The following is a 234,356-nucleotide window of genomic DNA, read 5'->3' on the forward strand; positions in this document are numbered from 1 at the left end:
GTCCGTTTGAGGGTTCTATATGGCTGAAAATACCCAAAAGTGACACCATTCTAAAAACTGCACCCCTCAAGGTGCTCAAAACCACATTCAAGAAGTTTATTAACCCTTCGGGTGTTTCACAGCAGCAGAAGCAACATGGACGTAAAAAATGAACATTTAACTTTTTAGTCACAAAAATGATCTTTTAGCGAAATTTTTTTTATTTTCCCAAGGGTAAAAGGAGAAACTGGACCACGAACTTTGTTGTCCAATTTATCCTGAGTACGCTGATACCTCATATGTGGGGGTAAACCACTGTTTGGGCGCACGGCAGGGCTCGGAAGGGAAGGAGCGCCATTTGACTTTTTCAATGAAAAATTGGCTCCAATCTTTAGCGGACACCATGTCGCGTTTGGAGAGCCCCCGTGTGCCTAAACATTGGAGCTCCCCCACAAGTGACCCCATTTTGGAAACTAGACCCCCCAAGGAACTTATCTAGAAGCATAGTGAGCACTTTAAACCCCCAGGTGCTTCACAAATTGATCCGTAAAAATGAAACAGTACTTTTTTTTCACAAAAAAATTACTTTAGCCTCAATTTTTTCATTTTCACATGGGCAACAGGATAAAATGGATCCTAAAATTTGTTGGACAATTTCTCCTGAGTACACCGATACCTCACATGTGGGGGTAAACCACTGTTTGGGCACATGGTAAGGCTCGGAAGGGAAGGAGCGCCATTTGACTTTTTGAATGAAAAATTATCTCCATCGCTAGCAGACACCATGTCACGTTTGGAGAGCCCCTGTGTGCCTAAACATTGGAGCGCTCCCACAAGTGACCCCATTTTGGAAACTAGACCCCCCAAGGAACTTATCTAGAAGCATAGTGAGCACTTTAAACTCTCAGGTGCTTCACAAATTGATCCGTAAAAATGAAAAAGTACTTTTTTTTCACACAAAATTTCTTTTAGCCTCAATTTTTTCATTTTCACATGGGCAACAGGATAAAATGGATCCTAAAATTTGTTGGGCAACTTCTGCTGAGTACGTTGATACCTCATATGTGGGGGTAAACCACTGTTTGGGTGCACGGCAAGGCTCGGAAGGGGAGGCGTGCCATTTGACTTTTTGAATGGAAAATTAGCTCCAATCGTTAACGGACACCATGCCGCGTTTGGAGAGCCCCTGTGTGCCTAAACATTGGAGCTCCCCTACAAGTGACCCCATTTTGGAAACTAGACCCCCCAAGGAACTTATCTAGATGCATAGTGAGCACTTATAACCCCCAGGTGCTTCACAGAAGTTTATAACGCAGAGCTGTGAAAATAAAAAATAATTTTTCTTTCCTCAAAAATGATTTTTAGCCCAGAATTTTTTATTTTCCCAAGGGTAATAGGAGAAATTGGACCCCAAATGTTGTTGTCCAGTTTGTCCTGAGTACGATGATACCCCATATGTGGGGGTAAACCACTGTTTGGGCGCACGGCAGGGTTCGGAAGGGAAGGCATGCCATTTGGCTTTTTGAATGGAAAATTAGCTCCAATCATTAGTGGACACCATGTCACGTTTGGAGAGCCCCTGTGTGCCTAAACATTGGAGCTCCCGCACAAGTGACCCCATTTTGGAAACTAGACCTCCCAAGGAACTAATCTAGATGTGTGGTGAGCACTTTGAACCCCCAGGTGCTTCGCAGAAGTTTATAACGCAGAGCCGTGAAAATAAAAAATAATTTTTCTTTTCTCAAAAATGATTTTTTAGCCCACAATTTTTTATTTTCCCAAGGGTAACAGGAGAAATTGGACCCCAAAAGTTGTTGTCCAGTTTCTCCTGAGTACGCTGATACCCCATATGTGGGGGTAAACCACTGTTTTGGCACACGTCGGGGTTCGGAAGGGAAGTAGTGACGTTCTGAAATGCAGACTTTGATGGAATGCTCTGCGGGCGTCAGGTTGCGTTTGCAGAGCCCCTGATGTGCCTAAACAGTAGGAACTCCCCACAAGTGACTCCATTTTGGAAACTAGACCCCCAAGGGAACTTATCTAGATGTGTGGTGAGCACTTTGAACCCCCAAGTGCTTCACAGAAGTTTATAACGCAGAGCCGTGAAAATAATAAATGTGTTTCCTTTCCTCAAAAATATTTTTTTAGCCCAGAATTTTTTATTTTTGCAAGGGTAACAGGAGAAATTGGACCCCAAAAGTTGTTGTCCAGTTTCTCCTGAGTACGCTGATACCCCATATGTGGGGGTAAACCACTGTTTGGGCACATGCCGGGGCTCGGAAGGGAAGTAGTGACGTTTTGGAATGCAGACTTTGATGGAATGGTCTGCGGGCATCACGTTGCATTTGCAGAGCCCCTGATGTGCCTAAACAGTAGAAACACCCCACAAGTGACCCCATTTTGGAAACTAGACCCCCCAAGGAACTTATCTAGATGTGTGATGAGCACGTTCAACCCCCAAGTGCTTCACAGAAGTTTATAACGCAGAGCCGTGAAAATAATAAATGTGTTTCCTTTCCTCAAAAATATTTTTTTAGCCCAGAATTTTTTATTTTTGCAAGGGTAACAGGAGAAATTGGACCCCCAAAAGTTGTTGTCCAGTTTCTCCTGAGTACGCTGATACCCCATATGTGGGGGTAAACCACTGTTTGGGCACATGCCGGGGCTCGGAAGGGAAGTAGTGACGTTTTGGAATGCAGACTTTGATGGAATGGTCTGTGGGCATCACGTTGCATTTGCAGAGCCCCTGATGTGCCTAAACAGTAGAAACACCCCACAAGTGACCCCATTTTGGAAACTAGACCCCCCAAGGAACTTATCTAGATGTGTGATGAGCACGTTCAACCCCCAAGTGCTTCACAGAAGTTTACAACGCAGAGCCGTGAAAATAAAAAATCATTTTTCTTTCCTCAAAAAAGATGTTTTAGCAAGCAATTTTTTATTTTCACAAGGGTAACAGGAGAAATTGGGCCCCAATGTTTGTTGCCCAGTTTGTTGTGAGTACAGTGATACCCCATATGTGGGGGTAAACCACTGTTTGGGCGCACGTCAGGGCTCGGAAGGGAAGTACTGACATTTGAAATGCAGACTTTGATGGAATGGTCTGAGGGCGTCACATTGCATTTGCAGAGCCCCTGATGTGCCTAAACAGTAGAAATACCCCACAAGTGACCCCATTTTGGAAACTAGACCCCCCAAGGAACTTATCTAGATGTGTGATGAGCACGTTCAACCCCCAAGTGCTTCACAGAAGTTTACAACGCAGAGCTGTGAAAATAAAAAATCATTTTTCTTTCCTCAAAAAAGATGTTTTAGCAAGCAATTTTTTATTTTCACAAGGGTAACAGGAGAAATTGGGCCCCAATGTTTGTTGCCCAGTTTGTTGTGAGTACAGTGATACCTCATATGTGGGGGTAAACCACTGTTTGGGCGCACGTCAGGGCTCGGAAGGGAAGTAGTGACATTTGAAATGCAGACTTTGATGGAATGGTCTGCGGGCGTCACGTTGCATTTGCAGAGCCCCTGATGTGCCTAAACAGTAGAAACACCCCACAAGTGACCCCATTTTGGAAACTAGACCCCCGAAGGAACTTATCTAGATGTGTGGTGAGCACTTTCAACCCCCAAGTGCTTCACAGAAGTTTATAACGCAGAGCCGTGAAAATAAAAAATAATTGTTCTTTCCTCAAAAATTATGTCTTAGCAAGTAATTTTTTATTTTTGCAAGGGTAACAGGAGAAATTGGACCCCAACAGTTGTTGCCCAGTTTGTCCTGAGTACGCTGGTACCCCAAATGTGGGGGTAAACCACTGTTTGGGCGCATGTCGGGGCTTGGAAGGGAGGGAGCACCATTTGACTTTTTGAATGCAAGATTGGCTGGAATCAATGGTGGCGCCATGTTGCGTTTGGAGACCCCTGATGTGCCTAAACAGTGGAAACCCCTCAATTCTAACTTCAACACTAACCCCAACACACCCCTAATCCTAATCCCAACTGTAGCCATAACCCTAATCCCAACCCTAACCCCAACACACCCCTAACCACAACCCTAACCCCAACACACCCGTAACCCTAATTCCAACCCTAACCCTAATCCCAACCCTAACCCTAATCCCAACCCTAACCACAACTGTAACCCCAACACACCCCTAACCCTATCCATAACCCTAACCACAAGCCTAATCTTAACCCTATTTCCAACCCTAACTCTAATTCCAACCCTAACCCTAAGGGTATGTGCCCACGTTGCGGATTCGTGTGAGATTTTTCCGCACCATTTTTGAAAAATCTGCAGGTAAAAGGCACTGCGTTTTACCTGCGGATTTAAAGCAGATTTCCAGTATTTTTTTGTGCGGATTTCACCTGCGGATTCCTATTGAGGAACAGGTGTAAAACGCTGCGGAATCCGCACAAAGAATTGACATGCTGCGGAAAATACAACGCAGCGTTTCTGCACGGAATTTTCCGCACCATGGGCACAGCGGATTTGGTTTTCCATAGGTGTACACGGTACTGTAAACCTGATGGAAAACTGCTACGAATTCGCAGCGGCCAATCCGCTGCGGATCCGCGGCCAATCTGCTGCGGATCCGCGGCCAATCCGCTGCGGATCCGCGGCCGATCCGCTGCGGATCCGCGGCCGATCCGCTGCGGATCCGCGGCCAATCCGCTGCGGATCCGCAGCCAAATCCGCACATGCCATAACCCTAACCCTACCTGTAACCCTAACCCTACCCGTAACCCTAACCCTAGTTCTAACCCTAACCCTAGTTCTAACCCTAACCCTAGTTCTAACCCTAGTGGAAAAAGAAAAAAAATATATTTTCTTTATTTTATTATTGTCCCTACCTATGGGGGTGATAAAGGGGGGGGGTTATTTATTAATTTTTTTATTTTGATCGCTGTGATAGAACCTACCACAGCGATCAAAATGCACTTGTAATGAATCTGCCGGCCGGCAGATTCGGCGGGCGCACTGAGCATGCGCCCGCCATTTTGGAAGATGGCGGCGCCCAGCGAGGAGACGGACCGACACCGGGAGCCTCGGTAAGTATAAGGGGGGGGAGATCGGGGCACGGGGGGGGCGTCGGAGCACCGGGGGGTGACATAGGAGCAGGGGGGGAGCGGGCAGGAGGACGGGGGGAGCGGAGCACAGGACGGAGGGGACCGGACCCCATAACGGAGGACTGGGGGGGCGATCGGTGGGGTGGGGGGGGGGTCACTTCAGGTTTTCCAGCCATGGCCGATGATATTGCAGCATCGGCCATGGCTGGATTGTAATATTTCACCAGTTTTTTAGGTGAAATATTACAAATCGCTCTGATTGGCAGTTTCACTTTCAACAGCCAATCAGAGCGAACGTAGCCACGGGGGGGTGAAGCCACCCCCCCTGGGCTGAAGTACCACTCCCCCTGTCTCTGCAGATCGGGTAAAATAGGAGTTAACCCTTTCACCCGATCTGCAGCGACGCGATCATTCCATGACGCCACATAGGCGTCATGGGTCGGATTGGCACGGGTTTTCATGACGCCTACGTGGCGTCATGGGTCGGGAAGGGGTTAAAAAAGCACATGGACGGCATCCATGTGCGGTACATGTTTACACGCACCCATTGACTTTAATGGGTCCGTGTGATCCGTCTGACATGTCTCCCGTGTTTTACACACGCCGACATCTGCAGAGACACATTTAATGTGTCTACGTGTGTCAGTGTCTCCGGAACGTGAGGAAACTGTCACCACACGTGCCGGAGCCACTAATGAGGGCTGACCACTGGGCGGATGTGTGATTCTGGGCCAATGTACAGCCTTCTGTACAGGACGGTGCCCAGATGAGGCCGAAGGTGGTTTCTTATTCGTCAGTTTCTTGTTCATCAATTTTTTCTTTTTTTTTTATAGGTTTAACAACAACTAATAAGCATCACAATAAACATACAATGCAGCGAGCTGCCCTGATGTGAATACACTTAACAACCAAAATTATACAACTGGCACAAAAATGGGCATCAAAGTGGGCAACGAAGGGCAGTAGTGAAAGGGTTAAATGATGGTGGGCCACTGAGCTCACACTGCAGACATATAGAACAGGGAGCCCCACATCAAAAACAAGTCTCTCCAGCCTGGCCCAAAGGGGTTCTGGGCATCAGAACTGACATCAAAGTGGGCAGCCAGCCGATTTTCACAGATTTGAATAAGTAACATGTTTTTATGGGGTTAAATGACTTTGGGCCACTGATCTGACACTTAAAATACACAGATAGTGGTGCCCTGCATCAAACCCAGGTCCCTCCAGCCTGGCCCAAATGGGTTCTGGGCATCAGAATTGGCATCAAAGTGGACAAACAGCCCATTTTCACAAATTTATATTCCGAGTGTGAGATCAGTGGTCCAAAGTCATTTAACCCCTTAAAAACATCAGTTACTTATTCAAATCAGTGAAGATCATCTGAACACTTTGATGCCAATTCTGATGTCCAGAAGCCATTTGGGCCAGGCTAAAGGGATGTAGGTTTGATTCAGGGCATCACTATCTGTATTCTTAGTGTGAGATCAGTGGCCCAAAGTCATTTAACCCTTTCACTAACGCCCTTTGGTGCCCACTTTGATGCTCATTTTTATGCTAGTTTTATAATTTTTGTGTTCGTGACGCCACCGGTGGTATTTGGTCAGTGGGGACCGACACTGCTCAAAGGGGTCCTCTGGGGTGATGTTATGGCAGCTAGGATGGTATAAGGCTCCCGGTGTGTAGATGAAGATGGTTGGTGGTGCGGTAAGAAACAGAGGACACAGGGTTTGCAGTCTCTTTACCTGGTTTACTGAATACTTCAGGCAGCCACAGTCCAGGGCACCAGTACAGGCAGGGTCCGGCTGGCTTGGAAGCGAGTTCAGAGTCCCCTTTACCAGGTGGAGTTAGAGGCCTTCCTACTAGGGCCATGGTGTAGTCCCTTGCTGCCTGTGGCTTCTGTCAAGGTCCTCACAGTTCTTTCTGTCCTCCTTAAAGGTGGGACACTAACCTGTATGGCAGGTGGCTCGAGCCTTTTTACAGGGTCTCTATCACAACCCGAGCTCTATGCGCCACTGTGTCTCCTGGGTATTAGGGTAGACAGGTGACTTGAAGTCCAGCTGTCCTGCCGGTTTCTGCTGTAAGTCTTGGAGTCCCTCACAACCTCGGTCTTCCGGCTACCAGTATCTGCGCTTTGCAGGGAGGTAGCCCCATCGCAGCTGTCCTCCCCAGTTGTCACTCTCCTGTGCTTTGCTCCCCTGCACGCTCACTACAATCTGTTCTTCCTTCTATGTTCTCTCTGTCCGGGAGCTGCGGCACTTTCTCGTGGCTGCACGGTCCCTCTGCTTCCTTCTCCTCTCTCTCTGACAGGAACTAACTGACTTTCCCTCCAGACCAGAATATATATAGGGGAGCACCCACAAGCTGGATCAGAGCTCCCCCTTCTGGCCTGGAGTGTGAACATGTTGTATGCTTGTGGTTACCTGATAAAGAAGATCTTCCAAGCGTGACATCACTCTCCCCGTGAGGAAAGCAATGCCACTGTAACAACCTGGACCCTGGGATTTACACTGACACAAGCTGAGGTCAAATGAATTTGTTGTTTTTTTCTGAAATTGACATTTATTTTCTTCGGGTGTGTGCACACGGTCAGTAATTGCAGCGCTTTGGATGTAGCACATGTCTGCTGCTGGTTATTGAACACAGGTCCACATGTGACCACTAAACCGTGCGGAATCATGCATACAATACATTGTATGGGGACATTTATCTTGTGGAGACTCGCATCTCTGCAAGATAGACATGTTGCGGTCTGGAAAGAGATCTTCCAAGCGTGACATCACTCTTACCGTGAGGAAAGCAATGCCACTGTGATAACCAGGATCCTGGGGAGTCACAGTCCCCCCCCCCATTAAATCCAGTACTCCTGGACTGGGAAAAGAAGAACAACAACAACAGGTTATTAAAGACTTACAAAAACATTTTTAGATGCTTATAAAGAGGTTAAACTATGGCTTCCTTTTATGGGAGGTAATTAATTCTTAAATGTTGCAGGAACATATATACATGGTATAGATAACTTTTTCAAAAATATAGAACTTTACTATAATATAGTATGAAATGGCAACTACCCTTGACGGGTATACTATCTTTAACATTCTCTTTACTGAAGTACCAAAGCATTGACTTTTACTTCTAATTTATAAAACTCTCACTGTACTATTCAATATTATCTGCATACTTTATCTCGCATATAAAACACTATTTACTTCCTGTAATGCCCACAGGGTGTGACAAGGTATAGTGGACTCACTAGACCACTGATGGTGCAGTGGCGGCTGTATACCCGATACTCAAAAGACAGGAGAGTGGCTCTCATAAACCAAAAGATATTTATTAACTTGGTAAAACAAAAAGGGAAAAGGTGTCAGAGGGAAGAACCTCTGGATCACGACACTGTACCACGTGGTGGAGCACCGGGCAAGGTGTACCCCTATACAGGGATTCCCCCATCACAACACCAGGTGGCCTGAATGCCGCGAAGCCAGGACCAGAGGACGACCCGTATTGACAAACTAGCAATACTGTAGAATACTTGGACTTGCTGGTGGAGAGAATCCCAGAACCTCCATGAAATCCAGAAAGGTTAATCCCACCAGTAGCAGGGTCTGGAGGATTCCGTGAGAAGAGGCAAGACCACTTGGAGTGGGAACCGAAGAGACCAGAGGAGTCCAGGATGGGAAATGCCAGAAGAGGACTCTGTGGAAATAGACATGAAAGTAAAGTGCAGAGCACAGCAGAGCGTGGCCTGAAGCAGAGGCAACAATCCAGAGAATGAACACGTTGCCCAGGCACCTCCCTTAAGGGGAGGAGGCTTTATATGCACAGAGCATCAAAGCACAGACAGCCCTAATAGCAAACAGGTGTCCTGCTGCTTCAAGTATGTGCAGGAAGCGGGGCACGGCTCCTAAGAGCATTTCCAGGAGACCTTGCCAAGAGGATGCAGGTTCTTAACAGAGAAAGGAGCCGCTGATCATCTGGAGCCACGGACAGGGTGAGTAAGGTTGTGTAATAGGCGCCGGTCTCCCTGCGCAGCGGAGACCGAACCTGCGGCTGAGGGCATGACACTTCCCTTACAGGATAACTTTTCTGACTGCATTAAACACTATCACTTTATTAAACTAAGTGCAACAAATTCAACATTTAAAAGTGCAATCAATATTTAAGTCATTTAATCACATTCAAACAGCAGCAGCAAGGAAGCGAGGGACCCGTCATAGACCTCCAACATTGGGTTTTTGGGTGGGCTACAAGGCGCAGTATCCTGACATGGTCTTCAGCGTCGCCAGATGGTTTTTCTTCAGGTCACTGTAAAACAAATCAACTCTTAATGCAAACATTAAGTAAGAGTTTATTTAAAGGTTCCACGTAAAACCAGTAGAAAGCACCTAAAGTAGTGCCAACTATGTGCAGGAAATTTTTGATCATGCTTAGTTCATGATTCTATAGTTCTGTTAAACTTAAACAACAGGAACGTAACCAACCAGGTTAACATTAAACTCTCTACAGTCATTTCACTTTTCTTATTTGATCTTACTGCTTTGGTAGCACCTGGACGCTACACTAACTCATATTGGGTTCCAGTCTTATTCCTGGGATAATGAAGATTTGGTCTGTTCCCACTATGAGGGTTTGAGTGCTGCTGCACTTTGTTTCTAGTTCAGTTTGTGTAGCCCGTAAACAAATTGAATGTTGTTTTGTCACTGTTGGAGGCACTGACTTGACCTCTGTAGATTTTGGGCTACACAACTTGCAGATGGCTTAGGCTTGGTTGATTTTAGTGCTACTGACTTGTCAGGATTGGCAGCTGTCAGTTTGCATTTTCTGACATTTAGGGCGTACCAGCCTTTTTCACCCCAGTGACGGGTGTAAGTCACATGATCCCCTGGCTTCAGATCCCTGTCCGGGTGCCCCTCCAGGAGGTGAGATTCGACGTCACGTTGGGTGACAAAAACTTCCGCCAATAGTCCAGCCTCCCTAAGGAAACCCCAACCTTTTTGAAGGTGGAAGGCCACTATAATGCCCTGTCTCCATGGGCCCCGGTCTAATCTTTTCACCCTACGGGCCTGAGCTTTGGCCCACAGATTGAGCTCCTCTATAGCCCTACGCCGACTTCACCCTCCTGCTCTTTCTTTTTCCACTTTAGTTCCAAACGCTGGCCATACTCCTCCCAGCTGAGGACTTCTACATGGGACTCCTCCGGTTGGGCCTCCTCAAGGAACCCAATCAGTTCTGCTCCCGAATTATCCCATTGGAATACTATCCCCTCTGTGCTCACCTCCAGTAGTGTGCCTATGGGTTTCAGCGGTGCTCTCATATACCCCTCCATACCGGATACCTGGTCCCAGGGAATGTTGTAATGACCCCAACCAGGTCGGGGGGCTGATGGTGTTGGGAGCGGGCCTACCAAGGTCTTGTCGGAGGCGATAGCAAGGTCAGTCACTGGAGCGGGGTCAGTAGCTGGGGCTGGAGCCCTCATTGGAGCGGGGTCAGTCACCTGGGCAAGGTCGTTCTCCATACCTGCTTCCGCTGTGATCCCTCCAGTGCTGGTCCGCTCTGCTGCTCAGGCCGTGGATGCTGATCGCTGGACAGGCCGCGGGTCCTCCAGCATAGTCTTTCTGCGCGGGGCCACCTTCCATTTCTTCACCGCGGTCAGCTTCGTGCTCAGGAGCTGGTGGCTCAGCTCCTCCACTTGCGCTACGGAGCTCTGGATCCACCAGTGTCGGTCGGTCCGAGTCCTCGTCTGCTGCTTCTCCACCCTCCAGGTGGCCACTGGTCACCATCTTTTCTTATGGGTCCGCAGCTGTACACACGCGCTGTTCCTGCTCTGTTCTCCGTGGGCGGGGCTTGTTCTTCCTCTCGTTCCAGTCATAACAGATCAGGAGGCGGACCTCCCGGCTGATGGACATGTCCTCTTTGTATAGCAATACTTGAAGGGGGCGTTCATGACTTTTCGCGCAGCAAAGTTAGTCTCTACCCACGATGGCAAGCCTTTCTTCTCTTGCGCTCCCCGTGGCGCTATAATGGCAGCAGTTTTGGCGGCAATTCACAGTCTCACAGTTAGGCACAGTCTATTAGGCGCACGTGACCCTCTTCAATGGGTCGGCCTATCCTGTTCGTGATGCCAAAGTGAAACACCCGCTAGGGCTGTGGGGCACTCGGTACCGGGTCCGGTACTTAGAGGGGGATGTCACGGTGGTGGCGAACCGGTCCATGGCACTGGGCACCCATGTTAAAGGGAATGTCTTTAAAAGGGGTTTTGAATAAAGTTTGTGTTCATGACGCCGCCTGTGGTATTTGGTCAGTGGGGACCGACACTGCTTAAAGGGGTCCTCTGAGGTGATGCTATGGCAGCTAAGATGGTATAACTTCCCACAGGTGAAGTTGGGTCCCCAGGGCTCCCGGTGTGTAGATGAAGATGGTGGGTGGTACGGTAAGAAACAGAGGACACAGGGTTTGCAGTCTCTTTACCTGGTTTACTGAAGATTTCAGGCAGCCACAGTCCAGGGCACTAGATCACAGGTACAGGCAGGGCGAGTTCAGAGTCCCCTTTACCAGGTGGAGTTTGAAGCCTTCCTACTAGCGCGGTGGTGTAGTCCCTTGCTGCCTGTGGCTTCTGTCAAGGTCCTCACAGTTCTTTCTGTCCTCCTTAAAGGTGGGACACTAACCCATATGACAGGTGGCTCGAGCCTTTTTACAGGGTCTCTAACACGACCCGAGCTCTATGCGCCACTGTGTCTCCTGGGTATAAGGGCAGACAGGTGACGTGAAGTCCAGCTGTCCTGCCGATTTCTGCTGTAAGTCTTGGAGTTCCTCACAACCTTGGTTATCCGGCTACCTGTATCTGCGCTTTGCAGGGAGGTAGCCCCATCACAGCTGTCCTCCCCAGTTGTCACTCTCCTGTGCTCCCCTGCACGCTCACTACAATCTGTTCTTCCTTCTATGTTCTCTCTGTCCGGGAGCTGCAGCACTTTCTCATGGCTGCACGGCCCCTCTGCTTCCTTCTCCTCTGTCTCTCTGACAGGAACTAACTGACTTTCCCTCCAGACCAGAATATATATATAGGGGAGCCACCCACAAGGAGGATCAGAGCTCCCCCTTCTGGGCTGGAGTGTGAACATGTATGCTTGTGTTTACCTGGTGAAAGAGATCTTCCTTCGCTTCCAAGCGTGACATCACTCTCCCCGTGAGGAAAGCAATGCCCGTGCGACAACCAGGACCCTGGGGTGTCACATATAGGACGGTGCCCAGTCACGCTATATGGTACTACACTCCTGTATGAGTCTATAGGATGGTGCCAAGTCACACTATATGGCACTACACTACTGTATTTGTCTATACAATATTGGCCAAAAGTATTGACACCCTTGTAATTCTGTCAGATAATACTCAGTTTTTTCCTGAAAATGATTGCAAACACAAAATATTTGGTATTATTACCTTCATTTAATATGTCTTAAATGAAAAAAACACAAAAATAATTGTCCTAAAGCCAAATTGGATATAATTCAACACCAAACATAAAAAAAGCGGTGGACAAAAGTATTGGCACCGTTTGAAAAATCATGTGATGCTTCTCTAATTTGCGCAATTAACAGCACTTGTAACTTACCTGTGGCACCTAACAGGTGTTGGCAATAACTAAATCACACTTGCAGCCAGTTGACATGGATTAAAGTTGACTCAACCTCTGTCCTGTATCCTTGTGTGTACCACATTGAGCATGGAGAAAAGAAAGAAGACCAAAGAACTGTCTGAGGACTTGAGAAACCAAATTGTGAGGAAGCATGAGCAATCTCAAGGCTACAAGTCCATCTCCAAAGACCTGATTGTTCCTGTGTCTACTGTGCGCCTTGTCATCAAGAAGTTTAAAGCCCATGGCACTGTGGCTAACCTCCCTAGATGTGGACGGAAAATAAAAATTGACAAGAGATTTCAACGCAAGATTGTGCGGATGTTGGATAAAGAACCTCGACTAACATCCAAACAAGTTCAAGCTGCCCTGCAGTCCGAGGGTACAACAGTGTCAACCCGTACTATCAGTTGGCATCTGAATGAAAAGGCATTGTATGGTAGGAGACCCAGGAAGACCCCACTTCTTACCACGAGACATAAAAAAGCCAGGCTGGAGTTTGCCAAAACTTACCTGAAAGAGCCCAAAACATTTTGGAAGAATGTTCTCTGTCAGATGAGACAAAAGTAGAGCTTTTTGGGCAAAGGCATCAACAGAGTTTACAGGAGAAAAAAGAGGCATTCAAAGAAAAGAACACGGTCCCTACAGTCAAACATGGCGGAGGTTCCCTGATGTTTTGGGGTTGCTTTGCTGCCTCTGACACTGGACTGCTTGACTGTGTGCATGACATTATGAAGTCTGAAGACTACCAACACATTTTGCAGCATAATGTAGGGCCCAGTGTGAGAAAGCTGGGTCTCCCTCAGAGGTCATGGGTCTTCCAGCAGGACAATGACCCAAAACACACTTCAAAAAACACTAGAAAATGGTTTGAGAGAAAGCACTGGAGACTTCTAAGGTGGCCAGCAATGAGTCCAGACCTGAATCCCATAGAACACCTGTGGAGAGATCTAAAAATGGCAGTTTGGAGATGGCACCCTTCAAATATCAGGGACCTGGAGTAGTTTGCCAAAGAAGAATGGTCTAAAATTCCAGCAGAGCATTGTAAGAAACTCATTGATCGATACCGGAAGCGGTTGGTCGCAGTTATTTTGGCTAAAGGTTGTGCAACCAAGTATTAGGCTGAGGGTGCTAATACTTTTGTCTGGCCCATTTTTGGAGTTTTGTGTGAAATGATCAATGTTTTGCTTTTTGCTTCATTCTCTTTTGTGTTTTTTCATTTAAGACAAATTAAATGAAGATAATACCGAAGAATTTGTGTTTGCAATCATTTTCAGGAAGAAACTGAGTATTATCTGACAGAATTGCAGGGGTGTCAATACTTTTGGCCATGACTGTAGGATGGTGCCAAGTCACACTATATGGCACAACACTGCTGTATGAGTCTATAGGGCAGTGCCCCGTCATACTATATGGCACTACACTGTTGTATGAATCTATTGGACAGAGCCCAGTCACACTATATGGCAGTACTTCTGTATGAGTATATAGGACAGTGCCCGTCACACTATATGGCACTACACTGCTGTATGAGTCTATAGGACGGTGCCCAGTCACACTATATTGCACTACACTACGGTATGCGTCTATAGGACGGTGCCCAGTCACACTATATGGCACTACACTGCTGTATGAGTATAGGACAGTGCCCAGTCACACTATATGGCAGTACACTACTGTATGCGTCTATAGGATGGTGCCCAGTCACACTATATGGCACTACACTACTGAATGAGTCTATAGGATTGTGCCCAGTCACACTCTATGGCACTACAATGCTTTGAGTCTATAGGACGGTGCCCAGTCACACAATATAACACTACACTGTATGAACGTAAATTCGTTGGACAAGTTACCTCACAATTATCAGAGCACAGTCGTGTCAAGACCAAATAATATCTATACTGACATACTGTATATAAATTTAAACTCCTATGTATTGTACTGGTTGGTTTAAACAACATATATGGGACAAACAAATAAGGGGCATGCAATTTAATTTATAATATGCATATATATTGTATGTAGTCAATATTATGCATCTGTGGTGCCCCAGGCTCCTGGTCGTCACAGGGTCATTGCTTTCTTTACGGGGAGAGTGGTGTTATATTTGGAAACGATGAAGGATATCTTTTATCAGGTAATCACCATACACACAACATATTCACACTCCAGGTCACAAGGGGGAGCTTTTGATCCTATTTCTAGGTGACTCCCCTGCATATGCAGATATATTGTGGTTTTGGAGGGAAGTTAGTCAGATTCTGTCAGAGGACAGAGGAGGAAGCAGTCAGACATAGAGTGACGGAAGGACTGAAGGAGCCGTGTAGCTAGAGTTGCTACAGCTCCTAAAGAAAGAGAATTAAGAAGGAAAGGACAGCTTGTGGAAAGTGTGCAGGAGGGCGAAGCACAGGAGAGTGATATCAGGGGAGACCAGCTGCGAATGAGCTGCCTCCCTCTGAAGCGCAGATCACCGATAGCCAGAACACTGAGGTTGTAAGGAACTCTAAGACTTACAGCAGAGACCGGCAGGACAGCTGAATTGCAAGTTACCTGTCCGCCTCAATACCCAGGAGGCACAGTGATGCATAGAGCCCGGGGCATGATAGAGTCCCTGTAAAAAGGCTCGAGTCACCTGCCATGCGGGTTTGTGTCCTATCCTATATGGGGGACAGAGAAGAACTGTGAGGACCTTATCAGAAGCCATAGGCAGTAAGGGACTATAACACCACCGCGCTAGAGGAAGGCTTTTATCTCCAACTGGTAAAGGGGAACTCTGGATTCGCTTCCAAGCCGGTCGGACTCTACCTATCCTGTGATCTGGTACCCTGGACTGTGGCTGCCTGAAGTCTTCAGTAAACCAGGTAAAGAGACTGCAAACAATATATCCATCAGCTTCTGGAATGTGGCCAGAGCCCCATGTAACCCAAAAGGCAAGACGATATAGTGATAGAGACCCTCTGATGTTATAAAAGCGGTCTTTTCTTTCTCTGATTCTATTACCAGGACCTGCCAGTAACCTTTGGTGAGATCGAGTGTGGTGAAGTACTGGGCCTCCCCCACTCTCTGAATTCTCCGGGCTTCTGGCACCTGGTATGGTTTCGTCCGTACCCTTACCTGAGGCTCTGTGACAATGTCATACTGGATCACTGAGGTCTGCCCCGGCACCTCTGAAAATACATCTGTATTCTGTTGCACCAGAACCCGAGCCTCCCATCGCTGCTTGTTGGTGTGAGCGTAATTTATTTTAACCTAACCCCCGGCCGCGTCCTTGGCCAGTGACAGAGGGTTCTCCATTGGCACGACCGAAGTCGCCTCAGTAACCAAACATTCCCGGTTCTTCCAGGCTTTTAGCAGGTTGACATAGTACAGTTGCTCAGATTTCCTCTTTCCGTGTTGGTACACTTTTTAATTCACTTCTCCCAACTTCCCCCATATCTCATATGGCCCTTGCCACTTGGCCATGAGCTTACTGTCTGTGGTGGGCACCAGTACCAACACCCGGTCACCTTCTTTAAAGGTCCTGACCGTGGCTCTCCTATGATACATACGGCTCTGTGCGACCTTGGCATCCAACAGATGCTCCTTGACTATGGGTCTGACAGCCGCAATCCGGTCCTGCATGCTCGCCACGTGCTCAATCACACTCCGATACGGAGTTGGCTCCTGTTCCCATGTCTCCTTAGCTACGTCAAGCAGTCCCCTCCAATGCCTGCCATACATTAGCTCAAACGGTGAGAAACCTGTGGTACCTCACGAATAGCGAACATTAGATAGGGCAATAACATGTCCCAATCCCTCCTATCCTTGGAGATCACCTTTTTGATCACGGCATTGAGGGTCTTGTTAAACCTCTCCACCAACCCGTCGGTTTGTTGGTGACACACCGACGTTCGGAGCTGTTTAATGTGGAGCAGCTTACATAGCTTTCTGGTCACCATGGACATGAAAGGAGTCCCCCAATGCTTTATCATCATACCACCGAACAAAAAGTGGAATTACACGCGATCAAAAAGACAGACATAAATATGATACTGCTGAAAATGTCATCTTGTCCTGCAAAAAAACGAGCCACCATACAGCGCCATCAGCGAAAAAATAAAAAGGTTATAGCTCTCAGAATGAAGCGATGCAAAAATAAGGGCCTCCACATAGCAGGGTCATCCAGGTCTTCAAATGTTCCTCTTGATATTCAGAGTCGTCCTGGCAAGGTTTAGTGTGTGGAAATGTTCTAGAAGTCCCTTCAATCATTGCTTTGGCAGAGGTATCAGCAGAGCTCCGGTCACCTGTGACTTACATCGAAGAGCTCCAGGCCACGCCTCCTGTTTATTTTTTTTGTGTGTATTGGAACAACACAAAAAAAAAAAACAGAAGAAAAAAAAAGCAAATTGGACATAATTTCACACACAAACCCCCAAAGTTGGCTGAACAAAATTGTTGGCACCTTTCTAAAATTGTGGGTAGCTTTATTTCAAGCATGTGATTCTTGTTCAAACTCACCTGTGACAAGTAACCGGTGTTAGCAATATAAAAATCACATCTGAAACTAGATAAAAAGGGGAGAAATTGACTCAATATTTGAATTGTGCGTCTGTGTGTGCCACACTAAGCATGGAGAACAGAAAGAGGAGAAGACAAATGTTTGAGGACTTGAGAACCAAAATTGTTGAAAAATATGAACAATCTCAAGGTTACAAGTTCATCTCCAGGGGAATGGTTTGCTGGAGGACAGAGGAGGATGTGTTTTTCTGAGTAACTCTGTTTATTTCCAAATAAGCGACTTTCTGCTTCTAAGTGGACTACTTCAACACATTGAATTTGGAAAACTTACAGGATCATGCCTGAAGTGAATACCAGAAAATATATCTGTTCAACAAGGATTAATAATCGTTTTAACCCCCAAACCCAGTAAGCAGCTGGGGTCCACAAGCCAGAGAGCTGCTGATCTCCCCAAGATGACAATCAAGCACAAAGCGGGCTGCCACTTCACTCAGAAGCTAGTTTCCCGTGACCAGTCCAAAGAACCTAAAATTATTCACAATGACAGGACTCACAGATCTGCAGCCCCAAGACCCAGCAGTAATTCACTATGGGGATGCCGCAATGGAAGCTGTATTTCCCGACTAAAGACATGGACTGCAGACTTACCTATAATTTGTATGGGCACTAAATTGGCATATTTCAGATTTTCCAGAAAAAAAGCCTTGCGTGGATGTTAAAAAATAGTCACTGCCGCTGTAGATGAATTCATTGAGAGGTGCAGTTTCTACAATGGGGTCACTTTTTGTATTTTCTCCTGTTCTGGTACCTTAGGGGCTCCTCAAATGTCTCCAGCAAACTATTTGAGGGCTCCAAAAGCCAAATCGCATTCTTTCCATCTCAGCTCTGAAGTGTGGCCAAACAGTAGTTTCTGACAACATATGTGGTATCACCGCGTTCGAGAGAAATTGCACAATAAATTGTGGGGTCCAATTTCACTTATTACCCCTTGTGTAACTAACAAATTTACAGCTAATGAAAAAAATTAATTTTTACCACTAAAATGTTATATTTCCATTTGCCAATGTTATAAAATTCTGTGAGGCACCTGTATGTTCAAAATGTTCATGACACCCCTAGAATTCTTTTAGCTGTGAAGTTTCCAATATAGGGTCACTTGTGGTGGTTTCTGCTGTTCTGGCATGTCAGGGTCTCGGCTAATAGAGCCCACAATCTATTCAAATGAAATCTGCTCGATAAAAGCCAAGTATCGCTCTTTATCATCTGATCCCTGCCGTGTTGTCAAACAACATTGTACAATCACATATATAGGTCACAATCACTAAAAATTGCATAACAAAATATGGGGTCCATTTTCTCCTATTACCCCTTAAGGTAATTATAAATTTGGTACTAAAATAGTATTTTTAGTGGAAAAAAAATAAAAAATTTTGTTTTCACATCTAAATATTACAAAATTTCATGAATCACCTGTAGGTTGAAAATACCCAGTACGCCCCTAGATGAATTCCTTGAGGGGTCTAGTTTCCAAAATGTGGTCACTTGTGATGGGGTTTGTGCTGTTTTGGCATGCCAGGGCCGCTGCAAATGTGAAATGTGTCTATTCAGACAAATTTAAACTCCAAAAATCAAATGGCACTCCATTTCCTTTCCAAGGCTTGCCATCTGCCCAAATAGATACAAATCAGTAGAATACATGGTCTGTCCTAGTACTCATATCCATTTAAATATACACATAGTGTAGTGTTGTGAATTTGGTTTTTGGGCTCCCCCGGTGGTCGCTGGTGGTACTGGACTTGTGTGCTTCACTTTCTCTGTTCACCTGTTTTCATCAGGATGTGGGAGTATCCTATTTAGCCTTGCTGCTCAGTTATTCTAGTGCCGGCCATCAATGTAATCAGAGCCTTTCTGTTGCATGTTCCTGCTTCTAGACTACTATCAGCTAAGTTGGACTCTTAGTCCTAAGTTTGTTTGCATTTTTGTTCCAGTTCACAGTTATGTTATGTTTCTGTAGCTGGAAGCTCTTGTGGGCCGAAATTACCACTCCGGTGTCATGAGTTGACACATGAGTCTTAAAGTAATTTCTGGATGGTATTTTAATAGGGTTTTCAGCTGACCGTGAAGTTCCCTTTTGTATCTTCTTACTATCTAGTAAGCGGACCTCGCTTTGCTGAACCTACCTTCATACTGCGTATGTCTTTTCCTCTGAACTCACCGTCAATATATGTGGGGGGCTTCTGTCTCCTTTTTGGGGGAATTTCCCTAGAGGTAAGCCAGGTCTGTTTTTTCCTCTATTAGGGTTAGTTAGTTCTCGGGCTGGCACTGGGCGTCTAGGGATAAAACGTAGGCACGTCACCCGGCCACTGTTAGTTGTGTGGTAGGTTTAGCTCACGGTCAGCTCGAGATTCCATCACCCAAGAGCTAGTCTGTTATTTAAGTTCTCTGACGTTCCCTTGCCATTGGGAACCATGACAGTATGGCCGGCCAAGGGTTAAAACCGTTGGCAGAAGAAAGGAGAGAAAAAGAAGTCTGCAGATTTTTATTTTTTTTTCTTCTGAGCTTGCTCTATTGTTGACTCAGTTGCATTTCTGCTCTAATTGCAGCCTTTGCCTCTCTCTCTCCTTCTAATCCTTGAATGGCTCTGATCTCACCTGATTAAAATGGATCCTCAGAGTTTGGCTACAGGTTTGAATAATCTTGCTACAAAGGTTCAAAATTTACAGGATTTTGTTATTCATGCCCCTATATCTGAACCTAGAATTCCTATACCAGAATTTTTCTCCGGGGATAGATCTCGTTTCCTGAATTTCAAATATAATTGTAAATTATTTCTTTCCCTGAGATCTCGCTCCGCTGGAGATCCCGCACAGCAGGTTGGGATAGTGATTTCCTTGCTGCGGGGTGACCCTCAAGACTGGGCATTTGCATTGGCACCCGGGGATCCTGCGTTGCTCAATGTGGATGCGTTTTTTCTGGCTTTGGGGTTGCTTTATGAGGAACCTAATTTAGAGATTCAGGCTGAAAAGACCTTGATGGCCCTATCTCAAGGGCAAGATGAAGTTGAAATATACTGCCAAAAATTTCGTAAATGGTCTGTGCTTACTCAGTGGAATGAGTGCGCCCTGGCGCCGAATTTCAGAGAGGGTCTCTCTGATGCCATTAAAGATGTTATGGTGGGGTTCCCTGCACCTACAGGTCTGAATGAGTCCATGACAATGGCTATTCAGATTGATCGGCGTTTGCGGGAGCGCAAACCTGTGCACCATTTGGCGGTGTCTTCTGAGAAGGCTCCAGAAAATATGCAATGTGATAGAATTCTGTCCAGAAGCGAACGGCAGAATTTTAGGCGAAAAAATGGGTTGTGCTTCTATTGTGGTGATTCAACTCATGTTATATCAGCATGCTCTAAACGTACAAAAAAGGTTGATAAGTCTATTTCAATTGGCACTTTACAGTCTAAGTTTATTTTGTCTGTGACCTTGATTTGTTCATTATCGTCAATTACCGCGGATGCCTATGTCGACTCTGGCGCCGCTTTGAGTCTCATGGATTGGTCCTTTGCCAGGCGCTGTGGGTTTGATCTAGAGCCTCTGGAAGTTCCTATACCTCTGAAGGGTATTGACTCTACACCATTGGCTAGTAATAAACCACAATACTGGACACAAGTGACTATGCGTATGAATCCAGACCATCAGGAGACGATTCGCTTCCTTGTGTTGTACAATCTACATGATGTTTTGGTGCTCGGATTGCCATGGTTACAATCTCATAACCCAGTTCTTGACTGGAAAGCAATGTCTGTGTTAAGCTGGGGATGTCAGGGGGCTCATGGGGACGTACCTTTGGTTTCCATTTCGTCATCTATTCCCTCTGAGATTCCGGAATTTTTATCTGATTATCGTGATGTTTTTGAGGAGCCTAAGCTTGGTTCACTACCTCCTCACAGAGATTGCAATTGTACCATAGATCTGATTCCGGGCAGTAAATTTCCAAAGGGTCGTTTATTTAATCTGTCTGTACCTGAACATGCTGCTATGCGAGAATATATTAAGGAGTCCCTGGAAAAGGGACATATTCGTCCTTCTTCATCTCCCTTAGGAGCCGGTTTTTTCTTTGTATCTAAAAAAGATGGCTCTTTGAGGCCGTGTATTGATTATCGACTCTTGAATAAAATTACAGTCAGATATCAGTATCCTCTGCCATTGCAGACTGATTTGTTTGCTCGAATAAAAGGGGCTAAGTGGTTCTCTAAGATTGATCTCCGTGGGGCGTATAATTTGGTGCGAATTAAGCAGGGGGATGAGTGGAAGACCGCATTTAATACGCCCGAGGGCCATTTTGAGTATTTAGTAATGCCTTTTGGTCTTTCAAATGCCCCTTCAGTCTTTCAGTCCTTTATGCATGACATTTTCCGGGAATATTTGGATAAATTCATGATCGTGTATCTGGATGATGTTTTGATTTTTTCGGATGACTGGGATTCTCATGTCCAACAGGTCAGGAGGGTTTTTCAGGTTTTGCGGGCTAATTCCTTGTGTGTGAAGGGTTCTAAGTGTATTTTTGGGGTTCAAAAGATTTCTTTTTTGGGGTACATTTTTTCCCCCTCTTCCATTGAGATGGATCCTGTCAAGGTTCGGGCTATTTGTGATTGGACGCAACCTTCTTCGCTTAAGAGCCTTCAGAAATTTTTGGGCTTTGCTAATTTTTATCGTCGATTTATAACTGGTTTTTCTGATGTTGCTAAACCTTTGACTGATTTGACCAAAAAGGGTGCTGATGTTGCTGATTGGTCCCCTGCTGCTGTGGAGGCCTTTCGGGAGCTTAAGCGCCGCTTTTCTTCCGCCCCTGTGTTGCGTCAGCCTGATGTTACTCTTCCTTTTCAGGTTGAGGTCGATGCTTCCGAGATCGGAGCTGGGGCGGTCTTGTCGCACAAAAGTTCCGATTGCTCCGTGATGAGACCTTGTGCGTTCTTTTCTCGAAAATTTTCGCCCACCGAGCGAAATTATGATATTGGTAATCGGGAGCTTTTGGCTATGAAGTGGGCTTTTGAGGAGTGGCGTCATTGGCTTGAGGGGGCTAGACATCAGGTGGTGGTATTGACCGATCACAAGAATTTGATTTATCTTGAGTCTGCCAGGCGCCTGAATCCTAGACAGGCGCGCTGGTCGTTGTTTTTCTCTCGGTTTAATTTTGTGGTCTCATACTTACCAGGTTCTAAAAATGTGAAGGCGGATGCCCTTTCTAGGAGTTTTGAGCCTGATTTCCCTGGTGATTCGGAACTTACAGGTATCCTTAAGGATGGGGTGATATTATCTGCTGTTTCCCCAGACCTGCGACGGGCTTTGCAGGAGTTTCAGGCGGATAGACCTGATCGTTGCCCGCCTGGTAGACTGTTTGTTCCTGATGATTGGACCAGTAGAGTCATCTCGGAGGTTCATTCTTCTGCGTTGGCAGGTCATCCCGGAATCTTTGGTACCAGGGATTTGGTGGCTAGGTCCTTCTGGTGGCCTTCTCTGTCTCGAGATGTACGAGTTTTTGTGCAGTCTTGTGATGTTTGTGCTCGGGCCAAACCTTGTTGTTCTCGGGCTAGCGGATTGTTGTTATCTTTGCCTATTCCAAAGAGGCCTTGGACTCACATCTCTATGGATTTTATTTCTGATCTCCCTGTTTCTCAGAAAATGTCTGTCATCTGGGTGGTGTGTGACCGTTTTTCAAAGATGGTTCATTTGGTGCCCTTGCCTAAGTTGCCGTCCTCTTCCGAGTTGGTTCCTCTGTTTTTTCAAAATGTGGTTCGCTTGCATGGTATTCCGGAGAATATCGTTTCTGACAGGGGGACCCAGTTCGTGTCTAGATTTTGGCGGGCGTTCTGTGCTAGGATGGGCATTGATTTGTCTTTTTCGTCTGCGTTCCATCCTCAGACTAATGGCCAGACTGAGCGAACTAATCAGACCTTGGAGACTTATTTGAGGTGTTTTGTGTCTGCGGATTAGGATGACTGGGTTGCCTTTTTGCCGTTGGCGGAGTTTGCCCTCAATAATCGGGCTAGTTCTGCCACTTTGGTTTCTCCTTTTTTTTGCAATTCGGGGTTTCATCCTCGCTTTTCTTTTGGTCAGGTGGAGTCTTCGGATTGTCCTGGAGTGGATACTGTGGTGGATAGGTTGCATCGGATTTGGGGACAGGTGGTGGACAATTTGGAGTTGTCCCAGGAGAAGACTCGGCATTTTGCTAACCGCCGTCGTCGTGTTGGTCCTCGTCTTCGTGTTGGGGACTTGGTGTGGTTGTCTTCTCGTTTTGTCCCTATGAGGGTTTCTTCTCCTAAGTTTAAGCCTCGGTTCATCGGCCCGTATAAGATTTTGGAGATTCTTAACCCTGTGTCCTTTCGATTGGACCTCCCGGCATCTTTTTCTATCCATAATGTTTTCCATCGGTCATTATTGCGCAGGTATGAGGTACCGGTTGTGCCTTCCGTTGAGCCTCCCGCTCCGGTGTTGGTTGAGGGTGAATTGGAGTACGTTGTGGAGAAGATCTTGGACTCCCGTGTTTCCAGACGGAAACTTCAGTATCTGGTCAAGTGGAAGGGCTACGGTCAGGAGGATAATTCTTGGGTGACAGCCTCTGATGTTCATGCCTCTGATTTGGTCCGTGCCTTTCATAAGGCTCATCCTGATCGCCCTGGTGGTTCTTGTGAGGGTTCGGTGCCCCCTCCTTGAGGGGGGGGTACTGTTGTGAATTTGGTTTTTGGGCTCCCCCGGTGGTCGCTGGTGGTACTGGACTTGTGTGCTTCACTTTCTCTGTTCACCTGTTTTCATCAGGATGTGGGAGTATCCTATTTAGCCTTGCTGCTCAGTTATTCTAGTGCCGGCCATCAATGTAATCAGAGCCTTTCTGTTGCATGTTCCTGCTTCTAGACTACTATCAGCTAAGTTGGACTCTTAGTCCTAAGTTTGTTTGCATTTTTGTTCCAGTTCACAGTTATGTTATGTTTCTGTAGCTGGAAGCTCTTGTGGGCCGAAATTACCACTCCGGTGTCATGAGTTGACACATGAGTCTTAAAGTAATTTCTGGATGGTATTTTAATAGGGTTTTCAGCTGACCGTGAAGTTCCCTTTTGTATCTTCTTACTATCTAGTAAGCGGACCTCGCTTTGCTGAACCTACCTTCATACTGCGTATGTCTTTTCCTCTGAACTCACCGTCAATATATGTGGGGGGCTTCTGTCTCCTTTTTGGGGGAATTTCCCTAGAGGTAAGCCAGGTCTGTTTTTTCCTCTATTAGGGTTAGTTAGTTCTCCGGCTGGCGCTGGGCGTCTAGGGATAAAACGTAGGCACGTCACCCGGCCACTGTTAGTTGTGTGGTAGGTTTAGCTCACGGTCAGCTCGAGATTCCATCACCCAAGAGCTAGTCTGTTATTTAAGTTCTCTGACGTTCCCTTGCCATTGGGAACCATGACAGTGTAGTGACCAGGGCAGACCTGAACCATACAAGGACAACTGCATATATATACCACAAGAAAAAAGCACCAAAAACGCAGTCAACACGGTCCAATGATTGCAAATATAGAAAACACCTTTATTATGGGTAAAAACACAGGTATACAGCATGGCAGGAAAATGTCCCCCGCACAAACCCGCACACACATGTCACATAAAGGCCGGATGTAATGCAGTGCATTATAAGCCACAAAAGTAGCAAACATCCTGATGTAAGATCTTAATCATAATCGATATAGAAAGACATCTATCAGTGGACCTGTGACCATACAGATATAGATCAAATGATCAATTACATACCACAGTGGTAGGTCACGGTATATGGTACCCACGCACAGCAATCACAGCCTCCCCGACGCGCGTTTCGGCGATTTGCCTTCCTCAGGTGGGGTGCCCGGAGATGAGGGGCAGCAGTTAAATATCTTGTGGCCCGGAAGTAGCGGTGATCGCGCCGGAACATCCCCGCATCATCCCATATCCGGTCCGCATGGTCTGCAGGGCCGGAAACACACGGGCCCCATGTGATCCGCCCCACAAGACACTGCAGGAACCGGAGGCAAGGAGAGCACAGATGCGCATGCGCGAGAGGCCGTCGCGGCCATCTTGGAAGGGGGCAAAGATGTTGGCATAAAGAAAAACATCCTTACGGTGCACAGATAAATGCACATGCCATTGACCGCAGCAAAAACTAAACAATCATCATATATACAATATACAAAACCAGAATAATCAGCTTAGTGACCATCCCTATTTAAAATCCTTCATGTATGAGACAAAAAACTTTATTAAATCATTATTAAATATAAAAATAACAAGATAATATATATATACATATCAGAAACAACCATATGCAAAGCCATATCACCCATAACCACCAAAACTACCCATATGTAGACTCAATATAAATCCTATCCACCCTTGAGTCATCTATAACGGAAGTGAAATAGCAGCATCATATATCCGTATATAGTATATTGTACAAAAATAAGCTCCTCATTATGTACTTCAGAATGTCCAATATATGAAGCTGATGTATAGTAGAGGATATTGATGTTCATTCCAAGAAGATCAGAAGTGTAAATCAGATGGGTCCACATACAAATACTTCCCGTAGTGTAGTAGGGTGATTTTCACATAGGCAGGTCACAATCCGGGAACAGACTAAAATTATGAAACAATAAAACGCAAGTTAAAATCAAATGTAGACAGCATATGCGGGACAATACAGAGGAGAAGGTGCACAGCAGACCGGCGACTACAGAAATGGGGCGAACGACAGACCCTCATTTAGCCCCTCTGGTTGGACAGTATGTAGACGCCAAATCCAGCGTGTTTCCAACATCCCGAGTCTTTTGGAGAGACAGCCACCCCTAATGTTGATCTTGAGGGCATCGATACCCCTCACTCTCAACAACGTGGCATCACAATCGTGGTATGCTTTAAAATGCCTCGGCAGAGTTTTTAGTGTGGTCGCATCAATGTGGCCGGCGGCCGCCTGTATCCCCAACACATGCTCCCTGACGTGGACTTTAAACTGGCGGGTAGTAAGTCCGACGTATATTAATCCACAGGGGCATGTAGCGTAATAGATGACATATCTAGTGGTACACGTGATACGTTGTCTAATTGAGAACACCTGTGTGCCACTAGAGTTGGTAAAAGAATCGCTTTTATCAATGTTGGGACAGGCGACACACCGACCACACGGAAAACAACCCACCCTCGGTGTAAACCCATCCAGAAACGTCATTGGGGGCCGTACTTCATGGTGACTGTGGACCAACTGATCTCTTAGATTGGCAGCTCGCCTAAATGTAATAGATGGTCTTTTAGGGATAAACTTTTTAATTATTGGATCAACTTGAAGGATAGGCCAGGCCTTATCCAGGGCTCTCCTTATCTGATTGGCCTTAGAGTTATAAGTGGTGATAAACCTAATATTACTGTTATTACTCTTATTAGTCCTACTTGGTTGCCCATATTGACTACCATAAAGTAAGTCATGGCGTGTGGTATATTTAGCCCTCTGATATGCCCTCTTGAGGGATCTGCCACTATATCCCCGTGCTTTAAATCGCATCCTCAGTTCCTCAGCTCTTACCTCAAAGTCACTCTCGGTGGAGCAGATACGCCGTAAGCGAAGAAATTGCCCCACCGGAATAGATCGTATCATATGTTGAGGATGACCTGAGGATGCGTGCAACAGGGTATTGGTGGATGTCGGCTTCCGGAAAATATCAGTACACAGAGTGCCATTGGGGTCCCTCTTAATTGTCACGTCAAGGAAATCAATAGATGTATCACTCCACATCAGTGTCAAATGAATATTAAGATCGTTGCTATTCAGGGAGGAGACATACTGCGCAAGGTCGACAGACGTGCCATGCCAGACGAAGAAGATGTCATCAATGTACCGTGTCCATAAGGGGACACGGTCAATCGATCCCTGTTCGCCCGACAGGAGGAGGTCCCTCTCCCACAGCCCCAGGAAAAGGTTGGCATAAGAGGGTGCAAAGGCCGCTCCCATGGCAGTTCCCTGGAGCTGCAGGTAGAAGGACCCCTTGAACACAAAGAAATTGTGGGTGAGGGTGAACTCCAGAAGTTCCAGCAGAAGCGATCTCATACCGGTGGATAAAGTAGATGACTCTAAAAAGTATCTAACGGCACCAATGCCATCTTTGTGCCTAATGTTGGTGTATAGAGATTCTACGTCTGCCGAAACCAATAGAGTATCACCCTCCAAACACAATCCGTCGACCCTGCGCAGTACATCACCGGTATCTTTGAGAAAGGAGGGGAGGCTGGTAACCAATGGCTGCAGGTGGAAATCTATCCACCTATTAACATGTTCCAGTAGATTCCCCCGTCCAGAGATTATAGGTCTCCCCGGGGGCGACGACAGATTTTTATGGATCTTGGGGAGTAGATATAGTGTCGGCACAGTAGGTTCCGTAACCACCAAGGCTTTAGCAAGATCCTTGGTGATAACGTCGTCCCGTAAAGCCCGCTGAATGATGGAATCCAATTGGGCACTATATGCCGAGAGAGGATTATATGTTAATTTCTTATAGCAGATGTTGTTATTCAGCTGTCTATATGCCTCTCTCTCATACATGTCAACGGGCCACAGGACGACGTTACCACCTTTATCAGCCGGTTTGATGACTATGTCAGGGAGATTTTTGATGTACAGTAATCACTCCCTCTCCTGTCTTGAAAGATTATCATGTCCACCAAAATTATGGATGTTAGACAGATCCCCCGTCACCACCCGGACAAACAATTCAATACTGGAACATGATGATAGAGAGGGAAATCTACTGGAACGTGGGCGGATAGATGGAGGAACCTTACCTCCTGGATGTACATGTTCCACCGCCAATTCTTCCAGGATCATTAACGCATTTTGTTCCTCCTCTGTAGGGAATAATAGATGTAATTCATTATTGTAATGATACCTCCTGAAAAGCAAAGACCTCGCAAACAAGTGAAGATCTTTAATTGTATTAAACAAATTAAACACAGATGTGGGAGAAAAAGAGAGACCCCTTTCCAAAAGCCGAAGGTCCACCTCAGACAACACATGATTACTTAGGTTAATCACCTTGTTATCCTTCTTGGATGCCATAGATGTAGGATTACCCCTCCTATAAGGATGATACGAATGATCCCGTAATCTACCATTATCGGCCGCTCCAGAAGTCGACACTGATATAGATGATAAATCGGAGCGTCCACTTAGTGATGACAATTACATATTTGATCCGACCCGGTGCATACGTTGATTATCATTATTTCTCCACAGGTAAACTCTTTTGGACTGATAGTCCTTAGTGTCTCTCCCAAATTTCAACAACTGAGTCTCCTGTATTTTTTTAGCTAATGCATCCATGGATTTATCTAATTCAGTATCAAAAGACTGTAATTTATCCAGGGGGCACCCAGCCCTTACTTCCATCTGTGCAGTATCAATCTGCTTGTCAAGTTCGGTGATACCCGTGGTGTTAAGATTAATTAATAATTGCATAAGTGTGAGAGAGCATATCGTACATGCATCCTCCCACTGTGTTATAAAATTAGTATCATCCACCACAAACGAGGGTATCACCCTGACTCTAAGGCCTCTAGGGATCATCTTATTCCTGGTGTATTTTTCTAGGAACAACCTATTCCACCAATATCGAGATCGCCTCATCAGCATGGTTTTGATGGACTGAAGTCTGTCATCCCATCCCGAGTCGCCCGACTGCTGTGCACCACTCCCACCATCGCTGAACACCTGGTCAACCTGGTTTAGCCAAATTTTCTCCTTGGCCCGATAGTCCATATTGTAAACCACGAAACCTGTGCATAACACAGTAACAATTAGATACAAATCAGTAGAATACATGGTCTGTCCTAGTACTCATATCCATTTAAATATACACATAGTGTAGTGACCAGGGCAGACCTGAACCATACAAGGACAACTGCATATATATACCACAAGAAAAAAGCACCAAAAACGCAGTCAACACGGTCCAATGATTGCAAATATAGAAAACACCTTTATTATGTGTAAAAACACAGGTATACAGCATGGCAGGAAAATGTCCCCCGCACAAACCCGCACACACATGTCACATAAAGGCCGGATTGCAGTGCATTATAAGCCACAAAAGTAGCAAACATCCTGATGTAAGATCTTAATCATAATCGATATAGAAAGACATCTATCAGTGGACCTGTGACCATACAGATATAGATCAAATGATCAATTACATACCACAGTGGTAGGTCACGGTATATGGTACCCACGCACAGCAATCACAGCCTCCCCGACGCGCGTTTTGGCGATTTGCCTTCCTCAGGGGGGGTGCCCGGAGATGAGGGGCAGCAGTTAAATATCTTGTGGCCCAGAAGTAGCGGTGATCGCGCCGGAACATCCCCGCATCATCCCATATCCGGTCCGCATGGTCTGCAGGGCCGGAAACACACGGGCCCCATGTGATCCGCCCCACAAGACACTGCAGGAACTGGAGGCAAGGAGAGCGCAGATGCGCATGCGCGAGAGGCCTCCGCGGCCATCTTGGAAGGGGGCAAAGATGTTGGCATAAAGAAAAACATCCTTACTGTGCACAGATAAATGCACATGCCATTGACCGCAGCAAAAACTAAACAATCATCATATATACAATATACAAAACCAGAATAATCAGCTTAGTGACCATCCCTATTTAAAATCCTTCATGTATGAGACAAAAAACTTTATTAAATCATTATTAAATATAAAAATAACAAGATAATATATATATACATATCAGAAACAACCATATGCAAAGCCATATCACCCATAACCACCAAAACTACCCATATGTAGACTCAATATAAATCCTATCCACCCTTGAGTCATCTATAACGGAAGTGAAATAGCAGCATCATATATCCGTATATAGTATATTGTACAAAAATAAGCTCCTCATTATGTACTTCAGAATGTCCAATATATGAAGCTGATGTATAGTAGAGGATATTGATGTTCATTCCAAGAAGATCAGAAGTGTAAATCAGATGGGTCCACATACAAATACTTCCCGTAGTGTAGTAGGGTGATTTTCACATAGGCAGGTCACAATCCGGGAACAGACTAAAATTATGAAACAATAAAACGCAAGTTAAAATCAAATGTAGACAGCATATGCGGGACAATACAGAGGAGAAGGTGCACAGCAGACCGGCGACTACAGAAATGGGGCGAACGACAGACCCTCATTTAGCCCCTCTGGTTGGACAGTATGTAGATGCCAAATCCAGCGTGTTTCCAACATCCCGAGTCTTTTGGAGAGACAGCCACCCCTAATGTTGATCTTGAGGACATCGATACCCCTCACTCTCAACAACGTGGCATCACAATCGTGGTATGCTTTAAAATGCCTCGGCAGAGTTTTTAGTGTGGTCGCATCAATGTGGCCGGCGGCCGCCTGTATCCCCAACACATGCTCCCTGACGCGGACTTTAAACTGGCGGGTAGTAAGTCCGACGTATATTAATCCACAGGGGCATGTAGCGTAATAGATGACATATCTAGTGGTACACGTGATACGTTGTCTAATTGAGAACACCTGTGTGCCACTAGAGTTGGTAAAATAATCGCTTTTATCAATGTTGGGACAGGCGACACACCGACCACACGGAAAACAACCCACCCTCGGTGTAAAAGTAAAAGTTTATCCCTAAAAGACCATCTATTACATTTAGGCGAGCTGCCAATCTAAGAGATCAGTTGGTCCACAGTCACCATGAAGTACGGCCCCCAATGACGTTTCTGGATGGGTTTACACCGAGGGTGGGTTGTTTTCCGTGTGGTCGGTGTGTCGCCTGTCCCAACATTGATAAAAGCGATTCTTTTACCAACTCTAGTGCCACACAGGTGTTCTCAATTAGACAACGTATCACGTGTACCACTAGATATGTCATCTATTTCGCTACATGCCCCTGTGGATTAATATACGTCGGACTTACTACCCGCCAGTTTAAAGTCCGCGTCAGGGAGCATGTGTTGGGGATACAGGCGGCCGCCGGCCACATTGATGCGACCACACTAAAAACTCTGCCGAGGCATTTTAAAGCATACCACGATTGTGATGCCACGTTGTTGAGAGTGAGGGGTATCGATGCCCTCAAGATCAACATTAGGGGTGGCTGTCTCTCCAAAAGACTCGGGATGTTGGAAACACGCTGGATTTGGCGTCTACATACTGTCCAACCAGAGGGGCTAAATGAGGGTCTGTCGTTCGCCCCATTTCTGTAGTCGCCGGTCTGCTGTGCACCTTCTCCTCTGTATTGTCCCGCATATGCTGTCTACATTTGATTTTAACTTGCGTTTTATTGTTTCATAATTTTAGTCTGTTCCCGGATTGTGACCTGCCTATGTGAAAATCACCCTACTACACTACGGGAAGTATTTGTATGTGGACCCATCTGATTTACACTTCTGATCTTCTTGGAATGAACATCAATATCCTCTACTATACATCAGCTTCATATATTGGACATTCTGAAGTACATAATGAGGAGCTTATTTTTGTACAATATACTATATACGGATATATGATGCTGCTATTTCACTTCCGTTATAGATGACTCAAGGGTGGATAGGATTTATATTGAGTCTACATATGGGTAGTTTTGGTGGTTATGGGTGATATGGCTTTGCATATGGTTGTTTCTGATATGTATATATATATTATCTTGTTATTTTTATATTTAATAATGATTTAATAAAGTTTTTTGTCTCATACATGAAGGATTTTAAATAGGGATGGTCACTAAGCTGATTATTCTGGTTTTGTATATTGTATATATGATGATTGTTTAGTTTTTGCTGCGGTCAATGGCATGTGCATTTATCTGTGCACCGTAAGGATGTTTTTCTTTATGCCAACATCTTTGCCCCCTTCCAAGATGGCCGCGGCGGCCTCTCGCGCATGCGCATCTGCGCTCTCCTTGCCTCCGGTTCCTGCAGTGTCTTGTGGGGCGGATCACATGGGGCCCGTGTGTTTCCGGCCCTGCAGACCATGCGGACCAGATATGGGATGATGCGGGGATGTTCCGGCGCGATCACCGCTACTTCCGGGCCACAAGATATTTAACTGCTGCCCCTCATCTCCGGGCACCCCCCCTGAGGAAGGCAAATCGCCGAAACGCGCGTCGGGGAGGCTGTGATTGCTGTGCGTGGGTACCATATACCGTGACCTACCACTGTGGTATGTAATTGATCATTTGATCTATATCTGTATGGTCACAGGTCCACTGATAGATGTCTTTCTATATCGATTATGATTAAGATCTTACATCAGGATGTTTGCTACTTTTGTGGCTTATAATGCACTGCAATCCGGCCTTTATGTGACATGTGTGTGCGGGTTTGTGCGGGGGACATTTTCCTGCCATGCTGTATACCTGTGTTTTTACCCATAATAAAGGTGTTTTCTATATTTGCAATCATTGGACCGTGTTGACTGCGCTTTTGGTGCTTTCTTCTTGTGGTATATATATGCAGTTGTCCTTGTATGGTTCAGGTCTGCCCTGGTCACTACACTATGTGTATATTTAAATGGATATGAGTACTAGGACAGACCATGTATTCTACTGATTTGTATCTAATTGTTACTGTGTTATGCACAGGTTTCGTGGTTTACAATATGGACTATCGGGCCAAGGAGAAAATTTGGCTAAACCAGGTTGACCAGGTGTTCAGCGATGGTGGGAGTGGTGCACAGCAGTCGGGCGACTCGGGATGGGATGACAGACTTCAGTCCATCAAAACCATGCTGATGAGGCGATCTCGATATTGGTGGAATAGGTTGTTCCTAGAAAAATACACCAGGAATAAGATGATCCCTAGAGGCCTTAGAGTCAGGGTGATACCCTCGTTTGTGGTGGATGATACTAATTTTATAACACAGTGGGAGGATGCATGTACGATATGCTCTCTCACACTTATGCAATTATTAATTAATCTTAACACCACGGGTATCACCGAACTTGACAAGCAGATTGATACTGCACAGATGGAAGTAAGGGCTGGGTGCCCCCCGGATAAATTACAGTCTTTTGATACTGAATTAGATAAATCCATGGATGCATTAGCTAAAAAAATACAGGAGACTCAGTTGTTGAAATTTGGGAGAGACACTAAGGACTATCAGTCCAAAAGAGTTTACCTGTGGAGAAATAATGATAATCAACGTATGCACCGGGTCGGATCAAATATGTAATTGTCATCACTAAGTGGACGCTCCGATTTATCATCTATATCAGTGTCGACTTCTGGAGCGGCCGATAATGGTAGATTACGGGATCATTCATATCATCCTTATAGGAGGGGTAATCCTACATCTATGTAATTGATCATTTGATCTATATCTGTATGGTCACAGGTCCACTGATAGATGTCTTTCTATATCGATTATGATTAAGATCTTACATCAGGATGTTTGCTACTTTTGTGGCTTATAATGCACTGCAATCCGGCCTTTATGTGACATGTGTGTGCGGGTTTGTGCGGGGGACATTTTCCTGCCATGCTGTATACCTGTGTTTTTACCCATAATAAAGGTGTTTTCTATATTTGCAATCATTGGACCGTGTTGACTGCGTTTTTGGTGCTTTTTTCATCTGCCCAAATAGTAGTTTTTGACCATAAATAGGGTATCATTGTATTTGGAAGAAATTGCATAACAAATTATGGTGTCCTTTTTTTCCCTATTATTCATTGTGAAAATTACGAATTTGGGGCTAAAACAACATTTTAGGAGAAAAGGAAGTACCGTATATACTCGAGTATAAGCCGACCCGAGTATAAGCTGACCCCCCTAATTTTGCCACAAAAAAACTGGGAAAACTTAATGACTCGAGTATAAGCCTAGGGTGGGAAATGCAGCAGCTATCGGTAAATTTCAAAAGTAAAAATAGATATCAATAAAAGTAAAATTTATTGAGACATCAGTAGGTTAAGTGTTTTTGAATATCCATATTGAATCAGGAGCCCCATATAATGCTCCATACAGTTCATGATGGGCCCCATAAGATGCTCCATACAAAATACTCCCCATATAATGCTCCATAAAGTTTATGATGGGCCCCATAAGATGCTCCATATTAAAATATGCCCCATATAATCCTGCATAAAGGTTAATAATGGCCCCATAAGATGCTCCACAGACACATTTGCCCAATATAATGCTGCATAAATGTTGATTACGGCCCCATAAGATGCTCCATAGAGATATTTACCCCATATAGTGCTGCACAAACGTTGCAGCCCCATAAGATGCTCCATAGATACATTTGCCCCATATAGTGCTCCACAAACGTTAATTATGGCCCCATAAGATGCTCCATAGACACTTGCCCCATATAGTGCTGCACAAATGTTAATTATGGCCCCATAAGATGCTCCATAAAGATATTTGCCCCATATAGTGCTGCACAAACGTTAATTATGACCCCATAAGATGCTCCATAAAGATATTTGCCCCATATAATGCTGCACAAATGTTAATTATGACCCCATAAGATGCTCCATAAAGATATTTGCCCCCATTTAGTGCTGCACATATATTACCGTAATTATGACCCCATAAGATGCTCCATAAAGATATTTGCCCCATATAATCCTGCACAAACGTTGATTATGGCCCCATAAGATGCTCCATAAAGATATTTGCCCCATATAATCCTGCACAAACGTTGATTATGGCCCCATAAGATGTTCAATACAGACACTTGCCCCATTTGCTGTTGCTGCAATAAAAGAAAAAATCACATACTCACCTCTCGTCGCTCAGGCCCCCGGGACGTTAAATATTCACCATTCCTCTTTCCAGCCGCTGCTCCGTCTTCTGCACTGACGTACAGGCAGAGGGCATGCACTAACACGTCACCGCGCCCTCTGACCTGAAGACGCTGAAGGCGGAGCGGCGGCAGGAACGAGGAGAGGTGAATATCGCACAGCGCTGCGCTCCCCCTCCCCATTTTACTCACCTGCTCCTGACGCGGTGCAGTCCCTGGTTCCCCGGCGCCGCAGCTTCTTCCTGTACTGAGCGGTCACATGGGACTGCTCATTACAGTAATGAATATGCGGCTCCACCCCTATGGAGGTGGAGTCGCATATTCATTACTGTAATGAGCAGTCCCATGTGACCGCTCAGTACAGGAAGAAGCTGAGGCGCCGGGAGAACCAGGGACCTGCAGGGACCGTGCCAGAAGCAGGTGAGTATTATTAGACAGCCCCCGCTCCCCCTCCCCTGCCGACCCCTGGGAATGACTCAAGTATAAGCCGAGAGGGGGACTTTCAGCCCAAAAAAATGGGCTTATACTCGAATGGGCTTATACTCGAGTATACGGTAATTTTCACATTCACATTTTAAAAAGTTCTGTGAAGCATCTACGGGTACAACAACATCAACACACTTCTAGATGAATTCGTTTATGGATGTAGTTTTCAAAATGGAGTCAAAATGTGGGGATTTCAGCTGTTCTGGTATCTCAGGCTCTGCAAAAAAGACATGGTGTCTGCAATCTACTCTAGCCAAATTTACATTCCAAATACCAAATGACAGTTCTTCCTTTCCAAGCCCTGCTGTGTGTTAAAAGCAGAACTTTTTAACTACATGTAGGGTATTGCCACCCTGAGAATAAAGTGGATAACAAACATTAAAGTCCACTTTTTAATTTTACTTCTTGCAAAAGTGAAAATGTTGGAGCTAAGACAACATTTTTATGAAAGAAAAACAAAATTTTCAATATGTTGAACCATGTTATCAAATTCTGTGTAGAACCTGTGAATTCAAAGTGATCACTCCACCCCTGAATAAAATATCTGAGGAGTGTAGTTTCCATAATGGGGTTGCTTCTGCTGTTTGGGCCCCTTAGGATAAATGCAATTGCGACATGGCGCCCAAATCTAATTACGTTCCAAAATTCAGATGGTGCTCCTTACCTTCCAATCCCTGCCGTTTGTCCAAACAGAGGGTTCCGACAACATATGGGGTATAAGCACGCTCATAAGAAACTATGTAACAGATTGTGTGCTCCATTTTCTCGTGCTATTCCTTGTTAAAGTGAAAAAATTGAAGCTAAAGCAACATTTTAGAGTAAAATTACCATCTTCTTTTAATTCGACTTTGCATTAATTCCTGTGTAATAATTGAAGAGTTGAAAAATTACCTGACAACAGTATTGAGGTATTTAACCCCTTCATGATACAGCCTATTTTGACCTTAATGACCTGGCCATTTTTTGCAATTCTGACCAGTGTCCCTTTATGAGGTAATAACTCAGGAATGCTTCAACAGATCCTAGTGATTCTGTTTTTTCATAACATATTGGGCTCATGTTAGTAGTAAATTTAGGTTGATAATTTTTGCGTTTATTTGGGAAAATATCGGAAATTTGGCGAAAATTTTGAAAATTCACAATTTTCAAATTTTGAATTTTTATTCTGTTAAACCAGAGAGTTATGTGACACAAAATAGTTAATAAATAACATTACCCACATGTCTACTTTACATCAGCACAATTTTAGAAACAACATTTTTTTTTGCTAGGAAGTTATAAGGGTTAAAATTTGACCAGGGATTTCTCAATTTTACAACAAAATTTACAAAACCATTTTTTTTAGGGACCACCTCACATTTGAAGTTAGTTTGAGGGGTCTATATGGCTGAAAATACCCAAAAGTGACACCATTCTAAAAACTGCACCCCTCAAGGTGCTCAAAACCACATACAAGAAGTTTATTAACCCTTCAGGTGCTTCACAGCAGCAGAAGCAACATGGAAGGAAAAAATTAACATTTCACTTTTTAGTCACAAAAATGATCTTTTAGCAACATTTTTTTTATTTTCCCAAAGGTAAAAGGAGAAACTGGACCACGAAAGTTATAGTACAATTTTTCCTGAGTACGCTGATACCCCATATGTGAGGGGGCACCACTGTTTGGGTGCACGACAGGGCTCGGAAGGGAAGGAGCGCCATTTGACTTTTTGAATTAAAAATTGGCTCCAATCTTTAGCGGACACCATGTTGCATTTGGAGAGCCCCTGTTTGCCTAAATATTGGAGCACCCCCCACAAGTGACCCCATTTTGGAAACTAGACCCCCCAAGGAACATATCTAGATGCATAGTGAGCACTTTGAACACCCAAGTGCTTCACAAATTGATCTGTAAAAATGAAAAAGTACTTTTTTTTCACAAAAAAATTCTTTTAGCCTCATTTTTTTCATTTTCACATGGGCAACAGGATAAAATGGATCCTAAAATTTGATGGCCAATTTCTCCTGAGTACACCAATACCCCATATGTGAGGGGGCACCACTGTTTGGGTGCACGACAGGGCTCGGAAGGGAAGGCGCGCCATTTGACTTTTGAATGAAAAATTAGCTCCAATTGTTAGCGGACACCATGTTGCGTTTGGAGAGCCCCTGTGTGTTTAAAAACTGGAGCTCCCCCACAAGTAACCCCATTTTGGAAACTAGACCCCCCAAGGAACTTATCTAGATGCATAGTGAGCACTTTGAACCCCCAGGTGCTTCACAAATTGATGCGTAAAAATTAAAAATTACTATTTAAAAAAAAAAAAATTTTTTAGCCTCAATTTTTTCATTTTTACATGGGCAACAGGAAAAAATGGATCCTAAAATTTGTTGGGTAATTTCTCCTGATTACAGCGATACCTCACATGTGGGGGTAAACCACTGTTTGGGCACACGGCAGGGCTCAGAAGGAAAGGAGCGCCATTTGACTTTTTGAATGAAAAATTAGCTCTAATCCTTAGCGGACACCATGTCACATTTGGAGAGCCCCTGTGTGCCTAAACATTGGAGCTCCCCCACAAGTGACCCTATTTTGGAAACTAGACCTTCCTAGGAACTAATCTAGATGTGCAGTGAACACTTTGAACCCCCCAGTGCTTCACAGAAGTTTATAATGCAGAAAAGCGTGAAAATAAAAAATCATTTTTCTTTCCTCAAAAATTATTTTTTAACCTGCAATTTTTTATTTTCACAAGGGTAACAGGAGAAATTGGACCCCAAAAGTTGTTGTCCAGTTTGTCATGAGTACGCTTATGCCCCATATGTTTGGGTAAACCACTGTTTGGGCGCACGTCGGGATTGGAAGGGAGGGAGCACCATTTGACTTTTTGAACTCAAGATTGGCTGGAATCAATGGTGGCACCATGTTGAGTTTGGAGACCCCTGATGTGCCTAAACAGTGGAAACCCCTCAATTCTAACTCCAACACTAACCCCAACACACCCCTACCCTAATCCCAACTCTAGCCATAACCCTAATCACATCCCTAACCCCAACACACCCCTAGCCATAACCCTAACCACAACCCTAACCCCAACCCTAATCCCAACCCTAACCCTAAACCCAACAAACCCCTAACCCTAATCCCAACCCTAACCATAAGCCTAACCCTAACCCCAACACACCCCTAACCCTAATCTTAAGCCTATTTCCAACTCTAACCCTAATTCCAACCCTAACTCTAATTCCAACCCTAACCCTTAGGCTATGTGCCCACGTTGCGGATTCGTGTGAGAATTTTTCAGCACAGTTTTTGAAAAATCCACACTGATTTTACCTGCGGATTTACCGTGGATTTCCAGTGTTTTTTTGTGCGGATTTCACCTGCGGATTCCTATTGAGGAACAGGTGTAAAACGCTGCGGAATCCGCACAAAGAATTGACATGCTGCGGAAAATACAACGCAGCGTTTCCGCGTGGTATTTTCCGCTCCATGGGCACAGCGGATATGGTGTTCCTTACATTTACATGGTACTGTAAACGTGATGGAAAACTGCTACGAATCCGCAGCGGATTGGCTGCAGCCAAATCTGCACCGTGTGCACATAGCCTAATTCTAACCCTAATTCTAACCCTAACCCTAATTGCAACCCTAACCCTAATTCTAACCCTAACCTTAGTTCTAACCCTAGTTCTAACCCTAGTTCTAACCCTAACCCTAGTTCTAACCCTAAGCCTAGTTCTAACCCTAATTCTAACCCTAACCCTAGTGGAAAAATAAAAGTAAATATATTTTCTTTATTTTATTATTGTCCCTACCTATGGAGGTGATAAAGGGGGGGTATTTATTTTTTTTTATGTTAATCACTGTGATAGAACCTATCACAGCAATCAAAATGTACCTGGAATGAATCTGATGGCCAGCAGATTCGTTGGGCGCACTGCGCATGCGCCTGCCATTTTGTTAGATGGCGGTGCCCATGCAGAAGACGGATGAACACCCGGAGGGACACCGGAGGTCGGTAAGTATGCGGGGGTGGGATCGGACAGTGGGGGGGTGAGACCGGACTGCGGGGGGAGCGGACAGGAGGGGAGTGGAGTACTAGACAGGACGGGGGCGATGGATCGGTGGCGGGGGCAGATCGCGGTCTCCAGCCATGGCCGATGATATTGCAGCATCGGCCATGGCTGGATTGTAATATTTCACCAATATTCATTGATGAAATATTACGATTGCTCTTATTGAAAGTGAAAGTGAAACCTCACTTTCAACAGCCAATCAGAGCGATCGGAGCCACGGGGGGGGGTGCGAAGCTACCCCCCTGGGCTGAAGTACCAGTACAACCCTTTCACCTGGCCTTCAGGGGCGCGATCATTCTGTGACACAGCATACGCGTCACAGGTCAGATTGGCACCGACTTTCATGACGCATACGCTGTGTCACAGGTCGGGAAGGGGTTAAAGGGTGTGGGTTTTTTTTAAATGGTATCACTTTTGGGCAGTTTCCAATATGTGGGGCTCTCAAAATGCATTTAAATCTGAATAGGTCCCTAAAGAAACAGGTGTTGTACATTTCTTGAAAAAATGAAACATTTATACTAAACTTTTAACCCTTCTAACAACCTAACAAAATAAAATGACATTTTAAAAATGATCCAGATGTAATGTAGACTTATAGGACATGCTATTTATTAATTATTTTGTACAACATGACTAATTGGTTTGAGGATATAAAGATTGAAAGTTAGAAAATTGCTAATTTTATAAATTATATCTAGAATTCCGATATTTTCCTGTATTTCCTAAATTTGCCACTAACATAAAGTACAATATGTCACGAAAAAAGATTCTCAGAATCACTGGGATACATTGAAGCACTCCAGGGTTATTACTACATAAAGTTACACTAGTCACTGGACAAAATTTGGCATGGCGATTAATGTTAAAATTGGATTGGTTACTAAATGGTTAAACACACAACAAACACGATTTTCATTAAAGCATTGTATAAGGCCTCATTCACATGTCAGCATTTGGTCAGTATTTTACATCAGTATTTGTATGCCAAAACCAGGAGTAGAACGTACAGAGAAAAACTATAATTGAAAGATTGCCACTTGTTTTGTGTCTTAGAAACACTCCTGGTTTTGACATAAAAATACTGATCAAATACTGATCAAAAATATAGATGTGTGAATAAAGCCTAATAAACACCGAGTTGATGTTATGCAGGGACATGACCTAAATGTTTGTATTAGCTGCAAGGATATGGCATTAAAACACTTCTGTAAATAAATGTGAAGGCAGCTCAGAGGTGAAAGGTCTATCATGTTGGAAGTGATTTCAATAATTCTGCAAAGTCATCATATGTAATGTGTTAGGTGGAAAGTGACTATTAGCAGTTCAAGAAGTAATTTAGCTCTGATAAATTAGTAGGATGTTTTACATGCTCAGTATCATATAGAAAGCATTCATAGAATCATAGAATATTAGAGTTGGAAGGGACCTCCAGGATCATCGTGTCCAATCCCCTGCTCAATGCAGCATTCACTAAATCATCTCAGACAAATGTTTGTCTAGCCTCTGCCTAAAGACTTCCATTGAAGAACTCACCACCTCTCGTGGCAGCCTGTTCCACTCATTGATCACCCTCACTGTCAAAAAGTTTTCTAACATCTATTCTGTATCTTCTCCCTTTCAGTTTCATTCCATTGCTTCTTGTGTTTCCATGTGTAAATAAGAATAAGGGCTCATACCCATATGCGAGAAAAAAAAGTTCCGTAATATGGACCGAAAAACAAGACGAGTGACATGCGAGTGTCATGAAAATACAATGCGATTTTCACACTGATTTACATCGGAGTGCATTGCGATTGTTATCCGATTGCAATGTGATTTTAACATGAGCTTTTACATACAGCAGTTCTCAATGTCATTTACACATCGTTTTCAAAGGAAATATTCATCAAGACACACATATATACTAGATGGAGGCCCGATGCTATCGCATCGGGAGGGTGGTAATGTCGCGATGGGGCAGGGCCGGACTGGCCATAGGGCACTTCTGGCAAATGCCAGAAGGGCCGGTGCCAGTGGTGGGCCGCTCAATCCGCCGCCCCCGCCGTCGCATTCAACTATACCGGCGTATAGACGCCGGTACAGTTGAATGCAATGATGGAGGAGAGAGCGTCTACAGACGCTCCTCTCCCATCATTCCCCGCTCTGCCTCTGACACTGCGGGTGCGCGATGACGTCATATCATCGCGCACCTGCTGTGTCCCGGGCAGACTTCAGCTGCTGAGACAGGAGCAGGAACCAGGAAGCAACGCTGGGCACGAGGAGAGGTGAGGAGAGTTTTTTTTTTTCTGGACTGTGGGGCCATTCTCGGAGGAGGTGAGGGGAGGAAGAGAAGAGATGTGGGCTGTATATAGTTCTCTGTGGGCTGTGCTCTGTGCTGTATACTGCTGTGGGCTGTATATAGTTCTCTGTGGGCTGTGCTCTGTGCTGTATACTACTGTGGGCTGTATATAGTTCTCTGTGGGCTGTGCTCTGTGCTGTATACTGCTGTGGGCTGTATATAGTTCTCTGTGGGCTGTGCTCTGTGCTGTATACTGCTGTGGGCTGTATATAGTTCTCTGTGGGCTGTGCTGTATACTACTGTGGGCTGTATATAGTTCTCTGTGGGCTGTGCTCTGTGCTGTATACTGCTGTGGGCTGTATATAGCTCTCTGTGGGCTGTGCTCTGTGCTGTATACTGCTGTGGGCTGTATATAGCTCTCTGGGCTGTGCTCTGTGCTGTATACTACTGTGGGCTGTATATAGTTCTCTGTGGGCTGTGCTCTGTGCTATATATAGTTCTCTGTGGGCTGTGCTCTGTGCTGTATACTGCTGTGGGCTGTATATAGTTATCTGTGGGCTGTGCTCTGTGCTGTATACTACTGTGGGCTGTATATAGTTCTCTGTGGGCTGTGCTCTGTGCTGTATACTACTGTGGGCTGTATGTAGCTCTCTGTGGGCTGTGCTCTGTGCTGTATACTACTGTGGGCTGTATATAGTTCTCTGTGGGCTGTGCTCTGTGCTGTATACTACTGTGGGCTGTATATAGTTCTCTGTGGGCTGTGCTCTGTGCTGTATACTGCTGTGGGCTGTATATAGTTCTCTGTGGGCTGTGCTCTGTGCTGTATACTACTGTGGGCTGTATATAGTTCTCTGTGGGCTGTGCTCTGTGCTGTATACTACTGTGGGCTGTATATAGTTCTCTGTGGGCTGTGCTCTGTGCTGTATACTACTGTGGGCTGTATATAGTTCTATGTGGGCTGTGCTCTGTGCTGTATACTGCTGTGGGCTGTATATAGTTCTCTGTGGGCTGTGCTCTGTGCTGTATACTGCTGTGGGCTGTATATAGTTCTCTGTGGGCTGTGCTCTGTGCTGTATACTACTGTGGGCTGTATATAGTTCTCTGTGGGCTGTGCTCTGTGCTGTATACTACTGTGGGCTGTATATAGTTCTCTGTGGGCTGTGCTCTGTGCTGTATACTACTGTGGGCTGTATATAGCTCTCTGTGGGCTGTGCTCTGTGCTGTATACTGCTGTGGGCTGTATATAGTTCTCTGTGGGCTGTGCTCTGCTGTATACTGCTGTGGGCTGTATATAGTTCTCTGTGGGCTGTGCTCTGTGCTGTATACTACTGTGGGCTGTATATAGCTCTCTGTGGGCTGTGCTCTGTGCTGTATACTACTGTGGGCTGTATATAGTTCTCTGTGGGCTGTGCTCTGTGCTGTATACTACTGTGGGCTGTATATAGCTCTCTGTGGGCTGTGCTCTGTGCTGTATACTACTGTGGGCTGTATATAGCTCTCTGTGGGCTGTGCTCTGTGCTGTATACTACTGTGGGCTGTATATAGTTATCTGTGGGCTGTGCTCTGTGCTGTATGCTACTGTGGGCTGTATATAGTTCTCTGTGGGCTGTGCTCTGTGCTGTATATAGTTCTCTGTGGGCTGTGCTCTGTGCTGTATATAGTTCTCTGTGGGCTGTGCTCTGTGCTGTATACTACTGTGGGCTGTATATAGTTATCTGTGGGCTGTGCTCTGTGCTGTATGCTACTGTGGGCTGTATATAGTTCTCTGTGGGCTGTGCTCTGTGCTGTATATAGTTCTCTGTGGGCTGTGCTCTGTGCTGTATACTACTGTGGGCTGTATATAGTTCTCTGTGCTCTGTGCTGTATACTACTGTGTGCTGTATATAGTTCTCTGTGGGCTGTGCTGTATATAGTACTCTGTGGGCTGTGCTGTGTATAGTACTCTGTGGGCTGTGCTGTATATAGTACTCTGTGGGCTGTGCTGTATATAGTACTCTGTGGGCTGTGCTGTATATAGTACTCTGTGGGCTGTGCTGTGTATAGTACTCTGTGGGCTGTGCTGTATATAGTACTCTGTGGGCTGTGCTGTATATAGTACTCTCTGGGCTGTGCTGTATATAGTACTCTGGGCTGTGCTTTATATAGTACTCTGTGGGCTGTGCTGTATATATTGCTCTGTGGGCTGTGCTGTATATAGTACTCTGTGGGCTGTGCTGTGTATAGTACTCTGTGGGCTGTGCTGTATATAGTACTCTGTGGGCTGTGCTGTATATAGTACTCTGTGGGCTGTGCTGTATATAGTACTCTGTGGGCTGTGCTGTGTATAGTACTCTGTGGGCTGTGCTGTATATAGTACTCTGTGGGCTGTGCTGTATATAGTACTCTGTGGGCTGTGCTGTATATAGTACTCTCTGGGCTGTGCTGTATATAGTACTCTCTGGGCTGTGCTTTATATAGTACTCTGGGCTGTGCTGTATATAGTACTCTGGGCTGTGCTTTATATAGTTCTCTGTGGGCTGTGCTGTATATAGTTCTCTGTGGGCTGTGCTGTATATAGTTCTCTGTGGGCTGTGCTGTATATATTACTTTGTGGGCTGTGCTGTATATATTACTTTGTGGGCTGTGCTGTATATATTACTCTGTGGGCTGTGCTGTATACTACTGTGTGGACTGTGCTGTATACTTCTACGTGGGCTGTGCTGTATACTACTGTGTGGTCTGTGCTGTATACTACTGTGTGGTCTGTGCTGAATACTGCTGTGTGGGCTGTGTTATCTATTACGCGAGCTGTGCTATAGTATGCAGGCTGTGCTGTATACTATGCGGTTTGTGCTATATAATATGCGGGCTTTGCTATATACTATGGGGAGTATATTATATTCTATGGGGGAGGCCATGTTATGTACTATGTGGCTGTGTTATATACTATTGTGGGGGTATATTATATTCTATGGGGGAGGCTGCGTTATATACTATGGGGGGCTGCATTATATTCTATGGGGGGCTACATTATATATTATGGGGAGGTGGGCTGTATTATATTCTATGGGGGTTACATACTCTGGGGTGGCTGCATTATACTCTGTGGGGTGGCTGCATTATACTCTGGGGTGGCTGCATTATACTCTGGGGTGGCTGCATTATACTCTGGGGTGGCTGCATTATACTCTGGGGTGGCTGCATTATACTATATGTGGGCTGCATTATACTGTATCGAGGACTATGGGGAATACGTTATACTATATGAAGAACTATGGGGTGCATTATACTATGGGAAGTGAATTGTACTACATGGATGACTGTGGCGGTGCATTATACTATATGGAGCACTATGAGGATTGTATTATGCTATATGGAGGACTATGAGGATTGTATTATGCTATATGGAGGACTATGAGGAGTGTATTATACTATGTGGAGGACTGAGCAGTGTATTTTAATATATGGAGGACTATAGGGAGTGTATTATACTATATGGAGGACTATGGAGCACATTATAATATATGGAGGACTATGGGGTGTATTTTACTAAACAAGTAAAATGCTGCATATTCGGATTGTTTTTGCTGGAACAAAAAGCCTTGTTGTCAGCAGCACATTGCCAGTGTAAACTGTAGATGTGCTGCTGAAAACATGATACTGTATGGTGATCTATTAGTGATCGTTCTGTCTCATCATTATTCCTCAGCTGGTGGAAAGAGGCCGGGAAACAAGCGTTGAACAACTTCAGTATTGTCGATCAAACTCGTTTAGCGGCCTGAACTCAGCGCACGTAAATATAACAGAAAGGCTTCTGTGTGATGTGCAATATGTTAGCATTTGGGGACCCATTTTAAACTTTGCCTAGGGCCCCACTTTGCCTAAAACCGGCCCTGCCTACAAGTGTACAAAGATATTATACAGTCACCATGTGACAAGTGGGCCTGTGTAACTTCAAATGCCAGGGCTGAATTTTAGTCCCAGTCCGGCCCTGCGATGGGGGCAGGCTTTGCAGCATTGAGAATCTCTCCCCCCATGTGCTCATCCACCTATCCACTTTCTCTTTCCCCATGTGCTGACTTCTCCCGTCTGTGCTCTCTTCTTTGACCTGTCTACCCCATGTGCTATCCCCCCCCTGTCTCTCTCCTTCCTGTGCTGTGTTCTCTGTTGTGAATTAGACTTTTTGGCTCCCTCTGGTGGTTACTAGTGATATGACCCTGGGATTTTCTTCCCTCAGTTTGCACCCACCTGGGTCGTTAGTCCAGGGGTGTTGCTATATAAACCTCATGGATCCTTAGTCCAGTGCCTGGCATCGTTGTAATCAGATCCTTTTTGTTTGCTCCTATCTGCTGGTCCTGGTTCGTGCAAAATTAAGCTAAGTCTTGCTTCTTTGTTTTTTCAGTTATTTGCTTGCTCTCATTTTTGTCCAGCTTGTACTAAATGTGATTCCTGACCTTGCTGGAAGCTCTAGGGGGCTGGTGTTCTCCCCCCGGGCCGTTAGACGGTTCGGGGGTTCTTGAATTTCCAGCGTGGATGTTTTTGATAGGGTTTTGGCTGACCATATAAGTTATCTTACTATATTCTGCTATTAGCTAGTGGGACTCTCTTTGCTAAATACCTAGCTCATTCTTACGTTTGTCTTTTCCTCTTACCTCACCGTTATTATTTGTTGGGGGCTTGTATCCAACTTTTGGGGTCTTTATCTCTGGAGGCAAGAAAGGTCTTTCTTTTCCCTTCTAGGGTTAGTTAGTTCTCCGGCTGGCGCGAGACGTCTAGAATCAACGTAGGCACGTTCCCCGGCTGCTGTTAGTTGTGGTGCTAGGATTAGATATATGGTCAGCCCAGTTACCACTGCCCTATGAGCTGGTTTTTGTGTTTGCAGACTTGGTAACTATTTCTGAGACCCTCTGCCATTGGGGTCATAACAGTATGCCAGGCCAACATTGAATGTTTAATGCATTGCAGAAGTGGGATTATAAGAAAGGAAATTCTGAGTTTTTTTTTTTTTTTCCTCTCTTCCTCCCCTTTACCTTTGAGTGGCTTGTGCTTGCTGCAGACATGAATGTCCAGACCTTGATTACAAGTGTAGACCAGCTTGCTGCTCGTGTGCAGGGCATACAAGATTTTGTTACCAGTAGTCCTATGTCTGAACCTAAAATACCTATTCCTGAACTGTTTTCTGGAGATCGATTTAGGTTTAGGAATTTCAGGAATAATTGTAAATTGTTTCTTTCTCTGAGACCCCGTTCATCTGGAGATTCAGCTCAGCAAGTTAAAATTGTTATCTCTTTTTTACGGGGCGACCCTCAGGATTGGGCTTTCTCGCTAGCGCCAGGAGATCCGGCATTGGCAAATATTGATGCGTTTTTTCTGGCGCTCGGATTGCTTTACGAGGAACCCAATCTTGAAGTTCAGGCAGAAAAAGCCTTGCTGGCTATTTCTCAGGGCCAGGATGAAGCTGAAGTGTATTGCCAAAAATTTCGGAAATGGTCCGTGCTTACTCAGTGCAATGAGTGTGCTCTGGCCGCAAATTTCAGAAATGGCCTTTCTGAAGCCATTAAGAATGTGATGGTGGGTTTCCCCATTCCTACAAGTCTGAATGATTCCATGGCGCTGGCTATTCAAATTGACCGGCGTTTGCGGGAGCGCAAAACCGCTAATCCTCTGGTGGTGTTGTCTGAACAAACACCTGATTTAATGCAATGTGATAGAATCCAGACTAGAAATGAGCGGAAAAATCATAGACGTCAGAATGGGTTGTGTTCTTTCAGAATGTGGTTCGTTTACACGGCATTCCTGAGAATATTGTGTCTGACAGAGGATCCCAGTTTGTTTCCAGGTTCTGGCGATCCTTTTGTGCTAGGATGGGCATTGATTTGTCGTTCTCGTCTGCCTTTCATCCTCAGACTAATGGACAAACGGAGCGAACTAATCAGACTCTGGAGGCTTATTTGAGGTGTTTTGTTTCGGCAGATCAGGATGATTGGGTGACCTTCTTGCCGTTGGCTGAGTTTGCCCTTAATAATCGGGCTAGTTCCGCTACTTTGGTTTCGCCATTTTTCTGCAACTCTGGTTTCCATCCTCGTTTTTCCTCGGGACATGTGGAACCTTCTGACTGTCCTGGGGTGGATTCTGTGGTGGATAGGTTGCAGCAGATCTGGAATCATGTGGTGAACAACTTGAAGTTGTCACAGGAGAAGGCTCAGCGTTTTGCCAACCGCCGCCGCGGTGTGGGTCCCCGACTTCGTGTTGGGGATTTGGTATGGCTGTCTTCTCGATTTGTTCCTATGAAGGTCTCCTCTCCTAAATTTAAGCCTCGCTTCATCGGTCCTTACAAGATATTGGAAATCCTTAATCCAGTTTCCTTTCGCTTGGATCTTCCGGTGTCGTTTGCCATTCACAACGTGTTCCATAGGTCTTTGTTGCGGCGCTACGTTGTGCCTGTGGTTCCTTCTGTTGAGCCTCCTGCTCCGGTGTTGGTTGAGGGCGAGTTGGAGTACGTGGTGGAGAAGATCTTGGATTCTCGTCTCTCCAGACGGAGGCTTCAGTATCTGGTCAAGTGGAAGGGCTATGGTCAGGAGGATAATTCCTGGGTGGTTGCCTCTGATGTGCATGCGGCCGATTTAGTTCGTGCCTTTCACGCTGCTCATCCTGATCGCCCTGGTGGTCGTAGTGAGGGTTCGGTGACCCCTCCTTAAGGGGGGGGTACTGTTGTGAATTAGACTTTTTGGCTCCCTCTGGTGGTTACTAGTGATATGACTCTGGGATTTTCTTCCCTCAGTTTGCACCCACCTGGGTCGTTAGTCCAGGGGTGTTGCTATATAAACCTCATGGATCCTTAGTCCAGTGCCTGGCATTGTTGTAATCAGATCCTTTTTGTTTGCTCCTATCTGCTGTTCCTGGTTCGTGCAAAATTAAGCTAAGTCTTGCTTCTTTGTTTTTTCAGTTATTTGCTTGCTCTCATTTTTGTCCAGCTTGTACTAAATGTGATTCCTGACCTTGCTGGAAGCTCTAGGGGGCTGGTGTTCTCCCCCCGGGCCGTTAGACAGTTCGGGGGTTCTTGAATTTCCAGCGTGGATATTTTTGATAGGGTTTTGGCTGACCATATAAGTTATCTTACTATATTCTGCTATTAGCTAGTGGGCCTCTCTTTGCTAAATACCTAGCTCATTCTTACGTTTGTCTTTTCCTCTTACCTCACCATTATTATTTGTTGGGGGCTTGTATCCAACTTTTGGGGTCTTTATCTCTGGAGGCAAGAAAGGTCTTTCTTTTCCCTTCTAGGGTTAGTTAGTTCTCCGGCTGGCGCGAGACGTCTAGAATCAACGTAGGCACGTTCCCCGGCTGCTGTTAGTTGTGGTGCTAGGATTAGATATATGGTCAGCCCAGTTACCACTGCCCTATGAGCTGGTTTTTGTGTTTGCAGACTTGGTAACTATTTCTGAGACCCTCTGCCATTGGGGTCATAACAGTTCTCCCCTCAAAGACAATATTGACATTACAGCAGGAGATCGCAGAGCATACATTTTGTGAGGTAAAATATTTTTTTAAAACAGTCAGTGAAATATTTTACCTCACAAAATGAATCCACTGTGATCCCCTGCTGTAATGTCAGTATTGTCTTTTGCTTCCTCCCCTGCCCAGGAGATGTGGTATGCTCCGTACACGATCAGACACAGTCAATTTTTAAAATGAACTTTTGTTCATGGGAAAACCCCTTTAATGTGACCGGCTTCCTCTGCCTGTAGGCACGTCGCGCATCTGCAGCCGGGATCAGCCAAATGATTCACTGCACCTGCGCGTAATTTGCACAGGCACAGTAAATCATACCACCACCATCTTTGTGCAGACAGCGGCGGTCATATTAAAAATGTGCATGCACTCCTCCTGTACAAAGATGGCGGCAGTCAGTGAATCATTCAGCTGATCCTGGCGGCAGCGTGTTCACGACGGTGTTCCGCTGGTGCCGCAGAAGAGGCTGTGTGTATGATTGTGTGTGTGAGTGTCAGAGTATGAGTGTGTGGTGCGTACGGCGTATAGAGTGTGTGTGTGTGGTGCGACAGTGTTCCGCTGGTGGTACTGCGCAATAGGTTGGTACCAGCAGCAGTTTCCATATTGAGACACCCATCACTTGGGTGTCATTGTCAATGCAACCCTCTTCTCCCACTCTTGGCACACTGAGAGCAACACCACAGAAGAAATGCTAGCACAGGCTTCCAGTATCCGTTGTTTTAGATGCTGCACATCTCGAATCTTTACAGCATAGACAGTTGCCTTCAGATGACCCCAAAGATAAAAATCTAAGGGGGTCAGATCAGGAGACCTTGGTGGCCATTCAACTGGCCCACGACGACCAATTCACTTTCCAGGAAACTGTTCATGTAGGAATGCTCGGACCTGACACCCATTATGTGGTGGTGCACCATCTTGCTGGAAAAACTCAGGTGTAATAATTATAGGGGATAACTCAGGAGACTCTTTGCGTGGAACAAGACAACTACAGGACACAGTTTTATAAGTGGTAAAGTCTATATTATCACACGGTGATTCAAACAGGTGCAGAGAGAAACTCAAGTCCACAACACTTGGTGTAAATATTAAACGCAGCTTAGCAGTCTATAGGAAACTTCAGAGGAAAATGCAATCAAGCAGAATGTCTATGAAGCACAGTTATTCTTGATGATACTTGACAAGAATAAATCCTTGTCTTAGTCCAAACACAGATAGATAAGCTTATAAGGCAGTTCAAATCATATCTTAGCTCAACCAGGGAGGCCTGGTTAATAGTCTCAGGTTTTTGCAGAGCAGAAACAGCTTACATGTCTAGCAAATGCAGATGGAAGTAAACACGAGCAGCAGATGAAGGAGGATTACTGGAAACTGGTGTATGCAGCAGGAACTCAGAGCAGAGTAGCAGGATCACCACACAGGTTCACAGGAGCAGGTATATAGCCAGGGAGTAATCAGAGGTCAGGAGCTGGATGCAAGGCAGAATACTCTAGCACAGACTGAAGGCTGGGGTGGAGTTTTATAGCAGGAAGACACAGTGCACATGAGACCAAAGACGCCATCTTGGAAAAGGGCAGTAATGCACAAAAGGTAAAAAATGTTCAGAGTCCTGACATCAGGGAACGTGCCATCTTCAATGCAGAAAGAGGGCAGCACATCATCATGATGGTCGTCGTGGGCCAGTTGAATGGCCACCAAGGTCTCCCGATCTGACCCCCTTAGACTTTTATCTTTGGGGTCATTGTCCATGCTGTGAAGATACAAGATGTGCAGCATCTGAAACAATGGATAGTGGAAGCCTGTTCTAGCATTTCTTCTGCGGTGTTGCTATCAGTGTGTCAAGAGTGGGAGAAGAGGGTAGCATTGACAGTCCAACACAACGGGCAGCGCTTTGAACACATTTTATAAGTGGTCATAAACTTGTAAATAACTCATGAAAGAATAAAGTTATGTTAAAACCAAGCACACCATTGTTTTTTTTGTGAATTTCTCAATAAATTTGATGTGTCACATGACCCTCTTCCCACTAGAAAAAATAAAGTTGGATCCAAAATGGCCGACTTCAAAATGGCTGCCATGGTCACCACCCACCTTGAAAAGTTTTCCCCCTCCCATATACTAATGTGCCACAAACAGGAAGTTGATATCACCAACCATTCCCATTTTATTTAGGTATATCCATATAAATGGCCCACCCTGTATATACAAGCTGTATATTAGTAAAGATAAGATTAGATACAGTTAATACGTTTCTATGAAATTATCGTGAAACACCTCTGAATTATCGTTTCATGTGAAAATCGTACACTTATAGTCAAGGGGTATATAATAATAAATAGCAATTTTTATGTTTCAAGACATGCTTATGATTTAGAAATCTTTACAATCTAATAGATCTAAAAAATGTAATATTAATAAGGAAAACAGAATCTTTAGTTATTCCCCTGATTAGGACCTTCAGTACCAGGTATAAAAAAAGAAAATAGCCTTTGCCTTTGTTACAGCAGTCATCAGCGTGTATAGAAACTTTGTACTCTACTGATAAAAAACAATCCAAGTGTCAGATTGTGCAACTCTTGTGATTCAGCCATTCTGGCACAGGACCTGCCAAGCTTAGAACTTTACTTCTGTTAGGATTATTTGGAGAGTTTGCACTAAGTTAAAAGTCTAAGGCCATGTGCACACGTTCAGTATTTTTCGTGTTTTTTTCGCTATAAAAACGTGATAAAAACGTGAAAAAAACGCTTACATATGCCTCCTATTATTTACAGTGTATTCCGCATTTCTTGTGCAAATGTTGCATTTTTTTCTGCGAATAAATCGCATCGCGGAAAAAAAAGCAACATGTTCATTAAAAATGCGGAATTGCGGGGATTACGCACACCTAGGAGTGCATTGATCTGCTTACTTCCCGCACGGGGCTGTGCACACCATGCGGGAAGTAAGCGGATCATGTGCGGTTGGTACCCAGGGTGGAGGAGAGGAGACTGGGCACCATATAATTGGTAAAAAAAAAGAATTAAAATAAAAAAATAATGATATACTCACCCTTTGATGGCCCCCGGAGTCTTCCCGCCTCTCAGCGCTGCATGCTCTCTTCCGTTTCTATAGATGCTCTGTGTGAAGGACCTGCGATGACGTCGCGGTCTTGTGATTGGTCGCTTGACCGCTCATGTGACCGCTCACGTGACCGTGACGTCACCGAAGGTCCTGCACGCACCATCTATAGGAACGGACGCCGCTGAGGAGATCGGCTGTCTTCAGGTGAGTATAACCATTTTTTTTAAATTATTTTTAAAAATTCTATCTTTTACTATTGATGCTGCATAGGCAGTATCTATAGTAAAAAGTTGGTCACACTTGTCAAACACTATGTTTGACAAGTGTGACCAACCTGTCAGTTTTCCAAGCGATGCTACAGATCGCTTGGAAAACTTTAGCATTCTGCAAGCTAATTTCGCTTGCAAAATGCTAAAAAAAAACGCGAAAAAAAAACGGGAAAAAAACGCAAAAAAAAAAAAAGCGGATTTCTTGCAGAAAATTTCTGGATTTCTTCAGGAAATTTCGGCAAGAAATCCTGACGTGTGCACATACCCTAAAGGTTAAGATGAAATTTGATTAAAATTTAGACAAAGGAGTTGTGCGGTCTAAATTGATAAATCTGCAGTTGCTTTGTGTGACTGCAGACTTATGAACCCCCCAGCGCGTGCACTGAGAATTTGCCGGTTTCTGAACCGAGAATGGCGGTGATGTATGCATTATACATGCTCCTGGCCAGAACCCGTCTAGTGGACGTGGCCTCACCCCATACAGTGGTATTGGGCGAGGCTGTACCCCATCTAGTTGGGGCTTTGCCCAGGAGTTTCTATATTGCATACATCACTGTCATTCCTGGCTCAGAAACTGGTGAATCCTTGGCGTGGGGGATCCATAAGTCTGCATTCATACAGAGTGACAGCAGACTTATCATTTTAGACCAGACAACAAAGAAATATGGGAAGACATATGACTGAGAAGGAAGTTTGACTTCTCCAGTCGGTGCTGACAGTGTCGGATGTCGGATTGTGTATGGACACAAACTACAAAATATAAATTTCCAGGAAAAATTACAGAAGAATGTTCCGTTCCAAACTTCTGAAAAACACTACTGCAGCATGATATTAAATGAGAAATATGTAGGTGAGCTGACAAGTCATCAAGCTAGTCTGGAGCAAACGTTAAGTTATTTGTTAAGTTATGAACAAACTAAGTAGAAATTATGTTATTTTTATAATCGTACAAATGATATTGGAGTCTTTCCCAATCAAGAGCCTTGAATTCTGAAGAAGTGATGACTACCCCAGTCTATGTGCATTAGGGGCCATAAGTTTTGTGACTGGGAAATGCCTTGGTAGCCATGGTCTTCTCTAGTAGAATCAGCTGTTTCATCAGACATGCCTGTATCAGGACCAGCTAAATATCCACACTGCCCCCTTGGATGCCACATTTTGAAATGTGGGGCCTTATTAGAAACAAACTTTTGAATTCCTCACAAACCAAATTCTGCATTATACTACTCTCCTGGTTCATGGGGTCCATTCTGCCATCACCTAATGGTCAGATTACTGCTTCTCTGAAGATTAGCACATTTCGTTACTGCTACTGTGACATTTCTATTAGGCTGAATGGATGCATATAATGTGAAAGCCCTGGAACAACTGCTGAGATTCATCAGAGACACAAACTCTGTGTTAGGAGTCGAGTTCCCGCTGCTGCACAGGGGGAATCTCGAACCATGCCTTCTCAGCGGAGACGTCAGTCCCAGCGTCTTGCTCAGTCTCACTCTGTGCAAAGGGTTACTGCTGCTTTTCCAGCTTCTGCCATTGAAGCCAGTGCAGGGCAGCGGCGAGCAGACGCTTTTGGGACTAAGGGTACTGTCACACAGTGGTACTTTGGTCGCTACGACGGTACGATCCGTGACGTTCCAGCGATATCCATACGATAACGTGGTGTCTGACACGCAGCAGCGATCAGGGACCCTGCTGAGAATCGTACGTCGTAGCAGATCGTTTGGAACTTTATTTCGTCGCTGGATCTCCCGCTGTCATCGCTGGATCGTTGTGTGTGACAGCGGTGAGGTCACCACTGTGATCTGCTTTCACTTTACGGCGGCACTCAGTCAGAGCGGGAAGCAGACGGCAAGGGACCTGAAGGACACCGGAATGTGAGTATGTACGTTTTTTTTTTTTTTACTTTTACGCTGGTAACCAGGGTAAACATCGGGTTACTAAGCGCGGCCCTGCGCTTAGTAACCCGATGTTTACCCTGGTTACCCGGGACCTCGGCATCGTTGGTCACTGGAGAGCGGTCTGTGTGACAGCTCTCCAGCGACCACACAACGACTTTCCAACGATCACGGCCAGGTCGTATCGCTGGTCGTGATCGTTGGAAAGTTGCAGAGTGTGACAGTACCCTAAGTCCTGCTTTTTCCCTTCTGAGCATGTGGATCGCCCCCAGGCGCAGGGCAGTGGGGTACTCGGTACCGGGTCCCTCTGTCTCGGTTCTGGGGATGTCACGGTGGCCCGACCCGGTCCGTGGCCCTGCTAAGGGGCGCCCAATTAAAGGTGTAGTTTGTCAAGTGTTCGTGACGCCACCTGTGGTGTTCGGTCAGGGTGACCGACGCTGCTTAGGGGTCCGCTGGGGTGATGTTATGGCAGCTAGATGGAATACCTTCCCACAGGTGAAGTATGTCCCCAGGGCTTCCCAGTAAGGTAGATGATGATGATGTAGGTCGCAGTAAATAACGAGGACACAAGGTTGCAGTCTCTTTACCTTTTACTGTAGACTTCAGCGTCCACAATCCAGAGCACTGCTAACAGGGCTGGCTGAATCCGGCCGGTCCGAAGGCACATCCAGGGTTCCCTTTGCAGGTGGAAATCAGTAGCCTTCCTACTAGCGCCTGTGTGTTGTAGTACTTCCCTGCTGAGCACCACGGGATAGTCCCCACAACTGTCGTGTATGTTTCTGATATTCTCTCTCCGTCCCCCAGTTGGTATGGATAGGACTACCCGTATGACGGGGTAGGCCTGGAGCTATTTTATAGGGACCCTAGAGACGCCCCTCTCCCACAATTTGCCTCCGTTGTCTTCATTAGGTATTAAGGTTGGGCAGCCAACTTGGAATTAACTGTCCTGCCGTAGTTCAAAGTAATGCGTAGAGCCAATTACTCCCTCGGTGTTCCGGCCACCAGTTACGCGCCTCAGAAGGAGGCCGCCGATCTCGGGGCAGACCGTCCTCCCGATGTTATCTTCTTGTGCTGTGATCTCGTTTCTCACTCTCCATAATATACTTCGCTTCGTGTCCTTTCTTAGGATGCTGCCGCAATGTAGTGCAGGCGCAGCTCCGTAACGTTCTATCTCTTGCTATGTCTCTGTCAGGATCCCACCCCTGACAGGGACCTCTGTCTGCAGCTCAGATGTTCCTCCTTCTCTCCCTGTCTGCCTGACAGGTCTTCTCTGGGTCTCACCCAGGTAGCTTCTCTCTAACTTCCTATCCAACCCCCAGTTTTACCCGAGTGTGAGGAGTGGCCTAATAGATAGAACCTTTTGCTCCCCTTGGTGGTTGGAGTGTGAAGTGTAGTGTGTGACTGTGATACCTGGTCAGATGAACTCCTTTAGTGCCATCAGACGTAACATCACTCCCCCCTGGTGGAAGAGCGACATTACTGCAACGACCAGGACTCTGGGGCGCTGCACTTACCCAGGGCAAGATCTCCCATTGGAGATCGAGGGTCACATGCTCAGATACTGCAGCAGATCCCATTGGTCCTCCAGGAAGGTCCTGAAGGTGCTCAACTTCTGTGGCAGCCTCCCTTTGGTCCTTCTGGGAAGGTCCTGTACATGCTGCAGCTATAAAAGGTTTGCATGGCCGCACGGCCATGCGCTAGTATACATTTGTTTATGTGTGTGGGTTGTGAGTGAAAGTCGCTCATTAATCATCCCCTCCCTTGTGTTTGAATGCTCACGTAAGGAGGATGATTGTAATCTAGCGCCCGACTTGTAACCAACACTGGTACACAAACAGCGTCTATTGCTGTGACCGCCAGTGCGGCGCTGTGCGCTATCACCGTGCTTTCCAAACCCAAGTATGGGTGGTTAGTGGCGTCCGCCAGTGCGGCATCGCATGCACTCTCGTGTTATTTAATTATTAGTTTTGTTACGTGCAGTACTGCGGCCCTGTGACGCAACAGGGGTCGCCTATTTCACACAGGGTGCAGCTAACCCGTGTGTATCCTCATTGTACCGCCATATAGTCCGTCATTGCTTAGCAGCAGGTTCCATCTCTGCACAGTGGACCCCGGGGTGCGAACGCACCTTATTCCTTTTCTCTTATTATTTGGTGTGTTCCGCAAGCCCTAACATTATACTAGCGCCAGGGTCTGGCTAAGTAGTGACGGACGAACAGCGATTGCAGGGCTACATCCAGCTGCTGGAGGGCAGGTTGGCGCCTCTCGAGCGTGCAACCTCAGCGGTGGATGTTACCACAATAGCTGTTCAGGCTGCTAGCGTGGCTGCGGCAGCTTTACCCATAGCCATCTCTGTTCCGACCTTATCTCACCTCCCGCTGCCAGAGAAATACTCTGGTGACAGTAAATCCTGTAGGGGTTTCGTGAGCCAGTGCGGTATACAGCTCGTGCTCCTGGCTGCACGTTTTCCCACAGAGCGGGCAAAGGTGGGATTCATAATTTCTCTGCTGTCGGACAGGGCATTGGAGTGGGCTACGCCGCTGTGGGAGCGCGACGATCATGTGGTGCGGAGTGCTCCTCGGTTTCTGAGCACTCTGAAACAGATCTTTTTAGGACCCCAAGTCACCCATGATATGGCGCTCCAGCTGCTGGCATTGACTCAGGGTTCGTCCATGGTCAGCCATTTTGCCGTCCACTTCCGAACATTAGCGTCTGAGCTGGAATGGTCGGATAAGGCCCTTATCCCAGTATTTTGGAGAGGGCTGGCTGACCATGTGTAGGACGCTTTGGCCACTAGGGAGATTCCCGCCACACTGGAGGAGCTCATAGCTATATCAACCCGCATCGACCTTCGTTTTCACGGGCGAAGGTTGGAGCGAGCCCAGTGTAGGCAGAGGTTTCGGCTGGCTCCCACCTTCGCCAAACCTCAGGAATCTCCGGTCCAGGCGTCCGAGTCACATGAGGCCATAGAGGCGTTGCGTGCAGGATCTAAGTCCCGGTCCGCTCGTGCACCTATGGTCTGTCATGTTTGCCGGCAGTCAGGACATCTTGCCTCCAAGTGTTCTCAGCAGTCGGGGGAACATCGGCGTCTAGTGGTAGTTGGTAATTGTCCTTCAAGGGGACAATAACCTTAGGCCCATCCACTCTTACGGTAGAGCTTTGCCTGGACTCCGGGGCGGAAGGCAATTTCATGTCATCTGCTTTCGCCCAGCGTCACGCAATACCGCTGGTGATGCTCGCCAAACCTGTGACCGTTCGAGTGGTAAATGGGTCGACACTACCCTCACAGATTACACATCAGACTATTCCATTCACTCTTTCCATGTCTCCATCACATCAGGAGATTATCTCCCTATTAGTCATTCCTGAGGGAATTAATGAGGTCCTGTTGGGGATACCATGGCTTCGCTATCATTCTCCTCATATAGAGTGGTCCTCAGGGAAAATTATGGGATGGAGTAAATCATGTGAGGGTAGATGTCAGAGGGAGTGCGTTCAGGTTACTTCTACAGAGGTACCCGCAGATCTTTCCTCTCTCCCCAAGCACTATTGGTCCTATGCGGACGTGTTCTCCAAAAGGGCTGCGGAGACCCTTCCTCCTCACCGCCCCTATGACTGTCCTATTGACCTCTTGCCTGGTGCAGAGCCTCCCTGGGGTCGAGTTTATCCGTTATCTCTCCTGGAGACGGAGGCAATGTCCCAGTACATTCAAGATAATCTGGCAAGAGGATTCATTAGGAAGACAGTGTCACCTGCAGGGGCTGGGTTCTTCTTCGTGCAGAAGAAGAATGGAGAACTACGTCCACGCATAGACTACAGGGGTCTTAACGCCATCACCTTTAACAATAAATACCCACTACCCCTGATATCTGAGCTTTTTGAAAGGCTACGGGGAGCAAGGGTATTTACTAAGTTAGATCTGCGGGGTGCTTACAACCTGATTCGCATCCGTGAGTGGGACGAATGGAAGACGGCTTTTAACACCAGGGATGGGCACTATGAATATCTGGTGATGCCCTTCGGGCTCTGTAATGCTCCAGCCATTTTACAAGACTTTGTGAACGACATCTTCCGGGAGAAGCTCACCACCTCGGTCATAGTCTATCTGGATGATATTCTCATCTACTCTCCAGATATTGACTCCCATCGGAGAGATGTTTGCAAAGTTTTTGACCTCTTACGGGCAAACTCCATCTACGCCAAGTTGGAGAAGTGTGTGTTTGAGCAGGAGTCCTTACCTTTCCTTGGCTATATCATCTCTGCCCAGGGATTGGCTATGGATCCTGCCAAGCTACAGGCTGTGATGGACTGGCAAGAACTTCATTCTCCTAAAGCGGTGCAGCGCTTTATGGGGTTCATTAATTACTATCGCCAGTTCATCCCACACTTCTCAACTTTGGTAGCTCCCTTGGTTGCCCTCACCAAGAAGGGAGCAAATCCCAAGTTGTGGTCGGAGGAGGTCTCCAAGGCCTTTCTCTTGATTAAGTCACACTTCGCTAGCGCTCCCATCCTACATCGCCTCGATGTAGATAAGCCATTTATTATGGAGGTGGATGCCTCATCCGTTGGTGCTGGAGCAGTCCTCTTCCAAAAGGATGCTCAAGGTCGGAAGTATCCTTCCTTCTTCGTCTCCAAGACCTTTTCACCGGTGGAGAGGAATTATTCCATCGGGGACAGGGAGTTGCTAGCCATGAAGTTGGCTTTCTCAGAGTGGAGACACCTCTTGGAGGGGGCTCGCTTTCCCTTCCAAGTGTTCACAGACCACAAGAACTTGGTGTACTTACAGACAGCCCAGCGGCTGAATTCTCACCAGGCTAGATGATCCCTGTTCTTCTCCCGGTTCCATTTTACTCTCCATTTTCTCTCCGGGGAGAAGAACATTCGTGCCGACGCTCTCTCGCTCCGTAGTGTCATCTGAGGAGGAGGAGGAGGAGCCTCGGCTTATTGTCCCTTCTGAGAGCCTGAGAACTGTGGCTCCGGTTTCGCTAGAGTCTGTGCCCCCAGGCAAGACTTGCGACCGGAGGTTCTCTCTTGGGCTCACTCGTCCAGGGTGGGTGGGTGGACATTTTGGGACCAAGAGGACATCTGAGCTTTTGGCGAGGACGTACTAGTGGCCGCATATGGCCCGTGACGTCGGGGACTATATTCGGGCGTGTATCTCCTGCGCCAAGAATCGGTCTCCTCGGCAACGGCCAGCTGGGCAACTTTACCCCCTGCCGGTGGCAGACAGGCCCTGGGAGATGGTAGGGATGGACTTCGTGGTGGGCTTAGCCAAGTCTCGTAACTGCACCATTATCTGGGTTGTCACCGATCATTTCTCTAACATGGTGCACTTGGTGCTGCTTCCACAGTTACCTTCTGCACGGGCCTTGGCGGCGTTGTTCATTAAACATATTTTCCGTTTACATGGCATGCCTGATAAAATTGTCAGTGACCGGGGTCCCCAGTTCACGTCTCGGTTTTGGAGAGAGCTCTGTCGTTTACTCAGCATAGAACTAAATCTCTCCTCTGCATATCATCCCGAGACGAATGGGTTGGTAGAGGGGGCCAACCAGACTCTGGTGACATATTTGCGACATTTTGTCTCTGCTAGGCAGGATGACTGGGCATCTTTGCTACCTTGGGCAGAATTTGCTCTGAACAACGCCGTAGCCGATTCCACTGGGCAGACTCCTTTTCTCCTTAATTACGGCCCGCATCCGCGTGTCCCTGTGCCATGCCCGTGTCATCCTCTGATTCCAGGGTGGCAGACTGGGCAGTGGAGGCACGTGACATTTGGGACGGCACACAGGATACCATTCGGGCTTCCAAGGAGAGAATGAGGGTTTCTGCCGATGCTCACCGGCGCCCCGCTCCGACCTTCGCTCCTGGCGACTTAGTGTGGCTCTCCGCCCGTAACATCAGGCTGCGAGTTGATTCCACTAAGTTTGCGCCTCGCTACATTGGTCCTTACAAGGTTCTGGAACAGGTTAGCCCTGTGGTCTACCGTTTGGCTATTCCTCCGCGCCTTGGTATCACCGACACCTTCCACGTTTCCCTCTTAAAGCCCGTCTATATGTCCCAGTTTTCTGAGTCATCTGCCGGGACATCAGCTTCGTCCATGGATGAGTATGAGGTGAATGCTATCGTGGGGTGCAAGGTAGTACGTGGCAAAAAATACTATCTGGTGGACTGGAAGGGCCACGGCGTAGCGAGGCCCTGGGGGGGCCCTGTTAGGATTTGAGTTCCCGCTGCTGCACAGGGGGAATCTCAAGCCATGTCTGCTGCGGTCTTTCATTCTGCATCGGCCGCAGTGGAGCCTGCTCAGCGGAGACGTCGGTCCCAGCATCTTACTCAGTCTCACTCTGTGCAAAGGGTTACTGCTGCTTTTCCAGCTTCTGCCATTGAAGCCAGTGCTGGGCAGCGGCGAGCAGACGCTTTTGGGACTAAGTCCTGCTTTTTCCCTTCTGAGCATGCCCAGGGCAAGATCTCCCTTGGAGATCGAGGGTCACATGCTCAGATACTGCTGCAGATCCCATTGGTCCTCCAGGAAGGTCCTGAAGGTGCTCAACTTCTGTGGCAGCCTCCCATTGGTCCTTCTGGGAAGGTCCTGTACATGCTGCAGCTATCAAAGGTTTGCATGGCCGCACGGCCATGCGCTAGTATACATTTGTTTATGTGTTGTGAGTGAAAGTCGCTCATTAATCATCCCCTCCCTTGTGTTTGAATGAGGATGATTGTAATCTAGCGCCCGACTTGTAACCAACACTGGTACACAAACAGCGTCTATTGCTGTGACCGCCAGTGCGGCGCCGTGCGCTATCACCGCGCTTTCCAAACCCAAGTCTGGGTGGTTAGTGGCGTCCGCCAGTGTGGCATCGCATGCACTCTCGTGCTATTTAATTATTGGTATTGTTACGTGCGGTACTGCGGTCCTGTGACGCAACAGGGTTCGCCTATTTCACACAGGGTGAAGCTAACCCGTGTGTATCCTCATTGTACCGCCATATAGTCCGGCATTGCTTAGCAGCAGGTTCCATCTCTGCACGGTGGACCCCGGGCTGCGAACGCACCTTATTCCTTTTCTCTAATTATTTGGTGCGTTCCGCTAGCCCTAAGACTCTGTTTACTATGGTCTACAAATCCTAATCAAATCTACCTTGAACATTGGCTGCTCCATTTTAAGACCTTTCCTGTAATCTACCTGGCCTCACTTATAGTTTTATTTGTGGTTGTCAAAGATATATTGGTTCAATAGAGGATTTTGTTGATTTGTACTTTTCATCTTATTTGGCAAAATTACAAAGGAAGGAAGTTTAAAATTGTATGCCAGAGCTCATCCTTAAGTTGTGAAGTCTTCAAAATTCTCAGCATGCAGTATGTGTTACAGGTATATAAGTAATAACAATAATAATAATAATCATCAACTATATTTAGTGGAAACATACTTTGCCACACATGTAAATGTACAATCAAAATTAGATATTACAAAATAAACTAATGAATATAAATTAAACAAAAGAAATGAGAGCCCTACCAGCAAATGTACACAATGACTAGAAAAATAAGCATGACACAAAATGATGATTCTATGATAAGGAGGAGTGTGTCAGCTAAGTCCCCTATCTTATTTACATGTACTATTACTATTTACTTACTGTGTATTTATCCATTTTGTTTTTATTCTAGGTTGTGCTTGTTAATGGCCACAGTGTGAATGTGAACCTACACATTGCACTTATATCAACATATGTCCCAGCTCATGTCTGGTTTCCCTTTAGTTTTTGTACTTTGTACATACATGGGGATGGCTCCCCCTTTTTGGGCCGTGCATTTAGTTTACCGTATATACTTGTGTATAAGCCAAGTTTTTCAGCACATTTTTTATACTAAAAAAGCCGCCCCTCGGCGTATACTCGAGTGAGGGTCCCACTTACCTGTTCTTTGGTGCAGTGCATGTGTTATCCGGTCTGTCCCGCTCACCTGCGGGGGCCGGCAGCCTCTGTGGGTGGTCCGATGACTGCTCATATCACTGCACTTTTCTCCTGCACGCAGGCAGCCTCTGTGGGTGGTCCAATGACTGCTGATATCACTGCCCTTCTTTTCTCCTGCACGCCGGCAGCCTCTGTGGGTGGTCTGATGACTGCTGATATCACTGCCCTTCTTTTCTCCTGCATGCCGGCAGCCTCTGTGGGTGGTCTGATGACTGCTAATATCACTGCCCTTCTTTTCTCCTGCACGCCGGCAGCCTCTGTGGGTGGTCTGATGACTGCTGATATCACTGCCCTTCTTTTCTCCTGCACGCCGGCAGCCTCTGTGGGTGGTCTGATGACTGCTAATATCACTGCCCTTCTTTTCTCCTGCACGTCGGCAGCCTCTGTGGGTGGTCTGATGACTGCTGATATCACTGCCCTTCTTTTCTCCTGCACGCCGGCAGCCTCTGTGGGTTGTCTGATGACTGCTAATATCACTGCCCTTCTTTTCTCCTGCACGCCGGCAGCCTCTGTGGGTGGTCTGATGACTGCTGATATCACTGCCCTTCTTTTCTCCTGCATGCCGGCAGCCTCTCTGGGTGGTCTGATGACTGCTGATATCACTGCACTTCTTTTCTCCCACATGCCGGCAGCCTCTGTGGGTGGTCTGATGACTGCTGATATCACTGCCCTTCTTTTCTCCTGCATGCCGGCAGCCTCTCTGGGTGGTCTGATGACTGCTGATATCACTGCACTTCTTTTCTCCTGCATGCCGGCAGCCTCTGTGGGTGGTCTGATGACTGCTGATATCACTGCACTTCTTTTCTCCCACATGCCGGCAGCCTCTGTGGGTTGCCTGATGACTGCTGATATCACTGCCCTTCTTTTCTCCTGCACGCCGGCAGCCTCTGTGGGTGGTCTGATGACTGCTGATATCACTGCACTTCTTTTCTCCCACATGCCGGCAGCCTCTGTGGGTGGTCTGATGACTGCTGATATCACTGCACTTCTTTTCTCCCACATGCCGGCAGCCTCTGTGGGTTGCCTGATGACTGCTGATATCACTGCCCTTCTTTTCTCCTGCACGCCGGCAGCCTCTGTGGGTGGTCTGATGACTGCTGATATCACTGCACTTCTTTTCTCCCACATGCCGGCAGCCTCTGTGGGTGGTCTGATGACTGCTGATATCACTGCCCTTCTTTTCTCCTGCACGCCGGCAGCCTCTGTGTGTGGTCTCATGACTGCTGATATCACTGCCCTTCTTTTCTCCTGCACTCCGGCAGCCTCTGTGTGTGGTCTGATGACTTGCTGATATCACTGCCCTTCTTTTCTCCTGCACGCCGGCAGCCTCTGTGGGTGGTCCGATGACTGCTGATATCACTGCACTTCTTTTCTCCTGCATGCCAGCAGCCTCTGTGGGTGGTCCGATGACTGCTAATAGCACTGCCCTTCTTTTCTCCTGCTTGCAGGCAGCCTCTGTGGGTGGTCAGATGACTGCTGATATCACTGCACTTCTTTTCTCCTGCATGCCGGCAGCCTCTGTGGGTGGTCCGATGACTGCTAATATCACTGCCCTTCTTTTCTCCTGCATGCTGGCAGCCTCTGTGGGTGGTCTGATGACTGCTGATATCACTGCCCTTCTTTTCTCCTGCACGCGGGCAGCTTCTGTGGGTGGTCCGATGACTGCTAATAGCACTGCCCTTCTTTTCTCCTGCTTGCAGGCAGCCTCTGTGGGTGGTCTGATGACTGCTGATATCACTGCACTTCTTTTCTCCCACATGCCGGCATCCTCTGTGGGTGGTCCAATGACTGCTGATATCACTGCCCTTCTTTTCTCCTGCACGTCGGCAGCCTCTGTGTGTGGTCTGATGACTGCTGATATCACTGCACTTCTTTTCTCCTGCACACTGGCAGCCTCTGTGGGTGGTCTGATGACTGCTAATATCACTGCCCTTCTTTTCTCCTGCACGCCGGCAGCCTCTGTGGGTGGTCTGATGACTGCTGATATCACTGCCCTTCTTTTCTCCTGCACGTCGGCAGCCTCTGTGTGTGGTCTGATGACTGCTGATATCACTGCACTTCTTTTCTCCTGCACACTGGCAGCCTCTGTGGGTGGTCTGATGACTGCTAATATCACTGCCCTTCTTTTCTCCTGCACGCCGGCAGCCTCTGTGGGTGGTCTGATGACTGCTGATATTACTGCCCTTCTTTTCTCCTGCAGGCCGACAGCCTCTGTGGATGGTCTGATGACTGCTGATATCACTGCACTTCTTTTCTCCTGCATGCCAGCAGCCTCTGTGGGTTGTCCGATAACTGCTGATATCACTGCCCTTCTTTTCCCCTGCACGTCGGCAGCCTCTGTGGGTGGTCTGATGACTGCTGATATCACTGCCCTTCTTTTCTCCTGCATGCCGGCAGCCTCTGTGTGTGGTCTGATGACTGCTGATATCACTGCACTTCTTTTCTCCTGCACGCCGGCAGCCTCTGTGGGTGGTCTGATGACTGCTGATATCACTTCCCTTCTTTTCTCCCACATGCCGGCAGCCTCTGTGGGTGGTCTGATGACTGCTGATATCACTGCACTTCTTTTCTCCTGCAGGCCGGCAGCCTCTGTGGGTGGTCCAATGACTGCTGATATCACTGCCCTACTTTTCTCCCACATGCCGGCAGCCTCTGTGGGTTGTCTGATGACTGCTGATATCACTGCCCTTCTTTTCTCCTGCACGCGGGCAGCCTCTGTGGGTGGTCTGATGACTGCTGATATCACTGTCCTTCTTTTCTCCTGCATGCCGGCAGCCTCTGTGGGTGGTCCAATGACTGCTGATATCACTGCCCTTCTTTTCTCCTGCATGCCGGCAGCCTCTGTGGGTGGTCTGATGACTGCTAATATCACTGCCCTTCTTTTCTCCTGCACGCAGGCAGCCTCTGTGGGTGGTCTGATGACTGCTCATATCACTGCCCTTCTTTTCTCCTGCATGCCGGCAGCCTCTGTGGGTGGTCTGATGACTGCTGATATCACTGCACTTCTTTTCTCTTGCACGCTGGCAGCCTCTCTGGGTGGTCTGATGACTGCTGATATCACTGCCCTTCTTTTCTCCTGCAGGCCGGCAGCCTCTGTGGGTGGTCTGATGACTGCTGATATCACTGCACTTCTTTTCTCTTGCACGCCGGCAGCCTCTCTGGGTGGTCTGATGACTGCTGATATCACTGCCCTTCTTTTCTCCTGCAGGCCGGCAGCCTCTCTGGGTGGTCTGATGACTGCTGATATCACTGCACTTCTTTTCTCCTGCACGCCGGCAGCCTCTCTGGGTGGTCTGATGACTGCTGATATCACTGCCCTTCTTTTCTCCTGCAGGCCGGCAGCCTCTGTGGGTTGTCTGATGACTGCTGATATCACTGCACTTCTTTTCTCCTGCACGCCGGCAGCCTCTGTGGGTGGTCTGATGACTGCTGATATCACTGCCCTTCTTTTCTCCTGCAGGCCGGCAGCCTCTGTGGGTGGTCTGGTGACTGCTGATATCACTGTACTTCTTTTCTCCCACATGCCGGCAGCCTCTGTGGGTTGTCTGATGACTGCTGATATCACTGCCCTTCTTTTCTCCTGCAGGCCGGCAGCCTCTGTGGGTGGTCTGATGACTGCTGATATCACTGCCCTTCTTTTCTCCTGCAGGCCGGCAGCCTCTGTGGGTGGTCTGATGACTGCTGATATCACTGTACTTCTTTTCTCCCACATGCCGGCAGCCTCTGTGGGTTGTCTGATGACTGCTGATATCACTGCCCTTCTTTTCTCCTGCATGCCGGCAGCCTCTGTGTTGTCCGTGCCATACTGGGCAAGATCCTGCCCGCTTCTGTGTGCGGGTACCTGGGGCGTACCGCATCCTTGTCAGATAAATGTCAGATGCGACCGCTCTTCTTCTTCTGCCCTTCTCCAGGGCTGTGACCAATGACGTAGCCTTTACAATCATACCCGTGCTTGGTCATGCTCCCTTGCTCCACACAAGCATTGCTGAATACAAGTATCAGTATATCTCTGGTCTTGGATATACAGTACGTTTATCTACAGAACTTAAGGCCCCGTCTCACACAGCGACGCTGCAGCGATACAGACAACGATGCTGATCGCTGCAGCGTCGCTGTTTTGTCGCTGTGTGGTCGCTGGGGAGCTGTCACACAGACAGCTCTCTCCAGCGACCAACGATCAGGGGAACGACTTCGGCATCGTTGAAACTGTCTTCAACGATGCCGAAGTCCCCCTGCAGCACCCGGGTAACCAGGGTAAACATCGGGTTACTAAGCGCAGGGCCGCGCTTAGTAACCCGATGTTTACCCTGGTTACCAAAAAAAACAAACACTACATACTCACCATCTGTTGCCCGTCAGGTCCCTTGCCGTCTGCTTCCCGCTCTGACTGTGTGCCGCCGTACAGTGAGAGCAGAGCGCAGCGGTGACGTCACTGCTGTGCTCTCACTTTACGGCGGCAGTCAGAGCAGGAAGCAGACGCCAAGGGACCTGACGGGCAACAGATGGTGAGTATGTACTGTTTGGTTTTTTTGGTAACCAGGGTAAACATCGGGTTACTAAGCGCGGCCCTGCGCTTAGTAACCCGATGTTTACCCTGGTTACCAGTGAAGACATCGCTGGATCGGTGTCACACACACCGATTCAGCGATGTCAGCGGGACCTCAACGACCAAAAAAAGGTCCAGGCCATTCCGACACGACCAGCGATCTCGCAGCAGGGGCCTGATCGCTGGTATGTGTCACACATAGCGAGATCACTACTGAGGTCGCTGTTGCGTCACAAAACTTGTGACTCAGCAGCGATCTCGCTAGCGATCTCGCTATGTGAAACGGGGCCTTTAGTCTGCTAGATTTTACTTTTTATTTTCTTCTTAACCCTTATCTGAACCCAGTACTAACTATGCGTACCAGTAGCTGCTGCATTTCGCACCCTAGGCTTATACTTGAGTCATTAAGCTTTCCCAGTGTTTTTGTGGTAAAATTAGGTGCCTCCTTATATTCTGGTCAGCTTATACTCGGGTATATACGGTATATAGCTTTCGATGGGCAGGTGTTTAAATCATTAGACCGGGGTCCTGCTTTGCCCCAATCTATTGTGGCCTGCTGGCACACAGAGATGTTTCACTTTAGACACAGGACCATCCTGATAGGGTACATATTGTCACAGTGGGACAACTGATACGCGTTTTTGATCAAAACAGTGTCAACTAAGTACTCCAAGTTATTTACATGTGTTATTACTTTTTACTTATTTACTGTAAGTATTTAATCATTTCATTTTTATTCTAGGTTATGAATGAAGAAATAAGCATGGCACAAAATGATGTATCTGTGATTAAAAGAAGAGGCTTGTCTTTTGTTATTATTTTCATAGTGATTAAGTCTAATATAAAATCAGTTATTTGTGTTCAAAGTTTGACAACACAAGTGGCATCTATCTATCTATCTATCTATCTATCTATCTATCTATCTATCTATCTATCATCTATTGATCTATCTAATATCCATCTATCTACTTTGCATCTGTCATGCTGCGCAGACAGCAGTCCGCAAAAACCTGGTACTTTTCTCTGCCATTCGTATCGTCCAACAGAAGAAAGCACTTCCGGGGCCCATTTTTCTGTATGCAGCAATATATGGGGCTAAATATACTGTATGTAGCAATATATGGGGCTAATTATACTGTATTGAATAATATGAGGCCCATTATACTGTATGGAGCAATATATGGAGCCCATTATACTGTATGGAGAACTATATGAGGCCCATTATACTGTATGGAGCAATATATGTGGCTCAATATACTGTATGGAGAACTATATGGGGCCATTATACTGTAGTGAGCATTATGTGGGGCCGTTATACTGTATGGAGCAATATATGGGGCCCAAAATACTGTTTGGAGCATTATGCGGTGCCGATAATCCTGTATAGAGGACTTGTGGTGTGTCTTTTATTTTGTAAGGTTGTTTTTTGTGTTATATAATTGCACTTTATGTTTCTTTTTATTGATAGAATCTTTTATAGCATTTTAAACATTTGATCTGCAATCTGCATTGGTTACCTACAGATCACAGACAGGTCAGGTGAGGTATGATTTTTGTCCTTTGAGATTTCTTTGTCGGAGAGCTCGCCTATTCTGCTCTTTAGGGGGTGTGGTCTTTATGGGTGAGGTCTTTAGGCCGTCCATGAATTTGAGTCCAGGTGTCCAGATTTTTTTTTAGGAGGTTGGCAACTGGAGCGCCCCCACACCGCCGCAGGGCCGAGGGGTACCCGGAGCCGGGCCTCTAGGTCTCAGTCCTGGGGTTGTCACGGCGGCTAGGCCCCGGTCCGTGACCCTGCCGTGGGGCGCACAGTAGGATGCAAGGTGTGGGTGTTGGTAGTGATGATAGCGATGTAGCGGTGCAGTTGTGGGGTGCAGGTCGCGATAAATAACGAGGACACCAGGTTGCAGTCTCTTTACCTCTTTACTGGAGATCTCTGAGTCCTCAGTCCAGAACACGGTTCACCAGGCTACGCAAGTCCAGCCGGTCCAATGGCACCTCCAGAGTCCTCCTCTCAGGTGGAAATCTGTGCCTTCCTTCTAGCGCTATGTGTTGTAGTCCTTCCCTGCTGTGCTCACGGAAAGTGACCCCACAACGGTTGTGTCTGTTTCTTAAGTTCCCTCACAACTCGATTTGATGTTCCTCTGTAATCCACCCCTCCCTGTATTCAGGTTGGAATGGCACCCGTTTGTCAGGTAGGCCTGGAGTTCTTCCGGGACCCTAGAGACGCCCCTCTCCCGCAATTGCCCCCCAAGACTTCATAGGTGATATGTGGTAGACAGCCCGCCTGAGACCGACTGTTCTGCCGCTGTTTGGAGTATGGCTTGAAGCTGTATTCTAATCCACTCCCTCGGCGTTCCGGCCACCGGTATTGCGCCTCAGCAGGGTGCTGCCTCTTTCAACAAAACCCCTGCTGGTATTCTCCTTCTGCTTGATCTCGTTTCTCACTCAGCACAATCTGCCTCGCTTCTAGTCCTTTCTTGGGCACCGCCGCTAAGCTGAGCAGGCACGGTCCCGTTACGTTCTCTCAATGCCAAGCCTCTGCCAGGATCCCACCCCTGGCAGAGACCCTACAGTCTCTCCCTTCACAACACCCTCTGCCACAGGGTGTTGCTCTGTTCAATCCCGTCAGCGTTCTCTCTCTAACTTCCTGCCTGACCCCCAGTTTATCCACTATGGTGGGGAGTGGCCTAATGAATAGCACCCTTAGCTCCCCCCGGAGGCCCTGCTGTGAAACATATTGGTGTCTGTGATACCTGATTGGAGGAACTCCTTCAGTGCCATCGAACGTACCATGGCTCCCCTTAGTGGCAGAGCCACAGTACTGCAACGACCAGGACTCTGGGGCGCTGCACTCCCCCCTGGTTAAACACAGTACTCCGGGACTGGGAAGAAAAACAACAATACAGATTAGTAAACAGACATACAATTTTGTTGAGTGCAAAACAATAAGTATACTTGAACAGGCTTCCCTTTATGGGAGGTGAGGACACTTTTAACGTTACAAACATAGTCAACATTATAAATTACAGGCTATACATAACTCCTGTTACCCAACCGGGTATTCTACTTAGTGCAAATTCTGGAACAATAAATTAACATTGCCTTTAAGAAACATACACTCTTAGTTTACCAAAGGCCTTCCTATAATCACATTACAGGGTAGGGTAACTTCACATTCTCCTACTTTGAACCTGCAAGACCGCCTGTCCCTATGGCACCAGACCTTCTGCCTCTCCTTTCTTTTACAGGACCGCCCCGTTCAGCCAGGGCCTACTGCCTTTCGCTACTATACATAGTATAGACATAACATTCCTTTCGTTTAAAGAACTCTGAGCCAGCTCTACTCGGCTCCTTTAAGGACTCACTCTCTAACCCCTACGGGTTCGCTTTCTGTCCTTAGTAACAAAGTAACTTTCTATGGGGACGCAGGGTTTACCTTCTATCCTCACCTTCATCATTACTTCTTTACTTTTAACTATGCAGATCTCTACTTCTACCCCTGCGGGTCCTCTGCATCTTTTCCTTTCACAAAACATTATTTTCAGATTTCACAATTCAAACAATTTAAACACATATAACTTTTCATGTAAAACAGTTACATTCTTTCTCAAAGCATCATCATATTACCGTTCTAAAACAGTATCGCTTTCAAGTTCAATTCCACGCATCCCCTTTAAGAGGGGACCAAGCCTTTCTGAGGTAGCTCGTCTTCTCAGCCTACCAGTCCACGCAAAGGCTCCGGAATGGCATCTTCGCAAAGTGTCTTTTAACTAAAACCAGTAGGATGCACCCTTAAGAAGGTGCAACTATTTACAAGGAAGTTCGAATCATGCACAGTCCATGATTACTGCAGTTTGTGTAAAACTTCTGGAAAACAACAATAGTGACCCCGGGTCAACAAAGGGGTCACCTTTTAAAGTTTACCCTGGACGGGTTTAGCAGCAAACAATCAGGAATAGTTAAAACAATAAAATAGCAACTATTTACATTTTCTGACAGCAATGTCTTACTGAGGTTCTGTGGAAGGTGATCTCTTATCCGGCCTCACCAGACCAACAGATCGCACCGGTGAGCCAGGACACCGTTCCGGTCCCAGCAGTGATAGAATCCCTCGCCGGGAGGTCCTCCTTACTGGCAGACGCACACGTCCCTCCGGGGCACGGCAAGGCTGGGCTTCTCGGGGTTCCGCGGGGCCGGACTCTGCTGCTTTCCCCACTGAATCCGCTCCTTCTGGTGTTCCGGCAGCAGCCTGGAGGGCAATGCATCGCTGCACGCCCCGCGCCATCCAGCCAGCCTCTCCCGTAGCCCTCCTCCAACGAGTGTAGGTGACGGCATCACCTGGCTCCAGATCGCGAGCGATCCTCCCGCTGCAAGGCTCCACCTCCTCCCGGTCTACGCGGACCTGTATCGGCTCCCCGATCTCTTGGATTACTCCCCTTCCGCACTGGGGATTAAAGGCCACCACCACACCCCAGTGTGATGGCGGGATCTCCGGAGCACTAGCTAGGTCGACCGGTTCTGTAGGATGGGGCCGGCTCCGCCATGCTGCTATCAGACGCCGTAAGTGCTCAGCATCCGGCATGATTTTCAGGCCCGGTGCGGGTAGCGTACCTTCCGCCGCGGCCGGGTAAGCAGCAACAGGAGACAACTTGATCTCGGTGGGCTGGCCCATCCGGGTGAGGACACGGGCATCAGCCTTCAGGCGGCGGGCCAGCTGTCGGGCCTCGGCTGCAGCCACACATTCTCCGGACAGTGGCACAGGGGGTCGGCCCAACAGTGGCTCGATGAGGGTCAGACCCCGCAGCGTTGGCGTTTCAGAGCCTGTCCCAGCTTGTGCGGCCTCGGACTGGGCCGGGTCAGCTCCGCGCTGTGCTCCTGGTGCCGCCATTTCTTGTTCTTTTCCCGCGTCTTCCTCCCGCGGTCTCTTCCGTGGGCGGCCCCGTCCCCATGGTCTCCACCCTCCGACCAAGATCAGGAGGCGTACCTCGGCTGTTGACGGGCACGTCCTCAGGACACAGAAATACTTAGACTGGGCGGCCATTGCTGTTCGCGCTCTCCAGCTTGCCTACGCCCCCTTCACGCCCCTCTTCTCTTCCTGCGCTCTCCTCAGCGCTACAATGGCGGCGGATTTTGGCGGCAAATGGCACAACACACAGTCCTCTCAATAAAGTACAGTTCAAGCACAGTAAATCACAGTCTCTAGGCACACATGACCTGATTCTTCAGGCTTAAGTAGATCCTGTTCGTGACGCCAAGTTGGAGCGCCCCCACACCGCCGCAGGGCCGAGGGGTACCCGGAGCCGGGCCTCTAGGTCTCAGTCCTGGGGTTGTCACGGCGGCTAGGCCCCGGTCCGTGACCCTGCCGTGGGGCGCACAGTAGGATGCAAGGTGTGGGTGTTGGTAGTGATGATAGCGATGTAGCGGTGCAGTTGTGGGGTGCAGGTCGCGATAAATAACGAGGACACCAGGTTGCAGTCTCTTTACCTCTTTACTGGAGATCTCTGAGTCCTCAGTCCAGAACACGGTTCACCAGGCTACGCAAGTCCAGCCGGTCCAATGGCACCTCCAGAGTCCTCCTCTCAGGTGGAAATCTGTGCCTTCCTTCTAGCGCTATGTGTTGTAGTCCTTCCCTGCTGTGCTCACGGAAAGTGACCCCACAACGGTTGTGTCTGTTTCTTAAGTTCCCTCACAACTCGATTTGATGTTCCTCTGTAATCCACCCCTCCCTGTATTCAGGTTGGAATGGCACCCGTTTGTCAGGTAGGCCTGGAGTTCTTCCGGGACCCTAGAGACGCCCCTCTCCCGCAATTGCCCCCCAAGACTTCATAGGTGATATGTGGTAGACAGCCCGCCTGAGACCGACTGTCCTGCCGCTGTTTGGAGTATGGCTTGAAGCTGTATTCTAATCCACTCCCTCGGCGTTCCGGCCACCGGTATTGCGCCTCAGCAGGGTGCTGCCTCTTTCAACAAAACCCCTGCTGGTATTCTCCTTCTGCTTGATCTCGTTTCTCACTCAGCACAATCTGCCTTGCTTCTAGTCCTTTCTTGGGCACCGCCGCTAAGCTGAGCAGGCACGGTCCCGTTACGTTCTCTCAATGCCAGGCCTCTGCCAGGATCCCACCCCTGGCAGAGACCCTACAGTCTCTCCCTTCACAACACCCTCTGCCACAGGGTGTTGCTCTGTTCAATCCCGTCAGCGTTCTCTCTCTAACTTCCTGCCTGACCCCCAGTTTATCCACTATGGTGGGGAGTGGCCTAATGAATAGCAACCTTAGCTCCCCCCGGAGGCCCTGCTGTGAAACATATTGGTGTCTGTGATACCTGATGGGAGGAACTCCTTCAGTGCCATCGAACGTACCATGGCTCCCCTTAGTGGCAGAGCCACAGTACTGCAACGACCAGGACTCTGGGGCGCTGCACAACCCTGACTCAATCCTTAGGCATCATGACAGATATTAATGGTATAGTCAGCGCTTCCTCACTTCTGCTAAACTAAAAGCACTATTGTACCTGTAACATGTTTGCAGTTTTATAAAGGGTTTCTCAAAAAAGTAAAATCACGGCAACCCTGGAATGTCTTTTTAGCATATAGGAATTAACAACAGCCATTAGGGGAAAACATATACTTGTCAAGCTAGTCGCTGTGACTGACAAAACAGGTTGCCTTGATGTTTAGCATTGTACTGCGGTACCTGCACCAGTTCTAATAAGGGACACTCTGAACCCTGCTTACTATAGAGACGGCTGATCCAGTGACAAACCTGTGACAGGAGGGGATCACCGGACCTGCGACAATCAGCAGAAGCTGTGATCAGATGTGACAGTGCAGAGGTTGCTGCAGCAGGGGAGGAGACAACCTGATTCCTAGGGTTTGAGTGCTAGAGATCTTGTGACTGTACAGCAGGGAGCAAACACTGGATCACTGGATCACCTCATCCTGCTGCTGATTCAGGTGACACTTTGTCTTGTGGGTTTATGGATGAGAGGGGAAATGAAAGCAGCGGATGATCATTTGTTTTGCAATTTTAGGATGAAAACTTTAAACTTCTGCTTTAAACTTGCTCTGTTCAGGGAACTGTCCACTGCAAACCAATGCGACTGCTGAGCACAGAAAATAACATTTTAGGCAAAATGTAAACTTTTCTTTGTAGGCTTTTAGTTGTATGAGTAGATTTGATTACCATAACTGTATACTAGTGTTGTAATCTGCGTGCTATGAAGTGAAGGATATAAAGAGATACAAAGCCATTGTCACAAAGCATTGTGTGTGGTGGTTTTGTGGACTTCTGCACTTCATGTGTCAACAGGCAATTATGTACTATGTTCTTCTACGGCACACTGAGGATTCTGGAGGTCAGTGTCTGTTTTGTGTGGCCAGTGGTCTCTCAACAGGAATGTCTGAATAGCCTGAAAAATTAAGGTAGCGGGTTATGCCCTATTTCAGTACCTTAAAAGTGAAGCATGTGTGATTGAATTTGGCTGTTACCCAACAGAAAACAATCAGAATGGTGAAGTATACATTATTCATAGAGTCTTTGTGAGCATTCATTACATTTTTTTTAAACAATCATTTCTGTTCACAGTTTCATAGAGCTTCCATTTGTTTGTCAAGAATATTACTGCATGTACCAAAGTCACTTTTCTTTTTTGCCTTGTGTTTGCTGAAGTTATTTTGGCCCCAAATGTTTTAAAATTCATACATTTGGTGCAAAATAAATATTCTCTTAATTTTTGTTTTTAACCGTTTTAATTCTTTATGATGACACCTGTTAAATTTTGACTGTGCCAAAATAGAAACTCCACCAAAAACCTTTCTTCAGTCAGAGACTGGAGTGAGATGCCGCAAAAAAAAAATTTACATTTGGAAAAAGTTGTATTTCATGAATCTGTCTGAGAAACAGCAATGACGAATCGGGCCTAAGTCTATAGGGCTAAAACAAACAGGAAGTCTTACGGCACAGACTAATTGTAGGGGAAGAAAGCAGGGAGCGTAATGGGAGGACATAAGTACACATAGCATTGCTCTAAATATGAATAATACATTCAGTACTATTCAGGTGCAATCTAAGAATAAACAATTAAATCCGGTGACTCACAGATGAGATTTTTTCTGTGCCCATGTACTTTCCCTCTGTTTTCCATCTTTTTCCTCTATATTGACAATGCTGTAACATCTGTGCCAATTTGTGCCTCCTTTGTTTCTGCTTTGGCTGCTGGGCAACATCCTACCTTTGTTGCTTGTGATGCGTGACACTGCCAGAACTGCTTTATAGGGAACTATGTAGGTTTATTTTGGTCTATTATTATTATTATTATTATTTATATAGCACCATTAATTCCATGGTGCTGTACAAGAGAAGGTGTTACATCAAAATACAAATATCACTTACAGTAAACAAAACTAACAATGACAGACTGGTACAGAGGGAAGAGGACCCTGCCCTTGCGGGCTTACATTCTACAGGATTATGGGGAAGGAGACAGTAGGTCGAGGGTTGCAGTAGCTCCAATGGTGTTGAGGTGGCTGTGTGGTCTTTACAGGCTGTAAGCTTCTTTGAAGAGATGGGTTTTCATGTTTCTTTTGAAGGATCCAAAAATAGTGGATAACCGGATGTGTTGGGGCACTGAATTCCAGAGGATGGGTGATATTCGGGAGAAGTCTTGGAGGCGATTGGGTGAGGAGCGAATAAGCGTGGAGGAGAGGAGGAGGTCTTGGGAGGACCGGAGATTACGTGAGGGAAGATATTGAGAGATTAGTGTGGAAATATACGGCGGAGAAAGATTATGGATGGCTTTGTAGGTCAGTGTTAGTAATTTAAACTGGATACGCTGAGAAATTGGGAGCCAGTGAAGGGAATTGCAAAGAGGGGAAGCAGGAGTGTAGCGAGGAGAGAGATTAATTAGTCGGGCAGCAGAGTTAAGGATGGACTGGAGGGGTGCGAGAGTGTTAGAAGGTAGGCCACAGAGGAGTATGTTGCAGTAGTCGAGGTGGCAGATGATTAGGGCATGCACGAGCATTTTGGTAGAGTGTGGGTTGAGGAAAGGACGGATTCTGGAAATATTTTTGAGCTGGAGGCGACAGGAGGTGGCGAGAGCTTGGATGTGCGGTTTGAAGGACAGGGCAGAGTCAAGGGTTACTCCGAGGCAGCGGATTTTGGGGACAGGGGAAAGTGTGATTTCATTTATTTTGATAGATAGATCAGGTAGGGAAGATATGCGAGATGGAGTTAAGATAATTAGTTCAGATTTGTCCACATTGAGCTTGAGAAAGCGAGAGGAGAAGAAGGAGAATATGGCTGATAGACACTCTGGGATTCTGGAGATCAGAGAGGTGACATCTGGGCCAGAGAGGTAGATCTGAGTGTCATTAGCATATAGATGGTACTGGAAGCCATAGGACCTTATGAGTTGTCCCAGGCCGAGTGTATAGATTGAGAAGAGTAAGGGTCCTAGGACAGAGCCTTGAGGGACACCAACAGAGAGGGGGCGAGATGAAGAGGTAATATGGGAGTAGGAAACGCTAAATGTGCGGTTGGCAAGGTATGAAGAGATCCAAGATAGGGCAAGGTCTTTGACCCCAAAGGAAGAGAGGATCTGTAGTAGGAGGCAGTGGTCAACTGTGTCGAAGGCAGAGGACAGGTCTAGGAGGAGGAGTATAGAGAATTGTCTGTTAGCTTTGGCTGTAGGTAAGTCGTTAGTAATTTTGGTCAGGGCAGTCTCAGTGGAATGGTGGGGACAGAAGCCAGATTGTAGGTTGTCAAAGAGAGAGTTAGATGCAAAGTGAGAGGAAAGTTCAGCATGGACGTGCTGCTCAAGGAGTTTGGATGCAAATGGGAGCAAAGATATGGGGCGATAGCTGGACATACCGCTTGGGTCAAGGGATGGCTTTTTGAGGATAGGTGTGATTGTGGCATGTTTGAAGGCAGAGGGGAAGGTACCAGAAGTTAGTGAAAGGTTGAAGAGATGGGTTAGGGATGGGATTAGTGTGGTGGTGAGGTTGGGGAGGAGGTGGGATGGGATGGGGTCAAGTGCACAAGTGGTGAGGTGTGATTTGGAGAGAAGATGAGCAAGCTCCCCTTCAGAGATTTTGGAGAGTGAAGTTATGGAGTTTGGGCATTGGTCTCTCATACAAAGGGGTTGTGGTGGTTGGACAACAAAGACTTGCCTTGTTTGGTCTATCTTGTTTTTGAAGTGCGTGGCAAAGTCCTCGGCAACGATTAGAGAAGTCGGAGGGGGCAGTGGTGGGCGGAGGAGGGAGTTAAAAGTGTTGAACAACTGTTTGGGGTTGTGGGATAAGGAAGATACGAGGGTTGTGAAGTAGGCTTGTTTAGCAGAGGTGAGAGCTGATTTGAATGCCAGTGTTGCTTGTTTGAGTGCAGTGAAATCATCTTGTGAATGCGTTTTCTCCCAACGCCGTTCTGCAAATCTCGATACTTGCCAAAGCTTTTTAGTGATGTTATTGTGCCAGGGTTGTCTATTGGTTCGTCGCGCTCTGCTATGCATGACAGGGGCAACCGTGTCAATAGCTGATGCAAAAGTGGCATTGTAGAAAGCAGTGGCAGTGTCTGTGTCGTGGAGTGAGGATATAGAGGACAGTGGTAGGATAGAGTCAGAGAGTGTGTGGGTGTCTAGGTGTGCGAGGTTCCTGCGTGGGTGCGCATGATGCTGGACATGGGTGACAGGTGAGGAGGACAGGGATGAGAAAGTGAGTAGATAGTGGTCAGATAGAGGGAGAGGGGAGGTTGTGAAGTTAGATAGGGAGCATAAACGGGTGAAGACCAGGTCTAATATGTGTCCGTCTGTGTGGGTGGCTGAGGAGGACCACTGAGTAAGTCCAAAGGATGAAGTAAGGGACAGGAGTTTGGAGGCTGCTGACTGGTGGGTGTCAATGGGGATATTGAAGTCACCCATGATGATGGTGGGAATGTCAGCAGAGAGAAAGTGAAGGAGCCAGGTGGAGAATTGGTCAATAAAGGCAGTGGTCGGGCCCGGAGGTCGGTATATGATGGCCATTTGGAGGTTGTAGGGGGAGTAGATGCGGACAGAGTGGACTTCAAAAGAGGGGAGGATAAGGGAGGGTAGAGGTGGGATTGGGTTAAAGGTACAGTTGGAAGAAAGGAGAAGGCCCACTCCTCCACCATGTTTGTTGCCAGGGTGAGGAGTGTGGGTGAAGTGGAGGCCATCGTAACATAGTGCAGCAGGGGAGGCTATGTCAGAGGATGTCAGCCATGTTTCGGTGATGCCCAGAAAAAAAAGATTACGAGTGGTAAAGAGGTCGTGAATCATGTGGAGTTTATTGCAGATGGAGCGGGCATTCCATAGTGATCCAGAGAGAGGGTGCAGGGGGGTGGGCGTCATGGGCATGGATTTGAGGTGGGCAAGATTTCGGGTGTTTATATTGGGTTGGGAGCGATATGAGGGTACGGGAGGTATGAGCTGTGGGGTCCAGGATTGGGAGATATGTCTCCAGCACTGAGGAGAAGCAGAGAGAGACAGAGCAGGTGGGAGAAGGAGAGTGGGCGGCTTGCTTTGTGTGTTATTAGGAGAGATCTGAGGTTGAGGAGCAGGTCAGCAGAGGAGGTCAGGTGGGGAGGCAGGAGGGAAGGAGAGATTATTACTTGGATAGGGGGTGCTGGGGTTTGAGGATAGTGAAGGAGAGTGAGGAGTAAGGGAGCCAGAACTGTTAGAGCGTATGTCAGCATGATGAGAATAAGTATGGCGGAAAGGGAATGAAATTTAGTACAGTTATTAACAGTGGTTAGTCTTACCTTCTGCTCATTTCTGGCATATTTCTGCTATAATATTTGCAGTTATCCTTTAAGAGACATCCTTATAGAGACAGACCAAGGTCCAGACAGACCTGTGTCTCTGAATTTATAACAGGCTAAGGGCTCATGAAATAGGCCAGGTGTGATCAGGAGGGAGGGGCAGCAGGAAGACTGGTCACAGACACAGGAGGGGATTAGTTAGAAGTCAGAAGGGAAAATGCTAGGGGAAATAGATCCAAATGTAAAGATAAAGCCAAACTGTGTATTGGCATCAAGGAATTAAAATGAGAAAACATGCAGGGGAAGAAAAAAAAAAAAAAAAACAGTCATAGCAGCCAGCGGACATACCAGGAAGAAATAGCAGGGTGAGGAAGATCAGGAAAGTTGGGTGATGGTGATGGGATTGGGGTAGCAGCCAGCGGACATACCAGGAAGAAATAGCAGGGTGAGGAAGATCAGGAAAGTTGGGTGATGGTGATGGGATTGGGGTAGCAGCCAGCGGACATACCTGGTGATGAAATCCGTATTGTAGTTGTTGTGTAATCTTTATTTTCAGCTTTGAGTTAATGATATCATGCTCATGCTCCGGGCGGCCTGTGGAGGTCTGCTTGAGGTGCTCTGACTAGCTATTCATAATGCAGACTGCTGACCAGGTCTAGGGTTTGATCACTCCTTCCTGAGTGTTCTGGAAGGGGTAGTTGTAAAGGAGGGCCAGGACAGTAGTCATGGCTGAGTGTCTCGGGCATCGCATGCCCTGGCCTCCCTCTACAGGAAAAGGTATCTCTCCCCTTGCGATTAGTACTCACAGTGCTGTCAGCGTCTCCTTTGCTGCGCTGACTTAAAGTGGTTCCTGGATCCCAATGAGTAGAGACACAGTCTAGGGAAACTCTTAACTGAACAAATGTATTTGCTCCAGGACACAGCACATCCACGTAGTTTTCAGTGTTTTCATCACAGTAAAGACGGCACATTACTTCACTTTTCCCTTCACTGTTCCTTATGTCACTAAGGCTGGGTTCACACTGCGTTGAACCCGTCCATTAGACGGACTACGTTACACCGCGGCATAAACGCGCTGTAACGTAGTCCTTAACGGCCGCCATTAATTCCTATGTCGGACGCATCGCTAGTGCATGCCCACAATGGGCGTGCGCTAGGGATGTGCCATCATTGAGTGACGGACCCTGAGATGCGGGCTGCAGCGTTTCCGGGTCCGTCACTGCTAGCGCAAATAGAGCTAGCAGATGCTCTATCTGCGCTAGCGTGCTGCCATACCGGCACTTCCGTTTACAGCAGCCCGTTACCGTATGTGTTGAACGGGCTGCTGTAAATGTAGTGTGAACCCAGCCTTAGTGTTTCCGCGGGTCGGGGCATCCCAGACGGTCCCTCAGTGTCCTCCCTGTAAAGCATTATGCATAGGATAGGAAACAAAGAAAACCCCCTAGAAGGGAATAGTGCTGGCCACAGACGATTCTGTCTGATTCTTCTTTAGTTTTTCTACCGTCTTTGTCAATACTCATATGAGGCAGATTCTCTGAACATTCAGGTTGCACAGGTAATCCAGATCCTCCAGGATGTCACATGCATACCTGTTGTCCCAAAAACAAGAACTAATGTGTCTCCCATGGAGCAGCTACCATTACACAGGCTGTTACACAAGCAAAGATTGACAGAGTCAGAGAAAGGCGCTTCATTGTGTGAGGTGAGAAAGGTGAATCACTGAAAAAGCCCTACAAAATCACCTCCAGAGGGCCACCACTGTGCATGTTATGACTAAACAATAATAGTCTCCATGAGGGTGGCATTAAGGCAGAAAATCCTGAAGTGGAGGACTGCCGTGGCAATGAAAGTGGCTGGTTCCAGTGACCCAACCAGATTCAGAGACAATATGAAGAACTGTTCACGTTTGCAATTTCCGCCTCATATTCTATTAACCAAAATAAATAATTCCCAATAATTCCTGTGTGTGTGTGTATGTATGTGTTTGTTTGACATCACTTGTGTTAAATTTTTATGAGGAACAGGATCTCTCTGTAAGGACTCGTTCACACTGGCAAGTACTCACCGTATAACTCCGACTCGTGGTATCCAATATTTCATTGGAAAGCACTCACTCCAATATTATACTATGGAGCAGAGCTGACTAGAGTTTATTTTCTCATGCCAAAATATCATGAGAAAAAAATCACTGCATGGAGTCCGATCCTCGCTGACTCACATCATGGAGAAGTTGGAGAATTTTAGTTCTCCATATTCCAACAGTGTGAAGAAACATGGACAACACTCATACCATGTTTATTCAACTGGGCTGTTCGCATGTAAAAAAAATGGACACACAGATGACAAATGGGTTGTTTACTGATGTCATATGTATGAATATACAAATTAAAAATCATGTTTTTTGGGGATGAAGATCGAAGTTTTTTTTAACACTCTTCTGAACTTAACCTAAAAGAAATGTAAAAATGTATTCACTGCAGTAACAGTTTTGTGATATGTTTCTCTTCACACAAATCCTGGGTTCATCCACCAATATTAATAATTGTCAATTAAAATCCTTGTAATGTTTACTCAAAAGATAGTAGCTAAATTAATAAAGTGTTGGTTTCTGTTGTTTACCCTGTATTACACCCATGTTGACAAATGTATTAAATAGATTATGCCAACTTGCAAACTGTAAGGACCCAAGATGCAATTAGAGCGGACTCTAATTGTTACATAGCTGCACATAGACCCTGTGACAGATGCAATAGCATCTATTTGTTTGAGGAGAGCAAGAAATGTGTGTATGCGCTATCATCAAATTATTTTATTTGACATTTGGCACTGTTTGGAATTTATTTTCCTGCACAAAGCATTAAAATATGAATGAAAAAGAGAAGATATACTGTACATAGAGTGTATGGAAATTTCATGTAAATAGTAGACTTCTGTATTTTTTTATAGTTAATTTCATAAACATCAAAACTTAATATCAGCCAACATTAATTATTAGTTATCACTACATATTTAGTAAGTACACTGTAAAAATAAATGTTGGAAATGTGGTGATATGGAACGTGCCCTATGCATGCTAAAACCCCTTAAAGACCAGTGCCATACACGTACGCAGAGGATGGCTGTGATATTCTAACAGCTCCTATCTCCGCTTTAATCACGGCAGTCAGCGGCCCTGTGACACAATTGTGGGGCACCCATGAGTTGCCATGATGTCCTAGGAGTTTGCTGAAGACCTATGTTCATGTCATGATGGTACGCCTAGAAATGTCAGCTTCTGGCTGGTGTTCATAAGAGACTTGTGCTACAGTTGTGCTCAAAAGTTTACATACCCCGGCAGAATTTTTGCTTTCTTGAACTTTTTTTCCAGAGAATATGAATGATAACACCAAAACTTTGTCTACGGTTTAACTATCTTTTACTGTATTTCTGTTGGCAATTCTTTTGTTTCCCCATGACTCACAATCCAGAAATGTCAGTGGCTGGATGAAAGATGCAAAAGCCTGTCTGGATCCCACTCAGCTTCTATGCACATACACTGATTAGAAGTTAACAGGTCACAGGTGATGATGGTACCTTTAGTAGCCATTCAAACCCATTTGTGTCAACTTCTGTGCATGTTATCAAGCCAAAATCACCAGGGTATGTAAACTTTTGATCAGGGTCATTTGGATGTTTTGGGTTGTCATTATGATTTAAAAAGAGAAAACACAGTAGTTTGACAATAAACGGTTTCACCCAACCACTAACCATGAGTGGAGAAAAAGTTTTGGTGTTATCATTCATATTCTCTGAAAAAAGGCCAAGAAAGCAAAAATTCTGCCGGGGTATGTAAACTTTTGAGCACAACTGTATATACAGCAATACTGTGTGATTGCAGTGTCAGGTCCATTAAGTGACTAACAAATGCAGTAAAAAGGTGAAAAAAGTGTAAAAAAATATTTTAAAAAATTAAGAAACATTGAAATATGAATCATCCTCCCTTTCCCCATTGAAAAAAACTAAAATTAAAAAAGCTAAAATACACATATGCAGTATAAAAGTCTGGCTTATTAAAATATAAAATTAACGTGTAACTTATAATTAATGTAAAATAACATATAACTCTGCCCTTCACCTCTCCAAACAAGCCTACTTTAACACCCTTATCATCTCACTATGCAACATTCCTAAATGACTGTGTTGCTAAAAAGAATTGATGCCGCGCTTAAAGATATGCCACTAGTAGGAGGGCATATAAAAAACAGATGGAATCCCACACTAGCACTGCTAAATATGCCCAGATAATGCAGTACGGCGTGAAGTATAGGTATGCAATGCAAGCCTGTACCGTACTATATGGTGTCCTGCACCAGTTGCTCATGTCTGACTTACCAGACTGCCGAGGACACCATATAATACCGTGCAGGCTTGCATTGTATACCTATACTTCACGCCATACTGCATTATCTGGGCATATTTAGCAATGCTAGTGGGGGATTCCATCTGTTTTTTTACATGCCCTCCTACTAGTGGCATATCCTTAAGCGCGGCATCAATTCTTTTTAGCAACAATGTTTATGATTGTCGCAGCTTCGGCACCCGGTTGCTTTGATTCCAGCTGCTAAAGATATTATTCAGACTAGTGAGCGCTGGTGTTTTTTCTTTCCACATAGTCCTAAATGACTATTTAAAACTTTTCACTCCCCCCTCAGTCCTAAAGGACAGGCCCCAATTACTAACCTCTGCACTGATGAACAGAAAATTGTCTCCCAATTACCAAATAACTTGCATCTTCTTCTCTCCCATATATCACCAATTTCACTATCCGCTTTTGAACAGGTCAGAGAAGAAGAGGTTACAAGGCCCCTCACTTCTTCTTGGCCCTATTATCTGCAATAGTGTAGTGACCCTATTCCCTCTCACCTTTTCCAGTCCCTTTCCCTTGCTTTCAATACTTACCTAACTAAAATATTTAACCTATCTTTTTCTTCCTTATCTTTCTGTCCTCTTTCAAACACACCATCACAACCCGTTACTAGAAAAAACTTCCCCCGAGCTTAGCTGCTTACCAAATACCTGCTTCTGTCTCCAATCTTCCTTTTATCTCTAAGCTTCTGGAATGCTTAAGGTACCTTCACACGAAACGACTTTACAACGAAAACGACAACGATCCGTGACGTTGCAGCATCCTGGATAGCGATATCGTTGTGTGACACGCAGCAGCGATCTGGATCCTGCTGTGATATCGCTGGTCGTTGATTAAAGTTCAGAACTTTATTTGGTCGTCAGATCGGCGTGTATCGTCGTGTTTGAAAGCAAAAGCAACGATGCCAGCAATGTTAAACATGGAGCTAACGACCTGTGAGAACGATAAGTGCGTCACCGCTACGTCACAGGATCGCTCCTGCGTCGTTCTGGAGCTGCTGTGTTTGACATCTCTTACAGCGATGTAAACAGCGACGCTGCAGCGATCGGATCGTTGTCGTTCTCGTTGTAAAGTCGTTTCGTGTGAAGGTACCTTTAGTTCACTATCAATCAGATCACTCTCTGACCCTGTACAATCCAGCTTCTGCTCATTACACTTAACAGAAACTGCCCTTACTCAAGTCTCTAACAATCTACAAGACTTGAAACAGAGTTCATGGCATAGCACAGTTTTGGGGAACGGTGCGGCTCAGATTAAACCACCTGAACAAGTCTTTGCCAAACTTGGCCATTGATTTTTTGGAAGTTTCTGAAATTCTCAAGACAATAGTAAAGTTCTTGATAAAACTGCTAGAACACTTTGAATTATATGAGGAAAAAGATTTCAACATTTCTGAAAACAAAAGTATATCAGCATGATGAAAAGCTTTCTCATGAAACTTCAATCTGATGAGATACATGATGGTGAAGTTCATTAAGCAGGGGTGACAACTTTGAATCAATACATTTCTAATTAACATTTTAAGAGAGAAGCAGAATTATGTGTTTTGACCTAGTGTACAGAAATGTGTAAATCCGACCTTAAACACCATAAAAACATAGCCAAAAAAACAAATTGTGGGTTTTTTTTTACTATTTTACTATTTTTTTTTTCAAATTTTTCCCTTTAACTTTATGGTAATTTGAAAGGTAATATTCAAAAAAATAACTTGTCCTACAAAAATCAAGCCCGCATACCACTATAAAAATAAAGAGGTTATAAATTAGGCTGGCTATCATCACTATAAAAAAATGCCAAACATGTGGGCGCTAAATGTTTAAATGTTGTTTAGACACACTGGGGCTCAGAAGGGAGGGGGGCATTTAGATTTGGGAGTGCAAAATTTCCTGAATTTCTCTTGGGGAGCGTGAAGCCATTTAACTTTTGCAGAGCCTTTGTGCTACCAATAACATGGAAGCCCCCTATATTACCGTTAACACATGATGGACCTGAGTGGGGACTTGCTTTTTTGTGGATTTAGTTGAAGCATTTATTAGGAACATTTTACATAACGTTTGAGATCACATTTATCTGTCACTCTACGCTGAGGACTTTGGGGTTTCCATCTAAATCTCTGAGTGACGTGACAGAAGTAACCCCCGAGGGATCCATTCGATCCATTCACTATAATGAGGCAGCAGATTTACTCTGGACTACGTCTGGCCTCTGTTCAATGGTGACCTTATCAGAAGTGCACAAAACTGTGGCCGACGGCACTTTTATGCAATCCTAAAAAGACGGACACCGCTGGATCACAGGTCCTATGGTGCCCACAGTTCCTCCATCTGCCTCACTATAGGGAATCTTCCACTGAGGGTTCTGTCTACATCACGTATTTCAGAGCTTTACACAGAAACCCCGGTGTAAGCACTCAGCGCAGAGTGCAGGATAAGTGTGCGCCAAGCCTTACTGCGATCTTTGGGAGGCAGAATGAAAAACATCAACAGCATGTGAAGAATTGGTTTTATTTATTTTTTGCGCCATTCCACGTGCAGTATAAGTGATTAGGCAACTTTATTCTTTGGGTCGGTGCGATTACAGCGATACCAGAGATATATCGGGTTTTTATATTTGGCAGCTGTCACACACTAAAAGACGCTTTTTATTGCAAAAACTAGTTCTAGCATCACCATATTTGGAGAGCTATAATTTTTTCATATCTTGGCTGACAGAGTCATGTTATAGCTTGTTTTTTGCAGGATCAACTGACGTTTTTATTGGTACCATTTTCGGGCACATGACATTTTTTGATCGGTTTCTATTTCGATTTTTGGGAGACAGAATGAGCAAAAACCAGCAATTCAGTAATTGCTTTTTTTTTATGTACCGTTCCGAATGTGGTAAAATTGATAAGAAAGCTTTATTTTTCCAGTCAGTATGATTACAGCGATACAATAGTTATATATTTTTTCATGTTTTGGCGCTTTTACACAATAAAAACTATCTTATATAAAATTATTATTTTTGCATCCCTTTATTCTGAGAACTATAACTTTTTCAGCGGTACAATTTTCGTTTTTCAAACGAAAATTACACTGTGCAGAGGTTTTATTACGAATCACTCCATTTATAGAGGTTTATACATATGGAGCCTGTAAACTAGTAAGTACCGAATAATGATGATGGAAATACTGTACCGACCAAAAGTTTGGACACACCTTCTCATTTAAAGATTTTTCTGTATTTTCAAGACTATGAAAATTGTACATTCACACTGAAGGCATCAAAACTATGAATTAACACATGTGGAATTTTATACTTAACAAAAAAGTGTGAAACAACTGAAATTATGTCTTATATTCTAGGTTCTTCAAAGTAGCCACTTTTTGCTTTGATGACTGCTTTGCACACTCTTGGCATTCTCTTGATGAGCTTCAAGAAGTAGTCACCAGGAATGGTCTTCCAACAATCTTGAAGGAGTTCCCAAAGATGCTTAGCACTTGTTGGCCCTTTTTGCCTTCACTCTGCGGTCCAGCTCACCCCAAACCATCTCGATTGGGTTCAGGTCTGGTGACTGTGGAGGCCAGGTCATCTGGCGTAGTACCCCATCACTCTCCTTCTTGGTCAAATAGCCCTTACACAGCCTGGAGGTGTGTTTTGGGTCATTGTCCTGTTGAAAAATAAATGATGGTCCAACTAAACGCAAACCGGACGGAATAGCATGCTGCTGCAAGATGCTGTGGTAGCCATGCTGGTTCAGTATGCCTACAATTTTGAATAAATCCCCAACAGTGTCACCAGCAAAGCACCCCCACACCATCACACCTCCTCCTCCATGCTTCATGGTATGAACCAGGCATGTAGAGTCCATTCGTTCACCTTTTCTGCGTCGCACAAAGACACGGTGGTTAGTACCAAAGATCTCAAATTTGGACTCATCAGACCAAAGCACAGATTTCCACTGGTCTAATGTCCATACCTTGTGTTCTTTAGCCCAAACAAGTTTCTTCGCTTGTTGCCTGTCCTTAGCAGTGGTTTCCTATCAGCTATTTTACCATAAAGGCCTGCTGCACAAAGTCTCCTCTTAACAGTTGTTGTAGAGATGTGTCTGCTGCTAGAACTCTGTGTGGCATTGACCTGGTCTCTAATCTGAGCTGCTGGTAACCTGTGATTTCTGAGGCTGGTGACTCGGATAAACTTATCCTCAGAAGCAGAGGTGACTCTTGGTCTTCCTTTCCTGGGGCGTTCCTCATGTGAGCCAGTTTCTTTGCAGCGCTTGATGTTTTTTTCCACTGCACTTGGGGACACTTTCAAAGTTTTCCCAATTTTTTGGACTGACTGACCTTCATTTCTTAAAGTAATGATGGCCACTCGTTTTTCTTTACTTAGCTGCTTTTTTCTTGCCATAATACAAATTCTAACAGTCTATTCAGTAGGACTATCAGCTGTGTATCAACCAGACTTCTGCACAACACAACTGATGGTCCCAACACCATTTATAAGGCAAGAAATCCCACTTATTAAACCTGACAGGGTACATCTGTGAAGTGAAAACCATTCCCGGTGACTACCTCTTGAAGCTCATCAAGAGAATACCAAGAGTGTGCAAAGCAGTCATCAAAGAAAAGGTGGCTACTTTGAAGAACCTAGAATATAAGACATAATTTTAGTTGTTTCACACTTTTTTGTTAAGTATATAATTCCACATGTGTTAATTCATAGTTTTGATGCCTTCAGTGTGAATGTACAATTTTCATAGTCATGAAAATTCTGAAAAATCTTTAAATGAGAAGGTGTGTCCAAACTTTTGGTCTGTACTGTATTTCCATCATCAATATTCGGTACTTGCTAGTTTACAGGCTCCATATGTGTAAACCCCTATAAATGGAGTGATTCGTAATAAAACCTCTGCACAGTGTATTTTTCATTTTCTGTTTAGCATGTGTTGCCATCTCCTTTTTTATGTAACTTTTTAAAATGATTGTTAAATAAAAATCAATACTTTTTAGACACTATTTTGTGTATGGAGAATCTTTTTTCTTGCTTATCGGTTCGTAGTCTTTCATGGTCCTCCGTGTTACTATTTAGGGCACAATAAGCTCTCATTTGGAATAGTACTAGAAACCAAAAGGAGAATGCTAAGCAAGTGCTCAAACAGAGGGACATAAGATAGAAGATAAAACACCTTTATTAAGTAATGGGGGGTAATAAGCAACTACAAGCAACAGCGTGCCCGCACTCATGTAAAAACAAAATACACATAGAGAAGAATATGATAAAACATTATCAAGGAGGACCAAACAGGTAGTATAATATAGTTAGACATATGACATGTACTGGTTACAGTTATAGTCCATATCCAAATGTAGTACATATACAGTATATCCCATATGTAAAATCAAACGTAAATAAATATATAATGTATCGCACGTTGCCTGAAAAAAATATGTGAGGAATTATTAACTAGAGCCAGGTAGCAAAGTAGATAGATAGATTCCATGCCCTTTCACTTCCTGCCGACTTCAACTCAAAAATATTTCACGGATCCGTTCATTCCTCAACCAAGAATCTGCAAATACCCTAGTCCATGCCCTCATCATCTCCCGCCTCGACTACTGTAACCTCCTGCTCTGTGGCCTCCCCTCTAACACGCTCGCACCCCTCTATTCTAAACTCAGCTGCCCGACTAATCCACCTGTCCCCCTGCTATTCCCCAGCTTCTCCCCCCTGTCAATCCCTTCACTGGCTCCCCATTGCCCAGAGACTCCAGTACAAAACCCTAACCATGACGTACAAAGCCATCCACAACCTGTCTCCTCCATACATCTGTGACCTCGTCTCCCGGTACTTACCTACACGCAACCTCCGATCCTCACAAGACCTCCTTCTCTACTCCCCTCTTATCTCCTCTTCCCACAATCATATACAAGATTTCTCTCGCGTATCACCCCTACTCTGGAACCCTCTACCACAACACATCAGACTCTCGCCTACCATCGAAACCTTCAAAAAGAGCCTGAAGACCCACCTCTTCCGACAAGCCTACAACCTGCAGTAACCACCAGTCGACCAAACCGCTGCATGACCAGCTCTATCCTCACCTACTGTATTCTCACCCATCCCTTGTAGATTGTGAGCCTTCGCAGGCAGGGTCCTCTCTCCTCCTGTACCAGTTATGACTTGTATTGTTCAAGATTATTGTACTTGTTTTTATTATGTACACCCCTCCTCACATGAAAAGCGCCATGGAATAAATGGCGCTATAATAATAAATAATAATAATAATAATGCATAAGGAAGCAAAAAAACTACAGGATGAAAAAAGTGGGGGTATAAAAACACACGCAGAGGTCAATGGCCATAAAACAATGGTGAGACAAACATGTATAGACCTGGTAGTGCTATCAACCTTGTTATAAGCACAGTTACGTATACTGGGTGGATGTTACTGGGCTGGTGACATTGTGGAGGGGTAGTGTACGACATGTGCAACAATAGAAAAGTAGTCTGAGCAAATAATATCACAAGATAGTAATACCAGTGCGTCCCAAATAAGAGTGCTTGTAGATTTAGGAGCATGTATGAAATCCCCATGCAATAGAATTACCTGGTCGGTAGTCCCCGGTCCAAGTGCGGTGCAACCTGTTGTTTTTTCCCAAATATGGGGTATTGGCATACTCAGGAGAAATTGTGCAACCCCACACATCTCAATACATTCCTTCAGGGATCTAGTTTCCAAAATGGTATCACTTGTGGGGGGGGGTTCTACTATTTAGGCACATGAGGGGCTCTCCAAACGCGATATGGCGTCAGCTCATGATTCCAGCTATTTTTGCATTCAAAAGGTCAAACAGTGCTCCTTCCCTTCTGAGCCCTGCCATGTGCCCAAGCAGTACTTTGAACTCACATATAGGGTATCTGCTTACTCAGGAGAAAGTGCAAACCAAATTATGGGTTCTAATGTCTCCTGTTAACCTTGCAAAAATAAAAAATATGGGGCTAAAAGAACATTTTTGTGGGAAAAATGTGATTTTTTATTTTCAAGGCTCTACATTATAAACGTCTGTGAAGCACCTGAGGGTCCAAGGTACTCACCACACATGTAGATACATTCCATCAGGGGTCTAGTTTCCAAAATTGGGTCACTTGTGGGGGTTTTCACTGTTTAGACACATCAGTGGCTCTCCAAACGTGACATAGCACAGTAGTTTTAACCCACAGATGTGATTTCAGCGTACTCATGAGAAATTGCTCAACAAATTATGGGGTTAATTTTCTCACCCTTGTGAAAATAATAAAATGATGTCTAAGATAAACTTTTTGTGAAAAAAAGTTAAATGTTCATTTTTTCCTTCCACATTCCATTAATTCCTGTGAAGCACCTGAAGGATTAAGAAACTTCTTGAGTATGGTTTTGAGGACTTTGAGGAGTACAGTTTTTAGGATGGTGTCACGTTTGGGTATTTTCTGTTATAAAGGCCCCCCAAAGTCAATTCAATTGTAATGTAGTCACTAAAAAAATGGTTTAGTAAATTTTGCTGTAAAAATGAGAAACTGCTGATCAACTTTTAACCTGTCTAAATTCCAAACGAAAAAAAATTATGTTTCAAAAATTGTGCTGATATCGACATATGTTAAATGTTATTTATTGACTACTTTGTGTGACACAACTCTCTGATTTAAGAGCATACAAATTAAAAGTTGAAAAATTGAGAAATTTTTGCTAAATTTCTGATATTTTCACAAATAAACCCAAGTTATATCAAACAAATTTTACCACTGTCATATAGTACAATATGTCATGAAAAATCAATCTCAGAATCACTGGGATCCGTTGAAGCATTCCAGAGCTATAACCTCATAAAGTGACACTGGTCAGATTTAAAAAATGAGGCTCATTAATGTACAAGGTGCCTCGGGCCTTAAGGGATTTAATGAAGTCCAGAGATTAAATTCTGCATTTGCTGAACCTCATATTCAGATAAGTTTGAATATGGCAGAGGCTTTCCATATTAGAGCTGAATTCATTTAAAGGGAACCTATCACGTTATTTGTACATACTTACCTGCCCCCAGTGTCTTACATTTATGCAATGTGTATCACTAACATGTTGTCCTCAAGTCAAACGTTCCAGTGTTCTAGTCAAAATACTCTTTTAATTATTAGTCAGTTTCTGACTAGTCCTGGCTTTAAGTTATATGGATAGCGCTTTATGGAGCTTCAGTCACGGTCCTCTTCTCTATAGTATCTCCCAACGCAGTTTGATTGATGGGCCGTACCTCCTCGATGTCATGCTGATCACCGAGGAAATCCCACACCTGCATCCTGACAATCAACTCCCCAGGCATGTGCAATAAATCTGGGTATATGTCCCCTCCTTCTTTTCCTTTGATTCAGAGGCTATGTGCATATTGTGAGGGTAGAATTTTTTGTGATGTGCCAGTGCAGCGCCCCAGAGTCCTGGTCGTTGCAGTAATGTCGCTCTGCCACTAAGGGGAGTGATGTTACGTCTGATTGCACTAAAGGAGTTCACCTGACCAGGTATCACACACACTACACTCCACACTCCGGCCACCAGGGGGGGGTTCTATCTATTAGGCCACTCCTCACACTTTGGTAAAACTGGGGGTTGGACAGGAAGTTAGGGAGAAAGGAGCTCGAGAGAGGATCTGTCAGGGGTGGGATCCTGGCAGAGCCCTAGAAAAAGGGATAGATCGTTACGGAGCCGTGCCTGTGCTTTACAGCGGCAGACTCCTAAGGAAGGACAAGAAGCGAGGGGTGTTGTGGAGGAGTGAGAAACGGGAATACAGCAAAGAGGCGATAGAACCAGAAGGAGTCGTGCCCCCAGATCAGCAACATCCTTCTGAGGCGCAAAGCCAGCGGCCGGAACGCCGAGAAAGTAAGAGACTTTAAGCATTACTTCAAACCACGGCAGGACAGTCAATTATAGGTTGGCTGTCTCACCTAAATCACCTAAGCAGACAACGGAGGCAATTGTAGGAGAGGGGCGACTCTAGGGTCCCGGAAGAACTCCAGGCCTACCCCGTCATACAGGTGCGTCCTAGCCATATCATCTGGGGGACGGAGAGAAAGAGCATCAGAAACAGACACAACAGTTGTGAGGACTATCCCGTGGTGCTCAGCAGGGAAGGACTACAACACGCAGGCGCTAGAAGGTAGGCACTGGTTTCCACCTGTAAAGGGAACTCTGGATGTGCCTTCGGACCGGCCGGTCTCAGCCAGCCCTGTTAGCAGTGCTCCGGATTACGGATCCTGAAGCCTACAGTAAAGAGGTAAAGAGACTGCAACCCTGTGTCTTCGTTATTTCATCGCACCACGTACCACCACCTTTAATTGGACGCCCCTTAGCAGGGTCACGGACCGGGTCAGGCCACTGTAACAACCCCAAGACCGAGACAGAGAGGCCCGGTACCGAGTACCCCGCAGCCCTGCCTCTGGGGGCGCTTCACCAACACTAAGTAGGAAGTATTTTTAGCGGTCTACAGTATCTTATAATGAATTTGATGGGCAAAATGTGATCACGCCCCCACCCACACCACAAATATATTAGTGTAGCTAACTGGGCCTGTAGATGCCAAAAGTTACAATATTGTTGCACAATGAGTTGGTGCATTATGGCGTGGCCAAACATTTTAAGTGCACCTTCCCATCTGCTTGTTATCTATCTACCTTCATCCTTCTCTGGCTCTATCAAGCCAGAGCTATCAATCAAAGAAGGATGAGAATGGGGATAAAGGGGAAATAAGCAGGTGGGAAGGTGTAGTTAAATGTTTGCCCACACCATGAATCACTGACCAGCTGTACTTGGTTTGAACAGTCACTCTGTGCTGACAGACTCCCTTTAATCGGGGCAGAGTGCCGTTTTTTCTATACTATATTTTCAAGAAAGCCTCATAAAGTACCATTGCTGTAAAAAAGATATGTGATGAAAAGGTTATAGTTTGCCAAAGGACACATTGACTGACCTAAAGAGCAGTGGCACAACAGTCTATGAACAGATGAGAGCAAGATTGTTATTTTTGGGTCTAAAGGCCGCAGACTTTATGTGAGATCACCCATAAACACTGAATCCAAGCCACAGTGCACTATGAAGGCTGTAAAACATGTAGTTACTACCATCATGGTCTGGGGATGCTTCTCATGCTATGGAGTTGGGCCCAATTATCGCATACTAGGCATGTGTCACGGATGTGTCAGAGGCTGCAGACCATTGGACTGCATCCAGCTACGGAGGGTCTCAGCAGTTTGCAGACTTATGCCTGTTCCTTCTGGTGCCACAACCCAGTGGCCACCTCCCCCAGCACTAATGACGTGGAGGTCGTTGGAGGGCATTGGTGTTTCTCTCTGAGTCAACTCAAGCTAAGTGTCACCCTTGTTTCGTTTATCCTAGCTGTCTTTAGTGTTAGTTGCGTTTGACTAGCGTACACCCCTTCGTTCTCTAAGCAGGGCTTACCGCTAGGGTCTGGCAGGGATTAAGTATCCTGCTCGGCGATAGGTGCGGAACCTATTTAGGGTCTCTTAGAGCAGATATGGTGACGTTAGATCTGCTTAGGGGGTCTCCACTCCCCGCTTCCCTAGTATTGGGCCCTCTTCCCCTTATCCCTTTATGTTGCACTTAGTCTGTCCTACACTGTCAATGACACCATGGGCCAGTTTCAATATATCAAAATACTGGAAGAAATTATGTTGCCTTATACTGAAGAAGAAATGGCCTTGAAATGGGAGCTTCAGCAGGACAACGACCTCAAACACACCAGCAAGAGGGGCAACATCCAGGTTCAAGACTAACAAGATTGATATTATGAAGTAGCCAGCCCAATCCCCAGACTTAAATTCAATTGAAAATTTGTGAAGTGACATCAAAAGTGCTGTTTTTAATACAAAACCTAAAAATGCAAAAGAACTGTGGAATGTAGTCCAGTCAACTTGGGCTGGAAAATCTGTTTGCAGGTGTTAGATGTTAGGTGACTCCGTGCCATACAGATGTAAAGCAGTTATCAGAAATAAACGTTCTACAACTAAATATTAGTTCAGTGATTAACAGAAAAGTGAAGTCTGTAAACAAATTTCAGTTTGTACTGTAGATATAAACTCCGAAAAAAGAAGAACTTGTATATTGAAGTTGCCATAGCCCTCATTTGTATAGGTAATGATATAAATATAATCCCAAATAATCAGGATAACCAATTACTATATGCACATTTATTTATATATATTCTTATGTTGGTAATATAAGTACAACAATTGACTATTATTATCATTTAGTTAAACAGATAGTGAAATCAAATGGAAATCAACCAACCCTAAGTTCAAGCATAAACCTAAATCCAACCCTAACCCTAAGCTCAATTTTAACCCTAAGCCCAACCCTAACCCTAAGCTCAACCCTAAAACCAAGGTGGAGGACTCACATTAAGGTTGTGACACACTGTCACATGATATCATCCTTTTAGGGATAGGCAGCCACAGCTGTTATCCATCTGCTACAGACATTTATTCTAAAGACGCATTATGATATTGCCTTTTGGTAACTTGAAACTCCCCTGATGAATCCCCAGGACTGGGGAAGAAACGCGTAGAGAGGCATATTTATCTTTCTTTCTTTCTGGGGGTAGTCCATAGCAGGGCTCACTTGGGGCCTGTCCTTGTCAGGACTAGTGTTGAGCGATACCGTCCGATACTTGAAAGTATCGGTATCGGAAAGTATCGGCTGATACCGGCAAAGTATCGGATCTAATCCGATACCGATACCCGATACCAATACAAGTCAATGGGACTCATGTATCGGACGGTATTCCTGATGGTTCCCAGGGTCTGAAGGAGAGGAAACTCTCCTTCAGGCCCTGGGAACCATATTAATGTGTAAAATAACGTGACGGGACGTCACGGCTTGTGATTGGTCGCGTCGCCCATGTGACCGCGACGCAACCAATCACAACGCCGGAACGTAATTTTAAAATCCTGAAGGACCTAAAATTACGTCACGGCTTGCTGTGATTGGTCGCGTCGCGGTCACATGGGCGGCGCGCGACCAATCACAAGCCGGGACTTCAAGTAAGGAAGTTAAAGCGCGAATTTTAAGCAAACAACGCTGCCGGTTCCCTCGCTGAAGTCCAGGCTGCGTCGGAGAGGTGAGTATAGCAATATTTTTTATTTTAATTCTTTATTTTACACATTAATGTTGTTTCGATACCGATACCCGATACCACAAAAGTATCGGATCTCGGTATCGGAATTCCGATACAGCAAATATCGGCCGATACCCGATACTTGCGGTATCGGAATGCTCAACACTAGTCAGGACAGGAGCAATACTGGGGCACAACAGGGGTGTAGGGAACTGACCCCACCTGCCATTTTCCCTCCCCACCCTGCTGTATGGACCCCTGGTGGATTCCTTCAGATGACTGCAGGTATCCGTCCGTATATGTTTGGTGAGATCAAGCCATTTTTTTATTCTGAGCACTGTTTGAGCACGAACACCTTTACTTTTGTAGATGTGATATGTTTGTCCATTTTTCTAATATCCTTTTTAAATATTGTTATTAAAGCTTATATTTTATACTTTAACTAGCTGTACTACCCGGCTTCGCCCGGGTTAATGACTGCTGTTAGCAAAATAGAATGTGTTAACAAAAATTTATTCTACACACAAAAACCACAAAACAAATAGATAGAAATGTAATTATTAAAAGGCAAAAACTAAGCTAATAGAAGAATTTCACAACATATATTAGCTTTGTTATACTGAGAATGTCTTTGTTGCCTATAGTGGTAACGTTTCTCCTTATGGAGAGTGACATACCATCTCTGGCTTGTCAAGGTAAGGAGGCTTATTCGCCGTGCAATGCTCCTCTGGGAATTTAAATATGCAAATTGCCTCTTCTGAGAAAAAGAGGACTTAACTCTATAGCGCCACCTATTGGAAGTAGCGATCCTACAAGTCACAATCAACCCTTTAACGAGTCGTGCAATATGACTTAGGATTAAAGCCAAATCAGTATCTCAATTCGCAGACACGGTGTTTCGGGCTGTTGGCCCTCGTCAGTGCGAAGCATGAGAACTGATTTGGCTAGGTGAGAGGCTCTGGAGTGGGGTCAAAGTGGTAACGTTTCTCCTTATGGAGAGTGACATACCATCTCTGGCTTGTCAAGGTAAGGAGGCTTATTCGCCGTGCAATGCTCCTCTGGGAATTTAAATATGCAAATTGCCTCTTCTGAGAAAAAGAGGACTTAACTCTTTTTCTCAGAAGAGGCAATTTGCATATTTAAATTCCCAGAGGAGCATTGCACGGCGAATAAGCCTCCTTACCTTGACAAGCCAGAGATGGTATGTCACTCTCCATAAGGAGAAACGTTACCACTTTGACCCCACTCCAGAGCCTCTCACCTAGCCAAATCAGTTCTCATGCTTCGCACTGACGAGGGCCAACAGCCCGAAACACCGTGTCTGCGAATTGAGATACTGATTTGGCTTAAATCCTAAGTCATATTGCACGACTCGTTAAAGGGTTGATTGTGACTTGTAGGATCGCTACTTCCAATAGGTGGCGCTATAGAGTTAAGTCCTCTTTTTCTCAGAAGAGGCAATTTGCATATTTGTTGCCTATATTAACCAATCAGAGCTCAGGTTAATTAACTGTAGCAAAATAGAAGCTGAGCTGTGATTGGTTGCTATTGGCAGCCTGATAAATCCCCAGCCAACAGGAAGCCCTTCCCCCTGGCAGTATATATTAGCTCACACATACACATAATAGACAGGTCATGTGACTGACAGCTGCCGTATTTCCTATATGGTACATTTGTTGCTCTTGTAGTTTGCTTATTAATCAGATTTTTATTTTTGAAGGATAATACCAGACTTGTGTGTGTTTTAGGGCGAGTTTCATGTGTCAAGTTGTGTGTGTTGAGTTGCGTGTGGCGACATGCATGTAGCGACTTTTGTGAGATGAGTTTTGTGTGGCGACATGCGTGTAGCAACATTTTGTGTGTCGAGTTGCATGTGACAGGTTAGTGTAGCAAGTTGTGTGCAGCAAGATTTGTGCATGGCGAGTTTTGCGCGTGGCGAGTTTTATGTGTGGTGCGTTTTGAGTATGTGCAAGTTTTGTGTGAGGCAACTTTTGCATGTGGTGCAACTTTTGTACATGTGGCAATTTTTCTGTGTGTGCAAGTTTTGCATGAGGTGAGTTTTCCATGAGGTGAGTTTTGCGTGTGGCGAGTTTTGCGTGAGCCTAGTTTTGCATATGGCGAGTTTTGCATGTAGCGAGTTTTGCGCGTTGCGAGTTTTGAGTGGTGACTTATGTGTTTCGACTTTTATGTGGCGAGGTTGGTGTGTGTGTGGTGAAATGTGTGCCGAGGGTCGTATATGTGTTCAAGCACGTGGTAGTGTGTGGCGCATTTTGTGTTTGTGTTCATATCCCCGTGTGTGGTTAGTATCCCATGTCGGGGCCCCACCTTAACAACTGTACGGTATATACTCTTTGGCGCCATCGCTCTCATTCTTTAAGTCCTCATTGATCACATCTGGCAGCTGTCAATTTTCCTCCAACACTTTTCCCTTCACTTTTTCCCCATTATGTAGATGGGGGCAAAATTGTTTGGTGAATTGGAACGCGCGGGGTTAAAATTTCACCTCACAACATAGCTTATGACGCTCTCGGGGTCCAGACGTGTGACTGTGCAAAATTTTGTGGCTGTAGCTGCGACGGTGCAGATGCCAATCCCGGACATACACACATACATACATACATACACACATTCAGCTTTATATATTAGATATACCTGTATGTAATCTCCTGTATATAGTATATGCCTGTGTGTCATCTCACCTATATATAGTATATATCTGTGTGTCATCTCCTCCTGTATATAGTATATACCTGTAGGTAATCTGCTCCTGTATATAGTATATACCTGTGTGTCATCTCCTCCTGTATATAGTATATACCTGTATGTCATCTCCTCCTGTATGTAGTATGTACCTGTATGTCATCTCCTCCTCTATATAGTATATACCTGTGTGTCATCTCTCCTGTATATACTATATACCTGTAGGCAATCTGCTCCTGTATATAGTATATACCTGTGTGTCATCTCCTCCTGTATATAGTATATACCTGTATGTCATCTCCTCCTGTATGTAGTATGTACCTGTATGTCATCTCCTCCTCTATATAGTATATACCTGTGTGTCATCTCTCCTGTATATAGTATATATCTGTGTGTCATCTCCTCCTGTATATAGTATATACCTGTGTGTCATCTCCCCTGTAAATAGTATATACCTGTGTGTCATCTCCTCCTGTATATAGTATATATCTGTATGTCATCTCCTCCTGTATTAGCCCTCATTCACACGTTATTTGGTCAGTATTTTTACCTCAGTATTTGTAAGCTAAAATGGCAGCCTGATAAATCCCCAGCCAACAGTAAGCCCACCCCCTGGCAGTATATATTAGCTCACACATACACATAATAGACTGGTCATGTGACTGACAGCTGCCGGATTCCTATATGGTACATTTGCTGCTCTTGTAGTTTGTCTGCTTATTAATCAGATTTTTATTTTTGAAGGATAATACCAGACTTGTGTGTGTTTTAGGGCGAGTTTCGTGTGTCAAGTTGTGTGTGTTGAGTTGCGTGTGGCGACATGCATGTAGGGACTTTTGTGAGATGAGTTTTGTGTGGCGACATGCGTGTAGCAACTTTTTGTGTGTCGAGTTGCATGTGACAGGTTAGTGTAGCAAGTTGTGTGCAGCAAGTTTTGCGCATGGCGAGTTTTGCGCGTGGCGAGTTTTATGTGTGGTGCCTTTTGAGTATGTGCAAGTTTTGTGTGAGGCAACTTTTGCATGTGTTGCAACTTTTGTGCATGTGGCAATTTTTCTGCGTGTGGCAATTTTTCTGCGTGTGCAAGTTTTGCGTGTGGCGAGTTTTACATGAGGTGAGTTTTGCACGTGTGGCGAGTTTTGCATGTGGAGAGTTTTGCGCGTGGCGAGTTTTGAGCGGCGACTTGTGTTTCGACTTTTATGTGGCGAGGTTGGTGTATGTGTGGTGAAATGTGCGCTGAGGGTGGTATATGTGTTCGAGCACGTGGTAGTGTGTGGCGCATTTTGTGTGTGTGTTCATATCCCCGTGGTGGTGTGGTGATTATCCCATGTCGGGGCCCCACCTTAGCAACTGTACAGTATATACTCTTTGGCGCCATCGCTCTCATTCTTTAAGTCCCCCTTGTTCACATCTGGCAGCTGTTAATTTGCCTCCAACACTTTTCCTTTCATTTTTTCCCCATTATGTAGATAGGGGCAAAATTGTTTGGTGAATTGGAAAGCGCGGGGTTAAAATTTCACCTCACAACATAGCTTTGACGCTCTCGGGGTCCAGACGTGTGACTGTGCAAAATTTTGTGGCTGTAGCTGCGACGGTTCAGATGCCAATCCCGGACATACATACATACATACATACACACATACAGCTTTATATATTAGATTATTGGGAAACTCTCTAAGCTGTTTGGTATTTATAACCCTGAGGGTATTGCAACATGTTGGCTATTCCACCCTAAACCCAACCCTAACCCCAAGTCTAATACTATTCCTAAATCCAACCTTAACCCCCTCACCACCTTGGCTTTTTCCATTTTTGAGTTTTCGTTTTTTGCTCCCCTTCTTCCCGGAGCCATAACTTTTTTATTTTACCATCAATATGGACATTTTAGGGCTTTTTTTTTGCGAGACGAGTTGTACTTTTGAACGTTCTGTACTTTTGAACAACACCATTGGTTTTACCATATAGTGTAATGGAAAAGGGGGGAAAAATTTAAAGTGTGGTGAAACTGCAAAAAAAGTGCAAGTCCACAATTGTTTTTTTGTTTTTTACAATGCTGACTAAATGCTAAAACTGACCTGCCATTATGATTCTACAGGTCATTGGAAGTTTGTAGATACCAAATGTATAGGTTCTTTTTTATTTAAGTGGTTTAAAAAAAATCCAAAGTTTTCCATTTTCCAAGACCCGTAGCTTCTCGATTTTTGTGATCTGGGGCTGAGCTAGGGCTAGTAATGGGAAAAATGCTTTTCTGAGGCTCCACTTTCTGTTTTAGGGAAAATTTTGAGAAACTAAAAGAGCCAGTGGGTTCAATTAGTATATGATCCAGTGCCTTGTTGTGGGCTGTCAAGTGGTCAACATATAGGGAGTTCTCACACTGTATACAGGCAGTGGCGTAGCGCCAATGGCGGCAGGCCTCGCGACTGCTATGGGGCCCTGAGGGGTGAGGGGGCCTGCCAGAGTCAGACCGCAATGGCTGTGCCATGTGCCTTTAATTAAATGTGCGCGCTGCCGTCACTCTGTACCTGGCTCCTCCTAACTCCTCCTTTCTAGTCTTGCACTGCTCCTGGCTGAACTCTGTGGCTGGATTTACATAAGGATGTCACGCCTGCTGGCTGACATAGCTTTCCAGCCAGGGAGAGCAGTGTATGCTGGGCCCAGCCGGAAGTAGTTGCACATGTAAGGGTGGCTACTGGCTGTTGGAGGCAGAGTGTTAGGAGCTGAGGCTGTGTGGAGACGCAAGACGGTGAGCTGGGCCCGGCGGTGAATTTTTTTTTTTTTTTTTTTTGGGGGGGGACTTTTGCTATGGGGCCGCCATGATTTCTATGTATGCCCCTACATACAGGATTTCACAGTCAGGAAAGGAGAGTTTGTATAGTAAGTACTGAAGTTTCTGGTCTCCTCCATATCAGGCTGAATAGATGTGAAATGCTCCACTATATTCCCCAGGAGGGCTAAATCAAATAGATACTATTCTCTAATGGTACAGCTCTTTTCTGCAATTCATCTACGATAAGCTGTTGCAGTAGGGATAGCATATTACAGGCATCTAGTCAGGGATTATTGCCTTATAAATTATAACCCTTGCTGCTGCTTTCTTTCCATACATTCTTTCATAGGATCATGTTTTGTATGATGATCTGTAATCAGAAATTCATCAAAGGTGGCACTGTTCCTTGTGTTCCTCCAAAGTTTGATGCTGCCACGTACAAGAAAACAATCTCTTCAGGGCTGGTTCAAATCCCTTTTGTATTCTACAACAATACCGCTCTTATCTGCAATTCATCTGGGGTGAGCTGTTGCAGTAGGGATAACGTATTACAAGCATCAAGGCAGGGATTATTGCCTTATAAATTATAATTATTGCTTCGGCAACCTAAAAAAATAAAATATCAAGGTAACATCTATTCTATTCCCTATTAACACCACTCTTGATACAGTAGGTGCTTAGTATCATCTGTTGGAAATAAGTGTTCATTCCTGTCACACACACCTCTTCCACAGTCCATAACTTGACTGCTTTTTTCTATACACTGGAGCAGCGGGGTTGGTGCAGTGTGACAGGCAGTGACCACAGGAAAATGTAAAGCAAATGTCTTTTTATGTCCAAAGAAACTTACAACTGGTACGCAAATGGTGTCCTCTGGATAACAGCTGGGAATCAAGACAGTCCGTGTCCGAGACCGGTTGCTTTTTGGCTTTGCTTGGCTCTGTGTTACCTCACACAGGCTGAGCTCTGCAGAGCCACCTGCTCTGCAAATTTGCAAACCAAGACTGACACATCCAACCCGTTGCTTTTGCGGGTTTTCACAAGGAATCTGTGGCCGTAGGTCACTTATAAAATTTGGCTGGTAGGAAGCGGACCGCCCCACTACCATCCTGTAGTCTGCTCCAAAAATAAAAGCCAATGACGGGTTTTCGAAAATCTGCCTTGGTCAAATAGCTTGCCCAAGACCAAAACTTACTTTTATTTTGCACTGCAATTACAGCTATGCATGTGACTACAATGCACTCCCAAGGCCTCAATACGCTTCTGTGTGCATCCTGGGGGACACATTGCGACCCTCGCATATAACACCTGTCACTGCCTCACAACACTCATTGACAGATTCATGTTTTTTATGGTGATCTGTAGTCAGAAATTCATCAAAGCAGGCAAAATTAACTAATTAAATGTGTCCATTTGCAGTTTCACTGTAGCATCTGCATGTAAGAGGTAGTGGAGGGAGACTGTATGCTACTGGAGCTGGAATTAAAAATTCTGAACTCTTCAGAGCTTTGTTTCCATCCATTTCTCGGGGCTTCTTGAAGTATGTTTGGGGCCATTGTCCTGCTGGAAGACCCATAACCTAGGACGCAAAACCAGCTTTTTGACACTTGATACTACATTGTGACCCAAAATCCTTTGGGAATCTTCACATTTCATGATGCCTTGCACACAGTCAAGGCACCCAGGGCCAGAGACAGCAGTGTAACCCCAAAATATCTTTGACCCTTCACCATATTTGACTTTAACTACTGTGTTCCTTGATTTGTAGGCATCATTCCATTTACAGTAGACAGTAGAATGATGTGCTTTACCAAATAGCTCTGTCTTGTACTCATCTGTCCAGAAGATGCCTGCTGGCCCTCTAACAATAGTGAGGGCTGACTGCTGGTCCTCTAAAAATAGTAAGGGTCGCCTGATGGCCATCTGCAAATAGTCAGGGCTGCCTGATGGTCCGGAAAATAAAAAAATTGTGACTTTCAGAGTTCCTCCTTCATAAATTAAACAGGATGTGTCTGATCATCGCTCACACACCACACAGGTAGTAAAATGTTAAAATTATATTTCCTGAATGTTTTTTTTACCATTGAAAGCAATGCAAACGTGCAAAAAAGCAGCAAAAACGATAAGTGTGAACATAGCCCAAAGTTATTTATTTTGCCTTATATACAAGTCATTTTCCTGGAAAGAATGTTTCTTAACATTTTTTCCAGTAAAATTCATTTTAACTGAGGTTTTATTGTCAGTCCGTAAAAGTGGAGTAATACTCTGACAACATTGTTCCCAGCAGCAACCGGGGAGTCACAGATGCTTCCAGGGGTCTTCCCCATGCTGTTCCCATGCCATTTCAGCCCTGTTTCCATCAAATCTCAGCAATTTTTATACCTCTCCAGACACCCGAGGGGGCAGAAAAATGCTTGAGTTTCCCACTGACTTCCATTATACTCGTTACTCATGTTGAACACCTGAGCATTATGATTTGTTTTAGTGCTCGTTCATCACTAGTGTACAGTGAATAACATTTTCTCATTAATGAGATAGAAGATGACATTTGCTACTCATGTTTTATGGAGACATTAGAGAGGGAAAAAGCAGCTGTAGTCACCTGATGGCTGCAACTAATCATAATTTTCAGTGGTCCTGCTGCTGTTGGATTGGTGACATCTCCCTTCCTGTGGAACCATAACGGCCTGCGCTGGATCCAGATAGGTGTCAACAGGTAGTATATAGTAATTTAATTTATTTCTTGCAGCTGCAAGCCTTACATGACATTTTCATATATTCAATACAATCCTTGAAATGTTTGGTAATAACATACAGTAATAAATGTATGTCTTATATTGCTGATGTCTACTTAATTATTGTCTGTCTTCTAAAAAAAATGGTTGAAAGGGATGTTGGCTTATGACAATGATTGGTCATCAATAGTGATGAGTAGGGTTGAGCGACTTTTACTTTTTTAAGATCGAGTCGGGTTTCGCGAAACCCGACTTTCTCAAAAGTCGAGTCGAGTGAAATCGGCCGATTATCGCGAAAAGTCGGGGATCGACCGAAACACGAAACCCAATGCAAGTCAATGGTAAATCAATCTCTCTCTCTCTCCTCGGACACTGTAAATCGCTACATCCAAAACGGTACATCCAAAACGGTAACATGGCGGTTATACCCCCACCCCCTGTGACGCCGCAGGAAGCAACACAAGACCTATGTCATCACTCTGCCCACACTCCTTCATTGGCTGAAAAATGGCAGTTAAAGCGTCATACGAAACACGACTTTGGCGCGATGATCGCCGACCGCATGGCCGATCCCACACTGGGATCGGCTCGGGTTTCACGAAACCCGACTTTGCCGAAAGTCGGCGACTTATGAAATTGACTGATCCGTTTCGCTCAACCCTAGTGATGAGTGAATATACTCGTTACTTGAGATTTCTCGAGCATGCTCGGGTGTCCTCCGAGTATTTTTTAGTGCTCGGAGTTTTAGTTTTTCTTGCCGCAGCTGAATGATTTACATCTGTTAGCCAGCATAAGTACATGTGGGGGTTGCCTGGTTGCTAGGGAATCTCCACATGTACTTATGCTGGCTAACAGATGTAAATCATTCAGCTGCGGCAATAAAAACTAAATCTCCGAGCACTAAAAAATACTCAGAGGACACCCGAGCGTGCTCGAGAAATCTCGAGTAACGAGTATATTCGCTCATCACTAGTCATCAACCTTCATTGACCTGGACAACCGCTTTCATTTAAAAAATTTGAATTCTTAGAGTTACAGTAAAACTAATAGGAACACACGTCACATATAGTTAGTGACACAGCACACTGGAAATTCTACACTTTCATAAGTACTCATAGTAGATTTCAGGAATGACTCAGTGCTGAGAAAGGTAAGATGCTCTCAAGGTGAGTCACCTGAGCAGATTTCCTTAGTAAGTTGTAAGCTGACACTCCCTGCTGCATCACGTGTTTCTTGTTCTTTGACGTAAAGCTAAAGGCATATTAGGATTGTAGTTCTGCAACAAGTGAAACTGCTGACGTGTGGTTGTTGTAAATGTACTTGACCTTTGCTGTGAATTTTGATTCATTTGCATTTAGATGACAAATATAAAAACTATATTCATGTACTTTTCTGTTTGAATTTTTTTAAATTGTAATTAATTCAATGTATTACCCCTTCACCCTGTAGCCTGTTTTCACCTTCCTGACCAGGCCAATTTTTACAATTCTGACTACTGTCAATTTATGAGGTCATAACTCTGGAACACATCAATAGATCCCACTGATTCTGATATTATTTTCGTGTGATATACAGTATTTTACTTCATAGTAGTGGTAAAATTTCTTTGATATGACGCGTTTATTTGTGAAAAAATCTGAAATTTGGCAAAAAATTTGAAAATGTTGCAATTTTTAAACTTTTAATTTGTATGCCCTTAACTCAGAGAGTCATATCACACAAAAATAGCTAGTAAATAACATTTCCCATATGTCTGCTTTAAATCAGCACAATTTTTGAAACACAATTTTTTTTGTTAGGAGTTAAAAGTTGACCAGTGATTTCTCATTTTTACAACAGAATTGGCAAAACCATTTTTTAGGGACCACATCATGTTTGTAGTGACTTTGAGAGGCTTACATGACAGAAAATAGCCAAAAGTGACACCATTCTAAAAACTGCACCCCTCAAGGTACTCAAAACCACATTCAAGAAGTTTATTAACCCTTCAGGTGCTTCACAAAAATTAATGGAATGTGGCAGAAAAAAATAAACATTTAACTTTCACAAAAATTTTGCTTTAGACCTAATTTTGTTTTTACTTTCACAAGGGTAACAGGAGAAAATGGACCATACAATTCATTGTGCAATTTCTCCTGAGCATGCCAATACCCCATATGTGGGGTAAAACCACTGCTTAGGCACACAATATCGCTCGGAAGGGAAGGAGCATCATTTCACTTTTTAAATGTAAAATTTGCTGGCATAATTAGTGGACTCCGTGTCATGTTTGGAGAGCCTCTGATTTGACTTAACAGTGAAACTCCCACACAAGTGACATCATTTTGGAAACTAGACCCCTTATGGATCTTATCTAGATGTGAATTGAGCACCTTGAGCCCACAGGTGCTTCACAGAAGTTTATAACGTAGAGCCATGGAAATAAAAAAAAAATCACATTTTCCACAGATAAATCTTTTTAGCTCCAAATTTTGCATCTTCATAAGGGTAACAGGAGAAATTGTTCCTTGTAATTTGTTGTGCAATTTCTCCTGAGTATGTAGATACCCAATATGTGGAGGAAAACAACTGTTTGAGCACACGGCAAGGCTTGGAAGGGAAGGAGCCCCATTTGACTTTAAGAATGCAAAATTTGCTGGAATAATTAGCATACGCCATGTCGCGGTTGGAGAGCCCCTGATGTGCCTAAGCAGTGGAAACCCCCACAAGTGACACCATTTTTTAAACTAGACCCTTTGGAAACTTATCTGTATGTGTATTGAGCACCTTGAACGCCCAGGTGCTTCACAGAAATTTATAACGTTAAGCCGTGAAAATAAAAAAATTGCTACTTTTGAGGCCCATTGCAAAGCTCACATGGGATGTAGTGCCATATTACAGTGCAGAGTTTGCTGCACTTATTTGAGGGTGCCATGTTACATTGGCAGAGCCCCCGAGGTGCCAGAAAAGCAGAACTCTCTATAAGTAACCCCATTTTATAAGCTAAACCTCTCAATGAATTCATCTAGGGGTGCAGTGATCATATTGACACCACAGGTGTGTCACAGTCTTTTATACCATTGGGCAGTGAAGAAAAAGCAATTTACATTTTTGCCACAAAGATTGTGTGTTAGCCCCAAGTTTTACATTTTCATACTGGGAATTGGGTAAAAATGGCACCAAAATTTGTCCCACAATTTCTGCTCAATGTAGAAATACCCCATATGTGGATGTACAGTACTGCTTAGCCACATGGAGAGACTCGGGATTGATGGAGCGCTATTTGCCTCCTGGAGCACAGATTTTCCTAGACTAGTTTGCGGATTCCATATCAAGAGCCCCTAAGTGCTAGAAAAGCAGAATCTCCCCTCAAGGGACCACATTTTGGAAATGATAACCATTTGGGAATTTATCTACAGATGTAGTGAGGATTTTGACTCCATGGGTGTTTTCCAGCAAAAAGCATGTTGCTGAGTGAAAATTGCAAACTGCCGCTGTAGTGACCAGTACATTGCAGTCACCAGTACATTATGCCCAGCTCATGCTTCTGAAGATACACACCTGTAAATTAGGCGGGCTCTCATCACTAAAGAAATGCCAAACATGTAGGCGCTAAATGTGGTTTAGGCACACTGGAGCTCAGAAGGGAGGGGGCATTTGGATTTGGGAGTGGACAATTTGCTGAATTTCTTTTGGGGAGCGAGGAGCCATTTAGCTTTTCCAGAGCCTTTGTGCAACCAGGCACATGGAAGCCCACTATAATTCCGTTAGCAAATGATAGACCTGAGTGGGCACTTGCTTTTTTGTGGATTGAGTTGAAGCTTTTATTGGGAACATTTTCAATAACAATTGGGATCACATTTATCCTGCGGTCTACGCTGAGCACTTTGTGGTTTCCATCTAGATCTCTGAGTGATGTGACAGATGAAACCCTCAAGGGATCCATTCGCTATAATGTGGCAGCAGAGTTACATTGGACTCCATGTGGCCTCTGTTCAGCAGTGTCCTTTTTAGAAGTGCACAAAACTGTGGCCGACAACACTTTTATGCAATCCTAAAAAGACAGACACCTATGGCTTCCACAGTACCTCTATCTGCCTCATTATAGGGAATCTTCTGCTGGGGGTTCTGTCTGAATCACGTATTTCAGAGATTTACATGGAAACCCCGGTGTAAGCACTCAGCGTAGAGCACAGGATAAATGTGCGCCGAGCCTTACTTCAATCTTTGGGAGGCAGAATGAAAAAATCAACAGCATGTGAAGAATTGGTTTTATTTATTTTTTAGGCTGTTCCTTGTGCAGTATAAGTGATTAGGCAACTTTTTTCTTCTGGTCAGTATGATTACAGCGATACCCGATTTTTATAGTTTTTTTTAATGTTTTGCCGCTTTTACACAATAAAAACTATTTTATAGAAAAAAATCATTATTTTCGCAACACTTAATTGTGAGAGTTATAACTTTTTTATTTTTCTGCTGATGGAACTGTATGGCAGCTTGTTTTTTGCAGGACAAGATGAAATTTTCAGTGGTACCATTTTTATTTACAGTTGTCGTTATTGTCTTTTATTGCACTTTTTATTCCGTGGTATGATGATAAAGCATTGTTTTTTGCCTTTTTTATGGTGTTCACTGAAAGGGTTAACTAGTGGGACAGGTTTATAGAGTGGGTCGTTTCAGACACGACGATACCAAATATGTGTACTTTTATTGTTTGTTTATTTTTTTATTTCCATAAATAAAGGTATTTATTGGAAAAATAGTTTCTTCTTTTTGTTTGTTCTTAATTTGGGGATTAAAAAAAAATATATGTTTACACATTTTAATATATACAGTACAGACCAAAAGTTTGGACACACTTTCTCATTTAAAGATTTTTCTGTATTTTCATCACTATGAAAATTGTACATTCACACTGAAGGCATCAATACTATGAATTAACACATGTGGAGTTATATACTTAAAGGGCCACTGTCACCCCCCCCAGCCATTATAAACTAAAAGAGCCACCTTGTGCAGCAGTAATGCTGCAGTCTAACAAGGTGGCTCTTTTAGTTTTTGATTATGTTATTACCTAAATAAAGCGTTTTAAAATTTGGCCACACATACCACATATTGTATCTGGAGGCGGTCCCAAGCGTCCTGTATGAATCTTCCAACGGCCGTCACTCATCTCTTCAGGGGCGATGGTTGCCGCCCCCTGAGCGCTGTTATCTTCTGAAATCCGGCGCCTGCGCTGTGCGTGCCTGCGCAGTGTTCATTGTCAGTGCGGCCGCCCTATTACTGCTGAATCCCCCGCCCCGCACTGTTATTCATTATGCACAGTGCGGGGCTGGGGTTCCTGGGAAGGCGGGGGAGCTGGGGAGCGTCGGAGCTGGGGAGCGTCAAAACAGCGCAGTGCGCATGCCCAGGAACCCCAGCCCCGCACTGTGCATAATGAATAACACAGTGCGGGGCGGGGATTCAGTAATAGGGCGGCCGCACTGACAATGAACACTGCGCAGGCCCCAGGCAGGCACGCACAGCGCAGGCGCCGGATTTCAGAAGATAACAGCGCTCAGGGGGCGGCAACCATCGCCCCTGAAGAGAAGAGTGACGGCCGTTGGAAGATTCATACAGGACGCTTGGGACCGCCTCCAGATACAATATCTGGTATGTGTGACCAATTTTTAAAACGCTTTATTTAGGTAATAACTTAATCAAAAACTAAAAGAGCCACCTTGTTAGACTGCAGCATTACTGCTGCACAAGGTGGCTCTTTTAGTTTATAACGGCTGGGGGGGGTGACAGTGGCCCTTTAACAAAAAAGTGTGAAACAACTGTAATTATGTCTTATATTCTAAGTTCTTCAAAGTAGCCACCTTTTGCTTTGATGACTGCTTTGCACACTCTTGGCATTCTCTTGATGAGCTTCAAGAGGTAGTCACTGGGAATGGTCTTCCAACAATCTTGAAGGAGTTCCCAGAGATGCTTAGCACTTGTTGGCCTTTTTGCCTTCACTCTGACGTGACGTAGTATATTGCCCAGCCACGTAGTATATTGCCCAATTGCCTAGTATATTGCCCAGTGACGTAGTATCTTGCCCAGTGACGTAGTATATAGCACAGAGCCACGTAGTATATTGCACAGCGACGTAGTATACAGCACAGAGCCACGTAGTATATTGCCCAGCCACGTATGTCACAGGTTAAAAAAATAAACATATACTCACCTCCCGAGGGGCCCCTTGTAGTTCTGTCGCCTGTGTTCGGTTCAGGCCGCAGCTTCCGGTCCGAGGGTGTGATGACGTCGCGGTCACATGACCGTGATGCCACGGCAGGCCCTTCTCGCGCAGGCGCGCAGGGCCTGCGATAACGTCGCGGTCACATGACTGTGACGTCATGGCAGGTCCTTCTCGCGCAGGCGCGCAGAGCCTGTGATGACTTCGCGGTCACATGACCGTGACGTCATGGCAGGTCCTTGTCGCACACCAACCTTAGCACCGGAACCTGCCGCTTGCATGGACCGGTCACCAGAGTGTCGGAAAGGCGGCGGAAGGTGAGTATATAATGATTTGTTATTTTTTTTATTATTTTTAACATTAGATGTTTTTACTATTGAGGCTGCATAGGCAGCCTCAATAGTAAAAACTTGGTCACACAGGGTTAATAGCGGCGGTAACGGAGAGAGTTACCCGCAGCATAACACAGTCCGTTACCGCTGGCATTAACCCTGTGTAAGCTGTGACTGCGGGGAGTATGGAGCGGGCGCTGGGCAGTGACTGCAGGGGAGTAGGGAGGGACTAATCGGACTGTGCCCATCGCTGATTGGTGGCGGCAGCCATGACAGGCAGCTGGTGAGACCAATCAGCGAATGAATATCCGTGACGGAAGTTGCCGACAGAAAGACGGAAGTACCCCTTAGACAATTATATACAGTGGCGTAACTACCACGGTCGCAGCGGTCGTCGCTGCGACCGGGCCCCGTGGGTCAGGGGCCCGGCAGGTCAGAGGCACCCAACACCATGTTGCAATGCAGGAGATTCCTCCGGCACGGCAACAGTCAGAGGTGTATCTAGGGGGAGGGGGCAGCCAGGGCATGTGATAGATAGGAAGCAGCTCCAGTCAGCACTGTGAGACAGCTTCTCCTGCTCTGCAGCCCCGGGACAGAAGGCAAGAACGGGGAGGTGCAGGAAAGAGCTGCTGTAAGCAGGAGAAGCTGATGAGCTGTGCCACGGTTATATCAGCCTCCCCAGTACCAGTGAGGAGAGTGTGAGATGTGTATATGAGCTGGTATCTGGTGTGTGTGTCTGATATCTGTAGTGTGTGTGTGTGTGTGTGTGTGTGTGTGATATCTGTAGTGTGTGTGTGATCTGTAGTGTGTGTGTGTGATATCTGTAGAGTGTGTTATATCTGTAGTGTGTGTGTGTGTGATATCTGTAGTTTGTGTGTGTGATATCTGTAGTATGTGTGATATGTGTGTGTGATATCTGTAGTATGTGTGTGATATCTGTAGTATGTGTGTGTGATATCTGTAGTGTGTGTGTGTGATATCTGTAGTGTGTGATATCTGTAGTGTGTGTGTGATATCTGTAGTGTGTGTGTGTGATATCTGTAGTGTGTGTGATATCTGTAGTGTGTGTGTGTGATATCTGTAGTGTGTGTGTGTGTGATATCTGTAGTGTGTGTGTGTGATATCTGTAGTGTGTGTGATATCTGTAGTATGTGTGTGTGTCATATCTGTAGTGTGTGTGTGATATCTGTAGTATGTGTGTGATATCTGTATTGTGTGTGTGATATCTGTAGTGTGTGTGTGATATCTGTAGTGTGTGTGTGTGATATCTGTAGTATGTGTGTGTGTGATATCTGTAGTATGTGTGTGTGTGATATCTGTAGTGTGTGTGATATCTGTAGTGTGTGTGTGTGAGACAGGGGCGTAACTACCACGGTCGCAGCGGTCGCCGCTGCAACCGGCTCTGGCAGGTCAGGGGCCCGACAGGTCAGATGCACACGACTCCCCCCGTCGCAGCCGCTGCAGTGAACTATACCGGCGTCTATGATGACGGTACAGTTCAAAGCAATGATGGAGGAGAGAGCATCAGCTGATGCTCCCTCTCCCATCATTCCCCTCTGCCTCTGACACTGTGGGTGCGTGATGACATCACTTCATCATGCAACCGCTGTATGGGGGGCCCAGGCAGTGCAGCATCTGCACAGGTGATGGTGGCCGCCATATTGGCAAAGCCTGTGGCGGCTGCTGGGACCGGGAACAGGCAGCTCCGGAGCCGCCCAGGAGGGGGATGCCGCAGTGGCTCAGCCATGTGGAGGATCCGGGGATGAACATGGAGGTGTACGGGACCGGCGGAAGTGAGGTGTGTCTGCTGCCCGTGTGTCGCCGTCCTTGGCCCCCAGCATCCCCGGCCCCCTGTGACACCAGCCCCATTTCCTCCCTGCTCTCCCGTGCCCCATATCCTAGTTGGTCCCCAGGTTCAGGTCATTGTGTTCCTCCGGCCCCCCGAACACGCCTTGTTCCTCCTCCCCTGGTCCCCCAATGCTCCCCATCTCCCATGCCCTGAGTCCTCCTGCACCCCCATGCATTCCCTGCCCCTTGTCCCCGTGTGACTCGTCTGCCCTGCTCTCAAGTCTCCCCTGTCCCCTTTCTCACCGTGTGTTCCCCATCTACCCTGTCCTCATAATCCCTGTGCCCCCTTCTTCCCTCCTCCCAAGTCTCCCCCCGTCTTCCCCTGTCCCCTTGCAGCCCTGTCTCCCCGTGCATTCCTATTTACTCTGCCCTCGGAGTCCCCTTGTGTCCTCTTGTGCCCTTCTCCCCTTCCTCCTAGTCCCCATGAGTCCCCTTGTGCTTGTGTCCCTTGATCCGTGTGTAGCCTTATGTCAGTCTCCCTTGCCCACTAGTCCGTGTGTCCCCTTGAACCTGTCTCCCTTGTCCCCTTATGCTTGTGTCCCTTGTCCCCGTGTGCCAGTCTCCCTTGCCCATAAGTCCCTGTGTGTCCCCTTGTGCCTGTCTCCTTTGTCCCCTTGTGCTTGTGTCAGTCTCCTTTGTCCCCTTGTGCTTGTGTCAGTCTCCCTTGCCCACTAGTCACGACTCCCTGTGTCAGTCTCCATTTCCCACTAGTGCCTGTGTGTCCCCTTGTGCCTGTCTCCCTTGTCCCCTTGTGCTTGTTCCTTTTCCCTGTGTGCCCCTTGTGTCAGTTTCTCTTGCCCACTAGTCCCTGTGTGTCCCCTTGTGCCTGTCTCCCTTGTCCCCTTGTGCTTGTTCCTTTTCCCTGTATGTCCCCTTGTGTCAGTCTCCATTGCCCACTAGTCCCCTTGAATCAGTATCCCTTGCCCACTAGTCCCCTTGTGTCAGTCTCCCTTGCCCACTAGTCCCTGTGTATCCCCTTGTGTCAGTCTCCCTTGCCCACTAGTCCCCGTGTCCCCTTGTGCCAGTCTCCCTTGTCCACTAGTCTCCGTGTGCCCCTTGTGTCAGTCTCCCTTGCCCACTAGTCCCCGTGTGTCCCCTTGTGTCAGTCTCCCTTGCCCACTAGTCCCCGTGTCCCCTTGTGCCAGTCTCCCTTGTCCACTAGTCCCCGTGTGCCCCTTGTGTCAGTCTCCCTTGCCCACTAGTTCCCGTGTGTCCCCTTGTCAGTCTGCCTGGCCAACTAGTCCCAGTTTGTCCCCTTGTGTCAGTCTCCCTTGTCCCCTTGTGTCAGTCTCCCTTGCCCACTAGTCTCCTTGTAACATTCTCCCCTGCCTCCTAACCCCCATGTGTCCCCTTGTGCCTGTCTTCCTTGCTCCCTAGCCCCCCTATGTTACCCTTGTGCCTGTCTCCCCTAGCCCCCTTGTGTCCTTCTCCCCTGCCCCCTCATCACCATTTGCTCGTGTCTTTCTCACTGCCCCTGTATGGAGGGGCTGCATTATACTATGAGGGGGGCTGCATTATATTCTATGGGGGTTACATTTAATTGTATGGCAGGGCTGCAGTATACTCTTTGGGGTGGCTGCATTATACTCTGTGGGGTGGCTGCATTATACTCTGTGGGGTGGCTGCATTATACTGAATCGAGGACTATGGGGAATATATTATACTATATGAAGAACTATGGGGTGCATTATACTGTGGGAAGGAAATTGTGCGACATGGATGACGATGGTGGTGCATTATACTATATGGAGCACTATGAGGAGTGTATTATACCATATGGAGGACTGAGCAGTGTATTTTAATATATGGAGGACTATGTGGAGTGTATAATACTAAATGGAGGACTGAGGAGTGTATTATACTATATGGAGGACTATGAGGGGTGCATTATACTATATGGAGCACTATGAGCAGTGTATTATACTATATGGAGGACTGAGGAGTGTATTATACTATATGGAGGACTGAGCATTGTATTATACTATATGGAGGACTGAGCAGTGTATTATACTATATGGAGCACTATGAGGAGTGTATTATGCTATATGGAGCACTATGAGGAGTATATTTCAATATATGCACGACTATGAGGAGTGTATTATACTATATGGAGGACTGAGGAGTGTACAATACTATATGGAGGACTATGGGGAGTGTATTATACTATAAGGAGGACTATGGGGAGTGTATTATACTATAAGGAGGACTATGGGGGTGCATTATACTTTGTATATGGATCCCCATGACTTCTATGTTAGCCCCTGATGGGTATAATGGTTTATTTTCTTTTATACATTACATAACAATGGTAGTACAGGGGACAAATATATGCCAGGATGGAGCACCGGATAGTTATGCAACTGAGGTCACACTATACAACTTTGCAATAAAGCTATAGTGTGTGAAATTAATAGGTAAAATGGGTGGAATTTATTTTGGCATGGTGGGGGGGCCATTTTGAAAGTTCTCACCGGGGCCCATAACTTTGTAGTTACGCCACTGATTATATATATATATATATATATAGATAATTTCAGTTGTTTCACACTTTTTTGTTAAGTATATAATTCCACATGTGTTAATTCATAGTTTTGATGCCTTCAGTGTGAATTTACAGTTTTCATAGTCATGAAAATACAGAAAAATCTTTAAATGAGAAGGTGTGTCCAAACTTTAGGTCTGTACTGTGTATATATAGATATATATATGGAGCGGCCCCCAGACGCAGGACGGCGGGGTACTCGGCACCGGGTCTATCGGTTCTGAGGATGTCACGGTGGCCTGACCCGGTCCATGGTCCTGCTAAGGGGCGCCCAATAAAAGGTGTAGGTGGTGGTGTAGGTCGCAGTAAATAACGAGGACACAGGGTTGCAGTCTCTTTACCTCTTTACTGAAGGCTTCAGCATCCGCAATCCAGAGCACTGCTAACAGGGCTGGCTGAGACCGGCTGGTCCGAAGGCACATCCAGAGTTCCCTTTGCAGGTGGAAATCAGTGCCTACCTACTAGCGCCTGGGTGTTGTAGTACTTCCCTGCTGAGCACCACGGGATAGTCCTCACAACTGTCGTGTATGTTTCTGTTCTTTCTCTCCGTCCCCCAGATGATATGGATAGGACGCACCCGTATGACGGGGTAGGCCTGGAGTTATTCTGGGACCCTAGAGATGCCCCTCTCCCTAAATTGCCTCCGTTGTCTTCATTAGGTGATTTAGGTGAGGCAGCCAACCTATAATTAACTGCCCTGCCGTTGGTTTGAAGTAATGCGTGGAGCCCAATACTTCCTCGGTGTTCCGGCCACCGGCTACACGCCTCCGTAGGATGTTGCCGATCTCGGGGCTCAACTCCTACTGGTTCTATCGCCTTTGTGCTGTGATCTCGTTTCTCACTTCTCCACAATAAACCTCGCTTCTTGTCCTTTCTTAAGATACCGCCGCAATGAAGTGCAGGCGCGGCTCCGTAACGATCTGTCCTTTTCGCTAGGCCTCTGTCAGGATCCCACCCCTGACAGGGACCCCCCTGAATCTTCCCAAGCAACCTCTTCTCTCACTAGGTGTTGCCTGAGCAAAACCCAGTCAGCTTTCTCCCTAACTTCCTATCCAAACCCCAGTTTTACCAGACTGTGAGGAGTGGCCTAATACATAGAACCCTTTGCTCCCCCTGGTGGCCAGAGTGTGAAGTGTAATGTGTGACTGTGATACCTGGTCAGGTGAACTCCTTTAGTGCCATCAGACGTACCATCACTCCCCTTAGTGGCGGAGAGACAGTACTGCAACGACCAGGACTCTGGGGCGCTGCATATATACACTGTATATATTGATATATATATATACACTATATATATATATATATATATATATATATATATATATATATATATATATATATATATATATATATCTGTGTGTATATACAGCTCTGGCAAAAATTAGGAGACCACTGCAAAATGTTCAGTTTGTCTGATTTTTCTCTTTATGGGTATATTTTTAAGTAAGATGTAAATTGTTCACTCATTCTATAACCTTCTGACAACATATCTCCGAATTTCCAAGCAATAAATTTTGTATTTTTTTCTGAAAAGGAGAAATGATCAAAATTTTTAAAAAACTACCAGGGCTTTCAGACATCAAGTAATGCAAAGAAAACAAGTTCATAATCATTTAGAAACAACAATACTAATGTTTTAACTCAGGAAGAGTTCAGAAATCAATATTTTGTCGAATAACCATGATTTTTAATCACAGCTTTCATGCGTCTTGGCATGCTTTCCACCAGTCTTTCACACTGCTTCTGGCTCAAAAATTTAAACAGTTCTTCTTTGTTTGATGGCTTGTGACTATCCATCATCCTCTGCATTACATTCCAGAGGTTTTCAATGGGGTTCAGGTCAGGATATTGGGCTGCCTATGACAGGGTTTTGATGTGGTGGTCTCTTAATTTTTTCCAGAGCTGCATATAACACATTTACTGTCTATAGATATACTGTATATAGATAAGTATAAACATTTTCTTCTGTACTTTTTCTTCGCAATGTTGTGTGTAGTAGTCAAATCTTGGAGGCTGCTGCACTCTGCACACTGAACACTTGATCTCTGCATTGTCACTGTAGCCTTATTCAGATAGTCATGATGCAGGGACATCTAAATGAGGCTTTACAGCTGCGATCGATTGAAATTAAATGTGCAGAGAGCACTGTAGCCAGTGACAAAGTCATCTTGTCTGATGTGCTTTGCAAAAGTAGCAGTAAATCCGCCTCACTGAGATGTCTGTGCATCACACCTGAATAAGGCTCTACACTGAGCGGAGCGGAGAGTGATGCAGCAGGATTACAGTGCTGAGCTTTCAACCCAGGGAGACACTGGCAGTGAGAAAATGTCGGCAGCCTAACATTATACTACTAATGGAAGGCTGCCAACCTTTTCTTACCAGTCAATAAAGTCATCATCATAGCCTTGCTCTAATACAATTGTGCGATCAGGACAGCGGCAGTGACTTCTTCTAGCGGTAAGAACAGGTCGTAGCCTGACATTTAGTAGTACAATGTCAGGCTGCCAACATGTTCTGCCCTGGTACCCAAACCTCCTGTGACCACTGCAGCTCTGATCCCCAAACCTCCTGTCACCAGTACTATAAGTAGGGGTGACAAAGGGGAATTGGATCTCCGAGCACAGGCCCAGGCTACAAAGGATGATGCCCACTCTCCCCACAGCTGTAAACGGAGCATTCCGTGGATGCCTACCATTCACAGCTGACGTGGCTACAGCCAGAGGTGTATCTAGCCTTTCCTGCACCCGGGGCAAAGGATCAGTTTGGCGCCCCCCCCCCCCCAAAACCTCCCCCATTTGAACCTTAACTCTATTGAAACTGTATGACCAAGCCAAGGTACATTCCTGAATCCCCATAATGTTAAAATAGATACCAATAAAAGTAGAATTAATTGAGACATCAGTAGGTTAAGTGTTTTTGAATATCCGTATTGAATCAGGAGCCCTATATAATCCTGCATAAAGGTTAATAATGGCCCCATAAGATGCTCCATAGACACATATGCCCAATATAGTGCTGCAGAAACGTTGATTATGGCCCCATAAGATGCTCCATAAAGATATTTGCGCCATATAGTGCTGCACAAATGTTATGGCCCCATAAGATGCTCTATGCAGACAATTGCCCCATTATAGTGCTGCACAAACGTTATGGCCCCATAAGATGCTCTATACATACACTTGCCCCATATAGTGCTGCACAAATGTTATGACTACATAAGATGCTCTATACAGACACTTGCCCCATATAGTGCTGCACAAATGTTATGACTACATAAGATGCTCTATACAGACACTTGCCCCATATAGTGCTGCGCAAATGTTATGGCCCCATAAGATGCTCTATACAGACACTTGCCCCATATAGTGCTGCACAAGCGTTATGGCCCCATAAGATGCTCCATACAGACACTTGCCCCATATAGTGCTGCACAAACGTTATGGCCCCATAAGATGCTCTATACAGACACTTGCACCATTTAGTGCTGCACAAATGTTATGGCCCCATAAGATGCTCTATACAGACACTTGCCCCATATAGTGCTGCACAAACGTTATGGCCCCATAAGATGCCCCATACAGACACTTGCCCCATTTGCTGTTGCTGCGATAAAAAAAAAAAAATCACATACTCACCTCTCCGTCGCTCAGGCCCCCGACACTTTCAATATTCACCTGCTCCTCGTTCCAGCCACCGCTCCATCTTCAGCACTGATGTTCAGGCAGAGGGCGCGCACTAACTACGTCACCGTGCCCTCTGACCTCAGCGTCACTGCTGAAGACGGAGTGGCACCGGAACGAGGAGCAGGTGAATATCGCGCAGCGCTGCGCTCCCCTCCCTGTTATACTCACCTGCTCCTTTTGCTGTGCAGTCCCTGCTTCCCCGGCACCGGCAGCTTCTTCCTGTACTGAGCGGTCACCGTTATCGCTCATTACAGTAATGAATATGCGGCTCCACCCCTATGGGAGGTGGAGCCGCATATTCATTACTGTAATGAGCGGTACCATGTGACCGCTCAGTACAGGACGAGGAGCCTCCTTGGACCGCCACATCATCAGACAGCCCTCTGGCGCCCCCCTGTCGGCTGCGCCCGGGGCACATGCCCCGGCTGCCCCCCCCTTGATACGCCACTGGCTACAGCATAGGAGATGTAATCGACGTCTGAACGCAGTCTCCTACTACCTGTGTCTGCTGCATTTGCAGTGTTTAGGTGTCATGCGCTGATAATTACATACCAGCAAATAGGAATTACAGGAAAAAAAAATAAAAAAATTTGTTTGAGACAGTATATTTTATATTGTTTTAAAAATAAATGTATTATTAATTTAAAAAAATTGTGATACAATACTTTTAAACACTAATTACGTAAACAAAACTTATATTTCACGTCTTTTCTATCATGCCTTGACTTTTAATTCAGTTAATGGAAATACTAAAATGGGTGCAACCGACACTGCAGCTTACCACATAATCCCAATATTTCACCCACGGTACCCTCACCTATCATGAAAATATGAGTCCTGAGTCTCCTGTTTGAATTGAGAGGAAGTCAATCGTGTGCACTGATGCTCTATACAAAGTGAGGCAGCAGAACGCTGCCCTTGTACCTTAGGCTTTGGTTGGAGCGTCAATGCGAATGTGAGTGTTGATGCCTGATTGGTCATGAATCTGAATGTGACTGGCGCATGGCGCTCTACCAACGCCATATACACATCATACACAAGACAAACACAAAACACCAGGAAAATATCAAACACCTCAGGAGGTTCCCTTTGTAACGGCAGACATTTCCCTCTCATATTCAAGGTCTAGTTGAACAATTTAAAGGGGGCTACACCTCTCCCTCCGTTACACGCATGCTCAACCACCATTCCATTAGTAGGCAACGTATTCGGCAACTCATTCCCTTACTTTGAATAGGAGTTGTGCCAAGATGCAATCTTAATACAACATCTTAACCCTCTATACACAATCAAATATTCAGGCAGATTCTAACCCAACTGAGCAAACTTGGATGATATGTTTTATTAGGAGTGTTCCCATCTATGTAATATCATATTGCTAGGATATTACATCATTTTCTAATATGTGGGTTTCTGACCTCTAGAACCTCCACATCTCTGTGAATATATGGGCTGTGCCGCAGCCCCCTGTTTTCCCTTCACAACCATGCTTCCTGGTCACTGGCTGTAGAGAGGTCTCCAAAGTGGCCATATTCATTTTTAGTCCCCTTCATTCTCTCAATTGTGTGGATAGTAATGATATCTTGTAGACTGTGAGCCCTAGCGGGCAGGGTCCTCTCTCCTTCTTTACTTGTGTGTGCCTTGTATTGCTCATGTGTATTGTACTTGTCTATGTATGCTTCTTTTTTCACATGTAAAGTGCCATGGAATAAATGGCGCTATAAAAATGAATAATAATAATAAGAATAATAATAATATGCCATCATTTGCCAAGATAGCTAATAATGGGACTAGATGAAACAACTGTCTATGAGCACTAAACTGCTTGCAGATCCTGTGAATGAATGCAAATACAAAAATAATCATTGAGTGAGCTGTCAATCAAGCAGGGAACAGCACTGAGCTCTCAACATTAAAACCTACAGCTTCCTTTAGCAAGTTGGATCCCTGTGACAGCTCCAAGGATCTATCCCGCAGCTCTGGTCAGGCGCCTTTCTCAGCTATCCTAGCTTTAGCAGGAATCTCATGGAACAATTAGATCAAAAGGAGTGCAGCAGCAGCTAGGAAAGATTAAAAAATGGCTTCCAGATCTCTGAAGAGTGATACTGCTTCAGTTCAGTTAAAAGAAAAAAAAAGGTAACAAGGTAAAAAAGTACTCCCAACTCTCTTATTACAAAGCCTATGGGGAATGTTAAATCATTAATAGTCAGGGGACCACTGCTACAATAGAGAAAATCTACCAGTTGTCCCATCAAAGGTTTCACTGATACCATTAAAACATATGACACAGGTAAAAACCTGCAAGACCGTAGTTTTACTCCCAATGATAAACTGATTAAAGAAGCTCCTTATGAGAATATCTATGACCTCAGGGAGATGCATTACAATGAGCAGGTAAATCGCAGGAACAGCAATCACAGGTATACAGGTATACAGGACGCCTGTGTGGATGAAAAAAGCTGGACTAAGGGCGGACTCTGGATGCCCGAGATGTACGATGGATGAAGCTGACATTCTTCATATGCTATGGTCTTGTCCAAGACTACTTTGGATTGTGGTCTTAAATTTAGTGGAAAGAGTGACGGAAGCAACTATTACTCGAGATCCATTGACGTGTATTTTAGGACATGTAGAGGAGATGGCGTCGGATGAATGGGGTAGGCTAGCAATAGCCAGACTGCTTTATATTGCAAGGAAAACTATCACATTGCACTGGTCAGATGAAAATCCTCCTACTAGGAAGGAATTTGTAAATAGAGTTAATTTTGTAGTCCTTATGGAACGAAGCGTATACATGAAAAGAGGCAAGATGAACCACTACAAGAATATCTGGGGGGGGCTGGTTGGACTTTCCCGGATTGGCTTCCGCAGAACTCGTCAAAAATAGGATATTAGGGTCATAAAAGATGGATAAGGATTGTAGAAGTGTGATGGGGGTTGGGGGGGGTTGAGGGAGGTTTTCTTGTTATGGGAAGGGGAGGGATGTGTTTGGTGTATTTACATTTATTAAAAAATGGGCAAAGTATTATCATTTGTAGTCTAATGCATGCTTATGTATGTAATGTTATCTTTTCTGCTTTCTTCAATAAAAAGAATTTGATTTAAAAAGAGTTTTATTCAGAGAATATTTTTTTTGCCAAGCACTGGTGTAAGAGGATGACACAAACTTAAAAGAGACTTCCCTTTCCTAAAGAGTAGGACCTGGAGGAAGTTTCTCACTAAGGCCAAGAAGAATTTAAAGAGGATAATACAACTCTAAAGGATAATGTTGTAACTTCTAAGAAGAGCGACATGGAGGGAACTTTCCGTCACTGTCAATGAGAACACGGTGAGTACATTAATACCTTATGGTGAAGATATTCCTTCATGCAACTTTAACGCAGACCACCAGACTTTTTTACCCCCTGATTACTCCAGACTCACAACACAACAGATAATGAATGCACTTGTTTTGGTTAAACGATCAATGCCTCAGGAAAACAATTCCTCCACTACTGAGGTAAGGGATAAAGGAATAATTGAACATCCTCCAAGTGCTGTTCTTCCTCAAATCCCTCAGAATTCATAAACACTAGCCAGACCTACTCCAGAGATATTTCAAATGGCTATGGAAACCACAAATTATAACACAGAAAATTCCATGTCTTCAAAAAAGATTTGAGCCAACTCTAGGGTCATGCCTCAGATAGATCCAGTGTGAGGGACAATGGGACGAAGTATCTTCACTATCATCCCCAGCCACATCCCTTTAAAATTCAAAGGAAGCTGTATTCTCAGAATGCACCTCCTCTGAGGACGACATGATCAAACACACACAGAATTTAACTTCTTACACTCTGATTCCGATGTATTTTTGGCAAATGTTGGGGAAAAAAAGTTATTTTACTCAAATTGATTTAAATAAAATTAAGGAATTTAGGCCTGCTACATGAGAGGATCCCTTACCAGACTTTGAGCCACCAAAAATTTGAATACTCTAGAAAGTTTCCAAGCTTCAGACAAACCAGCTACATCAGAATACATAAAATACATTTTCAATGTATTTGCCTCTTCTCTCAGAAATGTATTTAATATATCAGACACCTTCAATAAAGCCAAAACATTTGTGAGAGACATTAACAAGGGTTATCCAAATAATAGCTTTCCATAACCAATGAGATGGACCCAATTGATCACTCCTCTCTCTCTGGCAGACCAGTAACAGAATTATTAAGAAATCAATGATTAAGTTAACGCTGACAATACACTAAATTTTGGGAATACATGCCTCAGGTATATCACCAGAAATAATGACAACTAATAGCAGAATGGACAGAAATGAAATGAGTATTCTAGAACTTCAACACAGTAATGAGCGTCTGTCAAAATCTGTAACTGGCTTTCAGGAAGAATTATTAGCTTTCAAATCACAAGCAGCCAGCTCACAAGATTGGGCAAGTAAAAATAACCTAAAGATCAGAAGCGTTACTTACTTTTACACACTACTCAAAAAATCTTCCTGTTTAACTTTATATCATTCTTCAAAGATTTATGCAAAGTTTCCATCGTAGCCAGGTAATCACTGCAAAGTATTACTAAGGAACTTATTCAGGCTGGAATCAGATATCAATGGACACATTCAGCAACTCTTCAGGTTCATCAAGGAAGCAGAATTCTTTCTATCTCATCTCCAGAAGAAGGCCCACAGCTTCTAAGCCAACTCAATATTTAATCCTATGTAAGGAAATAAATCATCTCCTATAACTGACTGGATTACAGATAGAATTACAGTCTTTGGATTACAAATGAGCAACAAATTTGTAGTCATCAGACTCTTTGGATTATAACTCAAGGCAGCAATGGCCCTACTTCAAGCATTTTTTTGAAGTCCTTAAAACCAAACTTTTCCCCCTAGTCGAATTATACAGTATATCTTCCCTGGCAAGGGTGCACAGAAATATAAGCAAAGTGAAATGTTTGTCTTGTTAAAGTAACATGCTTTTTCCTTACTTTTCAATATATGTAACTTAAATAAACTTTACTATGTTTTAAAAATGCTGCTTTTAATTCACTGTTCCATTGCATGCTTGCCTTTTTACCTGTCTTTACAGGTTCTTCCGTATCTTTTCCTCAATTACTATCCCTTTACCCCATTAAAGTTTATCCCTCCCTTCCCCTCTTATCTTCTCCTCTCATCTTTCCTTAATTTTCCCAACGTTTGTTTATAAAAAAAATTCTGTGTTTTCCCTTCCCTTTAAAATCCAATACAAATAATCTAATGAAAACTCACCTCCATATCTTTGAAATGGATGACTTTGGTTCCAACTTCTCTGACCTAATTGCCGGAGAAGGAGCAACTACATTTCATTTGTCACATCGTAGGAGTTTATGTAAGGAAATTCTCAGCTGATAATTGCCAATGATGACAGTAAGATTGTTTCCACTAACGCTTCTAACTTGTAGTCTTATAACAAGGTTATGGACTAGAAGAGATCAACAGGGAGCCAGAGGAATACGGTAAGTGAAACTATGAGGGTAAACCATCATGAGTGAAGCTGAACTTTTCCCTGATCTTCTTCACTTTTTATCATATGCCATACTTCTTTTTGTCATTCATTGTCTACTTGAATTGTTTGTGAATGGTCTGGTATTTGATCTCTATTCATACAGTGTTGACCTTTTCTGTTCCACTGTACAATATTTGAAGGGAGCCTGTCTGCTGCCCCACCCCACCACGTTCCTAAACTGCCACCATTTATGTTACACGTTTTCCCCACATTCTAACGTCATTTTTTTCTGCTTAGCAATTGCTTAATAAATGTAAAATCAATGTTAAACTCTGCGCTTGCACCATGTATGTTAGTAGGTGACTAGTCAGGGTATTTTCGTGAACTCATCCTCCCTTCCATCATGTAAGCATGCCCGCATAATTCATAAGAGCAACTTCACCTCTGAGTTATTACAAATCTCGCAGCCGGTTGAGATCTTTATTATCGCTTCCTCCATGGGCATTCACGGTGCACCAATGAAGTTGGGCAACATATACCTGACCAGTGTGCATTCCCTGGGAGGCAGAAGGCTGTGCACATGTACAAGATTTATGAGGAACCAGCAGAGACATCGCTCTTACAAATCATATAATTCATGTCCACATGGGCGTGCTTACGTAATGAGTCGAAATCCACACTTCAGTGACCAGTCATCCACTAATTAACATAGCACGAGCGCAGGGGTTAAAGTTGATTTTACTTTTACTCAACAGTAAAAATTAGCTTGTTAGAATCTCAATCCTTATTACACATGGCTATTGTCTTGTAAGGAGGAAGACCAGACTGCGGGTACTTGTGCCAGACCGAGTCCTGAACTGGTGAGGCTGCGTCCCATGTTGTCCAGGGGATGGCAAAAAGGCCTGGACAGGTTCCCTGACCCGGAAGCTGATGGCACGGTTAAAAGTAAAATCGTGCGCAACGTCGGGCAGTTTCCCGCGGTGACAAAGGTAAGGTGCGTGCTCAGTGGGTTCCAATGGGAACGCAGCCAGGCCGCAATGACAAGCGGACAATCCAATGCCAGGACGCTTCTGGAGCCCACCGCTGTAATAACGAGAGAGTCGGGAGCCCTGTTCAGCTAAGCACCGCATGCCAGCCTAAGAGCCAGGGTAGAGTTCAGAACTGTTCGCTGCTGCCCTTGTAGTCGGACAATGGTCTGCAGGAACTCATTGGAGAAACATCATGCCAGCTGTTGTCAGTGCTTCAGTCTTGGTGGAAACAAGCAACGCGCAGCACAGAGAGAGACATGCAGCGCGCCCAGTGGCTGACAGAGAGTGAAGTGCTGTGTGCTTTGTGACCGTGAGTACAGCGCACATGCCACAAACAGAGAACTGGGTAATGGACAGACATTTTCAGCCCACCTTATCAGCATATACCTTGCAGCCCACGGGAGACCCTGATCGTGCTACGGCCTTGTTTGCTCTGGCCGCATATGTACATGGACTAGGGGCTCAGCGGAAGGTACCAGAGACTGACTGCTGCTGCCAGAAGGCAGACCACCATTACCAGCTGAACCTTCTTGTACCAGCACCGCGCCAGCCGTTGTTGGCGCTATTGACTCCCCCGCAGCATTCACAAGAACTGATGTTATTCATTGTTCTTTAACTCTGCATATCCTTTATAATCGGCCTGTTATTCTCCCCATTTAACCCTGCACCTCCCTGCGAGGAGTTAACCCCCTGTTAAATTAAATTAAAACTGTCATATTTGTTAACTCTTGCTCTGCTTCTGTCTGTCACTACATCCGCAACCTGCTTACAGTCTTATGATCGCCCAGCAAAAAACTAGTGTTTTATACCAATCTTGCCCTTGTCAGTTTGAATCCACCCAAAATATGAAAGGATGTGTTACTTCTTTTTATAGAAACTATTGTAATATTTCAGCACAGTATGCTATTTTACAGTGTATTTATTAAGGAAAACTTTTCAGTTGTTTTGAACACATTGGCCTTTTGTGCTTTATCTGATGACACAGAGTAGAGTGTTCTTTGGCCGAGCAATAAAATACTGTTGTTTTTTTCTATTCATCAATTGCTTCATGTCTAAATTCTTGTCTGTCTGGAAAGAGTAGATTGTAAGCCTCATAAGATCTTATTTTCTTTCTTGTAGGCCTACTAATCATTCACTATGTCTTTCTTATTCAATTGGATTGCCAGTGGTTTCAGCAGCGTGCTTCAGTTCTTAGGTAAGTTTATGGGATGTCTGACAATACAGTAAAATCTCTTTGAAATACCACCAAGGTGCATTTAATAGTGATAATCTATAGGGATGGTCTTTTCACACAAGATGTCCAGTATGGATAGCTGAAGCACTATCATAGAAAATCTGGTCTTTTTGAAGAAGGGGCCCTTTGGGGAGGTATCACTGTCTATTTTATCATTTTAAATACCGAATCAGTGCAAATCAACAATGTCAGATAGTTGTGCCATAATATTTCATACATAGACTTCAGAAATTTTTATATTGTCACTATGTATGCTCAAAATTGAACTGTTTTTTTTTCTACAAATGTTGTGTAGCGCCCCCACCGCCGCAGGGCCGAGGGGTACCCGGTACCGGGCCTACGAGTCTCTGCTTCTGGGGGTTGTCACGGCGGCTAGGCCCCGGTCCGTGACCCTGCCGTGGGGCGCACAGTGAATAATAGGTGTGGATGTTGGTGGTGCAGTTGTGGGGTGCAGGTCGCGGTAAATAACGAGGACACCAGGTTGCAGTCTCTTTACCTCTTTACTGGAGATCTCTGAGTCCTCAGTCCAGAATATGGTTCACCAGGCTGCGCAAGTCCGGCCGGTCCAATGGCACCTTCAGAGTTCACTTCACAGGTGGACATCGGTGCCTTCCTTCTTAGCGCTATGTGTTGTAGTCCTTCCCTGCTATGCTTACCGAAAGTACCCCACAACCGTTGTGTCTGTTTCTTAAGTTCCCTCACAACTCGATTAAATGATGTTCTTCTAATCTTCCGTCCCTTCCTGATGTTACAGTTAGAACGGCACCCGTTTGTCGGATAGGCCTGGAGTTCTTCCGGGACCCTAGAGACGCCCCTCTCCCGCAATTGCCTCCCAAGACTTCATAGGTGATATGTGTTAGACAGCCCGCCTGAGACTGACTGCCCTGCCGCTGTTTGGAGTATGGCTTGAAGCTGTATGCTATTCCACTCCCTCGGCGTTCCGGCCACCGGTAATGCGCCTCAGTAGGATGTTGCTCCGGTCTTACAGCACGACCCCTACTGGTATTCTCCTATCGCTTGATCTCGTTTCTCACTCAGCACAATCTATCTCGCTTCTAGTCCTTTCTTGGGCACCGCCGCTACCCGGAGCAGGCGCGGTCCCTTTTCGTTCTTTCTCGTTGCCAAGCCTCTGTCAGGATCCCACCCCTGCCAGAGACCCTACTGTCTCTTACTCCGCGACACCCTCTGCCACTAGGTGTTGCTTCGTTCAATCCAGTCAGCTTACTCTGCTAACTTCCTGCCTGACCCCCAGTTTACCCACTATGGTGGGGAGTGGCCTAATGAATAGAACCCTTAGCTCCCCCCGGAGGCCCGACTGTGAAATGTATTGGTGTCTGTGATACCTGATCAGATGAACTCCTTCAGTGCCATCGGACGCACCATGGCTCCCCATAGTGGCGGAGCCACAGTACTGCAACGACCAGGACTCTGGGGCGCTGCACTCCCCCCTGGTTAAACACAGTACTCCGGGACTGGGAAGAAAACAACAATACAAGTTAGCAAAAAGACATACAATTTTTGTTGAGTGCAATGACAATAAGTATACTTGAACAGGCTTCCCTTTATGGGAGGTAAGGACACTTGAACGTTACAAACATGGCAAAAAATATCATAGCAACATGCTATAATTTACTTCTGTTACCCAACCGGGCATTCTACTTAAGTGCAAAATTGTTGAACAATAATTTAACATTGCCTTTAAGGACTCACACTCTAAATCCACTAAAGACCTTCCTATAATCACATTATAAGGTATTTTAACTTTTTCATTCTCCTTCTTTAAATCTGCAGGACCGCCTGTCCTATCGGCACCAGACCTACTGCCTCTGCAGAGGCGTAGCTAGGGTTTCAACTTAGGGGGGGTGAAACATCTGAGTGGGCCCCTACCCAGCTATCCCTGATTACAGCTACGGTTGCGCACTCTAATTGTGAATATAGGGGAACCTCAGAATATGACCGCTCTGTTATTGAAAATAAATCTATATACAAAAACGAACATTGACTTTACCGCCATATTGTGACCATATGCAACTTTGATGGTCACAATACTCTGAGTGCCCCTATAACAATAATGCTTAAGTGCCCACTTAACATTTAATAATGTACCCTAAGTTCCCCCATGTACTGCTCCATTATACACAGTATGGTGAGCTTAAAGCTTAACACAACAACACAAAAAACCATTACACAGGCAGAGATGCTTACCTGTCTGAGGCCTCCAACCAATTACACTAACCAAAGTGCAGCGGACCCAAGTTAAGATGGTGGATGACAAATGCACAGGTGCAATAATACCAATACTGCAAGCCAGCCTACAATCAGGATTTGGCCGCCTGGCACACCTGCGCAAAAATGATCTGTATGTGGCATGTTCACACAGAAATACAAAGCATATGGCTCAGGCCTATTAGTAACGCCATATAGCGGGCCAGCCATTGCTATCATGCATCCTGTGTGAACAGAGGCCACAGTATACAGAGCCATCTAGGGCCCAGCTGCACCCTGAAAAAATGACGTGTCCAAAAACATAACAATGTATGTAAGGTATTAGTTGGTATTATGGCCACAATACTTAAGCCGGCAACCCGCGTCAAGGGTCCTCACATATTGCCGGTCCTAACGCTAACCTCTTATGGGTTTTTTTTTTCTTGAGCTTAAAGCTTCCCTATACACAGTCTAAGGCCCCCACAGCTCCCCTATACACAGTATGATGTTCCCACTGCTCCCCTCTACACAGTATGATCCCACTGCTCCCCTATAGATAGTATGAGCCCAATGCTCCCCTATACACAGTATAATGCTGACAGAACTCCACTATAGAAAGTATAATGCCCCCCAGAGCTCCCCTATATACAGTGTAATGGGCCAACAGCTCCCATATGCACAATATGCCTTCACAGTTTCCTATACACAGTATGATGGGCCGGCAGCTCCCGTCAAACAGTATGATGTCCCCCACAGTTCCCCTGTACACAGTATGATGGGCCCACAGCTTCCTTATACACAGTATGATGGGCCCACAGCTTCTTTATACACAGTATGATGGGCCCGCAGCTCCCTTATACACAGTATGATGGGCACGCAGCTCCCTTATACACAGTATGATGGGCCCGCAGCTTCCTTATACACAGTATGATGGGCACGCAGCTCCCTTATATACAGTATGATGGGCACGCAGCTTCCTTATACACAGTATGATGGGCCCGCAGCTTCCTTATACACAGTATGATGGGCTCGCAGCTCCCTTATACACAGTATGATGGGCTCGCAGCTCCCTTATACACAGTATGATGGGCTCGCAGCTCCCTTATACACAGTATGATGGGCTCGCAGCTCCCTTATACACAGTATGATGGGCTCGCAGCTCCCTTATACACAGTATGATGGGCTCGTAGCTCCCTTATACACAGTATGATGGACCCACAGCTCCCATATACACAGTATGATGTGTGCACAGCTTCCTTATACACAGTATGATGGACTCGCAGCTCTCTTATACACAGTATGATGGGCCCGCAGCTCCCTTATCACAGTATGATGGGCCCGCAGCTCCCTCATACACAGTATGATGGACCTGCAGCTCCCTTATACACAGTATGATGGACTCACAGCTCCCTTATACACAGTATGATGAGCCCCCAGCTCCCTTATACACAGTATGATGGGCTCGCAGCTCCCTTATACACAGTATGATGGGCTCGTAGCTCCCTTATACACAGTATGATGGACCCACAGCTCCCATATACACAGTATGATGTGTGCACAGCTTCCTTAAACACAGTATGATGGACTCGCAGCTCCCTTATACACAGTATGATGGGCCCGCAGCTCCCTTATCACAGTATGAGCCCCCAGCTTCCTTATACACAGTATGATGGGCCCCCACCTTCCTTATACACAGTATGATGGGCCCGCAGCTCTCTTATACACAGTATGATGAGCCCGCAGCTCCCTTATCACATGATGGGCCCGCAGCTTCCTTATACATAGTATGATGGACCCGCAGCTCCCGTATACACAGTATGATTGGCCTGCAGCTCCCTTATACACATTGTGATGGGCCCGCAGCTCCCTTATACACAGTGTGATGGGCCCGCAGCTCCCTTATACGCAGTGTGATGGGCCCGCAGATCCCTTATACACTGTCTGATGGACCTGCAGCTCCCGTACAAACAGTATGATGGGCCGGCAGCTCCCGTCAAACAGTATGATGTCCCCCACAGTTCCCCTGTACACAGTATGATGGGCCACAGCTTCCTTATACACAGTATGATGGGCCTGCAGCTCCCGTCAAACAGTATGATGTCCCTCACAGTTCCCCTGTACACAGTATGATGGGCCCACAGCTCCCTTATACACAATATGATTGGCCTGCAGCTCCCGTATACAGTATGATGAGCCTGCAGCTCCCTTATACACAGTATGATGGGCCCGCAGCTCCCTTATACACAGTATGATGGGCCCGCAGCTCCCTTATACACAGTATGATGGGCCCGCAGCTCCCTTATACACAGTATGATGGGCCCGCAGCTCCCTTATACACAGTATGATGGGCCCGCAGCTCCCTTATACACAGTATGATGGGCCCGCAGCTCCCTTATACACAGTATGATGGACCCCCAGCTCCCTTATACACAGTATGATGGGCCCGCAGCTCCCGTATACACAGTATAATGGACCCCCGGCTCCCTTATACACAGTATGATTGGCCCGCAGCTCCCGTATACACAGTATGATGGACTCACAGCTCCCTTATACACAGTATGATGGGCCAACAGCTCCCTTATACACAGTATGATGAGCTCGCAGCTCCCTTATACACAGTATGATGGACCCCCAGCTTCCTTATACACAGTATGATGGGCCCGCAGCTCCCGTATACACAGTATGATGGACCCCCAGCTCCCGTATACACAGTATGATGGACCCGCAGCTCCCTTATACACAGTATGATGGACCCACAGCTCCCGTATACACAGTATGATGGGCCCGCAGCTCCCTTATACACAGTATGATGGGCCCGCAGCTCCCTTATACACAGTATGATGGGCCCGCAGCTCCCGTATACACAATATGATGGACCCCCAGCTCCCGTATACACAGTATGATGGACCCGCAGCTCCCTTATACACAGTATGATGGACCCACAGCTCCCGTATACACAGTATGATGGGCCCGCAGCTCCCGTATACACAGTATGATGGGCCCGCAGCTCCTTATACACAGTATGATGGGCCCGCAGCTCCCGTATACACAGTATGATGGACCCACAGCTCCCGTATACACAGTATGATGGGCCCGCAAGCTCCCTTATACACAGTATGATGGACTCACAGCTCCCTGTCATGATTTGGATGCCCCGGTCATTTACTCCTCCTCCGGCGTATTCACTATTTTGTGGCACTGCTGCAGTGCCGCTGCTCAAACTTGTGAGCGCAGCTTCTGACTGGCCAGAAGTTAGAAGCTATGTCACAAGCGCTCAATGTAAGACTATGAGGCTATGTGCACACGTTGTGGATTTGTGCGGATTTCCTGTGTTTTTTGTGCAGATTTCACCTGCAGAATTCTATACAGGAGCAGGTGTAAAACGCTGCGGAATCCGCAAATAGAATTGACATGCTGCAGAAAATAAAATGCAGCGTTTGTGCGGTATTTTCCGCACCATGGGCACTGCGGACTTGGTTTTCCATAGGTTTACATGGCACTGTAAACCAGATGGAAAACTGCTGTAAATCCGCAGCCGTGAATCCGCAGCCGCTAATCCGCACCGTGTGCACATAGCCTGAGAGTGAGAAAGAGGCCAGAACAAGGCTCCCACAGACTCACACTGATTAGTGACCTCTGCGCTGCTCCATGAAACACTGGAGCCGCGGACAGGTCACAAACTGTAGGAGACGGAGCCGAGCGGAGACTAAAGGCTCATTTCCACTTGCGAGGAAAACGGACGAGTGCAATCCGATAAAAAATCGGATTGCACTCAGACCAATGTTAGTCAATAGGTGTCTTTTCATTTGCGATTTTTTTCTCAGCCGAAATCGGACTGAGAAAAAAATCGCAGCATGCTGCGATTTGCTGCGAGTCTCGGACGAGACTCGCCAATGCAAGTCAATGGGTGCGAGAAAAAAAACACATGGAATACGGACCATCCGTATTCTGTCCGCTTTTTACGTATACATTACCATTCTGTGGCATAGAACACTGTAAATGATCCTGTAAATGACTGTATAAAAATAGTTGCAGAGAAAAAAAACGGATTGCATACGGATGTCATACGGATGTAAAACGGATGGTGCGATTAAAAATCGCATAACACTCGCATGACAATCGCATGACAATCGCATGACAATCGCATACACTAAATCCGTTTTTTCGGTCCAGATTACGGACCGTTTTTTCTCTTGCAAGTGGAAATGAGCCCTAAAACAGATGAAAACGCCGGAAGATGAATATCAGACAGGGGGAAGGGAACGTGGATTTTCAGCACCGGTCCAGCAATGAAATAAAAAAAAATGCCGGAGTGGTGCTGTAAATGTGATGCAGCTCTTGGTTACTGTATGGGGGCTCCTTATACTAATACTCATAAAGACCCAGGTGGTACGTATCAAAAGCCCCCTACCCCCCCCCCCTCCCTCCCTCCCTCCCTCCCTCCAGCCTCCCCAGACAGCAAATATTACATGTGATGGAGTACATATAATATCATAACTAAACATTATAATATTCAGCCCCCAGTGACCTGTCCCCCCTCCCCCACTTCAGCCCCAATACCCCCATTGTCTCACAGCCACCCCTCGGTGCCCCGTCCCACCTCACCCACCTTCAGCCCCCACACCCCCATGGTCTTACATTCACCCCCCAGTGTCCTGTCTCCCCTCCCCCACAATACCCCCATGGTCTCACATTTACCCCTCAGTACCCTGTCCCTCCTCACTAACTTTCAGCCCCCACAATACCCCAAAGGTCTCACAGTGACGTACCTGAATTTAATAAACCTAATAAGTCCCATCCCCACTTACTGATAAAGTATGCACTGCAGGCAGGACCAGGAAGTGTAAGTGAAATGTAAGGTGTGGGCACTAGGACCCAGCGTGCCTGAGCCAATCCCAGCGTGCACAGAGTGAAGAATGCTGCAGCCATGGGAAAAGCTTCATCATCAGGTCAGACGGGCGAAACCATTCACTGCAGGGGGGAGACTCTGCAGCCGGCCACTGTGCTAATAGCCAGCTTGCAGCTTGTCAGATAGGAGCAGACATTATACTGCTCTGCTCCTATGCTGTGTTCTGCCTCCTCACAGAGGTGGCCCTGGCTCCCGGTGGGCCCCTTCATGTGACAGGGCCCGGGGCGATGGCCCCCTCTGCCCCCCCAGTAGCTACGCTACTGTGCCTCTCCTTTCAGTTACAGGACCGCCCCGTTCAGCCAGGGCCTACTGCCTTTTCAACTACTATACACAGTATAGAACATAACATTACTTTCAGTTTTAGAGCACTGAGCCATCTCTTCTTGACTCCTATGAGAACTCAGGGTTTACCTTCTATCCCCATTAACTATCCATCAGCATTATCAAAAACATTTTCTATCGAACATTAGCCTTCTCATTATCTTTCTGTCTACTATGCATGCTGGACACCACGTCTATCTCTACGGGTCCACTGCATCCTTCTTCTCAGAGCACATTATCAATATTTCTTCACATTTAACCAATTAAACACATATAACTTTTCTCATATAAACATTATCACCATTTCCTTTGGTCAAGACATTATTGCTACTCATCTTAAGCAATATTACTATCGAAGCGTGACAAATGAACATCCCCTTTAAGAGAGGACCAAGTCTTTCTGAGGTAGTTCGTCTTTTCAGACTACCAGTCCATGCTCAGCAAAGGTTCCAGTGCGGTATCTTCGCAAAGAGTCCTTCTTTAAGTATTACCAGCAGGGAGCTCCTTTAAGAAGGTGCAAACTATTTACAAGCAGTTTGTATCATGCACTGTTCATGATTCAGCAGTTTTTATAACACTGTGGAACAAAAAGCAAAAATGAAAGTGAAAGCAAAAATAAAAAGCAATAGGGATCCCGGGTAAACAAAGGGATCCCTTTAAGAGTTAACCCAGGACGGGTTTTAGCAGCAAAACAGCAAGGAAATAAACAGTTAACTATTTACAGTTTCAGGTTTCCGAGGCTTAGTTGGACGGCTTCCAGGGCTACACCTGGCACTTAACCCTTCTCGGCCTGGGAAAAGTGAGGTCCAGGGTTACACCCAGTGCTGGACAAACGCCGTTAATCCGTCTTTCATGTATGGTTAAATCATGCGCAGCGATGGAGGTCTGCGCAGCTTGAGTAGGGGCATTTGTTGCAGCAGAGGTAGAGGCTGCTGCAAGATCAGTCACTGGAACGGGGTCAGCAGCTGTGGCACTAGCAGTCGCGGGAGGGGTGTCAGTTGTCAGGGCAGGGTCGTCCTTCATACCTGCTTCAGATGCGGTTCCTCCGGTGCTGGTCTGCTCTGCCTCCGCTGGGGTCTGGAACGCTGGCTGCAGGGCCTCGCGCTGCGGCGTTGTCATCTCTGCTTGCAGTGTCCCGCTTTCCGGCTTCAAAGCGCTGGAACTTCTTCCCTGCTCCGGACCAGATGAGGCTGCCGACGGATGTCTGGTGAGGCTCCTGATGATGGCCTTCTTCCACCCGGCCTCAGTGCTCAGCTGCGTCCGCCGGGGTCGGTCGCTGAGCTCGTCCACTCCGGCCTGCAGGAATTCAGCATCAGCGGTGGAGGCCTGGTTGCGGTGCCCCTCCGGGTGGCTGGGGGAGTCCTCTGCTCCGACCCCACGCTCCGGCTCCGGGCGGCTCGCCATGGCGTCCTCCATGTCGCTCACTTCTTCTTCCTGGTCCTTTTCCCGCTCTCTCCTTCGTGGGCGGTTTCGTTTTCGTTGTCTCTGCCCACCATTGAGGATCAGGAGGCGGATCTCGGCTGCTGACGGACACGTCCTCAAGGGGCCGACATATTTAGACTGGGCGGCCATTGTCTTTCGCGCTCTTCAGCTTGTTCACGCCCACTTCCACGCCCTTCTTCTTCTCCTGCGCTCTCCTTAGCGCTGTAATGGCGGCGGTTTTGGCGCGAACTTTTGGCGGCAAGTGACAATCCACAGTCTTTGCAATAAAGCACAGTCCAAGCACAGTAAATCACAGTTCCAAGGCACACATGACCTGATTCTTCAGGCTTAAGTAGATCCTGTTCGTGACGCCAAGTTTGTAGCGCCCCCACCGCCGCAGGGCCGAGGGGTACCCGGTACCGGGCCTACGAGTCTCTGCTTCTGGGGGTTGTCACGGCGGCTAGGCCCCGGTCCGTGACCCTGCCGTGGGGCGCACAGTGAATAATAGGTGTGGATGTTGGTGGTGCAGTTGTGGGGTGCAGGTCGCGGTAAATAACGAGGACACCAGGTTGCAGTCTCTTTACCTCTTTACTGGAGATCTCTGAGTCCTCAGTCCAGAATATGGTTCACCAGGCTGCGCAAGTCCGGCCGGTCCAATGGCACCTTCAGAGTTCACTTCACAGGTGGAAATCGGTGCCTTCCTTCTTAGCGCTATGTGTTGTAGTCCTTCCCTGCTATGCTTACGGAAAGTACCCCACGACCGTTGTGTCTGTTTCTTAAGTTCCCTCACAACTCGATTAAATGATGTTCTTCTAATCTTCCGTCCCTTCCTGATGTTACAGTTAGAACGGCACCCGTTTGTCGGATAGGCCTGGAGTTCTTCCGGGACCCTAGAGACGCCCCTCTCCCGCAATTGCCTCCCAAGACTTCATAGGTGATATGTGTTAGACAGCCCGCCTGAGACTGACTGCCCTGCCGCTGTTTGGAGTATGGCTTGAAGCTGTATGCTATTCCACTCCCTCGGCGTTCCGGCCACCGGTAATGCGCCTCAGTAGGATGTTGCTCCGGTCTTACAGCACGACCCCTACTGGTATTCTCCTATCGCTTGATCTCGTTTCTCACTCAGCACAATCTATCTCGCTTCTAGTCCTTTCTTGGGCACCGCCGCTACCCGGAGCAGGCGCGGTCCCTTTTCGTTCTTTCTCGTTGCCAAGCCTCTGTCAGGATCCCACCCCTGCCAGAGACCCTACTGTCTCTTACTCCGCGACACCCTCTGCCACTAGGTGTTGCTTCGTTCAATCCAGTCAGCTTACTCTGCTAACTTCCTGCCTGACCCCCAGTTTACCCACTATGGTGGGGAGTGGCCTAATGAATAGAACCCTTAGCTCCCCCCGGATGCCCGGCTGTGAAATGTATTGGTGTCTGTGATACCTGATCAGATGAACTCCTTCAGTGCCATCGGACGCACCATGGCTCCCCATAGTGGCGGAGCCACAGTACTGCAACGACCAGGACTCTGGGGCGCTGCAGTTGCATAAATCAACAGAACAGGAAAATATAAGAAACTTTGTAATATATCTTATTAAAAAAAATCTGCTTTTTTCCACAATAAATCAGTCACACCTTCTCCTCCCCCCTGACTCTGGAACTTGTCATCTACTCTGTAACAGCTCAAATCTATCTTGCATGGTAAAGGCGGGCTTCCAACTGTAGTGTCATGTGACACGGTAAACTAAACTCTATGGAGAGGGGAGGTTATAGAATGAGAGATGAGCACAGTAAAAAAACAGGCAGAGAGAGACACAGAAAGATCATGCTGAGTTCTTTAACAAGCCTTTTACCTCACTCCTGAGCATGGTTAACATCCAGACAGCTCAGGATTGCTGGATAATTTCCCCCATGCTGTTGCATCTGCTTTTATGTGTGTGCTCAAAATTTAATAAATAGCAAAAATCCATCCCTGTGTTTTGTGCTATATATTGAGGTATTGCATTAGCTAGGCTCCCACCATCTCAGAGTGGATTGCAAATTAAGAGATAGAGCCCACATTGGAGTAAACTGGAGAAAATGGAGAAAATGCAGTAATATAAGGACCAGAAATATTGTTGTTCCTCATGTAAACACTCAGGATAGCTTATTCTGAAAAGATACTTGGAAGTACGTTTACAATTTAACCCCTTCACGACACATGATGTATATGGATGTCATATGTTGTGTCCATGCTGTTGAGGCAGGCTCATGACAGCCGGGGGTCTGTTGATGATCCCTGTGCCTCTCACTATGATCCTCCTGTGAATAGGAGATTGTGATTTCTGCTATGCATAGCAGTGCTAATGGGACTATTAAATATAGTGAAAGCTAAAAAAAAAATTTTTTAAATATGAAAACCCCACAAAAGTTCAAATCCCCCTCCTTATGCTCCATTTAAAATAAAACAATAAAAAATACACACATTTGGTATTGCTTTGTTCAGAAATGTCCGATCTATTTAAATATAAAATAAATTAATCCGATTGGTAAACGGCACAACAACAAAAAAAATATTTGGAAGCATAGTCCTGGCATATACAAAAAATAATCCAAGCAATTAGCTCATCCCCTTTCCTGACAGAGAAAACTTTAATTTTCACATTTTTGTATTTTCCTCCCCGTATTCCAGAAGCCATAACTTTTTCATTTTTTTCCTTGACATTCCCAGAGTATGGGCTTGCTTTTTGCTGGATGAGTGGTACATTGGAATAATACTATTCACTTTACCATATGTTATACTGAAAACATAGAAAACAATTACAAGTGGGGTGAAATATTAAGAATAGGTTAATTATTCTTAACAATAATTTGGTTTTCTTTAGCCATCATGACAGCATAGCATGAGATTGCTTCCATGTCCTAAAATAAATAGGAAGCCCAAGTAGAGAGATTAAAAGCCTCTCCCATTCCCACACAAGGTACTTGGCAATATTTGGCAAATAAAGATAAAGGAAGATTTACTGTAATGTTCTTGAAGGGGCTGTCCTGTCTTCTAATAAAAGTCTGCAGTCGCACTATGACATCTGAATCCTTACAGTGTGCTCATCACACGCAGTCAGGATTCTCCAATTTTTTTTAGACACACTACCTGAAAACAAACACTGCATGGTGCAATAAGTTTTACATGTGCAGCTCCCCAGAGTCCTGGTCGTTGCAGTACTATGGCTCCGCCACTACGGGGAGCTATGGTGCGTCTGATGGCACTGAAGGAGTTCATCTGATCAGGTATCACAGACACCAATACATTTCACAGTCGGGCCTCCGGGGGGAGCTAAGGGTTCTATTCATTAGGCCACTCCCCACCATAGTGGGTAAACTGGAGGTCAGGCAGGAAGTTAGATGAGAAAGCTGACTGGGTTGGAACCAAGCAACACCTGGTGGCAGAGGGTGTTGCAGGGGAAGATACAGTAGGGTCTCTGTCAGGGGTGGGATCCTGACAGAGGCTTGGCAACTTGAACGAACGTAACGGGACCGTGCCTGCTCAGGATAGCGGCGGTGCCCAAGGAAGGACGAGAAGCGAGATAGATTGTGCTGAGTGAGAAACGAGATCAAGCAAAAGGAGAAATACCAGTAGGGGTCGTGCTGTAAGACCGGAGCAACACCCTACTGAGGCGCACTACCGGTGGCCGGAACGCCGAGGGAGTATAATAACATTCAGCTTCAAGCAATACTCCAAACAGCGGCAGGACAGTCAGTTTAAGGCGGGCTGTCTAACACATGTCACCTATGCAGTCTTGCTGGGCAACTTGTGGAGAGGGGCGACTCTAGGGTCCCGGAAGAGCTCCGAGCCTACCCGTCAAACGGGTGCCGTCCCAACCAGAACATCAGGGAGGGACGGAGGATTAGAAGAACATCATTTAATCGAGTTGTGAGGGAACTTAAGAAACAGACACAACGGTTGTGGGGACTTTCCGTAAGCACAGCAGGGAAGGACCACAACACATAGCGCTAGAAGGAAGGCACCGATTTCCACCTGTGAGGAGAACTCTGGAGGTGCCATCGGACCGGCCGGACTTGCGCAGCCTGGTGAACCGTATTCTGGACTGCGGACTCAGAGATCTTCAGTAAAGAGGTAAAGAGACTGCAACCTGGTGTCCTCGTTATTTACTGCACCGCACCACCATCATCCACACCTAGTAATTCCCTGTGCGCCCCACAGCAGGGTCACGGACCGGGGCCTAGCCGCCGTGACAACCCCAGAGCAGAGACTCAGAGGCCCGGTACCGGGTACCCCTCGGCCCTGCGGCGGTGGGGGCGCTACAACTTGGCGTCACGAACAGGATCTACTTAAGCCTGAAGAATCAGGTCATGTGTGCCTTGGAACTGTGATTTACTGTGCTTGGACTGTACTTTATTGCAAGGACTGTGCTGCGCCATTTGCCGCCAAAATCCGCCGCCATTACAGCGCTGAGGAGAGCGCAGGGAGAGAAGAGGGGCGTGGAGTAGGCGTAGACAAGCTGGTGAGCGCGAAGGATAATGGCCGCCCAGTCTAAATATTTCTGCACCGTGAGGACGTGCCCGTCAGCAGCAGAGATCCGCCTCCTAATCCTCAATGGAGGGCGGAGACCGAGAAAACGACACCGCCCACGAAGGAGAGAGAGGGAAAAAGACCAGGAAGTGACCCACGTGGAGGACGCTATGGCCAGCAGCTCTGAACCCGACAGTGGGGTTGAACTGGAAGTCTCCCCAACTACCCGGATGAGCCCAGCAGCCCGTTCTCCGTGGACAGCACTGAACTTCTACGGGTCGAGATGGAGAGCCTGATCGACCAACTCCTCCAACTGAACATGAAGGCCCAGGCTCCGCACCAGGCAGCGCCGGAAGAAGGTCCTCAGGCGCCGGATCCTGCACCGTTACTGGAGCAGCCGCTGAGATCCTCGCTGACACCGCCGGAGGAACCCGCCGCGGAGGAGGAACCTGCATCGGCTGGTGAGTCCGCCGACCCCGTCCCGCTGGCCGAGGGTTTGCTGGTGGGTCCCGTAGCAGCACCACCTCTCCCGGGAACCCATAGACTCCAGCACCTGCTACCATGGGAGGAAGCCACGGGCATGGAACACCGTATGCGAGCCCCAATCACCCCTACTCCCTTGCTGTGTGAGGTCCACGCGGAGCGCACAGTGTGCCGCTGGGTGAACCCCGGACCCAATCTCATGGGGTTCCCCGGGGTGGAGACCCAAGAGGGGGAGATGGTACAGGCCCTGAGCTGGGAGGAATATCGGGTCCAGCTAGAACAACAGTGGAAAGAGGAGGAGAAAACACACCAGGCCGGGCGGGAGGCCCACCATCAAAAAGACTTGGCGGTCAAGGACCGGGCCCGCAAGGACCCCACCACTCACCAGGCCCCGCGCAGGCAGGGCACTGTAGTTGACTTTAAGCTCTGTGGAGGCTGGGGCTTCATTAAAGAGCCGGGATTATACGCAGAGATCTTTGTCAACCGCCGGGATGTCGAGTCTCATCTTAGAGAGGGCCACCCTGACCGGGATCTCTACCCGGGGGACAGCGTTACCTACACCCGGCACCTTGGTGAGAAGGGGTGGTTTGCTTTAAACGTTTATAAGAGGAAGCCGACGGAATCCCCGACCAAGATGCCAGCAAAACCGTCCCCTGTGGCCAAGGTGCTGCCTTGTGGTTGGCCCACGACCACCACCCAGACCACCGTGGTCACTCCCGCTTGTACACTTGTGAAGACCACGACCTGCAGTATTACTACCACCACCGCTGTGGTGGCTAAGGAGGCGCTCCCCCAGGTGACCAGTGTTCCTGCTGTGCCAGAGCGGAAGACGGTGGGTACGCAGACCCCCAGATGGGACAACACTCCCCCTTATGTAGTACCAGGTGGTGCGCAGTATCCTGCAGGGTTGCCTCCACCGGTGCTGCCGCCTGCGTGGTTCCAGTAAGAAAGACACTGCATTATATGTAAATAGTTCTTTGACTGTTTGATTGTTCTTTCCTGATTTTTGCTGCTGAACCCGTCCAGGGTTAACTCTTAAGGGGATCCTTCTGTGGACCTGGGATCCCTATTGTTTTGCTTTTGTTTGATTTTTCTAAAAGTTTTTGCACAAGTTTCTAGAACTGCTGAAATCATGAACAGTGCATGATCCGAACTTCTTGTACATAGTTTGCACCTTATTAAAGGCGCTCCCTACTGGTTTTACTTAAAGAAGGACTCTTTGTGAAGATACCGCACTGGAACCTTTGCTGAGTATGGACTGGTAGCTTGAGAAGGCGTGCTACCTCATAGAGACTTGGTCCCCTCTTAAAGGGGATGTTCATTTGTTGCGCTTCGACCGTGATATTGCTTTAAGATTGGAAGCAATAATGTCTTGACCAAAGAAAATGATGATAATGTTTACATGAGAAAGTTATATGTATGTAATTAGTTAATTGTGAAGAAATACTGATGATATGCTCTGAGAAGAAAAAGGTGAAAGATAGAAGAAGGATGCAGTGGACCCGTAGGGATAGACGTGGTGTCCAGCATGCAAGATAGAAAGAAAGATAATGAGAAGGCTTAATGTTCAATAGAAAATGTTTTTGATAATGCTGATAGATAGTTAGGATAGAAGGTAAACCCTGAGTCCTCATAGGAGTCATGTAGAGATGGCTCAGTGCTCTTAAACTGAAAGTAATGTTATGTTCTATACTGTGTATAGTAGTTGAAAAGGCAGTAGGCCCTGGCTGAACGGGGCGGTCCTGTAACTGAAAGGAGAGGCAGTAGGTCTGGTGCCGATAGGACAGGCGGTCCTGCAGATTTAAAGAAGGAGAATGGAAAAAGTTAAATTACCTTATAATGTGATTATAGGAAGGTCTTTAGTGGATTTAGAGTGTATGTCCTTAAAGGCAATGTTAAATTATTGTCCAATAATTTTGCACTTAGTAGAATACCCGGTTGGGTAACAGGAGTTATTTATAGCCTGTAATTTATAATGTTAACCATGTTTGTAACGTTCAAGTGTCCTCACCTCCCATAAAGGGAAGCCTGTTCAAGTATACTTATTGTTATTACACTCAACAAAATTGTATGTCTTTTTGCTGACTTGTATTGTTGTTTTCTTCCCAGTCCCGGAGTACTGTGTTTAACCAGGGGGGGAGTGCAGCGCCCCAGAGTCCTGGTCGTTGCAGTACTATGGCTCCGCCACTACGGGGAGCTATGGTGCATCTGATGGCACTGAAGGAGTTCATCTGATCAGGTATCACAGACACCAATACATTTCACAGTCGGGCCTCCGGGGGGAGCTAAGGGTTCAATTCATTAGGCCACTCCCCACCATAGTGGGTAAACTGGGGGTCAGGCAGGAAGTTAGATGAGAAAGCTGACTGGGTTGGAACCAAGCAACACCTGGTGGCAGAGGGTGTTGCAGGGGAAGATACAGTAGGGTCTCTGTCAGGGGTGGGATCCTGACAGAGGCTTGGCAACTTGAACGAACGTAACGGGACCGTGCCTGCTCAGGATAGCGGCGGTGCCCAAGGAAGGACGAGAAGTGAGATAGATTGTGCTGAGTGAGAAACGAGATCAAGCAAAAGGAGAAATACCAGTAGGGGTCGTGCTGTAAGACCGGAGCAACACCCTGCTGAGGCGCACTACCGGTGGCCGGAACGCCGAGGGAGTATAATAGCATTCAGCTTCAAGCAATACTCCAAACAGCGGCAGGACAGTCAGTTTAAGGCGGGCTGTCTAACACATATCACCTATGCAGTCTTGGGGGGCAACTTGTGGAGAGGGGCGACTCTAGGGTCCCGGAAGAGCTCCGAGCCTACCCGTCAAACGGGTGCCGTCCCAACCAGAACATCAGGGAGGGACGGAGGATTAGAAGAACATCATTTAATCGAGTTGTGAGGGAACTTAAGAAACAGACACAACGGTTGTGGGGACTTTCCGTAAGCACAGCAGGGAAGGACCACAACACATAGCGCTAGAAGGAAGGCACCGATTTCCACCTGTGAGGAGAACTCTGGAGGTGCCATCGGACCGGCCGGACTTGCGCAGCCTAGTGAACCGTATTCTGGACTGCGGACTCAGAGATCTTCAGTAAAGAGGTAAAGAGACTGCAACCTGGTGTCCTCGTTATTTACTGCACCGCACCACCATCATCCACACCTAGTAATTCCCTGTGCGCCCCACGGCAGGGTCACGGACCGGGGCCTAGCCGCCGTGACAACCCCAGAGCAGAGACTCAGAGGCCCGGTACCGGGTACCCCTCGGCCCTGCGGCGGTGGGGGCGCTACACATGCACTGCTTGAAAAAAAAACCTCTGCACTGTACAATAATTTTTTACACACACTACTCACAATAACGTTGCAGAGTACAATTATTTTGTAGACACACTACTCGCAAAAAATTGCTGAAAAGTGCAAAAACTTTACGCACATTACCTGCAAAAAATTGCTTCCCAGTAAAATTATTTTTTACCCACAGTACTCGTAAAGAATCAGCGGCACAGTAAAATTATTTGTTTGGCATACAAATGGCAAAGAGACGGATCCCGAGTAGAATTATTTTTTATGCACTCTGCTACTACAGACACAGCTGTAGAGTACACACAGCAGCTTTTGGCACAGTACTATCACAGACATGGTTGCATAAGAGTAGAAAAATGTGTTTAGAAACACGTCACTCACATCGATGCAGTTGCAGATTATAAAAACTTTTGAGTATGCACAGTACTATCACACACACGGGTGCAGAGTACACATAGTGTTTTTGTAAGGCTGCCATCACACTAGCAATATTTGGTCAGTATGTTACATCAGTATTTGTAAGCCAAAACCAGGAGTTGGTGATAAATGCAGAAGTTGTGCATATGTTTCTATTATACTTTTCCTCTATTTGTTCCACTCCTGGTTTTGGCTTACAAATACTGACCAAATACTGCTAGTGTGACGGTAGCCTAAAACTGTGCACACATAAAACCTAATACTGTCCTTCACTACAGCTTTGTCCTGTCCTTATACTAAGCAGAGCAGAAGTAAAACACAATAATTTTGAACCAGGAGGAACAGGTCCAAGTGGAGGAGGTGGACATGGCTGTATAGGTGGAAGAGGCAAGGGAGGAGTAATCCAATTTTTTGTGTGTGTGTATTTTTTTCAGAGTTTTTTTTTTTTTATGGAACTGACTTAAAACAACCTAGAAGCAACAAAACTAAAACTAGTAATGTAGACCAAGGAGGCATAGGTCCATGTGGAGGAAGAGGTAGACGTGGCGGTATAAGTGGAAGAAGCAAAGAAGGACTAGTACAACAATGTTTTTATATTTTTATTTATAATTTTTTTAAAATTTTTGTTACGATTTTTTTAATGGAACTGACTTAAAACAACCTAAAATTAACAAAACTCAAACTGGCAATCTAGAACTATGAGGCGAATGTCCAATTGGAGGAAGAGATTGACGTGATGATATAGGTTGAAGAGGCAATGGAGTTTTTCAACACTGTTTTTCTTTTTTTATTGTTTGAATTTTTTTCAATGTTTTGTTATTTATTCTTAAAAGAACATAGAATGAACCCAACATAAACTAAAAAGCTACAACCAGGGGACATGGAGCAGGAGGTGGACATGGTGGTGTGGGTGGAAGAGGCGGAGGTATAGCCAACACAGTTTTGGGGGTTTTTATTTGTGGAGGAGGCACTCAAATGAAACCAATAACAAATAGAATTCAACACTGGCTGGCTGTGGTTGGTATAGCTCTCTAGTCATCCGAAGGTGCAAGTCCTGTGGGATCCACGCCTGGTTCATTTTCAGGAATGTTAGCTTCCCTACATTGCGTGGAGAAGCAGATGTGTCTGTCTGTGATCAAACTCCCTGCCATATTAAACCCACATTCTGACAGCACACTTGCCACAGGGCAGGTCAGCACCTCCAAGGCATTAAGGACAAAATCAGGCCATGTGTTCAATTTGGAGACCCAGAAGTTAAATTTGGACAGACCCATCAGATAGTACGTGGGGACGTGTAGACAGGTACTCTTCCACTATGTTTTTGTAACACTGCTGCCTTCTAGTATGGACCGTATCAGATGGTGTTGCCAGATGTTGAGATGTGATGAGAAAGTTTTGCCACATTTTGGCCATGCTAACCCTGCCTTCTGAGATGCTGGCGGTGCCCACGCTACATTGTCGATTTCTTCCTTCGCCTTTTTCCTTGTTCTTCCACTTTCCACTGAGCCCCCAGTGTTTCTACATGAGTGTTTTATAGTCACACATTTTGAAATCCTGCTCCAGTGACAGAATTTATGATGGTATGTTGTCCTTGTACAGCAGAGAGGTCCCCCTTTACTCAGCTTACTTTACTGTGGATGCTTACTTTATCCCTTTAACTAAGGGGCACCCTAATCTATTCCTGTCTCCTTGATTACCCTGGAAGGTGAAGATGCCAGGTTCATGTAACTTGCTATTCTCCTACCTTAGCCCTCATTTGTTCCCACCACCAGCCAGGGAGGTGTGAGGCCAAAGTGTATAGGATTATACTGACCAGACAGACAAGGAAAACAAACAGGGATAAAAGAAAACTACAATCATGAAAACACACTCACAAAACAGCAGAGTGGAACACAGGGGAGGTATAAGTAGGAGAAACCAAACAGGTGAGGATAAGGATAAGTACTCAAGCCAACTCCATGCCGCAATTTCCCTATTGACTCTCTAAACACCTACTCCAAACATGAACTACTCATCTAATACCAAACCAGACAGAATTAACTATCACTGGCAAGGATACAAATGAGGAGCTGGATTCTTATAACTGCTGGGAGTAACAAACTCACAACAGGTGATACAACCCAAGAGAGAGAACTCCACTACTTCTACTAAGCAGTTTAACCCTTGCAGTGCCAGTGCAAATAAAGCCAGAACTGCTAATAGGATGTTAAAGCACTGCAATTGTATGACCTCACTCTGTCATGGTATACCCGGGACAACGGGAAATACGTTGGTCATTATGCAGGCACAACATCATGTATTTGGAGTTCTCTTCACTGGGTAAGGCACACACATGCAACACATTCTGAATCCAAGCCAGGAGGGGGAGCTCAAGACCCAGATTCAGGGGAGCTTCCCTAAGCTATATGTATCCTGACCTGAAGGAGGAGCTAGGCAGTTGGTCCAAGGAGACCAAGGAGGCTAGTTGGTCCTGGGAGACCAGGCAGGGCAGACGTCTAGGAGAGACGCAGAGCAGACAGAGAGGCCTGGCAGCCACGAAGGAGCTGCAGCCTCTGGAAGGAGGAAGACCTGAAGGATTGGATGTGGAGTAGCCAGAAGGGAAGGAGCAAAGGAAAGGAACAGGGCTCAGAGGGGAACTATGACCGGGCACCCTCAGAGCCATAGCGCAGAAGCCGGGAGCCTGAGGCCTTAGTGGAACTCTACGACACTTGGCAGAACCGGAGGACTAAGAACTTTATGTGATTGGCCCACACCACACCTGAGACGCAGCAGCACCTGAGGAACCCGAGGCATGATAGAGTCCCTGTAAAATGGCTCAAGCTGCCCGTCATGCAGGTACCTGTCTCAGGACAAGGGGAATAGAGGACTCTGCAGGAAGCTTCAGGCAGCAGGGACTTCACATACAGCAAGCGTTAGATGGAAAGCCTCACGGACCTCTACTGGAAAAGGGAACCCTCCATTGCCTCTGGGCCGGCCGGGCCATACCATCATCCATGCCTGGTACACTGGACTGTGGCCTGCTAACTACAGGAAACCAGGTAAAGACTTACAACTTGTGTCCTCCACATATTCATTGGCACATACCATCATCTTGGCCACACACCATAGGACCCCTGGGGACCCCGCTTCACCAGCCTCTGGAAGGAGGGAGACCTGAAGGGTTGGATGTGGAGTAGCCAGAAGGGAAGGAGAAAAGGAGAGGAACAGGGCTCAGAGGAGAACTGTGACCGGGCACCCTCAGAGCCATAGCGCAGAAGCCAGGTACTTACAAGACTTACAACTTGTGTTCTCCACTTATGCATCGGCACATGCCATCATCTTGGCCACACACCATAAGACCCCTGGGGACCCCGCTTCACCTGTGGGAAGTGTAACACCCGTGCTGCCACAAGATCCCCCGGGGGACCCCTTCAATGCATCGTTGGTCCCACTACTGACCGAACACCACAGGTGGTGTCACAACAGACTCATAAACATTTTCCTCTTTAAAGAGCGTTCCCCTTTAACGTTGAACCCCAGGGCCACTGACCGGGTCGCAGCCACCGTGACATCCCCCTTTGAGACTGGACCCGATACCGAGTACCCCACTGCCCTGGCTGGGCGACTCAACTTTGGCGTCATGAACAGGATTTCATGCCCTGGCATCACCGGGTACTGTGCGCCATGGATTACAATGGACTGTATTATACTGTGTGAGATTGAAATATGGCCGCCATTGCTGCACCACGAGGCGGATAAAGCAGGAAGAAGATGTGTTGCCATGGGTGGAGTTCAAGCACCGGTGCGAAAGCTGGATCCACCCCCTACAGAGACTGTAATTCTAAACAAAGATGTCTGTCACCAGGACAGGTCCACCCCCAGAGAGAGCTGGCGGAAAAGTGCGGGAGGCACTGCAGTAGAAAGAGCTTGAGAAGCGTGGGAGAGAAGCACATGGAACAGCGTGGCAGCAGGATGGCTGCACGCAACCTGGTTAAGACCCTGGTGGACAGCGGAGAAGCGCTGCCAGAACTAGCAGATACCCTGAAAGATGTCCCTGGTCCGCAGCGGCAAGAAACCTCAGACCTGCAACTTACCCTGGACCCGGAGCTCCTCGCCACAGAGATGGAGGAGCTGGCCCAGCGACTTCTAAAGGCCCAGATGACAGCGGTGGCCGCCTGGAAAGAATGCCTGGTCCAGAGAATGACTGCCCAGCCACAATGGGAGTACTCACCGGTCGCACTCCCGGCCCCAGCGGAGCCTGCACCTTTGACCCCAGTGAAGTAGGAAGGCGACGCGCTGCTGGAGAAGGAGACGCTGCTGATGGGAGATCCGGACCTCGTGACTGCAACCCCGACAGAGCCAGAAAGTAAGACCCTGCCGGAACTTGAGACGACACTGCCGACGGAAAACCTGGACTTTGCGACTGCTGCCCCGACAGAGCCAGAAAGTGAGGCCCAACCGGAAAGCGAGACACTGACAACCGAGACGACAACACCGCAGCACCAAGCCCTGCAGCCCGCGGACCAGGAGCAGCAACAAGTGATCCAGACCCCAGCGGAAGAGGTAAAACAAGACACTGTCACCGACGAGACAGGTATGTTCCCTGCCCTGGTAGCTGAAGACACCATAGTGGGACCACTAGCACCCCCACCAACTTTAATGCTTAAACAAATAACAACGGCCGTAACCTGGGATCGCATGACTGATGTATGTGACTCATTAACTGAACCAATGGCCCCAGTATCATCGCTCCTGAAGGCATGTAGGCCCAATAGACAGTTTATTGTAAACACCCCAGTACAGACCTTATGGGATTCCCAATAGAGGCCTTATCAGCAGCAAATGGTGTGCAATTGACTGACAAGGAGGACTATTGTAAACAGAGGATCCTTAAACTAGCAGCGGAGGAGTGACAACGACAAACTAAATGGGAGGCAATGGAACATAAGAACCTATTTCCCAAAGCCCAATCCAGCACCATTAAACCTGCCAGTAAAGGACCTATTAGATCTGGAACAGTGGTCTCCTTCAATTTGGACAGAGGATGGGGATTCATAAGAGAACAAATCGGACATAGAGAACTGTTTGTTAACCACAGGGATGTGGAATCGCACCTCTTAAGGGGACTCCCTGAACGTGATTTATTCCCTGGTGACAGAGTGACTTATACCCGACACCATGGAGAAAGGGGATATTACGCCCTACACGTAAAAAGGTGCCCAATCCATTATACCTATGACCATGTAGCCACTGTGAATGAACAGCAAACCCGGGCTACACAAACTTTGGAACTTGAATATTCTTCTAAGGAGTCACCTTCTGACCCCTGTGTTAATGAACTTCCCCAGTCAGGAAGCTGTACATGCCAGGACCTGCCCTGGAAGAAGCAGAAGTAAAGGACATTCACCTGCGTGAACTAACTGCTGTATATATGTTGTTTTGATGTTTGTCTCTTTACAGTGAAAATGGACAACTGTTCTCCTGGAAACTGCTTTCCCAAATAGTTTGGCACCTGTTCTGGTGCCCTTTCTCTTTGATATTGCCGCACACTGGTAGCGTGAAGCGTGAGCAGAACTGTATGTGTATACCTGTTTTGCTTTATAGGAGTAGAACCGCATGGCACAGAAGAGACCAGGACTGGTTGCTTACTACAATGTTTGCACTTTTAGCTGTGTGCACTTATGTTTAATGTTATTTTTGCAACGTTCAAGAATCGTACCTCCCATAAAGGGATGCTTAAGTTAACTTGTTCACCTGTTGACATGCATGTCCAAAAAGATTGTTTTTACCTGTAATCCTGTTTTTCCTTTTCCCAGTCCGGGAGTACTGGTGTTAACGGGGGGGGGGGGGGGGGGGGGGTTTGGAGTGCAGCACCCCAGGCAACCGGTTGCTTCAGTGATGTTGCTTTTCCTTCAGGGAAGGTAATATCATGCTCAGGGGCAATGGAGTTCTCTTCACCAGATAAAGCACACACATGCAAAACATTCTGAATCAAGGCCAGGAGGGGGAACTCAAGACCCGGATTCAGGGGAGCTTCCCTAAGCTATATGTATCCTGACCTGACCTTGGCAGTTGGTCCTAGGAGACCAAGGAGGCTAGTTGGTCCTTGGAGACCAGGCAGGGCAAACGTCTAGGAGAGACGCAGAGCAGACAGAGAGGCCTGGCAGCCACAAAGGAGCTGCAGCCTCTGGAAGGAGGAAGACCTGAAGGGTTGGATGTGGAGTAGCCGGAAGGGAAGGAGCAAAGGAGAGGAACAGGGCTCAGAGGAGAACTTTGACCGGACACCCTCAGAGCCATAGCGCAGAAGCCAGGTACTTACAAGACTTACAACTTGTGTTCTCCACTTATTCATTGGCACATACCATCATCTTCGCCACACACCATAAGACCCCTGGGGACCCCACTTCACCTGTGGGAAGTGTAACACCCTTCAATGCAGCGTCGGTCCCACTACTGACCGAAGACCACAGGTGGTGTCACGACAAACTCATAAACATTTTCCCCTTTAAAGGCTGTTCCCCTTTAACGTTCAGCCCCAGGGCCACGGACCGGGTTGCAGCCACCGTAACATCCCCCCTTGAGACCATACCCCTTACTGAGTACCCCACTGCCCTGGCTGGGCGACTCACAACCACCTCATCATTGCCTGAATTGTTTTTTCTACCAGGCATATAAGTGGTATAGTAACGATGATCTTGGTGACATCAGCACTGTCCAAATTGGTGGAATATTCAAAGCAGTGTAACACAGCACACACGTCACGCATGAAGGTCCACTCATTGGTGGTGAAGTGATGCTGTTCCACAGAGTGACTCAGTCATGCGTGCTGCAGCTGAAACCCCAATATTGCCTGCTGCTGTTCACACATTCTCTCCACCATATGCAAGGTGGAGTCCCACCTGGTTGGTACGATGTATAAGAGGTGGTGACTGGGAAGGCAGAAGTGACACTGCAGCGTAGACAGGTTAACAGCAGCAGGGCAAGAGCTCCGAAAGTCAGCACACACCGACGGCATTTTCAGCAGCAGCTCTGACATGAGTAGGTTTTCAGGAAGTTCTGCACCAACAAGTTAAGTACATGTGCCAGACAAGTATGTGCGTCAAATCGACAAAGCCCAAAGCTGCTACGAGATTTCACCCATTATTGCACACCACCAGGCCGGGCTAAAGTTTCACTGGCACCAGCCACTCATCTGTCTGCTGTTTGATCGCAGTCAACATCTCCTGTGTGTTGTTGGATTTGTCCCCCAAACAGAGGTGTTTAAGAACAGCCAGCTGTCATTTCCCCCTAGCTGTGCTGAAGTTGATGGTGTGGGTCTTACTGTGACTGGATGAGGAGGCAGTGGAGGAAGCAGAGTAGGAGGAGGAGTCAGCCTGGACATATAAACATTCAGCAATCATAGATAGTGGTAGGACATGAGCTAGAATGCCTTCCTCCTTTGTTCCAACCATCACTACATTTACCCAGCGGACAGTTAGTGAGATGTAACTTCCATGACCATTCGTACTGGTACACGTATCTGTGGTTATGTGGACCCAGCCACTGATGGCGTTGCGCCGTGCACACCTGATTTTGTTCACAACATGTGTTTGCAGGGCAGGTATGGTCTGCCTGGAAAAATTTACAGCCACAGCCATCAGGGTTTTTTTTAATGGTATGTTTCCACAGTCAGGAATGGCTCAGGATTTGACGCAGGTAAAATCTGCACCAAATCTGCATCAGAGGTTACTGGCAGGTCACCTGCGTTTTGATGCTTTTTGCATGCATTTTTGATGCGTTTTTTTTTCATGCAGATTTGTATGCATTTTTTGTAACCTAAATAAAGATATACTGTATTATTTAACAAAAAAAAAAGATTTGTGATGTCATTTCTGGTCCAACCTCCTCTTTAATCCCTTTCACCATCTGATGTACTATCCCGCCGAGGTGACCTGTGACTTAATTCACAGGGACTGAATAGTATGTCATGTGCGATCAGCCGTGCTCACGGGGGGAGCGCGGCCGTTCGCGGTCGGGTGTCAGCTGATTACAGCTGACATCCGACACTATGTGCCAGGAGCATAACCCCCAGAAAACTGCAATCAAACATGATCACAGCATTCCGGCAGCATAGGGAAGCTTCGTGCAGGGAGACCCTGACGTGATCGCGTTGTTCTGAGCATCTCCTCCGTCCTCCTCCCTGCAGGCCCGGATCCAAGGTGGCCGCGGGGGCCTTCTGGGTCCTACAGGGAGGTGGCTTGAATGCACCTGCGCTGGCAAGCCTCCTGCACTGCCTGTCAGATCGCTGATCTGACACAGTGCTTTGCAAAGTGTCAGATCATCGATCTGACACTACACAATGATGTCCCACCCTGGGACAAAGTAGAAAAGTAAAGAAAAAAATATTAACGTGTAAAAAAAAAAATCCTAAATAAAGAAAAAAAAATATTGAACCAATACATACATTTATCTATGTAAATAATAATAAAAAAAACAATAAAAGTACACATATTTACTATCGCCATGTCCGTAACAACCCGACTAGTGATGAGCGAATGTACTGGTTACTCGAAATTTTCCGAGCACGCTTGGGTGACCTCAGAGTATTTTTTAGTGCTCGGAGATTTAGTTTTCATCGCCACAGCAGAATGATTTACATCTCTTAGCCAGCTTGATTACATGTGGGGATTCCCTAGCAACCAGGCAACCCCCACATGTACTTATGCTGGCTAACAGATGTAAATCATTCAGCTGCGGCGATGAAAACTAAATCTCCGAGCCCTAAAAAATACTCTGAGGTCACCCAAGCGTGCTCGGAAAATTTCGAGTAACGAGTATATTCGCTCACCACTAGTCCCGTCCTATAAAACTGTCCCACTAGTTAACCCCTTCAGTGAACACCGTAAAAAAAAAAAAAAGAGGCAAAAAACAATGCTTTATCATCATACCGCCGAACAAAAAGTGGAATAACACACGATCAAAAAGACGGATAAAAAAAAAACATGGTACCACTGGAAACGTCAACTTGTCCCGCAAAAAAACAAGCAGCGTCATCAAAAAAATAAAAAAGATATAGCCCTCAGAATAAAACGATGTAAAAATAATTATTTTTTCTATAAAATAGTTTTTATTGTATAAAAGCGACAAAACCTAAAAAAAATATAACTGAGGTATCGCTGTAGTTGTACTGACCCAAAGAATAAAACTGCTTTATCAATTTTACCAAATGTGGAACGGTATAAACGCCCCCCCCCCCCCACAAAAGAAATTCATGAATTGCTGGGTTTTGTTCATTCTGCCTAACAAAAATAGGAATAAAAAGCGATCAAAAAATGTCATGTGCCCAAAAACTGTACCAATAAAAACTTCAACTTGTCCTGCAAAAAACAAGACTGCACAAGACCCTGTGGACCAAAATATGGAAAAAGTATAGCTCTCATAATGTGGCAATGCAAAAAAAATTTGCGCCTTTTAGTGTTTGACAGCTGCCAAACATAAAAACCCACTATAAATAGTAAATCAAACCCTCCCTTATCATCTCCTTAGTTAGGGAAAAATAATAAAATTAAAAAAAATATATTTATTTCTATTTTCCCATTAGGGTTAGGGCTAAAGTTAGGGTTATGGCTACAGCTAGGGTTAGAGCTGAAGTTAGGGTTAGGGTTGGGGCTAAAGTTAGGGTTAGGGTTGGGGCTTAAGTTAGGGTTAGGGATGGGGTTAAAGTTAGGGTTAGGGTTGAGGCTAAAGTTAGGGTTAAGGTTTGGATTACATTTACGGTTGGGATTAGGGTTGGGATTAGGGTTAGGGGTGTGTCAGGGTTAGGGGTGTGGTTAGGGTTATGGTTGGGATTAGGTTTAGGGGTGTGTTGGAGTTAGGGGTGTGGTTAGGGTTGGAATTAGGGTTAGGGGTGTGTTGGGGTTAGGGTTTTGATGGGGTTAGGGGTGTGGGTAGGGTTGGGATTAGGGATAAGGGCGTGTTCGGGTTAGGGGTGTGGCTAGGGTTATGGTTAGGGTTGGGATTAGGGTTAGCGGTGTGTTGGGGTTAGGGCTGGAGTTAGAATTGGGGTATTTCCACTGTTTAGGCACATCAGGGGCTCTCCAAATGCGACATGGCGTCTGATCTCAATTCCAGCCAATTCTGCGTTGAAATAGTAAAACATTGGTCCTTCCCTTCCGAGCTCTCCCGTACACCCAAACAGGGGTTTAACCCAACATATGGGGTATCAGCGCACTCAGGACAAATTGTATTCCATAATTTTTCCCCTATGCTTGGTTAAAAAAAGTAACCATTACTGACTACCACATTTTTTGTTCTTGATTTCTGTTAGTGTTTCTTAAAGCCAGAAAGTTGGCATTTGAAATGACTTTAGTTTTGTGTCATGTCTGTGATCTGCTTTTTTTCTACAAAATTAAACAACTGAATGAACATTGTCCAAGTTCGGTGATTACATAATTTTTGCCAGAGGTTGTAGATAACAGATGCGTACCTAGGGTTTTGGTTCAGATGGGGCGAAGCTTTTGAGTGGGCCCCTAACCAGGTAACCTTGATAACAACTGGTTGACACATCCTAATAGTGGAGGAGAACCTCAGCAGATGACCGCGCTGTTGCTGAAAATAATCTCTATATAAAGACCAACATTGATATTACCACCATATGGTCAGAGGTAGACACCAGTCCTACAGAACATATAGGAGATCACAGCACAGTTACAGATAGTGACTTACCGGTGACGTTCTTTCTGATGGAATCGTTCACTTTTCCCGTCTTTTCCGTCTGACCTAGACCGACATGACAACTTCTTCCACCCAGGACTCGGCTGCAGAGAATACAACAAAGATACATTTCACTTCTCATATTTTCAGCACGTCACCATCTATTCCCAACCTGCAAAAACTCCTCATCCTGCTGATACCGCAATGCTGCTGCCGTATGTGTCCCTATTACTGCACCTGCTGTGTTGTTCTCTGTGCCCTCTAAATTCTAAAGGAACCCTCTAGAATATAGTAATGCTGGGCATAAGTGCCCTAGAGAACAGTTCCCACATTTTGCCCCCTAGAAAGTAATAGTGCCCTGTGTGCCCCTTTGATAGTCACAGTAACCTGAGTTCCCCTATAACAATAAGTGCCCACTTAACATTGAATAATGTCCCGAGTCTCCCCCCGTACACTCCCCAATACACAGTACGATGCTCTCTTATACATAACATGATGCCTCCTCACTGTAATGTACCTCCACACAGTATACTGACCCCTTAGTAGCCTCCAAACTGTTTGATGGCCCCAACACTGTTTGATGGCCCCTTCACTGTAATCCCCACACTGTATGATGACCCCTAGATAACCTCCATATAGTATAATGTGCCAGATAGTCCTCAATATAGTATAATGCATTCCCCATAGGCCTGTATAGTATAATGCATTCCCCATAGGCCTGTATAGTATAATGCATTCCTCATAGGCCTGTATAGTATAATGCACTCCCCCCATAGGCATGTATAGTATAATGCACTCCCTATAGGCCTCCAGTACAGTAAAATGCACCCCCATTAGGCAGCCAGTATAGTGTAATGTACCCCCATAGGCCAGTACAGTATAATGCACCCCCATTAGGCAGCCAGTACATTATAATGCGGTCAGCTGTATCTGCATCTAGCCGATACAGTTGACCCTGCGATGACGAGCGGGGTTCTCAATGCAGGCACCGGGCCCCCCCACCTGCTCAGAGGCCCCATAGTGGCTGGGCGGCAGAGCAGGGAGATTAATTCTCCATGCAGAATAAAGTATTTTAATGAAATAAAACAGCACACAGTTTTGCCATCTTTATTAAACTGGTAATCCAAGCATCGATCTTCTTAAAAAAAATAAAAATAATCCAACAGTATAATCCCTGGTCCGACATAGTCCTTAATAACGAGTGTCCCACAGCGAGTCCAGCTCTGCTTCATCTGGATGCCTGATGAAACACCCACTAGGACCTTGGGGTACTCGGGCCGGGTCCGGTGGTCATTAAAGGGGTAGTCACGGTGGCAGTGACCCGGTCCGTGGCCCTGGGCATCAAAGTTCAAGGGAAGGTCTTTAAAAGGGTTGTTTTGAATAAAGAATATTCGTGACACTACATGTGGTATTCGGTCAGGGATGACCGACTCTGCTTATAGGGGTCTACTAGGGATGATGGTACTGCATGGTATGGCTTCCCAAAGGTGAAGCTTTATCCCCAGGGCTCATGGTGTAGTGGGTAAAGATGACAGACGGTGTAGTGCCGGAAAGAATTGGAGGATACAAGGTTGCAGTCTTGAAGCCTTCCTTACTGCGCTGTAGTGTGCGTCCCTTGCTGCCTGAGGCTTCTCACAAGATCCTCTCACTCTCTATCCTAGGACAGTACCCGCATGGCAGGCAATGCGAGCCTTTTACAGGTGTCCCTAGTTGCGGCGACTCCGGGCTCTATATGCTGCTGTGCCTTCAGGTGTAGTTGTGGACAGGCAACTTTAAATCTCCTGCCCTCCGGTTTCTGCTGTGGGGCATACAGTCCCACACAGCCTTGGACTCCCAGTGTCCGATTCCTGAGCTTCAGCGTGGAGGTAGCCCAGTCGCAGTTCCCCTCCAGCTCCTCACTTCTCCTGTGTTCCTTCTCCCTCACACACTCTACAGACTAATCTAACTCCTCCTCCAAGCCAGAACATATGTAGTGAAGTTCCCCTGAAACCGGGTCTAGAGCTCCCCCCTTCTAGCCTGGAGTCAGAAAGTGTTGAAGGTACAGGCTACCTGTTAAAGGGATCCTTCTTGCTTCCAGGCATGGCATCACCCTCCCCGAGAGGAAGGCAATACCACTGTGGTACCCAAACTCTTGGGGTGCCACACTGACACCCAGACATAGCAGAGCTTGTAAATGACCATCGGAGATCTCCGGCGTTTACCACATCTAATGATAGTCTATGGTAAATTTATGGTGCCGCGACAGAGTGTCGCTGCATTGTAAACAGACATGCTTCGTTCTGGAAAGATGCGCCGCATATCCGTTTAAGCGGGTCTGCCGCCTGCATCTTTTAATGCATAGTGGAGACGGGATTTCATGGAATTCCCTCCATTATGCTGTAACATCTGGATGCTGCGTGTTTGACGCTGTTACTGTACGCAGCGTCAAACACACAGTGTTTCCTGACCATCAAAACATACTCTAATTGTCCATCTCCATCAGCTGGAATCACAGCATTTCAAAGGCCAGTAATTTGGAAATGCTGTCATCATTCAGGACCATGACTCGTGGGTGGCTAGGGGGGTAGCTCTTCTTTCTCTTGAGGGTTTAGGGGATGTAAAGCTGAAAACTCTCATTGGACGGTGTGGAAATGCTTGAAGACATTGGTGGTGGTGCTGTCACATCCTCTTTGTGGGGAGGCAGGTGGCAGTGTTGATCGTGAGTGGGAGGAAGAGGCCGAGACCACAGTAGAAGAGGGAGCAGGAGGAGGATTAGATTTGTCATGCTATTTAAGGTGTGTACTCCACTGCACCTCAAGTTTGGAATTCAGATACCTCGTCATGCATGTGGTTTTGGGGTTCAGAAGATTTATGCCTCGCTTCTGTGTCTGATGGCAAAGCATGCAAACCACCCGCTGCTTGCCTTAAGCACATATCCTGAAGAAATGCCATGCAAGGGAGCTCTTTGGAGCTGTCTTTGGTGTGCTTATTTCAGTGGCCCGTTGGGCAGTAGCAGCTGACATACTGGCTAAAGTCCACCCACTGTACATTTGCATCCTGCTCCCTCCTCTGTAGTGGACTAGGTGGTAGATAATGCAAAGGAACTGGAGCCACTGCCAGCCATCCAATCTAACACTTTTTTAACAACTTGTGGCCACACCAATCATGCAGCGGTTTTCAGGCCGAAGAGAGGATACATAACATCCTATCGCCTGCTTGTGGAGCGCCCCATAGGGCCGTGGGGTACTCGGCACCAGGTTTGGCATGGCAGTTCTTAAAGGGGAAGGTCATGGCAGCAGTGACCCAGTCCGTGGCCCTGGGCATCCACGTAAAAATGATGAAAAAAAGGAAAAAATAACGTTTATAATGGATTTGAGAAATTGTTTGTGATGCCACCCGTGGTGTTCGGCAATGAGATGGTGGTCGACGCTGCAGTCAGATCCTCTGGGAGGCGATGGTGGCGCAGTAAAGATGGTGCAGCTCTCCACGGATAGAGCTAGCCCCAGGGCAGTTGTAGGGTTAAGTGTTAAGATGGCGTTGTGGTTATGCCAGGCAGGTGATGCAGGAATAAATCATAGGACACAGCAAGGTGCAGCTTCCCCTTTTACTTACAGTTCTCCAGTCCACAAACGCCAGCCGGATGCTGTGTCCTTCGGGTCAGTGGTCCAGCAAACTCCCAGGTAAATTGGGGTGCTACTTTCCAGGACTCCTTTCTTATGCCTTTCTCTGGTCATCTCACTACACTGGCTTTCACTTCTCCTGCCCAGTGCCTCACTCACAGTGTCCCAAGCCAGCAGCCCTGAACCTGGTCGGGCGACGTCCTCTGAGTCCCCTAGGTTGTATCCGGCTGCCTTTTTGGCGAGTTATGGGTGGATGTGGCTGTGACTTCCACAGGCGCCACAGCCTCCAGTTTCTTAGCTGAACTTGAAGATTTCCACTAAGTTGGGGCCTGTCCCCTGACTGTGACCTGGTCCCTCCACCCAACTATGGTCGGCGTGTATGCGGTCCCCACTGGTGGCTTCTGCACTTCCTGTGCCCCAAGAACCCCTTCTGTCCTCCAGGGAGCTTTCTTCTATCTTTCCCTCACACTTCTCAGCTTTGTTCTTCACTCCTGTCCCTTGGTCTCCTAGGACCAACTGCTCTAGCACACACTGTCTTCCCGCCTTCTAAGTTCCTCCCCTTTTTCCTACCTCCCCACCCACTCCCACTACCCAGTCCTATCCAGCCTGGGATGAGGCTATCCTCCCTACGGGTACGCCCAGGTGCCCCGACTGAAATGGTGTGTGTTGTGTGTGTGTGTTAGAGTCTTGGGTAGTGCCCCCTCCTTACCTGAGAGTGGGGCACCACACCTCTGGATGAGGTGCAGTACCTCTGTGGTGACTGGACCCTCAGGGGCGCCACACTTGCATTAGAGGAAGGTGTTGGATTTGGGCATGTAGTAGGTACAGAACTGCCACGTCCTCTCTTTGCAGCAGCTTGCAGCATGTCCACATTCCCTATTTGATGCTCTCCTCATTTTTGGAAGTGGTTTCTCTGCACACTACTCTCAAAGAGATGGCAGAAGAGTAGATTTATTTATTTGCCAAACTACTAGAAAACACACTGTGGTCCAAAATAATTATTTGTTTCCACTACAAATGTCATCGAGATGGCAAATGCACATTATTTATTTGCAACCCTACTATAAAACAGACAGCGGTCCAAAAAAATTATTGGTTTTGACTGCAAATGGCAATGAGACGGATGGCTGATGCCAAAAATGTATTTGTAACACTGCTAGAAAACACACAGCAGTACAGAAAAATGATTTCTTTGTCCTACAAATGGCAATGAGACTGTTACAGACTGCTAGAAAAAACATAGCAATCCAGAAAAAAAATATTTATTTGGCCTATGATTGACAACGAGGTGGATGGTGATAAATTATTTATTTGCAACACTAGCAGAAAAAAGAGATCCTGAAAAATTATTTATTTGACCTACAAATGGCAATGAGATGACTGATACCAATTATTTATTTTTAAGGCAACTAGAAAACATACAGCATTACATAAAGAATATTTCTTTGGCCTTCAAATGGCAATGAGATGGCTGATGACAATTACTTATTTCACAGACTGCTAAAAAACACACAGCGGTCTTGAAAAATTGTTTTTTGGCCTACAATTGGCAAAGAGATTGCTGATGCCAATATTTATTTGCAACACTACTAGAAAACACACAGCAGACCAGAAAACTTATTTATTTGGCCTACAAATGGCAATAAAGACTACTAATGCAAATTATTTAATTCACAGACTGCTAGCAAACACATAGCAGTCCAAAAAAAATGTATTTATCAGACTGCTAGAAAACACACAGCGGTCCTGAAAAATATTTATTTGATCTACAAATGGCAATACATTATTTATTTGTAACACTAATAGAAAAAAAAAGAGATTCTGAAAAATTATTTATTTGGCCTACAAATGGCAATGAGATGACTGATGCCAATTATTTACTGCCAACACTACTAGAAAACACCCAGTGGCTTAACCCCTTCCCGACTTGCGCCGTACTAGTACTGCTCTGCGGGAACTGAGTTCCCGCAAACCGCTGTACTAGTACGGCAGCACGATCGCGCGGCCTCACGCTGAGTGCTGCGGCGATCGCGTACGGGTGTCAGCTGTATATGACATCTGACAACCCCGCAGCAATGCCCACGATCGGCGCTAATGCCGATCTTGGGCATTTAACCCCTCTGATGCCGCTATCAGTAGTGACAGCGACATAGAGGGGCATTGCGCAGGGACGGGGGCTCCCTGCGCTCTCCCATCGGAACAACACGATGTGATCGCGTTGTTCCGGTGTTCTGGAAGGAGTCCCCGGATCTAAAATGGCTGCGGGGCTCCTTCCGGGTCCTGAAGTGAGGTGGCTTGCCGGCGCCTGCTCAGAGCAGGTGTCGGAAAGCCTCCTGCACTGCCTGTCAGATCGCTGATCTGACACAGTGCTATGCAAAGTGTCAGATCAGCAATCTGATCTAATATAGTGATGTCCCACCCTGGGACAATGCTAGAAAGTAAAAAAAAAATAGAATATATAAAAAAAACAACCTAAAAAAAGAAAAAAAAATCCCAATAAATCCATTTATTTATGTAAATAAAAACAAAGCAAAAAAGTAGACATATTTGGTATTGCCGCGTCCGAAAGGACCCACTCTATAAAACTATCCCACTAATTAAACCCTTCATTGAACACCGCAAAAAAAGTAAAAAACGAGGTAAAAAACAAAGCTTTATTATCATACCGAAGAACAAAAAGTGGAATAACACGCGATCAAAAAGACAGATATAAATAAACATGGTACTGCTGAAAACATCATCTTGTCCTGCCAAAAAAAAGCCGCCATACAGCATCATCAGCAGAAAAATAAAAAAGTAATAGCTCTCAGAATAAAGCGATGCAAAAATAATTATTTTTTCTATAAAATAGTTTTTATTGTGTAAAAGCGCCAAAACAGAAAAAATGATATAAATGAGGTATCGCTGTAATTGTACTGACCTGAAGAATAAAGCTGCTTTATCAATTTTACCACACGTGGAACAGTATAAACGCCCCCCCTAAAAGAAATTCAGGAATTGCTGGCTTTTGTTCATTCTGCCTCCCAAAAATCAGACTAAAAAGCTGTTAAAAAATGTCATGTGCCCGAAAATGGCACCAATAAAAACGTCAACTCGTCCCGCAAAAAACAAGACCTCACATGACTCTGTGGGCCAAAATATGAATAAATTATAGCTCTTAAAATGTGGTGATGCAACTATTTTTGAAATAAAAAGTGTATTTTAGTGTGTCACCGCAGTCAATCATAAAAATCCGCCAAAAAAGCGCTGTAAAAGTAAATCAAACCGCCCGTCATCACCCCCTTAGTTAGGGAAAAATAATAAAATTTTAAAAAATGTATTTATTTCCATTTTCCCATTAGGGTTAGGGTTAGGGCTAAAGTTAGGGTTGGGGTTAGGGTTGGGCTTAGGGTTGGGGCTAAAGTTAGGGTTGGGGTTAGGGTTAGGGCTTGGGCAAAAGTTAGGGTTGGGGTTAGGGTTGGTGTTAGGGTTAGGGTTGCGGTTAGGGTTAGGGTTGGGGTTCGGGTTAGAGTTGGGGCTAAAGTTAGGGTTGGGGCTAAAGTTAGGGTTGGGATTAGGGTTGGGGTTAGGGTTGGGGTTAGAGTTGGGGTTAGGGTTGGGGCTAAAGTTAGGGTTGGAGTTAGGGTTAGGGTTGGGGTTAGGTTTGGGGCTAAAGTTAGGGTTTGGATTACATTTACGGTTGGGATTGGGGTTGGGATTAGGGTTAGGGGAGTGGTTAGGGTTATGGTTGGGATTAGGGTTAGGGGTGTGTTTGGGTTAGGGTTTCAATGAGAATTGGGGGGGGGTTCCACTGTTTAGGCACATCAGGGGCTCTCCAAACACGACATGGTGTCCGATCTCAATTCCAGCCAATTCTGCGTTGAAAAACTAAAGCAGTGCTCCTTCCCTTCCGAGCTCTCCCGTGCGCCCACACAGGGGTTTACCCCAACATATGGAGTATCAGTGTACTCAGGATAAATTGGACAACAAATTTTGGGGTCCAATTTCTCCTGTTACCCTTGGGAAAATACAAAACCGGGGGCTAAAAAATAATTTTTGGGGAAAAAAAGAGTTTTTATTTTCACGGCTCTGCGTTATAAACTGTAAAGAAACACTTGGGCGTTCAATGTTCTCACAACACATCTAGATAAGTTCCTTGGGGGGTCTAGTTTCCAATATGGGGTCACTTGTGGGAGGTTTCTACTGTTTAGCTACATCAGGGGCTCTGCAAATGTAACGTGACGCCTGCAGACCAATCCATCTAAGTCTGCATTCCAAACGCTGCTCCTTCCCTTCCGAGCTCTGCCGTGTGCCCAAATGGTGGTTCCCCCCACATATGGGGTATCAGCGTACTCAGGACAAATTGGACAACAACTTTTGCGGTCCAATTTCTCTTGTTACCCTCGGGATTGCGTGCTAAAAGATCATTTTGTAGAAAGAAAAAATGATTTTTTAATTTTCACAGCTCTACATTCTAAACTTTTGTGAAACAATTGGGGGTTAAAAGTGCTCACCACACATGTAGATAAGTTCCTTAGGGGGTCTTCTTTCCAAAATGGGGTCACTTGTGGGGGGTTTCCACTGTTTAGGCACATCATGGCCTCTCCAAACGCGACATGGGTTCCGATCTCAATTCCAGTCAATTTTGCATTGAAAAGTCAAACGGCGCTCCTTCCCTTCCGAGCTCTGCCATGCGCTCAAACAGTGGTTTACCCCCACATATGGGGTATCAGCGTACTCAGGACAAATTGAACAACAACTTTTGGGGTCCAATTTCTCCTGTTACTCTTGGTAAAATAAAACAAATTGGATCTGAAGTAAAAATTTTGTGAAAAAAAGTTAAATGTTCAATTTTTTTAAAACATTCCAAAAATTCCTGTGAAGCACCTGAAGGGTTAATAAACTTTTTGAATGTGGTTTTGAGTACCTTGAGGGGTGCAGTTTTTAGAATGGTGTCACTTTTGGGCATTTTCTGTCATATAGACCGCTCAAAGTCACTTCAAGTGTCAGGTGGTCCCTAAAAAAAATGGTTTTGCAAATTGTGTTGTAAAAATGAGAAATCGCTGGTCAACTTTTAACCCTTATAACTCCCTAACAAAAAAAAAATGATATTTCCAAAATTGTGCTGATGTAAAGCAGACATGTGGGAAATGTTTTTTATTAAGTATATTATGTGATATATATCTCTTTAATTTAAAGGCATAAAAACTAAAAGTTTGAAAATTGCAAAATGTTAACAATTTTTGCCAAATTTCTGTTTTTTTTCACAAATACATGCAAGTCATATCGAAGAAGTTTTACAACTATCATAAAGTACAATATGTCACGATAAAACAATCTCAGAATCACCAGGATCCGATGAAGAGTTTCAGAGTTATGACCTCATTAAGTGACAGTGGTCAGAATTGTAAAAATTGGCCCTGTCACTTAGGTGAAAACAGGCTTCGGTGTGAAGGGGTTAATTGTGGCAGGGTGTTAGTGACAAATTTTTTAAATCTGACCAGTGTCAATTATGTAGTAATAACTCTGGAATGCTTCATCAAATTCCAGTGATTTTCTGTTTGTTTTTTCGGGACACATTATACTTTATGATAAAGGTAAATTTAGGTCAATATGTTTTGTGTTTATTTATAAAAAAATATCAGAAATTTGAGAAAAATGTAAAAAAATTAGCCATTTTCAAACTTTGAATGATTATCCCTTTAACTCAGATAGTCATACAACAGCAAAATATTAATAAATAACATTTCCATCATGTCTGCTTTACATCAGCACCATCTGTAAAATGTTATTTTATTTTGTTAGCATTTTAGGAGGTTTAACCCCTTTCTGCCATTGGACGTACTATTCCGTCCATGTGGGGTGGGCCCTAATTCCCAAGGACGGAATAATACGTCCAGCACGATCGGCCGCGCTCACGGGGGGAGCGCGGCCGATCGCAGTCGGGTGTCAGCTGCCTATCGCAGCTGACATCCGGCACTATGTGCCAGGAGCGGTCACGGACTGCCCCCGGCACATTAACCCCCGGCACACCGCGGTCAAACATGATCGCGGTGTGCCGGCGGTACAGGGAAGCATCGCGCAGGGAGGGGGCTCCCTGCGGGCTTCCCTGAGACCCCCGGAGCAACGCGATGTGATCGCGTTGCTGCGAGGGTCTCTTACCTCCTATCCCTGCAGGCCCCGAATCCAAAATGGCCACGGGGCTGCATCCGGGTCCTGCAGGGATTACTTCCGGGTGCCGTGCAGGTGCTGGTAAGCCTGCACGGCTGTAAGTGAGATCGGTGATCTGACAGATTGCTGTGCAAACTGTCAGATCATCGATCTGTGATGTCCCCCCCTGGGACAAAGTAAAAAAGTAAAAAAAAAAAAATCCCACATGTGTAAAAAAAAAATAAAATAAAAATTCCTAAATAAATAAAAAAATATATACAGTGCCTACAAGTAGTATTCAACCCCCTGCAGATTTAGCAGGTTTACACATTTGGAATTAACTTGGCATTGTGACATTTGGACTGTAGATCAGCCTGGAAGTGTGAAATGCACTGCAGCAAAAAAGAATGTTATTTCTTTGTTTATTTTTTTTTTAAATTGGGAAAAGTTTTTTCAGAGGGTCATTTATTATTCAACCCCTCAACCCACCAGAATTCTGTTTGGTTCCCCTAAAGTATTAAGAAGTAGTTCAGGCACAAAGAACAATGAGCTTCACATGTTTGGATTAATTATCTCTTTTTCCAGCCTTTTCTGACTATTTAAGACCCTCCCCAAACTTGTGAACAGCACTCAAACATGGTCAACATGGGAAAGACAAAGGAGCATTCCAAGGCCATCAGAGACAAGATCGTGGAGGGTCACAAGGCTGGCAAGGGGTACAAAACCCTTTCCAAGGAGTTGGGCCTACCTGTCTCCACTGTTGGGAGCATCATCCGGAAGTGGAAGGCTTATGGAACTACTGTTAGCCTTCCACGGCCTGGACAGCCTTTGAAAGTTTCCTCCTGTGCCGAGGCCAGGCTTGTCCAAGGAGTCAAGGCTAACCCAAGGACAACAAGGAAGGAGCTCCGGGAAGATCTCATGGCAGTGGGGACATTGGTTTCAGTCAATACCATAAGTAACGTACTCCACCACAATGGTCTCCGTTCCAGACGAGCCCGTAAGGTACCTTTACTTTCAAAGCGTCATGTCAAGGCTCGTCTACAGTTTGCTCATGATCACTTGGAGGACTCTGAGACTGACTGGTTCAAGGTTCTCTGGTCTGATGAGACCAAGATCGAGATCTTTGGTGCCAACCACACACGTGACGTTTGGAGACTGGATGGCACTGCATACGACCCCAAGAATACCATCCCTACAGTCAACCATGGGGCTGTTTCTCAGCCAAGGGGCCTGGCCATCTGGTCCGCATCCATGGGAAGATGGATAGTATGGCCTACCTGGAGAACCTCCGCTCCTCCATCAAGGATCTTAAGATGGGTCGTCATTTCATATTCCAACAAGACAACGACCCAAAGCACACAGCCAAGAAAACCAAGGCCTGGTTCAAGAGGCAAAAAATCAAGGTGTTGCAGTGGCCTAGTCAGTCTCCTGACCTTAACCCAATTGAAAACTTGTGGAAGGAGCTCAAGATTAAAGTCCACATGAGACACCCAAAGAACCTAGATAACTTGGAGAAGATCTGCATGGAGGAGTGGGCCAAGATAACTCCAGAGACCTGTGCCGGCCTGATCAGGTCTTAGAAAAGACGATTATTAGCTGTAATTGCAAACAAAGGTTATTCCACAAAATATTAAACCTAGGGGTTGAATAATAATTGACCCACACTTTTATGTTTAAAATTTATAAAAATTTAACTGAGCAACAAAACTTTTTGGTTTGTAAGATTTATGTATCTGTTAATAAATCCTGCTCTTGTTTGAAGTTTGAAGGCTCTAACTTATTTGCATCTTATTAAACCTGCTAAATCTGCAGGGGGTTGAATACTACTTGTAGGCACTGTATATTATTCCCATAAATACATTTCTATATCTAAATAAAAAAAATCAAACAATAAAAGTACACATATTTAGTATCGCCGCGTCCGTAACGACCCCACCTATAAAACTATGTCACTAGTTAACCCCTTCAGTGAACACCGTAAAAAAAAAAAAAACCTAGGCAAAAAACAACGCTTTATTCTCATACCGCCAAACAAAAAGTGGAATAACACGCGATCAAAAAGATGGATATAAATAACCATGGTACCGCTGCAAATGTCATCTTGTCCTGCAAAAACGAGCCGCCATATAGCATCATCAGCAAAAAAATAAAAAAGTTATAGTCCTCAGAATAAATCGATGCCAAAATAATTATTTTTTCTATAAAATAGTTTTTATCGTATAAAAGCGCCAAAACATAAAAAAAGATATAAATGAGATATCGCTGTAATCGTACTGACCCGAAGAATAAAACTGCTTTATCAATTTTACCAAACGCGGAATGGTATAAACGCCTCCCCCAAAAGAAATTCATGAATAGCTGTTTTTTGGTCATTCTGCCTCACAAAAATCGGAATAAAAAGCGATCAAAAAATCTCCCGTGCCCGAGCATTTTACCAAAAAAAAACGTTAACTCATCCCGCAAAAAACAAGACCTCACATGACTCTGTGGACTCAAATATGGAAAAATTATAGCTCTCAAAATGTGGTAAAACAAAAAATATTTTTTGCAATAAAAAGCTTCTTTCAGTGTGTGACGGCTGCCAATCATAAAAATTCGCTAAAAAACCCGCTATAAAAGTAAATCAAACCCCCCTTCATCACCCCCTTAGTTAGGGAAAAATAAAAAAATTAAAAAAATGTATTTATTTCCATTTTACCATTAGGGTTAGGGTTAGGGTTAGGGCTAGGGTTAGGGCTAGGGTTAGGGCTAGGGTTATGGTTAGGGCTAGGGTTAGGGCTAGGGTTAGGGTTGGGGCTAGGGTTAGAGTTGGGGCTAGGGTTAGGGTTGGGGCTAGGGTTGGGGCTAGGGTTAGGGTTAGTGTAAGGCTACAGTTAGGGTTGGGGCTAAAGTTAGGGTTGGGGCTAAAGTTAGGGTTAGGGTTGGGGCTAAGGTTAGGGTTAGGATTACATTTACGGTTGGGAATAGGGTTGGGATTAGGGTTAGGGGTGTGTCTGGGTTAGAGGTGTGGTTAGGGTTACCGTTGGGATTAGGGTTAGGGGTGTGTTTGGATTAGGGTTTCAGTTATAATTGGGGGGCTTCCACTGTTTAGGCACATCAGGGGCTCTCCAAACGCGACATGGCGTCCGATCTCAATTTCAGCCAATTCTGCTTTGAAAAAGTAAAACAGTGCTCCTTCCCTTCCGAGCTCTCCCGTGCGCCCAAACAGGGGTTTACCCCAACATATGGGGTATCAGCGTACTCGGAACACATTGGAGAACAACTTTTGGGGTCCAGTTTCTCCTGTTACCCTTGGGAAAATACAAAACTGGGGGCTAAAAAATAATTTTTGTGGAAAAAAAAATATTTTTTATTTGCACGGCTCTGCGTTATAAACTGTAGTGAAACACTTGGGGGTTCAAAGCTCTCACAACACATCTAGATGAGTTCCTTAGGGGGTCTACTTTCCAAAATGGTGTCACTTGTGGGGGGTTTCTACTGTTTAGGTACATTAGGGCCTCTGCAAACGCAATGTGACGCCTGCACACCATTCCATCTAAGTCTGCATTCCAAATGACGCTCCTTCCCTTCCAAGCCCTCCCATGCTCCCAAACAGTGGTTACCCCCCACATATGGGGTATCAGCGTACTCAGGACAAATTGGACAACAACTTTTGGGGTCCAATTTCTCCTGTTACCCTCGGAAAAATACAAAACTGGGGGCTAAAAGATAATTTTTGTGGGAAAAAATTTTTGTTTTATTTTTACGGCTCTGCATTATAAACTTCTGTGAAGCACTTGGTGGGTCAAAGTGCTCACTACACCTCTAGATAAGTTCCTTAGGGGGTCTATTTTCCAAAATGGTGTCACTTGTGGGGGGGTTTCAATGTTTAGGCACATCAGTGGCTCTCCAAACGTAACATGGAGTCCCATCTCAATTCCTGTCAATTTTGCAGTGAAAAGTCAAATGGCGCTCCTTCGCTTCCGAGCTCTGTCATGCGCCCAAACACTGGTTACCCCCCACATATGGGGTATCAGCGTACTCAGGACAAATTGGACAACAACTTTTGGGGTCCAATTTCTCCTGTTACCCTTGGGAAAATAAAAAATTGGGGGTGAAAAGATAATTTTTCTGAAAAAATATGATTTTTTATTTTTACGGTTCTCCATTATAAACTTCTGTGAAGCACCTGGTGGGTCAAAGTGCTCACCACACCTCTAGATAAGTTCCTTAGGGGGTCTACTTTCAAAACTGGTGTCACTTGTGGGGGGTTTCAATGTTTAGGCACATTAGTGGCTCTCCAAACGCAACATGGCGTCCCATCTCAATTCCTGTCAATCTTGCATTGAAAAGTCAAATGGCGCTCCTTCGCTTCCGAGCTCTGTCATGCGCCCAAACACTGGTTTACCCCCACATATGGGCTTTCGGCGTACTCAGGACAAATTGTACAACATCTTTTGGGGTCCATTTTCTCCTGTTACCCTTGGTAAAATAAAGCAAATTGGAGCTGAAGTAAATTTTGTGTGAAAAAAAGTTAAATGTTCATTTTTATTTAAACATTCCAAAAATTCCTGTGAAACACCTGAAGGGTTAATAAACTTCTTGAATGTGGTTTTGAGCACCTTGAGGGGTGCAGTTTTTAGAATGGTGTCACACTTGGGTATTTTCTATCATATAGACCCCTCAAAATGACTTCAAATGAGATGTGGTCCCTAAAAAAAAATGGTGTTGTAAAAATGAGATATTGCTGGTCAACTTTTAACCCTTATAACTCCCTAACAAAAAAAAGTTTTGGTTCCAAAATTGTGCTGATGTAAAGTAGACATGTGGGAAATGTTACTTATTAAGTATTTTGTGTGACATATCACTGTGATTTAATTGCATAAAAATTAAAAGTTGGAAAATTGCGAAATTTTCAAAATTTTCACCAAATTTCTGTTTTTTTCACAAATAAACGCAGGTAATATCAAATAAATTTTACCACTAACATGAAGAACAATATGTCACGAGAAAACAGTGTCAGAATCACCAGGATCCATTGAAGCGTTCCAGAGTTATAACCTCATAAAGGGACAGTGGTCAGAATTGTAAAAATTGGCCTGGTCATTAACGTGCAAACCACCCTTGGGGGTGAAGGGGTTAAAAATGTAGCCGTTTTTTCAAGAAAATTTACAAAATTTATTTTTTTAGGACTTATCCTTTTTTGAAGTGCCTTTAGGGGTCCCATATATTGGGAAACCCCAAAAGTTATACCATTATAAAAACAGCACCCCCTGACATATTTTGAAAACGGCAGTCAGGTTGTTTATTAACCCTTCAGGTGTTTTTCAGGAATTAATGCAAAGTGGTATGACTATTGACAGCAGCATCTAAGGGGTTAAACAGATTTGGATGATGCAAACACTAATCGTGACTGATGCAGCCAGTTGTCAGCTATAGTGTACAGCCAACAGCTGTTGGATTGTCACCTGTATGGGGATGATATTCTCTTATATCTCAGGTCAGTTAAAAGATGTATTGGCTGTCATTAAGGGGTTAAATGAAATTGCGATATAGGATAAGATAAGAGTGATATCCCTGCGACCAATGAACCAGATCTGAGTGATAATATGGGGACAGTCGGAAAATATACAAGGAAAGCTAAAGAGCAAAACAGCCTACCATGTTGTCCAAGGTATTGTGGCGAAAAATCAAAGTCAGTTTATTAAATTAAATATAATCAGGTAAAATAACAGAAAAAACAACAATAAATATAGTATGATAAAAATACTTAAAAATAAGGACACCCCCCAGAACAATAATTACAGGGCTGGATGTTAAAGTGCCAATAGAGTATGCAAAGGACAGAAAATATAGCATATGTAATAGTATAAAACAAAAATGTGCAAAATGATTATAGGTGAATAAAGTGCTTGTGCATTATAACACTGATGAGTGGTACCGTAAATCCATGGTTATTAAACATGTACTGTATATACCATCTGAAATGTCAGGGCACCAAATAACAACATTGAACAAATATATTGTGGAGGAGAAAAGAGATCATGTGAGGATGTGAGGAAGATGGTCCAAAGTGGAGTGTAACTTACAGTAGTAGTGCAGATCTCAGGCTCCTGGATGACGTCATTTCCCACCCAACGCATGTTTCAGCATGCTGCATTTGTCAGGGGGTGCCTCTGTCCCTCATTTTGATCCATCCTGTTGTATTTGTCCCCCATCCAGGTATATATTTCCCACATCTGAGCCCATCCTGTTATATTTGTCCCCCATCCGGACTCATCCTGGTATTTTTGTCCCCCATCTGGGTGCATCCTAGTATATATGCCCCCCCCCCCCCAGCACATTTGAGTCTATCTTGGCATTTTTGTCCCCCATCTGGGCCCATCCTGATATATATGTCTCTCATCCTGGTATATACAGTATGTCCCCCATTTTGGCCCATCTTGGTATATATGTTTTCCATCTGGGCCCATCATGGTACATATGTCCCCCATCCTGGTGTATATATAGCTGTTCTTTAATGCATAAAAAAAATGATTCTACTCACCTTCCCTCCACTCCTCTGCCATGCGTTGTCCTCTTCTGAAGCCAGCAGGTGACTTCTGCATGCAAGTGACAGGCATGACATCACTGCTATGCGCAGTCTGTAAATGGCTCGGCAACGTCAGCTATTAGCTTCTGACTGTCAAGCAGGGACCCAGTGAGTATCTACACCACAATACACTTCTGCCGAAAGTACGTTCTCGGATGCACATCCAGCTGAAGTATGCACTGGCGTCTGCATTACTGCAAGCTTGTTTCCGCAAGCAATCAGTCCCGATCGCTACCCCTGAGACCGCGATCGTTACGCCCCTGGGAAGAGACATAAAAGCTAGATATATTTCTATGCATCTGTTATCTACTTGATATGTATCAAACCTTTTTATGCTTTTTGGAAACATTGGTGTATTCTCGCTTGTGCATGTCATCTATATCCTCCATTTAACATGTTTCATTATTAGAATGAATTTTTTTATCTTTATTTTGACTTTTTTGTGTAAATAAATAGTAATTTCCTCATATTTTCTGTTCTGTTATTTTGTATAACATTGTAAAACTGTGTAACTCTACCATGTCTGATAACCTTTGTAATTTTTTTCTGTCTTTTGAATCCAATTTCCAACCAATTCTCCTAAATATTCTTGATCTGATGGTCATGTCACTGATGTTATTTTCACCATCAACTATCCACAACTCCTGTATTGACAGAATTCTTCTTTTTGCTTTGACTTGACCTGTGATGCTCCACATATACAGTATTTACTTTCTTTCCCACTGATGTAATTGTTGCCATACATTTATTTATTATTTCCATGTCAATAAACTTTTTTAAAAGGGATAAAATGCTAACAACAATTGCATTTACATAACTAAAAGTGAAATAGCAAGTGAAATGGCATATTGGGCCACACATTGAAATCTAATACATTGCTTTGTGATAGATTGTGAGATCATAAAATTATTACTAAATTTGAGTTTCTAATTATTTCTCCCCATGATCTAAAAGTGGACTGTAAAACGCAGCATATGTTATTTGATATAAATATGTTTTAAATTCTTTAGGTCTCTACAAGAAAAATGGGAAATTAGTTTTTTTAGGGTTGGATAATGCTGGCAAAACCACATTACTACAGATGCTTAAAGCTGGAAAAATGGGCCAGTATGTTCCTACTCTTCATCCAAGTGAGTATTTAAAAATTTCCATAACCTCTCTTGGGGTCATTGAGATCTGTAACATGTAATCTGAATTTACTGTAAATCTCTGCATCTCTGTTTTTATGGTGGAAAAAGAGTAGCAATTAATGAGATCTCTAAAAATTTCATTCACATTTGCGTTATTTTTCTTTTCTTATTAACTTGCAGTCTGTTTTTTTTAAAGTAGCATATCAATTCTTTCAGTGATTTTACTGCATTTTTTCCCTAGTGAGATCAGTTAGGTGGAGCAGCAAAAAGAACATCAAAAAGCACACAGAACAATGCATAAAAAACCAACAAAATAGCATATTTTGTAAAAATTCCACTGCATTTTCCTTGTAGTTGTGTTTTTCCAGTGGAAAAAAAAGCTAAGCAAGGGCATTGAGTGAAAAAAACTCCTTTAAAGAGGACCTTTCTCCAGTTTTGAGCATGTTAAACTGGCCACATCATGGATAGAGATGGGCAAACCCGAACAATAAAGTTCAGGGTCTGTACCGAACACCTACTGTTCGAGCACAGACCCCAAAGCAGGACTTCACTGGACTTCTGCATGACAGCACAAGAAACACCGGCGGCGGTCTGAGAGCCACGGCTCACACACTGTCAGATGACAGCGTGAGCCCACAGCTGTGACCGGAGGTAGAAAGTTTACCTCCGGTCACTAGTGTCAGGCTGATGGGACTACTATTCTTATCAGTCTACACCTGCTGCCACTAATAACAGTGAGAGCAGGCAATGGGGGTATTCATCAGCCAGAGCCTGTTCTGTAAATAAATAATAACAATTTAAAAAAAAACACTTTTTTACTCATTTTTACTTTTACTTTTTTTAATTTAAAAATAACAAACACAGTTATACTTACTTAATTCCCATTCCACTGAACCCTAGTCTTCTGTAAAAACCATAAAGTAATAAACCACAAAAATACTCACCTAATGCCCAATTCCACTGAAACCAACGTCCCCTGTAAAAAAAAACAAAAAAAAAACAACCATATCCCTTACCTGTCCGTTGTTCTGTCCCACACCATAATCCATGTCAGGAAATATACAGTTTGCAACCTGGACAGTACCAAGATGCGACCGTCCAGGCTGTGAAACACTGAAGAATGAGCTACTGTGAGCACAGTGTCAGTAACTAATGGTGACATCATCGAGGTTACCACAGGTCACCAAGGCTGCATTCCCAGCTGGGCCAATGACCTGCGGTGACCTCAGTGAGATCACAGCTAGTACAGTGAGAAAAAGTCTCACATTGCAGTGCTGAGCTCATTGAGTTCACATCAGTTCACTGTGAGAAATTTCTGTTATCGTCACACTTTAAATAAATAAATAATTATAAAATGGATGGAGGGATGGCTTGACAGATGGCTGTATAAATGGATGGATAAAGGGATGTATGTATGAGGGATGATGGAGAGATGGATGGAGGGATGGCTGGACGAATAAGGGATGGATGGCTGGATGGATCGATGGGTGGATGGATGGATCAGAGATGAATGAATATAGTCATTGTGAGGAATTTTAAGGGTTTGTGCAGACATTCAGTATTAGGTCGGGGTCACACTTGTGAGTTCAATGCAAGAAACTTGTGCGAGTCTCTCGCATCAAGTCCCTTACATGCAGCCGCACGCTCTGTTCCTGAGTGCCAGGGGCAGTATCGGGACTTGATTCGAGAGACTCGCTCGAGTTTCTCGCATTGAACTCGCAAGTGTGACCAATGTGCAGTTATTATTTTGAACGATGTTATCAGATTTGATACATTGTACATTTGTCTTGGCTTTTTTTTAGCATCAGAAGAATTAACAATTGCTGGAATGACATTCACTACATTTGATCTAGGTGGACATGTTCAAGGTGAGTTATTACATATGTAGGTGCACAAACCATACACTATTTGATATGTCATTGTAGGGGGGTGGTATGGTACCTCTTCTTCTCTTGCTACTCATCCCCACATGTGTGTTCTAATATACTGCAAATGTATTGTGCATGTGAGTTAATGTTGTGACAGGACGGCCATTAGGTGTCAGCAGCAGAAAGCACTAAAAGGGAGCAGTGGCAGACTACAATCAAGAATGGGTTAACTCAGAGGGAGGGGCAAGCAGATAAGGGAACAGCAGCAGGAAGCAGAGCCCAGGCAGCCATGCCCAGGGCAAGAAGTGAACAGAGTGCAGGAGTAAATAGAAGCTGTGTTGTAGAGACGGGACAAAAGTAGGAAGATTACAGACCTCTAGGACTAGAGTCAGTGGTTGAGAGTATCATCCTGAGGATGCCCCATAGAGGCAAAGAAACACTACAGAAGCAGTGTGAACCAGTGATGGTGTAAGTGCCCTCAGACAAGAAGCCAGTACACGTTGAATCAAGGGTCCACGTGAGTGCAAGAGTACGGTAGCCTGAGACCAAGACAGGGTCAAGACAGTGCGTGGTCTAGTGTACTAGAAGAGAGTCCGGCAACCTGAGACCAAGACAGGGTCAAGAAGGTGCACGGGCTAGGGTACAAGAAGAGAGTTCGGCAGTCTGAGACCAAGACAGGGTCAAGATGGTGCGCGGACTGGTGCACAAGAAGAGAGTCAGCAGCTGAGGCTGAGTTCTGAATAGAGGCTGTGGAGAAGGGATAGAGTTCATACCCGAGTAGCACAGCTTCCTAGGACAATACTAGAGGTTCAGCTCTACAGAGGTACAGAGTGTGTGCTGAATGTAAACGACTGCCTGATGATTATAACCTGTGCCTGAAGATATTGATACTGCTAAACCTTCTTGTAACCTGTGCGTGAAGACATTTATTCTGCAAGTAAATGTTTTCGTTACAAAAAGCATTGGATGTGTCATTGTCTGTCTCTTTGCCACCCTGAGAAGCAGAAGTGAACATGGTACAGAGATAACCAACTGTATAGCAGTATCAGGTCTTTATTTATCTTTTCATGTACAAGGTGCCGGGGTGTTCAATGACTGTTGTTTAGTGAACTCACCCATGACTACCACCCTGTGCCACCTTGTTACATCATATACAACATTTTGCACTGCTAACGGGCAGACTATTTTATAGCTCAGAGAGGCATTCACAGTTGTGTTGGCTATAGAGCTGAAATGTTGCAACATCCCTACTTTGTACAGTGTTTGTACAGAACATAGACTGATCTGCTGTCTGAATTGTGTCATCTGTTCTCAGCAATGTATAGTCATTGATACAGAGAAAATGTAAAGCTTCATCTACAATAATGAGCTATAAGGGATTTGTCTCCATTTCATTCTCATTCAATATTCTGTATGAGATTGTGGAAAACAGTTCAATGTAGCCATTTTACAGCAAGACCCTGAATTAAGAAGTAAATATGAGAGTGATGGGAGCATGATTTCTGTAAAGGTCAAATTGAAACGAGGAAATGGAGGAGCTGCATCAAGGGGTGTAACCATAGTGGGTGCAGAGGTGTCATTCCTACTTAGAAGCTGGAGTCTAAAGGGATCCAAAAAGTCCCTCTGGCCAAAAAAAAGATGACCAATACCATTAAAAACCTTTGGCAATCTGGCCACGAGATTCAAATTATGTCACGGGAAATCTTTATCACATCAATCTTATCAAAAGTGAGGATGTCACACTGTCAGTTTTACAATGGATGTGTTAAACTTTAATGGAAACTTGTCCTCATGATCATTTTTAAGGGGTTGCCCAGTGAAGACAAGTTATCCCTTATCCCAATGGTAAGTGATAACTTGCAGATCAGTGCGTGTAAGGCTGCTGTTACACTAGCAGTATTTGGTCAGCATTTTACATCAGTATTTGTAAGCCAAAACCAGGAGTGGGTGATAAATGCAGAAGTGGGCATATGTTTCTGTTACACTTTTCCTCTAATTGTTCCACTCCTGGTTTTGGCTTACAAATACTGATGTAAAATACTGACTAAATACTACTAGTGTGACGGCAGCCTTACACCTCTAGGACCCGCATCAATCGGTTGATTAGGGAATTATTATCTCTAACATGGAACATTCATCCCACATTCCAAAATAGAGGGGCGGGTCCATTCATTCCCTAAGGGGCTGCCAGGAAGAGTTGATTGCAACACTCAAGAGAGCTAAAGGGAATTAATGGAGTGGTGGTTGAGCATGCGCACAGCCGCTTCCATCTAATGGAGATGAAAGTTCCTTGTTCTACAGATCGTGTGGGTTCCAACAGTCAGACCCCACAAATCAGCAAGTTGTCACCTACTGTGTGGATAACCCTTTTAATAACTAGTGACCTCGATTCTGCCTCTTGGGCAGAATAGCCTCAGCGTGAATAGCCGCTTAAAAATGCAGCAGTTCTGCCCAATATCATAAAAATTGCCATACAATCCATTATATGACCATGGTGTGGGAATTCACCTTTAGGCCAGGGTCACATGAGTGTATATTCTTTCCTCTGAGAGAATCGGACTGATTATGTTAATGACAATCCACTCAAACTCTGATCTCTGAGTTTGATAACACTGTCAGCATAGTGTGATCCGATTTTCTTGAACGAGAGGACAGTAGCACACTGCGAGAAAAATAACATTTCCCATTTTCTCCATTGTGTAGGTCCAAAAAATTGGACTGCTCTCAGATGTCATCCAAGTGTAGTCCGATGTTTTCCACACACCCCTTGAATGGATATCTTACGATTTTGGGGTGAAATCTAAAATGTTGGGATTTTTTTCACTGACAGATTCGGCCAGTGAAGAAAATCGGTAATCCGCACTGACCTATTAAATAACACTGGTCAGAGTGTTATCCAGTAAAAAAAATGTCCATTAAATACGATGGTATGAGCAAGTTCTTAAGATGATTATCCTTTTAAATGAATGATACTGTACTATACAGTAGACTATTTTTCTTGGCAAATCAGCTTCTCATACAGCTCCAAATCAGAGGTTTGGGGATCCATTTACTGGCTACTATTGCCCAGAACTATTAGGGAATTTCAGATTATTTTCAGGTACCAGCAGAAAACATAGAGTTCCTCATATCAAATGAATCATGCTTTTTATTTCAATTTAGCACGAAGAGTGTGGAAAAACTACCTCCCGGCAATAAATGGCATTGTCTATGTTATTGACTGTGCTGATCATGAACGGTTAGAGGAATCTAAGGCCGAACTTGATGTAAGTACAACATTTTAAAATTTGATTTTCCAACAATATTCAGTAAGCATATAGTAGTTATGATTAGATAAATCACGAAGCAAGTATATTTTGGGATTTCCCATTCACACAGTGCAGCAGAGTACTGCGTTTTTTTCCTACCCCAGCATGAGCTAGTCCTGTAGTTTTAGAGTTTCAGTGGTGAATTTTTTCTCTCTTTGGGCATATGCACATAGCATCTTAGCATCTTCTAGATATTATATGTATTTTCCTAAAGCATTTTCTTTGTTTTTTTGTCTATTCTTGTAGCAGCATCTTTTTTGTTAATGTGATTTTACAGGAAAAAAGGTCACATTACATGGAAGTGGATAGCAATGTACTATCACAACGTAATGTAAACCTAAACCTATAATTAAGAGAGACTTTTCCAAAAATATTTATAAAATGTAATCATCTTTATTATTGGATAGTAAACATGATTAATAAAACTTTAAAAAAGAGGAACAAATGATGCAAGAAGGAAAAAAAATCGTATTGTACACCTAATCGGTCTGTAAGTTCAAAACATATTACAAAGTGCTCAAAATTGATATAATTCAACATATTTCCTCTAGTTGAAAAAAAATCCAAGTGAAAGTCTATGAAAGGTTCTAAAAGGAAATGAAAACTGATATAATATGATACAGGTACACAGTAAGATTGCACTAAAACCAGTCTCCAAAACATGCAATGCCAGTAACATATATACTAATAAACATAGCAATGTTAATTTTAAGGCTATCTATCTATATAATTGTCTAAGGGGTACTTCCGTCTGTTTGTCTATCACGGAAATCCCGCGTCACTGATTGGTCGCGGATTCGCCCTTCCCTACCCCCCTCCAGCCAGTGCCCCCTCCCTACTCCCCTCCAGTCAGTGCCAGTGTGTCGCCCCATCCCGGACCAACTTTTTACTATTGATGCTGCCTATATAGATCTCACATTTTATGAGGGACCACAGGTTCTTTATGGGGTTCAGATCAGGTGAACAAGGGGGCCATGTCATTATTTTTTCTTCTTTGAGACCTTTACTGGCCAGCCATGCTGTGGAGTAGTTGGAGGCATATGATGCAGCATTGTCCTGCATGAAAATTTTGTTTTTCTTGAACGATACCGACTTCTTCCTGTACCACTGCTTGAAGAAGTTGTCTTCCAGAAGCTGGCAGTAGGTCTGGGAGTTGAGCTTCACTCCATCCTCAACCCCAAAAAGTCCCACAAGTTCATTTTTGATGATACCAGCCCATACCAGTACCCCACCTCCACCTTGCTGGCGTCTGAGTCGGAGTGGAGCTCTCTGCCCTTTACTGATGCAGCATCTGGCCCATCAAGAGTCACTCTCAGTTCATCAGTCCATAAAACCTTTGAAAATTCAGTCTTAAGATATTTCTTGGCCCAGTCTTGACATTTTATCTTATGTTTCTTGTTCAAAGGTTATCGTTTTTCAGCCTTCCTTACCTTGGCCATGTCCCTGAGTATTGCACACCTTGTGCTTTTTGTTACTCCAGTAACGTTGCAGCTCTGAAATATGGCAAAACTGGTGGCAAATGGCATCTTGGCAGCTTCACGCTTGATTTTCCTCAATTCATGGGCAATTATTTTGCGCCTTTTTTGCCCAACACGTTTGCGACCCTGTTGGCTATTTGCCATGAAACACATGATTGTTCGGTGATCGCGCTTCAAAAGTTTGGCAATTTCAAGACTGCTGCATCCCTCTGCAAGACATCTCACAATTTTGGACTTTTCAGAGCCCATCAAATCTATCTTCTGACCCATTTTGCCAAAGGAAAGGAAGTTGCCTAATAATTAAGCACACCTTATATAGGGTTTTGATGTCATTAGACAACACCCCTCCTGATTACAGAGATGCACATCACCTGATTTACTTAATTGGTAGTTGGCTCTCAAGCCTGAACAGCTTGGAGTAGGACAACATGTATAAGAAGTATCATGTGATCAAAATACAACTTGCCTAATAATTCTGCACGCAGTGTATATCCTGCACCCCGAACCCCCAACATCCTGCGCCCCGAACCCCCGACATCCAGCGCCCCAACCCCCGACATCTAGCGCCCCCGACATCCTGCGACCAATCAGCGACAGGCGCAGTCCGGGCCGTGAGTTGACTCGCGAGATTTGAACCACGCTTCGCTGTTCGGCCAGCCAGGCACGACCAATTGGCGCGAGATTTGAACCACGGTTTGCTGATTGGTCGTGCCCGGCCGCGACCAATCAGCGATATTGGCGCGGGATCGGCCAGCCGGGGGCGACCAATCAGCGATATTGGCGCGGAATTTAACCCCCACTCACAGCGCGACGTACATACATACATACATACATATTGTAGAATACCCAATGCGTTAGAATCGGGCCACCATCTAGTAGTTCAATAATTAACAAGTAATAGTGACGATCTCATTGCATAAATAGAAGACAACCGGTTAGGTAAATTTACCAGAATAAATGGAATACAATATGGACCACCAAGATCATGCCTTTTGTGTTAGTTTCTTCAAAAAAACTTTGGTCGCTGTTCCTTATCTATTATTTAATTATAGCTTTTCACTTGAAAGGCTTCCACTTGGATTCCAAGTATCCAGGAAGAAGTGAGGCAAAACATCCAGGGTGAGGGGACACACAACTAATATGTATTGGGCCCTGTCTGCTATTTCACCAAGCAACTTATGATTTCTTATATTGGTTTATTTATTTAAAAAAAGGGGTCAAAATTTATGCATTTTACCTCTTTCTGGCTGACTGCTATATACAGATAACCCTCTAGTTTCCTATCTCATCTTCTATGTGCATTCTATATACACACTGTGGGTGTAATATGACATAATGAAAGGCGGCATGAATCATTAGCCAGAAGACAGATAGGTACATATATATATTTGTATTATATTGATATTCAATTTTGTATATATTATATATTTTTACACATCTGTTTTTCATATATGGGAAATATTGGTTGCTGTATGCATTTAAATCCATGCCCCATTTTTTAGCTATAGCTAATAAATTAGTGACTGGGGCCCTCTTTCAGGGAAGATTCTACATCTGGGAAAGAAAAACAAAAAATACATCTAAAGAATAGGAAGAGTAGAACTAAGTAACAGCACGTGGGAAAAACACTTGGGTATACTAATAGATCACAGACTGTACATGAGTCAACAGTGTGATGCAGCACCAAAAAGTCACAGTTCTAGGATATAATAAGAGAAGGATAGAGTCTAGCTCTCGTGAAGTAATTATCCGCCTCTACTACTCCTTTGTCAGGCCTCATCTGGAATACTGTGTCCAGTTCTGAGCACCACATTTTAAAAAAGACATTGAAAAACTGGAACAAGTTCAGAGAAGAGCAACCTGCAAAGTATTTCCTACGATGAACGCTTGTATGATCTGGGAATGTTTATCTTGCAAAAAAGAAGGCTAAGAGGAGACTAAATAGATGTCTACAAACATCTAAAGGGATGTCACTGTGTAAAGGGATCATACTTATTCTCATTTGCACATGAAAACAAGATAATCAATTAAATGAAACTGAAAGGGAGAATATACAGATTAGATATTAGAAAATACTTTTTCACAGTGAGGGTGATCAATGAGTGGAATAGGCTACCATTAATAGGTGGTGAGTTCTCCTTCAATCTAAGTCTTCAAGCAGAGGCTGGACAGACATTTGTCTGGGATGGTTTAGTGAATCCTGCATTGAGCAGGGGGGTTAGACACAATGACCCAGGAGGGTTTTTGATTCTATGATCTCTTTTTAGGACATCCACATGGCATGCTATATTATAGCAATAGCCAGATAGGGGTAGCCATTGTGCTTGATTTTTTTGGACACAAGATCTCTTCCTTATAAAGTACCTCCCATCTTTTGTTCCCAAATGTCACTTTATTCTTCGTAAGGTTTTAGATGTACACTTTGTCCTCCATTAAAGGCATTTCATTTAATTTTATTGTATGTTTTTCAATATGTCTAATAAAGTATTTTGCATTTTTTAATATTATCACTGATCTCTTCGGTTTTTCTGAGTAGAAAGAAAAGAAAAAGTTATTGTATAACAAACCATGTGTAATTACAGTAATATTCTGGTAGAAATAATTCATGTTATGGATAGTGTTGAGCATTCCGATACCGCAAGTATCGGGTATCGGCCGATATTTGCTGTATCGGAATTCCGATACCGAGATCCGATACTTTTGTGGTATCGGGTATCGGTATCGAAACAACATTAATGTGTAAAATACAACATTAATGTGTAAAATAAAGAATTAAAATAAAAAATATTGCTATACTCACCTCTCCGACGCAGCCTGGACCTTACCGCTGTGAACCGGCAGCGTTCTTTGCTTAAAATGCGCGCTTTTCCTTCCTTCCGTGACGTCACGGCTTGTGATTGGTCGCGTGCCGCCCATGTGGCCGCGACGCGACCAATCACAGCAAGCCGTGACGTAATTTTCAGGTCCTTCTAGGCATTCAGTATTTTAAAATTACGTTCCGGCTTTGTGATTGGTCGCGTCGCGGTCACATGGGCGACGCGACCAATCACAAGCCGTGACGTCACGGGAGGCAGGAGACGCGCGCATTTTTAAAATTACGTCACGGCTTGTGATTGGTTGCATGCCGCCCATGTGACCGCGACGCGACCAATCACAGCAAGCCGTGACGTAATTTCAGGTCCTGAATGCAGAAATAGGCATCAGGACCTGAAATTACGTCACGGCTTGCTGTGATTGGTCGCGTCGCGGTCACATGGGCGGCACGCAACCAATCACAAGCCGTGACGTAATTTTAAAAATGCGCGCGTCTCCTGCCTCCCGTGACGTCACGGCTTGTGATTGGTCGCGTCGCCCATGTGACCGGGACGCGACCAATCACAAAGCCGGAACGTAATTTTAAAATACTGAATGCCTAGAAGGACCTGAAAATTACGTCACGGCTTGCTGTGATTGGTCGCGTCGCGGCCACATGGGCGGCACGCAACCAATCAGAAGCCGTGACGTCACGGAAGGAAGGAAAAGCGCGCATTTTAAGCAAAGAAGGCTCCCGGTTCCCTCGGTGAGGTCCAGGCTGCGTCGGAGAGGTGAGTATAGCAATATTTTTTATTTTAATTCTTTATTTTACACATTAATATGTTTCCCAGGGCCTGAAGGAGAGTTTCCTCTCCTTCAGACCCTGGGAACCATCAGGAATACCGTCCGATACATGAGTCCCATTGACTTGTATTGGTATCGGGTATCGGTATCGGATTAGATCCGATACTTTGCCGGTATCGGCCGATACTTTCCGATACCGATACTTTCAAGTATCGGATGGTATCGCTCAACACTAGTTATGGAACAATTTCAATGGTGCCAACACTTTCAGATTTTGATTTCACAGATAATAAAGACAGGATACCTATTGTGCCATCCAAGATGAACTATTGTTCCTCCAGGGTGAGCTGCCTTTCAACAAAATATGTTTAGTAGCCAGGCCGGCTCTGGGTCGGTCCAGATAGCGTTATTGGGGTTTGTATAGATCCAATATTTATGAGACATACATTTTTCAACTTCAGGACTAATTGGGGAGGAATATGCATATTTTTCATAATTGTGACACCTGCCCATAAGCCCCAAATTAATAAAGGCCAGATCACTAACACCAGTCATGTCATGTTTACTATCTATGGAAAGATAAAATCCCAATAGAAATTATGGAGGCGATATCAAATTTCTGCGATTGTCTGGAGGTAAGATATTGTTAATGTTGGGATTTAAAAAAAATCATGAATGGCTGAGAACATCCCACAACCTGGACCATGGGAGGTCAGAAAGGGGGTGTGTGTGGGTGTAACTCAGATGCTCATAAAAGGTCAAGGCGAATTATGATCTGTGTTCAATGCTAAGGAAGATACAGTACATACCGGTGTAGGCTTGTTCCCGTTAACCAGACATTATAAATCGGATTGATTGAGCCATCTCTGTGACCAGCGTAGTAAGTTCTCTGTTAATCCATTTTAATTTATGTAGCTGTATATGTTGTATTATTTTGCCCCCTTTGTAAAATCTTTTGTATATTTTTATAAACACTGCCTGGACCACGTTCAGGATTAAATATAAAATTTAATAGCTCTGTTCCTCTTGTTCTGTAAACTGTACCCCAAAGCCATATGCTACCAGAATCAGGCGTCCAGTCAGGATGTATAAAGATGACTGGTGGTGGGAGCGAGTATTTCTTGGGTTATCGTGGAGTTAGCAGTGACTGTACTGGGGCTATATACACATATTCCATACGTGGAAATTGGAGATGTATATACCATATGCTCACTGTTAGTTTCCCAATAACTAGACTTAAGGTACCTTCACACTAAGCGACGCTGCAGCGATACAGACAACGATGCTGATCGCTGCAGCGTCGCTGTTTGGTCGCTGGAGAGCTGTCACACAGACCGCTCTCCAGCGACCAACGATGCCGAAGTCCCCGGGTAACCAGGGTAAACATCGGGTTGCTAAGCGCAGGGCCGCGCTTAGTAACCCGATGTTTACCCTGGTTACCAGTGTAAAATGTAAAAAAAACAAACACTACATACTCACCTTCGCGTCCCCTGGCGTCCGCTTCCTGCACTGACTGAGTGCCGGCCCTAACAGCAGAGCGGTGATGTCACCGCTGTGCTGTGCTTTCACTTTAGGGCCGGCGCTCAGTCAGTGCAGGAAGCGGACGGCGGGGGACGCGAATGTGAGTATGTACTGTTTGTTTTTTTGCATTTTACACTGGTAACCAGGGTAAACATCGGGTTACTAAGCGTGGCCCTGCGCTTAGTAACCCGATATTTACCCTGGTTACCATTGTAAAACATTGCTGGTATCATTGCTTTTGCTGTCAAACACAACGATACACGGCGATCTGACGACCAAATAAAGTTCTGAACTTTAATCAACGACCAGCGATATCACAGCAGGATCCTGATCGCTGCTGCGTGTCAAACACAACGATATCGCTAGCCAGGACGCTGCAACGTCACGGATCGCTAGCGATATCGTTTAGTGTGAAGGTACCTTTAGTGGAAACAGCCTCAGCCTCCTCTGTTAATCGTTAGTCAATTGCGTAAATTGACTAGGGGCAGCCGAGATCTGTCCGTGACAAAAAGATAACAGCGTGAGTGGTTTAGTTACGACCCCCTGGCTGCGATTGTTGACAATTGGTGGCAAGCAGTGGGATCTGCGTTGTCTCTCCAGTGTTTTCCGTTGACACATGTATTGCTTATTTGAGGTCTAGCCACAGATTTTCAATGATGTTCAGGTCTTTGAACAGTGAGGGCCATTGTAAAACATTCAGTTTGCACCTTGTGTGGTAGTCTATTATGGATTTTGGCATGTGTTTAGGATCATTATCTATTTGTTGAAGCCATCCTCTTTTCAACTTCCGCTTTTTGTTTACAAATGATATGTTTGCATCAAGCATTTGTTGCAATTTCATTGAATCCATTCTTCCCTCTATCCATGAAATGTTCCTTGTGCCATTGACTACAACACAAAGCATAATTGATCCACCTCCATGCTTAATAGTTGGCAAGATGTTCTTTTCCTGAAATTATGTGCCCTTTTTTCTCCACACATACCTATGATCATTGTGGTAAAGAGTTCTAGTTTAACCTCATCGATCCACAGGACTTGTTTAGATATTCTTTTGCATACTTCTGAAGCTGAATTTTAGAATTTTATGGTGAGGACTTATGAGAGGTTTTCTTTTGATGACTTTTCCATGAAGGCCATATTTGTGCAGGTGTCTCTGAACAGTAAAACAATGTACCACAACTCCACAGTTTGGCAAATCTTTCCAAAAGTCCTCTATAAGCAGCTCTCACTGAAATTTTGCTTGGTCTTTCAGAGCTTATCTTGACCTCCACTGTTCCTGCTAACTGCCATTTCTTAATTACATTTCAAACTGAGAAAAGGGCAACTTGAAAAGGATTTGCTATCTTCTTATAGCCCTCTCCTGCTTTGTGGGCCTCCACCATTTTCATTTTCAGAGTGCCAGGTACCTACTTAGAAAAACCCATGGCTGTTTTTTTGGCAAAAGGTTAGAGGAGGCTGAGTTTTTATAGAGCTTGGAAATTTGCATTACCTGGCCTTTCCTAATGATGATAGTGAACAAGCAATAACCCTAACAGGCTAATTAAGGTCTGAAACCTTGGTCAAAGTTATCTGAGCACACAAATCTCCAAGGGTGCCCAAACTTTTGCATCAACCTATTGTCCTTTTTGTAATTTTTAAAATGTAAAAGATGAAAATATATATTTTTTGCCTAAATATGTCATCTTTAAATTTAGGCCTATTACAGATCATTTCATCTTCAACTTGTTTAACTGTTCACAATAACAGTAATTTTGACCAGTGGTGCCCAAACTTTTATAAGCCACGGTATAATGTATAGTGTGTGATAAGCATTATAGGTGTGTCCTCCTGGTTAATGTATCATGGGGAACAAGTATTTTTGGTATAGTAGGCATACGGTGCAGTAAGAAGACAGGAAGTGTAAAGTATAAGATAAGTAATATAAGTGCAGCGCCCCAGAGTCCTGGTCGTTGCAGTACTGTGGCTCCGCCACTATGGGGAGCTACGGTGCGTCCGATGGCACTGAAGGAGTTCATCTGAACAGGTATCACAGACACCAATACATTTCACAGCAGGGCCTCCGGGGGGAGCTAAGGGTGCTATTCATTAGGCCACTCCCCACCATAGTGGGTAAACCGGGGGTCAGGCAGGAAGTTAGATCAGAAAGCTGACTGGATTGGACGAAGCAACACCTAGTGGCAGAGGGTGTTGTGGAGGAAGAGACAGTAGGGTCTCTGTCAGGGGTGGGATCCTGACAGAGGCTTGGCATTGGAAAGAACGTAACGGGTCCGCGCCAGCTCCGGGAAGCGGCGGGGCCCAAGAAAGGACTAGAAGCGAGATAGATTGTGCTGAGTGAGAAACGAGATCAAGCAATAGGAGAATTCCAGTAGGGGTCGTGCTGTAAGACCGGAGCAACACCCTACTGAGGCGCACTACCGGTGGCCGGAACGCCGAGGGAGTATTATAACATTCAGCTTCAAGCAATACTCTAAACAGCGGCAGGACAGTCAGTCTAAGGCGGGCTGTCTAACACATATCACCTATGAAGTCTTGGGAGGCAATTGCGGGAGAGGGGCGTCTCTAGGGTCCCGGAAGAACTCCAGGCCTACCCGACAAACGGGTGCCGTTCTAACTGTAACATCAGGAAGGGACGGACGATTAGAAGAACATCATTTAATCGAGTTGTGAGGGAACTTAAGAAACAGACACAACAGTTGTGGGGTACTTTCCGTAAGCACAGCAGGGAAGGACTACAACACATAGCGCTAAGAAGGAAGGCACCGATTTCCACCTGTGAAGTGAACTCTGGAGGTGCCATTGGACCGGCCGGACTTGCGCAGCCTGGTGAACCGTATTCTGGACTGAGGACTCAGAGATCTCCAGTAAAGAGGTAAAGAGACTGCAACCTGGTGTCCTCGTTATTTACCGCGACCTGCACCCCACAACTGCACCACCAATATCTACACCTATCATTCACTGTGCGCCCCACGGCAGGGTCACGGACCGGGGTCTAGCCGCCGTGACAACCCCCAGAAGCAGAGACTCATAGGCCCGGTACCGGGTACCCCTCGGCCCTGCGACAGTGGGGGCGCTTCAAACTTGGCGTCACGAACAGGATCTACTTAAGCCTGAAGAATCAGGTCATGTGTGCCTTGGAACTGTGATTTGTTGTGCTTAGACTGTACTTTATTGCAAAGACTGTGCTGCGCCATTTACCGCCAAAAGTTCCCGCCAAAATCCGCCGCCATTGCAGCGCTGAGGAGAGCGCAGGAAGGGAAGAGGGGCGTGAAGTGGGAGTAGGCGAGCTGGGGAGCGCGAACAGCAATGGCCGCCCAGTCTAAGTATTTCTTGATCCTGAGGACGTGCCCGTCAACAGCCGAGGTCCGCCTCCTGATTCTGGTTGGAGGGTGGAGACCATGGGGACGGGGCCGCCCATGGAAGAGACCGAGGGAAGAAGATGCTGGAGAAGAGACCAAGATGGCCACGCCAGAAGCCCTACATGAGAAGGATCGGGCGCGGAGAGAGGTTGGACAGCCCAATGTAGTTCAGGGTACGCCGTCGCTGAGGGGACTGACCCTGGCAGGGCCAACGATGGGCCGACCTCCCCGGCCGCCGTCAGAAGAGAGCATGGCCGCGGCCGAAGCCCGGCAGATTGCCGCCCGCCTGGAGGCCGACGCCCGCGAGATCGCTAGGCTGGGCCAGCCCACGGAGATCTGTTTGGCTCCAGTGTCTCCTGCTTCTCCCAACCCGGCCGCGGCTGAAAGTGCGATGCAGACGTCAGGCCTGAAGATCATGCCTGAGGCCGAACATCTGCGACGCTTGATGGCTGCATGGCGAACCCGACCCCAGCCGGCCGTGCAGGTTGACCTGACCACCAACGCGGAGGTTCCCTCATCCCACTGGGGGGTAGTGATCTCCTTCAACCCCCAATACGGACGCGGGGTTATCCAGGAAATCGGGGAGCCGCTACAAATCCACGTGGATCGGGAAGAGGTGGAGCCCTGCAGCGGAAGATTTCCCCGCGATCTGGAACCCGGTGATGCGGTGACTTACACCCGATGGAGGAGGGCTACGGGAGAGGCTGGCTGGATGGCGCGAGGCGTGCAGTGATGCATTGCTCTCCAGGCTGCTGCCGGAAAACCGGAAGAGGATGCTCCCGTGGGGAAAGCAGCAGAGCCCGGCCCCGCGGAACCTCGAGAAGCCCGGCCTCGCCGTGCCCCGGAGGGACGTGTGCGCCTGCCAGCGAGAAGGGCCTCCCGGCGAGGGATCTTAGCGTTGCTGGGACCAGAACCGCGTCCTGGCTCACCAGTGCGAGCTGTGGGCCTGGTGAGACCGGATAGGAGACCACCACAGTAAGATTTTACTGTACTTCTTTTACTTGTAAATAATTACTGTTTTATTGCTTTTATGATTGCTAACACCCGTTAAGGGTAAACTCTTAAGGGGATCCTTCTATGGACCTGGGATCCCTATTGTTTGTTTTTGTTTCCAAAAGTTTTGCACAAGTTTTAAAAACTGCTGAATCATGAACAGTGCATGATCCGAACTCTTTTGTATATAGTTTGCACCTTATTAAAGGCGCTCCCTACTGGTTTTACTTAAACAAGGACTCTTTGCGAAGATACCGCACTGGAACCTTTGATGAGTATGGACTGGTAGCTTGAGAAGATGTGCTACCTCACAGAGATTTGGTCCCCTCTTAAAGGGGATGTTCATTTGTTGCACGTAAATGGTGATATTGCTTTAAGACCGGTAGCAATAATGTCAATGGAAGAAAATGATGATAATATTTACATGTAAAAGTTATATGTATGCCATTAGTTAATTGTAAAGGAATGCTGATAATGTTCTCTGAAAGAAAAAAAGTAAAAGGGAGTAATGAGAAAGTTTAATGTTGTGAAAAGAAGATAGTTGATAATGTTGATAAGAAAAGGGGGGGGATAGAAGGTAAACCCTGCGTTCCCCATCGAAAGTTAGTAATGTGTTATTAAGGACAGAAAGTGAACCCGTAAGGGTTAGTGGGTGAGTCCTTATAGGAGCCAAGTAGAGCCGGCTCAGTGTTCTCAAACTGAAAGAAAAGTTATGTTCTATACTGTGTATAGTAGTTGAAAAGGCAGTAGGCCCTGGCTGAACGGGGCGGTCCTGTAACAGAAAGGAGAGGCAGTAGGTCTGGTGCCGATAGGACAGGCGGTCCTGCAGATTCAAAGTAGGCGAATGAAAAAGTTAAATTGCCTTATAATGTGATTATAGGAAGGTCTTTAGTGGATTAAGAGTGTATGTCCTTAAAGGCAAAGTTAAATTATTGTTCAACAATTTGTTTGCACTTAGTAGAATACCCGGTTGGGTAAGATAAGTTAATTATAGCATGTTGCTATGATATTTTACCATGTTTGTAACGTTCAAGTGTCCTTACCTCCCATAAAGGGAAGCCTGTTCAATTATACTTATTGTTATTGCACTCAACAAAACTGTATGTCTTTTTGCTAACTTGTATTGTTGTTTTCTTCCCAGTCCCGGAGTACTGTGTTTAACCAGGGGGGAGTGCAGCGCCCCAGAGTCCTGGTCGTTGCAGTACTGTGGCTCCGCCACTATGGGGAGCTACGGTGCGTCCGATGGCACTGAAGGAGTTCATCTGAACAGGTATCACAGACACCAATACATTTCACAGCAGGGCCTCCGGGGGGAGCTAAGGGTGCTATTCATTAGGCCACTCCCCACCATAGTGGGTAAACCGGGGGTCAGGCAGGAAGTTAGATCAGAAAGCTGACTGGATTGGACGAAGCAACACCTAGTGGCAGAGGGTGTTGTGGAGGAAGAGACAGTAGGGTCTCTGTCAGGGGTGGGATCCTGACAGAGGCTTGGCATTGGAAAGAACGTAACGGGTCCGCGCCAGCTCCGGGAAGCGGCGGGGCCCAAGAAAGGACTAGAAGCGAGATAGATTGTGCTGAGTGAGAAACGAGATCAAGCAATAGGAGAATTCCAGTAGGGGTCGTGCTGTAAGACCGGAGCAACACTGTTGTGAATTTACTTTTTGGCTCCCTCTAGTGGCTACTAGGGATTTGACTCTGGGTATGTCTGTCATTCCTTTTATGCTCACCTGGGTCGTTAGGTCAGGGGTGTTGCTATATAAGCTCCCTGGACCTTCAGTTCAATGCCTGGCAACGTTGATATCAGAGCTAATCTGTAGTGCTCTTGTCCACTGATCCTGGTTCCTGCTTCATTAAGCTAAGTCTGTTTTTTTTGCTTTTTGCAATTTGTTTTTGTTTGCTATTTTTGTCCAGCTTGTATATAATCTTTATCCTGACCTTGCTGGAAGCTCTAGGGCGGCTGGTGTTCTCCCCCCGGGCCGTTAGACGGTTCGGGGGTTCTTGAATCTCCAGCGTGGATTTTTTGATAGGGTTTTTGTTGACCATATAAGTTATCTTACTATATTCTGCTATTAGTAAGTGGGCCTCTCTGTGCTAAACCTAGTTCATCTCTGTGTTTGTCATTTCCTCTTACCTCACCGTTATTATTTGTGGGGGGCTCGTATCCTACCTTTGGGGTCCTTTCTCTGGAGGCAAGAGAGGTCTTTGTTTTCCTCTTCTAGGGGTAGTTAGCTCTCCGGCTGGCGCGAGACATCTAGCGACCAACGTAGGCATGTTCCCCGGCTACTTCTAGGGTTGGCGTTAGGAGTAGATATATGGTCAACCCAGTTACCACTGCCCTATGAGCTGGATTTTTGTACTTCGCAGACTTGCTGATATCTCTGAGACCCTCGCCATTGGGGTCATAACAGTTTGCCAGGCCAGTATTAAATGTTAAATGCATTGCAGAAGTGGGATTATAAGAAAGAAAGCTCTGAGTTTTTTTTTCTCTCTCTCATTTTTTTTTCTTTTCCCCTTTACCTCTGAGTGGCTTGTGATTGCTGCAGACATGAATGTCCAGACCTTGATTACAAGTGTGGACCAGCTTGCTGCTCGTGTGCAGGGCATACAAGATTATGTTACCAGAAATCCTATGTTAGAACCTAAGATACCGATTCCTGAACTGTTTTCCGGAGATCGATTTAAGTTTAGAAATTTCAGGAATAATTGTAAATTGTTTTTGTCCCTGAGACCCTGTTCCTCTGGAGACTCCGCTCAGCAAGTGAAAATTGTTATTTCTTTTTTACGGGGCGACCCCCAGGATTGGGCTTTCTCGCTGGCGCCAGGAGACCCGGCATTGGCTGATATTGATGCGTTTTTTCTGGCGCTCGGTTTGCTTTATGAGGAGCCCAATCTTGAGATTCAGGCAGAAAAAGCCTTGCTGGCTATGTCTCAGGGCCAGGACGAGGCTGAGGTGTATTGCCAAAAATTTCGGAAATGGTCCGTGCTGACCCAGTGGAACGAGTGTGCATTGGCTGCAAATTTTAGAAATGGCCTTTCTGAAGCCATTAAGAATGTGATGGTGGGTTTTCCCATTCCCACAGGTCTGAATGATTCCATGGCCCTGGCAATTCAAATTGACCGGCGGTTGCGGGAGCGCAAAACCGCAAATTCCCTCATGGTGTTATCTGAACAGGCACCTGATTTAATGCAATGTGATAGAATCCTGACTAGAAATGAGCGGAAAATTCATAGACGCCAGAATGGCTTGTGTTACTACTGTGGTGATTCTGCACATGTTATCTCAGCATGCTCTAAGCGTCTTACTAAGGTTGTTAGTCCTGTCGCTATTGGTAATTTGCAACCTAAGTTCATTCTATCTGTAACTTTGATTTGCTCACTGTCATCGTATCCTGTCATGGCGTTTGTAGATTCAGGTGCTGCCCTGAGTCTTATGGATCTGTCATTTGCCAAGCGCTGCGGTTTTGTTCTTGAGCCATTAGAAAATCCTATCCCTCTTAGGGGTATTGACGCTACGCCATTGGCAGAAAATAAACCGCAGTTTTGGACACAGGTTACCATGTGCATGACTCCTGAACATCGGGAGGTGATACGTTTTCTTGTTCTGCATAAAATGCATGATTTGGTTGTTTTGGGGTTGCCATGGTTACAGACCCATAATCCAGTCTTGGACTGGAAGGCAATGTCAGTGTCAAGTTGGGGCTGTCATGGAATTCATGGAGATTCCCTGCCCGTGTCTATTGCTACTTCTACGCCTTCGGAAGTTCCGGCATATTTGTCTGATTATCAGGATGTCTTCAGCGAGTCTAGGTCAAGTGCATTGCCTCCTCATAGGGAATGTGACTGTGCAATAGATTTGATTCCAGGCAGTAAGTTTCCTAAGGGAAGACTGTTTAATCTGTCGGTACCTGAACATACCGCGATGCGTTCATATATCAAGGAGTCTCTGGAGAAGGGGCATATCCGTCCTTCTTCTTCCCCTCTTGGTGCGGGATTCTTTTTTGTGGCTAAAAAAGACGGATCTTTGAGGCCTTGTATTGACTATCGGCTTTTAAATAAGATCACTGTCAAATTTCAGTATCCTTTGCCGTTGTTGTCAGACTTGTTTGCCCGGATTAAAGGTGCCAAGTGGTTCACCAAGATAGACCTTCGCGGTGCGTACAACCTTGTGCGCATTAAGCAAGGAGATGAATGGAAAACCGCATTCAATACGCCCGAAGGTCATTTTGAGTACTTGGTGATGCCATTTGGGCTCTCTAATGCACCTTCAGTTTTTCAGTCCTTTATGCATGACATTTTCCGGAAGTATCTGGATAAATTTTTGATCGTTTATCTGGATGATATTCTGGTTTTTTCTGATGATTGGGACTCGCATGTGGAGCAGGTCAGGATGGTTTTCAAGATTTTGCGTGAAAATTCTTTGTTTGTTAAAGGCTCAAAGTGTCTCTTTGGTGTACAGAAGGTTCCCTTTTTAGGGTTCATTTTTTCCCCTTCTGCTGTGGAGATGGACCCAGTCAAGGTTCGAGCTATTCATGATTGGACTCAACCCTCGTCAGTTAAGAGTCTTCAGAAGTTCTTGGGTTTTGCTAACTTCTACCGTCGTTTTATCGCTAATTTTTCTAGCGTTGTTAAACCGTTGACGGATATGACCAAGAAAGGCTCTGATGTGGCTAACTGGGCTCCTGCTGCCGTGGAGGCTTTCCAGGAGTTGAAGCGTCGGTTTACTTCAGCGCCTGTTTTGTGCCAGCCTGATGTCTCACTTCCCTTTCAGGTTGAAGTGGATGCTTCGGAGATTGGGGCAGGGGCCGTTTTGTCGCAGAGAAGCCCTGGTTGTGCTACTATGAGACCTTGTGCCTTTTTCTCTAGGAAGTTTTCGCCGGCTGAGCGAAATTATGATGTGGGCAATCGGGAGTTGTTGGCCATGAAGTGGGCATTTGAGGAGTGGCGTCATTGGCTCGAGGGTGCTAAGCATCGTGTGGTGGTCTTGACTGATCACAAAAATCTGATGTACCTCGAGTCTGCTAAACGCCTGAATCCTAGACAGGCCCGCTGGTCATTGTTTTTCTCCCGTTTTGACTTTGTGGTTTCATATTTACCAGGTTCTAAGAATGTGAAGGCCGATGCTCTGTCTAGGAGCTTTGTGCCTGATGCTCCTGGAGTCGCTGAACCTGTGGGTATTCTTAAGGAAGGAGTTATCCTGTCAGCTATTTCTCCAGATCTGCGACGTGTGTTGCAGAGATTTCAGGCTGGTAGGCCTGACTCTTGTCCACCTGACAGATTGTTTGTGCCTGCTAAATGGACCAGCAGAGTCATTTCCGAGGTTCATTCCTCTGTGTTGGCAGGGCACCCGGGTATTTTTGGCACTAGAGATCTGGTGGCCAGGTCCTTTTGGTGGCCTTCCTTGTCAAGAGATGTGCGGTTATTTGTGCAGTCCTGTGGTACTTGTGCTCGAGCTAAGCCTTGCTGTTCTCGTGCCAGCGGGTTGCTCTTGCCCTTGCCTGTCCCAAAGAGACCTTGGACACACATCTCTATGGATTTCATTTCGGATCTTCCGGTGTCTCAGGGCATGTCTGTCATCTGGGTGATATGTGATCGTTTCTCCAAGATGGTCCATCTGGTTCCTTTGCCCAAACTGCCTTCCTCTTCTGATCTGGTTCCTGTGTTCTTCCAGAACGTGGTTCGTTTGCACGGCATTCCTGAGAATATTGTGTCGGACAGAGGATCCCAGTTTGTTTCCAGGTTCTGGCGATCCTTTTGTGGTAGGATGGGCATAGATTTGTCGTTTTCGTCCGCTTTTCATCCACAGACTAACGGTCAAACGGAACGAACTAATCAGACTCTGGAGGCGTATTTGAGGTGTTTTGTCTCTTCTGATCAGGATGATTGGGTGACCCTCTTGCCGTTGGCTGAATTTGCCCTTAATAATCGGGCTAGTTCTGCCACCTTGGTTTCGCCATTTTTCTGCAACTCTGGTTTCCACCCTCGTTTTTCCTCGGGACATGTGGAGCCTTCTGACTGTCCTGGGGTGGATTCTGTGGTGGATAGGTTGCAGCGGATCTGGAATCATGTGGTTGACAACTTGAAGTTGTCACAGGAGAAGGCTCAGCGTTTTGCCAACCGCCGCCGCGGTGTGGGTCCCCGACTTCGCGTTGGGGATTTGGTATGGCTGTCTTCTCGATTTGTTCCTATGAAGGTCTCCTCTCCCAAATTTAAGCCTCGATTTATTGGTCCTTACAAGATATTGGAGATCCTTAATCCTGTATCTTTTCGCCTGGATCTTCCGGTGTCGTTTGCCATTCACAACATATTTCATAGGTCCTTGTTGCGGCGGTACGTTGTGCCTGTGGTTCCTTCTGCTGAGCCTCCTGCTCCGGTGTTGGTTGAGGGCGAGTTGGAGTACGTGGTGGAGAAGATCTTGGACTCTTGTCTCTCCAGGCGGAGGCTTCAGTACCTGGTCAAGTGGAAGGGCTATGGTCAGGAGGATAATTCCTGGGTGGTCGCCTCTGATGTGCATGCGGCCGGTTTAGTTCGTGCCTTTCACGCCGCGCATCCTGACCGCCCTGGTGGTCTTGGTGAGGGTTCGGTGACCCCTCACTAAGGGGGGGGTACTGTTGTGAATTTACTTTTTGGCTCCCTCTAGTGGCTACTAGGGATTTGACTCTGGGTATGTCTGTCATTCCTTTTATGCTCACCTGGGTCGTTAGGTCAGGGGTGTTGCTATATAAGCTCCCTGGACCTTCAGTTCAATGCCTGGCAACGTTGATATCAGAGCTAATCTGTAGTGCTCTTGTCCACTGATCCTGGTTCCTGCTTCATTAAGCTAAGTCTGTTTTTTTTGCTTTTTGCAATTTGTTTTTGTTTGCTATTTTTGTCCAGCTTGTATATAATCTTTATCCTGACCTTGCTGGAAGCTCTAGGGCGGCTGGTGTTCTCCCCCCGGGCCGTTAGACGGTTCGGGGGTTCTTGAATCTCCAGCGTGGATTTTTTGATAGGGTTTTTGTTGACCATATAAGTTATCTTACTATATTCTGCTATTAGTAAGTGGGCCTCTCTGTGCTAAACCTAGTTCATCTCTGTGTTTGTCATTTCCTCTTACCTCACCGTTATTATTTGTGGGGGGCTCGTATCCTACTTTTGGGGTCCTTTCTCTGGAGGCAAGAGAGGTCTTTGTTTTCCTCTTCTAGGGGTAGTTAGCTCTCCGGCTGGCGCGAGACATCTAGCGACCAACGTAGGCATGTTCCCCGGCTACTTCTAGGGTTGGCGTTAGGAGTAGATATATGGTCAACCCAGTTACCACTGCCCTATGAGCTGGATTTTTGTACTTCGCAGACTTGCTGATATCTCTGAGACCCTCGCCATTGGGGTCATAACACAACACCCTACTGAGGCGCACTACCGGTGGCCGGAACGCCGAGGGAGTATTATAAAATTCAGCTTCAAGCAATACTCTAAACAGCGGCAGGACAGTCAGTCTAAGGCGGGCTGTCTAACACATATCACCTATGAAGTCTTGGGAGGCAATTGCGGGAGAGGGGAGTCTCTAGGGTCCCGGAAGAACTCCAGGCCTACCCGACAAACGGGTGCCGTTCTAACTGTAACATCAGGAAGGGACGGACGATTAGAAGAACATCATTTAATCGAGTTGTGAGGGAACTTAAGAAACAGACACAACAGTTGTGGGGTACTTTCCGTAAGCACAGCAGGGAAGGACTACAACACATAGCGCTAAGAAGGAAGGCACCGATTTCCACCTGTGAAGTGAACTCTGGAGGTGCCATTGGACCGGCCGGACTTGCGCAGCCTGGTGAACCGTATTCTGGACTGAGGACTCAGAGATCTCCAGTAAAGAGGTAAAGAGACTGCAACCTGGTGTCCTCGTTATTTACCGCGACCTGCACCCCACAACTGCACCACCAATATCTACACCTATCATTCACTGTGCGCCCCACAGCAGGGTCACGGACCGGGGTCTAGCCGCCGTGACAACCCCCAGAAGCAGAGACTCGTAGGCCCGGTACCGGGTACCCCTCGGCCCTGCGACAGTGGGGGCGCTTCATAATACATAGGTTAGATTTTAGGACATACGGTAGAAACCGTAAGATACAATAGATTTTGGTAAGCAGTATAAATGTAATATGTTTAGTGCATGCAAATGCAATGCATAGTGTTGATAAAAGTATATCTTCCCAGTTACATATAGTAGGGAATGGCCCTTAGTGGGAGTAAAAATGAGCTGGTTGCGGATAGATAGAAAGATAGATAGATATACAGATAGGGAAATACAGTAGTAAAGTTCAAGTTACAGTAAGCAAGTATCTATTTTTTTAGGCAGTGGGAGGCCTTACTGGGATCCCTTGTGGACATTCCTGCAATGCTCAGAGCTCAAGGCTCAATATAGGCACTACGAAAAATACCTTATCCTCTGATGTACACAAGACAGTGGACATAGAATCATGAGAAGGGGAGGTAACTGGTCCCGGTTGCACTGCAGACCTGGACAGGGAATCCCTGGGGCTGACAGAGCTATTATGCGCAGTGATGGTCCAGGAAGAATGGACAGTAATGCTGGAAATGTACTGTATTAAGGAAACAAGGAATAAGAAGTGTTTTGCCCGATTCTGCATGTTACAATTTGATCTAAGCTATGTGTGGCGTCTTCTGAAGAAGGAGGCCGGGAGGCAGCGGAGGCCTGCGACCTACAAGTGAGTGTGATGCACCCCACACCTGACCCCACATAGGGATTGGGACACAATTTTCCTGTAAAGTACCAGGGCGTGATGGGCAGCAGCTCATTCACAGCTACCGTTCTCAACAGAGCCGTACTGGCCATCTGGCAATTCTGGCAAATGCCAGAAGGTCCTGTCTGGTCATGGGCTGCCTTGTCTGCTATTTTGTTATTAGAATCTGCATCTCCAAGATGCCCATATTTTTAACAGTTGTGACAAAGCGCAAAGTCGCTGACTCAGTCACTTACCCCAGCGTACCTTCTGTCTGCGAATTGCTGGAGGCCACACCAACAGTGGATGTCGGTGGTGAAATTATGTCACTGCATTGCACCGCCAGCATCCACTGTGATAATGGATAGAAGAGGAGTCAGATGCTGCGGAGAATGAAGTGTCTGGATTAGGCGAGTAAAGGATTTTTTTATTTTTGGAGTGTTGTGGGGGACTATCACACTATATTGAGCATTGTGGGTTGGACCATCATATCCTATAAGAGCCTGTGGGGTGAGCCACCATACTATCTAGTGTACTGTTGTGGGACCATCATACTACATAGGGGGCTGTTGGGAGGGCCATCATACTATATGGGGGACTGTGAGGTGGACAATCATACTATATAGGGGGCTATGAGGTGAACCATCATACTATATTGGGGTTGTTGGCGGTACCATCATACTACAGGAGTGTGAGGTGTACCAACATAATATATAAGGAGCTGTGGGTGTATCATCATGCTATATGGCGAGGTGTTGGGGAACCATCATATTATATAGGGGGCTGTTGAAGGGACCATCATACTTTATACAATGGAGGCTGTGATGTGGACCATCAAACAATATAGGGGGCTAGGAGGTGAACATCATACTATATGGGTAGTTGTTGGGACCATCATATTATATAGGGGGCTGTTGGAGAGACCATCATATTATATGGGGGGCTGTGAGGTGGACCATTATACTTTATAGGGGGCTGTGATGTGGACCATCATACTATAAAGGGGACTGTGGAGGGACCATCATACAGTATTGAGGCTATGGGGGATCTTCATAGTGCATGGAGGATCAAACATACTGTGTGGGGTGTCTGTGGAGGGACCATCTTACTGTGTAGGGTGGTTGTGGTGGACATCATACTGTGTGGGGTGGCTGTGGTGGACATTATACTGTCTGGAGGTCTATGGGGAACATTATACTATGTGGGGGCTGTAGTGACCATGACACTGTATGGGGGGGCTTTGGTGGACATCACACTTTTTATAGGGGCCTGTGGTGGATATCATATTGCAGAGGGGGATCTGTAGTGCCTCTCATACTGTATATTGGGGTCTGTTGTGGATATCCTACTGTATGGGAGGCTGTGGTGGCAATCTTATTGTGTGGGGTGCTATGAGGCATCGTACTTTGTGTAAGGTTTGTGAAGCAATCATAGTTTATGGGGGCATAATACTCTACGGGGGTCATGAGAGGGTTATCATAGAGAGTGAGACCACTTAGGTACTTCAGTAGGGGCAAAATAACTGTTGAAGTGCTGAAATACATTTCCTTCTCCGTTTCTTAAAATGTTGGGCGATATGCTCTTCTTTGACTGTGATGCGATAAGACTTTTTCTATGAAGCGCCTATTATTTCTATGTATGCCCCTGTAAGTATGTGATTTGCATACATTCAGTCACATGCTGACTAGACGTGCACAGCCTCGCTTAATGCAAGTGAAATTAGCAAAACCAAGTTCAATTAGTTGGATTGTGGCTGGTGGTGTGATAATTAGTGTTGAGTGATACCTTCCGATATCGGGAAATATCGGATCGGATTGGATCGGACCAATATCCCAAAAATATCGGATATCGCCGATTCCGATACCGGAAACCAATGCAAGTCAATGGGACACAAATATCGGAATGAAAATAAACCCTTTCTTTCCTTGTAGGTTAATTGTACATGAAGGAAAACAACTAAGAATAATGTAAGACAAGATTAATATCCACAGGTGGGTTGGCCAGAAATACATCACCTTCATAGACCTCCCTGCACTCCTTCCACAAGTCCTGATCGTGGATAACTCTGATGAAATTGGCATCAGATAGAATGGTCTTGGATGGGTCTCCAGGTGCGGAATCCGCAGCATGGATTCGGGATAAAGCATCAGCCTTCCCATTACGAGAACCTGGACGGTACGAGATAACAAAGTTAAATTGATTTAAAAATAAGTTCCAACGAGCCTGACGAGGAGAAAGACATCTAGCGGATCTAAGGAACTCTAGATTGCGATGGTCAGTTAGCACTATGATCTGTTGTGCAGCTCCTTGCAGATGATGCCTCCATTCTTTGAAAGCCGCAATAATAGCCAGCAATTCCTTGTCTCCCACGTCGTAATTCTTCTCTGCTGAGGTTAGTCTACAGGAAAAGAAAGCACAAGGATGTAGCAGACCCTTCTCTCCAGTTCTTTGGGAGAGAATAGCCCCCAAAGCATTATCAGAAGCGTCCACCTCCACAATGAAAGGAAGTGTTGGATCTGGGTGTATCAACAGCGGTGCTGATGTGAAACAGATCTGAAGCCGATCAAAAGCTTCTTGAGCCTGTGATGACCACTTAAAGGGCTTTTCCTTCTTTGTCAAGGAAGTAATGGGACGGACAATATCAGAAAAATTTCAAATGAAGCGTCTGTAGAAATTTGCAAAACCAATAAAACGTTGGACCTCCTTAACGTTCTTGGGAACCGGCCAGTCAAGGATAGCCTGAATCTTACCAGATTCCATGTTCAGCCCCTGGGGAGAGATGATATAACCTAAGAACTGTATCTCAGAACGATGGAACTCGCATTTCTCCGGCTTAATATACAGATGGTTCTCTTTCAGACGTCTTAAAACAGTTTTGACATGTTCTTCATGTTCCTGTAGAGAGTCAGAAAAGATTAGTATATCGTCCAAATAGATCACAACAAACTGGTCCAACAAATCTCTGAAAATGTCATTAGCAAGGTGTTGAAATGTTGCAGGGGCGTTACAAAGCCCGAAGGGCATCACAAGAGATTCAAAGTGTCCATACCGGCATCTGAATGCTGTCTTCCACTCATCCCCTGGATATGCACCAAATTATAAACCCCACGAAGATCCAGTTTAGAGAACACCTTAGCATGGCGGACTCTTTCCAGTAATTCGGGAATCAGAGGCAAAGGGTAACGGTTTCGTACGGTTACCTTATTGAGTTCTCGATAGTCAACACAGGGTCTCAGGGTCCCATCCTTCTTCTTTACAAAAAAGGAAACAGAAATCCCACATACATCGTATGAGTACAAACGAGGTCTGGTGGACAAAGCACGCCCAAATAGGACCCCCAACTCACCAAATCAGCTCTAATAGATCATAAGCACAAGGAGGAAGACACAGAGCAATGATTTATTCAAACAAACTTTAATTCTTTAAATAGTAAATATATATATACATTACAAATATTAGTAATAAATGGCCAAAACACAGGATGAATGCCCGAAAACGCTGATATACACCCCCATAACCCACACTCCCCAGATGTAATGCCGGTATAAGGGCAAGTTAGTAAATCACTGTATTAACCCCCTAAACTAGGGGTGTAAAAAGCAGGGAAAACACAATAGGTGCATAATAGCACCCATAAAACCAGGCTAAACCGCCCAAGTGGGGACCCAGTGATAAAACCCATTAATACACAGGTGGAAAAAGTGCTGACACTTACCAAAAGCAAAGACTGGGTGGGGAGACTGGCGGGGAAAAAGCCCCAAAGTTTGTCCGAACACTTGTTGATTGTGGTCAAATCTTCCAAACTTCTTTTGCAGACCTTCCACATCTTTCTGCAGTGATCTAATTATGGAAAACACCTGCTCTAATTTGCTTTCTGCAGTCATTGTTCCAGCAGTCTCCTTTTTTTTTTAGGCTAGAGTATCCTGTAATAATTATAGGGGATAACTCAGGAGACTCTTTGCATGGAACAAGACATCTACAGGATACAGTTTTATAAGTGGTAAAGTCTATATTATCACACGGTGATTCAAACAGGTGCAGAGAGAAACTCAAGTCCACAACACTTGGTGCAAATAATAAATGCTGCTTAGCAGTCTAAACTTCAGAGGAAAATGCAATCAAGCAGAAAGTCTATGAAGCACAGTTATTCTTAAAGATACTTGACACGAATAAATCCTTGTCTTAGTCCAGGCACAGATAGATATGCTTATTAGGCAGTTCAAATCATATCTTAGCTCAACCAGGGAGGCCTGGTTAATAGTCTCAGGTTATTGCAAAGCAGAAACAGCTTACATGTCCAGCAAATGCAGATGGAAGTAAACACGAACAGCAGATGAAGGAGGATTACTGGAAACTTGTGTATGCAGCAGGAACTCAGAGCTGAGTAGCAGGATCACCACACAGGTTCACAGGAGCAGGTGTATAGCCAGGGAGTAATCAGAGGTCAGGAGCTGGATGCAAGGCAGAATACACTAGCACAGACTGAAGGCTGGGGTGGAGTTTTATAGCAGGAAGACACAGTGCACATGAGACCAAAGACACCATCTTGGAAAAGGGCAGTAATGCACAAAAGGTAAAAAATGTTCAGAGTCCTGACAAGAGCCCTCTTCCGCTCCTGCTCTCCTTTCCTCAATGCTCCACTGCATGCAACCTTTCAGGTTCTCCTCTTTCCCAGGAGCCACAGCTCAATCCTGGCTGCCAGCACTGCTGTCTGCTCTGTGTCTCTCCTAGACGTCTGCTCTCCTTGGTCTCCCTGGACCAACTGTCTTCCTCCACTCTCTCCCTCCAACTGGCTACCTCCTCCAGACCATGATTTTTCAAGCTGGGGAAGCTCCCCTGAATCCGGGTCCTGAGCTCCTCCTCCTGGCCTGGATTCACAATGTGCTGAATGCCTGTGCTTACCTGGTAAAGAGAATCCTCCTTGCCTCCATGCATATCGCCCTCCCCGAAAGGAAGGCAACATCACTGTAACAACCGGTTAACTGGGGTGTTACACTAACATTCCTGAAAATTAACCAGGCGTGAAGCCACAGGATTTGTCCATATCTTTGGAGGACTAGACAACTATGGCAGCTGCACCCAGTCAGTCTTCAACTATTTTTGCCATTCGAGTCATTTGTGTGCCACCTCCCCAAATAATAATAAAAAAAACTGTGTTGGCGTCCTCCTCCTCTGCCTCTTCCACCTATACTGCCACCTCTGCCTCCTTCACCTCCTTCTCCAGTTGGACTCCTCCAGTTGGACTCCCTCCCCCTGGTTGTAGCTTGCTATTAGATTTTGGGTTCACTCTATGTTCTTTGAAGTCATTTCTCTAGAAAAAAAAATAAATTTCCTCTTCCACCTTCACCGCAACGTCCACGTCTTCCTCCACTTGGACATAGGACTCCTGGTTCTAGATCGCTAGTTTTAGTTTTCTTAATTTTAGGTTGTTTTCAGTCAGTTTAAAAAAAAAACAATGAAAAAAAAGTTAAATAAAATACAAAAAATATCCCCCCCCCCAAAAAAAAAAAAATTGTTGGATTATTCCTCCCTTGTCTCTTCCATCCATATCGCCATGTTCACCGCTTCCTTCACTTGGACACTACGACTCCGTGTTCTAGATTGCTAATTTTGGTTTTGTTAATTCTAGGTTGCTTCAATCAAAAAATAAAAAACAAAAAACACACAAAAAATGTAAAAGTTTTTAAAAAAAGGAAATAAATAACAGTATTGGATAAATCCTCCCTTGCCTTTTCCACCTACCCCACCACATCCTCCTGCACCTCTTCCATCTGTTCCACCTCTTCCCCCACTTGGAGCTATTCCTCCTGGTTCAAAATTATTATTTTTTATTTCTGTTCTGAGAGAAATGTGAAAACATGCTCTGTGGGTGAATTTTTTTATCAGCTTCTGTGAGGTTTCTGTGCCCCATGCTCTGTTGTTCAAATTTATAAGCTGCTTCTGTGGGGGTACTCTGTCCCCTGGTCTGTGGGTGAAATTTTGAACTCCATTGGTGTTAGCAAGCCTCAGTTTTCTTTGGGAATAAAGACAGAACCTTGCACTCAGCTTATGCTTGTGTGATAGGAGACAATGTAGTCTCAGGGCACATGTAAAATCAGCGTCTTATATATGCGCTGGACCAGAGTAAGTACTTGTAGAGACCTGGAGTGATGTGCCGGTGTCAGACGCGGTGGACTTGTCTCCTATGCCCGAGTTTCAGTTCAGTACGTAACTGAGGAAGGTCCGGATGGTGGACCGAAACGTTTTATTGGGTACTACAATAAAAAATCACACAAGCATAAGTTGAGTGCAAGGTTCTGTCTTTATTTTGATAAGGTGTGGGAACCTACCTTAGCACCATTGATCAGTAGTGCACACGCTATTTATTATCAGTTTTCTTTGGGGGCACTGCGAAAATTGTTGTTATTCATTTACTTCCTATTTTGCCATGATTACTGTGGTTACAGAACCCCTTGAAGTCATATCTCCATCCACATTTGTTTGCTGCTTTTAGCCCCATTTAGCTTCCTTTTGCATCCCCCTAGCCCTTACTATGACCATTTTACAGCCATTTTAAAACACCAAAGTTCAATTCCCCATTAACTTTTATTGGGTTCGGGACCGGGGTCAAGTTCGGCCCGAACCGAACCCGATGAACCCGATGAAGCCAAACATGCCAATATATGATAGGGTGAGTTAATCTTACTGACATATTCCCTTTAGGTTTTAGAAATAATTCCTGCTATACAAAACATACCCCAGGACTCCATTATTTGATTTTTGAGGTGACGCTATTCTACTGGCTGGGTCAACAGAATGTGCTATCGAAAAATGTTACTTTGTTTAAATATGATTTTATTTTAAATTAATTTTATTTACATTTTCCATAGCACAATCTATGATTAATAAAGAAAATCTTGCAATTTTCACACGGACAACAAAGTTATATACCAGACTCATGCTTCCTGCTCTTAGCATATGCAATGATAGAGTGACTCTTACTTGAACAGGAAAGCTCTTTTGGGCATGCTTTTATTTTGGCAAATGTTGTTGTAATGGCAGCAAGAGAAGGTAAGCTGTGACTGTCACCTATAGTGAATAGTAAGTTACCAGGGCTGTGGAGTCGGAGTTGTAGAGTTAGACTCCTATCTGTGTTCATTTTGATAGATTAGGAGTACAGAATAAATAACAAACTGGTTACAGTAGTACAATGTAGAATGTGCTGTAAAGGTTTTCATAATAATTTAGGAAAGTTACATAGTTATTATTAATTAAGGTTGAAAGAAGACTGTAAGTCCATCTAGTTCAACCCATAGCCTAACCTAACATGCCCTAACATGTTGATCCAGGGGAAGGCAAAAAAACCCCATGTGGCAAAGAGTAACTCCACCATGGGGAAAAAAATTCCTTCCCGACTCCACATACGGCAATCAGACTAGTTCCCTGGATCAACGCCTTATCAAGGAATCTAGTGTATATACCCTGTAACATTATACTTTTCCAGAAAGGTATCCAGTCCCCTCTTAAATTTAATTAATGAATCACTCATTACAACATCATACGGCAGAGAGTTCCATAGTCTCACTGCTCTTACAGTAAAGAATCCGCGTCTGTTATTATGCTTAAACCTTCTTTCCTCCAGACGTAGAGGATGCCCCCTTGTCCCTGTCTCAGGTCTATGATTAAAAAGATCATCAGAAAGGTCTTTGTACTGTCCCCTCATATATTTATACATTAACATAAGATCACCCCTTAGTCTTCGTTTTTCCAAACTAAATAGCCCCAAGTGTAATAACCTATCTTGGTATTGCAGACCCCTCAGTCCTCTAATAACCTTGGTCGCTCTTCTCTGCACCCGCTCTAGTTCAGCTATGTCTTTCTTATACACCGGAGACCAGAACTGTGCACAGTATTCTAAGTGTGGTCGAACTAGTGACTTGTATAGAGGTAAAATTATGTTCTCCTCATGAGCATCTATGCCTCTTTTAATACATCCCATTATTTTATTTGCCTTTGTAGCAGCTGCCTGACACTGGCCACTGAATATGAGTTTGTCATCCACCCATACACCCAGGTCTTTTTCATTGACGGTTTTGCCCAGAGTTTTAGAATTAAGCACATAGTTATACATCTTATTACTTCTACCCAAGTGCATGACCTTACATTTATCCCCATTAAAGCTCATTTGCCATTTATCAGCCCAAGCTTCTAGTTTACATAAATCATCCTGTAATATAAAATTGTCCTCCCCTGTATTGATTACCCTGCAGAGTTTAGTGTCATCTGCAAATATTGAAATTCTACTCTGAATGCCCCCTACAAGGTCATTAATAAATATGTTAAAAAGAAGAGGGCCCAATACTGACCCCTGTGGTACCCCACTGCTAACCGCGACCCAGTCCGAGTGTGCTCCATTAATAACCACCCTTTGTTTCCTATCCCTGAGCCAGCTCTCAACCCACTTACACATATTTTCCCCTATCCCCATTACTCTCATTTTATGTAACAACCTTTTGTGTGGCACCGTATCAAATGCTTTGGAAAAGTCCATATATACTACGTCCACTGGGTTCCCTTGGTCCAGTCCTGAACTTACCTCTTCATAGAAGCTGATCAAATTAGTCTGACATGAACGGTCCCTAGTAAACCCGTGCTGATACTGGGTCATGAGGTTATTCCTCTTCAGATACTCCAGCATAGCATCCCTTAGAATGCCCTCCAGGATTTTACCCACAGTAGAGGTTAAACTTACTGGCCTATAATTACCGAGTTCAGTTTTTGCCCCTTTTTTGAATATTGGCACCACATTTGCTATACGCCAGTCCTGTGGTACAGACCCTGTTATTATGGAGTCTTTAAAGATTAAAAATAATGGTCTATCAATGACTGTACTTAGTTCCTGCAGTACTCGGGGGTGTATCCCATCCGGGCCCGGAGATTTGTCAATTTTAGTTATTTTTAGACGCCGCTGTACTTCCTGCTGGGTTAAGCAGGTGACATTTAATGGGGAATTTTTATCACTAGTCATTTTGTCTGCCATGGGATTTTCTTTTGTAAATACTGATGAAAAAAAGTCATTTAGCATATTGGCTTTTTCCTCATCCTCATCCACCATTTCACCCAGACTATTTTTAAGGGGGCCAACACTGTCATTTTTTAGTTTCTTACTATTTATATAGTTAAAGAATATTTTGGGATTATTTTTACTCTCTCTGGCAATGAGTCTCTCTGTCTCAATCTTTGCTGCCTTGATTTGCTTTTTACAGAATGTATTTAATTTTCTGTATTTATTTAATGCCTCCTCACTACCTACTTCCTTTAATTCTCTAAATGCTTTCTTTTTGTCCCTTATTGCGCCCCTTACAGCTCTATTTAGCCATATTGGTTTCCTCCTATTTCTAGTATGTTTATTCCCATACGGTATATACTGTGCACAGGTCCTATCAAGGATGCTAATAAATGTCTCCCATTTTCTTTGTGTATTTTTGTGTCTCAGGATATCGTCCCAGTTAATTGCACCAAGATCCTCTCTCATCCGTTGGAAATTTGCCCTCCTGAAGTTTAGTGTCCTTGTCACCCCCCTACTACCCATCTTATTAAAGGTTACATGAAAACTTATTATTTTGTGATCACTATTCCCCAAGTGACCCCCAACACTTATATTTGATATGCGGTCTGGCCTGTTGGTTAATATTAGGTCTAGCAGTGCCCCCTCAGTTATGAAATGTCCTACAAATGTCTGATATATTCCTGATCTAAGGAGCTGGGCTTTGTGTTGAGATGAATCTGTGCTGCACTTAATGTACATGCTCAGTAGTGATCAGTGCTGTGGAGTCGGTAGTCTGAGAAATTGAGGAGTCGGAGCCAGAGTCGGCGGTTTGGCTTATCTACTCCACAGCCCTAATAGTACTGCCAGAAAACTGTTGTAAAAGCTTTGAAAAGTCACAAAATCTTTGCATAGTTTGTGCAAAAATGTTGTGACTTTTTGAGTTTTTCAAGAGTTTGTCTCAGCTCCACTAATATGGGTTCAGCTGGGGAGGAGACAAGGCATGATGTGGCATGGCCATGCCTACCCATAAGATGCATAAAAAATGGCAGATCTTTTTAGTTCAGACATGCTACGCCCGTCACTGACCAGAGTGGTACTTCTAGGACAGCGCATGGAGGCGCACGCCACTTAGAAGAGGCTCTAAATTCATTAAGTGGCTTGAATCTCTGGCACACTACAACTGGCGCTATGCCAGTCTTGATGAACCAAGCAAAAAAGGCAGCACACTGCAGCGCTAACACATGCAGACATGAAACACGGAAATTGAACTGCATTACTGCACTAGAAATATGAAAAATGAGAGCGTTTAGGGCATAAAAAAGGCCAATTTTATGTGTACCTGGTAGCCACTTTACGGCATCTCTCTTATACCAGGTCCTACGCTTTCCTTTCCTCGCTGAGAATAAACATCTCCATCTGAATGGGTACCTATGAAAACCTCTTCTTAGACAACATTCTCTCTCTGTGGAGGGGTACTGGACCTGCTGCAATTAAAACACCTGTGACTAGGAGGCGGAGTGCTCGGTCAGAAGGCTAAATAATACATTTGAAAAAACTGACCGTCACATCCAAACATAGATTAAGTGTGAACAGGTGCTGAACCTTAGAGTCACCAACTCTTATACAGTCAAGCAAAAAAGGCAGCACACTGCAGCGCTAACACATGCAAACATGAAACACGGAACTTGAACTGCATTACTGCACTAGAAATATGAAAAATGAGAGCGTTTAGGGCATAAAAAAAGGCCAATTTTATGTGTACCTGGTAGCCACTTTACGGCATCTCTCTTATACCAGGTCCTACGCTTTCCTTTCCTCGCTGAGAATAAACATCTCCATCTGAATGGGTACCTATGAAAACCTCTTCTTAGACAACATTCTCTCTCTCTGTGGAGGGGTACTGGACCTGCTGCAATTAAAACACCTGTGACTAGGAGGCGAAGTGCTCGGTCAGAAGGCTAAATAATACATTTGAAAAAACTGACCGTCACATCCAAACATAGATTAAGTGTGAACAGGTGCTGAACCTTAGAGTCACCAACTCTTATACAGTCAAGCAAAAAAGGCAGCACACTGCAGCGCTAACACATGCAAACATGAAACACGGAAATTGAACTGCATTACTGCACTAGAAATATGAAAAATGAGAGCGTTTAGGGCATAAAAAAGGCTAATTGTATGTGTACCTGGTAGCCACTTTACGGCATCTCTCTTATACCAGGTCCTACGCTTTCCTTTCCTCGCTGAGAATAAACATCTCCATCTGAATGGGTACCTATGAAAACCTCTTCTTAGACAACATTCTCTCTCTCTGTGGAGGGGTACTTGATGAACCAACCACATAGAGTTAGAATGTGCTCCAAACCCCTCCAAAACGAATTTCTTAGTTAACACAATTTGATGCTAGTAGATTTTTGCTTTGGCTCTGGACTCTTCCTTGTTTCCTATGACCTGCTCATAATATGTGCTAGCATTTGACAATTTGTTATTTACCAGTATTATAATTTTTTTCTACATTCTCGTGTCCCATTAATGTGAATATGAATATGATGTGTGTCACATACAAATAGCACAATTTTCACTAATCCTAAAAACTGTCTACAATATGCCACTTTTTGTAAATGTACAAAAAAGGTTGCACTCTATCGTGCCAAAGCATGTCTAATATGGAATACTTGAAATTTGAATAGCAAAATGGCTTTTGAACATTAGAAAATTATTTAAGAGACGCTTAGCACAGAATTTGATATAATCAAATAGTGTGTGCCCATCAACCGACGTCAAGGTGGTCTCATAAACTGATGGGTCCCTGACCTCCCTGTCCAAATGTGAACACTTACCAAAGGCCAATGTCTGTATGCCTGGGTGAATGTGAAAACCTCTGTTCAGCACAGCCTACATATGAGTTGGCCAGGACCAAGTGTAATGAGATGCAATTAAAAACCACATGGTGATGGGAGGAGTGCTCAGTCAATAAGCTAGCATTGAAATGACAGAAAAAAGACTCGCACATCCTAACTAGTGTGAATAGGTGCATACCAGGAGCAGCTACCTCCATACATAAATATACAAAAAAGGTAGCACTCTATCGTGCCAAAGCATGTCTAATATGGAATACTTGAAATTTGAATAGCAAAATGGCTTTTGAACATTAGAAAATTATTTAAGAGACGCTTAGCACAGAATTTGATATAATCAAATAGTGTGTGCCCATCAACCGACGTCAAGGTGGTCTCATAAACTGATGGGTCCCTGACCTCCCTGTCCAAATGTGAACACTTACCAAAGGCCAATGTCTGTATGCCTGGGTGAATGTGAAAACCTCTGTTCAGCACAGCCTACATATGAGTTGGCCAGGACCAAGTGTAATGAGATGCAATTAAAAACCACATGGTGATGGGAGGAGTGCTCAGTCAATAAGCTAGCATTGAAATGACAGAAAAAAGACTCGCACATCCTAACTAGTGTGAATAGGTGCATACCAGGAGCAGCTACCTCCATACATAAATATACAAAAAAGGTTGCACTCTATCGTGCCAAAGCATGTCTAATATGGAATACTTGAAATTTGAATAGCAAAATGGCTTTTGAACATTAGAAAATTATTTAAGAGACGCTTAGCACAGAATTTGATATAAAACTGTCTACAATATGCCACTTTTTGTAAATGTGCCGCAGAATGTACAGGGAAACTTCCCTGAGGGCTTATTCTCACATGCGAGAAACTCGGATGAGTCTTGCACGTCAATACGGCACTGCACCCGGCACTCAGATCAGAGCGTACGGCCGCGTAGCAATACATGCAGCCGCACGCTCCGATCTGAGTTCGGGGTGCAGAGTCGGGTATTGACCTGCGAGACTCATACGAGTTTCTCGCATGTGAGTATGAGTCCTAAAAATAATAATCCACATTAGCAGGTTACTGTTGACCTTTCATATGAAATGTATATTTGCTCAGCATATTCTCATAGGCCCTTCATCATGTGCAGGGTAAACTTAATATTTGGCAGTGAGAATATTTATGCGTGAAGCAGCAGCAGTTACTGCTCTACAGTATGCTGTTACATAGGTAGAAAGATTCATAGTAAATGTCATTTTGCTTACAATAGAAGCATGCTATTAGTTTTTAAATTACACTTTTGATTTATCTATTTTTATTATGGTTATTGATGGTCTATATTAACTGAATGCCATAAGCTGATGTTAAAATTAATAATTAGTCACAGTATAACTCATGAAGTTGCAAGTAATGTCAAAAATTTGACTTAGAGGCTGCCTTTAAGCATCCAGTTAGACAACCTTTGTATGCAGAAGCTTGTGTATACTTTCCTGCAGCATGTCGGCTCACCTGGTTTTACAGAAAGTCTTAATACTTGTTCTGAAGGTGTTGGATAATGTTATGATAATTCCAAAATGTCTGTGTTGCCTTGACTTCTGTGTAAATGACCCTTTCATTATCAGCCTTAGGCTACTTTCACAATAGCATCGCTTGCTGTCTGTCGCAATGCGTCGTTTTGGAGAAAAAAACGCATCCTGCAAAGATGCCCGCAGGATGCGTTTTTTCTCCATAGGCTTGCATTAGCGACGCATTGCGACGTAAGGCCACACGTTGCATCTGTCGTGCGACGGATGCGTCGTGTTTTGGCGGACCGTCGGCACAACAAAAGTTACATGTAACTTTTTTGTGCGTCATGTCCGCCATTTTTGACCGCGCATGCGCGTCCGATCCTCCGCCCCCTCCTTCCCGGAACTCACAATGGGGCAGCAGATGCGTTGTAAAACTGCATCCACTGCCCACGTTGTGCTACTTTAACACACTGTCCGTCGGTATGTCGGGCCGATGGTTTGCGACGGCCCGTACCGACGGACTAGTGTGAAAGTAGCCTTAAATAGTGTATCAATCAGGTCTTTGGGCGTAGTTTTTAAGAAATCATTTATTGCCTATAGTATAAAAATTATGGAACACCTTTTCTTATAATCCAGTAAGAGAAAAGCCAGGACTTCTTCCTTCTTGAGGAAACTTCAATGCGTTTTGGAAGCTATGAATAAGGAAGTTTACTTACGAAAAGTGGTGTTAGCATGTATGGAATAAAGGTACAATAAGCTAAGATTTTTATCATGAAGAACGGAGTGCTGGCTTTTCAATTATTATGTTGACCAGCTCTTTCCAAGCTGCCAAGCACCCTGAATATACCCATTATAGGTGTTGTGAGCTGTTGGTTTTCTTAGGATGGATCTTACTTATAACCTTTTAATTTCATTCCTTTGGTATTCCTACTAGAAATACCAGATACTCTTCATCATTGAAATTGCAACAACAAGAATGTGGAATTATGGAAATCAGAGGATTGATATGCATGATATACAAAAGATAAAACATGGACATAAAATATTCATTAACGAGGATAAGAGTCACACCAATAATCACATGTACTTACACACCTAGGCATCACACCTAGGCATGTTATCAGTGAAGTTACCAAATGTTGTCTGAGGAATGTTCTGCAATGCATAATGCAATTAGGCATGCAAATCATGAAGATCAACTACTGGCAGCTCTTATTTGCAGTTGTTGATTAATGATCTCCCAGATGTACTCGATGAGGAACAAGTCCACAGAGGGTGCAGGCCATGGGTGCACGTTTAGACCACGCAGCCTGCTTAGAGTACCAAGAGCAATATGCTGCCTGGCTTTGTTGTGATAAAAAATGGCTCCAGGGACACGTTGGACAAATGGGTGTTCTGTTTATTGCATGAACAAATACATATATTGCACAGCCGTTAGTTTACCTGGAATGAAAATGACAGTGGTCCTGCTTCTATACATTATGCCACACCACACCCGTTTCCCTGTAGTGGAATCATTGTGATGTTCCCTTGTGACAGCCTCTTCATGGTGTTTCTCACTTGGTGTCCAAACCAATCGCCAGTATATCATTGCGTCTCAGGTAAAAGTGGGACATGTCGATAAAGAGTATATATCTGAATTCCCGACTCCATTACTGTCTTGCTCTGCACAATGATAGCCTTTGAATTGGTGACATGAGGTCAATGGAAGACCTGTAGCTGAACACTTGGCTCAGAACCCAATGTCTTGAAAACACCTTCTGATTGACGTTTAATCTTGGCATGTGATATCCAATTTCACTTGCTTTACAGAATGGATCACTGAATACCATTTATCTAAACTGATGATCAGTGGAGAGGTTCACCTGTGTGCACCTCTTACTGTTATTACAGTTAATTGTTCTCTCAACTACTGGGACACGCAACGTTGAACAGTGTTAACATCTTGACCTATGTGTGTAGGGATCTGCAAAAGAGATAAACCAAGATCTCTTAGTTCAGGAACTCTGTCCCTCTCAGTTTGTGAAAAGTGGCAATAACACGTACATCGATAAGCAGGAGGCATCGCACAATCACCACACAAGACTTGATATGATTTTTGTTTCATGTGCTAATTCCTCAAGTTGCATAATCTCGTGGCTTTCTTAGTGTTGCAATTTCAATGTTGAAGAATGTATATCAATAAATTGAAAACTAGGTGTTACCATTTGGGGATATTTTTACACAACCTATTGAAAAGGGTAACAGTGATACCGAGTTTTCAATACAGGAAAGATACAGTATATCTATGTATCGTGTTAGCCAGTAGTTTGAAAAAAAATAAAATTTGAGAGTCCTCAGCGGTTTTTACCTTTTAATAGTTAACTGAAAAGATGGTAACAAATTGCAAGCTTTCGAGACTACTCAGGTCTCTTCATCAGGCAAAGACTAATACAAAATCTGAAGTCACATATTTATCCACAACAAGACACAGAATAGTGCAGGAAATAAGACAAGTGATGTGACGCACAATTATCAATATGGGAAAGGGAGAAAACAGTTTTGAAAGACTTTAGACAGGACTTTGTAAGAGTTTTCTTGGAACAACTGCTCTAGTTAGATAGAATGGACTTCACTTCAGAATCGGATAAAGAAATATTCACATAACTAAATCAACCATACCATCTCCCTGCCTGTTTGTTGCCTGTCTTCTACATAGTTCTGCTTCTAGTGCTGATGGCCAATGTTTAGATTGGTATCTACTCTTTGTCTATCATGCCATCTACACTGTAATACTGCTGCTGCCAGGGCTACACAGCCAGACATCTCCTGGTCTGCACTGTTGTATCTTTATATCACGTGGCTTCTGCTGCTGGCACTGTCACAGCACAGCCATGCCAGCCGCACATCTCCTGATTGTCCACTGTGTATTATAATTATACTGTATTGCTGCTGGGCTGCGTATTATTTTGTGGGTACACAATCTTAAAACAGCTCCCAATATAGTGCTATTTTTTGTACGGCTTGTTGATAAGCCATTGCTTCTTAACTTTGAAAATAGTTAGCCTGTCACTGCTCCCTATAAAAAGGGATAATTTTTGGACAGCTTAATAAAAAGCCATAGCATTTATTTAGTCATTTTGATACTAGCAAACCTGTTGCAATTCCAGATTCACTCCTAGTTGGAAAGCCATTTTTTCTCTACTTTTAAAACATTTAACTTGTTCCTGCTCCCTATATAATGGGATACTTTATGGATGGCTTGTGAATAGCGATTGCTTCCAAAAAACAGAGATAATTTTTGCACCCACCATGTGACTGAGCACTGCCTGTGTATACATACATTTCTTTATGCACCACTTATGTAAAATTCCAGCATTTGCCTATAAAGTCTGATACTGCAAAATGTTGGAAGTTACTTACCTATCATTATCAACCATTTTACCTCAGCCAGTTAGGTTTAGGACACTTTGACATTAATAAAACTGTGTTTGCACTAAAGAGCTAAAAAAGTTCAATAAACTCTACTGAGATCTACAAGTGGCAAATTTATTTTTTTGAAATATTTTGTGAAGCTGGCAAATAAAAAAACAACAGCAGGCTTGGGTTCTTCTAAGCAGCTGCTTAGCACTTTGAATATAAAAATGTTGGAGGCCCACAAAGCAGGAGAAAGAATATTAAAAGATAGTAAAGCCTTTTCAAGTTGCCCTTCCCTCAGTTCAAAATTTAATTAAGAAATGGCAGTTAACAGGAACAGTGGAGGTCAAGATAAAGTCTGGAAAACAAAGCAATATTTCAATGAGAGCTGCTCATAGGATTTCTAGAGAGGCAAATCAGAACCCCGCTTTACTGCAAAAGACCTTCAGAAACATTAAGCAGACTCAAATTGTTGTACATTGTTGTACTGTTCAGAGACGCCTGCACAAATATGGCCTTCATGGAAGAGTCATCAAAAGAAAACCTCTCCTGTGTCCTCAGCATAAAATTCAGCATCAGACGTATGCAAAAGAACATTTAAACAAGGCTGATGTATTTTGGAAACAAGTCCTGTGGACCGATGAAATTCAAATAGAACTCTTTGGCCACAATTATCAAAGTTATGTGTGGGGAAAAAAGGGCACAGAATTTCAGGAAAAGAACATCTTGCCAACCATTAATCTTGGGGGTGGATCAATCATGCTTTGGGGTTGTGTTGCAGCCAACAGCTTAGGGAACATTTCATGAGTAGAGGAGAATTAGATTAAATGAAATTTCAATAAATTCTTGATGCAAACATAACACCATCTGTAAAAAAAGCTGAAGTTGAAAAGAGAATGGTTTTACAAATGGATAATGATCAAAACACACGTCAAAATCCACAATAGACTACTTCAAAAGCCACAAGCTGAAGGTTTTACAATGGCCCTCACAGTCCCCTGATATGAACATCATTGAAAATCTGTGGCTAGACTTCAAAATAGCAGTGAATGCAAGATGACCCAAGGAAGATTGGATTAAAATCCCTCAAACAAGAATTGAAAAACTCTTGGTTGGCTGAAAAAAGCATTTAGAAGCTGTGATGCTAGGTACCAATCATGCAGAGTGCCCAAACTTTTGCATCTGTGCATTTTCCTTTTTGTAATTTTTAAAATGTGAAAGATGAAAATATGTAATTTTTTTTGCTTAAAATACAATGGAAATGTGTCAGCATTAACTTTAGCCCTTTTAGAGATCATTTAATCTTCCACTTACTTAATTGTTCAACAGTAACCAGGGGTGCCCAAACTTTTACATGTATGTGAGATTTTATTAAGCAATATAAGAAATTAATCAAACTTTACCCTCATTTTTGTATTTTAGGAATTGCTAGCTGATGAGACAATCAGCAGTGTACCTATACTTCTTCTTGGCAATAAGATTGATAGACCTGAGGCCATAAGTGAGGAGAGACTTTTGCATACATTTGGAATTTATGGTCATACAACAGGAAAGGTAATGAATTGACTGTTACAAGTAAATTCTGTTAGGTTTGTAATTTAGAATGTATTAATGTCAGGGCTAGACTTTGACTTCAGCTTGCAAAAACCAAATTGTTACAAATTTCATATCTGTAAATGTGCCTGTCAATCTGAGGTTGTCTAGCAAAAACTTGAAGGATTGTTATTATACTCATAAGTGGGTATTGTAAATAAAAACAATTTTGAAGTGTACTGCTCATTAAAAATGTTAGCAATTTTTGAAATATTAACTTTTTTTTAATTGTTTTTGTTACTTGGAGACTTAACACCACTACTAGACAGTAGAATATGAGCAGTTATTGTATGCTCTTTTCTACTGAGCTTGTAAGCACTGTCTTAAAACTGTCCAGGATCACTGGAGTGCACTTATACGCCCTAAACTTAGAAACTTAGGCAACTTCTGCACAGTACAAATAACCAAGAAACAGATGATACTGGGTCAAGATGTATAATATAAAATATCAATACTTTATTATCAAAAATTAAAAATTGACATTAGGTATATAGAGGTGATACACAGAAGGTCTAAAGTAGTGCTATAAAAAAGAGATTGACAGAAGGCGTGTGAACAGGGGATCAATTAATAAAGGTACAATCCTAGACACAGCAATCATTTTCAATAATCTTAATAGACTGATTTAAATGACCCAAAATAAGGGAGTACCCTCATCAGATTATATATTACATTAATCAAACACAAGGTCCCTATCAGTCAGAAATATATACAAAAAACGCTGCATCCCAACGAGCAGTGGAAACCTGAATAGCAGTTAACCATCGCTGCTATACAGCCGTTGTAATAATAGTAGCAAACGCATAGCATAATAGTGCAATAATACGGCAATTATTAGTGTGTACCCACCGCAATGTAAATGGACCCTCCTGGAACATGCCTCCGCCCCAATGCGCGTTTCGGTAAAACAACCTTCGTCAGGGGGAATTAGAATCATTCTGAAATGTGTCTTAAAAAGGGTTGAACCCGGAAGTGATAGGCACGCATGTCCCGGAACTGAAGTAGCGCTGTCATGACAACCTAGAACGCTCGCGCACGCCGAGATGCTACGGCCAGGGAAAAGCGGGGCTATTGATACGTACCACCTGGGTCTTTTATGAGTATTAGTATAAGGAGCCCACTTACAGTAACCAAGATCTGTATCACATTTACAGCACCACTCCAGCATTATTATTTATTTCACTGCTGGAGCGGTGCTGACAATCCCCGTCCCCTATCTGATACTCACCTTTTGGCGTTTTCATCTGTTTTAGTCTCCGCTCGGCTCCGTCTCCTGCAGTTTGTGGCCTGTCCGCAGCTCCAGTGTTTCATGGAGCAGCGCAGAGGTCACTAATCATCAATGTAAGTCTGTGGGAGCCTCTTTCTCACTCTCAGGCTATGTGCACACGTTGCGGATTGGCCGCTGCGGATTCGCAGCAGTTTTCCATCTGGTTTACAGTGCCATGTAAACCTATGGAAAACCAAATCTGCAGTGCATATGATGCGGAAAATACCACGCGGAAACACTGCGTTGTATTTTCCACAGCATGTCAATTCTTTTTGCAGATTCCGCAGCGTTTTACACCTGCTCCTGTATAGGATTCCGCAGGTGGTAAAACGCAGGTGAAATCTGCACAAAAAACACAGGAAATCCACGGTGAATCCGCAACAAGTGCACATAGCCTCATAGTCTTACATTGAGCGCTTGTGACATAGCTTCTCACTTCTGGCCTGTCAGAAGCTGCGCTCACAAGTTTGAGCAGCGGCACTGCAGCAGTGCCACAAAATATTGAATACGCCGGAGGATGAGTAAATGACCAGGGCATCCAAACCATGACAGGGAGCTGTGAGTCCATCATACTGTGTATAAGGAAGCTGCGGGCTCATAATACTGTGTGTACGGGAGCTGTGCACACATCATACTGTGTATACGGGAGCTGCGAACCAATCATACTATGTGTAAGGGAGCTGCGGGTCCATCATACTGTGTATACGGGAGCTGTGAGCCCATCATACTGTGTATACGGGAGCTGCGAGACCATCATACTGTGTATAAGGGAGCTGCGGGTCCATCATACTGTGTATAAGGGAGCTGCGGGCCCATCATACTGTGTATACCGGAGCTGTGGGTCCATCATACTGTGTATAAGGGAGCTGCGGGCCCATCATACTGTGTATATGGGAGCTGCGGGCCCATCATACTGTGTACACGGGAGCTGCAGGCCCATCATACTGTGTATAAGGGAGCTGTGGGCCCATCATACTGTGTATATGGGAGCTGCGGGCCCATCATACTGTGTATAAGGGAGCTGTGGGCCCATCATACTGTGTATATGGGAGCTGCGGGCCCATCATACTGTGTACACGGGAGCTGCGGGCCCATCATACTGTGTATAAGGGAGCTGTGGGCCCATCATACTGTGTATATGGGAGCTGCAGGCCCATCATACTGTGTATACGGGAGCTGCGGGCCCATCATACTGTATATAAGGGAGCTGTGGGTCCATCATACTGTGTATACGGGAGCTGCGGGCCCATCATACTGTGTATACGGGAGCTGCGGGCCCATCATACTGTGTATAAGGGAGCTGCGGGCCCATCATACTGTGTATAAGGAAGCTACGAGCCCATCATACTGTGTATAAGGGAGCTACGAGCCCATCATACTGTGTATAAGGGAGCTGCGGGCCCATCATACTGTATATAAGGGAGCTGCGGGCCCATCATACTGTGTATAAGGAAGCTGTGGGCCCATCATACTGTGTGCAGGGGAACTGTGAGGGACATCATACTGTGTATAAGGAAGCTGTGGGCCCATCATACTGTGTATAAGGAAGCTGTGGGCTATCATACTGTGTACAGGGGAACTGTGAGGGACATCATACTGTTTGATGGGAGCTGCAGGCCCATCATACTGTGTATAAGGAAGCTGTGGGCCCATCATACTGTGTACAGGGGAACTGTAGGGGACATCATACTATTTGACGGGAGCTGCTTGCCCATCATACTGTGTATAGGGAACTGTGAAGGCATATTGTGCATATGGGAGCTGTTGGCCCATTACACTGTATATAGGGGAGCTCTGGGGGGCATTATACTTTCTATAGTGGAGTTCTGTCAGCATTATACTGTGTATAGGAGAGCATTGGGCTCATACTATCTATAGGGGAGCAGTGGGAACATCATACTGTGTAAAGGGGAGCAGTGGGAACATCATACGGTGTATAGGGGAGTTATAGAATCATCATACTGTGTATAGGGGAGCTGTGGGGGCCTTAGACTGTGTATAAGGAAGCTTTAAGCTCACCATACTGTGTATAATGGAGCAGTACATGGGGGAACTTAGGGGACATTATTAAATGTTAAGTGGGCACTTAAGCATTATTGTTATAGGGGCACTCAGAGTATTGTGACCATCAAAGTCGCATATGGTCACAATATGGTGGTAAAGTCAATGTTCGTTTTTGTATATAGATTTATTTTCAATAACAGTAGGGTCATATTCTGAGGTTCCCCTATATTCACATTTAGAGTGCGCAACCGTAGCTGTAATCAGGGTTAGCTGGTTAGGGGCCCACTCAGATGTTTCGCCCCCCCTAATTTGAAATCCTAGCTACGCCTCTGCTCCTATACTATTGATGCTGCATATGTAGCAATATGCAGCATCAATAGTAATGTTAAAAATAATAAAAATTGGTTATACTCACCCTCCAATGTCCGGATCTCCTCGGCGCTGCACGCGGCGCTCCGGTTCCAAAGATGCTGTGCCGAGAAGGACCTTCGTGACGTCACGGTCATGTGACCCGGGCGTCATCACGGTCATGTGACCGCGACGTCACCGCAGGTCCTGTTCGCACAGCAACTCTGACCGGCTGGCCGCGTGCAGCGCTGAGAGGTGAGAGTGCAGCGCCCCAGAGTCCTGGTCGTTGCAGTACTGTGGCTCCGCCACTATGGGGAGCTATGGTACGTCTGATTGCACTAAAGGAGTTTCTCTGACCAGGTAACACCTCACTACACTTCACACTCCGGCCACCAGGGGGGGTGGTCCTATCTAGTAGGCCACTCCTCACACTCTGGTAAAACTGGGGGTTGGACAGGAAGACAGGGAGAAGTAGCTGGGAAGAGCTAGTGAGAGGACCTGTCAGGGATGGGATCCTGGCAGACTTCTCAGAGCAGAACTAACCAGTGCACAACGGGAATACAGTAAAGAGGAATTAGGACCAGAAGGAGTCGTGCTGTTAGACCGAGGCAACATCCTTCTGAGGCGCAAACAGTCGGTGGCCGGAACGCCGAGCAAGTAAGAGACTTTAAGTACTACTGCAAACCACGGCAGGACAGCCAATTAAAGGTTGGCTGTCTCACACAAATCACCTAAGCAGACAACGGAGGCAGCTGTGGGAGAGGGGCGACTCTAGGGTCCCGGAAGAACTCCAGGCCTACCCCGTCATACGGGTGCGTCCTACCATATCATCTGGGGGATGGAGAGAACGAACATCAGAGACAGACAGAAGCAGTTGTGAGGACTATCCCGGGAGCTCAGCAGGGAAGGACTACAACACACAGCGCTAGATGGTAGACACTGATTCCCACCTGTAAAGAGAACTCCTGATGTGCCTTTGGACCGGCCGGTCTCAGACAGCCCTGTTGACAGCGCTCTGGACTGAGGACTCTAAAACCTTCAGTAAAGAGGTAAAGAGACTGCAACCTGGTGTCCTCATTATTTACCACTACAGCACCACCACTACCATCATCCATCATATCTATCACTGTACGCCCCTCAGCAGGGTCACGGACCAGGCCTAGCCACCGTGACAACCCCAGAGCAGAGACTCAGAGGCCCGGTACCGGGTACCCCTTGGCCCTGCGGCAGTGGGGGCGCTACAACTTGGCGTCACGAACAGGATCTACTTAAGCCTGAAGAATCAGGTCATGTGTGCCTTGGAACTGTGATTTATTGTGCTTGGACTGTGTACTGCCATTTACCGCCAAAATTCACCATTGCCGCGCACGGAGGGAGGAGCCTTAGCTTCGTGGGCGGAACCGACCAAAAGAAGCGCGGAACGGAAAGCGCGGTAAGGCGCCAATCCCGGAAGAGGAACTCCGACCTCCAGCAGGTTAGCGGGAGGAAGGGACAGCCATGTCCGAGTCGGGAGGAGAGGAGGTGGCGGCCGCAGCCGCGGACGCAGGGGCAGCTCCGGTCCCCGCAGCGAAAGAAGCCGTGGCCGTAATACCACCGGTAGCCGCAGAACCCGCTGTTCCCCTCAGCCAGTCGGACACTGCCGTTAACACAAAAGCCATAATGCCCTTCTCTATGCCGTACCTGCCCGGAGCGGCCTGGCTCCCGCGATACTCTGGGGAGTCGCATACATTCACTGACTTTAAGGAAGGGCTCTGCAGCCTGCTCGAGTTCTATCCCCTGACAGAGCCTCAGAAGGTTCATATGATAACCGGCCAACTCTTTGGGGCGGCTCTGAGAGAATTGAAGTCCTGGCCCGCCGAGGATAAGGGAACTGCACAACAGATATTTGCAAAGCTTAAAGCCACCTTCGATACTCGCACTGCTACAGAAATTAAACTGACTTTCTATGGATGCAAACAGAGACCGCAGGATAGCTTACGGGACTATGCCCTTAATCTCCAGGAGGCGATGCGGGCCATTAAGCAGAGTGACCCCGGCAGCATGCAGGATGAGGATAAAATCCTGAAGGAGCGGTTCATTGAGGGGCTCCTGTGCAGTCACCAGCGGGGCCAATTGCACTTCCTGGCCATGCAAAATCCAGACTTGACTTTTGCGCAATTCAAAGATAAAGCTATCCAGGCATTGCAGGAGCAGCAGCCCAGCCGTGCAACACCTCCCTGGCGTCCCGCTCTCACATACCACCAGGAGGTGGCGTCGGATGCCCCAGTCGCCGCCGAGGCCGATGCCCAGAGCCTAGAGGACGACTCCCCTGCAGGACTTCGCCTCCAGATGCAGGAGCTGACCAAGAGCGTTGCTGCCCTGACCCGGATGGTGCAGTCCCTACAGGAGGCCCCCAAGGAGAAGATCCGGTTGGCCTCCAGACCAGAGGATGTCCCTTGGATGCGACAGAGGAGGACTCCGCCGACCAGAGGCCGGAACGACGATCGCTTCCACCCGGACGGACGACCCATCTGCCGCCGCTGTCACCAGGTGGGGCACCTTGCAAGGTACTGTCCTTTAAACGAGCAACCCCTGGGGCAAAGGGCCAACCCCCAGGAGTAGGACGGTCAGGCCCGCAGCATTGGAGAACCAAGTACATTGGAGGACGACCAGTTCTCCCTGTAGTGGTTGATGGAATCCCATTGAACGCTTTGCTGGACACCGGTTCTCAGGTGACGACTATACCTTACGTGCTTTATAAACGGTATTGGGAGGACACCGATATTACTCGTGGCCCTGACGATGATTTCACCATAATAGCCAGTAATGGTCAGCCGTTGCCACAAGTGGGGTATAAGGAGGTCACCATCAAGGTGGGGCGGGTGGAATTGAAAGCCCAAGGGATTGTGATTGTTGATATTGATCGTCGAGAATGTAATCCCATGATGACTCTTGGTACTAATGTTATAGAAAATTGTCTTGCAGAAGTTATTGTTTTGTTGCAACAGGTGGCGGAAACCGCTGGCCACAGTGAGCAACGTGCCCTGCAGAAGGAAATCAGAGCTCTGATGCAGAGACAGCAGGTAGAGCTGACTGGGGGTGAGATTGGTCGTGTCACTGTGAGTGATTCAAACCCCATCGCGATACCCCCCAGGAGTGAAATGTTAATATGGTGTCGGGCAGCCATAGGCCTCCGGGGTAAGGACTACCAGGCCTTGGTAGAACCCGTATATTCAGACAATAGGCCTACTGTTCTGACAGCCCGGGGGGTGGTCGACGTCCGCCAGGGGAGAGTGCCCGTACGTGTCCTCAATTGTGGGGAGGAAGAGGTTCACCTCACCAAGTATACCACACTCGCCAAACTGTTCACTGTCAATAATAGTGTGATACAGACACCTGAACCCTTGGTCCCGTCAAACGTGGCGGAGAACAAAGGTTCTGCAGAGCACTCGAAAGACTGGTGTCGGGAATTGCATGTGGGCACTGACTCAACCCCATCCCATCAAAAACAGGGGGCCTACAGGGTGGTACACGAGTACGAGCAGGTATTCAGCAAACACCCCTTAGATTTTGGGCAGGTAAAAGGGATCCAACATCATATCCCCACGGGAGATCACCGACCCATAAAAGAGAGATATCGCCCTGTACCCCCAGCTCATTATCAGTGTGCCAAGGACATGTTGCGGGAAATGAAGGAGGCTGGGGTGGTGAGAGACAGCTGTAGCCCCTGGGCAGCTCCGTTAGTCCTTGTTAAAAAGAAAGATGGTACAATGAGGATGTGTGTTGATTATAGGCAGTTGAATCGCATTACACATAAAGACGCATACCCACTGCCCAGGATAGAGGAGTCTCTGGCTGCCTTAAAATCTGCTAACTACTTCTCTACCTTAGATCTCACCAGTGGGTACTGGCAGGTTCCTGTGGCAGAGGCGGACAAAGAAGACAGCCTTCACGACCCCAATGGGTCTCTGCGAATTCAACTACATGCCCTTCGGATTGTGCAATGCTCCCGGGACGTTCCAGAGGATGATGGAGTGCTGCCTGGGACACATGAACTTTGAAACCGTGCTGCTGTATTTGGATGATGTCATTATCTTCTCTAAGACCTACGAAGACCATTTGAAGCACCTGGCCAAGGTGTTTGAAGCCCTGTCCAACTTCGGCTTAAAGGTGAAACCGTCCAAGTGTCATCTGCTCAAACCTAAAGTGCAGTACCTGGGCCATGTGGTGAGCGCTGAAGGAGTGGCCCCAGACCCCGACAAGGTCACAGTGATCAAGGACTGGCCAAAGCCTAGTGACCTCCACGAAGTCCGGCAGTTCCTCGGGTTGGTAGGCTACTACCGGAGGTTCATTAAGGACTTCACCAAGAAGGCCGCACCCTTGCAAAACCTGTTGGTGGGCCAACCAAAGAAGACCAAGGGGAGGAACACCCCCTTTGATTGGAACGAGGAGCTGGAGGAATCCTTCACCTGTTTGAAGTCGGCACTGACGGGAGAAGAGGTACTGGCTTACCCCGAATACGATCAACCGTTTGTGCTGTACACAGATGCCAGCAATGTGGGATTAGGAGCCGTGCTGTCCCAGGTCCAGAAAGGCAAAGAAAGGGTGATCGTTTACGCCAGCAGGAAACTCCGTCCCACGGAAAGGAACCCTGACAACTACAGTTCCTTTAAGCTGGAATTCCTTGCCATCGTCTGGGCAGTGACAGAGAGGTTCAAACACTACCTGGCCTCCGCGAAATTCACCGTCTTTACGGATAACAATCCACTAACGCATCTGGATACTGCCAAACTCGGGGCCTTGGAACAGCGATGGATGGCCCGGCTGTCCAACTACGATTTCACCATCAAGTACCGGGCAGGACACCAGAATGCCAATGCCGATGCCTTGTCCCGAATGCCCAATTTGCCAGAAACGGGAGAAGACCCGGAGGCACTTGAAGAGGTGGAGCTGCCTGCATTCCATCGCCCCAAAGCCACTCAGAACTCTCATCATGTGAAGAACAGGCACAGGAACCAACCAGATGCCACGCTGAATCCCCTGCCTCATCACGGGTGGGCAGAAACCCAGGATGGTGACCCCGCGGTCCGTCGGGTGAAAGAGCTCTTGACGCAGGCAGGGTTGCATCCTGGCCCAGATGATCCACAAGAAACCCAACAGCTGTGGAAGGGGAGAAGCAAACTGTTTATCCATGATGGCAAGCTGTGCAGGAGGAGCATCGACCCACGTACTCATGAATTGGTGTGGCAGATAGTGGTGACAAGGCGAGATGCGCCCATGGTTCTGGGAGCCTACCATGATGGAGCCGGACACTTCGGATGGAGGAAGCTAGAAAGGCTACTCCGAGGGAGGTTCTATTGGATTGGCATGAAGAGAACCATTGAGAAGTGGTGTCGGGAGTGTGGTCCATGTAGTCTGCGCAGGAAGGACCGTGACAGTCAACGGGCTCCCCTGCGGCCTATCATCACCAAACGGCCGCTCGAACTGGTCGCGCTGGATCATGTGAAGCTGACACCTAGCCGGTCGGGCTATATCTACGCCCTTACCATCGTGGACCACTACTCCAGGTTTTTGGTGGTTGTACCTGTCAAGGATCTAACGGCCAGGACTGCCGCCAGGGCCTTCCAGCAGCACTTTTGTAGGCCCCATGGCTACCCAGAGAAGGTACTGACCGATCAGGGACCTGCATTCGAAGCAGAAGTGTTCCAAGAATTCTGCCAACTGTACGGGTGTAAGAAGATCAGAACCACACCGTACCATCCTCAAACCAACGGGATGTGCGAGAAGATGAACCAAGTGGTAATCGATTTATTGAAGACCTTGCCTGTGGAGGAACGGAACCTGTGGCCGATAAAGTTGCCTGACTTGGTGGATATGTACAATCACATCCCAGTAAATTCCACCAACTGTACTCCAGCATACCTCATGCGAGGAAGATCTAGTCGGTTACCCGTTGATCTGGACATGGGGGTCCTAGTACCCGAAGATACCTCGCCGGATGCAGATTGGGATGCAGAAAGGCAGCGAAGGTACCGCAAAGTACAGGAGTGTGTAGAAAGAAGTCTCGCCCAGGCTAGGCAGAAACAAGAAAGGGACTACAACCAACACGCTCCTGCGATTCCCCTGTCACCTGGTGAGCAAGTACTTAAACGAAAGAGGAGATTACACAAGCTCGATGACCAATGGGAAGCGGAACCGTATACCATCCTGCCATCCGACTTCGACAACACGAAGGTCTGTCTCATCAGCAAGGACAGAGGGGAGACCTTGACAGCGGTATCCAGGGATCACCTTAAGGTCTGCCCTGATAAGTTGAGAGAGAGGGACACGGCCCCAGAAATCTCCCCGCCGGTGGAAAAGGAGAAGATGATCCATACCGTCCTTGGTGACTTTCCCCAGTCCTGGACTCAGATAAATCAAGCCATCGTGGTACCTGTTCTAATGTTTCAACAGCCGGACCCACCAGAAACAATGGTGGTACCAGATCATCCGGTCCCGCAACCTCAACAAGCCTTACCTGAAGATGCCATGCCAACCGTTGAACCGGCAAATCCTCCCTCTGCTATCGGTGAATCTGCAGTACCCACTGTTGATAGCAGCAGCTCTGAGAGCCACAACCTGCCAGTGCTACCCAGACTCACTAGAAGTGTAGCTAGAAGACAGTGCACTACACCAGCGGTAGCAAGCATAGCGGGCCCTGTTAGGCCAATAGCAACCCCTGCGCTGCGAAGGTCCACACGCAGCACTCAAAATCAAACTCCCCTCCGCTACAAAACTTGGAGGTATTAATAAGGGCTGCTATTTAGTTGAGAATGTTTGTGTGTATATCTTTTGTTACAGGTTTTAAAATGGACAATAGAGTAATGGACGGTGAATTGCTCAAAAACTTTCAAGAAGGGGGACCCCTTTGTTTACCCGGGGTCCCCGCTGTTTCAACCACTGAACTGAGAGTCATAAACTGTGCATGACCTAACTTTCGCAACGTTCAAGAGTTCTCACCTCCCATAAAGGGAAGCACTGTTATGTTTAATTGTTATGCTATTTCAAAAATTTTGTGTGTTTCCTGTTAACATGTATTGTTGTTCTTGTTTTCCCAGTCCGGGAGTACTGGATTTAACCGGGGGGGAGTGCAGCGCCCCAGAGTCCTGGTCGTTGCAGTACTGTGGCTCCGCCACTATGGGGAGCTATGGTACGTCTGATTGCACTAAAGGAGTTTCTCTGACCAGGTAACACCTCACTACACTTCACACTCCGGCCACCAGGGGGGGTGGTCCTATCTAGTAGGCCACTCCTCACACTCTGGTAAAACTGGGGGTTGGACAGGAAGACAGGGAGAAGTAGCTGGGAAGAGCTAGTGAGAGGACCTGTCAGGGATGGGATCCTGGCAGACTTCTCAGAGCAGAACTAACCAGTGCACAACGGGAATACAGTAAAGAGGAATTAGGACCAGAAGGAGTCGTGCTGTTAGACCGAGGCAACATCCTTCTGAGGCGCAAACAGTCGGTGGCCGGAACGCCGAGCAAGTAAGAGACTTTAAGTACTACTGCAAACCACGGCAGGACAGCCAATTAAAGGTTGGCTGTCTCACACAAATCACCTAAGCAGACAACGGAGGCAGCTGTGGGAGAGGGGCAACTCTAGGGTCCCGGAAGAACTCCAGGCCTACCCCGTCATACGGGTGCGTCATACAATATCAGCTGGGGGACGGAGAGAACGAACATCAGAGACAGACAGAAGCAGTTGTGAGGACTATCCCGGGAGCTCAGCAGGGAAGGACTACAACACACAGCGCTAGGAGGTAGACACTGATTCCCACCTGTAAAGAGAACTCCTGATGTGCCTTTGGACCGGCCGGTCTCAGACAGCCCTGTTGACAGCGCTCTGGACTGAGGACTCTAAAACCTTCAGTAAAGAGGTAAAGAGACTGCAACCTGGTGTCCTCATTATTTACCACTACAGCACCGCCACTACCATCATCCATCATATCTATCACTGTACGCCCCTCAGCAGGGTCACGGACCGGGCCTAGCCACCGTGACAACCCCAGAGCAGAGACTCAGAGGCCCGGTACCGGGTACCCCTTGGCCCTGCGGCAGTGGGGGCGCTACAAGTATAACATGATTTTTGATTTTTATTCTTTTTTTTACCCCAAATATGGTTCCCAGGGCCTGGAGGAGAGTCTCCTCTCCTCCACCCCGGGTACCACCCGCACATTAACCGCTTACTTCCAGCAACGTGGGCACAGCCCCATGCGGGAAGTAAGCGGTTCAATGCATTCCTATGGGTGCAGAATCGCAGCGATTCTGCACAAAGAAGTGACATGCTGCGGGTTTTAAACCGCTGCGTTTCTGCGCGGTTTTTCCCGCAGCATGTGCACAGTGGTTTGCGGTTTCCATAGGGTTTACATGTAAATGGAAACGCTATGGAAACTGCTGCGGACCCGCAGCATCAAAATCGCCGCGGTTCCGCGGTAAAAACCGCAAAGTGTGAACATGGCCTTAATTGACCCCCTGTTCACACGCCTTCTGTCAATGTCTTTTTTATAGCACTACTTTAGACCTCGTTCTGTGTATCACCTCTATATACCTGATGTCAATTTTTAATTTTTGATAAAGTATTGATATTTTATATTATATATCTTGACTCAGTATTATCTGTTTCTTGGTTATATGTTCTATATATGATGATAGGTCTTAGGACAGTCTTATTCATGGGTAATAATTGTTAATTGTTATTGATGTACCATGTGGAAAAACGCTATAAGTGGCTATATAACTTCTGCACAGTGCATACAGGCTAGACAGCAGAAGTGGTCAGTGTCCTTGGCAACCATCTGTAAACAAGAAAAAGATAAGCCTGATTCATAATTTGCGATCTATTGAAGTCACTTTTCTTTTTTTGTTTTTAGTTGTTCAGAAATTGCAGATTTAGTCCATGGATTTGGGGCAAAATCAAAAAAATGTTCTCTTTCAAAAAAGCTATTTCTCATTTTTATGGGGTTTTTGTGACTTTTTAATACTAAAAGCCACAAATCCTTTAAAAAAAATGCAAAAATGTGCCAAATTTAAAATTCCTTTAGATACCTTACTCTAGGGGGGACTTGAGTGAGATTCACCACAAAAATGTGACATTTGTTAAGTCACATTTCATGAATCTTTCCAAGATTAGATAAGCAACATCGTGGAGGGAAAAATTGTAAAAATACAATAAAGAAAGACAAATTAAGGGTAAGTACACACAATGGTTTTCAATCTGAAGTCAGAGCTTTGTATCGCAAAGACAATAAAGGAAAAAGTGATCTTTTTTCCTAAAGCGGCCCCACCAGCATTGTTGCAGCTGTTTTCATGGCTTCTCTGCAGCCAGCATCCTTTACCGCTATCTTCTATAAAAAAGAGTAAAATTACGCTGCCTGAAGAATGATCATGTTACTTCTTTTAAGCACTCCAATCTTTCAGAACCCTGAAGAGGTAACATAAGCTGAAACATGTGCTCAGCAATGTAGTTTTTACGACAATATTGAATTGGGACTATATGTTTCTAGAGCATACATAATATTGTGGACGCTGGGAAATAACAGCATTTCTAATCCTTGTTTTCATTATTAGATATTATTATGTCATAATGATTTACTGTAATTGACTTAAATTGTCTATGATATGAAATTATGAAGGTTCTTACCATAATCATTTCTATTTCTAGGGTAAGGTACCTTTAAAGCAGCTAAATACAAGACCTCTTGAAGCATTTATGTGCAGCATACTGAAGCAACAAGGCTTCGGGGAAGGATTCCGCTGGCTATCACAATACATTGACTGACGACTGACAAGTTCTCTTCATTTAATTCTCTATTTTATTTTGTTGCTCAGATTTTGTAACTTAAGTTGATTTTAGTGTGTAAGTGGTACTTCAAGTAGATAATGGCTAGTGCAGACACATCAGAAGTCCAAAATGTCTTCCTTCATATAATCTATCCATTATTAAGTTATGATAGTTTAAATAAAACTAACACCTGTATTTGTACTGTCTATTATTGGTCAGCAGCACATGTACTATCACTAACCAATGACACTTTTCTCTCATAGCCAGCAGTGACTTGTTAAACAATTACAGTGGCTTTTTTGTGGCTTTCGATCAGACGGACTAGCTTTTGCTCCCCATGTATATCTAGACCCATGCCCTTGCTTGTTTTCCAGTTGTCCTTCTTTGAACTAACCAATGTATATTCAGAACATCCCAAAAAACATGATATTATTAAATGCTTAGATTTGTACACTTGCCCATTTTTCTTGCTTTCAACACATCAATTTCCGAATAATATACTTATCCAATCAGTATGGCAACAAGATTACAAAGCATATCTTTGCGTGAAATTTCCACCATCACCCAAGACCCTGCTACCCATTTGCTATTTTTACATGTTGGATTCAAATATAGAAGTGTTGTGATCTGATGAGGACCATTCTTTCATTTTTTTCAAGAGAATCATAATTTGTTTTTGAATTAAATCAACCCAATAATTATAGGAATGTAAGAAACCAGTGACTTGGACAGGGGCAGTAGCGTAGCTATCAGGAGGCAGAGGGTACGGTCATCCTGGGTGCCACACTCAGAGGGGCCCAACCGGTGCTATACTACCCATAACTTTATCGCAATGCACAGCACACACAGATGTAGTTAGGCCTGTGGTAATGCAGGGTAACTTTCTACGTTCTGTGTACCGCAGGTCACTTTAAGCCTGCAGTCTACAGAACAGCCAAGGCACCGATGAATGCATACTACTTCAGAGTCCTCACACTGGGACTCCCAGGTTCTGTGCATGCACCACTGCTATGACAGCACATTGGTCCCACAGGACTCCTCAGGATACTGGATTAGGTGAGCATATGATGTTTTTGGATTTTAATTAAAACTTGTGGCAGGCATCATAAACAATCGGGGACCTTGAATCACTGGGGGGACCTCATACAATATAGGGATTACTGTGGGGCCATTATACAATATACAGTGCCTTGTGAAAGTATTCGGGCCCCCTGGAACTTTTCAATCTTTTCCCACATATCATGCTTCAAACATAAAGATGACAAATGTAAATTTTTGGTGAAGAATCAACAACAAGTGGAACACAATTGTGAAGTTTTACGAAATTTATTGGTTATTTTAAATTTTTGTGGAAATTCAAAAACTGAAAAGTGGGGCGTGCAATATTATTTGGCCCCCTTAACTTAATACTTTGTTGCATGACATTTGCTGCAATTACAGCTGCAAGCCGCTTGGGGTATGTCTCTGTTAGTTTTGTACATCGAGAGACTGAAATTCTTGCCCATTCTTCCTCGGCAAACCGCTCGAGCTCAGTGAGGTTTGATGGAGATCGTTTGTGAACAGCAGTTTTCAGCTCTTTCCACAGATTCTCAATTGGATTGAGGTCTGGACTCTGACTTGGCCATTCTAACACCTGGATACGTTTATTTGTGAACCATTCCATTGTAGATTTTGCTTTATGTTTGGGATCATTGTCTTGTTGGAAGACAAATCTCTGTCCCAGTCTCAGGTCTTTTGCAGACTTCAACAGGTTTTCTTCAAGAATGGTCCTGTATTTGGCTCAATCCATCTTCCCATCAATTTTAACCATCTTCCCTTTCCCTGCTGAAGAGAAGCAGACCCAAACCATGATGCTGCCACCACCATGTTTGACAGTGGGGATGGTGTGTTCAGAGTGATGAGCTGTGTTGCCTTTACGCCAAACATATCATTTGGCATTCTTGCCAAAAACTTCGATTTTGGTTTCATCTGACCAGACACCTTCTTCCACGTTTGGTGTGTCTCCCAGGTGGCTTGTTGCAAACGTTAAGCGACACTTTTTAAGGATATCTTTGAGAAATGGCTTTCTTCTTTCCACTCTTCCATAAAGGCCAGATTTGTGCTTTGTACGACTGATTGTTGTCCTATGGACAGACTGTGCCACCTCAGCTGTAGATCTCTGCAGTTCATCCAGAGTGATCATGGGCCTCATGGCTGCATCTCTGATCAGTCTTTTCCTTGTTTGAGATGAAAGTTTAGAGGGATGGCTGGGTCATGGTAGATTTGCAGTGGTATGATACTCCTTCCATTTTAATATGATCACTTGCACAGTGCTGCTTGGGATATTTAAAGTTTTGGAAATCATTTTATATCCAAATCCACCTTTAAACTTCTCCACAACAGTATCACGGACCTGCATGTTGTGTTCATTGGTCTTCATGATGCTCTCTGTGCTTCAAACAGAACCCTGAGACTATCATAGAGCAGGTGCATGTATACGGAGACTTGATTACACACAGGTGGATTATATTTATCATCATTAGGCATTTAGGACAACATTGGATCATTCAGGGATCCACAATGAACTTCTGGAGTGAGATTGCTGCACTGAAAGTAAAGGGGCCGAATAATATTGCACGCCCCACTTTTAAGTTTTTGAATTTCCACAAAAATGTAAAATAACCATTAAATTTTGTTCAACTTCACAATTGTGTTCCACTTGTTGTTGATACTTCACCAAAAATTTACATTTGGTATCTTTATGTTTGTAGCCTGATATGTCGGAAAAGGTTGAAAAGTTCCAGGGGGCCGAATACTTTCGCAAGGCACTGTAGTAGCTAATGTGAGGTCAATTATACAATGTAGGCGCTAATGTGGTGGCCATTATACAGTTTGGGGTCTAATGCTGGGGCCATTATATAGCATGGAAGATAAAGCAGGGAGCAAAATACAGCTTAGGGACTAATATGGGGCAACTATACAGTTTGGGGTTCTAATGAGTGGGCCATTATACAGCGTGGAAGCTAATGTAGGGGCCATTATACAGTTTGGAGGCTTATGCAGTGGTAATTTTACACTTTGGGGGCTAATAAAATTATCATTTTACACTTTGGGGGCTAATGTGGTGGCCATTATACAGTTTGGGGGCTAATGCAGGGCCTATTATACAGCCTATTATACGGGCTGAACTTTCCTATCTCAGCCTGTATAAAAAACTTGGTATGTCATCCAGCTTTCCACACTGAACTTTCCTATCTCAGCCTATAGCAAAAACTTGGTATGCTTTTCAACTGACCCCTGCAATATCCCCAATGTTATTTATGACCTTGTTTACGCTACCTTGATCATGTACATCTGACTCTCTTAATTATCTGACCAAGATGAGTATGGACCACTCCCCTCTACTTCACACCTGAATGCACTTTGTTGCACATGTATTGTGTAGCATAAGTCTGCCAAGACAGCAGTCTGTCCCGTGTATCACAGAAGTGTATCATAGAAGGGTGATGCTCAAAATTAATTCCAGAATTGAACCAGAAGGGAACTGAATGTATAATCCTTCACTTTCTATTAACCCCCTAATCCCTACACCTAGTAAGGAACTGGTCATCTCTTCTTCAATCCTCCCCATCCATCTCACCTCCTCCTCTGAACTGTTTCTCAACATACAATCCTCTGTCTCCAAACACAGACAGTCTCCTCATGCTCTCTCCTGCTTCCACCTGCTAACACTTTCTCTGCTCCTCCTCACTGCCGGTGATATTTCTCCAAATCCTGGTCCTCCTCACTACATTCCCACAGTCATTTCTACCTCCCATCCACACTCTTTTACAACTTTCCGTAACCTCTCTAACCTTATACCCATTCACCCAGCCCCTGCTTCCCCAGTTTCACTAACAGGAGCACTATGGAATGCTCGCTCTGTCTGCAACAAATTTTCCTACATCCATGATCTTTTCATTACTCATAAACTTTCCTTCCTCGACATCACCGAAACCTGGCTCACCCCCTCTGACACAGCCTCTCCTGCTGCACTCTCGTATGGTGGATTCCACCTTTCCCACACACCCCGCCCTAGCAAGCATGGTGGAGAAGTTGATTTTCTCTTGTCAGATAACTGCTCCTTCACCCCAATCCCACTGCCACCCTCTGTTACCCTCCCTTCCTTTGAGGTGCACTCTGTGCACATCTATTCCCCCTCCAATTGGCTGTCATTTACCGCCCCCTAGGGCCAGCTGCCACATTTCTTGACCACTTCACCACATGGCTACATCATTTCCTTTCCTCGGACGTCCCCACTATCATCATGGGCGACTTCAACATCCCCAATGACACTTCCCGCTCAGCTGCCACTGAACTTCTATCTCTCACTTCCTCCTTCGGCTTCGCTCAATGGTCTTCTGCAGCCACTCACAAAGATGGCCACACATTGGACCTCATCTTCACCCGCCTCTGCTCCCTATCTAACCTCTCTAACTCACTTTTCCCTCTTTCTGACCACAACCTACTCACATTCTCTTCCCTCTCCACTCCTTGTCCACAATCCCCACCTGACAAACTTGCACACCCTCGCAGAAATCTTAAACACCTCAATCTACAGTCACTGTCTGAATCCCTTCTCCCTCTTACAGGCATAAGTTCCCTACACAATGTGTATGCCGCTGCCGCTCTGTATAACACTACAATAGCTGTAGCTCTGGAATCGGTTGCCCCTCTCACACATACCAAAGCTCACAAAATCAACAGACAGCCCTGGCACACCAGCCTGACCAAAGAACTGAGACGGGCTACCAGGGTTGCTGAGCGACGATGGAAAAGATCCCTCTCCAGTGAGCACTTCATCGCATTCAAACAATCCCTCACTACTTTCAAGGTCACACTCGCTGCAGCAAAACAAACCTACTTCTCATCTCTCATATCCTCCCTGTCTCACAACCCTAAACAGTTATTCAACACTTTCAATTCTCTCTTCTGTCCCCCAGCACCCCTTCCCTCTCGACTCATCTTGGCAGAAGACTTTGCCTCATGTTTCAAGCAGAAGATTGATAACATCAGAGACAGTTTTTGTCTACAACCCCCAGAGCCCTTCCTCTTAACTACCCAGCCCTCCTCCTCCAATTCAAACCCTAACCCATCTCTTCAACCTATCACTAGCAACTGGTATTTTCCCCTCAAGCTTTAAACATGCCTCAATCACACTTATCCTCAAAAAGCCCTCTCTTGACTCATCCTCTGCATCTAGCTATCGCCCCATATCACTTCTCCCCTATGCCTAAAAAACACGTCCATCTTGAACTGTCCTCCCACCTCTCTTCCTGCTCCCTCTTTCACCGCTTTCAATCTGGCTTCCGGCCACATCAATCCACTGAAACTGGCCTAACTAAAGTCACCAGTGACCTACTAATTGCCAAAACCAAGCGGCACTACTCTGTCCTCCTCCTCCTAGACCTATCCTCTGCCTTTGACACAGTGGACCATTCCCTACTATTAAAGTATGCCATAGAAAGTATTAATGCTCATACTGTGCTACATAGAAAAGCCCTGTCTGTTCCTTTGAAGAATATAATATCCCAAATGCCCCAATCTAGCAACAAATACCGTTGAATGTCCACTTAAAGATAACAATGCCCCCCCAAGAAAAAATAATAGAACCTGAGTGCCTCTATTAAAACTAATAATGTCCCGATTTATAACAAATAATGTCCTCTGAGTGCCCACACAGCTCTGAATATGCAGAATGATGGTCCTAGAAACCCCAAAACACAATATGATGGTCCCCAAAGCCCTTTATTATACATTGAGGATCCCAGAGCTCCCTATATGTAGTAAAATGGCTACACAACACCTATATAAAATATGATGTTCCCATTGCCTTTATATATAGTACTAGATGGTGGCCCAATTCTAACGCATCGGGTATTCTAGAATATGTATGTCCACATAGTATATTGCCCAGCCACACAGTATATTGCCCAGCCACGTAGTATATTGCCCAGTTACGTAGTATATTGCCCAGTTACATTCTATATTGCCCAGTGACGTAGTATATTGCCCAGTTACATTGTATATTGCCCAGTGACGTAGTATACAGTACAGAGCCACATAGTATATTGCCCAGCCACGTAGTATATTGCCCAGTGACGTAGTATATTGCCCAGTGACGTAGTATACAGCACAGAGCCACGTAGTATATTGCACAGCCCATGTAGTATATT

At 45.4% G+C, this 234,356-nt stretch overlaps 1 protein-coding gene across 1 annotated transcript; it reads left to right on the forward strand.

Moving 5' to 3' along the window:
* The first annotated feature begins 73,767 nt into the window (after positions 1-73,767).
* On the forward strand, positions 73,768-228,357 carry SAR1B (secretion associated Ras related GTPase 1B). Its single transcript, XM_077266047.1, has 7 exons — positions 73,768-74,004; positions 125,790-125,865; positions 171,427-171,546; positions 173,349-173,414; positions 176,577-176,680; positions 214,575-214,706; positions 228,043-228,357. The coding sequence occupies exons 2-7, from the start codon at positions 125,808-125,810 to the stop codon at positions 228,157-228,159; spliced, it is 597 nt and encodes a 198-aa protein (XP_077122162.1). The 5' UTR covers positions 73,768-74,004; positions 125,790-125,807; the 3' UTR covers positions 228,160-228,357.
* Positions 228,358-234,356: the final 5,999 nt, after the last annotated feature.

This window comes from Ranitomeya variabilis, chromosome 5 (assembly GCF_051348905.1).
Source record: "Ranitomeya variabilis isolate aRanVar5 chromosome 5, aRanVar5.hap1, whole genome shotgun sequence".
NCBI lineage: Eukaryota > Metazoa > Chordata > Amphibia > Anura > Dendrobatidae > Ranitomeya > Ranitomeya variabilis.

What these genes read in the sequence shown, in the direction of transcription:
- SAR1B (XM_077266047.1), top strand. Translation starts at nt 125,808, where the DNA reads ATGTCTTTCTTATTCAATTGGATTGCCAGTGGTTTCAGCAGCGTGCTT. An exon ending in CAGCGTGCTTCAGTTCTTAG is followed by an intron (nt 125,866 to 171,426) that starts GTAAGTTTATGG and finishes TAAATTCTTTAG; the next exon opens with GTCTCTACAAGAAAAATGGG. An exon ending in TGTTCCTACTCTTCATCCAA is followed by an intron (nt 171,547 to 173,348) that starts GTGAGTATTTAA and finishes GCTTTTTTTTAG; the next exon opens with CATCAGAAGAATTAACAATT.